Genomic DNA, 274,347 nt, shown 5'->3' with positions numbered 1-274,347 from the left:
TGAATTAATACGATCAAATATTTTTTTTTTCTCCCCCCTTTCCTATAGGGTAACTCCAGCCATCTTACAGAGCAGATCATCCACCTGCCAGCATTATTTCAACTTTCAGCTGGTGTGTGGCAAAGCAGTGTAATGACAGATTTCAGTAATGGGCCGGTTCCCATTACCCTAAGTTCATGCCTAATCGTATTCTGCAGTGTTTTGCACTTTGCAGAAACGCAGTACAGTCCATTTCATATGATTTCCAATGGGACATGTTCACAGCTGTTCGTTTTCACCCGGTGCGTTTTTTGGAAAGGGTCAGGGACATTTTTGAACACAAAAAGTTGTGTTTTTGGTTCTATAGACTTCAATGGAAACGCTGCAGAAAAGCATCTATTGCATTTTTGCTGCGTTTTTGCCACGTTTTTGATGCATTTTTGTCGCGTTTTATATCTGCCTAGCAACAAGAAAAATTTAAAAATGTAAAAAACAAAAACAGAAAACGCATCAAAAACGCAGCAAAAACGCAAGTGTAAAAAAGCAATGCAGAAACGGCTCAAACGCAACCAGCATAGGTGTGAACCTAGCCTTAGGGGCTGTGCTAGAATGCAGTCATTGGTGTGCGGTAGGATGTCAGGGCTGTCGAGGCAGTCTTCACCCTTTTTTTTTATGTTCCTTTCTCCTGCCTCCTACCCCCCTCCCTATAACACAATTGCAAAAAAAAAAAGTGGTATTAAACTTAAATTTTACTTTAACCTCTAGAAGGTTTTACCCCCTTTATGACCAGGTCATTTTTTTTTTGCTATTCAGCACTGAGCTACTTTAACTGACAATTGTGCGGTCATGCAATGCTGTACCCAAATTAAATTTATATCATTTTTTTCACACAAATAGAGCTTTTTTGGTGGTATTTTATAACCACTGGCATTTTTATTTTTTATTATATCAACAAAATAAACAGAAATTTTAGAAAAAAAATATTTTTTTTTTCTTATACAACATATCAGATAAAAAAAATAAAACAATCGAATTTCTTCATAAATTGAGGCCAAAATATATTCTGCTACATGTCTTTGGTAAAAAAAAAATCCCACAAATTGGATGTGCGAAAGTGATTGCATCTACAAACTATGTACTAATATTTGAATATTGATTAATTCTGATGATCTGATGGCCAATCTCATTTCTTGAGGTCCCAAAATGCCAGGACAGTACAAATACCCTCCAAATGACCACTTTTTGGAAAGTAGACAGTATGAGGTATTTAGTAAGAGACAAGGCAAGTTTTTTGATGTTGTAATTTTTTCGGGAAAATTAAAAAAAATATATTTTTTTCCACAATTGTTTTAACATACTGTCACCAATACAGTAGAGCGTCACCATATTGCTGGTGTGGCGGTGATCAGGGACACTGACTGGTGACAGTATGTTAAAAAAAAAAATACTTTGTTATTCAATGTTCTTAAAATTTGTTTTTGTCTTTTTAACATTTTTTCTTTTTCTTTTTTTTTACAGTGTTTTGAACTGTCATGAATGGGTTACAGCCATAACAGCTGTGATTACTAGTGGTTGGCTACAGCTAATCATATGGTACAGGGTGCTGTGATTGGTCCATGTACCGTGTGATAGCTGTGGGCCAATCACAGCATCACGGTATAAGAAGTACAGCTGTTATGAATGACATTCACTCATGACAGCTTTTTGTTGACATTGTGAATGCTATGCGATCACATGATCTTTGAGCTGCTCAAAGCAGCAAAGTATCTGGAGCCAAAATTTGGTTTGTCTGATGAACACAATGATTGCGGGAGTGACGTGCTGTGCACCCCAGGCTGGATGATGTAGATGTACATGATTCAGCCTGCCCATTATGCCTGCCCACTGTAAATGTAATGTGGGTGGACGGTGAATGGTTAAGGATCCGTAATGTAGCAATGCATTCAGAGCCGTTAAAAAAAAAACTTGAGTGCAGCAATTTACGCACATACGCGTATGTACGCATGCAGGGGCGGACTGACAACTCATGGGGCCCCCGGGCAATAGGGGATCATGGGGCCCTTGTGTCCTTGGCCAAACTCAAAAAAGCCTATGAAAAAGGTACCAGGGGCATCTCATGGGGCCCCCTACTGACCCCAGGCCCTCAGGCAGTGCCCGGGTTTCCAAATGGTCAGTTCGCCCCTGTACGCATGTATGTATGAGTGTATACATGAAAATTGCAACAATGTCAGCTAGAAGAGATTACAGAAGAATTTTACATGTGTATACAAGGCTTTATTGAAACATAACATATTTTTTTACTTGCGATTTTCCTGCCAGCAAAATCCTGCACATAAAGATTTTATTGTTAAATATAAAGTGTTATGGGTGGCACAGTGGTTGGCACTCATGCCTTGCAGCACCTTCGATTCAACCGCACCCAGAACCTCTCTATTCCTGTTCTGGAGACCACTCAAAACCCGATTTTCTTTTAGCTTTGTGGTGAACAGTCACTAGGATCAGAGCTGCTGTTAGAAACCACGCCCCCCCTCCCTTCCTCCAAAAAAACCAAAAAAAAAAAACCTTGTTTACCATGCTTCAGTTATGAATGAACACAGTGAGTGATTGGTACAGATCACTCATTGTGCTCATTCCGGAAAGAAAGAGTCTGGTCAATGTGACACATTTACACTCTCTATCCTGAAGGATCCTATTGTGCGCTTGCAGCTGCCAGTAGAAAGAAGGGGGGGGAAGTTGGCAGCACTGTGGGAGCACACAGGGGGGCCTGGGCAGCAGGGGGAAACGTATGGTGCACAGGAAGGATGATGGGTGCAGTTGGGGGGGGGGGGCAATTACTGGAACTGATCCTATATGGCTCCCTTTGCAGCAGCTGAAAGCCAGTGGGAGGGAGAGGAGAAGAAGCCAGTTTTCAGCTGCTGCAGAGAGAGCCATACAGGGGATCGGTTCCAGTACCTGCTACCCCACTGTGCCGATCACCCTCACTGTCACATCTGAAGCACCCAGCTGCCTGGGCTCCCCTGCTGTCCTGGGCCCCGTACAGGAGGACTGGTAGTACCTCCTTATCCACAGTCCTGACTAGGATAAACAGAGAGGATAGGGACAAGGACAGCAATACAAACCTGACAAGTATTCGAATCCCTAAAAAAAAAGTTTTGCCCTCTGTTATACATTAAACTCTGTCAAAAACTAATGTTCGTGAAAAGAGTGTTGATATATATTTTTAGTTACATTTTATTATCAGCCAATCACAATCTTTATTACGTTAATCTGATGCAGGATTGTACTTTTTATTTAGCGGAGGCCAAAGAGAACAAAACATTCATATGTTATGCACTACAGAGTATTGGTTCTACTAACATAATAAGTTACTTGTTAATTTACACCTTTACTAAAATGTAACTAATTAAGTCCTGTATTGTAAACCTGAACCAGGCAGATAAAAAAACACAAAAAAATCCCTTAACTACTTAATTCCCATTCCTTTTGCTCCCTAAGTACCAGAGCTTTTAATTTTTTTTATAGTTTTGTTATCTTTTAGTTTTTATAGTCTACAATGTATTGGCACAGGTTAGGTTACATGGTGGCTTGAGCATAAATGAACACACAGAGGGTAGGTTCAGACACAGCCTGCTAGACAGTATAATCACTATGCCAAAGTAATTTAGGAAAGAGTTCTGTAACAGTAGATTGGGATTAACTCAGGAATCAGCAAAGTCAACAATAAACAGTGCATATAAACATTAACTGCAATGTGTAGCAGCTGTAAAGAGACAATTTTTAGTCCTGACCAGGGGCGGACTGACCATTTGGAAACTCGGGCACTGCCCGAGGGCCCGGGGTCGGTAGGGGGCCCCATGAGATGCCCCTGGTACCTTTTTTATAGGCTTTTTTGAGTTTGGGCAAGGACACAGGGGCCCCATGATCCCCTATTGCCCGGGGGCCCCATGAGTTGTCAGTCCACCCCTGGTCCTGACTCTTCAATCAGCTAACGTTGGGGCCCAGTTGTACCATTGATGGACATGTGCATAGTCCCAGTCAAGCCTGCAGGCAGCAGTAAGACTACTAGATGGCTGTATGGTCAGTTCCTAAAGGGCTCAGTTTCTCTCTAGCAGCAGATAGTAAATCCCCACAGAAGCAGAAGCTCACCAGTCCCAGAGATATTGCAGCTCACCATCTGGTCACATACAGCAATTAGTCCACTCTCTACTCACATAGGTGACTCTGTCTATTGACACCCCCAAACTCAGCACTCTGGATCCTGCTCAGGCTGCCAATATGCAGCAGTGGTGGTGCACGCTGGACAGCAATGTGCATTCTCCAGGCTCCTTCATGGCAAAAGGAAGCTATGTCCTGTATAGCCTGGGAAAGTCTACCTCTTTCCCTTCCTCCTAGCAATCTTTGTCTGGGAAATGCAGTTCCAAAGCTCTTGATTACTACAGAGTCTGTCTTCTCTGGACTACAGTTCCAACAGTGTAGTGCTGTAACAATACAGTTCAATACAAGAGGGTTAGAAGGGCCCTGCTCCCTGGAGCTTACAATCTAAGAGGGAGGGTCTGGTGATACACAAGGTAATAACTATGAGGAATGAACTGATAGGAGGAATAGAAGATTCCGTTATTAGCTAAAGACAGGATAGGCTTCCCTGAAGAGATAGGTTTTCAGAGATCGCCTAAAAGTGGGCAGAGTAGGTGATAGTCAGATAGATTGGGGTAGAGAGTTCCAGAGGATGGGGGAGGCTCTGGAGAAGACCATGGGAGGAGGAGACAAGGGAGCTAAAGAGTAGGAGGTTGAGGGAGGAGCAGAGAGGATGGTTTGGGTGATATTTGGAGACAGGATTGGTGATGTAATTTTGGGCAGAGTTATAAATGGCTTTATATGTTATTGTTTTGAATTTTATTTGTTCGGCAATGGGAAGCCTTTGGAGGGATTGGCAGAGAGGGATGGCAGACATGGAACAGTTGGTAAGGTGGATGAGTCTGGCAGCAGCATTCATGATACACTGAAGAGGGGATAGCCTGCGATTAGGTAGGCCAATGAGGAGGGAGTTACAATAGTCAAGGCGAGAGATAACAAGGGACTGAATAAATTGCTTAGTGGTTTCAGAGGTTAAGAATGGGAGTATCTTAGAAATGTTGCAGATTTTGACAGTGGTTGGATTTGGGGCTGAAAGGACAGATGGGAGTCTTGGATTACACCTAGGACCCTGGCATGAGGGGAGGGACTGATGGTTGTGTTATTGATCTTGATGGAGAAGTCAGGGGAGGGGGGAATAGTATGAGCTCCATTTTGGAAAGATTGAGTTTGAGGAAGTGGAGTGACATCCATGCTGATATGTCACTTAGTAGATTAGTAATGCGAGAGGAGACTGAAGGGGTAAGGTGAGGAGTAGAAAGATAGATTTGTGTGTCATCAGCATAGAGATGGTACTTAAAGCCATGGAAGTTTATCAAGTGACCAAGGGAGGAGGTGTAGATGGAGAAGAGAAGAGGTCCAAGGACAGAACCTTGAGGGATCCCCCTACAGAAAGAGGAAGTGGAGAGGTGGAGACAGAGTTATAGGTAACACTGAAGGAGCGCTGCGATAGGTAGGAGGAGAACCAGGAGAGAGCAGAGTCTTGGAGGCCAAGAGAGTGGAGTTTATTGAGGAGGAGGGGATGGTCAACAGTATCAAAAGCCGCATAGAAGTCAAGTAGTAAGAGTATGGAGTAGTGGCCATTGTTTTTAGCAGTTAGTAAATAATTAGTGAGTTTTAGTAGGACAGTTTTAGTGGAGTGTTGTGAGCGAAGGCCAGACTGTAAAGCAGTGGTTCTCAACCTTTCTAATGCCGCGACCCCTTAATACAGTTCCTCATGTTGTGGTGACCCCCAACCATAAAATTATTTTCGTTGCTACTTCATAACTGTAATTTTGCAGTGGGAGGAATAGTGCCTCATCATTGGTGTCAGTGGGAGGAATAGTGCCCCATCATTGGTATCAGTGGGAGGAATAGTGCCACGTCATTGGTGTCAGTGGGAGGAATAGTGTCCCATCATTGATATCAGTGGGAGGAATAGTGCCCCATCACTGATGTCAATGGGAGGAATAGTGCCCCATCATTGGTATCAGTGGTAGGAATAGTGCCCCCATCATTGGTGTCAGTGGTAGGAATAGTGCCCCATCATTGGTGCCAGTGGTAGGAATAGTGCCCCATCATAGGTGTCAGTGGGGGGAATAGTGCCCCATCATTGGTGTCAGTGGGAGGAATAGTGCCCCATCATTGGTGTCAGTGGGAGGAATAGTGCCCCATCATTGGTGTCAGTGGGAGGAATAGTGCCCCATCGTTGTTGTCAGTGGGGGGAGGAATAGTGCCCCATCGTTGGTGTCAATGGGAGGAATAATGCCCCATCATAGGTGTCAGTGGGGGGAATAGTGCCCCATCATTGGTGTCAGTGGGGGGAATAGTGCCCCATCATTGGTGTCAGTGGGGGGAATAGTGCCCCATCATTGGTGTCAGTGGGGGGAATAGTGCCCCATCATTGGTGTCAGTGGGGGGAATAGTGCCCCATCATTGGTGTCAGTGGGAGGAATAGTGCCCCATCACTGGTGTCAGTGGGAGGAATAGTGTCCCATCACTGGTGTCAGTGGGAGGAAAAGTGCCCCATCATTGGTGTCAGTGGGAGGAATAGTGCCCCATCACTGGTGTCAGTGGGAGGAATAGTGCCCCATCATTGGTGTCAGTGGGGGGAATACGGCCCCATTATTGGTGTCAGTGGGAGGAATAGTGCCCCATCATTGGTGTCAGTGGGAGGAATAGTGCCCCATCATTGGTGTCAGTGGGAGGAATAGTGCCCCATCATTGGTATCAGTGGGAGGAATAGTGCCCCATCATTGGTATCAGTGGGAGGAATAGTGCCCCATCGTTGGTATCAGTGGGAGGAATAGTGCCCCATCGTTGGCATCAGGGGGAGCAATAGTGCCCCAACATTGGTGTCAGTGGGAGGAATAGTGCCCCATCGTTGGTGTCAGTGGGAGGAATAGTGCCCCATCGTTGGTGTCAGTGGGAGGAATAGTGCCCCATCGTTGGTGTCAGTGGGAGGAATAGTGCCCCATCCTTGGTGTCAGTGGGAGGAATACTGCCCCATCATTGGTATCAGTGGGAGGAATAGTGCCCCCATCATTGGTGTCAGTGGGAGGAATAGTGCCCCATCGTTGGCATCAGGGGGAGCAATAGTGCCCCAACATTGGTGTCAGTGGGAGGAATAGTGCCCCATCGTTGGTATCAGAGGGAAGTATAGTGCCCCATAGTTGGTGTCAGTGGGAGGAATAGTGCCCCATCGTTGGTGTCAGTGGGAGGAATAGTGCCCCATCGTTGGTGTCAGTGGGAGGAATAGTGCCCCATCGTTGGTGTCAGTGGGGGGAGGAATAGTGCCCCATCGTTGGTAATAGTGACACCAATGATTGGGCACTATTCCTCCCACTGACACCAATGATACTTACCTTGCTGACCCCTGCTCCAGCCTGGGCTCGCTCGCTCCCTCCCTCTCCCATGGTACAAACACTTACCGGTCAGATGGCTTCCTTCTCCGGCCGCTTTCCTCCTCTTCACTTGCTCGTGCTTCGCGGTGCTGCTCGGCTCCTCCTTTCCAAGCTCCACCTCCTCGCCGGTGATTGGCCGCCTGTGTGCCTCTCTTGAGCTACAGTTCCGGCGGCCAATCACCGGCGAAGGATTGATCCCGGGGGTGTGTCCAAATGACAGGGACGGCATGTCATCCCGCCCACACCTGCAGATGGATCAAGGAGCGGTGTCTCGGTTCCTAAGGCCATCGGAAATATGTGTTTTCCGATGGTCTTAGGCGACCCCTGGGAAAGTGTCGTTCGACCCCCAAAGGGGTCGCGACCCCCAGGTTGAGAACCGCTGCTGTAAAGGATCAAGAAGGTTGTTGTCAGTGAGTTAGGAGCTCAGGCAATTGCAGGGAGATGGATCTTAAGTTGTTCAGGTTGGTGGGGTCCAGGGTTCTTTAAGTATGGGAGTGATCTGTGCATGCTTTAGAGGGGAGGGGAAGGTGCCAGTAGAGAGGGATAGATTGAAGATGTGAGTGAGGGAGCACAGAACAGAAGAAGAGAGCGACCGTAAAAGTTGAGAGGGGACAGGATCCAGGAGGCAGGTGGTGAGACAGGCTTCTGAGAAAACTTTAGTGACCTCTTCAGTAGTAGCAAGGTCAAAAGAGGAAAGTGTTGAGGGAGGTTTAGTATAGGAATGCTAAGTGGGATAGATGTCTGTGCAGTGGAGATACCCCTACGAATTGCATCAATCTTGTTTTTGAAATGATTTGCAATCTCGTAAGCAGTGAGTGAGTTACTGGGTGGAGGTGGAGAAAGTAGAGAGCTAAAAGTAGAGAAGAGACGAAGAGGACTGGATGACAAGGTATTAATAAGAGTGGCAAAGTAGGCTTGTTTGGCAACATGGAAGGAGGAATTGTATGTTAAGAAAGCAGATTTATATAGGGTGAATGCTTGCTGAGACTTGGTTTTATGCCACAATCGCTCCAGCGCACAACTAGGTCAGTCAGCCACGATTGTAATGGTCGGGTGTCAAGGTCCTACCTTTTCCCAGAGGTTATGTTACTCCATGTGCTGGCATCCATCTTGGATTTATGCTGAGCATGGTGGGAAGCTTTTATGCCTTCAGGTCTCTGAGGTCCATCCCCCAGAGGGGTGTGGCTGAGTACATATAAGCCTGTGATCCGCACATGCTCTTTGCACTTGTGTCTTGTGTCTTTGTCTTCCTACAGCTCTGTGTATATGCTCGTGACTCTTCTGGTATTTGACTCGGCTTGTGACTAGACCATTCTCTGTGTTTTCCTTCGATCTGACCTTCCGTTGCTGAACCCGGCCCGTGACCTGTGATTCTCTGTCTACTGTTCTGTACTGTTTTGTCCCGTTGTTGTTGACCCAGCTTGCCTGACTACGCTATTGTCATTCTCACCAGCTACACGCCATTGGCGGCGGCCAATACCGCAGCTGGGGTGTCTCGGGGGCCGCGACCTGGTTCCTGGCTGCGTCAAGTCCATCCCCACCATCAGGTGCCCTGGTGAAGGGCAGCCTGGGACTTAGACTCCGCGCCCTGAGGGACTTCGGTCTGTTGGTGGTGGTTGTCGTCAGCCAGTGCGTTACCCTGCCACTAGGCCTACCTGTCCGTTCCACAGCCCTGCCCTGACATCGGGGCCTGATACTTTGTGTAGTTAGAGGAGCAAGTGAGTCTAGTGTGGATGAGAGCGAACTGTTGTAGACAGGAGTGGCCAGGTCAGGGCAGGACAGGGGAGATATTCTGTAACAGAGGCGGTCAGTTGCAGAGTGGAAAAGAGAAGGGTTTATGTTGTGAAGGTTTCTGCGGATAATTGTTTGCTGCTTGGAGGGATAAGTGTTTGAAGACGAGGACATTGTGAAGGTGATGAGATTGTGATCAGAGAGAGGAAAGGGGGTGTTTGTGAAGTTGTAGGAAGTGCAAAGATGGGAGAAAACAAGGTCTAATGTATTCTCATCAGAGTGAGTGGAGGACTGTATACATTGTGTTAAGGCAAAAGATGAGGTAAGGTTGGAGAGTTGGGATGTGGCCGGGTTGTTCACATTAATGTTAAAATCTCCGAGAATGATAGTGGGTATTTCAGAGGAGAGAAAGTAGGGTATCCAAGCAGAGAAGTCATCAAGAAAGCCGGACACTGGTCCAGGAGGCCAATAGATCACTGCAATCCTCAGAGAAATGGGAGAAAACAGCCGAATGCAGTGAGTCTCGAAAGAAGAGAAGGATAGAGAGGGAGGGTTAGGGAGGACTTGAAAGGTGCTCAGTGGGGATAGAAGCAAACCAACTCTACCACCTTTCCGACCACTGGGTCTGGGTGAGTGGGTCCAGAGAAGGCCTCCATAGGAAAGTGCTGCGGGAGAAGTAGAATCTGATGCTTGAAGCCAGGTTTCTGTAATTGCTAGTAGGTTAAGGGAGTGGGAGACAAAAAGGTCATGGACAGAGGGGAGCTTATTACAGACAGAGCGGGCATTCCAGAGTGCACATGAAAAAGGGAGAGTGGTTTTTAGGAGCATGGGGATAGAGATTAAATTAAGTGGATTGAGGCTGTTCCTGGAGGAAGGAGGGTGCCTGGTGTGAGGGTGAGATGCTGGAGGACCAGGGTTTGGGGAGATATCCCCAGAGGTTAAGAGAAGAAGGAGGGTGAGGAAAGTAAGATGGGAGCGGGATGTATATGAGTGCACATGCCTTCCTGTCCTGGTGTTTGGGTCAGCAGGTGAGTAAAGTATCAGCAGGAGGTGATGAGAGCAGTAGTAGGGAGATGGTAGCAGTGAGGGTGAGATGTATAAGCTTTGGGGTAGAGCAGAGGGGTAAAGAAATGAGATTTTGAGAACAGAGGATAGTAATATGAAAAGGAGGAGTAGAGGGGGCATATTAAAAGGTAGATGGAGTGGGAATCAAACTTGTAGGAGATGTTTCCCAGGGTGTTTGCTTGCAGTCCATCCAGCGTGCAGTAGAGTTCTTTGTTGTATCTTCCTGCTGCTTGAGTTGCTTAGCACTCCAGCAGAAAATGCAAAACATTTGCAAAAACAAAGGAAACTCAAACTAAATTAAGCATGAAATAAGAATTTAGGGTGTACAGCTGAAGATGGAAATTTTGCTTTACTCACAGCCTTTAAAGTTTATACAAAATTTTTATTGAATACTCACCTTGTGATGTTTCCCTCATCGCTCCTCACTACTACTACTACTTGCTACCCCGCAGGAGCCGCAAAGTTTGATTGGTCCCCTCCCCCCTAAGCTCTGCACGGCCAGGCAACATGCATTTCCCACACACAGAGTCAGTAAAACAGTCCTTGAGATGTTGTTTGCAGTTTTATTGAGGGGATATAACTTGGATGGGGTCTAGGATTATATGGAATTACCAAGGAACTCAAATGCGAGGACAAAGTTTTCAGCAAACTGTACACTGTACAAAAATGTGGATCAGCAAAAACAGCACTGTCTTTTAAGGAACACTGAAGTCCCCTTGATGTACCTCCTCAGACCCCAGATTAAGCCTTCCTTCTTCACCTGACTGCACTGAGGGTATTCCTGGGCAAGGGATTCCAAGATCTTCCAAGATTAGACAGTCCCGGATGAGAACTCGTTGGGTCTTGCCCCTGACTGCCTTCTCCCTTTGTTTGGCCCAGGGGCTGTAGAAGAACTCACACTGTCCTGTCCTGTTAGCTTGATAGGTTGCATTTGCCCTCATGCTTTACACTGGGTTGGCTCCTTCCCTGCTGACAGGCTGTCCTCCCTAGAAGATTTGTGGCACAGTGGAGATTCTTCTGTCCACCAACCAGCCTGTAGGTAGGCTCCCCTCCCTGGGGCCCCCTCCCAGTCTCCACTCTCCAGCACCTTCCTTCAGTTCATCTTCCACCCAACTCTCCTGCTGTGCAGGCTCTGTCATATTTAAGGGTTGCCTTTGGCCACCATGCCCTGTCAGGGAATTTGTCAAGTTCCCCTAAACATGCAAATTTTGGCCTCCTCCCCTCCTCTTCCCCTCTTCCTAGAAAGTGCCAGAGTTTCCGGAAGGGTGGGAGGGCTCCAGAAGCCCTGACCTGTACAGCCTCCCAGCCTGTCCTGAGGTGAACTCACTACCTCACTCCCAGGCTGACATCCCCAGGCTTCTAACAAGCCTCTGACTAAAAAACAACAAATCCTATTTACCTAGAGGGTGCTACACAAAAAAACAGTGGCAACTAGCAGTTTTAGAAGAAGGCTAGTAATCATGACTCTCATGTTTCCGTAATTCCAGATTCACATTAAAGCTGAACTCCAGGAATAGCAAATATTCCCTAAATACAAGATTTGTGTGTGTTGTACTGGAATGTTGGTGTTCTCGGTTAATTCCTTTCAGATCTGTACAGTAATACAGTGTGAAACTTTACCTCTCTACATGAACTTCCTGTAATAAAGACCGCTCATGCTGCTCTCTCTCCTTGTGCAGGGTGACTGGTCTTGTATCTGCCCCCTCCTGTAGGTTTCTGCAAACAGCCTGTAGTGGGTGGAGCCTGCTGGGTCCCTCCCACAGCTCTGCTCTGTACACAACTTTTATACAGCACAGCAATGATGTCTCTGCTACATTTACCAACTAATATCTGGTTTTGCAAATATGGTGCACACAAGGTGGGATTTATATCCTTTGTGGCCACTTAAATTGATGTTTTCATGCCTGGAGTTCAGCTTTAAGAGAAAGAAATGTCTATGGAGAATAAACCTCTCAGGATTTTCCTTAGATTGCAGGGTTAGGTAGGGATAGCTGGAAGAACAGTACTAGGCTGATATGGGGCTGAAGATGTGAGAAAACACAAAGCTCACAATACCCCAAGCTGATTCAATTCTCGCATTACTCAGAGCTGCAGATGGAAAGTGCAGCGTCATGTTGTGTTCACTGACCAATGAGAAGTCGGTATAATGGTTTTGGGGGGGAAGTCATATATGACTAATATCTAGATCATGCCGTATGATTTTGGGTTCCTCTGAAATATGAATCACAGTCAGCACACACATCATGTCAGCATTATGTACAAGAAACCACTCCACTGATAGCAGACCACCACAGGGCTGAGATTTTGTAGCCTCTGTGCTTTTTGGTCAATATAAAGTTAGAGCCCATTCACACTTATGAGACTTGTCATGCAACTTTGGGGTCCAAAGTCGCATGATAAGCCCCCCCCCATGTTTCACCCACATATCTGTGCGACTTCAAAGTAGTTCCTGCACTAGTTTGGTCCGACTTTCCTGCAACCTGAAGGCCATAGACTTCAATGTAAACCCTCCAAAGTGGCATGGAAGCCGCACCTAAATGTTGTACATGCGACTTTTGTGCGACTTTGTACAGTAGAAACAATTATCCTTGGTCAAAACCAAAGTCGCACTCATCCAAAGTCACGTCAAGTCGCACTGTAAAGTCGCAATGAAAAATGGCAGGATTTTGTAGTCGCACAAGTGTGAATGGACCCAACAGAGCTGCAATGCTGCCAGGGGTGCAGACCCCTGTGTCTGGATGGGACCACCCTGGACACTCCCAACCTAACATAGAGGACTGATGGTCCAGCACAAACCATACAGGGAAAAGAAATATAGGGACTGCCATTGTGGATCTGAAAATGCTAGTTCCCTGGCTTGGTGTTGGGAAGCACACATACAAAGCAATGGGAGTGTCCACAGCTATTCACAGCCGTTTGCATGTAATTGATTGTGCAGCAATTACCTGCAGACGATTTTCTCTGTACACAGACAGTCTGCATCCAGGGCTGATCATCCACAGGTAACTAAAGTTGGCCATACACGTGTAGATTTTCAGACGAGAATATTCATAAGAAAAGTCGTACGAAAATTCTTTGAATATTCTGTGAATGGACAAATATTGTTCTAAAATTGTCTGTTTCTTTTAACAATCAATTTTAAAATGAATGTAATTTCTGAACAATAACCACATACACTTCCCGAAAAGGTTTTCCTTACTGTTCCTTCGAATTTTCCCATCACTGCTGTTGAAAACAAACATCGATTTGACCCCACTAACCATTAGAAAGTCAAATGAATATTCTTGAAACTAAAATTCTTGAGCAAAAATCTATACATGTATGGCCATCAGATCCATTCATTAGTCCTGGTTCACAGATTTGCAGAAACACACTACAGTCCATTTAACATTACTTCCTATGGGTTCACTTTTATGCGGTTTCCACCTATGTGTTTTTTTGGAAAGGTGTAGAGACTTTTTTTTTACAAGCAGCATGGTGTGTTTTTGATTCCATAGCAGTGTTAATTTTGACATCAAATTTCAATTTAGTTTTAGCCATAGTCTTTTGAGTAAAATACCATTTTAGTTTTAGTTATATTTTAGTTATCTGAATTTTTTTAGTTATATTTTAGTTATCTGAATTGCTTTAGTTTTAGTTGTATTTTAGTTATCTGAATTGTTTTAGTTTTAGTTGTATTTTACTATTATTATTATACAGGACTTATATAGCGCCAACAGTTTGCTCAGCACTTTACATAATGGAGGGAGACAATACAGTAACAATACAGTTCAATACAAGAGGGATTAGAGGGCCTGCTCCTTTGAGTTTACAATCTAGGAGGGAGGGGATAGTGGTACAAGAGGTAATTAGCTGTGGGGGATGGAGTGGTAGGAAGAGTAGTGGATTCCAGTATTAGCTGGGGTAGGCTTCCCTGAAGAGATGGGTTTTCAGAGTGCGCCTAAAAGTGAGCAGAGTAGGCGATAGCCTGATAGATTGGGGTAGGGAGTTCCAGAGTATGGGTGAAGCCCTTGAGAAATCCTGGAGACGAGCATGGGAGGAGGAGACAAGGGAGCTAGAGAGTAAGAGGTCTTGCGAGGAGCGGAGAGTACGGTTTGGGTGGTATTCAGAGACAAGATTGGTGATGTAATTTGGGGCAGAGTTATAAATGGCTTTATACGTTATTGTTAGTGTTTTGAATTTTATCCGTTGGGCAACTGGGAGCCAGTGGAGGGATTGGCAGAGAGGGGTGGCAGATACAGAACGGTTGGTAAGGTGGATGATTCTGGCAGCAGCATTCATGATAGACTGAAGAGGGGATAGCCTGCGATGAGGTAGGCTAATGAGGAGGGAGTTACAATAGTCAAGGCGAGAGATAACAAGGGAGTGAATGAGTTGCTTAGTGGTTTCCGAGGTTAGGAACGGGCGTATCTTGGAGATGTTGTGGGGGTGACGTCTACATGAGTTTGTCAGTGATTGGACCTGGGGCTGAAAGGACAGATGGGAGTCTAGGATTACACCTAGTACCCTGGTATGAGGAGTGGGACTGATGATAGTGTTGTTGATCTTGATGGAGAAGTCAGGGGAGGGGGCACGGGCTGGGGGGAATACTAGGAGCTCAGTTTTGGAAAGGCTGAGTTTGAGAAAGTCGAGTGACATCCAGTCCAATGTATGTCACTTAGTAGGCTGGCGATGCGATTGGAGACTGAGGGGGTGAGGCGAGAGGTAGAAAGATAGATTTGTGTGCATTGTGATAGAATTAGAGATGGTAGTTGAAGCCGTGGGAGTTTATCAATTGGCCAAGGGAGGAGGTGTAGATGGAGAAGTGAAGGGGTTCGAGGACAGAACCTTGAGTCATTTTAGTCATTTTAGTCATCTGAATTGTTGTAGTTTTAGTTGTATTTTAGTCATCTGAATTGCTTTAGTTGCATTTTAGTTGACAAAATTAACACTGCTCCATAGACATATATAAATGGCATGTACATACATTTTGGTGTGTTTTCCTGCATGACAACAGATGCCTCCTCCTAGAAACATTACCACATCGCAAAAAATTAAAAACGCATAAAAAACATGCATGAAAAATGCAGAACGTGCCACAAAACGAGCCTCAAAAATGCATCAACTGTACATGCATAGATTTGAGCCGAGCCTTATTCTGTATATAACACAGAGACAATTCTTCGGATTCATTGTAAAACATCATCTGGCTGGTTGCTGTGATTTTAGAAGAAAACCCATCCAGCTTCTTTCAGGTTACCCGCAGATAAGTATGACTGCACTTCCTCACTGGAACACTTTTCAGATGAGTAATTTTGCTCAGCCCAAACTTTCCCTGTAAATATTTGGACTGAATTTCATTTTATCTATGAAAAGTCATACTGCAGGGTGGGGGTTACAAGAATACCAAACGGCCCATGTTACATCCGCCTTCTATTTCATTATTCAGATTTGATCCTAATGGGGAACACTGGCTATGGCGTTCTATTACAAAATGCCTTGGTGAAAAGCCTCCATTAAAAACGACTAGATAGACCACAAAATCCCTCCAGGGCAATGATGAATAGATTTGTGATCACTTCCCTGGACCTAGTAGGCTGCTTGTAGGAGAGACAGAGAGCAGCTTCCATCGACAGCTTCCCACAGATGGATTCCACTCTTGTTCAGCAGTCCCATCCAGGGGCGGACTGAGAACTCATGGGGCCCCCGGGCAATAGGGGATCATGGGGCCCCTGTGTCCTTGCCCAAACTCAAAAAACCCTATGAAAAAGGTACCAGGGGCATCTCATGGGGCCCCCTACTGACCCCGGGCCCTCGGGCACTGCCCAAGTTTTCAAATGGTCAATCCGCCCCTGGTCCCATCTAGATTGGCCCATGTGCTGCTGCTATATGTGAAAATGATGATACGGTCTAGTTTTGATAAAAATGACAATAAGCAATATCTTGATTCTCCCAAAATAATCCATACACATCTACTACCTAATCGATTTTTCATGAAATTGCTTCAATTTTTGTTCTTCTACTAGTTACATCCTCTATGATCAGAACCACTCCTTTTCCCGCTCACTTCTATTTGTTTGGAAGAAACAGTGCACATTTGTTGTGGTCTTGTACACTGCTCCATGCACCATACAAATCCCATAGACCATCTCGGGAGTGAGCAAGAGAGGGTGGCTACGTTCCTGCATACAGTGAGACCATGAAGAATGAACATAGCCGCCCTCTAACAGGAAGTCAGGTCACAGCACCAAAAAAAAATTGGAGACTTAGAGGAGGTTGAGAGCAATAGAAGGGACTTTTCTGAGTTAAGAAAATAGACAAAGTGTTATTAAACCCCGGACCCTGCATTCACTATATCTGTCCTCCCCGGACCCTGCATTCACTATATCTGTCCTCCCCGGACCCTGCATTCACTATATCTGCTCTCCCCGTACCCTGCATTCACTATATCTGCTCTCCCCGGACCCTGCATTCACTATATCTGCTCTCCCAGGACCCTGCATTCAATATATCTGGTCTCCCAGGACCCTGCATTCACTATATCCGGTCTCCCCGGACCCTGCATTTACTATATCTGGTCTCCCCAGACCCTGCATTCACTATATCTGGTCTCCCCAGACCCTGCATTCACTATATCTGGTACACACAACATGGAAGTGCAATTATTTTAGAAAATATAAACTGTTAAATACCTTTTCTCATCAGCAGTTAGAGAGTTAGAGCAGTCTTGTGACTTCAGCAGAGCACTGGTTAAAGCTTTTAGGAGGAGTTTTCATTCTCCCCTGATTGTCCTATGAGGCTGCAGGACCACTGAACCTCTGTCTGGACAGTGCTGATTGGCCCTGTGATGATCACATGCACTTTCACAAGAAAAAAAAAACTCTCCAGCAATACACACCAAACTGAGCATTTGCAGCTCGCCCCCAAGACTCTGTTCTATCAGAGTCTTGGATTGGGGGCAGTAGAAGAAGGGGAGGATCATAGAAGACAGGAACAAACAGCCTTTTTACACAATGCGGAGGATTAACCCCTTAGGTTCCACAGTGAGTATATTAAGCATGCTTTACTGCATTTACAGACTGATTTTAATGTTGTGGGTTTAGTAACACTTTAAGTAGTATTTTTTAAACTGGAGTTTAGTGTATCTTTAATGTCATTGTGCCATCCACACAGCTACTCCAGACTGGGTCACTGGAGCCACATTAGTAAGTGGGGGCCCAGAGCTCTGTCTATGCTGAAAGGGCAGTGTCATTGGACCTGAAGTGGGAGATTTACTATAATTTACTATTGCTTTGGCAATAACACCTGGAAGCTGATTGGTTTCTATGCACAGCTGCACCAGAGTTTTAGTAAATCAACCCCAAAGTGTTGGTCACATTTCTGGATGGAGCGGAATGGAAATGGTGTTTCTTACACAGCCTCTTGTAGTGCAGGATTTTCTACCCCTGACCTTCTGTGGAAACTTTTTGAAGATCCCTTGTATAACTGCTTCTGCACCGCCCTATAGCAGAAATACTGCTACAGGGCGGCAGGGTGCGCAAAATCACATATATATATATAAGTGATTGTACAGTTCCGGGTAGAGGGCATGGATGTGCCACCATTCGCGGCCTCGGCTGTCAATCACCAGGTCTTAGCCTGTGATTCCCCACCGGCACCCGGCGATCTCAGAGGATTTTCGATGGGGGGGAGAGACCTGTATGTAAACAATACAGATATCTCCTCTGTCAGCACCTGCACACTGCATAGCAGAGCCATACAAAGCAGTGGACTCACAGCTGAATGTGCACACACAGCCCACATAGTAAAACAGCACACAGTTAACCTTTTGATCGCCCCACATGTTAACCCCTTCCTGCCCAGTGCCATTAGTACAGTGTCAGTGCTTTTTATTAGCACTGATATCTGTATGGGTGTCACTGGGGATATCAATGACACCAAGTCAGTTCCCTTCAGTGTCAGAATGCCCGCCACAGTCCCGCTATAAGTCACTGATCGCCACCATTACTAGTAAAAAAAGAAAAATTCCAGTATATATATATACCGACATTTGTAAACGTTATAACTTTCATGTAAACCAATTAATTTACACGTATTGGGTTTTTTTAGCAAAGACATGTCGCAGAATACATGTTGGCCTAAATTTATGACGAAATTTGATTTTTTAAATTTTTTTTACATGTTTAATGTAATGTAATGTAGAAATGTCTATGGAGAATAAACATCTCATGATTTTCCTTAGATTTCAGGGTTAGATAGGGATAGCTGGAAGAGCAGTACTAGGCTGACATGGGGCTGAAGATGTGAAAAATCACAAAGCTCACAATACCCCAAGCTGATTCAATTCTCGCATTACTCAGTCTCTTACTTGTCTCCTCCCCCTCCTGTAGTTTTCTACAGGCAATCTGTAGTGGGTTGGGCCTGTTGGGCCCCTCCCACAGCTCTGTTGGGCCCATCCCACAGCTCTCTTATTTACAAAATTTTATAACAGAAACTAAGAAAAAAACTTTTTTATTTTCAAACTTTTCAGTGGTTTTTGGTTTGTTTAGCAAAAAATAAAAAACCCAGAGGTGATTAAATACTACCAAAAGAAAGCTCTGTCTGTCTAAAAAAAATGATTAAAAATTCATATGGGTACAGTGTTGCATGACCGCGCAATTGTAATTCAAAGTGCGACAGCGCTGAAAGCTGAAAATTGGCCTGGGCAGGAAGGGGGTGAAAGTGCCCGGTAGACAAGAGGTTAAACAAGTGTGCAGGTGTTAATGGTGAATGATATATACTGTAAAAATTACAGGAAATGTGATCCAGCTGACTAAAATATTTGAAAGCAGCCAATGTGTGACTAATGTCTGATGAAAACCTGCCAGGTTCCTCTTTTCTAACCAAAAAATTAGAGACTGAAACCGAAAATTAAAAAAAACAAAACCTTTTGTTATAGTGAAATTATAATTTGGGGCAGATTTAAAAAGCAGTGAATAATTGTCCTGCTCATTCACTGGCATATCGGAAGCCCCCAAAAGATGATTTTACTCTACAATGAGGTTGATTTACTAACAATGGAGCATGCAAATCTGGTGCAGCTGTGCAAGGTAACCAACCAGCTTCTAAGGCAGGCCATACATGGGTCAAATTCTGAATGAATACTCTTTAAAAAATCAGAAATTTCATGCATTTTGTAATCCAATGGTGCCACCACTGATCTCAAAATTCAACCAAGCAAGCCTTCAATTTCACTTCAGAAAAGAATTTTCATGGCTAGGAATCTTCCTATCTGTCCAGGTCACAGCTCATGCTCGTTTCTTTTTTCGATTTATATTTCTCACATGATTCTCCCATCAATGATTAGATATTTGTTCATTTTTAAAATGCTCGATAGCTCAAATTCGATGGCTGCAAGAAAAATCAGCCAATGCTGCAGCCCACTAATGGTGTGAAATTCAAACAAAAATTCTTAGTTATGATTTTCGAAAGAAAATTTGTTCAGAATTCGATCCATGTATGATTTGTATTACTCCAGCTTGTTCAATTAGGCTTTGACAATAAAACCTGGAAGTTGATTGGTTTCTATACAGAGCTGCACCAGATTGTGCACTCTCCAGTTTGAATAAATCAACCCCAATGTGTCTTCTGCACTCAGCACTCACACGTTTGGTGTCTGCAAATGAGATCAAAACCAGGTGACTGCATTCAGACTTGGTTTTTTAAATATTCCCCTAAATATTGTCTTTTATTTTTAAACATCTACGCTTAGCTCAGGCATGCAGGCAGGAGGGTGTGCTTAGACTTCTGGGATGTATAACATCATTTTGGCCTAGGCCTGAAACCAGGAAGCAACTGAAGAAATGTTAACAAAAAATAAAAGGTTAAAGTAAATATAATATACCTTCCTATCTATTTACTAATGCTAACAGGATGATGATTAAACATAGTTAATGTTGGTTTTGAATGTGAAGTTCAGCTGTAACCTATGCAATGGGGCAGGGTGCACTACAGGAGTAATGTTTTCTGCTACCCTAGTTTGGGCTTTAAGCTCATTTCCTTTACACACTTAAAACAGAATCTCTTGGCTTCAAAGCTGAATTTAAAGCAGATATGAAAGACACAACTGACTGCCGATTTGTAATTATGAATACATCGTTAAGGTTTTTTTTTTTAATTAAAGCCATGTAAGTACCCCTGAATCTGACCTGGGATCAGTCTCTTGCTGACAGCAGGGCTGGCCCACATGGAAGAAAAATATATTTAGAAATATATTTTACAAATATTCTTCCCAAATATATTGACATATATTTGAAATGCTACAATCTTGGCCATATTCAATATATTTCAAAATATATTTCAATATATATATATATATATATATATATATTATTTATATATTATATATATATATATATATATATATATATACTGTGTGTTGAAATGCGTTTTTATTACAATTAATTTACAAATTTATGTAACATTTAAAAATATATGTAAAAATTTATGTTCTAATGACTTTTTAAAAATATATTTTTTTAAATATATTCTTCAGATTTTTTTTAACATATAAAAAAGTAATTTTAACATAGATTTTTACATATATTTGTAAATGCATTCCAAAAATTTAGATTTGCATTTTTAAAGACATACAGTATATTTGAAATTTATTTTTAAAAATATTTTTCAAATATTTTGTAATAAAAACGCATTTCAACATACAGAATATATATATATTTTGAAATATATTTTGAAATATATTGAATATGGCCAGAATTGTAGCATTTCAAATATATGTCAATATAGTTGGATAGAATATTTTTCAAATATTTTTCAAATATTTTGTTCTTCTATATCGGGGAGCATGAGAGGAAGAAACAGAGCAAGAAGCCAATTGGTTCATGCGTTGACAAGTGCATGCTGATAGGAGGAGAAAGCAGAGTGACAGACAAATTTGCCTATTGCTTTACTGTGTCTGCTTTCACTCTCCAGGCAAAGGCTGGAGGGGGGGTCCAGGTAAACTGGGCTCAGAGGATTTGGGTTGAATGATGCTGGCCATCAGACTGAGGACATCTACTGTACTGGAAAGAAAATGTACTGTTGGGGGATGTCTGGATCGAAGCTAAATATTGGAACAAAAGCTGGGTTCACACTAATGTGGTGCGGTATAGCGCATGTGATTCGCACAGGAACCGCACTGCATTCCTGTACAAATCACATGCGATTTGTGAGCGGTGCAGTCAAAGCCATACATTTTGTATGGCTCTAATCGCACGGCACCAGCACCCTTTTTTTGGTCCGCACTAGAATCGGATTGCATGGGTATTCACACCTATGCGATCCGATTCTGCACATCGCACCACATTTTGCGGACCAATTTCGGGGTGTTGTTAACATACACACCTGCATCGGTTTGTATGAACGGGGTGCGATTGTGATGCAGTGCGGAATTCGGAGTTCGGAGCAGCTAGCAGTGACAACAATTGATCTGCTTTACCAAGCTGACATATCAAGTGATCCATTGCTATACAAGTAGAAGAGTTCTTACTTTCCACCGACAGGGACACTTTAATTAGTCCTAAACCTGCCAAGTAAATTGCCATGCAAATGCTGGTTCTACTTTCTGTCTAGATTGTATTCTGGGGGGGGACATAGTGTATTTCGTCTCTCTGATTTGGCACACATGCAGAAGTACCTCTGGCTTGGCCTCCCATTTCCATAGATTTGACTAGCAAATACTACTGCCTGTAGGACAAGAAGATTCTACACTCAGAGGAGAGGGGCCGTCAGGACTATTTCCTGCGCCATTGTGTCTGCTTCTCATCTGTACATATCTGACTGTGTGTGTGTAATAAAGATGAGATCTGCCCTCTTCGATACTGCTGTGTAGCGCTACCCCCAAAGGGGCCCCTGTAGTTAACAGGTTCTATCCCCATACAGTGCAGAGGCAGCCAGATGCACAGCAACACTTCACTCACTCCAGCTCAATAATCAATCTAGGAAAGGGGTAGGCTACCTTTCAGAGGTTGAGATCTACCTGAGGAACATGGAGGAAATCAAAGATCCCTGGGGAACGTGGGGGGGGGGTGAGGTGGGCTGGGCAGCGCCCTTTAAAAAAAAACCTTAAAAAACTATCAAGCTCCTAATAAAGAGATGGAATAAAGAATACAGTGTATCACAGTAGTTTCCTCTGCCCCCTTCACATCACTCACCCCACAGTAGTGTCCTCTGCCCCCCTTCACATAACCCCCCACAGTAGTGTCCTCTGCCCCCCTTCACATCACTCTCCCCACAGTAGTTTCCTCTGCCCCTCTTCACATAACCCCCCACAGTAGTGTCCTCTGCCCCCCTTCACATCACTCTCCCCACAGTAGTATCCTCTTCCCCGCTTCACATAACCCCCCCCACCCCCCCCGCGCACACACACACATTTACCAGCCCCATCTTTTCCTGAATGAACACAATGAGCGATCGGTACTGATCACATGCTGTATTAATTCATAACTGAAGTATAGTAAACTGAGGGCTTTTTTTGGGGGGGATGTTAGGTTGGCTGTATGGTGCCCCATGGCTTCTAACAGCAGCCCTGAGCCCACTTCCATAACTCAAGAACTGAAGAGTATTAGATATGGACGGTGTGATTCATATGAAGCCTGTTCTGAACAGGGCAGGTTGCTCAATTTTTCTTGGTGTGCTCCAACAAGCAGAATAAACCTCAGTAAATGTTTAGTTCTGTTTTTTCTCCCTTTTATTTAATTTTGTTTTTTCTGTATTTTTGTAATCTTCAAAATTGTATATCATTTTATGCACTGTCCACAATTGGGAAATTAAATCATAAAATTAATAGGTATCTAAATCATAAAATAAAAAATACCTTCAGTGTACTAAGCAATGACTCACATTCCTAGAGAGATTATTTTATTGTATTATCAGTGTCTGTATGCTTGGGTTAGAGTGTTACCAAACCCAGGACCCTGCATTCACTATATCTGCTCTCCCTGGACCCTGCATTCACTATATCTGGTCTCCCCAGACCCTGCATTCACTATATCTGCTCTCCTCTCACCCTGCATTCACTATATCTGCTCTCCCTGGACCCTGCATTCACTATATCTGGTCTACCAGGACCCTGCATTCACTATCTCTGCTCTCCCCTCACCCTGCATTCACTATATCTGTTCTCCCTGGACCCTGCATTCACTATATCTGGTCTCCCTGGACCCTGCATTCACTATCTCTGCTCTCCCCTCACCCTGCATTCACTATATCTGCTCTCCCTGGACCCTGCATTCACTATATCTGCTCTCCTCTCACCCTGCATTCACTATATCTGCTCTCCCTGGACCCTGCATTCACTATATCTGGTCTACCAGGACCCTGCATTCACTATCTCTGCTCTCCCCTCACCCTGCATTCACTATATCTGCTCTCCCCAGACTCTGCATCCACTATATCTGGTCTCCCCGGACCCTGCATTCACTATATCTGGTCTCCCCAGACTCTGCATTCACTATATCTGGTCTCCCCTCACCCTGCATTCACTATATCTGGTCTCCCAGGACCCTGCATTCACTATATCTGGTCTCCCTGGACCCTGCATTCACTATATCTGGTCTCCCAGGACCCTGCATTCACTATATCTGCTCTCCCTGGACCCTGCATTCACTATATCTGGTGTCCCCGGACCCTGCATTCACTATATCTGCTCTCCCTGGACCCTGCATTCACTATATCTGGTCTCCCAGGACCCTGCATTCACTATATCTGGTCTCCCAGGACTCTGCATTCATTATATCTGCTCTCCCAGGACCCTGCATTCACTATATCTGGTCTCCCAGGACTCTCCATTCACTATATCTGCTCTCCCCGGACCCTGCATTCACTATATCTGGTAAAAATCTGGTCTCCCTGGACCCTGCATTCACTATATCTGGTCTCCCAGGACCCTGCATTCACTATATCTGGTCTCCCCGGACCCTGCATTCACTATATCTGCTCTCCCTGGACCCTGCATTCACTATATCTGGTCTCCCAGGACCCTGCATTCACTATATCTGGTCTCCCAGGACTCTGCATTCATTATATCTGCTCTCCCAGGACCCTGCATTCACTATATCTGCTCTCCCAGGACTCTGCATTCACTATATCTGCTCTCCCCGGACCCTGCATTCACTATATCTGCTCTCCCCGGACCCTGCATTCACTATATCTGCTCTCCCTGGACCCTGCATTCACTATATCTGGTCTCCCAGGACCCTGCATTCACTATATCTGGTCTCCCAGGACTCTGCATTCATTATATCTGCTCTCCCAGGACCCTGCATTCACTATATCTGCTCTCCCAGGACTCTGCATTCACTATATCTGCTCTCCCCGGACCCTGCATTCACTATATCTGCTCTCCCCGGACCCTGCATTCACTATATCTGCTCTCCCCGGACCCTGCATTCACTATATCTGGTCTCCTCGGACCCTGCATTCACTATATCTGCTCTCCTTGGACCCTGCATTCACTATATCTGCTCTCCCCGGACCCTGCATTCACTATATCTGCTCTCCCCGGACCCTGCATTCACTATATCTGCTCTCCCACGGTACACACAGCATGGAAGTTCAATTATTTTAGTAAATATAAACTGCTAAATACCTTTTCTCATCAGCAGTTAGAGCAGTCTTGTGACTTCAGCAGAGCACTTGATAAAGCTTGTAGGAGAAGTTTTTTTTCAGCTCTAGAAGGATGCAAAACCCCTGACCTCTGTCTGGATAGCGCTGATTGGCCCTGCGCTGATCACATGCACTCTCCCAAGAAAAAAAAAACAAAACCTCTCTAGCAATACACACTAAACTGAGCATGTGCAGAAGGGCTACGGGTTCAGTCTGTCTTATCAGGGTGGACATTTGAACAAGAGGAGGGGCAGAGAAGTCAGGATCAAATGGCCTTTTTACACAATGCAGAGGGTTAACCCCTTAGGGTCCACAGTGAGTATAACACGTACGCTTTACTGCATATACAGACTGATTTTACTGTTGTGGGTTTAGTAACACTTTAAACTTTTTGTTGATCTGTATGCAGTTGCACTTTGGGGTCACCTGGTGTTGACCTCGTTTGCAGACCCCAAACATGTGAATGCTGAGTGCAGAGGACACATTGGGGTTGATTTATTCAATCTAGAGAGTGCAAAATCTGGTGCAATTCTGCATAGAAACCAATCAACTTCCAGGTTTTACTATCCAAAGCTTATTTGAACCAGCTGAAGTTAAGAAGCTAAGTGGCGACCGAGGGCCCGGGGTCAGTAGGGGGCCCCATGAGATGCCCCTGGTACCTTTTTCATAGGCTTTTTTGAGTTTGGGCAAGGACACAGGGGCCCAATGATCCCCTATTGCCCGGGGGCCCCATGAGTTGTCAGTCTGCCCCTGGTGGCGACCATGCACAGCTGCACCAGATTCTGAGTGCACAAGTTTTAGTAAATCCCCCTGTGTGTGGCGTCAGAGTGTAAGCTAGCAGATCTGCTAGACCGAGATGTGTGTGTGGGGTTGCTTAACAGGCCAGTCAGCAGACAAACTGCAAGGTGATGATAACAATCATAAGTCATGGGTCTGGTATGTGGGTGTGTGCAGGTGGTGGCAAAAGTGGTTGACACAAGAATTGCAGGGTAGCTTGAGGAATCCCAGAACTGTGTGCTAATTGCTAGACTGCTCTCCAACCTTTAGAGTACATCAGATTGCATGTAAGATCTGTATCTGCCCATTTGTGGCCAGCCAGCTAGATTTGAAAGAAGTGTGCCTCTAGTGGTGACCTGAGGCATTGCGGGTTATGAACACTGGATTACTGCAGGTTTTACCTGCCCAGATCAAGTCCTTCCCTCATTCTCTCCTACACCAAACAAGGTCCTCTCCTTGGTTCACTAATCACTACAGGCTTGCATCCTTTTTTTGTTTTGTAAACAAAACAGCAATTCTTGTTTTTCTTTCAAATCTTTAACCTTATCAAAGCTTTTCAGCTACCTGAAGCACTGTGTCAGTGGCATCCAGACCACCAGGCGCCTGATGGAGGAGCAGCTGCTCTGCGCCCTGGCTGAGCATGACGAGATAGAGCCAGCCCATGCTTTGGCATCACGACACCCCAAAGGGGCAAGTCTTGGCCACCACAGGATTTGGATGGAGAAGATATCCCAGATGACCAGCCTGAAACCCATACTCCATGCTTGCAAGGTGACTTAAAACTGCTGGGTGCAATCGATCCAACCTTATGCATCCCGTTCATTCTGCAGCTCCTACAAGCAGTGGAGAGGCTAGCAGACTGTCAGTAACAAGCAGTGGAGAGACGAGCAGAGAGGCAGCATGAGCTGGGACTAGCTAAGCTGCAGAAGAACAGCCTGCCACTTTTGTGGAGTCTCGGGAATACGAGTGTGTAAAATTCCCCTGGACAAGTTCCAAACTATCAACAAAGATGGCGGTATGATCAGTTTCTTACAGGGATTTGAAAGGTTGTCAGTACTGCCTACCCAAAGAGGAATGAGCATGGTACCTCACATCAGGGTTGAGAACCAAGCACTCTGGACACATTTGGGAGCCTTACAGAGGAGCAAGGAGGGGACTATGGGGCCATTATGTAGACATGGGGCTGTTAGCCAAGCACTCTGGACACATTTGGGAGCCTTACAGAGGAGCAAGGAGGGGACTATGGGGCCATTATGTAGACTATTGGTATACAGTATCACCTCACGTCAGAGGTGTACCGCAAGTGTTTTGGGGACTTACAATGAGGTCCTAAGGTCAGCTACGTACTTACAGTTTGCGCAGTACTTTCCAGCAGTGGCTGAAGGACCTGTTTTTGAGCATCTTTGACACCCTGAAGCAGTTGTTGATTAAGTAACAATTCTTATATATATGACCTATTGAGGTCCAGCAATTTGTACTGGACTGAGATCCCATGACTGCAGATCAAGCAGTGGAAATCGGTCATTCCTATGAGGAATGTCTGACACTTGGAGGACCATTAAGGAAAAGTAGCTGGACTGCCAGAGGACCTGGACCTCCAGGAGCCAAGCCTGCAGATATGGATACCTGGAGATGTTTTGTTTTCAACAAGTCATCTCTGGATGTCCCACCAACCTATGAAGCACAGTGTCTGTTGTCTTGTGGGATTCCAGGAATTCAGATGGTCTCTCAGATAATTTACAGCCTGTCACTGTGGGTGACAAAGTTACCACCAGCCTATTAGACACAGGGGGTGAAGGTGATCTTGCTGCGCCTTTTGCTGTGAGCCCTAAAGAGCTGTTTCCCAGCAAGACCACTGTAAAAGGTGTTGGGGGTGTCAACCCAGTAGTACCATGGGCCTGTGCTAGGCTGGGGAGCTAGGAGAGAACTGAGAGAAGTGTGGATATCACGCCATTCCCAGTAATGTGTGACATGGGGCTGTTAGTAACCCAGTATTAGTCAAATTCAGCCTCTGGAGCCTACATCTTCACCTAGGGACCCATATTCACTTAAGGTACTGTTGGGTGATTCAGTGTTCATGGAGAATACTGGGGAGGGATAGTGGCTGAAAGACTCTATTCCAGGACCTGGCCCTGGTGGGTCTCTAGAGCCAAGGTCTCAAATGGTAAGTAAGGTCAAAATTGACTCTGAAACCAATGATATTGTATGTGATGTACTGTAATGCAGGGCAGACACTCCCTCTGAGTTAAAGGTTCTGTATATAGCCCTACAGAACAGACAGTGCACAGTCCACATGTGTTTAGCTGCTGCTTCTCTGCAAACAGGAAACATGGGCATGGAAAGTAAGAGTTTATCATAGACCACAGCAACAAACTTTTCAACTCTGCCATCTAGTGGTTGATGTAGTTGTTGCACAAAATACATGAACAATGTATTCCAACACCCTTTTCTCAACAACCATTCCTTATGTTGGTCCCATTTCAGATCTCAATAAATCGGTAGCTGTCCATGATTGCATTTCACTAAGAGATGTCATCTCTTCATCAGCAGCTCTGATCCACTTTTGGTTCTGGTGGGTTGAAAGTCTTTGCATCTCATCCCATGAATGTGGCTCTGGTTTTAATGCTACACGAGCATCATAGGGCAGACGTTTGGCTGGGATACCTTTATTGCTTTTGGTGGATTTCCTGATTGAAGTCTCTTATGGCCTGGTTTCTTCTTTTGAAGTACGAGGATTGTCTGCTTTAATTTCTACTTCTGTGTCCCTTTGTTGCTTATCTTCATGTGATACTGATATGGAATTTCCCTCAGTTTGCAGCGTTTGTGTTAGTTCATGAAATTCTGAACACACTGGAGTTTCACAATTACACTTCTACTGATGGTTACCTTATTTGTTTCTTGGTGTAGAATTCTGTATCCCTTTTGAGATTCACTGTACCCCGCCAGTACACCTTCATTTGAGCAGGAATCCCATTTTGTATGTTTCCCTTTTTTGGATGTGCACACAGGCTTTGCTTCCAAAAATGTTTAGATGGTTCAAATTCAGAGCTTTTCTATTTGTCAGTTCATATGGAGTTTTTTCAGCTGATTTTCCTTTTAGTATATTTTGGAGATAGCATGCGGTCATAATTGCCTCTCCCCAGTATGTGGTTATCATATCTGCATCAAACCGCATGGTTCTTCCACTCCCACATAGAGTATGGTTCATTCTTCTGAAAACCCATTTTGTTCTGTGTTGTATGGTACAGTAGTTTGAAATATTAGGCCATGCTTTCTGAGAATCTGTGTATTATCATATGTATATTCAGTTCCATTGTCTGTGCGCAATACACTCAGCATTTTGCCAGATTTGTGGCTTACTTGAGCCAAATACTGTTCAAGTTTCTCTGGTACTTCTTTTTGTTGTGTAACAGATATAGTGTAGTATACTTGGAGTAATCATCTATAAAAGTAAGAAAATACCTCCTCTTTCCTGGAGTAAATGTTTCCATTGGACCACAAAGATTTGAATGAATGAATGAATGAAGTCCAGAGGTTTCTTAGCTCTACTGTTACACTGCTTTGGAAAGGCTTTTCTTGTCATTTTTCCTTTTATACAGCTGATGCATTTCATTGTTTTCTCACATAGACTAATTTTTATTCCACTTGCATAGTCATTAATGTCTTTATTATGTCAGGACTTCTGTGCCCAAGTTGTCTGTACCAAGTGTAAATGCAGTTTGAATATTTTTCCCCCTTGGAAGTATTAACCACCTCATTGCTGTTCAGCTGATACAGTTCATCTGTAATTTTAGCCTTTGCAAGTAAGATATCCCCTTTGTGACGGCACAACTGTCATCTTGGAAGATTGCCTTGTTTTGTGAGCTTCTTCGCTGACAAAAGATTTCAAGAGCAGGGACATACAAGATTTTAGAAAAAATAATAAACAGCTGAGAAAATGGACTGTATAAGATAGGTAATAAAAATACATACAGGACATTTTTAACACAGGTATCTTTCTGGTGACACTCTGAGAAATAGGACAGTAAAGAAAACTGTCTCCTATTCCTTCTGATTCCATTATTTGCCCATTTGCTGTGCTGATTTTTCTGTTTTACTCTGGTCAAGGTGAATAGACAATTCTGTCATTTGTCATGTGACTTGTATCTCCTGAATCAACACACCATACTGTACTTGCAAAGATGAGGTGCAACTTTTGGATTGAACAATATATTCATTATTTGAAGGAAAATCAGTTTCTTCCTTCACACTTTTGGCCTTTTTTAGTTTGTAGAAAATTATTTTATTTGAAAAATTTTGCACAAGTACAAGAGCCAAAACGTAGGCAACTGTGCATCATAGAGCGCTGCCATAATTAAGGCCACGCGGGGTCATATTAGATACAATACTGAAAACGTATACCTGAGCTGCTTTGTAAATAACAGAGACCAACTATATCAATTAAAGAAAAGTCCCATCCCCCATCCCCCCCCCAACCCCTCTCCCTTCCGACCTCTCCGCCCTAGTAGTGCCAGGAGAAGTAAATGCACTCTAGTAGAGAGTGTCACTTTCCAAAAATAGAAAGACTTGGGAGAAAGTAAAATAAAGGTAATCCCTCCAAGCTCCCATAGCAGAACTAGTATCCAAAATATGAAGTATTCTTGCAGGGCTTAAGGGTAAAAGTGTCTTGGAAGATACCTTGTCAGACTAATCATAGTGGCATTACCCTGCAGTGGAGGAGAAGGAGGAAAGCCACGCCTGCCAGACCTTATCAAATTTCTTTACACAACCCCTGGAAAGATAGATGGCCCTATAGAATGGGATCATGTAGTTCACTAAGCCTTTTCAGGAGGAAACCGTCGGGGCAGAGTTTCTTCCACTGCAAAATAATAGCCTTGCAAACATAAAATAATAAAATGTTAAGTAGGGTTCTATGGGCATTGGTTGGAACCACTGCCTCTACAAGGTCAAGAAGACATACAGAGAATGACATAGGGATAGGGGAGGCAAGAACTTCCACAATGCATTTTGTAACATCCAAAAATCACAAATCAACTGGCAATTCCAGAAAATGTGATCAAAATTGGCAGAATAAACACATCTCCAGCACTATGCTGAAAATTTGGATATATCCCTGCCAATCTAGCTGGGGTAAAATAAATTCTGTAGAGAAATTTGAAGTGAATTGGCCTTTTGTAATTTAGTTTGTTTTTCCATTCTAGCTTTCCAGATTCTGCAATCTGCTTTTTTCTTACACACAAAGCATTCACATGTTTCTTGTTACATGTTACTGTTTTTATTCCTATTTTTCATCTTTAAAGCCAGCTCTGCAGAAGCACTGTCACTATTAATACGCTTATATTCATCCATAAGCTTTCCCTTAACATATTCCAATGTCAATTCATCATCTGAACGTGCATCAAGTGCTGTGACAAGCGTTTCATACCTTTCTGATAAACCACTAAGTAATAGTGCTGCGTCATGAAAATCTGTTAGAATTAATTTTATTTCTTTTCCTATACTGCTCAGGTGTTCAAACATTTCCTTTCATCACCTTGCTTTGGTTTAGCTTTCTAATCAAATACGGTTTATTGCTGTGATTAGCTCTTTCATGCACCTTTTGTAATCCTTCCAACACTTCTTTAGCAGTTTCACACTTGCATATACTGTATGTATAATTTGATCATCTCCTATGTTGAGAGATTGTGCTCTGAGCTTTCTGGTCTTTCTCTATACACTCATTTGAAAGGTGTTCTAACCTGACTTCATAGACTTATATTTCTAGAGAGTTTACTGCATTTTGTTACCAATATCTGTATGCTCGGTCTAAGCTTCTTTTTAATCTGCACCTGCACTGTGTGTGGCAGATTGCATTCAGATTGAGTGTCAGAGCGTAAGCAGACCAGACCAGTCAGTGGACAAACTGCTAGGTGATGGCAAGCTATCATAAGTCATGTGTTTGGTGCGGGATTGTGCGTGGGCAGTGCAAAAAGTGATTAACACAAGGATTCTAACTTACAGAGTAGTTTGAGGAATCCCAACAGTGTGTGCTAACTGCTAGAATGTTCCCCAACCCTCAGACTGCACCAGATTACATGTAGGATTTTCATCTGCCTGTGTGTGGCCAGCCAGCTAGTTTTGGGAGTAGAATTCCTCTAGTGGTGGCCAGAGGTATCGCAGGCTGTGACAACTGGACCACAGCTGGCTTTACTTGTCCAATGCAAATCCTCATTCCCACCTACAGCAAACAAGGTCTTTTCCTTGGTTAGATAGTCGCCACATGCTTGTGTTCTTCACACTCGGCATCATTATACAGAGCACAGTGTTCATTATCAGTGTTCATCATCACTATCAGTGTATAAATATAGACTGTATTGTACATTGCAGCACCCTTATTACCAGTGTACACAGATACTCAGCAGCAGTACACAGTGTGACATGTTTATTAATCGGATACAGGGATCAGCCATACTCAGCAGGCTTAACCTGTATTTTGGCTATATTTATGGACATAAAAAAATGAATTATAAAATCTCACAACCATTTGTGCCTTTTTATGCATGTCATTTCTCTTTACATAGTCTACATACACAAAAATAGCATCCTATATGAATAAAGCACATTTAGTTAGGAATCAGGGCACAAGCAGCAGCCTAAAGTTCTAGTGGCTGGAAACAGTCAGGAATGACAGAATATACAACAACTGACTGATCAGCAATAATTATTTTATCACTCGGTAGAAGGGGATGTACACATTATGTTACAGTAATAAGGAAAAGTTTGAGTATATGCTTGAACATATCATAGTAATGTGACTAACCTGTGCACCCCCAAAACAGCAGGACACATCTGCTTATGTTTCATGAATGAGGGAACTGAAAGGTAAACTATCATTAGAGAAAATATGGAGGTTGTATATGCTGACCTCCTTTTCAAAAATGCTATTATCTCATTCTGCTGACCTGATTCTTTGTCTTCTTTTTGAGTCAAAATCCCAAAACATGTATGGTGACTAGTATAGTCAGAGTTCTTTTCTGCATACTTGTTTTACACCAACTTAAAATCTAGAAGCAGAGTGGTCAGCATGACATCCACTCAACTAGAATTTCAGGAGATAAGCAATGGTAGCCCCATGTGTCTTTCATGAGAGGTTTCCTTGAAACAAGCACATGATTGAATTGGTTTGGTCATGCTGCAATACCAGATTTTATCAGAAGGTGGCTTTAAAAGTAAAATCCTTAATAACAACTCTTGTTTCTATTACACAAATAGAGGACCAGCATCAGAAAGAGCTACTGACTTTATATTTAAACAGGAGAGGTTTAAATATAAGAAGAGTAAAGGTCCAATCAGAGATTTGCATGTATCCCCAGTAGAACCTGTGCAAGATGCTGTCAGTCACTAGGAGATGTAGTGTCTTTATGGCCACACCCCATCAGCCTGTCTAAGCTGCTGATGTGACCGAGAGTGAGGTCCTCTGGTTCTATGTTGTTGCTGGGATTAGCAGTGGGGTAGGAGAAAATAGAGAGTCTTCTAGTTAGAGCATCCTGTGCATCATTTGTAGAAATCTAAACTGAAACGTGTTTATATACACTCTAGGGAGGCTTATAAAACTATCACTTTTAGCAACAGGATCATGTTTGAGTTGGATCCTTGGTGTGCTTTGTTCATTTTAAATGTACATGAATAGTCAGCATATCTGTGTAGTGGTCTGTATGTACTAGCGGCTGAGTATGTTCCTTGCCCAGTGTTTCATTTTTGGATATATTTACAAGATGTAATACAGGCCAAATGTACACATTAATTCACAGGGGTCTGAGGACCAGTAGTGCTGTGAAAATCAAGACAGGAGGCAGCACTGGGCAGCTAGCAGAGTTCTTCAGTCCTGCACTGTTCCCCTTGGGTGGGCCATTGCAGTCATCTGACAAGCAGCATTGAATAGTGGCCCCATTTCCATTCTGAGCTTGATCGCAGAAAGACTTGTAGGAGCAGGACTTTATGACGCTGTCTGAAAAAAAAAACATGAATTATTATGAAACATTGTATTTAACAGTTAAATCTTCCATTCATATTATTAGTTGTGGAGGCAGCAGAGGGACCCTCTGCAGGAGAAACAAGCCCCTTTTCATGTTAAACACTGCCCTGTATTTGTTCTCCCACTCATGGGAAGAACCCAAAAACCAATGTCCATCTCCACTTCAAGACTCCTGGGAGGCAACATTATACCCATGGAAATAGCATTTGTGCAGACTGTGCATGACCTCTTGGAGTTAGGGGCCTTCTTATACTAGATGTGGGTCTGACAAGTATTGAGATCTCCTCTGTCTCACAGAGACCCTGGGCACTGATTGCTTTCACAGCAGCTAAGAAGCCAGAGACATTTAATGCCCCGGCCATGCATTTAGTTTGTATTATCCAAGTGGAAAGAAAGGCTGTTGTCAGGGCTCCGGGGTGTGACCAGAGGTATGTGACTGACGCAGGGAAACGCAGGCTTCAGATAAGTTATAAACAATAAGACAATTTATTAAAGACTAACAATACAAACATAAACGCAGTGCAATACTAAAACATAACACAGTGCAAACGAACCAAACCAAACCACCCACAGATAACAATATATACAATGCAAGCGTCGTCAGGCAGGCCGGGTCAATAACAATTGGGCAGGTAGGAACAGGGGGTCAGGCAGAGAATGGTCGGGGTCACAAGCCAGGGATGAAACAGGAGAAGTCAGCAGAGGTCCGGAATCAGGCAGGGTCAGCAACGAATCAGACAGAGACAGGGACAGGAACAGGAATGCAGGAACAAGATACAGGGCCCAGGAAAACCACACACCAAGGCAGAGACTGCAGGTCTGGCCATCCCTTAAATACACCTGCATGATCAGTTTCAGATGTTTGGCTGGCTGCAGGGTTGAGTCTCTGATTGCTGGGAACACCCGCTGGCCAGCCCTGGTACTGCAGCCCACAAGGCAGGTGAGTCCCACCATTACTGGCAAGTCCATTCCTGACAGCTGTTGAATGATCACCTGATCAGAATGTTCTTCCATTTTCTTGTGATGTCACATAGATTGAAAGTAAAGGGGGTGTTGGCTGTCTGATTCCATTTGCTTTATTATGCATCATAAGAGGGTTCAGGGCATCACTACTCATCTTTATCTATCTGTCTGGATACCTAATATGTTTGTACTTGGGTAGCAGTTAAATAGGGGATTCCAAAAATTGTTCACTTACAGAGGCCATTTGGTGGCTCTGTACCTGCAAGCTGTTTCTAAGTCCAACTTCCCATTCCTTGCCATGTCCCACCACTCACTGACCCTCATTTTTTCATATCATTTGTGTCAAAGAGGGGATGGAGAAGACAACATCAGAACATTGTGAAGATTCATTGATAGACCTTCACGTGCTTTGAAGTCACTATGTAACAGACAGTATCCCTCCCACCAGCCATGGTGTCCATTCTCTTGACCAAAAATGATGAGGGCAATTCACCTCTTTGACAGTGGTCAATCGAATAGGTGTTCATACTGAAAGATATAGTATATCCTTACCTCTTGCTCCAATGACAGCTGTAAAATTTTGGATTTTCCATCACTTTCTGTCTTGGTGACAGTGATGGCCAGAACAAAGAGTGCAGGGCAATTCTCTCCAGTGGGGATACAGACAGTAATAGAAATCTCACCGGTTTCTAAAGCCGGCTATAGACACATTAAAATTTGGCTGGTTCAGCAGACTGGCCGATTTTTGATCAGTGTGTAGCTGTTTCCATTTGACAGAGGCCAATTGTTAGATTGACGCCTGTTGAATGAACAATTCCATTTGCTTTATTATGCATCATAAGAGGGTTCAGGGCATCACTACTCATCTTTATCTATCTGTCTGGATACCTAATATGTTTGTACTTGGGTAGCAGTTAAATAGGGGATCCAAAAATTGTTCACATACAGAGGCCATTTGGTGGCTCTGTACTCTGCTTTGTACCTGCAAGCTGTTTCTAAGTCCAACTTCCCATTCCTTGCCATGTCCCACCACTCACTGACCCTCATTTTTTCATATCATTTGTGTCAAAGAGGGGATGGAGAAGACAACATCAGAACATTGTGAAGATTCATTGATAGACCTTCACGTGCTTTGAAGTCACTATGTAACAGACAGTATCCCTCCCGCCAGCGATGGTGTCCATTCTTTTGACCAAAAACTAAAGCTAAACCTTCAGGGTTCCAAGATGTTTAAGTATATGCTGACATGAACTTGGTGTTTGAGAGATAAATTAAGACCTTTGAACTTTTATGAAACCAGGTTTACCTTAGTACTGGTTAAGCTTTCAAATGAATTGGTAGAGTAATGTTATTTAATATTGTAAAACTCTATTACTTACTAACTCATTTCAGCACAGCCAATAAAAATGTCTGAAGATCAAAACCCCAAAGAAGATCGGCTGAAGATGTCAGCCACAGACATAGAACTCATGGACACCGCATCACTGGAGTGGAGGTGAGTATAGTTCCACTTTAAATTGTATATCAAACCACAAGTTTTGTTTTTGCTTTTGGAAGAGATCACAGGAGGTTCTAACCCATCTATACTCTATCCAAAATTAAAAAGAAAGAACTCTGGCTTGACATGCACTTTACAGTGTATATTAAGCCATACAGTACATCTGTCAGATTTTGTATTTATTTATTTTTACTGTCCGTGTTTCATTGAGGAAATTTCCCTTAATTTCCTTCCCCAAAGGTTCAAAGGGAAGTAATACGTAATCTGTTAAAGATGAGGGCAATTCGCCTTTTTGACAGTGGTCAATCGAACAGGTGTTCTGACTGAAAGATATAGTATATCCTTACCTCTTGCTCCAATGACAGCTGTAAAATTTTGGATTTTCCATCACTTTCTGTCTTGGTGACAGTGATGGCCAGAACAAAGAGTGCAGGGCAATTCTCTCCAGTGGGGATACAGACAGTAATAGAAATCTCACCGGTTTCTAAAGCCGGCTATAGACACATTAAAATTTGGCTGGTTCAGCAGACTGGCCAATTTTTGATCAGTGTGTAGCTGTTTCCATTTGACAAAGGCCAATTGTTAGATTGACGCCTGTTGAATGAACAAGTTGGAAAATGTTGTCAATCAGGGGCTGCAGCCATTGATCAGTGTATTCTGACAGAGGAGGGTCCCTGTTGGAATACCGGGGTTGATTTACTAAAGGCATATAGACTGTGCACTCTGCAAGTACAGTAGCTTCAGAGCTTAGTAAATGCAAGGAAAATGAAAAAAAAACAGCACTTTTGCTCGCACATGATTGGATGATGGGAGTCAGCAGAGCTTCTGCTCATTTACTAAGCTCTGGAGCAACTGCTTCTGCAGAGTGCAGCTGCACTTATAAAGTGCACAGTCTATGTGCCTTTCGTAAATCAACCACACAGTGTTCATGTATTTCAGTACAACTATATCAATATTCAGTAGAGATTATTCTTCAACCAGTAGATGGCAGTGTTTATAAATTTGCAGCTGCATCTATCACTATACTCTATGTCTTCTCCCTGACTGAAGTTCCTGTTTCCTGTTTGTAGAGAAACAGCAGATAAGCACCTTGTTTGTGCTATGTCTGTTCTGTAGGGCTATATACAGTATCTTTAATAGTCCCACTATCAGAATATTATTATTATTATTATACAGTATTTATAAAGCACCAACAGTTCACTCAGCGCTGTACATTACAAAGGGGGACAGAACATGCGACAGTACAGTAACAATACAATGCGATACACAAGGGGTTCGAGGGCCCTGCTCTTTTGAGCTTACAATCTAGGAAGGAGGAAATAGTGGTACAGGAGGAGATAGCTGTGGGGGATGGAGTGGTAGGAAGAGTGGAGGAGGTCAGCAAATTAGCAGGGGGTGGGGTAGGCTTCCCTGAAGAGGTGGGTTTTCAGGGTGCGTCTAAAGGAGAGGAGAGTAGGTGATAGTCTGGTGGGTTGGGGCAGGGAGTTCCAGAGGATGGGTGACACCCTGGAGAAATCCTGGAGGTGGGCATGGGAGGAGGAGACCAGGGAGCTAGAGAGAAGGAGGTCTTGTGAGGAGCGGAGTGTGCGTGCTGGGTGGTACTTGGATATTAGGTCGGTGATGTAGTTTGGGGCAGCATGGTGGACAGCTTTGTACGTCAGTGTTAGGATTTTGGATTTGATCCGTTGCGCAATCGGAAGCCAGTGGAGGGATTGGCAGAGGGGGGTGGCAGAAATGGGGCGGTTGGTAAGGAGAATGAGTCTGGCTTCAGGATCGACTGAAGTGGGGATACCCAGCGGCGAGGCAGGCCAGTGAGGTGGGAGTTGCAGTAATCGAGTCGTGATATGATGAGGGAGTGGATGAGCTGTTTAGTGGTTTCTGGGGTTAGGACCATGCGGATCTTGGCGATGTTGCAGAGGTGGAGTCTGCATTTAGAGTTTGTTAGTGATTGGACTTGGGGCTAGAAGGATAGGTTGGAGTACAGAATGACACCAAGTACTCTGGCCTGCGGGGCGGGCCTGATAGTGGCATTGTTGGACGTGATGGAGAAGTCAATGGGGGGTGGTGTGGGGGCTGGGGGGAAGACTAAGAGCTCGGTTTTGGAGAGGTTCAGTTTAAGGAAGTGGAGCAACATCCAGTCTGATATGTCGTTCAGTAGGTTTGTGACTCAGGCGGAGACTGAGGGGGTGAGGCGAGGGGTTGAGAGATAGATTTGCGTGTCGTCGGCATAGAAGTGGTAGTTGAAGCTGTGATAGTGTATGAGTTGGCCCAAGGAGGAGGTGTAGATGGAGAAGAGAAGGGGCCCGAGGACGGAGCCTTCAGGGACCCCAACAGAGAGGGGGAGTGAGGGGGAGTTGGTAGAATTATAGGTAACGCTGAAAGAGCATTGTGATAGGTAGGATGAGAGCCAGGAGAGAACGGAATCTCTGAAGCCGAGGGAGTGTAGTTTTTTGAGGAGGAGGGGGTGGTCGACTGTGTCGAAGGCCGTGGAGAGGTCAAGGAGTAGGAGCACTGAATAGTGACCATTAGCTTTGGCAGTTAGAAGGTCGTTGGAGAGTTTGAGTAAGGCAGTTTCGGTGGATTGTAGGGGACGGAAGCCGGACTGTAGGGGATCGAGGAGGTTGTTGTCGTTGAGGTGAGAGCTTAGGCGAGTGTAGACTAAGCGCTCGAGGAGTTTGGATGTGAATGGGAGCAGGGGGTCTGAAGTTGTTCAGTTCATTGGGGTCCAGGGAGGGCTTTTTAAGTATGGGGGTGATGTGAATACCATGTTCCGACGGGGGGGGGAAATCTCTCCTTGTTTGTGTGGATGGAGGCATCTATTTGTTTTTTTACATTCATCCTGCTGGCTGAATGAAAAAAAACAAACCATCTTGGCCAGCATTCCTCTTTACCACTCCATCCAAAGAAAAAAAGTTTTGGTTTTAGATATACTTTAACTTCTAAATATCTCAATTGATCAAAATAATTGTATATTTTGTGTTAAAAATGTACAGCCAATGCATTTGGTGGGTTATATAGGAGTCCCTTTAAACCAGGGCTTAGATTTATTGTTTAGGAGGAGTAGATTTAATCTTGGGATTTTACTCTTACCTAATCCTTCTGGTGAAATGCCTGTCTATTGCTGATTTGTCAGTGAACGTACAAGCTCCAGAGTTGTCACCTTTATTTCACTAAGACATTAACCCAGAAATCACCAATACACATTTCAGATGCAGATTAATGATTCAACAAGGAAGGAAACAAGAGAGGACTTAACGGAAGCAAGTCTACCTCTCTGCACCTCTTCTCAGATACTTAAAACGGAGCTCCACCCAAAAGGGAAAGTTCTGCTTTAAGGACTGCTCCCCCGCTCCCTATTAAGGATTGGCACCTTTGGGGGGCTGGGGGGGGAGCGAGTACCCGGGTACCCGGATTTGACAGGTACCCACTCCCACTTCCGGTCCGATCGCCTAGGCGATCGGAAGTGGAAGGTGTCCTCCCTCCCTCCCTGTAGTCTTTTGGGACACGTGACAGAAGACTACAGGACCATTCATGAAGCGCAGCACTACTAGCGCATGCGCAGTGGGTACCCAGCTATGAAGCCGCAAGCTTTCACAGCCGGGTGCCCACACTGAAGATGCTGGCCTCCTGGAATACAGGATGGCCGATGAAACGGGCTGCAGGGATCACACCGCGGGATCGTGGGACAGGTAAGTGGCTGTTTTTTAAAAGTCAACAGCTACAGTTTTTGCAGCTGCTGACCATTATTTTTTTGACAGCGTGAGTGGAACTCCGCTTTAAGTCTCAAAGCATAAATAGCATAACTATGTGTGTGTATATGCTGTGTATATATATATATATATATATATATATATATATATATATATATAATTTTTATTATATAGGATATATATAGCGCCAACAGTTGTGCTTTACAACATGAGGGCAGAGAGTACATTTACAATACAACTTCATACAGTAGGAATCAGAGGGCCCTGCTCATTAGAGCTTACAATCTAAAAACACACACAGTACACACAATACATGTTATTCTATTTATGCTTTGAGTCTTAAGTATCTGAGATATATGTGAGAGCATAAGAGTTCCTTATCTCAGGAATTCAACCACTTTCCACTGAAAGCTTCTGATAACTTGACTGATTTCAACATCCACCACTTCTGGCACGTCTTGGCCTAGGTGTGTCCTGTGTAATGACTGAAGTTGTCTGCAAGGTCAGTTGGAGGTTTTCGAAGCTGACCAGTAACTGTGGGAGTTCAGAGAGGGCTGAGGAGTCTCAAGTCTCTGAAGCCGAGATACATTTTTGCCAACAAATTTTTATGTCTCTACCTCAAATTCTGCGGCATGGTGCCCCCACATGACTGCAGTATTTGGGTTAAAAGTTAAACTCCAGTATTGTAAAAAGATAAATGGAAGATTACCTCCAAAAACTGACTGATGCAGATGCCACAGTATGTTGCTTGGCTAGTCAGCAATTAGATTTCCATGGACATGTGTCTGCTTTATATATTTGACACATGCTACCTGCAGCCCCCTATGCTGTAATTTATTTCCATCTCTGTGTAAAATGATCAACAATTCATCTCACTTCACCACTGGCCACCAATGTAAGGGAGGCACCTCACCACTCACCACTAATGTAGGGGAATACTTCACCCCTGACCACCAGTGTAAGAGATGCACTTCACCATTAACCACCAAACTCAGGAAGGGTCTTCACCACTGATCACTAATGTAAGGGGATACTTCACCATGACCACCAAACCAAGGGAGAGATTTCACAACTCACCACTAATGTAAGGGAATACTTCACCCAGATCACCAAACGAAGGAAGAGATTTCACCACTCACCACTAATGTAAGGGGATACTTCACCCGTGACCACCAGTGTAAGGGATACACTTCACCATTGACCACCAAAACTCAGGAAGGGACTTCACCATTCATCACTAATGTAAGGGGATACTTCACCCTGACCACCAAACGAAGAGAGAGACTTCACCACTCACCAGTAATGTAAAGGGATACTTCACCACTGACCACCAGTGTAAGGGAGGCACTTTTCCACTGACCACTAATGTAAGGGGGGCACGTCTTCACTGACCAGTTATGTAAGAGAGTACATTACTACAGACCATCAATGTAATTGGAGCACATCTCCAATGACCACTAATGTAAGAGAGGTGCTTCACCACTGACCCCCATGGTGATGTAGGAGCTTCTCCACTGACCACTTATGTAAGGGGGTACTTCACCAAAGATCCATTATCTCCTGCGCTCAAAGACTCAGATCAAACGGGCATTAGTAGCAAACAGCGTGTTCATCTGCTGGTGATCAGAGGTTGTGCAGCTCTATCATGAAGCTGGGGAAGCTTGATAAAACTGTAGAAGAGGATGAAAGAAAGAGCTCACAAACCTTGCGCGTTACCTCGATAAATAGTGACTAATTTTATTTTATTTAGGAAATATACTCACAAAAGTGACGGCAAAACAGGCATAAGTTAGCCAGGTAAATCCAAAGGGGGGGGATAGAAGCTAACGCGTTTCGAAGGGCGCTCCCGTCTTCACCAGAGCTGGGTTTGGCAGATAGAAACTTCAGTATAGCAGAGTTCCCATGGCAAGGAAACATTCAGCCACTGAGTGTCAGTATTACAGCAATTCAGCCTGTTTAGTCTAGAAGGGAGAGCCCTTGGAAACGCGTTAGCTTCTATCCCCCCCCCCCTTTGGATTTACCTGTAACCCTGTGTGGATTATGGCTAACTTATGCCTGTTTTACTGTCACTTTTGTGAGTATATTTCCTAAATAAAATAAAATGAGTCACTATTTATTGAGGTAATGCGCAAGGTTTGTGCGCTCTTTCTTTCATCCTCTTCTACAGGGGGTACTTCACTACTGACCACTAATGTGAGGGGGGCACTTCTCCACTGACCACCAATGTAAGGGGGAGGGGTGCTTCTGCACTGACCACAAGTGTAAGGGAGCACTTTTCCATTGACCACAAGTGTAAGGGAGCACTTTACCATTGACCACAAGTGTAAGGGGACACTTCAATATTGAAAACTAATGTAAAGGGGTACTTCAATACTAACCACCAATTAGAGGGCACACTTCACAAATGACCACCCATAAAAGGGGGCCTTCTTCCACTGATTATCAATGTAAGGGGTCACTTCAACACTGACCACAAATGCAAGGGGACACTTCTCCACTGACCACAAAGGTAAGGTGGGCACTTCTGCACTGATGTAAGTGGACACTTCTACACTGACCACAAATGTAAGGGGGCTCTTCACCAGTGACCACCAATGTGATGGAGGCACTTTTTCATCGACCATCAATGTAAGAGGACACTTCATCAGTTAAAACGAATGTAACAGGGTACTTCACTAAATACTAATAGGGAACACGTTACCAACAACTTCCAATGTAAGGGGGCACTTCTCCAATGACCACATATGTAAAGGGTCACTATATTATCCATAAATAAGAGTAGCCTAACTGGCCACTGAGGCAGTCTTATTAAACAGTGTAATGGCTGCGAGAAAGACTTAGGCTTGTAGTCAGGGAAATTTAAGTCGCAGTAGCAAAGGACAACTAAATCAGAGAGGGTGACAGAAGACTCTTTTCTGGATAATAAAGGACATTACAAATGTAGCCCGGTCAGCAGTCCTGGCAAGGAAGGAGTAATAGCATGGACCTGATTGCCGGTTTCCCATGTACAATGCTGCTTTTGCTCAAATTTGTAGAAAGGATTTGGGGACAGGCATGACTGCAGGACTGGCTGCTGTCACACAGAGCAGCTAATGTTAAGCCACCTTCCATCCATTAGGGGTTGAATTAAGGACATGGACTGCTAGAGACCCTGAAGAGAAATGTGAAGGATTGTGGGAGATATATAGTCCCCAAAGAGACAGGTTTGTTTTAAACTTCAACTGCTAGGGGCACTGAGGAGTGGCATTTTTCTTCCAGGAATGAGGAAAGGAAGAGTACACATTCTGCAGGGAGAGCAAGGCTGAGAACAGACTGCTGCACCATAGAAAGAGAAAAAGAGTAGAAGCCATTCCGGAGTATCAAGGGATGCCCTGAATGCAGGCTGAGCCTGCTGCTTGATCAAAGAACTGAATGCTGAGGACACTGACTGGGGTACATTCTGCCAGTGAGCAGAAGGAGATCCCCTACTGACGCAGAGTGGTGAGAGGCTGCTGGCCAACCCTGCTCTTCACCTTACCAAAATGGGACAGAGTTGTCTGCAATAACTACAGTAACTGTGCTTGCATCAGTCTTAAAGGGACATTGCCTTGAGCGCTCCATCAGTTGGACCCCAACGAGCTGCCCAGCAGAAGAAATAGAGTATCATTCTACTGACTGCTGAACTGTTATTTTGGTACACACATTAACATATCTCCCTTAGTTGACCAGGACAGGTCTCAGAAGTGGTTGTGCTTTATGGCAATTCATTTTTTGCAGCATATTACTGTTATTTTTTTATTGTAGTAGAATACGGTATTTCGCTTAATTATTGCAATATATTTCTCTTGTTTAATTGTTGTAATATATCTCTTTTGAGGTATAACCATTGCAGCATAATTCTTTTTCTTCTGATCCATTATGGTATATTTCTTCTGTTTACCCTGTTGCAATATACTTTTGCCATTGCTTAACCAGATACTGTGTCATTTTTGGTGTTTATGCAGTTTGAGCCTTTGGGGTGTGTATACAGATACCTGCAATAAGCATTCCCTGCCCAGTCAATTGTGTCAGCATGTGAGGAGCTGTTCACAGATTCATGGGCACGGGAACAGGAGACCCAACGCATCAAGCGGCTCCTTCGGGGGTAAGCTCTATACAAAGTATAATATGGAGTACTGATTCACTTTAGTGAACTCTATAGGCAGCATTGGCACAGCCTTCCTAAAGGGTGCTAGCGGGAATTAAATTTTTATTGTTACATTGGACACTACTTTATAATCTGCATCTCCATTTATATTTTCCAACTACTAAATTGTGCAAAGGCCTTATTACCCAATCCATTCAATTTGTATCCAATCAGGTAGGCTCTTGCAGTATATAGTTATTGGTAGATCTAAAGGAGATTGCTCGATGAGATTGGAACATCTGTGGTCATCTTATCATGTAAGTACTTTTAAGACAGAAATAGCTGTTACTTACTTGGAGTAAGGATGGTGGAGCAGAAATCTGAGTACTGTGGACACGCGTGGGTACCCTGCTTGTAGCACTCTTCTTCACTGGTCGCCACACAGCTGTAACATCGCAGCGCTTTACCTTTACAGAAAGAACACGGGAAAACAACTATTTTAACTTGCAGCATCTTCTCATTTTGGAGTCTTTGCACTGGTCATATACATATATATATATCATGTACAGCGCTGAGCAAACCTTTTAGCGCTATATAAATACTGTATAATGATAATAATATACACCATCAGCTGTAATACCAGACAACACTGACATAAAACTCTCAAACTCAGGGTCTAGATTTAACAGCACAGTGTACGGAATAACAAACAGCCAATCAGATTGAAGATTGTATCCAATTAAAGTAATCACTCAATGGATGCAGATTTCTGATTTGTAAAGGAGAAATTTGGGGCGTGTAAAAAAATATATATAGATACTCACATACATACTTAGCTCAGTTCTCAGTTTGGTTGGAGCGGAGAGTAGTGACTGTCAGTCATCTCTCTCCATTCTGCTCTTGTAGTGCTCACTGGAGAGTCAGGCTGGTGATGGGGGGGAGGAGCTGACTCCGGCTCTTAGTCGCAAATATATAACTGGATACTAACATTTATAGGTAAAGTTGATCCAGGGAATATCTGATTGCCTCTCGGGGGATCAGGAAGGAATTTTTTTCCCTGCAGGAGCAAATTGGATTATGCTTTGCTGGGTTTTTTTGCCTTCCTCTGCATCAACTGTGGGTGTAGGATTAAAACTTTTTTTTTTTCTATGGTTGAACTGGATGGACTTTTGTCTTTTTTCAGCCAGACTAACTATGTAACTATGTAACATTTAGAAGCAGAGCCAGTTGTCAATCTGGCAGCTGTGTGGATCCTGACAATATGGTTGGGATCCTTCCAGAGCCTGGATGGGCTCTGTGACATCAGCTGACAATAGAGTTTACTTGTTTCTGAGTCACAGGAGAGCAAAAGTAAGTGCACACCTGTGACCCACAAAAGAAGGGTGGCCAAAAAAATTGGCCATACTTTATTATTATTATTATACAGTATTTATATAGCGCCAACAGTTTGCTCAGCACTTTACAATATAACGGGAGACAATACAGCAACAATACAGTTCAAGAGGGATAGGAGGGCCCTGCACCTTGGAGCTGACAATCTAGGAGGGAGGGGCTAGTGGTACAAAAGGTAGTAACTGTGGGAAATGGACTGGTAGGAAGAGTAGAAGATTCCATTATTAGCTGAGGGCAGGATAGGCTTCCCTGAAGAGATAGATTTTCAGAGATCACCTAAAAGTGAGCAGAGTAGGCGATAGTCTGATAAATTGGGGTAGAGAGTTCCAGTGGATGGGGGAAGCTCTGGAGATGTCCTGGAAACGAGCATGGGAGGAGGAGACAAGGGAGGTAGAGAGCAGGAGGTCGTGCAAGGAGCGGAGAGTATGGCTTGGGTGATATTTGGAGACAAGCTTGGTGATGTAATTTGGGGCAGAGTTATAAATGGTTTTATATGTTATTGTTAATGTTTTGAATTTTATTCGTTGGGCTATGGGAAGCCAGTGGAGGGATTGGCAGAGAGGGATGGAGGACACTGAGTGGAGGCCAGTGGAGGGATTGGCAGAGAGGGGTGGCTGATATGGAACAGTTAGTAAGGTGGATGAGTCTGGCAGCAGCATTCATGATGGACTGAAGAGGGGATAGCCTGCGATGAGGTCGGCCAATGAGGAGGGAGTTACAATAGATACAATACATACTTCACTTTTAAGCATAACTTACTGTGTACCATTGCTTTTGCTGCAATTATTAAAGTGCATATTTACCTCTCTGAATGATTTTTTACTTTCAAGATGAACTCCAGCCTTACCTTCCATCTCGCGTAGTTGTACAGGCTCCTCTCCTGTACTGAAAATGTTTACTCTGATTTCACTGCCATCTGAGAGCTTCTCACAGTGTGCATTAGAAGCTGCAGAAAGGCAGATAGAGCCCACCTCATTTTCTAACCAAAGGATATCCAGGATCATCTAGCTCTTTCCTTCCCAGCCTCACTGTCCCTGGCCCACCTCTTTCATTTCTTGGATTTCAGTTCTACTAATCCATGTAGGTGTTACCTAGGGAGCCCTACAAGCAAATGTTGCCTGTCTAAAAATACCTATTGCTTTAGACTGGCATCCACCTGTAAAGGCATTTTGCTGTTTACATAAATCCCACCAAGAACCAGCACACTGTTTGCATTGGTGTTGAGGGCTCTTGAGAAGAGTACTGAGGCAGGGTGCTGTGATGTTTTCAGAAAACAGCACTCTGTTGGCTCCTCCCACCAGTCCTGATCTGGCTGCATTCCATAAAGAAGTACAGAGACCCTGTGATGACATCACTGAGTCTGAAATAAGGTACGTAATGAAAATAAAAGAGTTTTGTTTAAAGACTTTATTAGCATATTGATGATCAAGGAGGAGTCTGGGAGAACCAAATATAAGTAGATTAATCTTCAGCTTTAGATTGGGCCATTTGGATTGATAAAATTGAATGCTAGGCAGATAGCTAAATAAACAGGTGAAATATGTGCATGGGAACTGTTTACTTGCAAAATGATTTGTATTTTTGTACATCCAGTCCTAAGATTTACACAGATCTGCCATAAGGCACAGCCATGTCTAGCGGGGCAGTAGATTGTAATTTTCTCTGCTACAGTTACACTAAATAACACAGGTTTTGTCCCTTCCCCAGCCTGTTACTGGACAGTGAAGGAGAAGCAGCAGACTAGTGATTTCATCCCTCTGCTCTCTCCTTCTATCAGTATGTTCCTTGTTAGCACATGAGCATCTCCATTCTGGGCTTTGCTTTACAGAGTTTGCAAAAGGCTATTAAATCAGAATCAGATATGCATACTGCTTGTAATTAAAAAAAACAAATATTGATGTATTATATAATCCAAAGCTGCATTAATGTGTGTCTTTTATACCTGCCTAGAGTTCAGTGTGCATTGAGAGAAATATGTAGGCTGCTATTGCTAGTCTCCTTCCTATAATGCTGGTTTTATGGCTGCCTCTGGCTTCAGTACTCTCAGGGTCACAGCCTTTGACATGGCAGAAAGTCCAATCAGAACTCCTGATATGCATACTTGTTTTGGGGTCATTGGTCAGTGAATAAATGGACATAACAGTCAAATAACTGCAATTAGTGGTTCTTAAGGATGAGCTCATTTGAGATTTTTAATTTCCCCAAATGTTTGAAAATCAGAAGATTATATTAAAATGTCTATTTTGGTGGAATGCATTGGAGTCAATGGGGAAGGCAAAATTTAAGCGGTTTTTCGTAGTTTTTAAAGGGCATTTAGACAGGAAAAAAATGAAATCAATTAATTTTAAGTTTCGCTTTTGCTGACATTTTCTTCTGCTGTCAAAGTTGCAAAAATCCTTGTATTCTGTGATTGCCATCTGTTATTATTATTATTATTATTATACAGGATTATACAGGACGCCAACAGTTTGCTCAGCGCTTTACAATATAACGGGAGACAATACAACAACAGTACAGTTCAATACAAGAGGGATAGGAGGGCCTGATCCTTGGAGCTTACAATCTAAGGCATGTGTGGTTCTGTTAACAAAGAGAACAACAGAACATCATCTAAGAGCACAAAGACTTGGACAGAAAAAGAACTAGCTGGTGCGCTGGCTACTATTATATTACAATGGGTGGAACATGTAATTTAATTAAATGTCAAAATGCCAAAACGTTTTCCTTTTTCACTCATGGGGCGCTGCAGCTCTCTACAATCTCTACAGGGGGGGTGGGAAAAGACCTAAAACAATACAAAGGAAGAGAGCGCACGGCTGCCCTAGTGTAATACAGATTTATTAAAATTAAAAATTAAAAATGTATACAAAATATACTCACATTTTCCAGGTAGTATAGAACATATTATATAAATAGATGATCCACAGTGTGGTCCCTGTAAGATCCAAGGCCTCTGAATGGTCTGCTGTCCACCACTGTCCACCACAGACTGCACTGAATACATGGAGACAGACTGCCAGCGAGTCCTCCCCACTGTGCATGCATCCAGTCCAGCCGGCACCGGCGGAGTGCGGTGCCAGCTGGACCATTCAGAGGTTCAGCAGTCGACAGCGCACCATTCAGAGGCCTTGGATCTTAAAGGGACCATGCGGTGGATCATCTATTTATACAATATGCTCTATACTACTTGGAAAATATGAGTGCATTTTGGATAAGTTTTTAACTTTCATTTTAATAAAGCTGTAGTACACTAGGGCAGCCATGCGCTCTCTTCCTTTGTAAAAGCACAAAGAGCCTGCAGTTTCCTAGTAAGCCTAGTGTTGTCACAGGATGACACATCCATGGCCCAGCCCTCACCACCATGATTCACAATGTGCACGGGTCAACCGTCCCTGTGGCCCCACCTAAAACCCAAGAATGCATCTGAGGTCTCCATGTCCTAGAACCCAACTTGCAGCCCTTTGCCAATTTTTGTGTGGCCCTCGGAGCTCCTGCACATAGTGGTCTTTTTTTCTTCACGTAGGTGCTTACCCAGGCCAGTGTAGGTTTCTTTAGACTGGGTTCTAGTAGTTAAAGAGGATCTTCAATCCCCTTGCTGACTTTAAATTAAAGGGACACTTATCGGATATCCAGCACTGTCCTCACCTAGGCAGGTTCTTCAATAGTCTTTATGTTCATGTTTACCATGAGAAGCCCTCTCTGTGTCCTCACATCTGGCTTCTCACTGCACACGTGCAAGGAGCACTGCACTTTGTGAATGGTCCTGCAACCTTCTGGGACCTGTGATGTGTCCTAGAAGGCTGCAAAGAGGGGGGACATTAAAACCAGGTACTCGCTCCCCCTCAAAAAATAAATGTGTACAAAAGTGGTAGACGGGGGGGGGGGGGGGGGAGTAGGCGGAAACGCATAACTTCCGGGTTTGGGTGAAGTTCCACTTTAGATAACGTGTTCTATTTCTTTCTTACTATCTTAGTTATTTTTGTGCTGCCTATCACTTTTCATTTTTTTATATTTTTTCCTCCAATCTTTTATAATGGATCTTGCTGAGAGAAATCTCAAATGTGGAACCAATATTTTTTTAAGGGAGCTGTAGAAAACACAAATGTAATAGCTTTTATTTGTAAAAGGGCTGTAATGGCTGTGATTTCTAGCATCTATCTATCTCTCGCATCTCATATAATGTGTCTTCAGTCTATGACTCGCCATTCTCTGACAACTCCTAAAGCATGTTTGCCTTCTCTGACCATCCCTGGTAGAATGCCTGTAGTCTCTGACCATCTCCTATTGTTTAACAGCTTTCTGTAGCATTACATATACAGCATTTTATGGGCAGCTCTTTCGTGATGTCAGGGGCCGCACTTAAAGCCCCCCTGTGTCAAGAAGGTTCATCACCATCATCATCTCGATGGAACGAAAAAGCTACTGAGACCTGTGACAATGACAAAAGCCACCAAGTGTCTTTTCCAGTCTCTGCCAACAGCCCTCTAAGCTGCGGGGGAGTTTCTGCATTTACAAGCATTTGAAGGACACATAGACTTTAAATGCTCCTGAGGGTTATGAAAGCTCCTTTTGGTTCTCATGTTATAAAAGTCTTTCAAGCAAATTTCACCTACGCAGGTCAATGAGCAAAACTGAGAGTCGTGGCAAAATCTGTATTTTGCAGCTAAATCAGTTTTCCAGAATGATTTCGCACATCCCTCAAGGTCCTTTTACACCATACTACACATAAGATGCACTGCATTTGCATGCATTTTTATGCGTGTTGCATTGCAATTGTATGCATGAATGTGTGTTGCAGTGTGACCAAGGCATATAGAAGACCATTGTTTTTTATGTGTTCTTGCAGTAACCTGAAACTAGAAGTATTTAAAGTGTGCTTGTTGCCTTGGGGTTACTGTAGACACAGCAGTCTGGGGATACTTGTAGGATGCTCATACAGTTATAGATAGACAAATTGAACCCCCAGGTGTTGGGACTTTTTCTTTTTTTTTTCAGTTCCTTTTTTTTGTTGTTGTTCAATATATTTATTAAACTTTTCGAAACAAAATACATATTAGGTCTACAAATCATTGCATAGTTAAAAGGGCTGTTTCTCAAGATGTAGTCCAAGGCAATGTTTCTCGGCCTTTTTTCACTTTCAAAACATTTTTTAGTTTTAGTAGACTACAGAGTATAGACCAATGCAAGGGCATAAAAAAGAACAATGCATCAATGAACTCCAAAGTAATAACCATTGGAGTTTAGTATACAAAGAAAACTCAAGCAGAATACAATGAGTATTGTAAATTGGTGTACAATATTACAATACTACTGAAGAATGTATCTAAAAGTGAGGACAAGCACTAACTCTGAGCCAGAAGGCGTTCATGGGGTTGATGCGGAACCTAAACCTTTTTTTCAGAGGAGGCATACTTTAAAAGTTTTCAAAATGACCAGGCACCCTATTCTAAAATGTAAAAACTAAACGAATAGTTTATATACCGCAACAACATCTACACATGGAGGACACCCAAAGTTAGAGGTGATTTATTCTTTCAAAGCAACTACACTTTGGCATACTGGTACTGACCAGTGGTGTATTTTGGTTTTGTGCTGCCCTAGGCAAGACTAAAATCGGGCACACACCATCCCCCCCCCAATCTAAATTTGTCCCACCCTTTCCTATTTAAAATCCACCCCTTCATCTGTAAACTCCAGATGTATAGGGGAGGGCAGATGGAGGGATGGATGGAAGGATGGAGGTAGAGTACATGGGGGGACAGATGTATTGAGGGATGGATGGGGGGACAGATGGATGGATGGAGGGAGGGAGGGGAAGATGGATGGAGGGAAGGGTGGATGGGGGGGACAGATGTATGGATTGAAGGATGGATGGACAGATGTATGGATAGATGGGTGGGTGGATGAATGGAAGGAGGAAAGGGTGGATGGGGGGACAGATGTATGGAGGGATGGATGGAAGGATGGGGGGGACAGATGGATGGAGGGATGGATGAATGGAAGGATAGACAAATGTATGGATGGATGGGCAGATGAATGGAAGAATGGATGGGTGGATGGATGGAAGGGTGGATGGGGGGAAATATGTATGGGGGGATGGATGGGTGGATGAAGGGATGGATGCATGGAAGAAGGGAAGGAAGGATGGGGGGACAGATGTATGGAAGGATGGATGAATGGAAGGCTGGATGAATGGACAAATGTATAGATGGATGGATAGATGAATGGAAGGAGGGAAGGGTGGATAGGGGGACTGATGTATGGAAGGATGGGAGGATGGATTGAGGGGTGTATGGAATCAGTAGCTGTCATGAACTGATCTGGTTTTCTCCAGCCTCTTCCTCCCACTTCAGAAGCAGACTCTCCTGAACACCCCCAGGACATGCCTCTCGCACAGGGACTGGCTGTCCTTACTGGGGCTGCTGCATCTCTTGGAGTGGTACACACCCAGTCACTGTTGGACTCCCTGGCCTGCCTCTCCTGTCAGATGAAAGAGCTAGCTATAGCTAGCATGGTCGGTGTGAGGAATAGAGTCCCCCTAGAAGAGGAGCTGGGTGTCAATAGAAGTGGAGCGCTGCCAGCTAGAGGGAAGCTCGTATGGCCAGTCTGGGCCTGGTGTCACCCCTCTGATGGGCCCCTGCACCCCCATAGTGACACCACTGTTTGTATTGTCTCTTCTGCCTGCTGGGTGGCGGCACCCCCCTTGAACAATGCCGCCGAAGGCAAACACCTTGTTTGCATTCAAGTAGATATGCCCCTGGTACTGACTTGTATTCCAGCAATTCTTTTTCAGTGCTGATGGAAAAGGGGTGACATCATTGGTTGTTAGGACTCTGGCGGCTAGAGGCTGGTAATGGTGCACAATAAAAACCTGTGGCTTTGTATAACTAAAAGGCAGGCTTGATCCTGTATATAATTGTATATAATTTTTAGGCAATTTGTAAACATTTTGTCAAGGCATCCCTGAAGAAACCTGAAGGTACTCCAGGGTGTCTGGGCACCCTGATGTAAAAAAGCTGGTCCAAGAGACTGATGGCTCAATTATTAGATCCAAATTGTATACTTTATTAACTGGCAACAAAACAGCCTCAAAATTGAAAAGTCAAGATACTACATGTAAGCAGGTGCTTGCGGGGTACCATTGACTGTATTTCTACTGTTGTATTAATTGCACTGTGTAGCTGTGCAGATAGTTCAGGCTGCCCGGGTTCGGAAGGGGTTAACTGTGTGTCAGATTTTTCCCGGGTTTTCTTGGGCCTCGCCCCCTGTTGTAAGCCACTTAAATACATAAAAAGGGAAGGTCTTAGAGCTGGGAGCCTGCACATGGGATGACAGAGGAAGGACTGCTGGGCCATGTAGTCCTGCTGAAGCATGTGGCCACCCTAGTGGGTCACCCTGTTGGGATTCACCCTGGAGCCAGGAACCTGCCAGCTACAGACTGTTGATAATGAACTTTGGTTTTCTAGAAGGTATGATTTGGGCAGCTTGCAGTTAGTTAGGGAGAGACATATGCAGTCTGTTCTTTATGTTGCTGGATTGTAGGGATGCACCGATACCGTTTTTTTATCAGCGAGTATGAGTACAAATACTTTCTGTCAAGTACTCGCCACTACCGAGTACCAATACTTTGTGGTGCGACTTGCGTTAATGAACGCAAATTGCACCGCAAAGAACAGCATGCTGCTGACCAATCAGATGCTGTCTAGCCTGCACGGTCATTGCTGCAAGGAGAGCAAAAAAAGATTTCAAATCCCCGTTGCTTTCTCTCCTCTCCTAACACTGGCACTCAGCATAGGATGCCTGCAGGGAGGTTTCCCGCACCACACCTGTGTGAACTCGGGCTATGACAAGCCTTGGGCCCACACAGGAGCAGTGAGGAAACCGCACGCGAATTGTACAGGAAAAGGAAGACATGTAGTGACCAAGAGCAACCAACAATAAGGGAATAACATGGCGACCAGACAGCGGAAGGACAGTACTGCCAGGGGCTACAGGGCGAGGGGATTTCCTCCCTAGTGATCGGTGCCCCAGTAACTAGGACCTAACCCACATGGTTATTATTATTATACAGGATCTATATAGCACAAACAGTTTATGCAGCACTTTACAAAATGAATCTACCTTATAGACCTAGCAGCAGTACCGGAGAAGTTAAGGAGTTAGGTCTTACACACAGGAGATCCATGCTTGTCCCACAGCGGGACCTGTACTCTATCACTGGGAGTGAGGTGATGGGACTAGAGCAGATTCACTGCAGGCTATACTTAATGTCAATGTAAGCATATGTTATATTTACTAAATTTTTTTGTAAAAAAGAAACAAAAAGGCTTTGAGTTGAGGTACAAGGCCACAAAATGGAGGAAGAATAAGGAGAGAATAAAAGGGGGAAAAAAGACAAGAGAGGGAAGAGAAGAGGAAGTAGAAAAGAAGGTAGAAGGGGAAGTAAATAAGGGACACAACACAAAAGAAGAATGGGGAAGCATTCCCCCCACCCCAGGACCACAGAACCCCATATCCCTATGAAATGTCATATATCCTTCATTATCAGGTGGAAACCTCCTCAGGTGTGTTAAATACATGGAGTTTCCTCTTATTATATCAATCCAGCACTGGCTGAATTCTCTGCCCCCCCCCCCCCCCTTATTTTCCCATGAAATGATGTAGAAATGTAGTAGAGTTTAGTAAAGGAAACTGTTCCCAAGATAAACATGGAGGGTGCCATTGTTGACGTCTCAATCTGCAACTGCCAGCTGCCTGGATGTCATGCTGACTTGGAACCAGTATGCGATTTCCTTATATGCATAGAGGGCCATGGATAAGGGGGTACCACCAGTTCTCCTGTACGGGTCCCAGGCCAGCAGGGGGGCCCAGGCAGCTGAGTGAATCAGATGTGGGCAGGAAGGGTGATCTGCATATCAGGGGGCAATTACTGGATCCAATCCCCTGTATTGTTCTCTCTGCAGCAGCTGAAAGCTGGCTTCTTCTTACTGGCTCTCAGCTGCTGCAGAGAGAGCCATACAGGGCATCGGTTCCAGTAATTGCCTCCCTGTCACACCCATCACCCTCCCCGTGTATCATACATTTCCCCCTGCTGCCCAGGACCCTTGCAGTGCTACTGGCCCCCCTCCTCTCTTTCCCACCAGCAGCTGCAAGCACACAATAGGATCCCTCAGATTGAGAATGGGGGAAGGGTCCTGTATGTATGTCACATTTACCAGCCTCTTCCTTTCCTGAATGAACACAGTGAGTGAATAGTAGCTATCACTCACTGTGTTCATTCATAACTGAAGTGTAGTAAACGGTTTCGTTTTTTTTAGGGGGGCCCTGTCAGGTTGGCTGTATGGGGCCCCAAGGTTTCTAACAGCAGCCTTGTATGCATACTTGTGACTCACAATGTCTTGGAGTCAGTGGGTCAATGTAAAGCCAGGCAGCTGGCATCTTCAGAAAATGGTCAGAAATGGCATCCTCTCCAACAGGCTTACTTTCAGTTACTGGCCTTTTAATTTCCATGTTTAGAAACAGATATACTGTTAAGTAGAGATCAAATCAGCGATTTTGGTGATATTGATTTTGCCATTGGCTCATTGTGCTGGTTAGGTGCAATTTACCTCGAATAACAATTCTGATGTTTTTGGATTTAAGGGGGGGGGGGGGTAGTTGGGGTCAGAAGGGGGAAGGGTGCAGGATGTGGTGGACATAAATATATGCAGATAAAGGGATAATATGAAAGCTGATAACAGCTTGAAGAATTGCTTACTTCAATTGGACTAAAAGCAATGTCAGCTTATTACATCAGGCCTCCAATCATTGCATAATAGAAAACCCACATCTGAGCGGAAACCAGCTGGAAGATAAGTATGTTTTCTAACAGATGTTTTTTTTTAAAGTTGTCATGTGGCAAATTGAAATGGGGGGGGGGGCTGTGAATTAAGCGGACTTTGCTTTTTAAGAAAAAATACTTTACTTTTGTCATTGTCATATATACAGAAATAGCTTTTCAACTTACAAACATCTCCCTTATATATAACCAGTGAAAACAGTCTTTCCCAATCTGGGGACCCAGCCGCCATTTCTGCCATTGGGTGTCACCATCTTGCCTTTTGCACAACATAGAAAAGGTGTAGTCAGTTTATAAATCACATCCTTTCTGTGAAAGACACCTCTTCCCTTTCGGATAATAGTCAGGTGTCGCTCTTGTTTGCATATGCTGATGATGATGATCGAAAAAAAAAATAAGACTCTCTGTTGACTTTGAGAAAAAGTCAAAGTTTGCATATCAGTGACAGAGCTGTTTGGCCTGCTTAGACTGCACATTTTGGGAAACTGAGCGTGTTCTAAATATCTTTTGAGTGGATTATGAAAGTAGCTCTATGTTGACATTATTGGGGAGTACTGGGGAGTATAAAAGTACAGGCAAAGCTCTTTTGGCTCTACTTCTCTACGGCTAAACGCTAATGCAAAACCGTTAAACTCACACTTTTAACGTAACTTTACACAGCTAACGTTACCAGCGTTATTAAAAAGCACAGTGTGTATGGAGGGGGACAGATGCAGCATCGGACCAATGCTGCAGCCACTTAGGTAAGTATAATTGGGGGAAAAACCAAACCCCATACTTCTTTTTTAAGACTACCTCTTCCCATTGTTAGATTTGGGTAGAGCAGTGTATTTGGTTCAGATGTGTAAATGCAGTCAATGGGAACTGTCTGCCCAAATATGCTGGCCTGCAGGCCAGGCAAGAAATGTGCTATTCCCAGGGGTGGACTGACCTATTGGGAACTCGGGCACTGGCCGAGGGCCCGGAGTCAGTAGGGGGCCCCATGAGATGCCCCTGGTACCTTTTCATAGGCTTTTTTGGGTGTGGTTTGAGTGTGGGTGAGGACACAGGGGCCCCATGATCCCCTATTGCCCGGGGGCCCCATGAGTTGTCAGTCCACCCCTGGCTATTGCCATTATAATATTTATTTTCCTTTAGTCTCCTTCAGTTGTAGCTCTCTGTCATTTCTGCAGTGGTTTATATGTGGTCTGTGGTATCTTTGGGCGTCTTCAAACTTTGAGTTGGCACCATACGGAGAAGAGTTAGATCTGGGAGATGCCAATATTTCAGATCTTATGTTCATGCCATCCATACACCTAAGCATGTGTGCAGGGTGTTGGAAAAAAGCAGGCTGGCTTAATCCTACTTCCCTGAGGGTAGTAGATAACTGTGCCGTCCTTCAAGAATTCATGGTAGAAGAAGAGGTCAGCCTAGCATTACTACGAACTATTGCCAAGATTTTGTGTGTTTGTCTACAGCTTACGTTCAGGACTTCTTTGCAAATAATGGTTATAGTGGCTGCTGAATGAAGGTACCATTAAGAGATTACTAAACTGGTTCCACTATCCTGGCCTATGTGTGACTTAAAGCAGAGTTCCAGTCTCCTCGGCACTTTTCTACTTATTCTCTTCAGTTTCAATATATAATTAGGACAGTGTTCTAAGTGTATGTCGTTTGCTTACTTATGAATGTGACATTTCTCAGCAGGATCCCAGCACGCAGGCAGTGGCCATTACTAGTGTGGGCATCTGAAGCAACCTCCTACTTTCTTCTGGATTTGGTGTAGCTGGCTACCCAGCATGCACCTCCTGATCTCGCGCTTGCTTTGTAAGGACATGGCCTGGCACACTGTGTTTGTAGGTTGCCATAACAATGGCGGCAGCAGAAGATCCTGCCCCGTTGTTATGGCAACCTGTCAATCATTCCTCCCGATAACGTCACTTCCGGTCAAGAAATACCGCAAGACTTCACCATTAGGCTTCCCAAAGACACCTGGGAAAACCAATATCGATATCCCAAGAGTCCTAGGGAACTGCCTAATGATGAAATCGCCTAGGCGGCCGGACCGAAAGTGCAGGATACTGACAGCAAAAAAAGGTATTTAGAAAAAATAAATAAATAAAAATATCCTATAACAGACTGTTCTGAAGGTGGGCATTGTGTGGTAAGGATCATGAAAAAAAAGGGTAGAACTCTGCTTTAAGCTATTCATATACTGTACAGGCTGAGAGGGATGGAGGTTGAATATCCTGCTGTTCTACTGAATGTAATATAGTGAGATGCTCAGAGTCAGAATTAATTGCATCCTCTTACTGTTATGAAAGAAATGTCAAGTATTAAAAGCTGTGATCATAGATATATTATATATAGTTGGGCTCTTCCACCCATTTCTATGAAGTGGGTAGATGCACTGGAGTGCAGGCACCAGAAGGAATATTGCAAGCAAACAGTATTTGTTGCAATGGGAATGAAAGAGGAAGACCATGCTGCAATGAAGGTCTGATTTAGAGTATACTACCTTAAGGGAGGTAGAGTAGCCTATTTTTTTAATGAAATTCACCTGCTCTTTAAAATGTATCTAAACCCAAAAGTAAAAATATTCCATTTTTAAGATATGGATACCATTATTGAGTGTTGTATTTCAGGCCAGGCTACAAGGACTTCCTAGGATGAAATTGTCACAAGTTGCTGACTTCAGGTAATCAGGACACATCACATTTCTGATGGTGCCACCTGTGCAGCTAAGCCAGCCCTCAAATATCATACCCTTATCAGTGAACATTACAGTTTAGTTTGCATGATGAGAACTACTGTAGGAACCATGCCATCTCACATAGTTAGTCTGGCTGAAAAAAGACAAAAGTCCATCCAGTTCAACTATAATTTGTTATAAGGACCATAGTTTACCAACCATGTTAAAAGATATCTAGGCATTAGGAAGCCCAAGAAAACAAAGAAGTCAAAGGGTGACACATTGATGTACACACCAAACAAAAGACTAGGATCCAAGGTCTTTTCTAGAACAGTCTATACACACACTGAATGTACTTCAGAGCATGTTTGCAAACAGCTACAGGGAAGCAGATACAAGACCAGTCACCCGACACGAGGAGACAGTAGCAGTGACCAGTCTTTATTACAGGAAGTTTCTGTACAGAGGTGAAGTTTCACACTGGAATACTGCACAGATCTGGAAGACATACAAAAATCACACAAAGATTGAAATAAACACATGCCTTTTGTATTTAGATAATAATTGATGGCCCTGTCCATTCTCTCTCTCCCCCCCCAGCCTGTAACAGAGTTTCAGGTTTTTTGTTGGTACCTGCTCCCACTTCCACCATCCTCACCTAGATGAAGGTGACATAGCTTGTCCTGCTCCCCTCCCTGCATGCAGCCTCCTGGGACACGTCACATCCCAGGAGCCTGCAGAACCACTCTCACGGTGTCACACGATCTTGACCATGCACAGTGGGGAGCTGGCTGTGTTTCATCAGGAAGTCACAGCCGGATCCCAAATCCAAGATGGCAGCACCAGGAATCCACAGTGGTAAAAAGAATAGGCTGTGGGAAACATGGAATCCATGGACTGGTAAGTACCTGATTTTTGAGTAGCTGCAGTATTTGCAGCTGCTGACTTTTTATTTTTTAAAAAACTTGCTGAAGTTCTTCTTTAAAAACTTACCTCAGGGTTACGGGCCAACTGAGTCGTATTAGGTATCTGGCTCCAGGGACTTTTTTTCTGTTAGTTTGTAATACAGTAGGGCCGAGTAAAAACCCTGTCAGTTTATTTTGTGCTGTCTGTGTCCTGTTACTTATATCTCCCTCTCACTTCCTGTTCTAGAGATACAACAGGAAGTGGGAAGAAATCTCTACAAAGAGGTGTACCACTCTTAGACACATTGACCTGTGCTTAAGGCAGAGTTCCACGCAAAAGGGGAAGTTCCGCTTTAAAGATTGGTCCCCCACTCCCCATTAAGGATTGGCACCTTTGGGGAGTGGAGGGGAACTATTACCCGAATTTGACAGGTACCCGCTCCCACTTCTGCTGCGATCGTCTAGGCGGTAGGAAACAGAAGTTGTCCTCCCTCCCCGTAGTCTTCTGGGACACGTGACAGGTCCCAGAAGACTACAGGACCATTCATGAAGTGCGGCGCTACTCACGCATGTGCAGTGGGCACCCGGCTGTGAAGCCACAAGCTATCACAGCCGGGTGCCCACACTGAAGATTCCGGCACCTGGAATACAGGATGGCTGGTGAAACGGCCTGCGGCGGGGGCAACGCGGGATCCTGGGACAGGTTAGTGGTTGTTTGTTTTTTAAAAGTTAGCAGCTACAGTTTTTGTAGCTGCTGACTTTTATTTTTGTACAGAGTGAGTGGAACTCCACTTTAATGCATTTGAGTTGATGTGTATTGACATCCATTTTTTGACACACTGCATTGATTTCCATTTGTAAAAGCCAAAAGACCTGATTTTTTTACCCAGGGCACACCAATGCAACACACCTAATGAAAACAATAGATTTTGTCTGTTAGCCCTCACTTCACGTTTTACAGCGGCTGTGTTTGGCTTTTGACGGGTTTTTTCTACAGCCAGTAACCCCCCCAGCATGTTATCCTATGTGTCCATGCACATGTAGACTGTAATCAACATTTTTTGGCTGGGAAAAGAACCCAGGACTAGTGGGTTTCTAGAGGAGTTTTTTAGCTGTAAAAACGCTGAAAAACGTGGGAAAACAACGCAAACCGCAATCGCAAAACGTTTTTGGACTTTTTGTGACCAAGAAAAAAATGGGGGGGGGGGGGGAGTTAAAAAAAACTAAATAACGCTAAAAACCCCAAATGCGGGAAAACGCCACTAATGCTAAAAAAACCCTGAAAACTCACGTTTTTAATGTATCTTTACAGAGCTAATGTTACCAGCGTTATCAAAACATCCCGTGTGCACGAGGGCTTATTGTAATGGTTCTGCATTGAGTAACATAGCTGGGGTGAATAAACACCCGACAAAGGGTCTAACCCTTTCCGCTCTATCCCAAACTAAGTTTTCCTGTACATACACTTTACATGCAGATTTCACATAAACGAGGGGTGTTCAGAACAATCCGGGACTTATTTTCCAGGTATAACAAGAAATGCTAGCGTGGTGGCACTACACATAGTAGTAAGTGGCAAGGGTGTCCTACTACTGATAAGCGGCTCACACGTCAAGGGCCAGTCCAGAGAATGTTATTCAAAATGGCAGACAACAGTGTTAGTGTGTGCATGGAACCAGGGGCGGACTGACAACTCATGGGGCCCCCGGGCAATAGGGGATCATTGGGCCCCTGTGTCCTTGCCCAAACTCAAAAAAGCCTATGAAAAAGATACCAGGGGCATCTCATGGGGCCCCCTACTGACCCCAGGCCCTCGGGCAGTGCCCGAGTTTCCAAATGGTCAGTCCGCCCCTGCATGGAACAGTGTGTGGTCAGTGGTGTATTTAGGTTTCGTGCTGCCCTAGGCAACACAAAAATTGGCTCCCCTCCCCATGGAGAGACCCTGACAATGACCAACACCCCCTCCTCCACAAAGAGAGCCTGACGTTGACTAAAAACACCCCAGCCCCACCCCCACCAAAGAGAGCCTTCCACTACCACCGCCCCCCATACACTAGCAACCCCACCCTGGCAAGAGATAAGATACTCCCCTTCACAGCTCTGGACATCCCCAGGAACAAGAATCAGGCTCTGCATGCACCATTAAACAGCCCCCAGCCTCTCTCACATCCCACCTGGTCTCCATGCTACTTGTGTTTCTTCTTCCTTTCCTTCTTTCGAGGGATGGCGCTGCCCCCCTGAAAAATGCTGATGCCTCCCTGAAAAATGCCACCCTAGGCAAATGCCTTGTTTGCCTTATGGTAAATACACCCTTGTGTGGTGAAGTTTCTTGTGATCAAAGGCATAAAACCTGCGAATATCTACAGAAGATTTCAAGCACAGTACGGTGATGAGACACTCAGCCACAATAAGACATTTGAATGGTGTAAACATTTCAAAGATGGCCATACGTCCTTCAGTGACGATCCCGGCCATGGTGATTCCCAGCTCACAGTAGTCATTCCTGTGAACATTCAGCACGTGGAACGCCTGATCCTGGATAATTGGCGCAACGCCTGTTGTGAAATTGCACAATACACAAATCTTCCTGTGAACACAATGATGACGATGTGAAGAAGGCTGTCCTAGGATGGTTCAGGCGTTCAGACAAATCTTTCTATACTGAAGCTTTCCAGGCATTAGTTAAATGCTGAGATAAGTGTATAAATGTAGCAGGGGAGTATGTTGAAAAATAAATGCAGTTTCCACTCCCTGAAATTTGTTCTTTTATTATATAAACTCAAAAGTCCTGGTTTGACTTGAACGCCCCCCGTACTTTATAGTGCTAATATTTGTAGCCATGTACAGCAGGTAAGGTACCCAAAAAGTGAAGAAGGCAAACTCCACTGAAATTGTGGAAGGCTGCTGTGGTAAAAGGAGACATGGCTTCATTACTATGATTTTTGTACAGGAAATGAGCTTTGTGTTACAATATACTATACATACATGTCTATGTCCACAACAGATGTCCTGGCCTGCTCTTATACCAGGAATGGGGGGGGGGGGTATTAGCTACATACACCGCTCTGGTCTCGGCTGGGCTTTTCTAGCCTTTCTTTTGGGAATGTTGTTATAAGCAAAGGACACCACTATTGTAGGTGTTAAAGAAATAAAATGTTACATTAAAACACCACTAGATATTAATGATAGCAATCTGCAGAGAAAGTGTGTGTGACCCCCCCCCCCCCCCCATCACTAATACTAACCACAGCTACAAAGCCTTCCACAACACTGCCCTAGCTACATCGCCAACCTCATCCTCAGATATCGCCCACTCCGCTCCTCCTCCTCTCTAGCTCCCTCATCACCTCTTCCCATGCTTGCCTCCAGGACTTCTCCAGAGCCTCTCCCATCCTCTGGAACTCCCTACCACAGCATGTCAGGTCAGCTCCCACCCTGTCTGCCTTTAGGCGATCTTTGAAAACTCACTTATTCAGGGAAGCCTACCCTACCTCCACCTAAGAGCTGTACTTGAATCACCCCCACCAGATCATCCCCCGCAGCTATCACCTTTTGTACTACCTCCCCCTTCCTTTAGATTGTAAGCTCCATGAGCCGGGCCCTCCTATTCCTTCTGTACTGAAATGTATTGTAATTGTACTGTCTCCCTTATATTGTAAAGCTCTGTACAAACTATATAAATCCTGTATATTAATAATATCTCAGATCTCTTAGACCAGTGGTCGGCAAGCTGCGGCTCGCGAGCCACATGCGGCTCTTTACACACTTTAATGCGGCTCTTCTGTGTGCCGGGCGCCCGCTCCCCTCCCTCCTCTCGGGCGGCCGCCCCAAAAGTCAGGACTCTGCAGCTAGCCCAGCAATGGGCAAACTACGGCCCGGCGGACCTTTTAATCCGGCCCGCGAAGCGTGATCCAAAAAAAAAACAGCCAGGGCAGCGCGCTCAAATGCAATGATTGGCCAGTCTCGCTGCCACTCACATCCTGATAGCCAGTGATTGACTGTCAGGATGTGTGTAGGCAGGGCAGCGTGACGAACGTGAGAGGAGCTAGGCTCCTCTCACAGTCCGCCCTGAAGACCGGAATGGCGCGGGAACACGGCGAGAAGAACGCGCGGAGCAAAGGTAAGTGAATTGACACAGGGGGGACTTGGCTTACTACTTGCTACTTACTTACTACTAATATGGGGGATGAATTACTATAGGGGGGGATGAATTACTATGGGGGATGAATTACTACGGGGGATGAATTACTATGGGGGATGAATTACTATATGGGGGATGAATTACTATGGGGGATGAATTACTATATGGGGGATTAATTACTATGGGGGATGAATTACTATATGGGGGATGAATTACTATGGGGGATGAATTACTATGGGGGATGAATTACTATAAAAACTTATTGAAACTAAAAACAGTGTACCATCCTATGTATTTTCAGTTTTAAAAATGTGGCTCTCAAAATAAATTTCAATCGTGGTTTTGGCGAGATTTGGCTCAGTTGAAAAAAAAGGTTGCCCACCACTGTCTTAGACTGAACACATTAATGCCATTTTCTGCAGCTTTCATTAAACTATCACAGGTGATCATGTTATGAAGGTCCATGTTCAGGCATTTCCTGTTACAGGGTGACAACGCTCTATCCCCATCTCCAGAATGTGATAATATGTTGTCACCCTGTCAGTAGGCACAAGGAAGACAAGAATTTCCATTTCTTTTAAAATCTCAGTGAAAATTGGGGAGATTTGGGTGAAATACATTGCTGCCAAAAGGAAAGGTAAAATGAAGGTGGATTTTAAAGTTGCAATAGGCTATGAATGGCTCCCGAGGGTTACAGCAGCTACTGTTAACTATCCTGGACCTATTCTTGTACCAAAAAAAATGTAGCCACATTATTTGATTTTTTTTTTTTTTTTTACAGACAGAAACCAAGGTGGAAAAAAATTGAAAACTAAAAATGCGTACACAGAAGAAAGGAAAACAAAAAGAACTAAATTAAATAAAGCCATTATTAATACACTTCCCAAAATAACACCCTCTAAAAAAATGTAAGTATTTTTTTCAGACACATTTTTCTGGCTAAATGAAGAAAATTAAATAAACTACCAATCCCCACCTGTAACCTGAAATTGGTTGCACTGACTCACATTAGGCAGGCATGGTCCACTATTGTCACCATCTGGAAACATGAGAAATGTCATGCAGCCCTCAGTGCATGTAGACAGGAAATGGCAGCAAAGCCGCTGCTGGAGATCAGCACCACTGAGATACAACCAGAAGATAGAAAAAGTATTTTATTAAAAAAAAAAAGGCAATTGTTTCAGATACTCAGTGCTTTATCAGACTAAACATCTTTAAGGATTTACATCTACTTTAAAGTGATCGGAAACTCTCTACCTTGATTTTTACCTACAGGTAAGCTGTATTTAGACAATAAAATAAAACTACCTGTAGGTAAAATGAATATCTCCTAAAAGTGCACTGCTTACGAGGTATTCCAGCTAGCAGCAGCTCTGTGCCGTGCCTGGTGCTCAATGCGCACATGCGTGGCGGTGACATCATTGTGGCATGGCGAGTCAGATGGCCATGCGACGTATACTAGCACATTATAGTACCTTGCAGGAGGAAACTTTTTTTTTTCTTTAGAAGATTTAATACCGCTTTAACCAGTTCCACACTGCCCTATAGCAGAAATACTGCAACAGGGCGGCACGGGTGCGCAAAATCACGTGCGTGATTTTGCAGCTCCGGGTAAGGGGGGGCGCATGCGCTCTACCCGCACCACCATTCACGGCCTCAGCTGTGATTACTCGCCGGCACCCGGTAATCGCAGAGTATCTCTGAAGAGGGAGAGATCTGTGTATAAACAACACAGATCTCTCCCCTGTCAGCTCCTGAAAACTGCTTTGTATGGTTCTGAATAGCAGAGCCATACAAAGCAGTGTGCTTACAGTGAAGCTCACACACAGCTTACTATGAAATAGCACACAGTTAACCCTTTGATCGCCCCACATGTTAACCCCTTCCTGCCTAGTGCCATTACTACAGTGTCAGTATTTTTTATTAGCACTGATCACTGTATAAGGTGTCACTGGGGATGTCCGTGACACCAAGTCAGTTCCCCCCAGTGTCAGAATGCTCGCTGCAGTCCCGCAATAAGTTGCTGATTGCCGACATTACTAGTAAGAAAAAAAATTCCAGTATGTCTACCGCCATTTGTAAACGCTATAACTTTATAAACCAATTAATTTACACATTTAATTAATAATTAATTAATAAACCGCCACTTGTAAACCAATTAATTTTCACGTATTGGGATATTTTTTAGCAAAGACATGGAGCAGAATACATTTTGGCCTAAATTTATGATGAAATTTGATTATTTTTTTTACTGGACATGTTTAATAGCAAAAAGTCAAAAATATTGTTTTCTTTCTCAAAATTGTTGGTCTTTTTTGTTTATAGTGCAAAATTTAAAAAGGGAAGGGGGGTAAATCCTCAGGAAGGCAAGTAGGTAAAGACATAGAAAAATAATGCTTGTCCTGACATCTTGATGAAGCTGAGAATTTGGCCTCATGAGCACTGGATGCCTTTTAATGTGGCTGTAAGGGGCATGTGGTGTTTTTGTTTTTTTGCCCTTAAACTCCCCTGTATGTTAGTGTCCATACACACACACAAAGGTGTTTAGAGACAGACAAAAACAAAACAAAAACAGAAAAAAAAACATCCAGCACATTAAGGAGCAGCAGCATTTTGGCAGAAAAAAACAAAGACATATATAAACGTGCGTTAACCAGAGGTGGACTGACAACTCATGGGGCCCCCAGGCAATAGGGGATCATGGGGCCCCTGTGTCCTTGTCCAAACTCAAAAAAGCCTATGAAAAAAGGTACCAGGGGCAACTCATGGGGCCCCCTACTAACCCCGGGCCCTCAGGCAGTGCCTGAGTTTCCAAATGGTCAGTCCGCCCCTGACGTGAACTCTAGGTGCGTTTAGCGCTTGATCGTTAATTCATTTCAGCAGCTAGAATGAATTCTGGCCAATTAAATGAATTAACACCCAAGCGCTTGACTCGCCCAAACTCATTACACGCGTTTGCAAGCATCAAGTGTATATTCTGCCAAAACACTTCTGCCAGGAGGAAAGGCGCCTAGGAGACATGGCCAAATGTCCAGTGTGCATGAAGGCCGTCAAGTTGCAGCAAAGAACAAATGCAGGCGATTCATCTAATGGAGAACTGAATACATTGTAGAGAAGCTGCAGAGAATATTCACCTTGTCCTATTACATAAGAGCGCCCCATAGTGGACACCGAGCATAAATACTCAACCCCAATTAAGGATGTTAAGCGTTTAAAAACTCAATAACATTTTAGAAAGAAATTATTTTCTTAAATACATTTTGTTGTTTTATTCTAAAAGTGGTAATTCATCGACTCCAGAAGTTGCACTAATCAACCCACCAAAAAAAAAAATCACAGTGAAACTGTATAGCTAAGGCCCTTTTTTATTTCAGGTGGTCGTTAATCACTGTCACTTTGAAGTGGTCACCTGATAAAAAGATGCTGCCTAGAAATCATATTTGAATATTAATCTGCTTCCTTCTGTCCCTTATGGCAAAGATAACCTTAACGTGTATTTCCACCTTTGCAGCCAACCTTGAGAAACCCTACACTAGATGTTGGTTATGTGTTCTCATTCACACAGCATGACTAAACATATATTTTTTATTATATTTCTTAGCTTTCTGGTTGTTTGTTTGGAGCATTGTTATACACAGAGCTCTATAGGCCTCTCATTTTCCAAAATAACTTGCTGAACGGTGCACTATAGGGCAGCCTTTCTCAACCAGGGTTCCTGGGGACATTGTTAAGGGTTCCTTGAGCAAGGAGCAGTTTATGATTCTCAGGTGAGTAAACATTGACACTACTGATCTTCTTAACTAGCTGTAAGGGGGAATTTTTCCCAATGACCACAAATGGAAGGAGCAGTCTTCCCACTGACTAATGTACCATGAACTGTAGATATAGTAATTATTACTCCTAGATTGTAAGCTCCCAGGATCAGGGCCCTCCTATCCCTCTTGTATTGAACTGTATTGTTGCTGTATTGTCTCCCGTTATATTCTAAAGCACTGAGCAAACTGTTGGAGCTATATAAATCCTGTATAATAATAATAATAATTAGTAGGGAGTCCCTAAGACCAGAGCCAGAGAGGTATTTCAAGGGTTCCTCCATGTTAAAATGGTTGAGTAATGGTGGGTACACACTATCAGTTTTTTTTTTTTGTTCAACCCAGCCCGGAAGGACTAACATCACATAGTTAGTACAGCGATCTCCCCGCTGAGCTATTGCGTTCTGATAGAGGAAATGCTCCATGCCAGAACACTCCGGTCAGCACTCGCAGTCATTGGCTACCAGCACTGATTGGATACCTATCGGATTCTGGTTTTCCAGCATGTCTGTTCAACAGAAGCCAGCCGTTCAGCTGGCTTCTGTCAGACAAGTTGGTGTACACACGGGCCGAATGTCGGCTGGTTTCTCTTGAACCAGCCAATATTCGGCCTGTGTGTATAGGGCTTAAGGCTGCTATAAGGACACGTTAGAAATCATTTTTTTTACAGGGACATACATATGTAACATACAATGGACCATTGAGCTCTTTAACCCTTTAAATAACCCTGTTAGTACAGACACGGTTAATCATGGTGAACCCCCCTCCTTAACATTACATAGAAGGGGAAAGCTTAGTCACATTTTTATAGGATTTTTTCAGCAAATAAAAAAGGTGAGTAGCAAATTTTAATATTTTTTTAAAGGTTTTGTTATGTGAAAAGGGATGTGTAACATATATAAAGTGGCTGTTATCACAATTTGGCTGCAACAATGGAAATACACTTTAAAAGATACCAAAGAGGGTGACTGTGATCACTATATAATGGTCACTACGTTGCTTGCATATATACAGTGCTTAAAATCAGTCATTTGTATGTAAAGCCCAGTACACACTATAATAAAATTGGACGAACTATTGTCTGATTTTCCACAAAGGTGCTTATCATGATGTAACTGACAACAGCTTTACCTTGTACGGAAATTCTCAACCAACAAAGGCAAATGTACCTACATACAGCAGAAGAGGAAGTGTGGGGTCGTTCTTTGCTTCTGATCATGCATGGCTTTTGTTTTTTGATTAGTTCCGTACGATTACTGTACACATTGAATGAAAATCGGTCATTGTGTTCACATACGCAAACAATTTTCTAGCTTGCACCCTCGCTTTTTGTCGTCCGAATTGATCGGAAAATCATCAAAAGCACTATACTAACGAACAGATAATTCAACCGATTGTTCCTCGTGTGGAAATTTTCATACAAGTTTCTTATCGTGTGTATAGGCTTTTATGTCAGCTGTGGAAGTAGCAATTGGACACAACCACGGGGGATAATAATCACTGGCCTGGAAAATCGATTAAATTAAATGAAAAAGGTAAAAGGTGCCAGGTACCCCCACATGAGTCTCTCTTTGTCATGGACAGTTACTTCGTTTCCAGCTTTTTAGTTGTCTTAGATGAACATCTGCCCCTATACGGTCACCTGTAAATTAGATCTCATATCATCTTCCTCCATGACCTAAATTACTATTATGAAGGTTGGCTATTCGGCAATACACCACTGACTACACCAGCTTCTTACTACTTCGCATGATGGTGGTACTTTTAGAAATCATGGGCATCATGGTCACTTGCATAGACAACCATGTGTAGTTAAAGGAGTATTAAACTTTCAACAAGAATATACAAACCTTTCCAAATGTCCCCAAAAATTTTCTCATCCTTATAATTTTTTAAAAAGCAGCCTTTTTCTATTGCTAAACAAATCCTGAACATCCAGATAGTCTCCAGAATGTTGAACAATTTTTGATTCCTGTTGTTATTGCTTCCAGATAGTGCAAGAGACATCTGCAATGGTTCCATTACTTGAGAAATCCACATAGCATGCACTCTGAATTTATCCATCAGAATAGTGTTAATGTTTACAGAATTAAGGAATTTATCCACCCAAATATGACAAATTTTTAGTTTTGGTAAATACTGGTGGGATGGGTAAGCCAAAGGTGCCATATATCTCTTAGTGATGCCAGCCAGAAGATCTTTGTGGAGGGCTTGCACAGCCCTTAGGAGTCATTATAGATTCAGGAGAAGTGAGACCTTATGGCCTGAAAAAGGGGAAAGGGCAGAAATGCCGAAGCCCCCTAAGAGCTATAAGGAGCCAGCGGATGCTTCATCCCACTAGTGATCACTCGCAAGTGAACAATTCATTTTTGGTGTGCTTACCCCTTACACATGGTACAACAAAACTGGAGTGAGATTGCACTTACTGCTCAGAGGTAGAGCGAGGACCAGGCTGAGGAGGAAAAGGGCCTTCATGGTGACACCGGTGCCTGCGGCAACCTCTTCTAGCACAGGAGCTGGAAACTAGGCTGCTGGTGTGAGTGTCCTGTTATAGGATTAGACATCTGACTGTCACACGATTACAGATGGAGATGAACTTAATACCACCTACAGGTACTAAGAAAAGGGCAGCGCCGCGGCCATCTGCACACTCAGCGAGACAACACAGCCAAATAGAAAGTGTCCTTTGATGACAAAATGTTCCTCTACTGTAGCCAAAAGCACAATTCAGCATTTTCTGTGGGATTCTTTACAATGACACAAAAGCTCTCATAGAAATTGGTTAGAAAACACACAAAGAACACAGTGTGGGGCATTGTTCACCTCCTGATTGGTCAGCACACAATCCCAAAAAAAGAAAAGATTTGTCTGCAACAAAAGTAATGCAGTGGCCAGCTATCAGAGACTAGAACTTGTTACATTCCCATTTTCATGATTTTTTTTATTGGATTGTAAAATATTTGCACAATGTTGCAGCACACAGAATAAAAAAACAGTACAAGTTGTTGGTAATTCTATACAGTAAGATTGCACCACACACACAACATTTTAAAGTGTACATCTCCAGCCATAGAGAACATGATTTTTAATGTTAAAACCATATCAGACACCTTAAAATCTTCTTAGATTTAAAAAATAAGCAGGCCATTCATTTTACAATCTGACTATACAACCTGCTTAGAGATAAATTCACAGATATCTACATGTATGGGCTCACAGAAGATCCAATATGCATACACTTTAGATGTGGTTGCATGAAATATTGCCTGGATAGGTTGGAAAATGGTGCATTAGATTCTAACAAGATTTTAAAGCTTCTCTTCTATCAATTTTCCACCATTTTGATTATAACTTTAGGTTGGGAATTTGTCTAGGAGAGGAGACATCATCGTCTATGATAGGATCACAAGCTGTGGATATTGTGCTATCCAACTGTAATCACCAAGATCCCAACCGTCCGTGTGAAAGGGCCCTGAAAGTGAACAAAGGACCAGGCTAGGAACATACAGGTATTTAGCGTATATATGTAAGTGTTTATGTTATATATAAGTGTATGTAAAGCCCAAATATAGAGAAGTATGGGAATATTTATATATATACCGTATTTTTCGCTCCATAAGACGCACCTGACCATAAGACGCACCTAGGTTTTAGAGGCAGAAAACAGGGAAAAAAAATTCTGAACTAATGGACTGCAGACATAGTACAGGAGATGACCAGAGACTGCGGACAGTACAGGGATGACCAATGACTGCGGACAGCACAGGGATGACCAGAGACTGCGGACAGCACAGGGATGACCAGAGACTGCGGACAGCACAGGGATGACCAGAGACTGCGGACAGCACAGGGATGACCAGAGACTGCGGACAGCACAGGGATGACCAGAGACTGCGGACAGCACAGGGATGACCAGAGACTGCGGACAGCACAGGGATGACCAGTGACTGCGGACAGCACAGGGATGACCAGTGACTGCGGACAGCACAGGGATGACCAGTGACTGCGGACAGCACAGGGATGACCAGTGACTGCGGACAGCACAGGGATGACCAGAGACTGCGGACAGCACAGGGATGACCAGTGACTGCGGACAGCACAGGGATGACCAGTGACTGCGGACAGCACAGGGATGACCAGAGACTGCGGACAGCACAGGGATGACCAGAGACTGCGGACAGCACAGGGATGACCAGAGACTGCGGACAGCACAGGGATGACCAGAGACTGCGGACAGCACAGGGATGACCAGAGACTGCGGACAGCACAGGGATGACCAGAGACTGCGGACAGCACAGGGATGACCAGAGACTGCGGACAGCACAGGGATGACCAGAGACTGAGGACAGCACAGGGATGACCAGAGACTGTGGACAGTACAGGAGATGACTGCTGACCTTTGGGGAGGGAGGGGGAGCGGGTACCTGAATTTGACAGGTACCCGCTCTTACTTCCGCAGTTTTTCTTTGATCTTACCTGTTCCTCTATCCAGCCGCGCGCTGTCTTCCCGGCTTCTGTAGTGTGGGCGCTCGGCGGACAGCCGGATGCCCAGGGCGCATGCGCGAGAAGCGCTGCGCTTTGTGATTGGTCCGGCGGCTTCTGGGATCTGTCATGTGTCCCAGGTACCGCCTTACCATTCACAAAGAGCACCGCTTCTTGCGCATGCGCACTTGGGACCCGACTGTCACGCACACTACAGAAGCCGGGAAGACAGCGCGCCGCTGGATAGAGGAACAGGTAAGGTTCCACTGCAGAGCTGAGCGGCCGGCCCGGTATTCTGACACGGCGGCGGTGGAAATACCGGACCGGCCACTCTATATTCGCTCCATAAGACGCACTGACATTTTCCCCCCTTTTTTGGGGGAAAAAAAGTGCGTCTTATGGAGCAAAAAATACGGTATATATTTTAAATCATACGTACCTAGGTGGATGTCAGCCACCACTGTCTGCGCTGCAATCTGGGGGGGAGCAGGAGCACCTAGCTCAGGCACTCAGCAGATCGGCAGGTGCCAGTCCAGGCTCCTGGGTGGATCCTGACCATATGGTTACAATATTTCCCCAGCCTAGACCCGATGAGTGATGTCAGCCAAAAGCGTACTTTAGCCCACTGCCAGCTGAAAATGGGTCACAGGAGTGCAGAACCACTGTACTCCCGTAATCCACAGGGGAAGTACAGCCAAACAAGCTTTGGCTGTACTTCTTTAAAAGGATATGTTCACCTTTTTACAAAAAATAATAAATTAACATTTTTTGCAGGTAAAAAAATGTGCATTTATTATTTTTTATTTCTGGAGCCTCTAAAGCATTGCACCAGTGATCAGCAGATCGCTGGTGCCATGCAGGTCTCCTGCAGACCTGTCCGTACTAGATATACGAGCAAGCAGATATACTGACAGGACGATTCAATGAACTACCATGGCGCTCTACAGCACTGTGATAGTTCATTGAGAACTACAAGCCAAGAGCTTCAAAGGCTGTTGGGACTAGTAGTTAATTCATTTACAGAACACTGTGACTGAATGACACATCTGGGCGTGTGGAGCCCCGCACAGGCGTGGTTTTTTTTTTTTTTTATGACAGCCAGCAGGAAGGAGAACATCCCCCATTCTATTAGTGAGGTCATTCATTCTTTGAAAAACAGGTGGCAATTATTGCCCTTATTTAAGGAAGGAAGGCAGCAAATGTTGTACATGCTGGTTACAGTGCATTTCTCTCTGAAATTCTGAGGAAAATGGGTCGTTCCAGACATTGTTCAGAAGAACTGCGTACCCTGATTAAAAAGTTGATTGGAGAGGGGAAAACATATAAAGAAGTGCAGAAAATGATAGGCTGCTCAGCTAAAATGATCGCAAATGCTTTAAAATGGCAACCAAAACCTGAAAGACGTGGAAGAAAGCGAAAAACTACCATTCGAATGGATAGAAGAATAGCCAAAATGGCAAGGACTCAGCCAACAATCAGCTCCAGGAAGATCAAAGAAGGTGTAAAGTTCCCTGTGAGTACTGTTACAATTAGAAGACGCCTATGTGAAGCCAAGCTATCTGCAAGAAGCCCCCGCAAAGTCCCACTGTTGAAAAAAAGACGTGCTGAAGAGGTTACAATTTGCCAAAGAGCACATTGACTGGCCTAAAGAGAAACATTTTGTGGACTGATGAAAGGAAGATTGTTCTTTTTGGGTCTAGTGGCCGGAGACAGTTTGTCAGACGACCACCAAACACTGAATTCAAGCCACAGTACACTGTGAAGACAGTGAAGCATGGTGGTGCAAGCATAATGATATAGGGATGTTTCCCATACTACGGTGTTGGGCCTATTTATCACATACCAGGGATCATGGATCAGTTTGAATACATCAGAATACTTGAAGAGGTCATGCTGCCTTATGCTGAAGAGGAAATGCCCTTGAAATGGGTGTTCCAACAAGACAACAACCCCAAACACACCAGTAAACGTGCAACATCTTGGTTCCAGACCAACAAGATTGATGTTATGTAGTGGCCAGCCAAATTCCCGGATCTCAATCCAATAGAAAATTTGTGTGGTGACTTTAAAAATGCAGTTTCTGAGGCAAAACCAAGAAATAGAGAAGAACTGTGGAATGTAGTCCAATTATCCTGGGCTGGAATACCTGTTCACTTTTTTCAACACACTGCTATTATTTTGAACACAACTGTACGTAGGATGTACCGGTATATGGGTGTAACATGTTACGAAAGGTGAACTTATCCCTTGTATGTCATGCCTCACTAAGCAAATCTTTTTTGGGAATCTGTTGCAAAAAAATGTTACCAGGAGATCCTGCCAGTAACAGTCCTTCCTGTTTCAGGCTGACCGCGCTAAGCCACTCCCTTGAAATCAACAGCACCGTTGTCAGTATACCATATGCACTCCTTCAGTTGGCCATTGGGCTACCAATCAGATCTGCAGGAGGCATGTACTGTCCTGAAAGGCAAATGCAAAGCAAATGTAGATCAGAAATTCTGACTTTGCGTCTGCATGTCTGCTCTGGGTTGGTGGCAATACTGAAACCAAAACACAGCCGGACAACTAGCATTTTCAGGAGGAATTTAGAAATGGCAGCTTGCATATATCTTTTACTACAGGTTTCTATAGAGGACCTTCCCTTCACCATCCCGGTCCCTAATCTATAAACATTTAAACCTGAAATAAACCGGGGAAATAAAGTCACACTTACCTATATCCTTGTGACGTTCTACATACTTGCCTCATTATTCCTACCTCTGTACTGCATAGGTCCCCATGCCGCCATTTTTAAAAATGCACATAATACCCCATCTATGCGATAGGAAGCGCATTATGTCATGTGCTTCATCTTGCACGTGCATTGTACAACACCACAGGAACCTGTTGGGAAAAAATAAAACATTCCCCAACATCTTGTGAGATCTTGGGGAATGGTTTTCCCCAAACCAATGCCAGTAATGTCTTCCAGCCCATGCATGAGATGAACCGCTTCATCTTGTACAAGTACAGTATGTCAATACTGCCCAATCTCGCAGTTTAGGTATGGAATTTACCAGAAGGCAATGGTGACGTTGTCTTCCCAGGGGCATCGGTGCAGCCAGGGCTATGTCACCACTGCCTTCGGGGAAACCAGGAAGTAGGAAAAAATTATTATTATTATACAGTATTTATATAGCGCCAAAGGGTATGCTCAGCGCTGTACAGTAACAAGGGGGACAGAACATGAGACAAGACAGTAACAATACACTACACGAGGGGTTCGAGGGCCCTGCTCTTTCGAGCTTACAAACTAGGAGGGAGGGGAAGGTGGTACAGGAGGAGATGGCTGTGGGGGATGGAGTGGTGAGAGGAGTGGAGGAGGTTAGTTGTTAGGTGAGGTCAGGTGTTAGGTGAGGTTGGGGTAGGCTTCCCTGAAGAGGAGAGTTTTCAGGGTGCGCCTGAAGGTGAGGAGGGTAGGTGACAGTCTGATGGATTGGGGTAGGGAGTTCCAGAGGATGGGGGAAGTCCTGGAGAAGTCCTGCAATTGGGCATGGGAGGAGGAGACCAGGGAGCTAGAGAGTAGGAGGTCCTGTGAGGAGCAGGAGGGCACGGGTAGGGTGGTATTTGGGTATCAGGTCAGTTATGTATATCGGTGGCGGCATTGTGAATGGCTTTGTAGGTCAGAGTTAGCAGTTTGAATTTGATGCGTTGGGCAATCGGGAGCCAATGAAGTGATTGGCAGAGGGGGGAGGCAGATGTGGAGCGGTTGGTGAGGTGGATGAGTCTAGCCGCTGAGTGTAGGATTGACTGGAGTGGGGATAGCGTTCGTTTGGGTAGGCCAGTGAGAAGGGAATTGCAATAGAAAAAATGGTAGTATAGCACAAAAAAAAAAAGAACAAAAGAAAGAAAGAAAAAATGTTAGGTGATTTTAGATCAGCATAGATGTTATGTATAGATGCAGAGATGCATGCTGATGTGAAATTTAGGGTAAGGGGATAAAGGTCCACTTGAAGCTGCAGCTTTCTGCTACCTGCCTGTTCTAGACCTTAGTTGTCCTGCTGTGCCCGGTCTGGGCCCCTGTAGCATTGGAATCATGAAACATCAAGGACCACCAGCTATTCCCAGGGCTCTGTTGGCAGTATCCATGAATTTCCTTGTTTGCTATTGAAGATAATTTTGTCAAAGAGCAGCCAAGTACGTCTCCCATCCCATTTGAACCTCATTTATATAGAAGCAAGCATCTGAATACAAATAAAGACGGCACACACTTAAGCCAGTTTTGAGACGCCATTTATACATATTGAACAAACAAGGAAAATATATATATATATATGCGTTCATATATTAGTCAACATCTTGTTTGATTCTGTTTGTGTGAGAATAATCAAGTATTTGCTGAAACATATAAAAAAAGTCTGCTGTATAGAAAATATACCGTGGTTAAATACAGTATATATGCTTATGAAGCCAGGTTTTATTTTCTTTTCCTAACAAGCTATGACTCGGCTCCGCAAAAGGCAAAGGTTATTTGGCTTCCATCTACCTGGAAAAATATATCCTTTATAATAGAGTTTATTTTTGCATTTGACAGTAGCAGCAGAAAAATGATGAGCCTAAAAAAAGGCCACCATCACTTTTTCTGAATAAGGCCATTAGAACTCAGCTGTTCCATCGTTAGTAGGTTTGGCTAAGGGGCAAAGAGGCATCAATACAAATTGGTGAGGGAAAACTACTACTCTCTAGCCTACAACTAACCATCTGTTTTTATTGAATACAGTATTTATTACCTATTAAGAACTGCAAGAATTCACTGCGCTCAGTGGTGAAATGTTGATGTATACTGTAAGTAGTGAATACTTACACAAGCTGGACACATCCATTACGTTTATAATACAGGGATAATTTGAATCTGCTATACTGAGAAATTTTAAAGTTGAACTCCAGACATCATCTAATATATTCACAAGGACCCTCTTCCTCAACTTATAAAGGCTTTAATGTCCATGCTTCCTTGGGGATGCTATAACAGAGTAATACATATGTTATTTAAGGGGCCCACAGCCTCATCTTCCCTCCAGAGCTGGCATGTAAGCAGCCAACCATATTATGGAGGTACAGCCATGGCTGCAGGTTCTTCATTGTACAAGAAGACATAGGTGAGAGGGCTATGACAAGATGGTCACAAACCAGAAAGAAGAGTTACTTTGGAGGACCGGTCACAACCAGAACTGATGAGGAGTAGGGGATGAGCTTGGGCGTGTTCAGATCAAAAAACAGAAAGAAGAGTGGCTTTGGAGGTCCGGTCCTCACAACCAGAACTGACGAGGAGTAGCTCAGGCATCTTGAGATCCTAATCCAAACCCACATGTGTGAGCCTGCCAGGAATCGGTCACTGTACTGGTCCATTTATAAGCAGCCGAGCATTCCTTGTATATGTACAGCTATGAGGCTGGGAATGTTCCGGCTGCCAATGAATGACCCAGTAGAGCTTCCTGGTAGACTCGTTCACATGGGTTCAAACTAGGTTCTGAACATGCCTGGGCTCTTCCCTAGCAAGGAGGAAAACCACAGGGCCTTGGTTTAAGATAGTGGTCTCCAATCTGTGGCCCAAGGGCCAGATGTGGCCCTTTGCTTGCTTTTATCTAGCCCTTGGGCCATTATTCCCCCACTGTCAGCAACAGTGGGGCATAGTTCCTGCCCCTGACACCGACAATGGGGCACTATTCCTCCAACTGACACCAATTATGGGGCACTATCAGGGGTGGACTGACAACTCATGGGGCCCCCGGGCAATATGGGATCATGGGGCCCGTGTCCTTGTCCAAACTCAAAAAAACCTATGAAAAAGGTACCGGGGCATCTCATGGGGCCCCCTACTGACCCCAGGCCCTCGGGCAGTGCCCAAATTTCCAAATAGTCAGTCCGCCCCTGGGCACTATTACTCCTACTGACACAAACAATGGGGCACTATTCCTCCCCCTATTACCAAAAAGGGAACACTGTTTACTCCCACTGACACCAAGACATTTTCTACTCCTGCTGGCCACAGTCCAGGCCTTCTAAAGTTTTAAGGACAGTAAAGTTGCCCTTTGTTTTGAAAGTTTAGAGACCCCTGGTTTTAATATTACTCTGTTATAAGTCATCACCTAGAAAAAAAAAGTTAAATCCTTCATCAGCTAGAGAATGCTACTAAATGACCCATATTTTGCTATATTTATTTGAAGCCATTAATTTCAGCTGTTTAGTGAACAATCGTTACTTCTGGAGATGAATTGCTATTAAAAATCTCCCCTGTAGCTCTAGCCTAATAAGGTGATTGCAGCGATTAAATCTCTCAACAGTATTCAATTAGAAATCACCCATATGGCTCCACCTTTAGATGGTTTTCCCAAAGGGACAATGAAAATGTCAGTTTCTCTCACTGGACGCAGTGCAAACTTAGGTAATGAACACCATCTACAAAGTTCATTCATTTCATTTATCTATATCATACAAAAAAAAGTCTCACTCTCAAATCAGCAGCAGTGCATCCTTGGTTGGTTGTGTAAACCAAGATAAGTGAGCAGCTCATGAAACAGTCCTTGGGTTGGGTGACATGCTTGTCTAGTTCATATAACTTTTCTTGCCTGGGATGCACAGTAAAGGACCATTTTATTGGGGGATTAATGGAAGGCTGCTTTTACTCTTCTGTTGGTGAGAAACACCAAGATTCGGGTGGCTCATGAGGCTTACAGAGAAAATGTATTAAAAGCTGTGCTGTCCTTGCTATGTCAGTGCTATGCTCAACTAGATCTGTCACGTCTCTGGTAGAAGGGGGAAATACGTATCTGTGATACATCTTATACTCCCCAATGTTGTTCTAGTAATACTAACTTAACGTATCTATATCTCAAGCAGGGGCATACAAACCACTTGATGTAACCTATATTAATAATGCCAAGGTCTAACGGTTTAATGTTTGTACTTCTGTTCTGTTGCAGAACTTGAATAAAATACTTGAAACATAAAAGCTGTGCTGACTGGCTTTCCATATGATGTGCACACCAAAATATCAATTACATCTCCTGCTATTTTGGTATACAACTATGCAATTTCCAAAGGGATTCTTTGGTTGGACCTTTCCTTACCAGAGTTGGAGGTTGTTGGGACTCGCATGGTTCTGGATCCTGGTCAGTACACAACTGTGCAGACTCCCACACACTGACTTGACTGCCCCAGAATTGGTGCTGCTCTCAGATGATGGCAGCTTCCAGCACAGTACAAGAGTCTCAGGTTAGCCAGGTAAGGAGAATCGAACAGGTTCGCTTCAGAAAAAAACATCTCAGGAGAAGAATACAGGAACAGTTGACTTGTTTTACAGGTATATGATCCAGGGGTCGTCTTCCTCATCACTCTATTGCTCCATGAGTCATGGACCGTGAACATGCATGGGCATAACAGGTGCCCCAATATCTTCTATTCTCATTTTGTTTCTAGGTCAGTAACTCAGCAAGTAGTGAGGAAAGGAGATGGATGACAGTCCCAGGACACACATCTTCAAAAACAAAATAACAAGGGCAACTTCTGCATTTGTCACTTGTTGGATTCCATTTAAAAAGTGCATGTCTGGGCAAAAAAAAAATCAGCACATTTGTGCAATAGATGCACATTTACCGATGTTTTGTCTCTTTAAAAGTACTGCAAATACAGAAAAATAGCTGTTGATCCTGCCAGAAATTCAGGGGGCTCCTAACTTCCTGTAATGAGCTGACAACCCTGTCTCTACTGCACTGAAATCGTATGCTGGGTACACACGGGACATTTTTTTTTCATTCAATCCAATGGGCTGAATAAAGAAAAACTTACAGATTGCTGTACTAGCACATGTGATGTTAGTATGACTATCTCCCCACTGAGCTATTGTGTTCTGACAGGGGGACTGGCCCCCTGCCAGAACACAGTGATCAGCACTGCGAGAGATGATTAGATGCTGGTTTTCCAGCATACTTGTTCAACAGAAGCCGGTTGTGAGACCAGCTTCTGTTGGATGAGAAGCTGTACACAGGGGCTGAAAGTAGGCCTGTTCCTACCAAACCGACCATTTTTGGCCTGTGTGTACCTAGCTTTAATTGATGTATCAACCCTACCTGGGTCCTCCCTTGCTGGACACCTACCAATTTCCATAACATAAAGGGAGGTGTTTTATAGTCCAGCAGGGGAGAACTGGCTGACAAAACTGACTGGGTATTCAGGGCAGCAGAAAGAGAGTTGTCAGCTTAAACAGGAAGTTAGGACTTCATTTATGGCACATCAACAGGTTTTCTGTTCCTGAGGCATTCGTAAAAGGATAAAATATGGGGAAATGTATATTTATTGCAGAGATGTACTGCATTTTATTTATTTATTTTCTTGGCACAGACATTCGGGCTTAAAAGTGTATTGATAAATTTGGCCCTGTAAGCAGGACAATCATTTGGGCACATTCAGAGATGTTTTAGGCAAATATATTGTTGTCAGCTGCAGGTAAGTGTAGATAGACAACATGTCTACTAACAATATTGGTATTTTAGTGAACTGTACGGTCTGTACCTTCGTGTAGTCTGTGCACTGATATAACATAGAACTATATTAAATACTGCTGTTTTTTATCTCATTGCACTTTTGCACAGCAACAACATTTTCCAAAAAACCGAATCTGAATATGTTGTTAGCTTGCAGCACTGCTATTATGCTAAACACCCCTCCTAAAATTGGCCACGCCAAGGTTGGTTCATATTTTGCTAATACCTGCTTACTTATCTATGATCTATATCACAGGTGTCAAACTGGTGGCCCTCCAACTGTTGCCAAACTACAAGTCCCATGAGGCATTGCAAGATTGACAGTTACAAGCATGACTCCCAAAGGCAGAAGCATAATGAGTCTTGTAGTTTCACAACAGCTGGAGGGCCGCCAGTTTGACACCCCTGATCTATATGGTCTTCTTAAGGATAAACTGGGTAGACTAACCCCCTACCGGATCTGACTTAGGCAATCTAAGCTTGTATGTACAGATGACATTCTAGGTGTTGTAGTTCCACAGATGGGAAGCCTGCACAACCATTGCATTCATTCTAAGGTTTTGTTTTAAAGGGACTTCCTTTGAAACAGCAGCTTTGTTTGCTGAAGAGCAAAATACAGCATTGAGAGACTATTTGGTTTAATTAGGGGCAGCGAAAAAAATGGACTATGATGTGCAATGCACTGTGGCCTATGCCAAACAATATAATTTAACTCTACTGTTGCCAAATCAGTGAGAAATTATATCTGATTGGTTGCTTACGTTACTGCACTTTGCCCAACTCGGTTTAAAATTGTAATACTTTACACGCCTTTAAAAAGTGTGCCATGACACTCCAACTGCACTCCCACACTGCACTAAGCTGTCTATTGGTCCAGCCAATATTATATGCCTATTATTATTACAAGACACATGTAAATCCTTCCAAATCCTCTTATAAGATCCTCTGATGAGCAAGATTTGCATCATGTGTGGCAAATGTGTACAACGACGGCTGACTCTCACAGTTATCCTTCAATGAGCATACTATAGATTGTCAAACGTTAGTAATGGGTTCTTTCCCACAACACAACATACATGTAGGCTCTTCTTTCGACCTAAAGGAGCTTCTAGAGCCAGTCTTCCAGTTTCCCATCAGCGATGCAAATAGGATTTGCTGCACAGTAAAAGCTATTTCTCATTAACACATTTTGCTTTGGGTAATTCTGCTGCTTAGCGGGCTTAATTCCTGTCCATCATCCCCTTCGATTGGGTACTTCTGTAGCACTGTTGCACTATAGAAGGTACTTCTGTAATAAAGACTGCTAAAAGGCTCAGTGGACTGTAAATTGAGCTTGCAGGTTAAATTAATGGGAAGCACAATATGAGCACCAACTACATTTATCAAGAACAAACTATGCAGAAATATCACATGACCAAGCTGGTGGCATATATACAGGGAATGGAGCTTTTACTGGCCCTGCTGCCCAAGGAGAATCCACTTATCTGATGTTAGAAAAGGAAAAGTCCACCAGTAATAGGTCAGAAACCATACGCAGTGTGCTCTTAATATCTTGAAATGGAGAAGTACACTTCAAGTTGCTGTGGGGCTTTTTTGCTTTTTAACTTCCATGACACATGCTGATTGGCTGACACGTAGAAAGGGTGGGGAATGTCATACTGGAGTAGTGAGAAAATCATTGTTCAGTCATTCTTCCCCATTTTGGCAATCAGCTCATCACAGATCTTGGTCAGTTCTTCTATTTCCTGGTTCTGAAAAACAAATATTAATATGAATAAGTTACATTTTAAATCAGCTTCTGACAAATAGGCAGGTCTTAAATAATGGCAGCCACATTGTAAATGCAGAAAGTGGTTGTAAAAGGAAATAAAGACAAAATGTTTAAAAAGTGTCTATGATTACCTGCTCTGTGCAATGGAATTGCACAGAGCGGCCCTGAACCTCCTCTTCTAGAGTCCCCCACTGGCGCTTCCAATAGGTGCATTCGTGGGCTTGCTCCCGAGCCTTGCAGTCTGCATCTATTGACACAAACAGCAGGATTTGGCCCCCCACTCCCTTGTTACTGGCTTTGATAGACAGCAGTGGGAACTAATGGCTCCCACTGCCACAGCAAAGCCTGTGAGACCTGGAAGTGATGAAAGAGAAGAGCTGCAGATGTGCACAGCGTGGATTGAATGAGAGCTCAGGTAAGTATAAGGGGGGTGAGGGGCCAATACCGATGCCTAACGTTTTTATATGTTAATGTAGGGAATGCATTAAAGGTAAAAAATGTTAGGCATTAGAACCACTTTAATTGTATGCACATAAACACAATACAATTGTAGCACTACCCTCTTAGGAGTTGCTGAAGATTTATTTGGGTTCCTCTATAGTCCTGCACAGTCAGACAGCACACATTTTCCACAGACCTGCATTCCAGAGACAGTAAACAGTCCTTGAGCTTGGTTTTTAAGTTTTATTAGAAGAATTGAACCTGGATGAGGTGATGGGTGTATGGGATTCCCGTTTCTAGAGCAGGGGGAAGTATCAAGGAACTGATCTGCAAAGCCTCCTAACCAAAATATGATCCCTCTAATGTAAACCCAGACTGCTACTCAGTCTTTCTCTCTAAAAATTGCTAACTAGTTCCCCCTGGGTATCTAGATGAATGCTACACAATACCCAGTTTTTTTGGTAAAATATCAAGGATGAGGTCTCATCAGGTAAATAGATACAATATAAGTGAAGCCTCAAAATTATTTGAGCATGTGAGTCAGCAAGAATCGGCCAAAATTTAAGCAGTGTTTAGCCAGCTTATTTCTCCACCACAAATCATCATGATAAAATATGTGGTCTAAGCATATTTTAATGTATAGATGTGAAATGCACAGAATAACATTTATCCTTCTTAATTGGTTCTACTCTACGGGAGTAACAACAGTCGGACCCATTTAAGAAAATGAAATTGAGAGGAAACTTGCCTGGAGGCCATCTTTAGGCCTTGTTCACACAGGTTTCGCCTTTATAGGAGCAGTGTGTACAGCAAGCTTCAAGTAGTTTAGAAGACTTTAAAGAAAACTCCAGTATGGGGGAATCTTGGAATGATGACGTTCACCTAGCCGCTCGCAGTAATCGTATGCAAAAAATCCAACAGGCTGGTTCCATCAATCAACATCAGTACAACCAGCCAGCCCATAGATGGATCAAATCTAGGCAGGTCCCTACTGAAAAGGCTGAGATTCGATCCATCTATGGCTGGCTTAATAGAGGTGCACACGAGCACCACAAGTTTTCTGCGCTTGAGCATTGTTGTTACCCAGAAAATATTTTAGGCCAATACAAGTTCTTTTAAACATGTCAGAGGCAGTTTACCAGATATGCTGCTGAGATCTGAAAGCACCCACCTTCTGCTGCAGTGCTCTTTCCAAGGACTCCACTTTCATCTGCTCTTTTCTCAGACTGGCTGACAGCGCTGCACCCTCAGCATTGGCCTTGGTCCGCACCTGGGCGATTTCCTCATTGGCTCTAAGACAATAAAATAATTGGAAATATATTTTTCTGCATAAGAGTTTCTGAAGATCCTTCACCTTTTTATCTGGTAAAGATGCTTCATTGTGTTCTATCCTCTTTCCTTCAAACAAATATGTACAAAGTAGAGGAAGGAAGAGTCTACATTTTAACCACATAAAGCAAAGACTTGGACATCACATGTGGCTCCTACTGCCACTTAAAAGTTGTTTTCTCAGTCACAAAGAACTCCCTGTAATAACATTGTGCTTGTGATGATGCATACATGGCTGCGCCATCACAGCCTGTGCTTTGTGACTGGGAAAGGGTACACAAGGTGGATAGAAACAAGACATGGGCACTGGTATCAATCAAAACCACAGCGCTGGTGGTGCTGGTGTGGTCAGAAGCTGTACCAGCGCATGAAACTATTAGGCAACTGATTATTCTAACTCAAGTAAAGAAAAATAAATTTTGTGGTTTTTAGCTTTAGCTCGGAATTTAGCTTTGACTAAATATTGCAAGGTTTACTACCAGACTTAATTGCCAAATCTTGCATTGATCAGATTGGACAATGGCACTCACTTGTTCAGCTTTTCCTCTGCGTGCATTTTCAGGGCCTGGTACCTCTGCTCCTCCTGCTTCACCCGGGCTAAATAATCCTGGGCACATTTCTTCAGAGCCTCTTCATTCTGGAACAACCACAGAAATGGTCAACACAGCAGTCCTTTGAACATCAACCACCTAATGTCTAGTGATATCAGGACATTATACCTTCTTGAAACCTTCTAGGACACCTTTCAGATTCTCATATCTTCTGAAAAGGTCAGACAGAGATCTCTCCACCGAGTTCAGATCAGCCAGGGCTTGGTCTTTCTCTCGAGTCACTTGTTGTAGGCTCTTCTGAGCACTCGCACTACTCCTCTGCTCATCCTCTGTTACAGAAACAATGGATCCTATTTAGTGTAATTTATACAACAGAACTTGGCAGAAAAGCTGTAGCCTAAAAGCTGGCCAACAAAATTGGAAGGTATCTGAACATCACAGTGGCTACGTTGTTAGTACTTCTCCCTTGCAGCACTAAGGTCATCTGTTCAAATCCCAACCATAGCACTACCTGCCTGGAGTTTGCATGTTCCCCCTGTGCCTCTGTTGGTTTCCTCTGGGTATTCTGTTTTCCTTCCACACTCCAGACATGCTGGTAGGTTAACTGGAATCCATCTAAATCAGCCCTAGTATGTGTATGTATGAATGTGAGTTAGGGACCTTAGATTGTAAGCTCCTTGAGGGCAGGCACTGATGTGTATGTACAATATATATATATATATATATATACACACATATACACAGGTGAAACTCAAAAAATTAGAATATCGTGCAAAAGTTCATTTATTTCAGTAATGCAACTTAAAAGGTGAAACTAATATATGAGATAGACTCATTACATGCAAAGCAAGATAGTTCAAGCCGTGATTTGTCATAATTGTGATGATTATGGCTTACAGCTCATAAAAACCCCAAATCCACAATCTCAGAAAATTAGAATATTGTGAAAAGGTGCAATATTCTAGGCTCAAAGTGTCCCACTCTAATCAACTAATTAAGCCATAACACCTGCAAAGGGTTCCTGAGCCTTTAAATAGTCTCTCACAATCGTAAGAAAGACTGCTGATCTGACAGCTGCGCAGAAAACCATCATTGACACCCTCCATAAGGAGGGAAAGCCTCAAAAGGTAATTGCAAAAGAAGTTGGATGTTCCCAAAGTGCTGTATCAAAGCACATTATTTGAAAGTTATGTGGAAGGGAAAAGTGTGGAAGAAAAATGTGCACAAGCAGCAGGGATGACCGCAGCCTGGAGAGGATTGTCAGGAAAAGGTCATTCAAAAGTGTTGGGGACTTTCACAAGGAGTGGACTGAGGCTGGAGTCAGTGCATCAAGAGCCACCACACACAGAAAGATCCTGGACATGGGCTTCAAATGTTGTATTCCTTTTGTGAAGCCGCTCCTGAACAACAAACAATGTCAGAAGCGTCTTTCCTGGGCTAAAGAAAAACAGACCTGGTCTGTTGCTCAGTGGTCCAAAATCCTCTTTTCTGATGAGAGCAACTTTTGCATTTCATTTGGAAACCAAGGACCCAGAGTATAGAGGAAGAATGGAGAGGCACACACTGCAAGATGCTTGAAGTCCAGTGTGAAGTTTCCACAGTCTGTGTTGATTTGGGGAGCCATGTCATCTGCTGGTGTTGGTCCACTGTGCTTCATTAAGTCCAGGGTCAATGCAGTCGTCTACCAGGAGATTTTGGAGCACTTCATGCTTCCTTCCGAAGATGAGCTTTATGGGGATGCTGACTTCATTTTCCAGCAGGACTTGGCACCTGCCCACACTGCCAAAAGCACCAAAACCTGGTTCAATGACCGTGGGATTACTGTGCTTGTCGGCCAGCAAACTCGCCTGACCTGAACCCCACAGAGAACCTATGGGGCATTTCCAAGAGAAAGATGAGACCGAACAATGCAGAAGAGCTGAAGGCCACTATTGAAGCATCCTGGTCTTCCATAACACCTCAGCAGTGCCACAGGCTGATAGCTTCCATGCCACGCCGCATTGAGGCAGTAATTGCTGCAAAAGGGGCCCAAAACCAAGTACTGAGTACATATGCATACTTATACTTTTCAGAGGTCCGATATTGTTCTATGTACAATCCTTGTTTTATTGATTGCATGTAATATTCTAATTTTCTGAGATTGTTGATTTGGGGTTTTCATGAGCTATAAGCCATAATCATCACAATTATGACAAATCACGGCTTGAACTATCTTGCTTTGCATGTAATGAGTCCATCTCATATATTAGTTTCACCTTTTAAGTTGCATTGCTGAAATAAATGAACTTTTGCACGATATTCTAATTATTCGAGTTTCACCTGTATATATATATATATATATATATATATATATATATATATATATGTAAAGCTCTACATAAATTGACTGCTCTACATAAGTACCTGAAATAAATAAAATTAAATAAATCTGAACACCAGGCAGCATATAATCCTAGCTATACACATAGCAATATGATCATTTGATATAATGATCAGTTTGATAAAAGAGTAGAATCTATTAGACACGGATTACACCATGCAACCATTTACTTGTAATAAATAATTACAAGCAGGCATACCTGGCAAAAGAAGAGACAGAATACCTAATGGAGAAGTACACCAAAATCGCTTTTGGCTGTACTTCTGTGGATCACAGGAGTGCAGTTTGTTCTGCACTCCTGTCACCTGTATTCAGCTGACAGCAGGCTGAAGCCTGCTGTTGGCTGATGTCATTGAGCCGGTCCAGGCTAGGGAAGGATCCCGATTTAAAAGTTGGGATCCACCCCACAGTATGGAGCGGCACTTGGCTCAACCTCTCAGCGATCCACTGAGAAGCTGAGCCAGCCACTCTCTTCCCCTCCAAAGCCCAGTGCTCCAGTGGGCTGGGGGGGGCAGAGCAGACACCGGTGACTAACAGTCACCGCTCTCTGCTCACATCAGCGGCGGGAACTCAGCAATCAGCGGTCATGCCGAGTTCTTACCCTTAGAGCCAGCAGGGACAGATACAGCATCTGGGCGATGCTGCATCCGCCTAGGTAAATATGATGTAGAAAAAAAAAAAAAGATCCCATGCATCTCAACTTTCTGCGGTCCACACCACCAGACACCAAAATATTTTCCAAAAAAAAAAAAAGTCTGCTGGTAAACCAACGGTTCCAAAAGTATTGGTCTCTTGTGTCCCCTACAACACTCATTGGTTCCTGCTGCAGACCTCCACGTCAATAGTGTGTCCTATAGAGACATGGAAGTCAGCGCTATAGGTGTTGTAGGGAACCAAGAAGAATGACAATCCTGAAAGTGTTAGCTTCCCAGTGGATTCTTGAACTTGAACGTAGCATGGCTCTTGAACGTAGCATGGCTGTAAGAAAGCTTTTGCAGCTATGCATGTTTCTATTTTTTATTCTTATAACTAGCAAAACTCTACTTATTAACAAACAATGTTAAAGAAGTGTACACTCAGTGTCCTGACAAACATTGTTTGGAAAGTGCTTCAAAATTTTGTTTGCTTTTTACATTAGGTTTTGGAATCAGAGGATTTTCCCATGCAAAAACCACATACACTCTTAGAAATTTGTTAGAAAAGTTTCCACCCTGCTCCTTCAAGTTTTTGATATCACTGCTGACAAAAATTAACATTAATTTGACACTGATTATTAGAAAATGATTAATTTGAATAAACTTCCACTAGTGTATGGCCAGCTTCAGAAGAGTATGTGTTGGAGGAGGGACAGAGAGTAAAGACCAATACATGTGTGCACTGGAAATGGGGTCTGTTTGGGGAATTTGTGTGCTGGAGATGTGATGTCACTGGGAAGCACCAAGAAAGGGAAAAATTGAATGTAGAGAAATGGCCACATAAAAATAGAAGAGAAAAATGATATGATACAGAATGGTAGTGTCGCTTTAAAGTAACTTTCACTAAAATAAAATTGGCAAAAAAGATTTCCCCTGGAAAGAAGTTAGTATTGCCCCCTCCCCCCCCCCAAAAGACTCTTCAGAATTCAACATTTCCAACTTTCTAGCTCAAGATGCATTTGGCTAAAAAGGTAGGGAATAAGAACGGGGGCAAAAAATACATTTTATTGTTCAATTAAAAGACACAAAATGTAATGTTCGACCCTTTAGAACGTCACCCTTGGGGATCACCCTTTGCAAACATCATGACATTCTATACTGTTCTTATATACAGTAAGTGATAATCAGCATTATAGGACCTCTCACCGATCATCTGTGCGATGGTTTTTTCATACTCTGCAACGATCTTTCTGCAAAGCAAAGGAAATAAAGATCACATATTATATTGGCAAGGCTTATTCCACATCACTACATAGTGTGAACGTTCTGAATGCAATTGCTCATAACAATCCAGACTAGCTGTCTTTTTTTGTGTTTTCTGCTCAGAGTTAGAGTTAAGCCTAGAGTTCTTAACCTTTTCACAATTACGGACCCCCCAATGGATTGCACCCATACCCTCTTCACTAGGCTGATGATCAGATACCAGTATGACTTCAAAGTATGTCTCTAGCTTGGTTTTACTTCAAATATAGATGACTAGAAACAGAACAGCTAAAGGAAAATCAAAAGGATTTTATCATATCTATTTATATAAAAAATGAAAAATCTTTTTACACAACTAGTGAGATTTTTGCTGTTTTTTGTGCAAATAAAACACGGAAGAGAGAGGTTCAGTTGCTGACTATAGTACTCATATGGTACACATCATGTCAATTTATCCACTGTGATTTCAGGTTCAAGAATGCAGAGAATCCAGTTTCTAAAGTGTTTTTATTTATTCAGAGATCCATTCCTATACCACTATCATTTAGCTCCCAAAGCCCCAGTAAAGCGCATCTAAATCCAAAAGCAAAATTCTAATATACTGCAGCTTGGATGTGGCGGTTGCATTATTTTTCTTTTTCATGGAAAACATTATTGGCAAGTACAGACAATACTGTTCTCTCCAGAAATGCAGTGCCCTTGTCACTTTATGTGGGTTGAAGAGAAAGCAGATGTCTTTCCTGTGTCAATGATACCATCAATTCACTATACAATGGAGCAGACATTTTTTATGTCCAGCCTATCAACTATGACTCCCTCCATAGACACAGCTGTAAAATAAGTGTAGATATGGGACAGGAAGTGTGTTATCTGAAGAATTACCAGGTAAAAATAAAGGAAAAAGAACTGGTAAACAGCAATATATTATATTTTTGGCTTTGGATTTAGATACGCTTTCAGAAAACTTAGACAAAAATATACTTCAAGAGCCTGTACAGACAAATAGAACAAGACTCATAATAGGACAAGACTCTTAACTTGTGTAAAACTGACTATTTCCCTGCAATGTCATCGTTCACGGTTTGTAGACTGAAAAAGTGTCGGTGAGGTATAAATGCCCATGTGGGTCAACAGTAAGAGTGGATAAATCAGGCCGCATACCTCATTTCCAGCACCTCTGTGTGACTCTGCTCGTAGCGTGCTTGCCAGTCCTTCACTTCAAGCTCCTTCATTATAATCTTTAGATTAAATGCAGAGAATACAATATTATGCCTGGGTTGCAGATAATGGAGTTCATTTATGACTGGACGAAAGGGAATCAATTGTGTTGCCCACAGTACCCAGTCAGATGTCAGCTATCTGATTTTTGGTTAGGTTAGAACATGACATCTACACTTACTGCGTGGAAACTGCTTTTTTGCCATTTCCCACTTGAGAAATTGTCCTTCACTTCCAGAGACAAAATAGGAAGTGAGAGAAAATTTCTACAAAGTGAGGGGAATTCCCCTTGTAGGGAATTGTCACCAAGACACATTTTCCCATTCCCTTCACTTCCTGTAACTGTGAAAACGCTAAAAATGTTGGATTTCCCATCTGTAAGAGAGACTATCTTTACCAGGACAAATACAGAGGATGACTCTCCTCTAGAGATTCTGGTCATCCTGACCAGCACTGAAATTAGCCATGTACGCCTCCCTTTCGATAAGGTCATTAGTACTTGGTGGTGCCACTCCAGGCTGAGATGTAGAGACCCATTGGCACTCAGGATAATAGGGATGCCAACGTAAGAAAAACTCATCCATGCGTTGCTCACCTTAGCCAATAATAGTATGGACGCGTACATGTGAAAGCCTAAATCATTGCCACTCCTTGGGCCATACCCCCTGACATGTTTCGCCCCACCAACAAGGGCTCAATCCTAAATTGAGATTAGGCCCCAGTGGGTGAGGCAAAACAGGTCAGAGGGTATGGCCCAAGGAGTGGCAATGACTTAGGCTTTCACATGTACGTGTCCATACTATTATTGGCTAAGGTGAGCCGCAGTTTCAAGCTAAAATGTACACCTTCCTTAGGCTATAAAAATTCCCAGCGTGTGTCCTCAGCTAAAAACTGACAGCTGTTTGTAGTTCTGCAAAAGAAAACCCACAGTTAAGGAAGTTCGTATTTATGTATATAGTTTATCATGATGGTCATTATTATTGCTACCAAAACTGTTTTTATTTTTCATTTTTACTGACCACCTCTTTCGGCACTTGCTTACTGTGAAACAAGTGAGAGGGCATAGAATTTACACTGAGGACCTAAGATCTGAGATGCTAAAAAGACGAGGGAACTACAGAGAACACAGTAGCTATCTGGAAAATGAATCTTAAAGTGGTAGTAAAGTCAAGAATTAGAAAAAACGCTCACAGGCAGGGTTTGCATAACAGAAGAGACACCAGAGATCTCTTCTGTCATAAATAACCCCCTTTACCTGCTTGTCTGTGGGTAATGTGAGATCAGCCGCACATGTGCAGCTCAGATCAAACTTTTGGCAACCACTGTGTGCCACAGTGGTGTGACTCCTGTGTGCAAGTGACCAGGGATACGAAACCCAGAAGGCGCAGGGCTGGAGGGCTCCATTTGTAGGTAAGTCTGCCATAATGTGCTAGTATGCAATGCATACTAGTACATTATGACTTAAACCTGCAGGGGAGCCCAGTTGTTTAAACGTATCAACCAGACTTTACTGCCACTCTAAAACTGAATTCCCTGCACTGTTGCCTCTCTTCCTTGACAACTTCTGTCCATAGCTCTGGTCCCTAGTAGTGTAATGGCATCTCAACTACTACCTTGATTTAGACACACTTGTTTTTTAAGATCAAGGAATGGCAGCAGGAAGTCGCTGAGGGGCTTCATCAAAGTTTGGCTATGGGGCCCTATAATCTGTAGTTCTATCTTGGATTACTACTCCTAGCACTCAGTCTCATGCATTGTTTATTGAAGGTGAACAATTATTTCTGGATGCTGCAAGCAACACAAATGTTTTCCCAAAATTTCTTCCAGTTGTAACCATAGTAAAAAATTGCTGTTGATGAGAACTTTTTAAAATGAAACGAGTAAACAACGAGACAATTCAACTAAAATGGGTTAAAGCATTTGTGAGAGAAGCAGTAATGGCAAATGTTTCAAATACCATAGCAGGTGAAATACAGCACTGACGAAGAGCAATTTTGTGAGATTTAGGTTGGTGGCGCATGGGCTTATTTTCATTCACAGCTTTAAAGTGCTGTTGAAAACTCAAACCCATCCTTGCTGAGGGCAGTAAATGTTTATTGAGGACGGGCACATACTTTGTCAGCAACATTCGGTCTGTTCTAGGTGAGAGGTCTAAGTATGCTGTTTTTCGGGACCTGAGATGTCAACTGACAATTTGTTCCTCACCCAACAAATGTGTTTCTCAGTAACATCCTCTATCGATTCCAAAGAGCTGGAGACCACAAATATGTGTTGTGGTATCCCATCTGAGGTCCTGAGCCAAGAGTCAGCTCTTGACAACAGTTGTCAAGTAGAGAACATCTTTTGCTCATTCTGCCTCTAACATAGAAATGAGAACACATCCAAGAAAGGATGTGGGCAGTTTAAATTCAACAGAAAACAATCTCAGCAGATTATGTGTTTAAAAATGTCCTGAGCAGATAAAGTGCTGGCTGAAAAAGCCCATGTGCTACCACCCATACAATCGAAGCAGAATGTGACTTTGGAAACTGAAGAAGAGGGACTTTACCTTTAAAACATGTTAACAGCTTTATTTTAAAGGGGTCAGGATGTTGGTGGGTCTCTGGGAAATTTTCTAACCTTCAGTGTCTTCCTTTCCTGGCTGTATTATTTACAGTCAAATAAAAAAGGAGAGATCCAACAGGGTGAGAGCACTCTTACATTTGCTGTCATCTTTAATGGAAATCCCCATGAGAAATAACAAAGTGGGCAGTTCAGTTTCCAGATATCAGTTTTTGGTGGAAAAACAGCACCAATTTTACAACCACCTCCACCTTCCCAAACATAAAATATTATTACAAATGGATTTCCATAAAGAGAGCAAGACTTTTGACGGGATAGTAATGCTGCACATCTAACAATGAAAGCAAATATGTTTTTGTATGGATGGAAACTACGCATGGACAACTAGGACAACTGAAACAGTCCCCAATGTGGTTTTACCTCCTCTCTAATAAGAGTGAGTACAGCTGCCCGATCCCTCAGATAGATGGCATCCACAGGGTTCTGACTTTCTAAGCTGACCGAGCTGCTTCTCTGCAGAGACATAAGAGTCCCATTTCACTCCCTACAGTCACATAACTGAAAATGAGAACTTTCGGATGGACCAGTTCTTGGGTGCTAGAGGTAAAAAGGCTTCAAAGTGGATCCTTGCGCATGTTTCTAATAAAAAGCTGAGAGTGACAGGGAAGATATAATTGTGCTGACCATCTATGGGAAACTAGTGTCTGTGCACCTGGGGCCCCACATATACCCAATCTCTGAGTGGCTCAAGAAAATCCGATCAGTGGCCCCAGGACAACAAGATGGTTCTCATTTTAGTCACTAATCACAGTTTGTAATAATTGTACAGATATTTCAGATATGAGCTGTAAGAGGTTTGATGGACCCAGGCAGTAAGATCTCCCTGCTAAAATGCATTTCTGCTAATTTTCCAACGTGATTATGACAGAAACATACTATTGTTGTTGGATTGCCCAAATGTTTAAATGTTTTACAGAGCCTAAAATTCAGTAAGGGAGGGAAAGACTTGTACTATACTTCACAATAACAGGAGAAAGGGGGAGAGGGTCTGCACAAAGATCCCTAGTGATAAAAAAATCTAATGGATTTAAATGATTGTATACCTCAGACATGAAATATGAAGAAAGCATATCCCTCTATAGTGTTTACTTGTCTCAATTAAAAGCACTAAGTGTCATTTCTGTCTGCTTCTTTGTTCCTCAGCTATCAGCATCAGTCACTTCTGACAAGTTTTCCTGACACCAAGAGAAAAAAAAAGCGACAGAGGAGGGACCTCCAGCACATAGCCTGCGATTGATGGCCTCAGCTCTGTTCCTGTGTGAAGGGAGGGGGTGTGTCCCTTCCCTCCAATCAGCTATCAGAGCTCTCCTCACTGAGCTCTCCGCCCTCTGTTTTCTGAAAGCTGAGACAAGCTTCACAAATTCTGGACTTTGAAAGGATGTAGATAAGAGAGGTCTGCAGATAAATGGTTTAATCTGAGGCCAGTCACTTCACTGGGTATATGTAAAGATTTACAACCACTTTAAAGCAGCACTAAACCTCCTGTCCTTTACAGCAAAAGAAGCTGCCTCTGTTTGACCTGCAGTTGCCATGGTGCTGCACATGTGATCACAGTTATGACGCCAGTGATTTGATGGTTTGACCAATTTGGTTGAGAGCAAACGCAAATATGACAGTTATCATTCACAGCATGCCTTGAATGTAACTGTTTTGGGAAGCCATGGAATTGATGGGTTTAGTTCTGCTTTAACTTATTTCAATAACTGAAAAATCACATACAGGTGGAGTTATCCTAATATCCAGCTGCACTGTCCAGGACGATATATATTTTGCAAATCACAGTATTATAAATAACATGTACAAATACACATTTATTTGGAAATTCCAACAACTAGTATAACTGTTGATATAACGTACATCATGAAGATGTACAAAGCTCAGAGAGACCTGGACATGCAGACTCAAAGCTGTAATTGACTTTAAGAGGGTCTATACCAGCCACTCTCAACCAGGGTTCCATGGATCCCTAAGATTTCTCCAGAGGTTGCAAGGGGTTCCTTGAGCTGTGGCTAACTGGTCTCCCATTTGATGGTGTCTGAATAGTTCCAGGGCCAACGCTACTAGGGGAAAGTCAGTGGCATGACACCACTGATCATTTTAGCTATTTGTAAGGGTGGCATTGTGATCAGCACGGTAAGGGGGCATTCTTTCCATTGACCACCAATAAATTTGTTTTCAACGGGTTCCCTGAGATCTAAAATTATTCCATGGGTTCCTCTAGGGTAAAAAGTTTGAGAAAGGCTGGTCTATATTTATGCAGTCACTTTGGATTTTTTTCCACTTAAACTCACTTGAGTCATTTTGCGCGGATAGTTTATATGATAAAGTATTTCAGTGGACCAGTCAGGAAAAACAAATCAATTTACTGTGATTTAAGGTTTTAGGACAATAAACAGTTGAAACTCATTGCTATTTTTAGGCAATATAGCTCAACAGTCTAAAAGACTTCAGATTTTCTGGGGGTGGTAAATGTATGTGCACTAGAGCTATAAGACAATATTGGTCACACACACACACATACAGTTCCTGAGCTAAGCGCTCTCCCATCCCCTAGTGACCTTGAAGGGATCATCCTCATTAAACGTGTCCCAGCTATTGCTGAGTCGTCTAATCAGCTCTAATCTGCTATGGCAAGCAATATACACTATATATACCATTTGACTGAGAACCTCTCCAGCACTTCTCAAGGCCTGGCAAAAAAAACCTGAAGGCAAATTGGAAACCCTGAGATCTTATGTCAGCTGGATTTAGTTCAATGGGCTGATGGGAAGGGTCTCCTACTATATGCATTTGCTGGCCATAGATGAGGTGATATTTGGCCAGAACTAATGTAATCCAGGAGAACTGATTACTTTGTATACATTCTTGTAGACATATTCCTTTATACCTACAGGGGTCTCCATCTACAAGTGGATCTGTGTTTTTCAAGAACTCTTGACCCATGCCACCACCTGTTTAGGATGACAGCAGTATATATGGATATGTTTGCATGCAAGCTCAGACCCACCTCCAGCAGTTTTGCCAATTAATGTTGTCAGAGACACAAATGTTCAGTTCAGGTAAATGTTCCTGTACTTGTGAATGAAGAGAGACAGGAGAGGAGATGATCGCCGATGGTGATTATTGCAGGGGCAGCAATAGCCACATCTGCCCTATAGCAGGGGCCTCTCACAGACGCAGGATCATCACCTGATTTGTCTAAAAACGGTCAGACAGGGTAGTCTTCTAGAAAGTCAACCGATTTTAATCAGGTTAGAACTGAGTAACGGGAGGAGTAATAACAGTCACTGTGCAGTACAACTCAGCAGAGCCTTGTAATGAACAGATATGCCTGCCATAAATACATTTATAAACTATACACACCAAGTTCTTTTTTATACCAATGGCCACTGATAAAGTAATATCCATTAAACCGATCTGTCTGAACACTAACAAAATCTAGTTCCCTGGTTTCCATTCAAAGAAACTATTTTTTCTTTTTTCGGGGGGGTTAACTGTTGGTAAACCCCCACAATGAACTTTTCTTATTTGTTCCCTTTTGATATATTAAAATAGACTTATCTGTTGGGTAAGTGAAGAAAAAAATCAGAGCTGTCCTCGGTCCTCTGCAGACTTTGTGTTATTTCGAGAACCCTCTAAAGCTGGCCATTGAAGTTTGCTCGGTTCAGCAGGGACTGCCTGAGTTTGATCCATCTATGGCCATTCCTGTTCAAGAGAAGTCAACCTAATGATCAACTCCTCTTGAATAGGACTGTTGAAAATTTGTGTTCGATGATCAGCGCATGCAGCCAATCGGCTGCAGCGCTAATCAGTGTCCCACTGTCAAAATACAATACTGCAGCAGGGAGGATTCCTTCATCCACCTCAAATGTGTCCATGTATGGCCAGCTTTAGTTTTTATCTGGGACTATAGAATGATTAGCTTGTATGTTGCAGAGATCTGAGAGTGGTAAATAATTATTCTTATCGATGTGTATAAATACATTAAAGAACAGCAGCACAGTGGCTAAATGGTTAGCACGTCTGCCTGGCAGTACTAGGGTCGTTGGTTCGAATCCCAACCACGGCACCACCTGCCTGGAGTTTGCATGTTCTCCCTGTGCCTGCGTGGGTGTCCTCCGGGTGCTCCGGTTTCTGCCCACACTCCAAAGACATGCTGGTAGGTGAATTGGATCCTGTCTAAATTGGCCCTAGTATGTATGAATGTGAGTTAGGGACCTTAGATTGTACGCTCCTTGAGAGCTAGGGACTGATGTGAATGTACATTATATATATGTAAAGCACTGTGTAAATTGATGGGGCTATATAAGCACCTGAAATAAATAATATATCATTATATGTAAACCCAACATTTCATATTCCTGATATGTGCCTGCTGTACCATGTACTTGTATGAAAAAGTATCCTGTTCTTTTTGTATTCCTTACTGTGTGTGAAATACCTGGTGTTCCTGCCAGTTCCTCTGCTTTCCTATTAAAACTGACCACACTTAGCAAGAGATTACAGTGTGGTCAGTTTTCTGGCTGTGCCAAGAACTGCTCTACTCCAGTGACTAGACCTCTGCTCACATGCTCCCCTGCACAGCCATTCACTGGGAAGATCAGTGTGCTGATGTTTCTCCTCCCCAGCTCCTTATGCAGTTGAGAACAGAGGGTATGTGATCACTTCTAAAAAAAAAAAAAAAAAAAAAAAGGGGAAAAACATATTTATAGTGTTTTTTATATGTATACACAAATATGGGTTATATGTATACACAAAAAATGTGCCAGCTGCAGCAAAAGTCCAGCAGATTCTTGTGGCTAGAATTAGAGGTAGATGCAGTCAGTTGTAGCTGTCTGTACAAGGTAATACCAGGCTGACAGCAGCTGTCTGACATATTTCAATGTAACTGCACATGAAGCGATTACCTGCAGTTAGTGACATATGATCGCCTTTGAAGGCAGCTTTTTCCAAGGGTAATTATCTAGCCACAGGTAATTGCTCCATGTGCAAAAACATCCAGCCAGCAGTCGGAATTTACCAAAATTAGAGCAATTGTGCAAATCAGTTTCTATCTTCAGCTTGTTTAGTTAGGTTTTTAAAATAAAACACAGAAACTGATTGGCTGCTATGCACAGCTGCCCAAGATTCTGTCTGCTCCAGATTTGATAAACACCCCTCACTGTCAGCCTGTCATTGGTTTGTACAGAATCAGCTGCTGAAATTATCTCTATACACCTGAGAGTCCATCTGTATGAACTCACGGGATTTTTGCCACAGGTGGCACATTTTTGCCATGTGAATGAGCCCTACAACCGTGTTCCTTTATAAAGTTATGGTCCAATCACACCTCAGCACAAGTATTGTGCATTTTTATGTGTGCTGCAATCCTTTGCTAAAAATTCATGGCAGTGCTTGTATTCTTTCCTTTTTAAATTGTTTGCGCTGAAGACTGCGCTGGACTGACTGGATCAGTCACTGGTCGTAGGTAGGTGGTTGCATGGGTGAGTAGGGAGAAGTCCTCCAGCCAGTTGTAGGAGAGTCTCACTGCTGCCCCTGGCATGACAGCAGTCTCTCTGTCATTTTTTCCTCTGAAACCTGAAAAATATATAACCGACGTGGGAATTTTTCTCCTTTAATAGCATGCAGCAACAGCCCTGAAGAAGGGAGAGTCTTTTCTCCAGAAACACGTTGGCTTGATGTACTTGTTATTATTCTCAATAAATGCCTCCTGATCTACCATCAAAAGTGCATTCTTTTGGACATCGGGAGCTCCTTCTTTTCTACCATTTATTTTTTAAATGTCATATTGTTGTTATGGGTGGCAGCATTATAGTGTGTTAGAACATGCTGTAAAAAAAAAAAATGCAACGTGTCTGTTTTTAGGAGCACACCAACGCAGTGGCATTGCTCTTGTGTAAAGACTGCATTGCAGCCCAACGCAACTGGTGAGTATGGATCCACAATAACCATGGGGGGGGGGGGGTTGCTATATTTAGCCACTGTATATATTATCGCTGCTTTCTGGTTGTGTTTTGCAGATTCTCTGATCTGATTTCACTAAAGATCTATCTACCAGACAGGCTTTTCTTGAATATGACAGATTCTCTGCAGTCTCTGTGTATAAAAATCTAAAACTGGCCACAGACATTGCAATTTTCAGTCAATGTCACTTTCCAGTCACCAGGAATCGCAAACACCATCACAAGTAATCACCAGAAATCTACACCCGCCAGTCTGACCGACCATCGGAGTTAAGCAGGCCATAGATGATACGATTTTCTTTCCTTCCATCACAGGTGGAAGGAAGGAAAATCGCTTGATTCCCCCATCAACACAGTCCGTGTTCCTGGATGACTGTGTTGATGGGAGAAAGCCTCCCGTGAAGCTATTGTGCTCTGCCGATGGGGAGGCTTCCCTGCCAGCAGAACTCAATGATCACTGCTAGTGCTTATAGCCAACAACAGAAAATCACATACAAAAAATCCATGATTTCTAAAGAAAAAAAACTGTAAGATTTTGAAAAACTTTTTGTTTTGGATTGAATTTCCCTGGTTTTACCTGAATGTTAAGTTGGACTTTAAGTAAAATACTTTATTTGGATTTTTAACATCCATGGAATATGAGTAGAAGTAGGAATTCTAGCGGAGATATCTTGCTACTAAAGTCACGGATATAAAAATATTAGGAGTGTCAAGTTGACCTTTAAGTCAAATGGGTGTTTAAAGAAAGCTAGTTGGCCAGAATTAGAGAGGACTCTGTTACACTCCAAAGGCCTATTAGGTGATCCTCTGAGTGTGCTCAGCTATTCAGTGATAGTCAAATGAATCAGAATATGAAGAACGGACATCCTAAACACACTCCAAACTGATATTTTAGTGATGGGTGAATGACGGTGGCTGGAACCACCCAATGGCTTTTAATACATCTTGAGGCTTTCAGTGGTGAAATGTCTTCTCTGGAATTCTTGGCCCTGACCCCTCACTACTCCTGCTGCATTCTCTGTACATGCTGTCCCTGCGTGGGTTTCCTCCCACACTCCAAAGACATGCTGGTAGGTTAACTGGATCCTGTCTACATTGGCCCTAGTATGTGTATGTATGAATGGGGGTTAGAAACCTTAGACCAGGGGTCTGCAACCTTTAAGACATAAAGAGCCACTTGGACCCGTTTCCGAGAGGGAAAAAAAGACTGGGAGCCGCAAAACCATTGCAACATTTAAAACAAATCCGACACTGCATATATTGCAAAAAACGCTCTGGTCATGAAGGGGGTTTAAGGGACCAGTAAGGAAAGGGTTAATCAGGGCCACAGTGTATCGTCATAATCACAATCATAGCCTTAGGTCAGTGGTGGGAAACCTTTTTTTTCGACTGAGCCAAATCTCGCCAAAACCACGATTGAAATTTATTTTGAGAGAAACATTTTTAAAACTGAAAATACATCCCCCATATAGTAATTCATCCCCCATAGTAATTCATCCCCCATATAGTAATTCATCCCCCATAGTAATTCATCCCCCCTATAGTAATTCATCCCCCATATAGTAATTCATCCCCCATATAGTAATTCATCCCCCGTAGTAATTCATCCCCCATAGTAATTCATCCCCCCTATAGTAATTCATCCCCCCTATAGTAATTCATCCCCCATATAGTAATTCATCCCCCATATAGTAATTCATCCCCCCTATAGTAATTCATCCCCCATATAGTAATTCATCCCCCCTAAAGTAATTCATTCCCCATATTGTGTGAATTCACTTACCTTTGCTCCGCGCGTTCCTCTCGCTGGGTTCCCGCGCCGTTCTGGTCTTCAGGGCGGACTGTGAGAGGAGAAGAGTTCGTCACGCTGCCCCGCCTACATCCGGGCTGCCCCGCCTACATCCTGACAAACAATGTTTGCCAGCGGGCGCCCGGCACACAGAAGAGCTGCATTAAAAGAGCCGCGGCTTGCCGACCCTATTGCCTGTCACCTGGTGGGCAGTGTGCTCCGGAGCCGCAGGAAAGGTGAAAAAGAGCCGCATGCGGCTCCGGAGCCGCGGGTTGCCGACACCCGCCTTAGACTGTAAGCTCCTGGAGGGTTAGGGACTGATGTGAATGTACCATATGTATGTAAAGCGCTGCGTAATTTGATAGCACTATACAAGTACGTGTAATAAATAAAAGATAAATAAATGTTCATAATGTCCATGGCAGGTGGGTAGACCTGGGAAATTAAATACAGAAATCTGACCCACCCAAAACTAAAATTTCAGCATTAAGCTTTGACAATTCAATACAGGAAATGTACTGACACATAAAGATTAAGGACTACTTAAAATTAATTTTAAAAATGTGAAAAATGTGGTCTCAAAAGAAGGCAATATGTGTATGTGAATCCTATTAATAAATTCTCATCTGCTGCCACCTGCTGACTGATCTCCATAATATACCGCGCAGGGAGCGTTTGGATTAAGAGATTTGTGGATCATTTCATTCTGTAGTTGATCTCTCGCTATAAAACACAGCAAGTAACAACCTTTTCCCCCATGACAGATCCTTTGTAGATCCCCTATTTGTGCCATGTCTGTATAGCAAAATCTTAAATGACAACTTAAAGTGTTTCTAAAGGTTATATAAAATTTTTTTTACAAAAATAATAAACATATACTTACCTGCTCTGTACAATGGTTTTGCACAGAGCAGCCCCGATCCTCCTCTCCTCGGGTCCCCCGCCAACGCTCCTGGCTCCGCCTCCTAATCCAGTGCCCCCACAGAAAGTACATTCCTATGGGGGCACCCGTGCAGGCTCACTCCTGAACCCTGCTGTCTGCATCCATAGACAGACAGCGGGGCATGGCCCCACCCACCACTCCCGAGTCACAGAGTTTGACTGACAGCAGCAAGAGCCAATGGCTCTGCCCTGTGAGGAGGGACAAAGCAGAGAGTCGCTGCTCCTATGAACAGCGCTGGATCGCAATAGGGTTCAGTATTGGGGGGAGTTTGGAATGCTGTGTACAGAAGTTTTTTTACCTTCATGCATAGAATGCAAACAGGCAGGTAACAAAATTTCAGCCTTTAGAACCACTTTAACTATTAGTAAATCTCTCCCTCCCACTCTTAGGTGTTGATTTACTAAAGAAAAATAGACTAGGCACTCTCCAAGAGTTGCTTCAGAGCTTAGTAAGAGGGCTAAAGCTTCATTTTACAAAGAATACCCAATCACATGCAAGGAAAATAAAAAAAAAAGCATTTTTGCTAGCACATGATTGAATGATGGAAGTCAGCAGAGCTCCCCTTCATTTACTAAGCTCTGGAGCAAACTGCACTTGCAAAGTGCTCAGTCTATTTCCTTCAGTAAATCAACCCCTTAGTGTAATCCAGAGGAAAACATGTTCAGGCCTGCTTTGGAGCCCTACTCAACACCCCTCAGCCTTTTCTCTTAAAAATGATGGTTCCCGTACTGCCTCCTTCATTAAATTGGAGGAAATGGAATAGAAAGAATAGATGAGGCCACAACACACATGAGGCCACTTGGAATGTTTAGGTGTGGTCACCAGGACTTGTGAATGATTGCAACAAAAAATGAAAGACCTGTAATTTGCCTTGCAGCTCAGTGCAGATGTCTGGGACAAGCAATCACGCAAGAAGGACATACAATTTCCTGGGCGCTCTGTACATTTATTGTGTTTGATACAAAAAAAGAAAAAAAGTAGCTGGGGGGACAGTAGGTAGCTAATGTGGACATTCAATTGGAACTCTAAGAGGTCCCAGTTCTAGGAAAGAGCGGATATTATTCCATGGTTACTTTATACCCCAGCCTGCATTAACATCCCATTCTTAAATTGAGGCCACATGTGGATCCTGTGGGGTCCTACAGATCTTTCTCTGTACTTTGATCAGAGGAGAGCCGGGCACATATATGACTGACAGGACTAGTGATCAGGTTCTCCTCCGGAGTTCCTTTCGGAGTCTCAGAGTCACTGGAGCACTAAGCACATTTTAAAGAACACTTCTGGGCTTTATATATGTGTCATTTTATTTCAGCAGTAAGGCCATACTGTTCTTTAAAAAAATAATAATCATTTTATTAATGTTAGGCTAATTACTAGAAGCCCCTGACCTGGTAGAAGGAACCTGCCAGTACAGAAATGTGGTACCTGCCACTGATGACCTAAGCAACGTGGGGCTGTGAAACCATTATCCTGATCATATATTCATCGCACATGTCTCAGCACTTCACTGGCTGCATTATTGCGGGTGACTCTCTATGTATCAAACAGAGGATCCCAATGACATCCCCAGAGTCTGCATCTTCAAGAACAAGCTTTCATATGTAAATCCTCATTGGCTCTCCTTAAAGCGACTTGGTCCCTAAAGTGAAAATGTACATAAAAGTGCTCCCTGTAAAGAAGATATTAGATACATACCTGGCTGTCCATGCTGCTAAATGCCACTTTATTGCCCTGTGCACATTCCCCATTGTATGGCATTTATGGCTCATTGCAAATATTCAAGTGGTTATAAACCTCAGACATGAAATCTGAATAAAGCACATATCTATATAGTGTTTACTTGCCTCTCTCCAAAGCACTGTCATTTCTCTCTGCTAACTAGTTCCTCTGCTATCTGAATGAGTCACGTCTGACAGCTAAGAGCTAAAAAAAGGTGACAGGGGGAGGGAGCTGCACACAGCCTGGGATTGACAGCCTCAGCTCTGTTCCTGTGTGCTGTGTGAAGGTGGGGGGAGCGTCCCTTCCCTCCAATCAGCTCTCAGAGCTCTTGTGAAGTGTAACTGCAGCTCCCCGCCCCCTACTTTGAGAGTCTGACAAAAATCCTTTTCATCTCTAAGTTTTACAAGAATGTAGAAGACAAATTGCGGCAGATTAAAAGGTACAACCTATGTAGGAGGATTTGTTTAATCTCTGTGCATCACCTGATTAAAACCACTTTAAAATGGAGCTCCAGTCTCTGGAGAATAAATAGAAGTCAGAATCTACAAAAACTGTAGTTGCTGACTTAAAAAAAACAGCCACTCACCTGTCATAGGATCCAGCGGTGTCCTCACTGCAGCCGGGTTCACCAGTTGTACTGCGTTCCAGGTGCCAACATCTTAAGTGTGGGCACCCGGCTGTGACAGCTTGCAGCTTCACAACTGGGTGCCCGCTGCGTATGCGCGAGCGGCACTGCACATTGTGAATGGTCCTGTGGAAACATTCACGGGAGGGGGGGGGGAGAACATCCGCTTCTGATCACAGCAGAAGTAGGTGTGGTTACCTGTCAAAAATCGGGTACCCGCTCCTCAAAGGTGCCAACATTGTCCTCTGAAGTCTCTTCAGCAACCAACATTTCCAACAGTGTTGATTTCCTGGTCCCCCCTGCTCTTAGTGGTCCCTCTCACACACACATGGAGACCAGGAGACTGACACTCTAGCAAGTGTTTTGGGTTTGTAAAGAGACTTGACGGGAGGATTTCTCCAGTGGAGCGGTGTTTGGCGGTAGAGGCAGCAGAAGAGGTATCCACCATCTTCCTTACAAGAAGAGCTTTCATTTATACTTTCAGTAGCTATGTACAGCTGTAGTCAGCTCTGTAACGTGTCCACTGATCGATGGATATGAATTGAGAGCAATGGAATGGATTTACTAAAACTGGAGAGTGCAAAATCTGGTGCAGCTGTGCAGAGAAACCAATCAGCTTCCAGGTTTAAGCCCTGGTTCACACTGAATGCAACTTTAAAATATAACATTACATAACTTTATAACATATAAAGCCATTTATAACCCAAATGCCTCAAATTACATCACCAATCTTGTCTCCGAATATCACCCAAACCGTCCTCTCCGCTCCTCCCACGACCTCCTGCTCTCTAGCTCCCTTGTCTCCTCCTCCTATGCTCATCTCCAGGACTTCTCCAGAGCCTCCCCATCCTCTGGAACTCTCAAACTCAATCTATCCGACTATCTCCTACTCTGCCCACTTTTAGGCGAACTCTGAAAACCTATCTCTTCAGGGAAGCCTATCCTGCTTTCAGCTAATAATAGAATCTTCTAGTCCATCCCCCCACAGTTATTATTACTTTTTGTACCACTAGCCCCTCCCTCCTAGATTGTAAGCTCCAAGGAGCAGGGCCCTCCTATACTTCTTGTATTGAACTGTATTGTTGCTGTATTGTCTCCCTTTAATTTGTAAAGCACTGAACAAACTGTTGGCGCCATATAAATCCTGTATAATAATAATAACTTTGAAATCGTGCTACTTCACTTGAAGTATCGCGATTTCAAAGCTGCAGATCAGTATGATTTGTACCGCTAAGATCACTGCAGCTTGCAACTTCATTTAACAGAAGTCAATGAAAGTTGCAATGAAATTAGAAAAAATAGTGTGCTATTTTTTAAATTGTGCTACTTCAAATCGCACGGATTAGGACAGTGCCATAAAAATACATTAGATGTAACTTCAGGTGCAATTTGTAAATTGCATGTCGCACCGCTATGAACCAGGACTTTTTGTCAAAGCTTAATTGAACAAGCTGAAGTTAGAAGCTGATTGGCCACCATGCACAGCTGCACCCGATTTTGCACTCTCTCGTTTTAGTAAATCAACCCCAATGGCTCACTCTCTTACTCCAAAAATGCACAGCTAACCTGGTGGCAGTAAAATGTATTTTAATGAAGTAGGCAGCCATCTGTGATTACTGAGCTTTGTGTTGTGACTAACTCTCAGAGATCGTATTAGTCTTCACAAATAACACACACACATTATATATATCATTTTTTTTCTCAGACAATGGGTGCAGGAACTCTCCCTTTCCAAGTCACCCCTTGTCTCTGCCCCCTACACACCTCTGCACTGTTCCTTGGTTCCACCACCTTTTAGAGAATACAGAACCAAGTATCATTTTGCAGCGCTAAGTCATTTGTATGGAATTTGTTAATGATAACAAGAACAGCAGTAAAACAGATCCTCTGAAGCCAGCAACAATAGACCCCCTCCAGCAACAATAGATCCCCACCCATCAACACCGGAACTCCCCCAGCCAGCATCAATAGACCCGCCGGCAATCAGCAATAATAGATCCCTCCCATCAACAATTAACTCCCCAGTGACAATAGATCCCCCAGCACACCCTAGCACCCCTTGCCATTACATACATTCAGTGCTGGAGGTGCCAGATCTGCGTTCCTCCACGTTCCCGCTGAAAAAAAAGCCATATATATATATATATATATATATATATATATATATATATATATATATATATATATAACCCCAACAATGTCTGATCATGATTATGAGACAAACATTCCACCAGAGGGCAGTGTCACCCTCGGGAAATGTCCCTTATAACTTATAGGTATATCCCAAGACCAATCTAAACTGTTTGTTTATTACAGATAGAAGAGGGAAGGGTTAAAGCTTCTGTCCATACGGGACCATCCACATGCAGAGATGTCACAATGGGAGATGCGGCTGTTTTTGCCCAGCTGCTGCATCCCGGGCCCCCGGGCAAAAGGGGATCATGGGGCCCCTGTGTCCTTGCCCAAACTCAAAAAAGCCTATGAAAAAGGTACCAGGGGCATCTCATGGGGCCCCCTACTGACCCCGGGCCCTCAGGCAGTGCCCGAGTTTCCAAATGGTCAGTCCGCCCCTGGTTGCACCCTATGCTTGACATATATGTGTAGTATATTAGTCCTCTATTGTTTTGAAACATACTTTTAAAGGGGTTTAACCACTTTTGGGATTAAATACGTTTCCATTCATGGGCCAATATGAAATATAGAGATTACATGGTTTGGATCAGAACAAGCAGCTCAGAAGTGATGTGTCTTTTCCACCAACGTGGTGCCCCCAATAGACCAGTATTGGCGAATATTTCTCCTAGGCCAATAAGCAGAGGGATAATCACACTTGTTCTGGTGTACCTGTTTGGGGTACACCAAACAGGTGCACTGCGTGCAAATGAACTGACAAGGAGCAAATGGACAGGAGGAGAGAGCAGAGTAAGCAGAAAGATGACCTCACCTTTCTGCTGCTGCTCCTTCACTGTCCAACCAGCATGTTGGAGGTGGAGGGAGAGGATACGACAACACTGAAGTTGTTCTAAAGGTAAAAAACCTTCTGCATGCAGCTTCCCCACCCCCACCAGCCCCCTCTTATAATTACCTGAGCTCGATTTCAATCCAGTCATGTGTATGACAGCAGACGCGGTCTTGGTTTTCTCCCTCCTCATTAGCTCAGAGACAGCCACAGGAGCCATTGGCTCCGCCTTCTGTCAATCACAGCTAGTGAGGAAAGAGTGGGGGCGGAGCTAAGCCGCACTCTGTGAGTCAATGGACACACACAAGTGCCTCCATAGCAAGCAGTTTGCTATGGGGGCACTCGAAGGGGGGGGGGGTTGCCAGGAGGGCCAGCGGTGGACCTCAGAAGAGGAGGACCAGGGCTGCTCTGTGCAAAACCATTACACAGAACAGGTAATTATAACATGTTTGTTGTTTAAAAAAAAAAATCTTTGATCCTTTACAATCACTTTAACTGTAACAAAGGATTTGGTGTCATCCTCCTATGCTGTGTGATGGGGCTGTGTAAATTTGGTATGCTCAACACTCACTTTCTTTTGGATGAATGTTTTTCACTTTGATATCCAGAGAAGTACATACTGTATAAGGTATTAGGTATCTTGTGCCATAAATCATAGCCTGTAGCATGTTTTGCATAGATATTGTAGAAGCTGAGAAGAGAACAAAATACATGTCTTGTCTCCAAAGATCACCCAAACTGTCCTCCCCGCTCCTCCCCCGACCTCCTGCTCTCTAGCTCCCTTGTCTCCTCCTCCAATGCTCATCTCCAAGACTTCTCCAGAGCCTGCCCCATCCGCTGGAACTCTCTACCCCAATCTATCCATCTATTGCCTACTCTGCCCACTTTTAGGTGATCTCTGAAAATCTCTTCAGGGAAGCCTATCCTGCCTTCAGCTAATAACAGAATCTTCTATTTCTCCTACCAGTCCATCCCCCGCAGTTATTACCTTTTGTACCACCAGCCCCTCCCTCTTAGATTGTAAGCTCCAAGGATCAGGGCCCTCCTTTCCCTCTTGTATTGAACTGTATGGTTTCTGTATTGTCTCCCTTTATATTGTAAAGCGCTGAGCAAACTGTTGGCGCGATATAAATCCCGTATAATAATAATAATGTACAGTACAAAGTTACTCACATGGGAGGTAGGGTTATTGTCCCCTGCAGATGATGACTTTCCGGGGCCTAAAAAGCAAGCAATGAGTTAATTATGGGAAGAAAGCATTCCTACAACACACACAGGATGGTAATGGTACCTGTACCTGATGTGGACTCATTGGGACACTCAAAAAACTCCTGTTCTTCCTCATTGTGACCTTTGACCCCAGTGTCTGTCTGCTTGGTCGCTGGAGCTGATGCTAGTTTCTCCTCATCCGTAGCATGACCCTCTCGCTTCTCAATGCTAGGAGAATCGTCTTCTTGCTGAAAATACATTTTCAATATAAGCTGCTGACAAAATTCATTACAACATAAAAAGTAACGCAATAGGTAAACTTTACAAACAGTATTTGCAATAAAACAAATCTTGAATTTCTGATTACATGGCCAAACAGCATATTAGGTCTGAAAAGCTTGAGGCTCCATGCACACTAGCAGTTTTTTAAGTTCCAAGAAGCTGTTATCAGCATTTTTCTTTCTGTTCCTAGAACTAAATAGTGTTATCCTATGTGTCCATGCACAATGTTTTAGGCTGGTAGCATTTTTCAAGCTTCAACATTTAGCAGCAGAAAAAAATTATGTTGTAGAGTTTTTTAAAAGCATTTTTCTGGCAAAAAAAAATGCTAAAACACTCCTAAATCACTCCTAACAGCTTTTATTTAACTTTTAATTTTTTTTCCTACATGTTCCTACATGTACTGTAAAAACAAAAACTCTCCTACTAAAAAAAAATATTACCAGCATTTCTTATCCAACGCTTTTTCTAGCATTTTTTGAGCTTAAAAAAAAAATGCTACTGTGCATAGAGCCTTAACAAAGAAGCCTTTTTTTGTTGTTTTTTTACAGCATTCAGTTCCGGATGGGACAAATTACATGCTGTACTTGCTCCACTTTCCTAGGTTCCCTGTAACACACGTAACAAGTCAAGTAAAACGCAAGTTTTTTAGCGTTTTTGCATTAGCATTTTGCTGCGTTTTTCCACGTTTGCATTTTTTAGCGTTTTTTTATACAAAAAATATTTGCTCAAAAAAAGTCCAAAAATGTCGGTTTGCCGTATTTTACTGCGTTTTTCAGCATTAGATTCGTTTTTAGTCCTTATGCACACTGGATGTTTTTACAGCGGCTGTTTTTGGATTTTGGTGTTTTTTTCTACAGCCAGTAAACTCCCCAGCATGTTTTCCTATGTGTCCATGCACACATAGGCTTTAATCAGCGTTTTATGGCAGGGGCGTTTTTTGCTGGAAAAAAACCCAGAACTAGTGGGTTTCTAGAGGAGTTTTTTAGCTGTTAGGCTCTATGCACACAGGATGTTTTAATAACGATGGTAACTTTAGCTGTGTAAAGTCATGTTAAAAAAACATGAGTTTTTCAGCCTTTTGTATTAGCATTTAGCCGTGTTTTTTCACGTTTGTGTGTTTTAGAGGTTTTTGTGGCCAAAAAAAAAATGTTTTTATAATAAAAAAACATCCAAAAATGCTGGTTTGCCTCGATTTACTGCGTTTTGCCACATTTTTCAGCATTTGAGCATTTTTACAGCTAAAAAACTCCTCTAGAATCCCACTAATCTTGTTTTTTTTTTTTCTAAGCAAAAAACGTCCCTGCCAAAAACATTGATCACAGTCTATGTGTACATGGACACATAGGATAACATGCTGGGGGGTTTACTGGCTGTAGAGAAAAACATCAAAAGCCAAAAACAGTAGCTGTAAAAACGTCCAGAGTGCATGAGGACTAAAAACACTCTAACGCTGAAAAATGCAGTAAAAAATGGCCAATAGATGTTTTTTGAGCAAATATTTTATGTATAAAAAAAACTAAAAAAATGCAAAAATGCAGCAAAACACTAATGCAAAAATGCTAAAAAAAACTTGAGTTTTACGTGACTTCACACAGCTAACGTTACCAGCGTTATTAAAACGCTCCGTGTGCATGGAACCTAACTGCGGTGTAGAAAAGGTCAGACACTCTCCCTCAGCCCATGGCTGCTCAACACCACAGCTAGCAAGGAGAGGCCCTATTTGCCAGTGAGCATCTGTCTCTGGCTCCCATCACTTGCCCAAGGCCAGCACCAGCACAAGGAATGCAGAGAGAGGTGGGGCTGACACAATGCACATCCCTGTGCATTCATCTTGCTGGTGATTGCCTTGGACAAGAACTGGGATCTGGATACAAAATTTTATTTAATGCAATTTAATTCATGTATATATTTTCATATTTATTTATTTTTTATTTATGCATGTTTATATATTTTATATTATCACCACTGATAGTGGAGCGCAACACCTTGGTTTTTGATCTGGAGACAAATGCTCTCTAGCAAAGGAGCATTTGTCTAGCTTAGCTTTGATCCCGGGTGTCTGTACACCAAGGTGGGGGGCCCTGCCTGATATCACAACCAGCATCACAGGGCACCTAGGAAGATGGGGCAAACTACTACATGTACGGTGTTTCATCCATAACTGATCCTAGTGTCCCTAGAACCTACAAAGAATATTGTGGGTGGGTATTCTTAAGCCGGTCATAGATGGCTCAAATCTTGGCCAGTTCAGCAGGGACTGGCCAAGATTTGACGCATCTATGGGCAAGCTGGTTGTACTGAAGTTGATCCATCACTGACTTCAGTACAACCAGCATGTCGGATTTGTAGCAGGCAATTACTGCCAGTAGCTATAGCCACTAGCAGTAATCATTGTGTTTTGCTGGCAGGGAAGGCTCCCCACCGGCAAAAACACAAGGGAGGGATTCCCCCATCAACACAGTCAGGAATCAAGAAATTTTCTTTCCCGCAACCTGTAAGTGCAGATAAGAAAGTCACATTATCTAAGGCAGGGCTTGAAATTTCCATTGGCAAGTGGAAATTATGGTGGGGACGAGTTGGTTCCCCTAGGGCCGTCTTGCTGAGCAGGCTCGGAGCTCAGGCTGGATCTGTCATTGGCACTGGGAGCCGTCAGACTGCTCAATAGCTGAGCGCAGTGAAAGCAAAGGAAGGAGTGTGTGCTGTGCTCTCTGCCTCCCCCTAGAGTGCAGTACCCGGCTCTGTGAGTGAACAACAAAGTACTGCAACTTTTTATTGTGCGTGTGTGTGTGTACGTGTACATGTGTATGTGTTTGTGTGTGTCTGTGTATGCATGTACAATTGTACATGTGTCTGTCTGTATGTACACATGTATCTGTACATGTGTCTGTGTGTACATGTGTCTGTGCGTGTGTATTTCTGTGTATGTACATGTATCTGTGTGCATGTGTGTCTGTACATGCCTGTGTGTGTGTATACATGTATCTCTGTGCATGTGTACATGTTTCTGTGTGTGCAGTGTAGCCCCCTTCATTTGAATAGGTTGGCTTTAGCGCCAGTGCTGCCCATTGAATGCAGCAAGGGGTTTCATATTTGCTGTGGCCATGGCATATGTAAAGTCCTGAGTGGTTGCTTGTCTGTATTTAGGTGGGTAATCGGGGCACTAAAACTGCAGCTCAACCTCCTGCTGTTACCACCTGCACATCTGAATAAACGCTTACATTCACACAGACACGTCAAGTTACTGAATTAAATTTGAAAATTCAAGTCACTTGGCTAAATGAGAGTTCCTTATCCTTGTGTTAAAGCTTTGTGAATTGAGCCAACAGGATCATAAGTGTGCTGGAAGATCATCACAAACAGGAGAGTGGCAGAAAGCCAAGAGAGTAAGACAGATAGGAATGCTTAGAGCTGAGCTCCAAGCAAACAGCTAAATACACCGATAGAAGACATTTTTGGGAGTTGTTCCTTGCCAAAAAGATTCATATTTGTCCATCCAGTTCTGCGATTTACAACCTAATTCCAGACAGCAGAACCAGGCTAGTGAGCCCGATTTTCTCTACTGCGGTCAAAGCCCAAGTCTAGTTTTTGTTTTTTGTTTTTTCCTCTAAGCCCAGGGTATCACAGAAGCACCCCCTGGAGGATACAACATCAAATCGGCCTGGACTTACACTGCAATGCTGCATAGACCAGCGCTAATGTCATGGTGTAAGGACTGGTCTATGCAGCAGAAAGGACTGCCAATCCTGGGAAGACTGAAGAGGAATCCCAACTTGTCACATGTTAGTATAAAAGACAGCTGGAATTGGGGTATGCATTCTGCAAATTGTTTAAAAATTGGTTGGTTGGGCACGTCACGGCATCAGGGCTGTGGATAAGGGGGTACCACTGGTCCTCCTGTATGAGGCCCAGACCAGCAGGGGGGCCCAGGCAGCTGGGTGAATCAGATGTGGTCAGGGAGGGTGACCAGCATAGCGGGGAGGGAGGGTAACAATAACTGGAACTGATCCTCTGTATGGCTCTCTATGCTGCACCTCCTGATGCAGCATACATTTCCCCAGTCGCCCAAGTCCCCCTTTCCCGTGTGCACCCACCCCCCTTAATGCTGCCGGCCTCTCTACTTCCCTGCTGCAAACACACTATAGCATCCTTAGGATGAAGTGTGGGGGAAGGGTCCGTATATGTGTCACATTTACCAGCCCCTTCCTTTCCTGAATTTACATAATGAGTGATTTGTACCGATCACTCACTGTGTTCAATCATAACTGAAGCTTCGTAAACTGTGTTTATTTGGGGGCCCTGTCACATTGGCTGTACAGGCCCCATGGTTTCTGACAGCAGCCCTGCACGGCACCCCTGTGTAATGTAGTCCTAACTCTATAAGTTTAGAAAGTCTTCCAAGTTGGAGAACATATATAATAATGGATAGACTGAAGGCAGGTATGCCTGGAGGGAGCCCACCACTCCTTAAAAGGTATAGGGGGGCATTGGACACCCAGCAATAGCACAATAGCAGTGAAGGTATCCAGTGTCCTGTATATTAGTTGCATTGAAAAATGAATTTAGTGATTTTTTTAATGAATATATAACTGCATACATTGGTGTTTTTCTATCTGAATAGCATTCAGCTATGTTTCTCGGGTTACATGTGCTCTTTCAAGCTGTGTGCCTATCCCATGCCGCCCACATCAGTCAATATACAAGTCAGCAAAAATACAGGGTGTGGAAGAAATAACAGAAAGACCACTTGAAAAAGCAGTTCAACTCTGAAATAAATAGTTCACAACTGAAAATAATAACTGCAAACCTAAATTATGTTAGGCTGGTATTGGTTTGATTGCCAGTTAAAGCAGCCTCTCACAACGTTTGTACTTCAGGGAATTATATCTACAACTCAAGGTACATTAGTGTGATTAGTAACTTTGTCTAGGTTCATACAGTGGATATAAAAAGTATGCACACCGATGTTAAAATGTCGGGTTTCTGTGATGTAAAAAAAAAGAGACAGATATATCATTTCAGAACTTTTTCCACCTTTAATGTGACCTATAAACTGTACATCTCAACTGAAAAACAAACTGAAATTGTTTAGGGGGGGAGAAGTAAGCATAAAAAACTAAAATAATGTGGTTGCATAAGTGTGCACATCCTCATATAACTGGGGATGTAGCTGTGTTCGGAATTAAGCAATCACAATCAAAATCATGTTAAATAGGAGTCAGTACACACTTGCCATCATTTAAAGTGCCTCTGATTGACCCCAAATAAAGTTCAACTGTTCTAGTAGGTCTTTCCTGACATTTTCTTAGTCGCATCCTACAGCAAAAGCCATGGTCCTCAGAGAGCTTCCAAAGCATCAGAGGGATCTCATTGTTAAAAGGTATCAGTCAGAAGAAGGGTACAAAAGAATTTCCAAGGCATTAGATATACCATGGAACACAGTGAAGACAGTCATCATCAAGTGGAGAAAATATGGAGCAACAGTGACATTACCAAGAACTGGACGTTCCTCCAAAATAGATGAAAAGACGAGAAGAAAACTGGTCTGGGGGGCTGCCAAGAGGCCTACAGCAACATTAAAGGAGCTGCAGGAATATCTGGCAAGTACTGGCTGTGTGGTACATGTGACAACAATCTCCCGTATTCTTCATATGTCTGGGCCATGGGGTAGAGTGGCAAGACGGAAGCCTTTTCTTACGAAGAAAAACATCCAAGCCCGGCTACATTTTGCAAAAACACATCTGAAGTCTCCCAAAAGCATGTGAGAAATTGTGTTATGATCTGATGAAACCAAGGTTGAACTTTTTGGCCATAATTCCAAAAGATATGTTTGGTGCAAAAACAACACTGCACATCACCAAACGAAGACCATACCCACAGTGAAGCATGGTGGTGGCAGCACCATGCTTTGGGGCTGTTTTTCTTCAGCTGGAACTGGGGCCTTAGTCAAGGTGGAAGGAATCATGAACATTACCAAATACCAGTCAATATTGGTACAAAACCTTCAGGCTTCTGCTAGAAAGCTGAACATGAAGAGGAACTTCATCTTTCAGCATGACAACCACCCAAAGCATACATCCAAATCAACAAAGGAATGGCTTTACCAGAAGAAGATTCAAGTTTTGGAATGGCCCAGCCAGAGCCCAGATCTGAATCTGATCAAAAATCTGTGGGGAGATCTGAAGAGGGCTGTGCACAGGAGATGCCCTCACAATCTGACAGATTTGGAGTGTTTTTGCAAGGAAGAGCGGGCAAATATTACCAAGTCAAGATGTGCCATGCTGATAGACTCATACCCAAAAAGACTGAGTGCCGGAATCAAATCAAAAGGGGCTTCAAAAAAGTATTAGTTTAAGGGTGTGCACACTTATGCAGCCATATTATTTTAGTTTTCTATTTTAACTTCCCTTCACCTAAATGATTTCAGTTTATTGTTCAACTGAGTTTTACAGTTTATAGGTCACATTAAAGGTGAAACATGACATTTTAACAGGGGTGTGTAGACTTTTTATATCTACTGTATACAGTTGTGCTCAAAAGTTTACATATCCTGGCAGAAATTGTGAAATTTTGGCATTGATATTGAAAATATGACTGATCATGCCAAAAAATGCTCTTTTATTGAAGGATGATGATCATATGAAGCCATTTATTATCAAATAGTTGTTTGGCTCCTTTTTAAATCATAATAATAACAGAAATCACCCAAATGGCCATGATCAAAAGTTTACATCCCCTGGAATGTCTGGCCTTGGTACAGACACACAAGGTGACACACATGGGTTAAAATGCCAATTAGAGGTTAATGTCCCTCATCTGTGGCTTTTTAAATTGCAACTAGTGTCAGTGTATAAAATGTCAATGAGTTTGTTAGCTCTTACGTGGAAGCAGTGACTAGGCTAGATACTGCGCCATGGGGATCAGAAAAGAACTGTCAAAGTCCTGCGTAACAAGGTAATGGAACTTTATAAAGATGGAAAAGGACATAAAAAGATAGAGGTTGCAGTTGACACATTTGGTGCATTTTTTAACACGTTTTTGATGCATTTTGGTTTTTTTTGGCTAATAGAAAAGCATGACATTTCTGTTCATGAAGTGCAACTTTGATGCAACTTTACACTCTCTAGCATTCAAGTAGCATCAAAGCTGTACTCCATGAACAGAACTGTCATACTTTCCTATTAGCCAACAAAAAAAAAACGCAAAAAGCATTTTTTTTGGTGTGGGTACACTGAAGTCTATCACACACAAAACTCAATCTGAAGTCTATCACACAAAAAACGCACTGGCTCAACATGTACAGATGGAACTAGATCCATAGGAAACCATGTTAAATGGTTATCTGCAACAACTCATAGGTGTGAACCAAAGGTTACTTGCAAATGCTCCGCATACATTTTTGATGAAGAAAAAAGGCTCTGGACAGCATCTGGATATGGACCAGCCCAAAATCGTGTCTAAACGCAAATGCACATAAACGCATTTATAAGCGGTTACAAGCATTTGTCGTTTGAAACGCCGGTAAACTCTACTCCTGAACGCGATTTTTGTGCTTTCAAAAAAATGCCTTTAACCTCAACTGCCTGTAAACGACTATGTGTACATGGAAACATAGGAAAACATAAAGGAGAGTTCAGGGGCTGCTGAAAAAAACAGCACAACTGCTCCTAAACTTCAGTTTAGCTGCTGCAGTGTACATGAGCCCTTAATCTCCAAATACGGAAAGGTTTCTTCACAGTAAGAGCTGTGAAAATGTGGAATAGACTCCCTCAAGAGTTGGTTCTGGCCAGCTCAGTGGATTGCTTTTTAAAAAGGCCTGGATTCTTTCCTAAATACACCCAATACACACCCCCTCTTGGGGGGGGGGTCAGGAAGGAATTTTTCCCCCTGCAGGAGCAAATTGGATCATACTTTGCTGGGTTTTTTGCCTTCCTCTGGATCAACTGTGGGCATAGGATTATAACTTTTTTTATGGTTGAACTGGATGGACTTTTGTCTTTTTTCAGCCAGACTAACTATGTAACAACAAAGCCCTAAAACAAAGGTAATTAGAGGATATAAAATATCGTATTTTGGTCTACAATGTCAGGGGATAAGTCAGATAAAATTGGCTAAAAGGCATGGCACACTTGTCTATACCTAGCATGATTGCAATAATTTGTGGCACACGAATATTTGTTCACGGAGCACATTTGTGCGCACTGACACACGCCATGTGCAATAGATCTTGGTGCCCTCTGGCCTTTATAAGGATGACAGCTGCTCCCAGACTTTGCTGGCTGGTCTTCAGCTCCCTGATACCTATGTTCCTGTATGCTTGTTCCTTTTGGATTTCCTGTTACCAACCTGGCTTGCTTCTGGACTTCCCGCTGCCTCTCTCTTGGCTCTACCCTCGGCTTGTTCCATGGACCTGTTCCTGATTGCCTCCTGTGTATGACCCTGGCCAACCTCCGACCACGCTCCTGTCTATTCCTCTACTTGACCACTGTGCTCTGATCTTGGCTTCCGTTCCTGACCTGGTCTCTGCCTCAACCCACCTACTCTGATCTGCCTGCACCTCCAAGTGCGTCATCCTGGATCAGCTACCTGCAGTGCTTGGCTTCCTACGGAAGAGGCCTCACCACTGCAGATCCATCTGACTACCATACAGCTGGCAACCCATGCTTCTTCGGGCTCAGCATCTCCTGTCACCATCTCCAGGGGTATTGTTCACTCATCCACAAGGGAAACCCTCTCTTCATTTCAGTCTCAAGTCCAGGCATAGATTGCATAATAAATAAAATATTTTTTGCAAAACAGTATTGCCAAAAGAAAGTCATGTCTGTCCTGAAATAAATATGTTATACTTTGTCATTACCAAATCAAACCTATAGCAGAAATATAGAAATTCCATAAGGGGTATAAAGAGACGAGAGGTGAACTGGATAACAGAATACACACCCAACACAATAAAAAGTATAACAGCTTTGATTATCTTGATTTACTAACCTGATTACAGACATCCAGAACCAGAGAGGATCCCTCATAATTCTGCACTTTGCAGCTGTTCCTGGAAAAAAGAATAGTTTAATTACTACAAATCTACTATATCACGTATTATTGAAACATCGCAGACTACATACAAAGGGTAACAGCACAAGAAGAAAAATGGAGCTGATGGAATTCACCAAACTCTGCTCATGCATGGATCATATATCTTTCAGCATGCTGGGGAATACATACTATTCAGGTTTACAGGCACTAAAATGGCCACACTATGGTGTCTGGGTATGTACAGAGCATTTGAAAAAAAAATCATCATATTTTTTGATATCAGACTTTTTAACAGTAAGCCAACATCTAAAATTGTTCCACCAACTGCTTAATTTTCCATGCCACATGCATTCACTACACTCTGCTCCATGGCTACCCATTATGCCTCTAGATTCAGTACTGCCTAGTAGTAGGGGAGAACTGGAACTCTGGTCTGGAGAGCAAACACAACCAGGTAGCCCTTTCATGGTAGAACCAAAGAAACCCATACCACCTAAAGTGTACCACAGTGCATTTTGTGAAGCAACATTTAATTGTAACCTCATCCAACATCAGCTTTCTTTGTGGCTCCATTTGGTCAAATTATATTTCAAAACTGCAAAGGAATCTGTTGCAAAAAGACTTCCCTCTGCTGGACACCATGTTCTCAGGTCTGATCGGGGAGCAGATAGCTGTATTATGTACACCATGTATCACTGACTAATTTCCCTACTCTGTTTTTTGCCTTAAGCCCTTTATATATATTAGTAGCACTGGTCTGGAGCAAATATCCCCCTGCGCAGTCCTCCCCTGCCAGAGGCCTTTGGAGAAAAAGGTGGACAAATTGATGAGTTCAGGAGCCAATTATTCCAAATTTGGAGCCAACAAGAAATTTAAAAGAACAAAGGAACACATGGGTTTCAATTGGAAAAAAAAAAAACAACTTCAGTGTCAGGTGTAATTTTTTTTGATGATCTGGCCACCTTGCTCAAGGGATTTGTTCATTCCTCCATGGAAACGTTTTCACAGAAGGAAGGGAAACTGTGGTATACAGCCATGTGCTACCAATGCCCCTGTTTATGTACATTGATTAATATATAAGATAGTGCAGCGCTAAAAAAAACTATGTTAATGTGATAAAATCAATAAGATAATATAAATGATCAATGGAATATATGAGTTAAATGAAAACCATAAATAATCATCATAGTGAAAATTCTTAAATATTAAAAATAAAAGTCTATAAATAAATTCAAATTCAGGGATCGTAAATGGGCCCCAAGGTGGCGCAGATATTCCCGGTGGTATATCAGTCATAAAACAAAATGGTGGGTGGTGACAAGTAGATAAAATAGGCACTCACCAGATGCGCAATGAAAATGCGCAATGTATTTAATTAAGCGGAGGTCTGCCCGGTATCCCTCTTAAGATGGTAAAGCTTAGGATAGGTAGATAACATCAGAGTGGCTTTACATCCATGGGTCCACTTTAAGGACGTACATACAGCCTCTTCTTAAACCAGGGATGGTCACCAGGGGGCACCCCCTGGTGACCATCCCTGGTTTAAGAAGAGGCTGTATGTACGTCCCGGTGACCATCCCTGGTATAAGAAGAGGCTGTACGTACATCCTTAAAGTGGACCCCTGGATGTAAAGACACCCTGATGTTATCTACCTATCCTAAGCTGTACCATCTTAAGAGGGATTCCGGGCAGACCGCTTGATTAAATACATTGCGCATTTTCCTTGCGCATCTGGTGAGTGCGCATTTTATCTACTTGTCTCCACCCACCATTTTGTTTGATGACCGATATACCACCGGGAATAACTGCCTCACCTTGGGGCCTACATATGATCCCTGAATTTGAATTTATTTATGGACTTTTATTTTTAATATTTAAGAATTTCACTATGATGATAAATTATGGTTTTCATTTAATTCACATATTCCATTGATCATTTATATTATCTTATTGATTTTATCACATTAACATAGTTTATGTATATATTAGTCACTTTGAAGGTTTATGGTCTCCTTTTTAGTGCATAGCTGCTTTTTTTATTAGTCAAGCGCTCGCTGATATTTCTTCTTATATTATGTACACTGATATTTTGCATGAGAAAGAATGATGAGTTAGGATAAAAGTAAATGGCACAAATGAAGTCGATAAACTATAACTGAAATTCACATTGCACTCAACACAAATAAAAGATGCCCCTAATTTTCAGACATCCATATCACAAGCTTATTAAAGTGAAACTGAAACTTTGTTTTAGTTTTTGACAAAATAGGAAAAGGTTAAACCTATATATTTATTTTTTGCTGTCTGTGTCATATTAGAGAGGGCCATGTAGTGAAGATTTCTGAATTGTGGCTAGGTAGTAACAAAAGTAAACAATGGAAGTGGGGGTAATGTAAAAAAAAAATACAGCTCAGGGAAGAACTGGGAACCCTTGTGCCAGGAGGCAAGTGGCCCTGCCCTGTCATGGTAGCCAGATTTTGTGGGCCAAAGCGTGTAATAATGCTGCAGTTGTTGATGGGAATGGTGAAAGGTGGGTATTCCTGAAGAACATGATTTTCGTGACACACCTTTCCACCTCTTCTAGAATCAGCTTCCTTTGTTGCTTTTGGCATTCATTCACATGACATTTCAGAGCTGAAAATGAAGTTGGCGCTAGGTCAGATCTCCTTCTAGTCTGTCAGATGTGAACAAGGGTAGCTAGCTATATATTGTTCACCATCATTGACTGGAGGTCCCACTCTGCTCAATGCCTGAATGGTGAATTATTTCCACTCAGGCCAACCAGCCCAACATATCCTATTACTGGCAAAAGAAGCAATTGCCCCTCTGCCCCCTAATTAACACTCAGAAAGCCTAAGGGCTCGTTCACACTTGACTATTTCTAACTCTTGCCAAACGCCCCTATAGCATTTGACAGGCATTATACAGGCGTTAGGGAAATGCTCCCCAAACGCTCCCAAAACACCCTATGCGTGGTTTTGAGGCGGTTGATAGGCGTTTGCCAAGCGTTAAGACCGCACCACAAACTCCTATAATGAAGTTAAATGGTATTAACACTCCACAACTGCCTCGCAACCGTGTCGCAACCGCACCACAAATGCCTGCCAGGCATTTTCGGAGCGGCACCATAGACTTGAATGGGAGGCTTCAACTCCTCCTGACTCGACACGAGGCGTCAGTTTTTCCGCAACGCGAATGCTTCCGTGTGCTGCCATGTGTTAAAAACGCTTCCCAAACACCTGTCTGATGCCTGCTGACAAAGTTAGTGTGAACGTAGCCTTACTGTCAACCATTATGGAGGATGCAGCTTTTTAGCTCTGCTGCTGTATTTGAACAGTGGGAACTAAGCAAGCACTGATATGTCCCTTGTCACTGCTCCTACTTACCTTCTTGCCCCAAGTGCGGTATGCAAAATAAAATTATGTTTCCAAATAAGGTTTAATCTGGATGATTATTACGATTGGGTTTGCATGGTTCTACTGAGCTAATGTCAGGTATCTAGCATAAACTGTAAGTGAACCTGTGCCCAGGCTATGCACATTAATGTACTTTTATATTGTGGACAAGTAGTAAAAGCACTTTAAAACAAGTCCCCATTCACCTCTGTATCTATAAGCACTGTGGAGAAAATATTATTCAAATTTCATAACACAGGCATTAAAAGTTTCAAATGTAAACGAGTAGCTGTTACAAAATGCCTGAAACCTGAGTTTAGAGTCTGTTGTGATCTTTGAGAACGAATAACTTCATATTAAATGCATCTAGAGAGGACTAGATATAGCAGCGTAATGAAGGCTTGTTTTGCGTTAAATTTTTTTTTAAGAAGAATAAAACAATCATAATAGAAAATATAACAATCTCAGACCAAGGATCATCTTTTCCACCTTGTGCTTTATAATATATTGAAGGAACATGTATAGAAATAATGTAGTTCAAGAGGACGAGGGCTTGTTTTAAAGCTTTGTTATTGGTTGTTAAAAATATGTAAATAGTTCACCTCCACAGTCGGGGCGCAGGTGCACTTTAAATTTTCTGCAGTTTTTCCAAACTTATTACACAATAAGAAAACACTGCCTCAGCAAAGGCAGAATGCACTTAACTTTTCTTGGTCTGTCCTGTTTAAATTACCATTTATTCTTGGACAGGACTCAATGTCAAGCAGCAGTCAGAAAGCTTAACAAGACCATGCAGTATTAGAAAGGGTCATTAAGACTGGGGAATATTAATCCACATTAACTGCAGTTGTGGGCACATGTTCAGAGAAACATCAAAGTAATAGAAAACCTTCCGAGCAGATCATAGATCTAAGGAAAACAAAGTAGAAACCTTCAAAGACAGGGATTTACGATACGTCAATCAAGATCTGATTTTAAGGAAATTTGAACAGTTTCAGATAAAAGGCTTCCTCAGAGAAGTTCAGCAAATTAAACATGCAGAATTTATTGTCTAGGAGAGATGGTGAATGCTCTACAAGGTTAGATTTCCCTAACAATTCGTTTCTGCTTGTTAAGAGCTTTATTTTTAAAGAGTGACCACATATAACCATCAGTTATGAAATCTGTATTTGCCCTAAAATCAGCAGGTGACACGAATCTTCATATGCATACCTGTTTTAATTACACACACCATGATCACACAGGCCTGGTGTGTATCCAACAACCACCACCACCCTTCCTGGCAGGCTAAAGGAATCACTCTAAATGCCCAGAACAATGTGTCTGCAGTGTACCATGGGGAAGGCTATATATATGGCCTTAATCAAAGAGTTAGTCCACCAACAATAGATATTTCAGTTTTTGGTAGATGCTAGAAAGTTCAACAACAGCTTATTATGAGGGGCATTCAAGTCAAACTAGGGACTTTTGAGTTCATATAATAGAAGAACAAATTTCAAGGAGTCGAAACTGCATTTATTTTTCAACATACTCCCCTGCTACATTTATACACTTACAGTATCCTAGCATTTAACTAATGCCATAGAAAGATTTGTCAGTATGCCTGAACCATCCATGGACAGGCTGCTTTGCTTTGTCATCAGTGTTAAAACGCTGACCTCCAAGGAACTCTTTTACGGGTCCAATTTCACAACAGGTTAACGAGTCGATTGTCCAGCATCAAGCGTTCCACACGCTGAATGTTCACAGGAATGACTACTGTGGGCTGGGAACCACTGCGGCCAGGATCATAACTGACGGCCATCTTTGAAATGTTTACACCATTCAAATGTCTTACTGCGGCTGAGCGTCTCATCACCGTACTGTGCTTGAAGTCTTCTGTAGATAACCACAGATTTTACACCTTCATTCACAAGAAACTTCATCACCACACGCTGTTCCACGCACGCACTAACACTGTTGTGTGCCATCCTAATTAATAGCCTCTGGACTGGCCTGCGACATGTGTGCCACCGATCAGTAATAGGACACACTTGCCACTTACTACTGCATGTAGTACCACCGCACTAGCGTCCCTTTTTATGCCTGTAAACTTAAAAGTCCCAGTTTGACCTGAACGCCCCTCGTAAATCTCTATGAGAATCAGTTGGTGTGAACCACACCTGCTGTGGCCCTTACAAGGAGCCCCCACTCTCACTATGCAGAGTGCACTCAAAAATGATGGAAGGGTGATCTCACTGCTATATCCAGGCCATACAAGAAGCTGGGGAAGACTCCGTCCACCGCATCTACCCATATCTAAAATATTACTTTAAAGCAGACCTTCACCCTAAATTTGCAAATTACCTATAAAACAATATCATTCTCCTGCTGGAGTACTGGACGTGCATGTGCTGCTAATCCCATGCATGCACAAACATATCATCAACATGTAAACAATATGACTCCCCTACTAGAGTGCTGAGTGTGCAGGCATGGGATCTTCACAGCGTCATCTTCAGGGGAGGCAAAGAATACCAGAAACTAAAAGGGACAGTCAGTCCTCTACCCCATACAATGAATGGCCGCCAAGATATGAAAGCTCAAAAGTATCCACAAAAATTACAGTCTGCATTTAACAGTGAATATGTAGTTTTAAATTGGCATTTTATACATTTTCTCAATTTGTAAAATTTAGTACAATAAGTTAGGCTCCCACTCAAAGGGTTAATTCACTTTTACAAAAAAACTGCCTATGCAGATCTCCTAGATTGTAAGCTCTAATGAGCCGGGCCCTCTGTTTCCTCTTGTACCAAATTGTATTGTAACTGTAATGTCTGCCTTCATTTTGTAAAGCGCTGCGCAAACTGTTGGAGCTATATAAATCCTGTATGATAATAATAATAATAGACGTCCCTGTAGCTCTGATCGAAGTTGAATAATGCTCTTGCTATACGTGTGGGCCATTTACGCACCTCATGCAACCTCACTGGGAAATTTCTTGCACGTTGCTAAGAGAAGCCTAGTGCTACTGCTCACCTTCACCATCACAGGAGTGAACGCTCAAACACTGAGCTCACAGCTACTGCATCAGGGGGGGAGAAAACACATGTGAGAGGGTTTGCATCAGAGAAAGAGCTCACTCCTGTGATGGTGGAGGTGAGCAGTAAGAGCTGGGAGTGTCTTAGCAACATCCTAGCAACAAGGCAGGAGAAGATGGCACCATCTATGGGATTTTTTCAGTTGTGCTTCAGGAGGTACATAAATAGCCTACACCTATAGCAAGGCATTATTCAACTTTGGTCAAAGCTGCATGGCTTTTGTGTTTGAACGCAAATTGTTAGACAGTGTAATTGGTTTTTTGTTTGGATTCTTTTTAGCTGGCAACCAGCAAGGCTCCCACTTTCCATTCATTACACATCTGCATCAGAGGTTGGTCATTAGCTCTGAGGAAAGGGATTCGTCCCCAAAACGCGTCAGCCATTTGACCGCAATGACAGTGAGAACACCTTGCCTGCCGTTGTGGCCATCATCATTTTTCTATGCTTTTTAGATACATGCTTCGTCTGTGAGTATGTTTTTATTTTTTCACTCCTCACAATAAACTTTGGATAATGCACTAGGTGTGTGCACCACCTGTTTTCTCTTTATCCAGTGGCTAGCTAGTAAGTATGCTGGGAAATGCATTTCGTTTTGCTTGCTGTGTGCATAGCTCATTCTTGTACACCTTACTCTTAAAGCTGGTTATAAATTGGGACGTTTGCCATTTTTCTTTTGGGCGGCAGAGAGACAACCTGGATTACTCAGGCCTCATGCACATTGAGCATTGCTCAGCTCCCCTGAATGCCTTTTCTCCTGGCAGCAGAAAATCTGTTTAAAAACCACCTTTTGTACACACATTTTGGCAAGTTTAGGCATGTCAAGCGTTTGAACATTAATGGATTCCATTGGCCAGAATATTAAAGTGGTTGTAAACGCTGAAGGCTTTTACCTTCATGCATTCCATGCATGAAGGTAAAAAACCTACTGTGACCTGCTCCTTCCTAATACTTATCGGAGCTCCATCTCGATCCAGCAATGTGCACGGGAGCCTTGGGTCTCCTGGGGTTCCCTCTCCTCATTAGCTGAGACACAGCCGTGGGAGCCATTTGCTCCCACTGTTGTCAATCACAGCCAGTGAAGAGAGAGCGGGGGGGAGCTGGGTTGAGGCTCTACGTGTCTTATGGATGCATATAGCAGGCTTGGGAGCAAGCATACACCAGTACAGGGGCTGACTGACCATTTGGGCACTTGGGCAGTGCCCGAGGGCCCAAGGTCAGTAGGGGGCCCCATGAGATGCCCCTGGTACCTTTCATAGGCTTTTTTGGGTGTGGTTTGAGTGTGGGCGAGGACACAGGGGCCCCATGATCCCCTATTGCTCAGGGGCCCCATGAGTTGTCAGTCCGCCCCTGCACCAGTACACACATAGCAGGCTGCTTGCTATTGGGGACACTGGTCAAGGGGGAAGGGCCAGGAGCGTTGGTGGGGTCCCTGAGAAGAAGACGATAGGGGCTCTTCTGTGCAAAACCATTACACACAGCAGATAAGTATGACAGGTATTTATGTCAGGTACTTATATAGTGCCGTCAGTTTACACAGCACTTTACATATATATTGTACATTCACATCAGTCCCTAACCCATAAGGGACATACAATCTAAAGTCCCTAACTTACATTCATATATACACATACTAGGGACAATTTGTTATCAAAACAAACAAACAAAAAAACTAACCTAATGCAGGCCATAGATGGGTCGAAAATCGGCCGATTTTCGGATTGTTAGTGGGCTAATTGTTCGGCCGTTTTTCGGTATTTTGGCAGATTTTTTTCATCGGTAAACTTGGAAAAAAAATCGTCCGATTTTGCCGAACGGCCTTTTTTCGTGGCAATGATGGGCAAATCGGCCAATCTTTTTACCGATAAAAAAATCTGCGCATGAGCAGTGACCTGCAAGAGGAAGACAAAAAGAAGAAGAAAAAAGAAGAAGAGGATGAAGAACAAGAAGAAGAAGAGGAAGAGGATGAGGAAGAGGATGAAGAAGAGGAAGACGAAGAGGATGAAGAAGAAGAAGAGGATGAGGAAGAGGAGGAAGAGGAGGAAGAAGAAGAATAGGAAGAAGAGGATGAAGAAAAAGAAGAGGAAGAAGAAGAGGAAGAGGAAGAAGAAGAAGAGGATGAAGAAGAAGAGGATGAAGAAGAAGAAGAGGATGAAAAAGAGGAAGAAGAAGAGGATGAAGAAGAGGATGAAGAAGAGGATGAAGAAGAGGAAGAGGAAGTAGAAGAAGAGGATGAAGAAGAAGAGGATGAAGAAGAAGAGGATGAAGAAGAAGAAGAAGAAGAGGATGAAGAAGAAGAAGATGAAGAAAAAGAAGAGGATGAAGAAGAGGATGAAGAAGAGGATGAAGAAGAAGAAGAAGAGGATGAAGAAGAAGAGGAAGATGAAGAAGAGGATGAAGAAGAGGATGAAGAAGCTGAAGAAGAGGATGAAGAAGAAGAGGATGAAGAAGAAGCAGAAGAAGAAGAAGCAGAAGAAGAAGAAGCAGAAGAAGAAGAGGATGAACAAGAGGATGAACAAGAGGAAGAAGAGGATGAAGAGGAAGAAGAAGATGAAGAAGAGGAAGAAGAGGATGAAGAAGAAGAAGAGGATGAAGAAGAAGAAGAGGATAAAGAAGAAGAAGAGGAAGAAGAAGAAGAGGATGAAGAAGAAGAGGAAGAAGAAGAAGAGGATGAAGAAGAAGAGGAATTCCAGTCCGGCAAAAAGTGTCCCTGCAGAAAGCTCCGCTATTTCTTTGACAGCTCCTTGACATTTATAGCGGTTGCAACAATGTATCTATTTGTTTCTGAATAAAAACATCTGTATCCAAAATGGATACAAATACATTGTTGCAACTGCTATAAATGTCAAGGAACTGTCAAAGAAATAGCGGAGCTCTCTGCAGGGACACTTTTTGCCGGCTTTACAAGGGATGAAAATCGGCCGTTTTTTTGTTACCGTTGCTGGTAACGTCGGCCGCTTGAATGACCGATTTTTCGTTTTTTAAAAGAAAAATCGGCCGATTTTTGACCCGTCTATGGCCTGAATAAGTATCCCTTTATTGTTTTTTATTATTATTGTTATTCTGGTCACTGGAATTAATGAACGTGCCTAGAGTCTAGGTGCATTTAGGTGCCTCAGCCAGTTTTTCTGGTCAAAAGCTCCTCTCCTGAATGCACTGGTGATGTTTTTTTTTGTTTTTTCCAATCCTATAAATGCTCCTCTTCTAATATGCCTCTACATGCCTATGAGGGCATGAACACATAGACAAATATAGAGGTGTGTATAAAGGGCAAACGCCTGTAAAAGCATTGTTTTTAAGCCCTGTGTGCATAAGGCCTTATGCGGGTTTTTCAGAGAGGATATATAGACTAGTATCTATCTGCAAGTCAGAGGCATTGCTAGACCTCAGAGGGAAATAAAAAGGAAATCTGGAGTTCATCTTTAAATCAAACCTTTGGACGGCCTTTCCATTTTTCTCACCCTGAAGAAATGTATAGAAGAGGTGATATATAATGTGTAGATCTATACACCCGTCTCCCCCTAGAGAGGCACACAGGACCTTTGATGCGGGATCAACATACAAACAAATTGCTGGAATGCCTGTCATTTTAATCAGAAGAATGTCTACAAAGAATCTGAAATGTCACTCAACTGCATATCACTTCTCTGACTAAACAAATGAAAAAAGGGCAGCATTGTTGCAGAGCTTACCGCCACTGACCTTGGGAATGTAAAACAAAGATTTATGCGTTTCCTCTCCTGTGTTCCCACCATATTATCTCTCAATAAATTCCACATCCTGAGAAAATATCCAATGCAATGGGTAGAGCTGGGAACACCAGAAATGAGGCCCTTAACTAAAATACCAGATAGTACTAACATTCAGGGGGAATCATTGTGTTGAGTCTTTAGGCCTCATTCACATCACATGATTCTGCCCAGAATTCTAAAATGGAGTAAAATTGTGGCAAAACACACATTGAGCATTTGGGTGCCATTATTGTTAACGTCACCGCAAAAAGAAAGGCATTTTGCCGCAGGACAAAGCATGTACAAAAATGCTCAAAACCACATTTTCAAAAAATGCATCAGAGTCGGCTCCAAGAAAAGGTACTCTGAGCAGAGAACAGCCCATTCAAATGAATGGTGCTGCTCCAAAAACACCACAAAAACGTGCATTTAAAAACACGCTAAAAAAACCCATGATCTGTCATGGCTAGATACTGCCATTGCTGACTTCTGAAAGTGCTACTAACCTGGCTGTTAAGCGGTTTCAATTATTTAAAGCTGTATTCCAGGTAAGGCATTTTTTACATTGCACCAGCTTGGACCAAAGTATGTATGTGCCAAACCTGTAGAATCCTGGGGAAGCACAGTAGCTAAATGGTTAGCACTTCCACCTGGCAATATTAGGGTCATTGGTTCAAACCCCAGCCACGGCACCTCCTGCCTGGAGTTTGCATGTTCTCCCTGTGCCTGCGTGGGTTTCATCCGGGTACTCTGGTTTCCTCCCACACTCCAAAGACATGCTGGTAGGTTAATTGGATCCTGTCTAAATTGGCCCTTGTATATGAATGTGAGTTAGGGACCTTAGATTGTACGCCCCTAGAGGGTTAGGGACTGATGTGAATGTACAATATATATGTAAAGCTCTGCATAAATTGACAGCACTATACAAGTACCTGAAATAAATCACTGTAGTAGGCACCGCAACTACAGTGAGTACCGCTAGCTACCGTGTCGAGTGGCTGCCCTGCTGCTTACTGAACATGGGGGGTTTGTACCTTGGCACAGGCACCATATAGAGAACACTTTCCATTTTCTCAGTGAATGCAAAGTGTTCTTCGATTGAACGAGGTGAGGAACGTATCCTCTTCATGCCACCTCTCCAACTTGTGCAACTATAGTCAGCAACTGCCTGTGTTGAGAATGCGTCAGGGAAGCTGCTCAGCACAGGGCCTGGAGGCTAGTGGTGATCCTTGGAGTAGTGGTGTCTACTACAGTGATTTCCAGCTTCTACCGGGATCCCACAGGTATAGCACATAAGAGGGGCTGACTGACAACTCATGGGGCCCCTGGGCAATAGGGGATCATGGGGCCACTGTGTCCTTGTCCAAACTCAAAAAAGCCTATGAAAAAGGTACCAGGGGCATCTCATGGGGCCCCCTACTGACCCCGGGCCCTCGGGCAGTGCCTGAGTTTCCAAATGGTCAGTCCGCCCCTGGCACATACATACTCACATGGGTCAAAAAACTGCCATACCTAAACTTCAGCTTTAAAATATTTTCACAATTACTAACAGTACATGGAACGAGTATCTGACTTCACTTGTGGCAATCATGGTTCAGGTCAGTAACACAGAAGGCATAGAAGACAGAAACGGTCAAATAACTAGCATTTTCAGAAGGAGGTCAACTTCTCCAAGTATTGGTTTCCCTTAAATGCACCTGCTATAGGGGTTTTTAATAGTGCCTTGTAATGGACTTGCCTACTGGGCACAGGAATAGCTAAGTATGTAGCAGCTATTTGTTCACGTCACAAGTCTCCCATGCCATTTTGTCATAAAAGGCATAGCCACAGTGACTTTTCCTCACTCCTTCCTTCATTTTATACAATACACAAACTTTTAGCAGATGCCAGAACCTCCTTATCAGATTTTTGAGGGGACAGTGACAGATCCTCTGAGACCTATTAGCCTGAATCCACACTTCAGTCTACAAACCCAAATAAAAACATCAGACTCCACAAGCCTAAGTAATCAGAGTTTTAACAGATGTCTGCAACTCTTCCCCCTATCGTAAATTCTATAGCAATCCACATTCCCAATAGACTGGTTATCAGACAAGACTCTAAATTGTCAGTATATTTCATAACTCATGAAATAATATAACAGCACAGCCAGAATATAGATATATTTACCTCCATCAGTTAATCTGTAGCAGTTTGAGCCCAAACATTGTTAACCTGGGAGTACCGGGAATAGAACCGTCCCGATTCCTCTCCTAGGGGAACTGGACATCTGAAACCTGTCATATTTATATACATCCCAAAGGTAATTTCACACTGGACAATAATATGCATGTTAGCAGTCTGTAAATGTTAGGTATTCAGAGATATGAATACTTATAGAAAACTGTATCTGGGACTTGGTCATAAACGTGGTGACTTCCCAGCAACCACCCCTTAGACCAGATGATCTCTGTCATCATCCCCCTTGATGTGAAGAAATGTGGAATGCAACCACATTTTGACAGCTCTCCTGTCCCATCAAACAACTGAAGAGTGCCAATCTAACACCTTGTTCATTGACTGAAATCTGCTGAAACATCACTTGCAAGCATTCATTTTCAACTTCTTTTTTTTTTTATTTCTCTGTTGCATTGTTGTCTCTATGTTACTTTGCAATAGCTTTGTAAGATTTTATTTGCACAATTTTTACCTTTTCATTAATAAACTACATTTTGAGTGTTATAATTGACATTAAGGCTATAACGCAAATAAAACAATCCCTGTCTCTTGAAGAGCGCTACTGTATATCATAAATCTCTGAATATACCTGTCTGTGGTGACAGTATGTGTACAGACCTTCATTTTAAGATCATAATTGGTATTGCTAATCTTGTGAAATTTTCCTGCTTTTTGGTGAAAGTAGGTGGTGGCAGTTTAAAGAGTTAATTGCTTAGTTAACTAAACCCAGTAACAATTGCTCTCAATCTGGCAGCATCTAGATTGTGGTTCCGCAAGCTAAAAAATCTTTGTGTAGTGTGGGGCTGAGAGTGGCATTGTTGTGTAAATGACGGTGCAGTGTGAGGTTGACAAATCTTTTGTCAAAGGTTGGTGAAAAGTGTGGTCTGACAGCCACGTTTTGTCACTTGCCTCCTATAGGTTTATCAGGGGGTCTGGGGACAGGCAATTGGGTTAGCCAGGGTAATGGTAGACAGTGGAATACTGGTTTAAATACAACTTCTTTACCAAAAATTGAAATGTAACAGAAGAGGAAAATATACAAGAGGCCTTCATCGAAGAACTGCATAAAGGAAAGTGAAAACCTTGTCATGGGATTCAACAACTATTATAAAGATATCAGTTTTGTTTTTTTGGGGGTTTTTTTAAGGCAAACCCAAAAAGGTAAAATAAATTACCCTGCACCCATGGATCATAGAGGAACTAGGACTGCCCCCGAACAGAAATTGTGTGCTACATTTATTTCTTGCTATCACTGAATTCCAGGCAGATATAAAAGAAACAAATTAATGCAGCCCTCAAAGCATTATTCCTCATTAAATTAAATTAACATTTAAAATGCAAGCACTGTAAAATATATATATGCGCCCACCCTTTGCAGCTATAACAGTTTCAACTCTTCTGGGAAGGCGGACCACAAGGTTTAGGAGGGTGTCTATGGGAATGTTTGATCATTCTTCCAGAAGCACATTTGCGAAGTCAGGCACTGATGTCAGAGGAGAAGGTCTGGCTCGCAGTCTCTGCTGTAATTCATCCCAAAGGTGTTCTATCAGGTTGGGGTCAGGACTCTGTGCAGGTCAGTCAAGTTCCTCCACCCCAAACTTGCTCCTCCATGTCTTTATGGACCTTGCTTTGTACACTGGTGCGCAGTCATATTGGAACAGGAAGGGGCCATCCCCAAACTGTTCCCACAAAGTTGGAAGCATTAAATTGTCCAAAATGCCTTGGTATGCTGACGCCTTAAATGTTCCCTTCACTGGAACTAAGGGGCCAAGCCCAACCCCTGAAAAACAACCCCACACCATAATCCCCCCTCCACCAAACTTTACACTTGGCACAATGCAGTCAGGCAAGTACCGTTCTCCTGGCAACCGCCAATCCCATATTGGAATATTTAGTAGCAATGAAATTTCACGCATGGACTTATTGCACAGGAGGCAACCTATCACTGTACCATACCACACTTGAATTCACTGAGCTCCTGAGAGCGACCCATTCTTTCACAAATGTTTGTAGAAGCAGTCTGCATGCCTAGGTGCTTGATTTTATGCACCTGTGGCCATGGAGGTGATTGGAACACCTTAATCCAATGATTTGGAGGGGAGTCCCAATACGTTTGGCAATATAGTGTGTATATATGTGCTTTTATACACATATATACATATATTTATATATATATATATATATATACACACACATACATACACACTTACAAATTTGACCTAGCATCCGTGTCTTGCAATCCTTGTATAGTAGAGCTAAGAGAAGAGGCAGAACAGCACAATCAAGTGTGCTGAAATGAGAGAACATGCTGACAGGAGGAGAGAGCAGAGTGACAGAGACGACCTCATCAGTCTGCTGCTTCTGCAGTCACGGTCTAGTTACAGGGTGGGGGTGGGGAGGAGACCTTTAAGCGAAAGTGGAAAAAGCACCAAAGAAAGATCAGGTCCACACCCCCACCAGACAGGGCTGTGTGATGTGGCAGAACGATGTAAATTTCAGAAAAGGATGGACATACAATTACAAATCTTCAGGTAAGACAGCTCTTGTATATTTATTTTATATGGGTTTTTAGTCGTTTTTAGTCAGTCATTTTCCTTGAGTTCAGCTTTAGGCTGTATTCATGCCTGATCTATCTGCAATGCATGACAAAACACACAGAAAACATGCATTTTCCATGCGGTCCCAAAATGCGATGCAAACACATGTTGCCATTAATTGTTAATGGCACCGCAAGTGCAGGTGGCAAACGTGCTGCAGACATGCAGTGAAACAATTCTCGGCCAAACTCTGCATCCACTAGCCGCTTGCCTGACGATCTCTGCTGCTCCACATATAACTACATTTACAGTGATGACACACTGATTTCATTCATTATCCAGTGAGTTTACGATTTTATTTTAATTTGATGTAAATAAACGGTGACGGTGCTATACAAGTACCTGTAATAAATACCGGTCATATTTACCTGCTCTGTGTAATGGTTTTGCACAGAGCAGCCCCGATCCTCTTCTTCTTTTCTTCTCAGGTCCCCCGCCAGCGCTCCTGGCCATTCCTTCTTCACTAGTGCCCCCAATAGCAAGCAGCCTGCTATGGGTGTACTGGTGTGTGCTTGCTCCCGAGCCCTGCTTTATACATGTAAAGCACTGTGTAAATTAATGGCGCTATATAAGTACTTGAAATAAATAAATAAATAATTTTGGAACAAGCCAGCTATGCTGGAATGACTGACACCTGTGCAATTGAGCGGGATATCTTTTCCCCCCACCCAATCAAAAGGCTGAAAACCTGGCCCCAGGAAACAGCCTAGGGAGAAGATGACAGCAGCCAGCAGAGGATGTAACCACCACATCACTGGAAGGTGGAGGCGAGTATTTTCTGGAGTTCAGGTCCACTTTAACCACTTCCTATCTGGCCCAATGTATATAAACGGGTGGGAGCAGTGCAAGGGCGGGTGGCCGTTTATAAACATCCTCCCCCCTGTGTGCGCTGCCTGGGAGCACACGGCACCACAATCCGGTGCCCCCTGTGTCCTCCGGACACAGTAGAACACCGATCGCTGTACGGGACCTCTGTAAAAGGTCCCGATCATGTGATCACTGATTGGTCAATCAGTGATCACATGAATAGTAGTAAACAAGATGTCACTTCCTGACATTGCTTACTACGTGTGAAATCTGTGAATGATCACAGAAGTCACATGGTACAAGGCTATTCACAACAGCCTTGTACCATGTGACAAACTGTGACCAATCACAGCTCACACAGTATTTCTCAATGGTTGCAGGAATGCAGCCAGAGAAAAGGAGAAATGATTGCTTTTACAGCCTTTATAGGTATAAAAGCAATCAATGTAAAAAAAAAAAAATTTTCATCACCCCCCCACAAGTAGTGCAGTTTCACTATGGTGACACTGTACTGCTAGGGTGACAGTGTGTTAAAAAAAAACAAAAGCAAAAAACCCATAAATAATAATGTAAAAAAATAAAAATGTCAAAAATGTTTTTAAAAGATTATAATTTTTGGTTATAAACTAATTTGTTTTGGTTTTTTTTTTTACTAAAAAGATAGATGAATACACTTTGGCCAAGATTTATGAAGAAAGATGATTTATTTGCAAAATTTTATAAGAAAAACACTTTTTTTTTAATTTATATAGCAAAAATATAAAAATCCCAGCGGTGAATAAAGTTTTATCTGTCTCAAAAAAATGCAAAAAAATTCACATGGGTACAGTGTTGCATGACCGCGCAATTGTCATTCAAAGTGTTATAGCGCTGAAAGCTGAAAATTGGCCTGGACAGGAGGGGTGAAAGTGTCCCGACTTGAAGTGATTAGGTGTGTATAGGTAAACTTTAAGATGTATTTCTAGGCAAATGTAACTTATTATTCTGGGAGCAATATTATAAATAGAAGTGTCCCTAATCCTCTCATTATATATTTATATCAGTGACTTGAAATGTGGGCTGTAAATAGCAGATCTTTACTGCTGTGAAAAGAAAAAAAAACAGGAAAGCAATCAGAAGTTTGTTCTGGAAATGTTTCATAGTCGGACTTTTCAGTTACGTTGTAGTTCATCATCAACTGCAGATGGCGGTTTTATTTTAGTAAGCACGTTAGTTTACAGAGAACAGCGTGCACTGAGAGGCTGTAATTACTCAGGATGTTGCTGACAGCACAGCATTCTGCAAAGAAGAAATGTCTACAACTTTAAAAGATAAATTCGTGTTCAAAGCATATTTGTTGATTTAATTTATCTGGGGATTCAAAGCAAAATTTGTGGATAGAACACTTCCAATCCCCGTGCTTTGAAAGCTGCCATCAGTGATCCAGGCAAGTGTAGACAGTGCACGGTTTACATTCAGAAACAGATTCTGCAGTCTTCACAGTAACAGCAGACAAGGGGTCAAAACAAGGGTGGCATCTGTTTTACATATGCTATTTTCAATGTCTTCCCTGCCAAGAGCAATAAATAACGATTTTCTGCTGCACTGCACTTATGTGGTTACTAGAGATCATAAGTTGCTAGAAGCAACCTATATAGCCTTACCCCTGGTTCACATATCTGCGTTCCTGTGGTCCACATTTTGTGTGGGCTCGAGAGCCCATTAATTTGAATGGACTCCCGTGTTCCGTGACACGCAGGGAAGACGTTCCTGCACTTCTTCTGAAAACGCAGCCCGCACAGGAGCAGAGGTTCCCAGTACGGTTTTCGATTTCCAGTGCGGGCGGCGTGCCATTAGAATTAATGGCACCCATACATGGGTCCACGTTCTTCTGTGCGGGAGGTACGGCTGCACGGATTTTTGTGCGGGTCAGCAGCGGCACCACCCGCACAGATGTTAACCTAGCCATAGCGAAGCACTGACTATTCCCTCACCTCATGCAATTTCAGACAGTGAATTGTGACAGTAGAATCCAGGTGTAGATGGATCTCTGGTGCTTTACTCCTTAGGCTGCCCAGAAACTGATCATTTTTTGCTTTTTTCAGCCAGAAGGTTGAATTAAAAAAAAAAAAAAACGTTTTCCCCCAATCCACACAAGTGAGGTGGATGGAGGAATCCTCCCCGGTGTGCTATTTTATTCTGACAGTGGGACTCCTCTACTGTCACAATACATTGTTCAGCGCAGGGGCGGACTGACTGACAACTCATGGGGCCCCCGGGCAATAGGGGATCATGGGGCCCCTGTGTCCGTGTCCAAACTCAAAAAAGGTACCAAGGGCATCTCATGGGGCCCCCTACTGACCCCGGGCCCTCGGGCAGTGCCCGACTTTCCAAACGGTCAGTCCGCCCCTGGTTCAGTGTCTGCAAAGATTGGCTGCACCCACTGATAGACAAAAGTTTTCCAATATTCCCATTCAGCTGAAGTCAATGGTTAGCTTTTTCGAGCAGGAATGGCCACAGATAGATCAAAGCTCAGCCAGTCCCTGCTGAACTGGATGAATTTCAAGCCATCTATGACTAGCTTTAGGCCTGGTCTCTACACTGTAACTAAACAATACATGCATGGGTATGTGAATCAGACAGCTTCCTTGGTATTAGTCCTGGTCTTCAGTTACAGTGGACGATGTAAACAGGTCGAGTCCTCATGCACACTGGACATTTTTACAGCGGCTGTTTTTGGCTTTTGGCATTTTTTGTCCATGCACACATTTTTTGGCTGGAAATAAAACCTAGGACTAACCTAGGAAACCTAGGAAAAACAGGGGTAAATCAGTGTTTTTGGACTTTTTTTGATAAAAAAAATATTTTTGGGGGTCAAAAAAACTATAAAAAACACAAAAAAAAACGTGGCTAAACACTAATACAAAAACTCACGTTCTTAACGTGACTTTACACAGCTAACATTACCAGAGTTATTAAAGTGCCCCGTGTGCATGGAGCAGAGCAGGATTGGGCTTGTATTGGCAGCTCTCTAACTACAAGAAATTAAAAAGCTAAGGAAAAGAGTTCAGATTTGCACTGTTGATTGGGTTCTCTTCCTATATTAAGAGAGATAATGTGGCGTGTGTATAAAAGTACAAATGTCTTTAAAGCGAAACTCCACTGTATCCGAGCATCACAAATCAAAAACGCGTTTAATTCATTTTTACTATTCAAACCAAACTACCCCATCCATCCATGTCTTTATTTTTTGAGAAACCACTTTGAAAAACACCTCCTAGCATTCCTAGCTGTGGCCATCTTGAGTAAGGGCAGATGATTCATGTAGCATTTACTTCCTGTAATCCATCTGCCCTTAGCTCAGGCATGCATGGCTTAACAAAACCTCCTCCTGAAACAAAAAAAATGCCCATGAAGACCCCTAGGATGTAGGACATAATTTTGGCCTAGGCCAGAAACCAGGAAGTAACTGAAGAAATGAAAAAAAAAAAAGAAAAACAAATGAATAGAACATACCTTCCTATCTATTTACGAATGCTATCAGCATAAGGATTAAAAATAGTTCATGTGGATGTGGGAGAATGAAGAGCCTTTATAAGGGCTCATTCAAACCAGTTGCGTGGGGGCTATTTGGCTGATATTTCCAGTGCAGCGCTTAGTGAAATTTGCTAGCAAGTTTAGAGGCACATTGCAAGTGAATAAAACAGTCTATGGAAAGGAAAAATGCTGCACTGCAGTAAGCACTTAAAATACCTGACTTGTCTATGCTCTCAAATGCAATTTTTTAAATTGATGACAGGGTCATTTTAAGCTGGCAGTGTGGTTTCCATCTTTAATTTCAGCTACGGAAAATGTTTATGTTAAAGTTCCATAGGTGGTGAACAAAAATAGTCTGATATAGTTTTGACACATAGGCCAAAGTTGCTGCCCTGCAACATCACATAGTAGATGTCACCGGTATGGCTATACCAGTAGTAATTGTTAAATAGCTAAGGCTAGGTAGTTGCAGGGCACAAAAATGGTTTGTGAATGTATGGGAGTGAAAGTTAAAATACATCTAAACCCAAGAACAAACATGATGTAATATATTTCAGGTTACCAGTTCTTAGATATGGTGGCTGCATTTGTTTTCTTTGACCAAAGATGGGTCAAAATTCCTTCCACTGACACCAAGGATGGGTCACTGATCCTTCCAGTGACACCAACGAAGGGGAACTAGTCCTTCCACTGACACCAAGGATGGGTCAAAATTCCTTCCACTGACACCAACGATGAGCCACTACTTCTTCCACTGACCCCAACAAAGGCGAACTATTCCTTCCACTGACATCAATGATGGGGCACCATTTCTCCTCCTACTGACCACAAGCACTTTCTCATTTTCTTTACTCCCATTGACCACCAAGCCTGGGACATTGTCTACTCCTATGATGCTGGGGAATTTTTTACTCCCCCTGACCACAGTCCAGCCCCCTAATGTCTGAAAGACTTTAGAAAGTTTGGAGACCCTTGCTTTAATGTAATACTAACCAAGGAGAAAGTGGATACAATAGAGGCAGAGGAAAATATACACTATATGGAAAACGTTTGTGGACACCTGACCATCACACCTACTGTATATGAGCATGCTGGAGAACCCATTGCAAAACCATGGATACCCCCTTCCCTTTGCAGCACTAAGAGCCTGCAAGCTTCTGGGCGAGTTTTACACAAGTTCTTGAACTGCATTTATGGGAATTTGTGCCAATTTAACAAAAGGGCCATTTGTGAGGCTAGGTTCTGATGTTGGACGGGAAGTCTTTGCTTGCACTTCATTTCATCCCAAAAATGTTCTGAAGCATTGAGGTCAGGGCTCTCTGTAGGCCACTTGAGATCCTCCACACTAAACTGCTCAAACCTTTATGGACCTAGTTTTCTAGTCCTGCTGGAACAGAAAAATTCTCAAATTGTTATTACAAGGTTGAAAGAACACAGCTGTCTAAAATGTCTTTGTATGCTGTGCTATTACCCGTACCTTCTACTGGAAACATCTGAACACAATAATATGGAGGCATGTCCAATTACTGTCAGCCATATAGTGTAGATATGCCAGTGCCAGTTAACACCAAGAGTCTCTCCACCATTTAATATAAAAAGTTCTCATCTTGTCTGAGCTCCCAAATGATTGGATCTCAAAAAGGTAAAAACATGACACTCCACATGAGAGAACCAGGGAAGCAGAGGGTCAATGGCACGGAGGGTCAGGGCAGCTTGATTTACAGCACACATCCCTTGTGGTAACCATGATATGCAACAAAATTTGCTAAAGTTAAGGGCTCATGTACACTGCAGCTGATAAACTGACGTTCAGAAGCTGTTCTGCGTTTTTTTCAGCAGCCCCTGAACTCTCCCTAAGGTTTTCCTATGTGTCCATGTACACTATGTCATTTCCAGTCATTTACAGGCAGTTGAGTTTACAGTCTGCACCAAACTTGCATTCAGGAGTAGATTTTACCTGCGTTTCAAACGCCAAACACTTGTAAATGCAGTTAACCGCATTTATAATCGTTTGCGTTTAGAAGCGTTTTTTAACTGTTCCATATCCAGATGCTCTCCAGAGCCTTTTTTCATCATCAGAAATGCATGCAAAGCATTTTCCAGGTACTCAAATGGACCCGGTACACCAGCGCAGTCAGTTCCAGGTTTTGCGCGAAGGAAAAAATGGTAGAACGCCGCATTATGCTCATGATGGGATCCATAGTGAATACAACCAGAAAAGACAGGTCATCTCAACACATACTGCTCTCTCTGCTTCTGCTCTCTCAATTTCTCTCAAAATGTCTGAAATAGTTAATTTTTTACTGTTTTTCAGTGCATTCTGGGTATTTGGGAAGGTCTCCTGATGTTATCTTTTAAAAACGCTTCTAAACACAAACGCTCATAAACGCTGTATGCAAACGTGGCTAAACTGACATTTTTTAACCAGTCAGTTTCCATCGTTCAGAAGAGTTTTTCAAATGCCCCGTGTACATGAGCCCTAATTCAAGTTTATCATTTATTATTTATTTCCTTGATTTGTTACATTCTTTTTAACAATGCCCGGTAGCACCTAAATTGGACTGATTTGCTTTTGAAATCAACAATAAGCCAAATTTGAATCAGGTGTCAGTAATATTCCAACTTAACAGCTGAAAGCAAACATTTTTGTACTATAGAAAGATCATAGCTTTGTGATTAAGAGTGTTACTGCATAGTTTCCCAATAGGCACTACAAGGCAGAAGACACAGGCATTGGGCACTCGCAAAAGTGTTTAATGCCAGAGTCTTACGGGCGCTGCAATGATGGGATGGAGGGAAGGTAGGAGGCATAGGAGAGGTGAATATATTTCTTCTTTTGCAGGAAACGATTTTTGCCAAATGTTTAGCATGCCAATAGACAAATCAGGCAAAAAATCCACCTAGCAATCCTGTTAGTATAGGACTCGTGTACACTAGAGCAGTAGTTCTCAGCAAATGGACTATGGCCTCCCTCCTCCTGGGCCTGCAGTCAGCTGCAGAACCCCCAACCTTCCATATTGCCTCCCAGCTCCCATAGTGCCCTCCTGAACTCCCCATAGTGGCCTCTTCAACTGTCCACAGTGCCCCCATACCCTCCGAGAGTCCTCAACCACCACCATTCCCCGCCAACCTCCACAGTGTCTCCCCACATCCCACAGTGCTATCCAGGCTTCTGCAGTGCCCACAGCCTGCTGCAGAGCATTCAGCCCCTGTAATGCCCTGCACCTCCAACAGTGTCACATAGTGCCCTCCATTCTCTAGAAATGCCCCAGCAAAGCCCCCAGCCTCCTGGGGACACCTCCTAACCCTCCAGAAACCCCCCACAGAGACATGCAGCCTCATCCAGAGCCTTCAGGAATTTCAATATGTGTTTTGCATTCACATACAGTTGTGTTCAAAATAATAGCAGTCAGACATCACTAACCTGATCAATCACTGTTTTTGGTAGAAATGATATTTCTACATGGCAAATAATTTCCTAGCAGGTGTAGTAGAGTAATAGAAATCCAACAGACCCAACAGTCATGACATGCATGCTGCTGATTCTGTGTAATTGAATCACTAATTGAAAGGGGCATGTTCAAAATAATAGCAGTGTGGAGTTCTATTAGTGAGGTCATTCATTCTTTGAAAAACAGGTGGCAATTATTGCCCTTATTTAAGGAAGGAAGGCAGCAAATGTTGTACATGCTGGTTATAGTGCATTTCTCTCTGAAATGCAGAGGAAAATGGGTCGTTCCAGACATTGTTCAGAAGAACAGCGTACCTTGATTAAAAAGTTGATTGGAGAGGGGAATACATATAAAGAAGTGCAGAAAATGATAGGCTGCTCAGCTAAAATATATATATATAGTGCAGCGCTCAAACCTAACTCAAATACTACAATTACTGTGCTCACATGCAATAGTGACACAAAATAAATCAAACTCAAATCATTAAGTGAAATATCCTTATTTATAAGTGCCACTCTATATTAATCCCTATCCCTTTGTGCCCACATAATCGAACAGATATATATGAAAATAAACAAGTTCTCATTTAAAAAATGATAATTAATTTTCACAGTGCTCCAAGTGTACCAAGTGTAGTGACGTGACCACACTTTATATATTAATCATCATTCAAGCCACAGTACACTGTGAAGACAGTGAAGCATGGTGGTGCAAGCATCATGATATGGGGATGTTTCTCATACTACGGTGTTGGACCTATTTATCGCATACCAGGGATCATGGATCAGTTTGAATACATCAGAATACTTGAAGAGGTCATGCTGCCTTATGCTGAAGAGGAAATGCCCTTGAAATGGGTGTTCCAACAAGACAACGACCCCAAACACACCAGTAAACGTGCAACTTGGTTCCAGACCAACAAGATTGACGTTATGGAGTGGCCAGCCCAATCCCCGGATCTTAATCCAATAGAAAACTTGTGGGGTGACATCAAAAATGCAGTTTCTGAGGCAAAACCAAGAAATAGAGAACTGTGGAATGTAGTCCAATCATCCTGGGCTGGAATACCTGTTCACAGGTGCCAGAAGTTGGTTGACTCCATGCAACACAGATGTACAGCAGTTCTCAGAAACAGTGCTAATACAACTAAATATTCATTAAGTGATTCAAAGGAAAGCAAAATCTTCAAACATTTTTCAGTTTATATAGTGAATGTTTGAGTTTGTAAAGAAGAATACAAACACTGCTATTTTTTTGAACAGTCTAAAATTCACTTTTCTTCAATTTTTGTAGAGGAACAACACACATTTGATATATTTTTCTTCATGTTTTGATTTGGAATAGAATGTGTAGTGTTCCCAATGCATTTGTATGTATGGAAATAAAAGCTATTAGAAGGATTTTGAGCTTTATTCACTTTTTTCAAAACACTGCTATTATTTTGAACACAACTGTATGTTTGTGGGAGAATATATGTTATATTTATTTATTTATTTACTGTTGGGCCATGGAAAGTTTTGGAAGACTTTCAAAAGGTTGAGAACCACTGTACTGGAGTTTGTGCTTTCCTGCTGACATATAGTCAGGTCCCTAAATGGGACAATTGGCTTCTCAGCTGTTCCATGGCCAGGTGTGTTATTCCCTCATTATCCCAATTACAATGAGCAGATAAAAGGTCCAGAGTTAATTTCAAGTGTGCTATTTGCATTTGGAATCTGTTGCTGTCAACTCTCAAGATGAGATCCAAAGAGCTGTCACTATCAGTGAAGCAAGCCATCATTAGGCTGAAAAAACAAACCAAACCCATCAGAGAGACAGCAAAAACATTAGGCGTGGCCAAAACAACTGTTTGGAACATTCTTAAAAAGAAGGAATGCACCGGTGAGCTCAGCAACACCAAAAGACCCGGAAGACCACGGCAAAAAACTGTGGTGGATGACCGAAGAATTCTTTCCCTGGTGAAGAAAACACCCTTCACAACAGTTGGCCAGATCAAGAACACTCTCCAGGAGGTAGGTGTATGTGTGTCAAAGTCAACAATCAAGAGAAGACTTCACCAGAGTGAATACAGAGGGTTCACCACAAGATGGAAACCATTGGTGAGCCTCAAAAACAGGAAGGCCAGATTAGAGTTTGCCAAACGACATCTAAAAAAGCCTTCACAGTTCTGGAACAACATCCTATGGACAGATGAGACTAAGATCAACTTGTACCAGAGTGATGGGAAGAGAAGGGTATGGAGAAGGAAAGGAACTGCTCATGATCCTAAGCATACCACCTCATCAGTGAAGCATGGTGGTAGTGTCATGGCGTGGGCATGTATGGCTGCCAATGGAACTGGTTCTCTTGTATTTATTGATGATGTGACTGCTGACAAAAGCAGCAGGATGAATTCTGAAGTGTTTCGGGCAATATTATCTGCTCATATTCAGCCAAATGCTTCAGAACTCGTTGGACGCCGCTTCACAGTGCAGATGGACAATGACCCAAAGCATACTGCAAAAGCAACCAAAGATTTTTTTAAGGGAAAGAAGTGGAATGTTATGCAATGGCTAAGTCAATCACCTGACCTGAATCCGATTGAGCATGCATTTCACTTGCTAAAGATAAAACTGAAGGGAAAATGCCCCAAGAACAAGCAGGAACTGAAGACAGTTGCAGTAGAGGCCTGGCAGAGCATCACCAGGGATGAAACCCAGCGTCTGGTGATGTCTATGCATTCCAGACTTCAGGCTGTAATTGACTGCAAAGGATTTGCAACCAAGTATTAAAAAGTGAAAGTTTGATTTATGATTATTATTCTGTCCCATTACTTTTGGTCCCTTAACAAGTGAAAGGCACATATGCAAACTGTTGTAATTCCTACACCGTTCACCTGATTTGGATGTAAATACCCTCAAATTAAAGCTGACAGTCTGCAGGTAAAGCACATCTTGTTCGTTTCATTTCAAATCCATTGTGGTGGTGTATAGAGCCAAAAATGTTAGAATTGTGTCGATGTCCCAATATTTATGGACTTGACTGTATATATTGTAAAGAATTTTCAAAGGATCTGGAACACAAATGTTTAAAATTTTCACTGGATCAAATAGATAAACATTCACTTCGGTATACTGTCACATGTATCTCACTGCATTCTTGAAGATTTGACTTGCCCCGTTTTACTGTGTTTTAACTGCTTTTATTCTTTTGAATGAGTCAAAGGGAATGCACTGTGAATTCAAGGTAAGCCGTAGTAAACCCCCCAAAGTGTGATGCTCAAGTACACAAGTCCTCAGAATTCCATTGCTTTTTCTAGTGGAAAAAGGCATTATTCAATTTAAAGGCAATAGTAACAAACTAACAGATGCCTGGAAAAGCAAAAGAGATTATATGGAGACCTGCACTTTAGCCAAAGCAGATGGTATTCACAGAAGAGAACGTAGTGTCATGGGGTTACCAGAAGGTAACCGTGTGAATCCTCCCAACACATGGTATGAGATGAAGCCCTCACCTCACCATATGGCCAGTTATGTCCTGGTGGTAGGGTAGTGGAAGGAGAATGGATACTGGGCAGGGTCTATGGATGAGAACATCTACAGTGCTGGGATGAAATCTCTATTCATGCAGAGAAGATTGGGGGGCACTGGGGTTGGGTGGAAACAGAGGTGCTGCTTTGGATACATAAAAGACCAAACACCAATATCTATGTAGTCTGCCCTGACTCCTCTGCAAATTGTTCACATATCTCTAAGGTTGAGTGTTGAATGTAATCAAAAGATGCAAACAATTTATAAAAGGTTTCTAAATAGTTACATGCATAACCTCACTGACTCCATATCATCTCTCCTTATTAAAAGTTATAGAGTCCACCAAAATTGATCATTTAGGTTTGTACAGATGCTACTGGATTCAGCCAAAATACTAGGGTGGGGCAGAGCCAAGATTCTCAAAGGGAAATTATCCATGGAGTCTTAGCCCTGTCCTTTTTAACTTTTCAGTTCAGTGAGATGATTCTTCTGTAGCATTTAGTAAATACAGAGGATATTTGCAAGTAAAAGGGTGAGAGTTCCTAGCCTTCTCCTGTGACTTAAGAGTCATGCATCTCTCCACACTTGACACTAGAGATCTGAGTAAGAATGCCCTTGGTATGAACATAACTTTATAGCTTCATGAGGATTACCAAATTCTATTGGCTTCTGAGGAAGTGGCAGTGCACGCCCAAGAAAAACATGCAACCAATTCATTTTTTCTTGGCAAAAGGCTACCAGCACCAAGAACTAGTTAGACATCACTATCTGCACTCCACTATATCCTGCAATGTGCTCTGCAACTAAGCCTGCATTTTATGAGCCAGTATTATCCTGTATAATATGAATTCATAAAATACAGGCCATGGTATGACGTCTGCAGTGTCCCTCAGATATATGTCTGCATAACACAGCAGAAAGAACGTTGTGACTGGAGGAGAGGTTGGAGCTCTTCTCCCAGCTATGTTTTTCCAACTCATTCAAGAGAAAAGCATCCCTTCTAAGTTAGACCTATAGCTCTCCAAGCAACAAAGTTTTTGCTCCTCCGCTGATTGAAGATCTCTAGGTCAGGTTCAGTAGTGGTTTACCGGACTTCTGTAGAGAGACCACTGCTTACACACAGAAAGTAAGGGTTTTCTGTGATGGTAGGAGATAGGCTACTAAGGCTTTGGCCACTTTCTAAAGAACACAAACTGTAAGACTTTGCACCCCTTTTGTTTTATTGGCACCTGGAATGCATTGAGCCAATTTAAACTGAAGATTACTTTTTGACTAAACACACAAATCTCCCAAGAGATAATCATTCCAATCCAACCTGTAAAGTAAGCCTTAATTACTTAAAAGAGAAGTATAGGTTTCTAAAAATAAATAAATAAATAAAACTATACTCACCTAGGTGGATGCAGCATTGATCCAATGCTGCATTTGTCCCACGTCGCTTCTCAACTTTCAGCGAGCAGAGAGCAGGTGACTGTCAGTCACTGGCTCTCTGGTCTGCCTCTCCAGCACTCACTAGAGCACCAGGCTGTGGAGGGACAGAAGCGGATGGCTCTGGCTCACAGCGGCTTGCTGAGAGGCTGAGCCAGCTGCTGGTCCAGGCATCTGGGTGGATAGTGAGTTTAAAGTTGGAATTTCTCCAGTCTGGACCAACTGAGCGACGTCAGGCGATAGCAAGCTTTAGTCCACTGTTCTCTGAAAACAGGTCACAGGAGTACAGAACGAAGTGCTCTCCTCAGCTCCATAGCAGAAGTAGGGCCAAAATAGCTTTGGCCCTACTTCTCCTTTAACCCTCAACACATAACCCCTATGTGAGCCCTTAGTACTTAATTTTCCTTTAACGCTTCACCCCTACAACCTGAATGCTTTAGCCAAACACTAAGTTAGCTTGTGAACTAAAACCTTTATTTACTTGAAGGTCCACCCAAAGAGTTCACCAATTTTTTTTATTTTTATACTTTAGTATTTTGCTGAGCACCTGCTTGCTTATTCATTCCACTCAGCTCAAAAAATTATTGTGGAGGAAACTCCCAGCATAGCCTCTGAAACCAATATATGATTGAACCCATAAGCATCTACCAAAAAACAGTTTATTGGTTTATACTTTCTATTCAGCTTTTTCCCTTTCTGTAACTGCTTTCAGACCATGTCAGGGCCGACAGCAAGCTGAAACGGCATACTTACAAGAGGAAACAGAGAAATTTCACTTGCTCAGAAGTCCTGAGGCAAACAAAGGAGAGAAGAGACAGCAAAGGAAAGGTGAAAAGATACAGAGATCGGAGAATGGGGCAGAGAAATCACTTAAATTGGCTTGAGTCAAAAAATATACCATATATTATTAATGAAATGGCTGCTCACAGTTACGGGATGAGAAGGTATATATGAAGGTAGGGGTAATATATAATGAATTACCAAGCATTTAATGCTAATATCTGTACCAGTCATTTTCTGGTAGACATAAAGGTGTAAAGGCAAACAGTGGAAATGGCAAGCTTAGTTTCTCCCCATGTATAAAGTGCAAGAGTAAGTGCAATGTTTAAGGCCATCCTAATAGGAGTACACTTGTATTTCTAAAGCAAATACACTATATGGGCAAATATTCATGGATACCTGACCATAACACCTACTATATGGCCAAAAGGACGTGAACACCCCTGCAAATTATTGAGTTCAGGTGTTTCCTGTGATAGCTATTCTTCATTTTACAGTATACAAAAGACATTTTAGACAATTGTGTGCTTCCAACTGTTGTGGTTCACAACAGGTGGGCATGACTGTGCCCCTGTACAAAGCCAGCTCCATAAAGACATGGTTTGAGGCATATGGTGCAGAAGAATTTGAGTTGCCTGCACAGAGCCCTGACCTCAACCCTACTGAAAATTTCTGTAATCTCTGCATTGGAACATATGATTGTCAGCCAGGTCCAGACCTCACAAATGCTATTTTGGCTGAACAGGCACAAAATCCCACAGACACACTCAAAAATGTTGGGGAAATCCATTCCAGAAGAGTGGAGGTTGTTATGGCCACAAAGGCTTTATAGGTGTGATGGTCAGGTACTTACAAACATTTGGCTATAGAGTGTACGTAAGCGCAAAACAGCGAGCTGCCCCCCAAGTTTGAAAGATTTTATTGCATTTTAGAAGATGAGTGTTAGGCTTCATTTGCCATACCAATAAAGCCCCACCCTCTTTTTATAAAGCTCCACCTTTCATGGATGCATGTTACCATGGCAGCTGAAAGGTGTTTAGGTTGTGGAAGAACAACTTGTTTCTTATACTGATGGTCATGGTGTGAAATGCTGAATGACAGTATAGTAAATCAGATAGATTTCCTGCTCTTTGATACAGTGATGAAACTGTATAGCAGTGATATAGAATTAACGCAAGCGTTAACCCAGTCAGAATTTTTTTTATAGTTATAGATTGAATTGGGAAAGGTCAGGTTAGTAAACCCTTGGAAAAGGTTCAACTGTAAGTGCTTTATACGTATTATTATACAAAATAAATATTGATTTCTAAATAAATTAATATTTTCCCCTAACCCTTCATTACAGTATAATGCTTACTGAATTTCCATTGCAATATAAGGTCTGCCTACTCCTGTTTGCATGTTACCATGGTAACCTCAGGAGGTTAGGTCCTGGAATTGTCAGGAGCGACAGCCACATTTTGGAAGGCAGCTGGGATGAAATTTGAAAGTCTAACACCCGGAAACTTGAAATTTATACCTTTCAGTGGGGGCTGCTACCTCACTGCATGGGCTGATTGCTTGTTTAGTCTAGGGCACGGGTGTCAAACTGGCGGCCCTCCAGCTGTTGACAAACTACAAGTCCCACGAGGCATTGCAAGATTGACAGTTACAAGCATGGCTCCCAAAGGCAGAGGCATGATGGGACTTGTAGTTTTGCAACAGCGGGAGGGACGCCAGTTTGACATCCCTGATCTAGGGGAAAGTAAATGCCCTTTTATTTACCCGATTCTCCACTCCCCCATCAGGCAGCTCTCCCCCACATTCCAGCAGTGGACTGTTCCTCAGTGTCATCACACCCACTGCAGGATTATGAATTTTGCATTCATCCTGAAGACATCAAGACCTTAGACTGCTAGAGCATGAGGGAGAAGATGCTGCGGGGAGCAGTCTAGCAGCGCAGAAGAGTGGAGTATCGAGTAAGTATATCTACGCCAACAAGTCTAGTCCTAGATCTAAACAAACAACTAACCATTGCAGACCAGGCACAATTCCACCGCAAGAAATAATTTCCAAGCTTCCCAGAGTTGGGCTTTTATATGCAGGAAATACACTGAAGAAAGAAATGTGAGATTGGTCATCTAATGAGATCGGCCATCAGATTTCTAGTTTCCTTTGTCCTCCAGATTTCAGTCTTTAGCATTTTCTCTTTTTCAGCACTTAAGAGTGGAACTGAACTAAAAAAATTGAACAATTGGTGTGTTACAGAGAACATTTAGAAATGTTAACTGTGCCTCAGTAGTATCCAAAAAAATCTCCTTTTTTGTCAGGAATCCCTCCTGAAAATCAGCAGGGAGCCTAGGCACTCCTGTGTCTACAGCCTCATAGCTATATGTCTACATTGTGACATCAAAGGCACTGCTGCCTGCGATTGCTAGTCTCAGAAGATTTGGAATGAGATTTGGTGCTGCTCACTGTTCTCCTTGCTGGAGGCTCTGACCTGAGGAAGCAAAGCCCTGCCTCTACCAAGATGGCTGCCTCCACTCAGAGACATATTGCAGGGCAAGGCATGGTAAATCAGTAATGGAGAAAAGATCAGCTGCAGGGAGACCACAGGCAATACTGGTAACAAGTTCTTTGCCTGCCTGCTTTGTGCATAGTCACCAGAGTTCAGTTAAAGATATCAATGCTACAGACACAAATGTCTCCCACAATCTCACCTCTATTTATCTGTCCTGCCAACATGCATATGTAAGTGGGGCATGCTTTATGTTGGACAGAAAGATAGGTGGGCAGGACTCCAACATCACACATGGAGATTTAAGAGCTGTGTTCTACAAGTAATGCACAGCACGGTAAAGGCTTCTAGTAATTCGTTATGACTGAATTTTAGGAAAGATAAATGAAACAATAGGAAATATTTAAAGCACTGGGAGCCATAGAGAGAAGTTATGGGAACTGTTGTGGGTACAAGGAGAAGATGCATGGAAGACTAAAACAGCTGGTTTAAAAACACACAAAAAGAAGTCAATATAGAAGTCAATAAATAATACAGACAAATACAAAATTGGCATTAAAGAGACCCTGTCATCAGCTTAAAAAAAAAACTGGTTGCTTGCAGATTTTTACTTTTTATAGATTATTTTTTAATTTAGTTGCAATGTGGCTTTGAAGTTGCTAGAACATTTGAATACTCCTGGAGAGTCAATTTCCTAGCACATCCCCTATCCCCTTGCATGTCAAAGCCTTCTTTTGTTCTATAAAGCCAGCCATAGATGGATAAAAACGTATCAGGTTCAGCAGGAACCAGCCAAATTTCAATCCATGGGCAGGCTGATTGTACTAAAGTCAATCTATCAACTTCAGCACAGCCAGCCTGTCAGATTTGTTTTGGTGCAATCACTGCCAGCAGCTATACCTGCCAGCAGTGGTCATTTTTTTACTGCCAGTGGGGAAAGCCCTTCAACTGTCAGGATACAATAGCTCCGTGGGAGGGTGTTGATGATGACAGTCAGTGTTGATGGAAGAATTGAGCAATTTTCTTTCCTTCAACCCGTAGTTGAAGTAAAGAAAACTGTATAATGCATGGCCTGCCTAAGTATCTAATATTCGCTGTCCTAACTCAGCTCCTCCGCCCCTACCATCACCTCCCTAGCACTGAATCTGTGGGTCTGCTGCCATCTCATCCAAGGTGGCTCCACCCAGCAGCAGGCTCAGGGCTTTTGGATGTCTACACAAGAGAGGCATTTAGTAAAGTAAAAGTAAATAATGTATAAAATGCAAATGCATAATCGCGCAGAGATTTTCATTAAAATGAATGGTCTGGCGACAGGGTTTCTTTAGGAGAATTTAACATATACTGTATACAGAGGATCCTGAAAATTATAAAATGAGAGTGGATCAACATTCCAAGCTAGTTTTGAAAAGCTAATAAGCTATATATTAGTTGGCTGCATTATGGTGCTTAGACATGATTGTATCAGGACATTTGGTTAGTACTATAGGCATTACTCATAATGACTGGATAACAGATTGAACATCGTGCTGTGTCCACAATCTGTATATTAGCCTATTATGTTATTGAACTCTAAGGACAAAAAAATTTTAATAAAGAAGGTGGAAACACAAGTATTATTTAGCAGCTTGCCATACTAGACTGTAGACTCTCCCAGATCAGATATTTGTGTCATACTGAGGTGTATTCCTGCAGTCTGACTTCATCAGACTGCAACATTCAGGAAAAGCAACCTAAGGGGATATTATGTTAAATTATTTTCCGTAAACAGCTACCATGCAGCATCTTGGATCACTAACACATTATATTTTTTTTAAACAAAAATTGTAATGAGGAATACAATTTTCAAGAGAAACTTACGTTATTAGACGGGATCTACCCAACTTTGGCGAAGATCTTGGACTACCTGATCCTCTCCTTGGTCTAGTTTCCTGGACAAGATCAGTTTCTGAACCTGAGAGGGTCTTACATAGCTTAGGATGATCGAGAGGGCCATCACTTAGATCTTTGTTGAATCCACAAGGTGCTTTTGTAACGGTAGGAGATGAAGACAAGGCTGACTGTCCTCCAAAAGGGTTGAAGTTGGGGTCTTCCCACTGGCTGGAATCAAAGTTATAGGATGATTTGGGGAGGGGAAGGTCATCCGAATCTGCATTCATCTCCAGGTTCTTCTCCTGCTGCCCAGCTTTGTTTGTCCTGTTGGAACTTTCCTTTTGTATCCTGGATGGAAGTTTACTCACAGGTTTCCGGACTCTCCTTGGGGAATCTTTCTTGATATTGTCATTTGTTTCCATTAGAGAGTCCTGATTGTTAATATCTCTTTCAGAAGTATCCACTGATGTTGCATTATCTGTCTGAAGGCCATTGTTATTGAGGAAATCTTTACCAACATCCTTCAAACTTTCTTTATCTATTAACTTCTGCTGAGGTCCCGTGTCATTGCCTTGGTCGTCTCGTGCTGAAAAAGCATTATCTACAGACAAATCTTCTGGAGGTTGGACCACAGTATTTTCAGCAGGGGACTCTTTAACATCTCCAACTGAAATCCTGGTAATAGAATCCACAGCGCTTACCTCAGAAACATCTAGACTATTGTCTAGAGCCAAGTCACTGGTTGTCTTCCTACCAAGGTTTGTTTCCAAAGTACCATCAGTTAATAGGTTGTTATTATCATTTAACGTTAAGTCTGATAAGAGTTCTGTGACAACTTTATCACTTTCTGAAAAAAAAAGAAGAAATGATCAAATACTTAAATTTGTCTCATAACGTAATAAAGCTGTAGCAAGCGTCTGGCCTGGTTTAGCATGCTCCATACAAAGTGTTCTGTGGTATGGCAGTGATTGGTGGCCATGGTGAAAGGTGGATGTTGTCTTAGAAAATGTGGTTTATTAGAACAAACCTTTCCACAAGCTAAAGAAAAGGGGGATCACTATATACTGTAAACGGTCAACAGTTGTAAGGTTCGGGTTTCACTGATTAAGGTTTAAATGGGGGAGTCTCTCCAATCAGGGACACCAGCTAAACATATATTATTTGTAATGTTCCAATTCAGACTTTTTCTATCATCATTTAGTACCACCTTTCAAAATCTACAGGTCCTCACCACAAACACCAAAGTCAATTCTATGGGGAATGCATGGGTGCAGGTTTACAGCTCTCACACAATTTTTTCTTTTATCTTTTGCATAAAATAAGTGTTTCCTTTGTCACCAAGTGCTTGATTTTCCGAACATTGGAATTAGGACACATGCATATAATATCCACTTCCATTGAGACAGTCTAGTGGAGGGTGGGTAGGGCTTACCCACCAATGTCCAAAAATCAAACCTTTAGTAACAATATGAATCCAGGGTCTGAAAGATACATGCAGGAGTGTTTTGTGGCAATAAGGGAAACAGAATGGTAGCTCATAGTACATATTCTTAGAAAGAGATTTTAATTATTAAAATTTAAAATAAACATCAGATTTACTGGAAGGCATGTCTTACTAGCTGTCATGGGCAAAACCAACGTGCCTCAGTACTAGTTCCCACTCTTGTTCCCATACTGCATAGCAGATAACAGCTTAAATTGACAGTGTCTGTATATTAAAAGCTGCAAATAGCTGGAGGGAAACAAGAGTATGTAATTGTGTTACAAATACTTGACTTTTATGTTAGGCCAAAAAAAGAGCAATTGTTTCAAGTAAAACCTTAATTATTGCAATTAAAACAAAGCTGTCATGTAATACCTTCAATCCTGAATGCTCTCCCAGGTAAAACCATATAAGCCCAGTATATCATACAAGCCAGGCATAGTCACGGTAATAGCAGAGTCTTGAAAAGGTCATTTTGTCATAAGACTAGCATACATTTTATAACTTTTTTCCTTTACATGAACATTCTTAACTTCAAATCATAAAAGTACCAATTAAATGATACAGTACAGACTTTGTTATAATTTTTTTTTTTAGTTGGGGCCCATTCAATCCACGCTCGTCCACTCAGGTGTGGGTTGTATCACGTTAACGTGCATTTTATTACTTTCAATTAATTGAAATGAATTGCATAATTTTCAGCAGCAGAACAAATGGCACCCTAGCTCAACAATGTTACAAACACATTAGTGTAACTTGGCCCCTAATGATTAGCAGCAGGGATCACCTCTCACATGTTTGGCAGTTTTATAGTTTTGTTCACACCAATCAGTTAATATGCACATGTGTGGTGTGATTGTGCACTGCTTGCAATGTACTGTTATAATATATTGCAGAGCTTGCTTTTTTTCTGTCTTTTTACAGTGCAGCGCATTAGAAAGTGGAACATAGTTAGTGTGGCTGAAAAAAAGGACAAAAGTCCATCCAGTTCAACCATAATAAAAAAAAAATTATATATACAGTGGGGATCGAAAGTTTGGGTACCCCAGCTAAAAATTTGTATTAAAAAAACTAAAAATTCTTCCTGCGCCAAGTGAAACACCCTACTACAGGATCTATCCTGCTGCTGTGCAATGTGGTAAACACAAAATGTGATAAATATAAATAAACAGCGCAAACATAGACCTCTATATCAAATCAATATACAAAGTGCAAACATATATAGAAAATTATATTAAGAGTGAAGTCCATCATGATTAATAAACAAAAGTTCAGAAATCTCAAAAATATTTTGTGCAAAAAGAAATTTTCAAATTCTTCTTCTAATATAAAGAAAAAACTTCCACCTTCCACCCGTGAAAACCAACATCAAATGCACTCACCAGATTTAGGTGAGTGAAACGCCTTTTAGGAATTTTTATGGGATCCTAAACCCTCTTTCGTATCCACTCTGTAGGAATCCTCACCTCCAGCATAGGCTCCACCATCCAACCGGGGAGAAAAAAATCTCAGATAGTGTAATATTGCAAAATACCATTTATAAGTAAAATCAAGGATTAAGGCCACTCACATTTAAATCACTTTAAAAAGGCATATTTATTAGGACAAGCTTCTTCCAGATGGATAATGAATGTAAGGCAACCTCCCACGGAATCTCACATCACAGCTCCAGGTTACAGCAGAAGCTCCACAGAGACCAAACATGCACAGATCCCAAAAGATGGCCGCTGGAACGCACCGCTCAGCGTGCGCTCCACTCACCGGAAGTGACGTCAGACGTACGGGGTAAAAACCGGAAATGCGTCAACGCGTTTCGCCCCTCCCATCGGGCGTTCTCAAGACGTCAAGACGTCTTGAGAACGCCCGATGGGAGGGGCGAAACGCGAGAGGGGCGAAACGCGGGAGGGGCGAAAGGTGAGGATTCCTACAGAGTGGATACGAAAGAGGGTTTAGGATCCCATAAAAATTCCTAAAAGGCGTTTCACTCACCTAAATCTGGTGAGTGCATTTGATGTTGGTTTTCACGGGTGGAAGGTGGAAGTTTTTTCTTTATATTAGAAGAAGAATTTGAAAATTTCTTTTTGCACAAAATATTTTTGAGATTTCTGAACTTTTGTTGTTTATTAATCATGATGGACTTCACTCTTAATATAATTTTCTATATATGTTTGCACTTTGTATATTGATTTGATATAGAGGTCTATGTTTGCGCTGTTTATTTATATTTATTATAAAAATTTGTATTAATGTGCTTAAAGAAGCCAAGGAAAGATGGAAAAATCTCCAAAAGGCATCAAATTACAGATTAGACATTCTTATAATATGTCAACAAAAGTTAGATTTTATTTCCATTATTTACACTTTCAAAATAACAGAAAACAAAAAAATGGCGTCTGCAAAAGTTTGGGCACCCTGCAGAATTTATAGCATGCACTGCCCCCTTTGCAAAGCTGAGAGCTGCCAGTGTCATGGATTGTTCTCAATCATCATCTGGGAAGACCAGGTGATGTCAATCTCAAAGGTTTTAAATGCTCAGACTCATCTGACCTTGCCCCAACAATCAGCACCATGGGTTCTTCTAAACCAGCGGTTCTCAACCTGGGGGTCGCGACCCCTTTGGGGGTCAAACGACCATTTCCCAGGGGTCGCCTAAGACCATCGGAAAACACATATTTCCGATGGTCTTAGGAACCGAGACACCGCTCCTCTGACTCAGTCGATGTGTGGGCGGGATGACACGCTGCCCTGTCACCTGGCCACACCTCCGGGATCCCTCAACAACTCCGTCTCCTCGCCGCTGATTGGCCACCGGAACTGTAGCTCAGGAGAGGCACACAGGCGGCCAATCACCGGCGAGGAGGTGGAGCTTGGAGAGGAGGAGCCGAGCGGCAGCGCGCGTAGATCTAAGAAGATCGAGGGAACTGCCGGAGTAAGTGAAGAGGAGAGCGGCCAGAGAAGGAAGACAGCTGACAGGTAAGTGAGAGAGCGAGCCCAGGCTGGAGCAGGGGTCAGCAAGGTAAGTATCATTGGTGTCAGTGGGAGGAATAGTGCCCCATCATTTGTGTGACTAATACCAACAATGGGGCACTATTTCTCCCACTGACACCAATGATGGGGCACTATTTCCTCCCCCCCCCCCGCACTGACACCAATGATGGGGCACTATTCCTCCCCCCCACTGACACCAACGATGGGGCACTATTCCTCCCCCCCACTGACACCAACGATGGGGCACTATTCCTCCCCTCCCACTGACACCAACGATGGGGCACTATTCCTCCCCCCACTGACACCAAGAATGGGGCACTATTCCTCCCCCCACCGACACCAACGATGGGGCACTATTCCCCCCCCTGACCCCAAAGATGGGGCACTATTTCCCCCTCCACCACACTGACACCAATGATGGGGCACTATTCCTCCCACTGACACCAATGATGGGGCACTTTTCCCCCCACTGACACCAATGATGGGGCACTATTCCCCCCACTGACACCAATGATGAGGCACTATTCCCCCCACTGACACCAATGATGGGGCACTATTCCCCCCACTGACACCAATGATGGGGCACTATTCCCCCCACTGAAACCAATGATGGGGCACTATTCCCCCCACTGACACCAATGATGGGGCACTATTCCCCCCACTGACACCAATGATGGGGCACTATTCCCCCCACTGACACCAATGATGGGGCACTATTCCTCCCACTGACACCAATGATGGGGCACTTTTCCCCCCACTGACACCAATGATGGGGCACTATTCCCCCCACTGACACCAATGATGGGGCACTATTCCCCCCACTGACACCAATGATGGGGCACTATTCCCCCCACTGACACCAATGATGGGGCACTATTCCCCCCACTGAAACCAATGATGGGGCACTATTCCCCCCACTGACACCAATGATGGGGCACTATTCCCCCCACTGACACCAATGATGGGGCACTATTCCCCCCACTGACACCAATGATGGGGCACTATTCCCCCCACTGACACCAATGATGGGGCACTATTCCTCCCACTGACACCAATGATGGGGCACTATTCCCCCCACTGACACCAACGATGGGGCACTATTCCCCCCACTGACACCGATGGGGCACTATTTCCCCCTCCACCACACTGACATCAATGATGGGGCACTATTCCTCCCACTGACACCAATGATGGGGCACTATTCCCCCCACTGACACCAATGATGGGGCACTATTCCCCCCACTGACACCAATGATGGGGCACTATTCCCCCCACTGACACCAATGATGGGGCACTATTCCCCCCACTGACACCAATGATGGGGCACTATTCCCCCCACTGACACCAATGATGGGGCACTATTCCCCCCACTGACACCAATGATGGGGCACTATTCCCCCACTGACACCAATGATGGGGCACTATTCCCCCCACTGACACCAATGTTGGGGCTCTATTCCTCCCACTGACACCAATGTTGGGGCTCTATTCCTCCCACTGACACCAACGATGGGGCACTATTCCCCCCACTGACACCAACGATGGGGCACTATTCCCCCCACTGACACCAACGATGGGGCACTATTTTCCCCACTGACACCAACGATGGGGCACTATTCCTCCCAATGACACCAACGATGGGGCACTATTCCTCCCCACTGACACCAACGATGGGGCACTATTCCCCCCACTGACACCAACGATGGGGCACTATTCCCCCCACTGACACCAACGATGGGGCACTATTCCCCCCACTGACACCAACGATGGGGCACTATTCCCCCCACTGACACCAACGATGGGGCACTATTCCCCCCACTGACACCAACGATGGGGCACTATTCCCCCCACTGACACCAACGATGGGGCACTATTCCCCCCACTGACACCAACGATGGGGCACTATTCCCCCCACTGACATCAACGATGGGGCACTATTCCTCCCACTGACACCAACGATGGGGCACTATTCATCCCACTGACATCAGTGATGGGGCACTACTCCTTCCACTGACACCAATGATGTGGCACTAGTCCTCCCACTGCAAAATTACAGTTATGAAGTAGCAATGAAAATAATTTTATGGTTGGGGGTCACCACAACATGAGGAACTGTATTAAGGGGTCGCGGCATTAGAAAGGTTGAGAACCACTGTTCTAAACAGTTGTCTAGAAAACTGAAACTGAAAATAGTTGATGCTCACAAAGCTGGAGAAGGCTATAAGAAGATAGCAAAGCGTTTTCAGATGTCAATATCCTCTGTTCGTAAAGTAATTAAGAAATGGCAGTCATCAGGAACAGTGGAAGTTAAAGCAAGATCTGGAGGACCAAGAAAAATATCAGACAGAACAGCTCGCAGGATTGTGAGAAAAACAATTCAAAACCCACGTTTGACTGCACGATCCCTCCAGAAAGATCTGGCAGACACTGGAGTTGTGGTACACTATTCCACTATAAAGAGATACTTGTACAAATATGGTCTTCATGGAAGAATCATCAGAAGAAAACCTCTTCTACGTCCTCACCACAAAAATCATCGTTTGAACTTTGCAAATGAACATATAGACAAGCCTGATGCATTTTGGAAAAAAGTTCTGTGGACCGATGAGGTTAAAATTGAACTTTTTAGCCGGAATGAGCAAAGGTACGTTTGGAGAAGAAGGGGCACAGAATTTAATGAAAAGAACCTCTGTCCAACTGTTAAGCATGGGGTTGGATCAATCATGTTTTGGGGTTGTGCTGCAGCCAGTGGCACAGGGAACATCTCACGAGTAGAAGGAAAAATGGATTCAATAAAATTTCAGCACATTTTGGATGGTAACTTGATGCCATCTGTGAAAAAGCTGAAGTTAAAGAGAGGATGGCTTCTACAAATGGATAATTATCCTAAACACACCTCGAAATCCACGGGGGATTACATCAAGAGGCATAAACTGAAGGTTTTGCCATGGCCTTCACAATCTCCTGACCTCAACATAATTGAAAATCTATGGATAGACCTTAAAAGAGCAGTGCGTGACAGACAGCCCAGAAATCTCAAAGAACTGGAAGACTTTTGTAAGGAAGAATGGGCAAAGATACCTCAAACAAGAATTGAAAGACTCTTGGCTGGCTACAAAAAGCGTTTACAAGCTGTGATACTTGCCAAAGGGGGCAGTACAAGATATTAACTCTGCAGGGTGCCCAAACTTTTGCAGACGCCATTTTTTTGTTTTCTGTTATTTTGAAAGTGTAAATGATGGAAATAAAATCTAACTTTTGTTGACATATTATAAGAATGTCTAATCTGTAATTTGATGCCTTTTGGAGATTTTTCCATCTTTCCTTGGCTTCTTTATGCACATTAATACAAATTTTTAGCTGTGGTACCCAAACTTTCGATCCCCACTGTATATATATATATATATATATATATATATATAAATAAATTCCTGTACCAACAGTTGATCCAGAGGAAGGCAAAAAAAGCGCAGAAAAGCATGATCCAACATGTCCGATCCTTTGTCATTGCACATCAACACCTTAGTTTGAACTGAAGGACAAATAACAAATTGTCTTGTTCTTGTGTTGGGATTCCATTCCAATTGGCAAGAATGAGGCCTTAAAGCTGAATTCTGAGAATGACAACAATCTGTCCTTGTGGTGGGGCTCCCTGCAATGATTAAATGCTCATTTAATCAAGGGGGGCAGGGATAAGGTTACATTGTCTAGTTAAAAAAAGATACAAGTCCATCCAGTTGTACCCACAGAGAACCCCACCACACACACACACACACACAAATTGAAAACCTCCATAAACACAATCCTATACCCACAGTTTATCCAGAGGAAGGTAACACCCCCCCCCCCCCCAATAAGTCATGATCTGATTTGTTCCAGTGGGAGAACAAAATTCCTTCCCGATTACCCAAGAGGCATATAGGATATTCCCTAGACCAACTGTGTGTATTCCTTGCTCAGACAGGATTCTCCAATCAATATGACCGGTCCCCTGCAGTGTCCTCTCTAAGCACCTTTGGGCCGCAGTTGCATGGTCACTTCCACCCATAAAACACAAGGTTAATAGCACTGAACTGTGCGTGATGAGACAGAAGGACCACCCATGGCCTACCCACAGATCGGGGCTTGAGGACAGCAGTGGAGCCTGCCAGACCAAAGGACAGAGAAAGTAATATACTTTCGACCTGCACCAGTAGACTTCATAAGATTTTAACCTTGCAGTGCCAGGGCCCCACTGCAAGGGCAGATTTTTTTTTCTCGTTCTCAGAGTTCAGATTCAATAGTAAGGAGACTTACAAACAAACCCATCATACAAAGCAGCCTGAAAAAACTTCTATCTGTACACCTGAAAGCTAATGCTTATATCACCAGTTTCCTACATTAAATACTCTTCTTTTTATTGCTATCATAAAGTGCTATAAAAAATATAACCTTTAAAAAATTATACATTGGGTCCTTTAATTGGTGGTTGTGGAGGAATATGAAATGTTGCATGTTACTGATCTGTATCTGATGTTAGTGCACTGTATTTCAAATAAACTATTTTGTTGCAGCAGATATAGTTTATTAGGTGCAGAGTAGAAGGTTTAGAAATGGCAGTTTTTGTCTCTCTCTATTGTAATATCCAATTTATCTTCCTATATGTTTAAAGGCTAACTCCACTTTTTTACACCATGTTACATACTTACATATTCCGAGTATAACATGTAACAGGATTGTAAGCTGACCCCCCAACCGCTCTTACCCTGATAGCAGTCAGAGTTTTATTCTCTCCTGGGGCAGCTGTCGCTTTTAAATATTGTGCAGCTCTGCAGGGTTCTGCCTGATCAGCCACCTGATTCATTCACAGAGATCTGTGAATGAATTAACTAAAAGTGGTGGCAGAATACTTGTAGTTCTCAATGGAACACAAGTGTAGTGATCAGCGCATTTGTCGTCCACTTCGTAGACACCTTCTCCAGCTCACTAACTGAAAGCCAATATGTTTGTACAGACTGAGAGCTGGAGAAAGTCTGCAAGGGCCTGGCACTGTACCAGTGATTCACTGATCATGGTTGCAACGCTTTGCAGGCTCATTTACAAAAAAAAAATTATTATTATTAATAATAAAAATAAATGCACTATTTTTGATTACAAATAGGGGTACATTTCATACAAGATATTTTTGCAAGATGAACTAAGCCTTTAGGACTATAGACCATGATACCTCCATGTGCAGAGTGCACATAATAGCTGGCTTGGGATATGAGGGAGGTAAACTACCCATTTTGCTTACAAATGGCGAAAACTTTGAAACAATCATAAGATATATTGCAATGTTGTAAATCTTGCATACAAGTTATGTCTACACTGTAAATATAATACTTACTGTTAGAGAAATATGTACTGCTACTTACTTTTTATACTACTTGAGCATTTTAGGAATGCCACCCATTGTAAATCATTAAAAAAATATCACTGACATACACGCTTAAATTAACAACAGAACTGAAAACACACTCCAATTATAAAGAATTATCTTGACAGTCTTGTGTCATCATCCTCTTGGTACACGACTGCTCACTATTATTGTGCTACATGAGAAACTTTCTTTCTAAACCATCATTTTATGTAGATATCTGATCTCCAAACTGTGGCCCATGGGCCAGAAGCAACCCTTTTCTTGCTTTTATCTTGTCTTTGGGGCACTGACTGATACATGGCACTATTCCTCCCACTGACACAAACAATGAGGCACCATTCTTTCCCATAGACACCAACAATAGGGCACTATTCCTCCTACACAAGCCTACGATGGAGCACAAGTCCTCCCACTCATAACAACGATGCAGCATGATTCTTCCCACTTAAATCAATAATGGAGATACTATTCCTCCCCCTGATACCAATGACAGGGCACTATTCCTCCCAAAGATACCAATGATGGGGCACTATTTCTTCCACTGATACCACCGATGGGGCACTATTCCTCCCCCTGATATCAATGATGGGGCACTATTCCTCCCAAAGATACCAATGATGGGGCACCATTCCTTCCACTGATACCAATGATGGGGCACTATTCCTCCCACTGATACCAATGATGGAGCACTATTCCTCCCACTGATACCAATGATGGGGCACTATTCCTCCCACTGATACCAATGAAGGGGCACTATTCCTCCCACTGATACCAATGATGGGGCACTATTCCTCCCACTGATACCAATGATGGGGCACTATTCCTCCTACTAATTTTGTTTACTCCCACTGGCCACAGTCCGGCCCCCATTCAGTCTGAAGGACAGTAAACTGGCCCTTTTTAAAAAATGTTTGGAGGTCCCTGGTGTAGATTATGTGAATTTTGTTGCAGTTTGAGATTTTTTTTACATTTGGGCACCAGTCGCATTTGACTTTTCAAATGCTTCAACTTGAACAATAATTTCACCATTCCATAATTCAATTTTCCATGAGACAAATACTTAGGGTACAGTCAATAGTTCTTTCATGGCCATTATGGTTTATGTTACAATTTACAGTAACTCACATATAGCTTAACTAAAATAATGCTTTCAAAATGTACAAGTGCAGCAGCTCCTGTGTGCTGAGGTGAAAAATCTCCGATGCTTTACACGTTTGTATGACATTTCTCCCTTAATGTGTCACTTTCACATTTGGGGAGAAGCACCAAACGTGTCTGCATGGGTAAAATGCTGATGCAGAAGCCATCATCAGTTACCTGAGTATGAGAGTATACAGACATTCACTGTTATTGAAGGCTGTGTGCGACACATGTGACTCCCACATAAAAGCTGCCGAGAGCCTGTGTGCATGCGGCTTGTATGTTATACAATGTTCTAGTGTGAGATCTAATAGCCCTACTGTTTCTTTGTTTCCCGCTCCCTCAACCTCCTGGCGATCACGGAAACCTGGATCCAGCCCACTGACTCTACCTCCCCTGCTGCACTCTCCTATGGAGGTCTCACCTGGACCCACTCACCCAGACCTAACGGTCGTAAAGGTGGTGGAGTTGGTCTGCTCCTGTCACCGCGGAGCACCTTCCGAGTCCTCCCAAACCCCCCCTCCTTATCCTTCTCCTCCTTCGAGGCCCACTGCGTCCGACTATTCTCCCCAACCCCCCTGAAGATTGCTGTGATATACCGGCCTCCTGGATCCATACCCCGCTTCCTGGAAGACTTCTCCTCCTGGCTACCCTTCTTCCTCTCCTCTGAGCTACCCACCATCATTCTTGGGGATTTCAACATCCCTGTCAACCTTGACAACCCGGACACAGCCCGTCTCCTCCACTTAACCTCCTCCTTTGCACTTGCACAGTGCATACAATCCACCACCCACTCCGACGGGAATATCCTTGATCTTGTCTTCTCCAACCGCTGCGCTCCCCACAACCTCACTAACACCCCCTTCCCTCTCTCTGACCACAACCTGATCACCTTCTCTATCTCCTCGTCCTCCAACGCCTACCCCTCCAAATGTCACACTACTACCAGCCGTAACCTCCGCAACCTTAACCCTGCCCCCCTCCACTCTGCAGCTGATCAACTCCACGACCGCATCCTCCCCCTGTCCTGCCCCGACTTGGCTATGACTGCCTACAACAACGCGCTGTCAGCAGCCCTTGACTCACTAGCGCCTTTAACCACACGCAACATCAGACTCCGACCGCTCCAGCCCTGGCAGACTGATCACACCAAAACCCTCAAACGACGCAGTCGTGCCCTGGAGCGACTATGGCGCAAAACAAAATCCCAACAAGCTTTCACCTGCTACAAATCTGCCTTCCGCACCTACACCTCCTCCCTCCACGCAGCCAAACAAGCCTACTTCCTGACCCTCATCAAGGCCCTCTCCTCCAATCCTCGCCGACTCTTCTCCACCTTCAACTCTCTACTCTCTCCACCCCCACCTCCACCCAGCACCTCGCTCACCGCCCTTGAGATTGCCAATCACTTCAAAAACAAGATTGACACAATTCGCAAGGACATTGCCGCAACTCACACGCCCTCTCAACCCGTCCCCTCTCACACAGCTACCCCCTCATCCCCCCTCCCCCTCGACATTACCCGCAGGGACTTCGTCACTGCTCAAACTCCCTCCGACCCCGTTCCCCCTCACTCAGCTACCCCCTCATCACCCCTCTCCCACGGCCCCACCACTGCTCTGACCTCCACTCCCACCCCACCCTACATTCCTCATACTGAAGCTCCCCCAACACTCCACACCTTTGACCTTACTACCATTGAGGAAGTCTCCAAGATCCTCTCTGATGCCCGCCTCACCACCTGCCCCCTCGACCCTATCCCCTCACAATTCCTACGACCTCCCTCCCCCTCCATCCTACGCTCCCTCACCCACATCTTTAATCTCTCCCTCTCCTCCGGCACTTTCCCCTCCCCACTGAAGCATGCACACATCACCCCCATACTTAAAAAGCCCTCCCTGGACCCCAATGACCCGAACAACCTCAGACCCATCTCCCTGCTCCCACTTACATCTAAACTCCTCGAGCGTCTCGTCTACACCCGCCTATGCTCTCACCTCAACGACAACAACCTCCTCGATCCCCTACAGTCTGGCTTCCGCCCCCTACACTCCACCGAAACCGCCTTACTCAAACTCTCCAACGACCTTCTAACCGCCAAAGCTAATGGCCACTATTCAGTGCTCCTACTCCTTGACCTCTCTGCGGCCTTCGACACAGTTGACCACCCCCTCCTCCTCAAAATACTACACTCCCTCGGCCTCAGAGATTCTGCTCTCTCCTGGCTCTCATCCTACCTGTCACAACGCTCTTTCAGCGTTACCTATAATGCTACCACCTCCCCCTCACTCCCCCTCTCTGTTGGGGTCCCTCAAGGCTCTGTCCTTGGGCCCCTTCTCTTCTCCATCTACACCTCCTCCCTTGGCCAACTCATACACTCTCACGGCTTCAACTACCACCTCTATGCCGACGACACACAAATCTATCTCTCAACCCCCCACCTCACCCCTTCGGTCTCTGCCCAAATCACACACCTACTGAGCGACATATCAGATTGGATGTCGCTCCACTTCCTTAAACTGAATCTCTCCAAAACCGAGCTCCTTGTCTTCCCCCCAGCCCGAACCCCACCCCCCATTGACTTCTACATCACATCCAACAACGCCAATATCAAACCCGCTCTGCAGGCCAGAGTACTTGGTGTCATTCTGGACTCCAACCTATCCTTCCAGCCCCAAGTCCAATCTTTAACAAACTCGTGCAGACTCCACCTCCGCAACATCGCCAAAATCCGCACGTTCCTAACCCCAGAAACCACTAAACAGCTCATCCACTCCCTCATCATATCACGACTCGACTACTGCAACTCCCTCCTCACTGGCCTGCCTCGCCGCTGGCTATCCCCGCTTCAGTCGATCCTGAATACGGCTGCCAGACTCATTCACCTTTCCAACCGCTCCATTTCCGCCACCCCCCTCTGCCAATCCCTCCACTGGCTTCCGATTGCGCAACGGATCAAATTTAAAATCCTAACACTGACATACAAAGCTGTCCACCATACTGCCCCGAACTACATCACTGACCTAATATCCAAGTACCGCCCAACACGCACACTCCGCTCCTCACAAGACCTCCTTCTCTCTAGTTCCCTGGTCTCCTCCTCCCATGCCCGCCTCCAGGACTTCTCCAGGGTGTCACCCATCCTCTGGAACTCCCTGCCCCAACCCATCAGATTATCACCTACTCTCCTCTCCTTTAGGCGCACCCTGAAAACCCATCTCTTCAGGGAAGCCTACCTCACCCCCTGCTAACTTGCTGACCTCCTCCACTCTTCCTACCACTCCATCCCCCACAGCTATCTCCTCCTGTACCACTATCCCATCCCTTCTAGATTGTAAGCTCGAAAGAGCAGGGCCCTCGATCCCCTCATGTTTTGCATTGTATTGGTATTGTTCTGTCACATGTTCTGTCCCCCTTTGTAATGTACAGCGCTGAGTGAACTATTGGCGCTTTATAAATGCTGTATAATAATAATAATAATAATAATACTGTGGCCTAACACTTACAAAAAGCACTAGTCATACTGTTAGATAGAGGCAAACCCTTTGTTACAGTCAGCCATCACTTAAAAAGTATATAAATGTAACATTTCATATTTCTGAGATGTTCCTGCTGTACCATGTACTTGTATGAAAAAGCATCCAGTTCTATTTCTATGGCTTCCTTTGTGTGAAATCCCTGGTGTTCCTGTCAGTCCCTCTATTTTCCTATTAAAAACTGACCACACTAAGCAGGATAACACACTGTGGTCAGTTCTCTGGCTATGCTGAGAACTCAGCCTGCTCTCCTCCAATGATCAGACTTGTCTTGACACACCCCTCCCCCACTAGCACAGACATTCATTGGGAAGATCAGTGTGATGCTGTTTCTCCTCCCCCAGCTATTATACAGCTGAGAACAGAGGGGATATTATCAAAAAAGGGGGAAAAAGGGCATTTATAATGTTTTTTTTTTTTATATCTATACACAATTGTTTTGCCTTTCATATCTATTTTAAACTGAATCGGTTGTTTTACAAGGTTAGAGTTTAAATATACTTTAATTTTAAACAACTCAAACTAGCTACAAAATGTGTAAACTGCTTGAGGCTGCCTATATGTATCCCTTTTCCTTCTTTTATATAAGCCATTCTTGACCAGGGTTTATCCAGAGGTTGGTAGGGGTTCCTTGAGCTGTGGTCGATTGTCCTCACACCTGATGGTGCCTGCATAGTTCCAGGAACAACACCACTGGGCAAAGCCAGCAGCATGACACCAATAATCATTTTAGCCATCTGTAAGGGTGGCATTCTGACCACCACTGTAAGGGTTTGCATTCTTCCAACTGATCACCACCTAAGGGGCATTTTTCCCAATGAGCCTCAATGAATTGGTTTTAGTAAGGGTTCCCCAAGACCTGAACATTATTTTAGGTTCCTCTGATTAATAAGGTTGAAAAACACTGTTCTATATTGACCTAGGAGACTAAAAAGGAGATGGACTGTTTCATGGGCAATACGCAAAAAAGATTATTCACGGGATACTAAATGTGTGTTACAGAGGAATACACTGGACCTGCTTTATGAAACCCAGAGGCAAAAAAAAGCTGAATCCAAAGAAAGCTATTGCAAATAGCAGCCATGAACATGAAACCCAATTGGAAGATATACTAAACCGACTCACTTCTGCTCCAGTTTTCACAAGCCAGTGATTAAGGTTACATACAGAGATGTGCCGCATCATTATACCGAGAAGTGTGGCCGCTCATGTCCATTAAGTGGTAACAATTTCTACTGGCATTATAATCATTTGCTTCACCCAAAAGAGCCAGAAAATGAGGTCACCATGAGTGATCGTTTTTGAATTGAAATTAACCCGATTCCTGCTCGTCTCTAGGGCATTAGAGAAAAATGAAAGCAAAACCCAATGGTTTCCATTTGCATTAACCCTTTTACTGCCAGGCCCTGCACTCCACTTTTAACCTCAGCTGACCAGACTGTTTTTGCAACTTTTCACTTTTTTTCCCTCTGTCTGTAAAGTCCCCTCAAACCATTACATTTTCTGAAAGCATAGGACCGGAAAATTAAAAAAAAAAAAAAAAAAGGTGCTACCAATTTTGTAGGCGCCGTGATAATTGTGAAAAGGTTTATCAAAGTGATATTTTCATTAAAAAAACACAAATTATTATAAGCACACAAAAACACAAAATTAATTGCTCAAATCACAATGCAGAGCACACTACAAACTGCACGCAGTAACAGATTGGGACAGGAATGACAGCAATTTCAGTTCAAATCACATGCAATTCTTTTCAGTGCGATTTGAGCCTATTCATGTTGTATGGGCTCAAAGTGCACTGCAAAGGTATCGGGTTCAGGTATCAGAGCATTTGCACAAGTACTTGTATCTGCACCAATACCGGTATCAGTGCAACCCTAGTTGTCTGTACTCTCCCTTGCAGCAGCTGCTCACTGACACAAGAGAGCTGAAGCTGTGGGATCACATGACCAGACTGAAGCAGATTAAAACTAGGTAAGTATCCCGATCTTTTATAATACAGGTTCAGCGGGATAGGTAGAAAGAGGGGGGGAGGGAACAATTTTAAAAATAGTAAGGCTTTTCTTACACTTTAACCTCACAAAGCTAAGCGATTTTACAATGCTGCTTGAAATTGAAATTCCGAAGACAATATGTGCCATACTGGCCTGTCAGCTGCTGAAGCCTTTAGCCAGCTAGTGGTACATACCACACTTGTCACATGGATGCTGAAAAAAAGCAATATTCATGTAAAAGCAGCCAATCAGGGACACCAGAATCTGCAAATTTCTGCATTGGCTTTGCTTACGGTTTATGGGATCTAACAGGGACATATAAAAAAAGATTTAAAAAAAAAATGGAGGATGTATGTGTGGTTTCCTTTCTCAAAATGAACTTGCAAGAACATCTGAACCAGGAAGAGTTTTGTTCCCATCATGTAATAGGAGCTTTCCCTGTTCTGCTCCTGGAAATCTATGATGCCCGAACAGTGTAGTGGAGGAACTGATTCTATCCACTTTCAGGGAGTCAGCCACTGGACTGCAAAAGATAGAGGTAAAAGATAAACGTAATATAGGCACTCAGTGGTTACTCCAACCTTTAACTTCAAAGGCATTTTTGTTTTTATAATTAGACCTAAATTAAATAAGCAGTTCCAGGCAAACCTCCAAATTCCTTTTTTTTTTTGCTGCTGTGATCTGATTTCCTGTTAGAGGATGGCTACATTCATTCTCCATGGTCCCACTGTATTTAGGAATGTAGTCACCCTCTCACCCTCTATTGCTCACTCCCGAGATGGACTAGAGACTTTGGCATTTGAAATGTGCATAGAGCAGACCACAGCTAACATGCACTGCTCATTCCGAACAAACGGAGATGAAGGGGAAAAACAGAGGTTTGGGAGATCAGAGCTGACATTACAAGAGGTAAAAAATGCAGTTAGAGACAAATGTAATGGAAAACAATCAAATGGACTATTAAAGTAGAATTCCAATCAAATTCTAACTAAGCCTAAAAAGTTACCCCCATCCCTATTAGAAGCCTATTCTATCTACCTTGTAAAAGATGACTATACTTACCTATTCTGAAGCCGCTCCGGTTCGGTCAAATGATCAGGTCCCAACGCCGGCTTTAGTGTAGAGGAGGGACAGCCACCAATGGCTGCAGACAAAGAAACAAACCCAGGGCGCACGGGCCTAGTGCATTAACATTTTAAAAGATCACCCCCAGGATACTAGTATATTTATAAGAGGATATTGGCATTACAGTTATTGGCTCTGATGAAGAGGAAAGCCCTCGAAACGCATCAGAAATTTGGAGATCTATGAGTCCCAAAACGGATATCATCCAGTGTGACTGGACCTTGCTGTACTATATATGATGTGCCCTTGACATTTGTTACTTTGTGAGTATATTACCAATTATTTAAAAAATTATCTTTTAAAAAGTTAATGCACTAGGCCGTTGCGCCCTCTGTCTGTTTGTTTGTATGCCGTATTCTGGATCCCCCTGGTCCGTTGAGGGCAGCATGGCCTACAGTTTCCAGGCATCCCACTTGTGGTCCCATTCTTCTGTGGAGTCCATCCTCCAGCACAGGAGTATATGTTTATGCAACCAATGGCTGCAAAGCCTGGGCAATGATGTCACCCATAGGCTCACTATTCGACATCCGTTGTTACCTGCTCCTGCTCCACACTGAAGCAGTTGATGGGACCCGATCATGGGCCCGGACCAGAGCAGCTTCAGAATAGGTAAGTATAGACAACTTTTCTTTTTAAAGGGTAGATATAATAGTCCTAGAATGGGGATGGGAGTAGGTTTAGGCCTAGTTAGATTTTGGCTGGAATTGCACTTTAAGTAGTGGACGTGTATGGATTATTTTCAGAGTTTAGAGTAAATTAAAGTTTAAAAAGCAAAAACCTCTCATTTGGGATGTGTGGTGTGACACATCACACTGGACCTTAAGCCTTTGTCTCTCCCAGTGAGGATTTCCCCGATCCCTCCTTCCCTGGAAGGTTTTGTATTTAAGTCACGGAGTGAGACACTGCCTACATTGTTCATATTTCCTTTGTGAAACCGTCTTCTGACCCTGAATCACCCAGAAACCCCCGCACAACCAAGATGTGTGAACCAAAAATAAGATACACCTGGAGATCAATAAATCAGGTTTTCATGGAAAACGTTTTTCTAGTTTCCCATAAAGGATAAGCCAGACTGTGCCGCTCATGGGGTGGAAACTGGAGCAAGGAATCTGGTACTACAATGCTCAGCAACCAGTCTTCATCTTTCAAATGAAGCAATAACTTGTATGTTCTTATGGACCAGTGCTGCTATGAAACAAGAACTTTATGTTCTTATAGACCTGTGCTTCTATTACAATGTGAACAAAAATTTGTATGTTCTTATGGACCAGTTCTTCCCTTTTTACAGTTTGCTTTAATCAGACCCAGTGCTCTGAATGTAGAATATAAGGGATTATCAGCATAGATTCCTTTATGTGAATAGTAAAATCTGGTTGATATGGATATCATGATATGGTATGATCCAATTACCATAAGACATCCACAATATTAATTATTATTTAGCCAGGTTTAGTAGTGAAGGGGTTAAGGAGTCAGATGTCTAGAGGCTGCTGTAGAAAAATGCCAGGAATCCCTCCAGAGAGGATGGTTTTTGACATTCATTTCCAGTACGGGTTGGTATGCACTTTGAGGACACACATATACAAAAGCTAAACAAGATCCAGTTCATAAACGGAGATCCACATTCTTGCCAAAGTAAGCAGCTAAATAGTACATTACACCATAAGCTCCTGGTAAATGTTATTGCTACTGTATAGTTATAAGAAGAAATAGTTCAGGGGAGGAGAAGCAAAGATATTCCATGGATGTTTTAGGGATATTGTATGCAAATTTATTTTTTTTTCCCATAGTTGATTTTATTTTTCATTGTTTTCCAGTTTTGTTTCTACTAGAGTAAGGATAAAATCTGTCAGAAATTTTTTTTTATGCTGTCATTTCCCCTCACTTCCTGTTGTTGCAAAATGCCAGAAAGAGGGAAGAAACTTCCCCTATGACAGTTGTTACTGACCTGAAATCCCCATTAGATTTTCCCTTACTTCCTGTTGATATGATAACTGTCGATGGTCGATGCCCTTACTTTATATTCCAGTGACACGGTCACACAGACAGAAAATTTAAATTAAACCCAAATCATTGTAACCTCTGAATACAAGTGTGTGTGTGTGTGTGTATATATATATGTATATATATATATATATATATATATACACACATATATACACACACATATACACACACACATATATATATATATATATATATATATATATATATATATATATAGTGGCAGTACGGTATCCTGCCACGATGGAAATCATGATGGACACCCAGGATTCTCAACTATACAGGTTGAGGGGCTCCAGGCGGATCTCATAATGCAGAGGAAACTGGTTTATCAGTTTCCTCTTTGGTTTGTAAAGCCTGTTTTGGGACCTGTAGCCTGGAGATTTCTTAGAGATTTGGGAGGGATGAAATCTCCAATCCTGGGCCCATATTTTGGGAGCAGCCAGCGTGCTGATTGCACAGGTGTGTGCAGGACTTTTAGGGGAGGCCAGGCCATGATTCTGGGCTCCACCCCGGCAGATAGGAGTCAGGAGGGCTCCACCCCGGCAGATAGGAGTCAGGAGGGCTCCACCAAGGAGAGGTGGAAGCCAAAAGCAGCAAGGAGCTGTTTGAGAATAGCTGTGTGCTAAAACAACCCTGTGGAAGAAGTCTGTGGGAGACAGATATAAAGCTGTGTAGCTGAAAGAGCCAGAAGGCTGAATTTGTTTGATCGTGGATACCCCTGCGTGGGAAGCATTTGTGTTATTTGAACTTTCTTTTAAATAAAATTGGGCAAAAAGGCCCTTAAAGAAGCGAGTTGCTGTGTGCTTTAACAAGAAGAGCTCTACCACTTGAAGCGAGTTCCCACAATATATATACACATATTACACACGCAAACACACATATACACACACACACACACACACATATATACATACATACTCACTGTGCTACTATAACATTTTCTTTCTGTGGATTGCAAAAAACCTGGTTGATCCGCCCCTCCCTCCTTATCTGTATCCCCACTGCAGCTGCAGCCTGAGAATGTGTAAACCAGCTCTTGCCGCATCTATTGAGCATGCTCCAGTTTTGGTTCCTTTCTAAACTGTTAATTTTCTCCTTTTTCTTATCTAAGCAGCCCACACAACTATAGAGTTACACACTTGGGCATAAACACAGGGAAACATGACACTCCCCCTTCCTCCTCCTCATTTTGCTAAATACTATGGGTGCAGAACATAAGATGGTGATTGATGGAGGCTTCACCTCCTTGTTAGTCTGAGCACATACACAACATAGAAACAGGCTGGAAGGATGTAACACAGCCTGTGATTGGCAGAACCTCCTTCCAGATATCTTTACAGTGTGAACCAAGTGAAAGCTATTGTCAGCCCACCTAAACTTCAACTACACAATTGTATTGCAAAAATAAACATTTGCTTTGAAATATACATTTGTATGAAGATTTAAAAACACTTTATTGCTATTATTTGTTTTGATTCTCTATTCTGAAAGCTATTTTTTGTTATGTCATGTGACAGGCACAGTACCAATCAGTGCTGTACAGACGCAGATTCATAGTCCAGACCTCCTATGAAGCTATAGATCATACATCAGCTGAGTACTAGAAATTCCTCCCTCAGATTTTTCTTGGGAACGGGAAAGACCTGGGAAACGTCATGTGACCTCTGAACAGCGATGAATAAATAAGGTACTTAGAAGCAGGGGCGGACTGAACATTTGGAAACTCGGGCACTGCCCGAGGGCCTGGGGTCAGTAGGGGGCCCCATGAGATGCCCCTGGTAACTTTTTCATAGGTTTTTTGAGTTTGGGCAAGGACACAGGGGCCCCATGATCCCCTATTGCCTGGGGGCCCCATGAGTTGTCAGTCCGCCCCTGCTTAGAAGGGATAATGGCAATTAAACATTGTATGTTTAGTATCACTTTAAAAAGGGAATCTCCCCAATGTGGACTGATACAAAAATAAAACCCAATTTGAGGCTCTAATAAAAAAAACATGGCAGCAGTGGAATTAAAAAAACACAAAAAAAACAAAAAGCAAAAGCAGAGCATCAGACAGAAGAAGAAATGGTCCCCTCTCTGTTTTACAGGTGCGTAGTAAAAAAAAGTCAGGATTTTACTGATGTCCCCATTAGGGAGATTTCCTCTACTCCCTGTCCAGGCAATGGGTGTCAGATAAAAGAGGAAGAGAAGAAAAATCTCTTCAGGGTAAACAGGGAACAGCCTACGAGAGGCAGAAATACTGACCATTCCCTGTTTGCAAGAATTAAACAAAATTAAAAATACAAACTGCCAGTCGGTTTATGTAAAGTAAACTTTATGTATATGGATGCAAAACATAAAAATGGAAAAACTTAACATGGGGAATAATATTTTCCTACGCAGAGATGGCTTCCTGTTCAGTAAACGAACAGAAGAAAAATTCCTGTCGCTTTCGAGCCTGCTTGTAGTTTAACACAGCAGCTAAAATAGAACAATGAGCTGCACAGGAAGACTGTATGAGAGCCAAACAGCTCATTGTCCTACAGGCATATTTTGAATGTTCTCAGCAGCTCTTTTTGTTTTAATAATGGGGCCAGGAACATCAGAACACAGAATACTATTAGTGGTTCTACTGAGAACACCACGAAGTAGACATAGTTAAAGAAAGTATCTTCAGGAAAAGTCTTCAGAACATATCTATACATATAAGAAGTCGGGCCAGGCAGAGAGCGGTTTGGCAGATTGTGGGATATATTTGGATTCCTTAGATCCTGTGAGTCATTCGCCCACATACTGCACATCTGAATCATAAACCAAGCAAAACAAGCTGTCAGGAAGCATAAAAGCTTTTATTTTCTAGCGATGAGCAGATTAGTCCCACAATGCATAATATGCGATATGGAGGAATGAGCCCTGTAAATGTTACAAAGACATGGCCGTCATCATCATACACTGCAGGCTACAGTGATAATATCAGTACATACAATGCAGATCTTCATTTTACAGCACAACAGTGCTTCTGTGCCTTTTATAAGGTCAGTTCACCCAAAATTGATATTTTAGTTTTGGAAACCCCACTGGATTCTTATGTCTCTTAGATGGTCTTCCTGCCATTGTTTGTGGCCATGCATCAACCTACAATGGAGTTGTGGTGGTTCCCAGTCCTGTAGTATTCATCATAATTCTGTATAGTGAAAAAACAGAAGGGCATTTCCTCTTGGTGTTGGTGGGAGCTTCTTGCACCCTCAGGATGCACACACCACCTCCCTCTTTGCTCTCATCCTGTGCTTAACTCCCCCTTTCTTGGCTCTCCTTTGAAGTGCCTCTACTGCTAGAATAGAATTGCAAAAACCAGATCCTTCCCCCCTTCTCAAAGAAGAGAGTCCATACATAGCTACTGAGCCACCAATCTGCACTGTATTGCAGAGAACCAGCTACCTGAAGAATTTGCTGCATCTGGCACACTTCCCGGTATGCCATGTGCCTGGTCCTCAGCTGTGCTCAGTGGTTTGATACTCCAGCCGTTATGTCATTGCTGAGTCCTGCAGTGATGTACAGGCCAGTAGGAAGAACCACAGATCACAGCAAGGGTTTGGGCATCTGAAAATGTTGGATTTTGAAGATTTTGAAGTTATATATCTGCAATAACTCATACAGCCCAGATTGGCAGAATTGCTTTAATTATCACACTGCACATGTGGTTCATTTATTCCTACTCCAACCTCAGTGGTGTAGTCCCTTGTATTGTGACCCCTTGTGTCCTCCAACTCCCTTTTTTGCCTTCCTCTGCTCCCCTGCTTTGCATCCATTATTCCCTAAGTGAATTTGTACTTGTTCGCTATTTGTGTCCACTGTGCTCCTTCTTCTCAATTTTATGAACCCCCTCCATGGCAGCTACGCCCTTACTAATGTACTTGATACTTTCCCAAGTGTCCTTCTCCAGTGGTAATCTGCTTATACACAAAGTTCTCATTGCCTCAAAAATATCCCTACATCTCCACTTTCCTCTTACGTGCCCAAAAGTGGTAGGCATAACCCCCAAAGGGCACCTGGTCAAGAACTATATTTGTGCCTCCCCTACCCATTCAATTACTGTCCAAGCACAAACAATTATTATGCAGCACAGTGGCTAAATGGTTAGCACTTCCGCCTGGTAGTACTGGGGCTGTTGGTTCGAATCCCAGCCACGGCACCTCCTGCCTGGAGTTTGCATGTTCTCCCTGTGCCTGCGTGGGTTTCCTCCAGGTACTCTGGTTTCCTCCCACACTCCAAAGACATGCTGGTAGGTTAATTGGATCCTGTCTAAATTGGCCCTTGTATATGAATGTGAGTTAGGAACCTTAGATTGTACGCCCGTTGAGGGTTAGGGACTGATGTGAATGTACAATACATATGTAAAGCGGTGCGTAAATTGACGGCGCTATATAAGTACCTGAAATAAATAAAATTTATAAATAGAAAGTAAAGGCAGACTACAATTTTCAAACAATCGGTACAAATGGTGGGTCCTTCCCTGAAGCCCACATTACCCTGTCTATTTAATGTTTTCTCAGGTGTCCATCTGCTGGAGTTTCAGCTCCCTCTGCCCAGAGTTCATACTGCCTCCATCCCACAGTGCCACTGCTCTCTTTTTTCTTCTTGGACATCCAACTGTAGAGTCTTCCAACACAGGCTTTCACTACATGAGACTGTTGTAGGCACAGGCACGTGAGTTAGGTGTCTTAGGGAACCTCATGCATGTCAGAGCCATTGCAAAGCTCCTCTAAGGCCAACCTGTTAAATGCAGTCCAAATTATGTTCAGATATACAATATGACTAATAGTAAAGCTGGGCCATGCATGGGAAAATCAGCAAGAATGAAATCTACTTGTCTCAGCCACAGGTTACCCAAGCTGCAGCATAGTTACATAGTTGGCAAGTTTGAATAAAGACACCAGTCCATCCAGTAAAACCTATGTAGTTGTGGGTGTGTGTTTGTGTCAAAATCATTTCCCATATCCCTGTATACTGTGTTCACTAAAATGCCCATCTAAGAGTTTTTTTTTAATTATCTGACACTTCCCACTGACAACACTGATTGCGGAAGGGAGTTCCACGTCCTTACTACGCTGAGGTTAAACCGCTTCTTCTCCAATTTCATTGAGTAGCTAAGTGTCTTATTAAGCTCCCGAGACTGAATAATTTTCTTTCGGTGAGATATTTGTATTTCACTATCATATCCCTGCTTAGGCCTCTCTTCTCCAAGGAAGATAAGTTTAATTCTTGAAGTCGTTCTTCATAACTGAAGTCCTCCAATCCCGTATAAGCTTTAACCTTCTCTGGACTCTCTACAGTTCCAGCACATTCTTCCTAAGGACTGGCGACCAGAGCTGGACAGCATACTCAAGATTCAGCCGCACCAGAGTTTTTTAAAGTGGTAGAATTATAGTCTTATCTCTTGATTAGATACCTTTTCTAATGTATATTCTGCTTGCTGCAGCTTGGCATTGCATGTTATTGTTAAGTCTATCATCCACTAGGATTCCCAGAATTTCTTCCACCCTGGATTCCCCCAAAGGTTCTCCCCCTAGTGAGGAACTTGTGCAGCAGATTTGTACACCAGACTGGGTGACAGTCTTATGTCTATGACACATTTTGTCACCACAGCCTGACTGTTCTTTTAGAGAAAATGATCAATGGGACAAATTCAGGAGTGCTGAGCATTCATGGCTACTGGGCAAAAACTACTTTTTCAGAGTCACATTACACCCACTTGTCTAGCCAACACAGTAGCTTCATGGCCAGCTTATTGATGGTCTCAGGGAAGCCTTGGCTGTTCTTCTCATCCTACTTACCAAGAGGCCCCTCTGACTAAGCAGCAGGTAAACTATTCTTTTATAATCATGAGGAAAGATAAGCTCCTCCTGTATGATACAGTCTTACTGGCTCAACAGAAACATTCAGAAAGATTTTATTATATATGTGATACAGACATTCTCAGTGCTGGTTACCTCGTATTGGCTCCTTCAATGGAGATGAGATTGGAGTTTCTGCTTCAGGCGTGTCAAAGTTTCCCTCAGAGTCAGAGCTGTGGAAGACAGTAAACTGGTTTTGTTAGATTCTTCTCATTATTCCTAAAAGATAAAGCTCTCTTGTCTAATAAGGAACATCAGTCAGTGAAAAGTGAGAATTTCTAATTAGGGCCTAATCACGAGGAAATGGAAGTGGAAAATAAAATAGTGAATATCAGCATCTGCTCTACCTGCACATAAAAATGATACACAGTATTGATAACGTCAATTAAATCAAAGAGTAGGAACCAAAGACACTGGACAACCATCACCTAGAGCTGAATTTGAACATTATTTATCAATGATATTAGCCAGTGAATCAAGGGAAAAGTCACTGATAAATAAAACGTACTGTATGTACCAAGTAGAAAAATGGCCTACCTGATTGATTAGTTTAGGTAAGTGCTTATAGTACACAGTTTTGGTAAATCTAAAAGAGATTGTACAAAGATTCTACAGTCAGATAGTAACATGTAAGATTTAGGGAGAATTTCCACCATATCTTCAGAAAATGATCAACAGGGCATAGAAATGTTACTATTAACTTGCCAACCTCCTCCACTCTTCCTACCACCCCATCCCCCACAGCTATCTCCTCCTGTGCTACCATCCCCTCCCTCCTAGATTGTAAACTCGAAAGAGCAGGGCCCTCAATCCCTTCATGTTTTGCATTGTATTGTTGTTGTTCTGTCACATGTTCTGTCCCCTTTGTAATGTACAGCGCTGAGTGAACTATTGGCGATTTATAAATACTGTATAATAATAATTAAGTATCCATCTCCACCACCATCTCCAGCACTGGCTCTGTGCTCACCAACTTGTCTCTTTTAAACACAGAAGCTGGTAGAGGAAGTCTTATGCACTACCTGCTTCCTCTGCCAGCTTCCGTGTTTACCAGGAAAAAAAAAAAAAGGGAGTATCCTACTAGGTCACAAAATGATAATAATGAAAATGATCTCATAGATCTAAGAGGAGGGAGCAATCCACATTACTCAAAATTCAAAACAATACCATAAAAATGGAATCATGACAACCACTACAAAGCATGCAATATAAACTTATTAAAAAATAAGGGTGAACAAAATAATTAATCCCCAACAGATGTCTTGATTAACATTCATCTAAAAAAGAAGTATCTGTGAAAACACCTGACAAAAAACGGTAACTAGTTAGTTACATATAAAAAATACACACAAACCACCTGTCATGTCCCCAAATATATGAGCACGTATTCAAAAGATTATCATGGTGTATAATAAGCTGCTAAGAAACAGGTAAATATCCCAAAAGTCAACTTGGCAAAAAAAAAAAAAAAAAAGACGGCCTGGTAGATGGACTTGCACTTTGCTGTAAATATTATTTAGTGAATGTCCATGAGTTGATCCCAGTGTTCCAAAAATGCAGGCAGCCTAGAGGAGAGATGTGGGTTGATGGGTGTTGATAGTCCACCAAGAAGATATAAACGTATAGGGTGGTAACATCTGTACAAATAGATGCAGGTACAGATGTTACCCTCGTCACAACCTCCCTGTCCCCCAGAGGAGATCAGAAAAGTGGCACAGACAGCACGCAAAGTTGTGGATGTGGCCAGAGCACAGAAGTGCGCATCGAACAGGGCCCAAGGCTCGGGAATGTGTAATGCAAAGAGTGCAGTGCTCCGGGGTGCGTAATACACAGAGTTCAAGCCTTAGGAGTGTAAGGGCCTCTTTTTTCAGGCACAAGGGAGTATTGATGGTGTGTATTACACACCCCGGAGCACTGCACTCTTTGCATTACACATTCCCGAGCCTTGGGTCCTGTTCGATACACAGTTATGTGCCCTGGCCACATCCACAATTTTGCTCTGCGTCCTTTCTGTGCCACTTTGCTGCTCTCCTCTGGAGGACAGGGAGGTTGTGACAAGGGTAACATCTGTACCTGCATCTATTCTCTTGTAACTTGTAACTACCTCTTCTAACTACCTACAGTATATTGGAAAAAAGGGTAAATTAAACCAAAAAAAGTGTGTAATAAAATTTTTGGCTAATGCTTTGGCTTTTGACGTTCCTGTAGTTAACCATTGTTATGTAATGTTCAAATAGGGGCGGACTGACAACACATGGGGCCTCTGGGCAATAGGGGATCATGGGGCCCCTGTGTCCTTGTCCAAACTCAAAAAAGCCTATGAAAAAGATACCAGAGGCATCTCATGGGGCCCCCTACTGACCCTGGGTCCTCGGGCAGTGCCCGAGTTTCCAAATGGTCAGTCCGCCCCTGGTTCAAATACTTCATATAAATCTTTCAAAACAGAAAAAAGCAGCATTAGATTTCAGGAACAAAAAAAGAAGCATCATGGGGAGCGAAGGCAAAGCTCACATTGCTACAAAACCACTAAATGCACTTCCTCTCTCACATGAAAGCTGAAACAAAGAATAACGCCACTACAGCCTGGAGAGGACAATCACATCTACTGCTACATACAGAATGAGAATTCAGGGCCAAGTTAGATCTATGCATGTGTGTAGAGGTGTGGGGTTTTTCTTTGTAGTGTTAGGCAGGTACCTGTCATACATCAAGGTGTTTCCTTTATGCGTTGACATGTGTTTTGACATGCATTTTCAATGCTTTTTTGAATTTAGAATTTGGAGTGGGTAGGATTTAACAGCCATTGAGAATGGCTCATTAATACCTGTTTCCAACACTTCAAAATGCATGTTATGTGCATTCTGATGTACTGTCATTAACTTTGATGGGCCTCCCAACACAATAAGATGCAAAGAAAAATATAGAAATATCCTATTTTTCACAATGCACTGCACTGCAACACCGAGAGGGGAACAGAAACTATTTTTATTACCGTAAAACACAGGAATGTTAGCATGGCAGAATGCGTGCATTAAAACGCAACGGGACAAATAGATCCTCCCACTAGCCTCCTGCATTTGGTTTATCCACTTAGGCTCCATAACGTTTTACCCCCTTCATGACCAATATTTTTTACTTTCTGCTATAAAACATATCCAATAAAAAAAATTAAAATTTAGGCCAAAATGTATTCTGCAACATGCAAAAAGAAATAAAAAAAAAAAAAAAAAAAAATAATAATAAAAAAAAAATATATATATATATATATATATATATATATATATATATATATATATATACACACACATACATACATATACTGAAATTATTTATTCTTTTTTTTTATACTAGTAATGGTGGTGATCAGCGTTTTATAGTGTGACAGTGATAGTGTGGGGGACAATCTGACACTAACTGACACTGGGTGGGAGTCAACTGACACTGACATCACCAGTAACACTAATACAGTGATCAGTGAAAATACTATACACTGTCACTGTACTAATGATTATTATACGGGATTTATATAGCTCCAACGGTTTGCTCAGCGCTTTACAATATAAAGGGAGACAATACAGCAACAATAGTTCAATATAGGAGGGTTAGGAGGGCCCTGCTCCTTGGAGCTACTAATGACACTGGCTGGGAAGGGGTAACATCTAGGGCAGTGGTGGGCAACCTTTTTTTTCAACTGAGCCAAATCTCGCCAAAACCACGATTGAAATTTATTTTGAGAGCCACATTTTTAAAACTGAAAATACATCCCCCATATAGTAATTCATCCCCCATAGTAATTCATCCCCCATATAGTAATTCATCCCCCATAGTAATTCATCTCCCATATAGTAATTCATCCCCCATATAGTAATTCATCCCCCATAGTAATTCATCCCCCATATAGTAATTCATCCCCCATAGTAATTCATCCCCCACATAGTAATTAATCCCCCATATAGTAATTCATCCAACCATAGTAATTCATCCCCCATATAGTAATTCATCCCCCATATAGTAATTCATCCCCCATAGTAATTCATCCCTCATATAGTAATTCATCCCCCATATAGTAATTCATCCCCCATAGTAATTCATCTCCCATATAGTAATTCATCCCCCATAGTAATTCATCCCCCCTATAGTAATTCATCCCCCATAGTAATTCATCCCCCATAGTAATTCATCCCCCATAGTAATACATCCCCCATAGTAATTCATCCCCCATAGTAATTCATCCCCCATAGTAATTCATCCCCCGTATAGTAATTCATCCCCCATATAGTAATTCATCCCCTATAGTAATTCATCCCCCATATAGTAATTCATCCCCCATATAGTAATTCATCCCCCATATAGTAATTCATCCCCCCTATAGTAATTCATCCCCCATAGTAATTCATCCCCCATATAGTAATTCATCCCCCATATAGTAATTCATCCCCCCTATAGTAATTCATTCCCCATATTGTGTCAATTCACTTACCTTTGCTCCGCGCGTTCCTCTCGCCGTGTTCCCGCGCCGTTCCGGTCTTCAGGGCGGACTGTGAGAGGAGAGGAGTTCGTCACGCTGCCCCGCCTACATCCTGACAGCCAATGTTTGCCACGCTCCGCAGGCCGGATTAAAAGGTCCGCCGGGCCGTAGTTTGCCCATTGCTGGGCTAGCTGCAGAGTCCTGACTTTTGGGGCGGCCGCCCGAGAGGAGGGAGGGGAGCGGGCGCCCGGCACACAGAAGACCCTATTGCCTGTCACCTGGTGGGCAGTGTGCTCCGGAGCCGCAGCAAAGGTGAAAAAGAGCCGCATGCGGCTCTGGAGCCGCGGGTTGCCGACACCCGATCTAGGGGCTTAACTGTGTGACTAAGAATGTGTTATATGTCTAATGTGTGCTGCTGTTAACAAGAAATGTGGCTGTTTTTTCTCCTTGCTTTGCAGAGAGAGAAAAACAGCCACATGGCTGCCCCAAGTGCAGAGCCCTGTGTTATTAGTAAACACAGGGCTCTGTACTGTGATTCGCTAGAGCTGATCAGCAGGTCCCAGCCATAAATCTTTGTGTAGTACCAAATGAGCACGCACACTCCATACCCGGAAATGCTGGATCACGTACATGTATGTGATCCAGCGCAGAGTGGCCGCCCACCTGCAGTATAGAGTGTGCGTTCGGCAACTGGTTATTTAAGCACAGGACAAATTATCTGGGTAGTATTTACAAACCTTTTGCTTCCCATAGCAAGTTCTCCTGTGTTATGTAATTGTATTTACGTGCATTCAGGGGATCTGATCTGCTCCTGGGTGCACAGTATTCTATTTTCTCTAAACACAGCTAAACTGAATACACCTAAATGCAGGCAAATGTACAGTGTGAATTATACCATTTGGGCCTCATTCACACTAATGTACTACAGCGTACCGTGCAGTCGCTGCAACCCATCTGACATGAATGCGATTGTCTGCGCAGGGATGCACGCTACACCTTTGCAGGTGAACACAGCCCTCCCACGGGTGTATGCTACAGTACGCCTGTGTGAACGAGGGCTTAAAATCAATGCGTGCATTTAGAAATGTCCTCTAAACACATAAAAATGCATGTATGTCACCGCCAGTGTGAATAAGGCCTTATAACCTCATTGTCAACAGTCTTGTTTTGTTCCCCTTGCTATGTGTCCATACTGCCTCACAGTCCACTAAGGTTCCAGTAATGATGTGTACGCCATGACTCAGGGATGGCTCACAAAGACATTTGATGTGGATTAAGGTTACACAGGGCCCGGCAGACCTGCTGTGTAACACAGAGCATTGGAATTGCAGCTGTTGCTTGCCCTGACCTCATACAATCCACCCTGAGGTGACCAGGTGACACTCAGAGTGACACGAGGACACAAGTGTGACTTGTCCCTTCAGGAGTTTGTTCCTAAGCAGGTTCAGAAACGCTTGTATGAAACTTAGCATGATGTTATAAAATGAATCTAAGCTGTGAAGGGCACAGCTATAACCAGCTTCATCTAAACCCAAGAACAAAAATGTAATATAGGGCAGGTTACCAGCCCTTAGGTGTGGTGGCTGCATAAAGCTGGCCATAGAAGGGTCGAAACTCTGCTGGTTCAGCAGGGACCTGCCGAGATTCAATTTATCTATGGACAGGCTGGCTGTACTGAAGTCGATCGACTGACTTCAGTACAACCAGCCTGTGAGATCACTGTCGGCAGCTATAGGTGCCAGCAGTGATCATTGTGTTCTACAGGCAGAACATATGCTGTGGGAGGGATTCCCCCATCAACAATGACTGCATAGATGGTGGAATCAAGCAATTTTCTTTCTTTCCACTTTGGGACTCCAAAGTAGCCACTCATAACATGGGTTCCTCCAGAGGTTGCTAGAAGTTCCTTGAACTGTGGCTGATTGACCTCCCATCAAATTGTGCCTGCATAGTTCGAGTCCAATGACAACTGGCAGAGCCAGCGGCATATCATCAATGATCTTTTCAGCTATCTGTAAGGATGACAATCTGACCAACAAACATCAGGGGAGCAGTCTTCTCCCGGACCACCAAAATATAAGGAGGCAGTCTTCTCCCGGACCACCAAAGTAAGGAGGCATTCTTCTCCCAGACCACCAATGTAAGGAGGCATGCTTCTCCCGGACCACCAATGTAAGGAGGCATTCTTCTCCCTGACCACCAATGTAAGGAGGCATTCTTCTCCCTGACCACCAATGTAAGGAGGCATTCTTCTCCCTGACCACCAATGTAAGGAGGCATTCTTCTCCCTGACCACCAATGTAAGGAGGCATTCTTCTCCCTGACCACCAATGTAAGGAGGCATTCTTCTCCCTGACCACCAATGTAAGGAGGCATTCTTCTCCCTGACCTCCAATGTAAGGAGGCATTCTTCTCCCTGACCTCCAATGTAAGGAGGCATTCTTCTCCCTGACCTCCAATGTAAGCAGGCATTCTTCTCCCTGACCTCCAATGTAAGCAGGCATTCTTCTCCCTGACCTCCAATGTAAGGAGGCATTCTTCTCCCGGACCACCAATGTAAGGAGGCATTCTTCTCCCGGACCACCAATGTAAAGAGGCATTCTTCTCCCGGACCACCAATGTAAGGAGGCATTCTTCTCACGGACCACCAATGTAAGGAGGCATTCTTTTCACGGACCACCAATGTAAGGAGGCATTCTTCTCACGGACCACCAATGTAAGGAGGCATTCTTCTCACGGACCACCAATGTAAGGAGGCATTCTTCTCACGGACCACCAATGTAAGGAGGCGATCTTCTCCCTGAGCACCAATGTAAGGAGGCATTCTTCTCCCTGAGCACCAATGTAAGGAGGCATTCTTCTCCCTGAGCACCAATGTAAGGAGGCATTCTTCTCAAGGACCACCAATGTAAGGAGGCATTCTTCTCACAGACCACTAATGTAAGGAAGCATTCTTCTCTCTGACCACCAATGATGTAAGGAGGCACTCTTCTCACTGACCACTAATGTAAGGAAGCATTCTTCTCTCTGACCACCAATGATGTAAGGAGGCACTCTTCTCACTGACCACTACTGTGAGGAGACATTGTTCTCACGGACCACCAGTGTCAGGAGACCAGTCTTCCCTCTGACCACCAATGCAGGGGTATTCTTCTCACTGACCACCAATGTAAAAGCCTTTGTTCACATTGACCACCAATGTAAAGAGCATTCTTCATACCGAACACTGATGTAAGGGGGGGGGGAGGAGAGGATTCTTCCCACTGGTCAACAATGTAAGGGGGCATTCTTCCAATGATCACCAATGTAAGGGGGTGGGGGGAATTCTTCCCACTGGCCAACGGGGGGGCATTATACCCGCTGACCAGCACCGTAAGGGCATTATTCCCTCTGACCACTAATTTAAGGAGTGACCTACCCACTGACCACAAATAAATTAAGTTTCACAGGGGCTTGACAATTATTTCAAGTGTCTTTCGAAGGCTGCTCCAAAGGAAAGATTTTGGTAGAAACCTGAGGACAGCAGCTGTGAGATTTAGTAGTGTTACCATAGAACCGTTGGTGGTTAGTGACATTTCCTTCCTATGAAGATGAGGATATTGTCTCTGGTAAACATCAAGTTCTGCACATGCGGAGTCTGTGTGGTTACGATTTGGGGAAGTCATAAAAAGAACCTCCTATCAACCAAGGAGGTGTTCATAAATACTAGGCCACATGGTGATCAGAGGACAGTCCGGGTAAACAGACTTCACCGTCTGTTCTCAGAAATCGGAAATATTTTGCATGTTTATCCAACCTGTCACAACCTGCATTCACACACTGAAATCCTATCCTCAGCCTGAGCTACAAGGACAACACAAGCCTGATATGAGCACCATCCACACACAGCTGTCCCCTTCAGGGCATGCAAAGCTGGCTGGCAAGGTTCAGGGCTCATTCACACCACATCCGTTGGGCTGTATTGCTCTACACAGGTCTAATGCAACGACAACCTAGAAACACAGTGAGGGCGATTCAGTAAGGCATTTGTGACACATTGCTAGCAGTAAGCATGTAGTCAACAGCCTTTCGACAAATGCGTGAAAAACCTGTAACATTTTCATTGATAGTTTTGGACGCATGCAACAAATTCAAGTAGTTCTTATATGCGACGCATATTATTATTATTATTATTATTATTATACAGTATTTATAAAGTGCCAATAGTTCACTCAGCGCTGTACAATACAAAGGGGGACAGAACATGTGACAGAACAATACCAATACAATGCAAAACATGAGGGGATCGAGGGCCCTGCTCTTTCGAGCTTACAATCTAGGAGGGAGGGGATGGTGGCACAGGAGGAGATAGCTGTGGGGGATGGAGTGGTAGGAAGAGTGGAGGAGGTCGGCAAGTTAGCAGGGGGTGGGGTAGGCTTCCTTGAAGAGATGGGTTTTCAGGGTGTGCCTAAAGGAGAGGAGAGTGGGTGATAATCTGATGGGTTGGGGCAGGGAGTTCCAGAGGATGGGTGACACCCTGGAGAAGTCCTAGAGGCATAGTGCTGTTGTTGCAACAAATCCATAAACATATGGAGGTAAATGAGATCCCTTCCATTTTGGAATAAGTTCTGTCTCATGTGTAGTTACTGTTTGGCATTTTTGTGATAATTCTGCAACAAAAAACGTATCTTAAACTGATATCTGAAATGTTTCTATAAAGCCTCGTTCACATTTTGACATGCGATTCTGCATGTCGCATAGGGTATCCCATTCACTTGATGGGCTGCCCTACGCACATTTGTCACCCGAAAAGAAGCTTCTGCTCCTTTATGGGCAACCAGCTTTGCGCAATTTGTAAATACGTGGTTGCCGTGATTGCCGCATTACCATCGCAGCAGAATCACATCCCATTTGGGATGCCATTGAAGGATAATGGCAACCAAGCACGATGCTGCAAATGCCATGCAAGTTGGGGTCCCAAATTGTGAGATTTGAATGGGGCCTTAGTCTCCAAACTATTCCAGCTTCCCTGCCTGTACCATTCTGCCACTTTGCAGGAGAGAGGCTTGCAACAGTTGTATCAGCATTGACAAGGACATAAATTTGTCGCAAGTCCCACCATTTGTCGCACTACCATAAGACTGATTTCTAAAGAGTATGTATAACACTCTTTGGCCTTTTTTTTTTGCACTTGCTGAGCAGCGTTTTTACCACCCCCCAACCACTTCCCCATATGATACAAAGGCAGAGGACAGGGGTATACATATGCTGTGACTATGATGCTATATACAGTTGCAAGAAAAAGTATGTGAACCCCTTGGGATTACGTGGAGTTTTGCATGAATTGGGCATAAAATGTGCTCTGAACGTCATCTAAGTCACAACAATAGAAGAACACAGTCTGCTGAACATAATACTACACAAACATTAGATGTTGCCATGGTTTAATTGCACATAACATGTAAACATTCACAGTGCAGGGAGGAAAACGTATGTGAGGCCCTAGCTTAATGACTTCTCCCAGAGCTAATTGGAGCCAGGAGTGAGCCAACCTTGACTCCAATCAGTGTGATGATATTGGATGTGTTGCTGACAGCTGTCCTGCCCTTAAAAAACACACATCTGTTTTGGGTTTACTGGTTTCAAGAAGCACTGTCTGATGTGAACCATGCCTCGCAGAAAAGAGCTCTCAGAAGACCTACGATCAAGAATTGTTGACTTGCATGAAGCTGGAAAGGGTTACAAAAGTATCTCCAAAAGCCTTGATGTTCATGTGTCCACGGTAAGACAGACTGTCTACAAATGGAGAAAGTTTTGCACTGCTGCTACTCTCAGACGTTCAGAGCACATTTTATGCCCAATTCATGCAAAACTCCACGTAATCCCAAGGGGTTCACATACGTTTTCTTGCAACTGTATTGCGATATGGCAAATATCACCCTTTCTGTTGCATTTGGTGGCCAGTACCTCCTGCTGATTGCAAGCAATTCAACTGAGTGGGGCCATCCCGCAACTGTGTGCAATGAATGTAGTTGATGCATGGTGGTGCAAGATTTAGGGAGTTAAAACGAGTGATGAGGAGGTGACATAATGCCTCTTCACCATCTGTCAGATGCCAACAAGGTTGCTGCATGGTGGTGCAGGGTTTAGAGGGTTAGAGCAGGTGGTGAACAGGCAGCAGAACACCTCACCGTCTGTCAGCTGCCAATGAGGATCGCTCTTCAGAGGGAAACACAAGTGTAAACAAGCCCTTTAATAATTCAAAGGGATTATTTTCCATGGGCCCAGCTCATACTAACGCACTGCATCGATGTACGCTGGATGAAAATGGAAAATGCTTGATTTAAAAGCAGCACAACCTTGCTACAACACATCTCAGCAGGCCGCAGCACACGTTAAGAAATATAAAATAAAGTACACTGTTCAAAAACATGAAAGGAACGCTCTGAAAACACATCAGATCTCAATGGGGAACAATCTCCTGCTGGATCTCTATACTGATATAGACTGGGTAATGTGTTAGGGATGTAAGGATGCCCCATCGTTTGATGCAAAGGAAAGTTATCAGCCTACAGAGGACTGATAACTTTACAGAGAATTCAAAGACACCCCGAAAATCAAAGTGAAAAAATGATGCAGCAGTCTAGTCCATTTTGCTGAGATTTCATTGCAGCAACTCAAAATGGTCCTCAGTAGTTTGTATGGCCCCCACCTGCTTGTATGCATGCCTGATAATGTCGGCGGAGGCTCCTAATGAGACGACGGATGGTGTCCTGGGGTATTTCCTCCCAGATCTGGACCAGGGCCTCACTGAGCTCCTGGACAGTCTGAGGTGCACCTTGGCGGCGTCGGGTGGACAGAAACATGATATCCCAGAGGTGTTCTATTGGATTTAGGTCAGGTTAGCGTGTGGGATATTCAATTGGTATCAATTCCTTCATCCTCCAGGAACTGCCTGTATACTCTCACCATATGAGGCCGTGCATTGTCATGCACCAGGAGGAACCCAGGACCCACTGCACCAGTGTAGGGTCTCAGAATGGCTCCAAGGATTTAATCCTGAAACCTAATGGCAGTCAGGGTGCAATTGTGTAGCCTGTAGAGGTCTGTGCGTCCCTCCATGGATTTGCCTCCCCAGACCATCACTGACCCACCACCAAAAGGGTCATGCTGAACGATGTTACAGGCAGCATAACGTTCTCCATGCCTTCTCCAGACCCTTTCACGTCTGTCACATGTGCTCAGGGTGAACATGCTCTCATCTGTGAAAAGCACAGGGCGCTAGTGGTGGACCTGCCAATTCTGGTGTTCAATGGCAAATGCCAATCGAGCTCTATGGTGCCAGGCAGTGAGCACAGGGCCCACTAGAGGATGTCGGGCCCTCAGGCCACCCTCATGAAGGCTGTTTCTATTTGTTTGGTCAGAGACATTCACACCAGTGGCCTGCTGGAGGTCATTTTGTAGGGCTCTGGCAGTGCTCATCTTGTTCCTCCTTGCACAAAGGAGGGGATAGCATCCCTGTTGATGGGTTAAGGACCTTCTACGGCCCTGTCCAGCTCTCCTAGAGTAATTGCCTGTCTCCTGGAATCTCCTCCATGCTCTTGAGACTGTGCTGGGAGACACAGTAAACCTTCTGGCAATGGAGTGATGTGCCATCCTAGAGGAGTTGGACTTCCTGTGCAACCTCTGTAGGGTCCAGGTATGGCCTCATGCTACCAGTAGTGACACTGACCCTAGCCAAATGCAAAACTAGTGAAAAACAGTCAGAAAAGATGAGTCGGGAAAAAATGTCAGTGGCGTCCTCCTGTAAAACCATTACTGTTTTGGGGGTCGTCTCATTATTGCACCAGTTAATTTCAATAACACCAAAAGCAGCTGAAACTAATTAACAACCCCCTCTGCTACTAAACTGACCAGATCAATATGCCAGGAGTTTCATTGACTTGATGCTAGACTAATAAAAAGTGTTCCTTTATTTTTTTGAGCAGTGTAAGCAAAGTCACATGGTGTGAATCTAGCCTCAGTAATGACTCTGGACCAGGGGCAAACTGACAACTCATGGGGCCCCCTGGCAATAGGGGATCATGGGGCCCCTGTGTCCTTGCCCAAACTCAAAAAAGCCTATGAAAAAAGTACCAGGGGCATCTCATGGGGCCCCCTACTGACCCTGGGCCCTCGGGCAATGCCCGAGTTTCCAAATGGTCAGTCCGCCCCTGCTCTGGACAGCCACCATCAAACCAAGACAATCAGCAATCTGCAAATGTTTGATTGGCCTGACTATGCAGCTTGGGAATCCAGTGAAAAATGATACGGGTCTCTGCCAATTGCAGAAATCTACACTCAAGAACCAAAAGAACAAGGATTCCCTGAACTGCCTGCTTTGTAAAAATGATTCACTCAAGTCTGCAAGTCATTATTATATCTCAACATTGATCATTGAGGGAGTCAAGGAAGAGCAGGCATGATAATCAGTATGGAAAGTGAGCCAATAAGAAAGCTTCTTGTTGCCCATAGCAACCGGCCTATAGCCGTCAGTCCTGCAGAGCAGAGTGGAAGCTGGAATACAGTTTCTGATGGGTTGCTATGGGCGACAAGCCACATTAGCACACTTTTCCCAGATACAAGCTCATCTGTCATCAAACTGGCAGAGAGGCCGACTGCGGTAGAGGGAAGCCTGCCTTGGCTGAGATACCAGCACTAGCAGAGTGATCAGAAGGCCTACAAGGCAACTTCAAATCACCATGGAAACTGATATCCTCAAAAATCATAGAAAAAGACAAAGAACTTCAAATCTGTTTTATTAAATGAAGCAAAAAAAAAAAAGATAGTTTTTGGATAGCCAATTCCTGATAAAGCTTTTACTGAGCAAACCTAACCAGGGCCACCGATAACCAGGACGTGCCCCAGCTACAAGGCAATAAAGGTGTTCATACTACGGACCGCATACAGCATGCCAATGTTTTACCAATAGATCAATAAATGAAAGAAGATCGCAGGTCTGCAAACAGTTGGTGAACACATATACTCATCACTGACCACTGAGGGAAACGAGGCAACAAATACACACAAGGCAATCTTTTTGTTGATCTAATAATCACATTTGTTTTGTGAAGTCTGCTGGACAGACAGTGAGATTTTTTTTTTTTTACAATTCAGCCCAGATTGAATGCAGCAAGCAGATGGTATTGTGTTGGCACCTTTACACATAAAAAAAATTAAAAAGATTTATATGAATTGTGATGATCATGTGCAGGAAACATCTACAAGGATTAGTACCTTTATACATTAAACAAATAAATATTAAAATTAATAAAAAAATAAAGATTTATGATAATAAAGGTTATGCATAAGCATAAAAACATGCACTTAAAAAGTGTATATGATGATAATGTATTATTTAAAAAAAAAATTATTATTTAGATTTCATATTTATGCATAATCTTTATCATCTTAACCTTATACATCTTTATTAATTGGTTTATTAACGATCACAGTGCCAATACATGTAGAGGTTACCTACACAATCTTTATCATCAGATACATTTTTTTTTTTTATAATGAACGTGCCAACCCAAGTAGATGTTTATATTTCTGTGGTGTAATTTGTATCAGTTGGCACCCTCATACATTAAAAAAAGGAAGTATAGGATTATGATGATAAAGATTATGTGTAAAACATCTACACTTGTTGAACTCTCATACATAGCAAACAATAAATAAATAAAAATAATGATGATAGGCATAGGAATATAACGTCTACATGCACCTCATACATAAAAAAAAAGATGAAAAAGGTGTATATGATGGAGGATAACAATTATGCATAAGAGTATAATCATCTACATCATGATAATCAAATCCATCTTTTTAAAAATATTAATGGGTACCAACATATGTAGATGTTTCCATCAAGTAATCTTTATAGTCATAATTCTATACATTTTTTTAAATATGTGAGGGTACCAACACATGTAGATGTTTAGATGCCTATTATTTTTTATAATGATGATGAATATGTATAGGATTATGTGTAGGCAACAACTATATCTATTGGCATCCTCATTTTCTTAAAAATATATATATGTGGTTATGATAAATATTCTGAATTAGCAACAATGTATCATTCTGTGATCTGCCAGTACTGCAGATGAGCTGGTGTCACTGATCATCAGCATTGTACAATTCAATTCATCCTCGGTGGGTGATCACAGTGACCAGTCCTCAGTGGGTGATCACAGCGACCCAGTCGCAGCGGGTGATCACAGTGACCCATCCTCAGTGGGTGATCACAGCGACCCATCCTCAGTGGGTGATCACAGCGCCCCATCCTCAGTGGGTGATCACAGCGCCCCATCCTCAGTGGGTGATCACAGCGCCCCATCCTCAGTGGGTGATCACAGCGCCCCATCCTCAGTGGGTGATCACAGCGCCCCATCCTCAGTGGGTGATCACAGCGCCCCATCCTCAGTGGGTGTTCACAGCGCCCCATCCTCAGTGGGTGATCACAGCGCCCCATCCTCAGTGGGTGATCACAGCGCCCCATCCTCAGTGGGTGATCACAGCGACCCATCCTCAATGGGTGACCACAGCGACCCATCCTCAATGGGTGACCACAGCGACCCATCCTCAATGGGTGATCACAGCGCCCCATCCTCAATGGGTGATCACAGCGCCCCATCCTCAGTGGGTGATCACAGTGACCATTCCTCAGTGGGTGATCACAGTGACCGATCCCCAATGGGTGATCACAGCACCCCATCCTCAGTGGGTGATCACAGCGCCCCATCCTCAGTGGGTGATCACAGTGACCGATCCCCAATGGGTGATCACAGTGACCCATTCTTAGTTGGGTGCATGCTAGGTGCTAGGGTCACACTACTCACCCAGACTCCTGTCCATGGTCATCCTCATCCTCAGTGCCCTCTTCTCCTGCTCCGCCTCTCACCGCTGACCAGGTCCATTTTGCCCACTGGACGGGTGACAACATCTGCCAGGGACTGAATGCCATGGTGCTTCAGTCTGATGGGTGCTGGTGATCCTTAGGACTCCTCTGTAGGGTGCTGGTTGGTGTTCAGTGCTGGGGATAGCACATGACAGCCCTGGGATGGGATCTTCCAGTGTATCCTCCCTCCCCAGACACAGCAGATCCAGCAGAGGAGGAGGATGGATGGTGGATGGATGGATGCCTGTGCTTACACTGGCTGTATCTGGGAATCAGCTGTCTGTGCTGTCTTTGCTCTCCTCCCCCTACAGACTGTACTACTAGAGCAGGGAGGCACCCATCCACACACTGATCTGCTGCAGGTTCCATCCCTGACACCCATCCCTGACACCCATCCCATACTACAGCCATCTACAAGCCTCCTATATGTCAGATCATATAGAATCCTGGTACTGATCCCCAGCACTGACTTCATAGCCTGCCACAGACTGCACTGACATCACCCAGCTGTTCCTATGACAGCACAGTATCACTGACAGTAAAGACTTCAAACTCTTACAAAAGTTTATGTTTTATGAAATAAAAATAAAAACAAGAAAGTTTCCAGCACCCCCCTCTCTGGTTTGTACTAATGGAGCCCAGAGAGGGTAGCCGGCAGCCTGCTCTGCAGTCTTTGTGACTATGCAGCATCAAGGATCCCCCTCTGGTGGAATGGTTCAGTCCCAGATTGAAGGGGAATTATGAGAGCAGAGAGAAGTCAGAGAGCAGTGTGAGGGGTGCAGAGTGCACAGCTGTCCAGGGTGATCTGGGCACAGAGAGAGCAGGACACCCAGCTGACACCTTCCCATTGTACTCCTATGATGGGATCAGCGTCCAGCCTTCACAGGACTGGATCCATTGTTTGGGGATCACAATGGAAGGGACTAGTTAGGCGGGAAAGGTGGACGTGTGCAGGGCCAGAAGCAGCCTCTTCCAGCTTCAATACAGACAATGGACAAAATCTCTGCTGTTACCCTAGGTTCACACCGAAGCGTTTTCCAGAAACGCAGCACAGACCATTTAACATGATTTCCAATGGGACAGATTCACATCTCTGCGTTTTCACCCGCTGTGTTTTTTTGGAAAGGGGCAAAGACTTTTTTGAACACAAAAAGTTGCGTTTTTGTTTCTATAGACTTCAATAGAAAAGCTGCATGTATTGCGTTTTTGCTGCGTTTGTAATGTGTTTTGCGTTTTCAATCTGCCTAGCAACAAGAAAAATAAAAAATGCAAATTGCAGTAAAAATGCGTAAAAAACGCAATGCATAAATGGCTCAAATGCAACCTGCACAGGTGTGAACCTAGCCTGAAAAAAATTGACGCGAATGGCCGTTTGCTGCGTTCAGAGACCGCTAAATGCCACCTCTGGAAGCAGAAACTCTCTGTGCTATGGCCGCATACAAACTGACCAATCAGCTGCCAAAGCTGCAGAAACACCAACGCAGGACACACACCATGTCAACGGTCAGTCAGAGGATCTATTTGCAAGCAGCCAACCAAATTAGCGGTTGTATGCGCACAGCGGCAGCACACACGACACAAACAGTGTGTGCAGGCAATGTTTAGAACCACTAAATCTACCAATGTCAATGTAATGCCTAACCCACACTGGCCAAGAAGCTGAACTCTCTTTCTTTTTAAATATATTCCTTAATGGCCAAAGAGGAGTCTACTTTTGTGCTCCTAATGCCTTTGCAAACCCAGTTATTACCTTGTAAAAGCAACAGTGCCATCAACACTGTGGTTTACATAGGCTGTGCAGAGAGCATAGCTGTGGGAGGGACCCAGCAGGCCCCACCCACTACAGAAAACTATAGGAGGGGGTGGAGACAAGACCAGTCACCCTGCACAAATAGAGAGCAGTAGTGACTTGTCTTTATTACAGGAATCTCCTGCGCAAAGGGAAAGTCTCACACCGGATTACTGCATAGATCTGGAAGAAATACTGAAAGCACACCGAGATTCAAGGAAGAATTCACATACCAAATGTATTTAGACAATATTTGTGTTCATCTGTAAAAAGTTTTAAAAGTTTTTATATTCATAAACATCCAGGGTGATCCTACCATAAAGATCATTGGTTAGGAATTTCCTGTTATGGGCCGACAACTATCTCCCATTTCTCTTGTATTTGTAGCACTACCCCTATAGGAGTTGCTGAAGAGTTGGGTCCCCCTATAGTCCTGCACAGCCAAGCAACAAGCATTTTCCACAGATTTACATTCTGTAGACAGTAAATAGTCCTTGAGCTCGGCTTTTATGTTTTATTAAGGGTGGTGGACTTGGATAGGGTAAGGGGTGTATGATATGCCCAAGGAACAGTAAACTGAAGTCCACAATAGGAAATTCTCTTCTAGGAGAGCTCTCCAGCCTCTCTTGGTGTACCACCCCAGACCCCAGATAAATCATCTTCTTTACCCAGCTATCTGGAGGAATCCCTGAGCAAGGAGATCCAGTGGCTGACTCTTGAAAGAGTTAACAGTTCCAGGTATGGAGCTAGTCAGGTTTCCCACCAGAATGCTCTTCCCCCTTAACAGGCCCAGGGAGTGTAGGATTACTCAGTCAGTCCTTGCCTGTGAGCTGGTTGGGTTGGTGGCTGCCTTCAGGCCTTCTGCTGGGCTGGCTCCTCCCCAGGTTCCACGGGTGGTCCTCCATCCAGGGACTGGTGAGACTGAGTGATCCTTCTTTCCAGGTCCTGGCCTTTAGGTAGACCCCATTACACTGGGCCCCCTTTCAGGCTCCTGCATCTCAGCCTTCCTCACATCTTCCACCTGAACTCTCCTGCTGTTGAGCAGGCTCAGCCACACTTAAAGGCTACCCTAGCCCAATGCCAAGCCTCCTACTTGGGGTTGGCCAAAGTCCCTTGAGTGTGTCAGCTCCTCCTCACCCCCTCCCACTGCTTCTAGAATCTTCTCCAAGATTCTAGAGCAGGGGGAGGTATCCAGGAACTGATCTGCAAAGCCTCTCAGCCCTGACCCAAATTTGACCCCGCTGACTATTTCCCCAGGCTGCTGCTCAGCCCTTCTAACTAATAATTAATAATTACCCCCCTCAGCTATGTAAAGGGATACTACATTTTATTAAGCTGTCACATTACGTATGCTTGGTCCACTGTTGTTACTATTAGGAAGTCTGCCCAGATTAAAGTCCAACTGCAAGAAACAGTAAAATTATCCCTTGCAGTAGGGGGGAGCCAGCAATTCAAGGGATACCTGCTTGTTTTATCTACTGCGGTGTGCTGCGGGGATGCTTCCAGGTCTGTGTAACTGATGTCTGCAATGGAAAGGTGAATCTGACCAGCACGCTCACTACACAGGTCGTGGTGTCCACTGAGCACTGCCACAGCTCAACAACTGAAACACCCACAAATCGGGCTTCAATTAGGGGAGAAGCGTAGAACAGGGAGGACAGGGAGCAAAGGAGAGCTTTTCTTTATAAAACACTAGCAGATCATTGGAGAGGCTGGGAGAGGTTAAAACTGACTGGTATTTTGTTTTTTCAACATCATGAGAGTCCTTTAAATGCCACACTCTAGCCAAAGTCACTCATTGATCTGGGACAGCCGGGGGGGGGGGGGGGGGTTGCAATTCCCTGATCTTTTACCCCATTGCCATCACTCTGCTATAAAAATGTTTTAGTTGCAGTCTGTGTCCCTATTGGGGAGATTTCCCTTTATTTATTTATTTTATTTCAGGTACTTATATAGTGCCGTCAATTTACGCAGTGCTTTACACATATATTGTACATTCACATCAGTCCCTAACCCTCAAGTGGTGTACAGTCTAAGGTCTACTTATATTTGGTTCTCCCACACTCCTCCTTGATCATCAACATTATTATTACACAGTATTTATATAGCGCTAAAAGATTTGCTCAGCGCTGTACATTATAGTGGGGGACAGAACATGAGACAATACAGTAACAAAACAATACACGAGGGGTTCGGGGGCCCTGCTCTTTCGAGCTTACAATCTAGGAGGGAGGGGATAGTGGTACAGGAGGAAGTGGCTGTGGGGGATGGAGTGGTGGGAGAAGAGGAGGAGATTGACTGTTAGGTGAGGGCGGGGTAGGCTTCCCTGAAGAGATGGGTTTTCAGAGTGCGCCTAAAGGTGAGGAGGGTAGGTGGCAGTCTGATGGATTGGGGTAGTGAGTTCCAGAGGATGGGGGAAGTCCTGGTGAAGTCCTGCAGTCGGGCGTGGGAGGTGGAGACCAGGGAGCTAGAAAGTAGGAGGTCTTGTGAGGAGTGAAGAGTACGGGTTGGGTGGTATTTGAGTATCAGGTCGGTGAGGTAGTTTGGGGCAGTGTTATGAATGGCTTTGTACGTCAATGTTAGTAGTTTGAATTTAATGCGTTGGGCAATCTGGAGCCAGTGGAGGGAATGACAGAGGGGGGTGGCAGAAGCGGAGCGGTTGGTGAGGTGGATGAGTCTGGCCGCTGAGTTCAGGATAGACTGAAGTGGGGACAGTCTGTGATGAGGTAGGCCGGTGAGAAGGGAGTTGCAGTAGTCCAGACGTGAGATAATAAGGGAGTGAATGAGTTGTTTAGTAGTGTCTGGGGTTAGGAACGGACGTATCTTGGAGATGTTGCGGAGGTGGAGCCTGCATGAGTTTGCCAACGATTGGACATGGGGTTGGAAGGACAGGTTTGAGTCTAGAGCAGGGGTGGGCAAACTTTTTGACTTGAGGGCCGCAATGGGTTCATATATTGGACCCGGGGGCCGGACCAAGAGTAGATGAATGATGTGTATGTGTCATCCATAGTAAGTATAGTAATATTCCCCCATAGTAAGCATAGTAATTAATCCCCCATATAGTAATTCATCCCCCATAGTAATTCATCCCCCATAGTAATTCATCCCCCATAGTAATTCATCCCCCATAGTAATTCATCCCCCATATAGTAATTCATCCCCCATAGTAATTCATCCCCCATAGTAATTCATCCCCCATATAGTAATTCATCCCCCATAGTAATTCATCCCCCATATAGTAATTCATCCCCCATATAGTAATTCATCCCCCCTATAGTAATTCATTCCCAATATTAATTCATCCCCCATAGTACTATTCCCCCCCAAGTAGTAAGCCAAGTCCCCCCTGTGTCAATTTACTTACCTTTGCTCCGTGCGTTCCTCTCGCCGTGTTCCCACGCCGTTCCGGTCTTCAGGGCGGACTGTGAGAGGAACCTAGCTCCTCTCACGTTCGTCATGGTGCCCCGCCTACACACATCCTGACAGCCAATGTATAACGCTCCGCGGGCCGGATTAAAAGGTCCGCCGGGCCGTATACGGCCCGCGGGCCGTAGTTTGCCCATTGCTGGTCTAGAGTGACACCTAGGACTTTGGCTTGTGGGGTGGAACTGATAGTGGCGTTGTTGGTCGTGATGGAGAGGGTGAGGGGGGAGCACGGGCTGGGGGGCAAATCAGGAGCTCGGTTTTGGAAAGGTGCTAATAAAGTCTTTTATTTTCATAACGTACCTTATTTTAGACTCAGTGATGTCATCACTGGGTCTCTGTACTTCTTTATGCAATGCAGCCAGATTAGATTTACTACCTGTTTCTCTGACCCTCTCTCACAGTGACAGGAAAGGAAATAAGGGGAAAGCCCCTCTCCTGCTGAGACACAGCAATAAAACCATTAAGTCCTCATGCACACTTGATGTTTTTACAGCCGCTGTTTTTTGACATTTTTTTCTACAGCCAGTAAACCCCCCAATATGTTGTCCTATGTGTCCATGCACACACAGACTGCAATTTTTGGCAGGGATGTTTTTTGGATGGAAAAAAAACCCAGAACTAGTGGGTTTCTAGAGGATGTTTTAGCTGTAAAAACTCTCTAACGCTGAAAAATGCAGAAAAACGCGGTTAAACGCCGCAAACCGGCATTTTTGGACTTTTTTTGACCACAGATAATTATTTTTTTTGTATAAAAAACACAAATGCAGAAAAATGCCACTAAACATTAATGCAAAAATGCTAAAAAAGTGTTTAACGTGACTTTACACAGCTAATGTTACCCGCGTTATCAAAACATCCCGTGTGCATGAGGACTAAAACCTGAAGGAGAAGTTCTAACCTATCCTCACTCTGAGCTCAACAATAAAAATAATGGGCCTCATACCCATGGTCTTATATGAATAAAGTGGACCTTCAACCAAAATTCACACTTAGTTTGCCTTGCCTTCTCCCCCCTCCCTCTCTCACATTTGGAAATTCATTTTGTATTTTTTTAAATGCTTTTTGCCTAGGCTTCAATGACATTCATGCAATCCCGCACTACCCCCCCCCCCCCCCCCATTCTGCATGTGTGCAGATGTGAGTCAGGGCTTCAGGTCCAGGGAGAGTCCTATAGTACATCTGCACATGCATGGATTTTCCCACACATGCGCAGTGATGGGCCCAAAGTTTGGCATATCTGCACATACTCTGAAAATCCCCCATGTGTGTGCACCAGAATAATATGGCCACATGCACACATGAACTCTCGCTGTTTAGCTCTCCTGGCTGCAGAAACCGTGGTACCGTGTTTAGCTGCATTTAGCTATATATAGTGCTTGGACATTTAGCCTGGGTTCACATATATCCAGTGCGGTATATCACATGTGATTCGCACAGGAACTGCACCGCATTCCTGTGAGAATCACATGCGATTTGTTAGCGGTGCAATCGGAGCCATATATTATGTATGCAGGGGCGGACTGACAACTCATGGGGCCCCCGGGCAATAGGGGATCATGGGGCCCCTGTGTCCTTGCCCAAACTCAAAAAAGCCTATTAAAAAGGTACCAGGGGCATCTCATGGGGCCCCCTACTGACCCCGGGCCCTCGGGCAGTGCCTGAGTTTGCAAATGGTCAGTCCGCCCCTGTATGTATGGCTCTAATTGCACCGCAATCTGCACCAAAAACTTGCAGGACCCCTTTTTTGGTCCGCATTAGAATCGGTTCGCATGGGTATTCACACCTATGCGATCCAATTCTGCACATCACACTGCGTTTTGCGGACCGCTTTCGGGGTGTAATTAACTTAACAAACACACACGCAGCGGTTCCCATGAACGGGTGCGATTCTGATGCGGTGCGGAATTCGCACTGAAAACACTCCAAAGACATGCTGGTAGGTTCATTGGATCCTGTCTAAAATTGTCCCTAGTATGTGTATGTATGAATGGAAGTTAGGGACCTTAGATTGTACGTCCCTTGAGGGTTAGGGACTGATGTGAATGTACAATATATATGTAAAGCGCTGCGTAAATTGACGGCGCTATATAAGTACCTGAAATAAATAATAAAACGCAGCGAATTCCACACCACATCAGTGTGAACCAGGGCTTATTCATGTGATTGGTCAGAGTATTTTCCATTGTCATGAAGAAATGCCCAAGCGCTAATCGTGGCTAGCATTTAGATGCGTTTGCACACATTTTCCCAAAATTGGCGCAGTGGCACAGTGACAAGAAATGATCCCTATATCACATAACAGTGAAATAAATAAACATTTCTATTTCATCTTTATTTCCTGTAACTTTTTAGGGTGCTGAGTGTTTTTTTTACAGGAACTCTTCAGCAAATAGTTCTCAATGAATGGATTAAAAAATGATTCATGGTGTGAAAAACCGGATTTTCTAGCCTCACATGTCTTCTGTTTGCCGTTTTTGAGTCAGTGATGTCTTTATTCTCTTAAAGCCCAAATGACATGGTTGGTATCCAGTCATACAAAGCATGTAAATCACCATCTACTGCTCACAGCTTCCCATCATCTGTTATTCCAATCTGCTTTCCATAGAGTCCTATAGAGATCCGCAGACAATCTCATCTATCTTTATACACACTGGACACACAGGGCCACAATTGTACTCATAATAGAAGTAAATGGGGAGCAAGCTGAAGTAAAACTGGCCATACATTCATTTCATACAAAATTGTTTTGTTTTAAGAACGTTCGTTTGATTTTCTAATTATTAGTGGGTTCAAAGTGACATTTCTTTTCAACCACTGTGACATGAAAATTTGAAGGAACAGGATGTAAAATATTTTTCGTTTATAGTCATTTTTATTGAAAATGTCAAAGTAAAGAAGTACAAGAGAACATTGTAAAATACGACATAAGAGATACAAAGCCGAATTCATCCACATACAGAGAGCAATCACATTCAAAAATAACAGAAGACACATATTCCATTGCCTTGAAGAATATACCTCTTTACACAAAGCATACAGTTGCAAGAAAAAGTATGTGAACCCCTTGGGATTACATGGATTTTTGCATGAATTGGGCATAAAATGTACGACCATCTGTCCGCCAACTGAAGCTCCGCAGAGGATGGGTGATGCAACAGGACAATGACCCAAAGCATGCAAGTAATTCAACAAAACAATGGCTGCAACAGCACAGAATATGCCTTCTGGAGTGGCCCAGTCAGAGTCCTGACCTCAACCCGATTGAAATACTGTGGCATGACCTTAAGAGAGCGATTCACACCAGACATCCCAAGAATATTGCTACACTGAAACAGTTTTGTGAAGAGGAGTGGTCCAAAATTACTCCAGATCATTGTGCAGGTCTGATCTGCAACTACAGGAAACGTTTGGTTGAGGTTATTGCTGCCAAAGGAGGGTCAACCAGTTATTAAGTCCAAAGGTTCACATACTTTTTCCTCCCTGCACGGTGAATGTTTACATGTTATGTGCAATTAAACCATGGAAACATCTAATGTTTGTGTAGTATTATGTTCAGCAGACTGTGTTCTTCTATTGTTGTGACTTAGATGACGTTCATAGCACATTTATTGCCCAATTCATGCAAAACTCCACGAAATCCCAAGGGGTTCACATACTTTTTCTTGCAACTGTAGTATGGCTGTGGCACTTGGCTGGTTAGGCAAACAAATGGCAACTTAACTCTTCTAAGGCTCCATGCACACGGGGCGTTTTAATAACGCTGGTAACGTCAGCTGCGTAAAGTCACGTTAAAAACGTGTTTTTCAGCGTTTTTGCATTAGCGTTTTGCCGCATTTTTTATAATTTATTTTGGAAAAAAATATAAATTTTTTTTGGTCAAAAAAAGTCCAAAAATGCTGTTTTGCAGTGATTTACCACATTTTGCCACGCTTTTCAGCATTAGAGCGTCTTTACAACGAAAAAACTCCTCTAGAACCCCACTTGTCCTGGGTTTTTTTTCCAGCCAAAAAACGCCCCCTGACAAAAAACATTGATTACAGTCTATGTGTGCATGGACACATAGGATAACATGCTGGGGGGTTTACTGGATGTAGAAAAAAACGTGAAAAGCCAAAAACAGCCGCTGTAAAAACATCCCGTGTGCATGAGGACTAAGAATGAGTGATAACAATTGTTCAAGAGCTTATCCTCCAAGACGCAACAAAATATAGCTATATAAACAAAAAAAACGGAGGAACCATCTAGAAAATTTGGCTCATGTATTATACTCAAGAACCCTTACATCCTCCGTCAGGGGGAGGAAGGCCTTGCAACCCAATTAAAAAGAAAAAGTGGATGTCCCGCAAGCGTTGTATAGGGACGTTCCACATCAGAAGAAATGAACAAATAGGAAATAATGAAGAAGAGAAAGAATAAGAAAAAAGAGAAAATCCACTTGCTAACTCTCCAATCCCAGGATGCCCAAAGTGGATTATCTCAAGGGTTCCCCAGCTGGTATTATCCAGGGATCCCAAGATTTCTCAAACTGGTTAGGATGGCAGAAAGGTGCTCATTTATCAAAATCCAGGACAGTTTAGCCTTGAGCAAGTCAAATGGTATCATGGCCGACCTCCATGATCTTGCTATAGTTATTTTTACTGCCACAAAGATTAAATTAATCAGTCTCCTTGAATGTCTCGGTGCACCGGGCTGCATAGAAATGCATATTTTGGGGATTTTTTTCAAGTTAATCTGGGTGAGGGCGTTGATAAAGTTATAAACTTGAATCCAAAAACGCCTCACCTTGGGGCACTGCCACCAGGGGCAGACTGACCATTCGAGCACTTGGGCACGGCCCGGGGTCAGTAGGGGGCCCCATGAAATGCCCCTGGTACCTTTTTTTATAGGATTTTTGAGTGTGAGCAAGGACACAGGGGCCCCATGATCCCCTACTGCCCGAGGGCCCCATGAGTTGTCAGTCCGCCCCTGACTGCCACCATATATGGAATGCCGTCCCCTGTTAGAAACAAACTAATTTCTAACAGTGAATGTGGTTTTCATTCAGAAAATTACATTCATTCTGAATTCAAATATTAAAAGCAAACAAAAAAACAATGTGCTTGACCTGGGGTTGGGCCTTTATTTCTTTATATCAGGCTTCTCGCTGGGTGTATTCCAGCATCACAAGCAAGTGTGTTCCAGAATCACCAGACAACTGATAATAGGGAGTGGGGTGGTTTGGTGCAGTCTATCAATGTCAGGTTAAAAAAAACAAAAATACTGAGATAGTAGGCCATACCCTTTGTATGCATCTCAAGGCTTCATTTTCAGTTGAAGATTTTTCCTAATTCCTTTTGAAAGTTAAAGTCGCTTGAGAATTCACAAAAATCCAGGTGTGCCCAAATGCTTTAAGTGTCAGTCCAAAAAAGTAGAAATATATTTATAAAGAAAATCTAATGAGCTGAAATATTCCCTGGCTTTGCATATACCTTGGATATTCCAACAGTGAGATCTCCTTGCCATAATTCTCAACTGTGTTCCAGTCCACCTGGGAGTTTTGGCTGTTCCTGTTACATTCTATATAATGTAAAATACATTCTATGTAGTATAAAACAAAAACCATCAGGAAAGGTGGGAGCCTCTTATAATGGCTACAGCAGGTGTGCAGATCCGGGAACTCAAGCATAGAGATCTCACCAACAGTCCCAAAGAGATATAACAAACCATCCAGCAGTTTAACTCTTCAGCATCTACCGAAAACTGAAACATCAGATTTGGGTGGACCAACCCTTTGAAATATAACTCAGATCACCACAAGCCCCAAGACAGCAAAGGCAACAGGCATGTTTTTGTAAGGATTTATAATGTGATCCATGCTACACATTCACTCCCATCAACATACAGTACAAAATCCTGTTCAGTTTGAAGTATTGTGGGTTTCATGTACGGTATGAGTCATTATTTTTTATGATTTTAATAACTATGAGTTATAACCTATAGGAATCCTTGCCCACAGGAGACCTTGGCTATTGCTGATGTCTGGTAATATAAGCCACGGTGTAACATGGATGAGTGGATATAGATAAAGGGCCAGCTGCCACACTCTGGAATCTATCACCAGGCTTACCGTGCCTGTCCTCATATCCTCACACAGTGCCGCTCCAGTTGTCTCTTGGTGATTTGTCAACGCTCTTTAGTAAAATATATAACTTTACTCCATCTAATGGGGAGAACGCAGAGAGGGTCCAAGCTCAGAGGGCTAGTGGAGGTGAAGAGGAAGATCAGCTAAAATTAGGTGTTCTCTACTTTTTAGGAGCTCAGAGTGGAGATGTCCAGACAGTGTAAACACTAAAGCAGCCCATTCATTAGTCATTTTTTTCATTCAACCAGTGGGTTGAACAAAAAAAAAAATGGCCTGATTCCCCCATCCACACATTCTAGGTAGATGAGGGAATCACTCCCGTTGAGCTATAATATTCTGACAGCAGGAAACTTCTCTGTGAGCCCCATAAATACAATATGGCCAAAGGTTTGTTGACACCTGACTGGAACACCTTCCTATATGGCCAAAAGTACAGCATATAGACTCCCCTCCAAATGATTGAGCTCAGGTGTTTTCAGTAAAAGGTACTGATAATGCTGCAGCATACTATGACATTTCAGACATTTTTGTTGAAGGCCTTTTTCTTCAACAAATGAGTATGGTGAGAAGGAACTAGAGTGGCCTGCACAGAACCTTGGCCTTAACCCTACCTAACACCTTTAGAATTAACTGGAACATTGAACACAAGAAAAGACTTCCAACATCAGTACCTAACCTCACAAACGTTCTTTTGGCTGAATGGGTACAAATTCCCACAGACACCCTCCAAAATCTTGAGCAAAGCCTTCCTAGAACAGTGGAATCCATTGCTGCTGAAAGCTGGAGGGGTATATAGGTGTGGTGGTTGAGTGTCTACTCAGTTGGCATAGAGTACATAATTAATGAGGAACTCCTTGACACCCAGCATGGCCATAAGTTAGAATGATCTTTCAGAACAAAAAGAATCAGGGGGATAAGGAGGAAGGGGAGAAGCCAAAGGGAAAGGAAGAAGAGGAAAGGGATAGAAAAAAAGAATAGGAACACCATACGGTATCGTTATGACGGTTAGCCAAATATCTCGCTGAACATCTGTTCGTGGAAGGTGAGTAACATGACAGATCTTGGAGAGATACTTTAGAATAATTGTTCCTATTCTAAGGTTTCCTGTATATCCAGCCATAAGACAACACTCTATTTTATATGACACCTCATACATGGCAATATAGGGCCATCTCCTCCATTTCTCTAATCACATTGACTTGGGTACATACTGCCCGTACAACTTAGTACAGTGTCCAGCCGTAGCAGCTTTCAGCCTCTCATAGAGTTTTACAGGCTGCTGGCAAAGAGGCTGGATGATTCGTCTATGCCTTCCACCCCTGCACCTAAACACTGGAATCTCATGTACGTAAGTCTTTTTTCTATATTTCATCATTTTAAGGTAAGTCTTTCATAATGTGCTAGTATTTGATACATACTAACTCACTTATGACTACCTTGCAGGGCATTATTTATCGTATTTTCGCTCCATAAGACGCACCTTCCCCCCCAAAAAATGGGGGAAAATGTCTGTGCGTCTTATGGAGCGAATATGGAGCAGCTGGCCCGGTATTCCCGCCGCCTTGTTAGAATACCTGGCTGGCCACTTAGCTCTTCAGTGCAGCAGAACCTGCTCCTCGGTCCTACTTGTTCCTTGGTCCAGTGGTGTCCTCACCGTCTTCTCTTCCTGGTGCCGGCATCTTTAGTGTGGGCAGCTTGTGGCTTCACAGCCGGATGCCCACTGCTCATGGGCAAGCACATTGTGAATGGTCAGGCAGTCTTCTGGGACCTGTCATGTGTCCCAGAAGACGGGGTGGGAGGACAACTGCGCGGAAGTGGGAGCATGTACTTCTCAAATTTGGGTACCCGTCCCCCCCCTTCCGCTCCGCAAAGATCTGCAGTCTCTAGTAATCTCCTGTACTATGTCAGCAGTCTCTGGTCATTTCCTGTACTATGTCCACAGTCTCTGGTCATCCCCTGTACTATGTCCACAGTCTCTGGTCATCCCCTGTACTATGTCCACAGTCTCTGGTCATCTCCTGTACTGTGTCCGCAGTCTCTGGTCATCTGCTGTACTATGTCCGCAGTCTCTGGTCATCTCCTGTACTATTTCTGCAGTCTCTGGTCATCCCCTGTACTATGTCCGCAGTCTCTGGTCATCTCCTGTACTATGTCCGCAGTCTCTGGTCATCTCCTGTACTATGTCCACAGTCTCTGGTCATCTCCTGTACTGTGTCCGCAGTCTCTGGTCATCTCCTGTACTGTGTCCGCAGTCTCTGGTCATCTCCTGTACCATGTCTGCAGTCTCTGGTCATCTCCTGTACCATGTCCGCAGTCTCTGGTCATCTCCTGTACTGTGTCTGCAGTCTCTGATCATCTCCTGTACCGTGTCCGCAGTCTCTGGTCATCTCCTGTACTATGTCCGCAGTCTCTGGTTATCTCCTGTACTATGTCTGCAGTCTCTGGTCATCTCCTGTACTATATCCGCAGTCTCTGGTTATCTCCTGTACTGTGTCCACAGTCCATTGGTTCAGAATTTTTTTTCTTGTTTTCCTCCTCTAAAACCTAGGTGCATCTTATGGTCAGGTGCGTCTTATGGAGCGAAAAATACGGTAATTTTCTTTATCAAGTTGTGGTCATGTACACTGCTCTATGCACTGTACAAATCCCATAGTCCATAGACCATCTCGGGAGCGAGCAAAAGAAGGTAGCTACGTTCCTACATACTGGGGATCATGGGGAACGAACACAGCCGCCCTCTCACAGGAAGTCAGATCACAGTGGCAAAAAAGTAATTTAGTGACTGTTAAAATTCTGTTTCTCCCTTTATAAACTGGTTCTATCCCAGAACATGTTTATATTGATTTCCCAAAGCAGCACAAAACTAGAATTTAAGGTGAATCTACACCATGTAAAAAGAAGATCACAGTGCTGGAACAATGTAGAAGTCGCTTTCACTTCCTCAAATTCACGCTGCCATGCCGTCATTGGTAGGAAGTGTTTCATGCACTTTCTATTTATATCTCCATTTTCATTTTATAGAAGAAAGCTGCACAGAATCCGGAGCTGGTCTGACAGCCCTGTTGCTGGCTCCCACACAGCATCCATTCAATATGGCACACCCACTGCAAATGTATTATTACATTGTACAATTATCAGAACCCTGACAGACTTGCCCAAACATTTTGCCCTTTGAAATGAGTAAACTGCTGAATGTGGGAACACTCCTCTGTAACCCGAGGTTCACATCTATGGGGGTTTGCATGCCGCATTGTCGTGGGCACAGCAGCCTATTCATTTGAGTGGGCTGCTGCGCCGACGTATCCTGCATAAAAAAATCCCTGCACCGCTTTCAAAGCACAGCTGCACAGGAATCGCAGGATGCTTTGGACCATGCCTTTCCACATGAAGTAAACTTCATGGAGTTTTTTAGTGCATGGGGGTGCCATTAGGAGTTAGTGGCACCCCTTTGTGTTCGGGAAAACGTGCGATTTACACAGACTCCTCACCCCGCAAAAATGTGTACCTAGCCTTAAAGATTCCCTTTAAAGTAGATCTAAGCTCAGTCAAAACGTCCAGAACTGATGTACCACATTAGATTCAGTCACTAATGCAGGCTATAGACGGGGAGAAAACCGGCTGGTTTTTTAACAAAAAAAAATGAAAAATCGGTTGTTCAACAGGCCAACGTTATCACCAACAGTAAAAAAAATTGGCCAATTTTCTTCCCGTCTACGGCGGGCATTTAATTACTTCTGTCCCTGCAGAGAGCCCCGCTATTATATTTGACATTAAAAAGTATTGCAGTTGCAACATTGTATCTATTTGTATCCATTTCGGATACAGATGGTTTTTTCGGATACAAATAGATACAATGCAACCGCAATACTTTTAATGTCAAATATAATAGCGGACTGGAATTCTTCTTCTTTCTCTTCTTCTTCTTTCTCTTCTTCTTCCTCTTCTTCTTTCTCGTCTTCTTCTTCTTCCTCCTCTTCTTCTTCTTCTTCCTCTTCTTCTTCTCTTCTTCTTCTTCTTCCTCTTCCACTTCTTCTTCTTTTTCTTGCAGGTCACGGCTCATGCGCAGATTTTTTATCGGTAAAAACATTTTTTTCCAACTTTACCGATCAAAAATATCTGACAAAATCCAGAAAAACAGCCGACCAATTAACCCATTAACAGTGCGAAAGTAGGCCGATTTGTTTTTTGACCACAAAATCGGCCGATTTTTGACCCATCTATGGCCTGCATAAGACCTCATATAGCAGCACAGTGGCTAATGCAGGCCATATATGGGTCGAATTCCAAACGATTTTTCATCCAAAAATCGAAAACGTAGTTTGCTCGGTAATCCAATCATACAATCAATGATTTCGAAAATTGGCTGACCAAGTCATAAGGTTCACCCCATATAACAGGCTTCTGTTCCTTCCAGGTCACGGCTCATGCACATATTCTTTTCGGAAAAACGATCGTACAATTTGACCATCATTGAGTCAAAAATCAGTTGTTTTTCACGAATTTTCCAACATGCCCGATCACCTAAAAGGGGAGGAACCAGGAAAATCGGCCGGTGCCATTGACCCACTAACAGAGCAAGAATCGGCCAATTATTCTTAGGTCCGATTTTCGGATGACAAATCGGTCGAATTTCGACCCATGTATGACCGGCCTAAATGGTTAGCACTTCTGCCTGGCAGTACTAAGGTCGTTGGTTCAAATCAGGGGCAGACTGACAACTCATGGGACCCCCGGGCAATAGGGGATTATGGGGCCCCTGTGTCCTTGCCCAAACTAAAAAAAGCTATGAAAAAGGTACCAGGGGCGTCTCATGGGGCCCCCTACTGACCCCGGGCCCTTGGGCAGTGCCTGAGTTTCCAAATGGTCAGTCCGCCCCTGGTTCAAATCCCAACCATGGCACCACCTGCCTGGAGTTTGCATGTTCTCCCTGTGCCTGCGTGGGTTTCCTCCCACACTCAAAAAGACATGCTGGTAGATTAACTGGATATTGTCTAAATTGGCCCCAATATGTGTATGTATATTATGGACCTTAGATTGTACATGCCTTGAGGGTTAGGGACTGATATAGCACTGTCAATTTTACATATATTGTACATTTACATAAGTACCTAAATATATATGTACAATATATATGTAAATTGATGGTGCTATATAATTACCTATAGTAATAAATAACTATAGGTACTTATATAACACCATCAATTTACATATATATTGTACATTCACATCAGTCCCTAACCCTCAAGGCGCATACAATCTAAGGTCCCTAACTCACATTCATACATACACATACTAGGGACAATTTAGACAGGAGCCAATTAATCTACCAGTATGTTTTTGGTGTGTGGGAGGAAACTGGAGCACCTAGAGGAAAGCCACACAGGCACAGGGAGAACGTGCAAACTCCAGGCAGGCGGTGCTGTGGTTGGAATTTGAACCAACAACCCTAGTACTGCCAGGCAGAAGTGCTAACCATTTAGCCCCTGTGCTGCCCAAACTGTAGTATGGTAATGTAATTTAAAGCTGGACTCCAGACAGAACAACTTTCATTTAAATATATTCCATAATAGCCACTAAGGATATAAATCTACTTTGTGTGGTCCAAATGCCATTGAAAACCCAGGTATTACCCTGTAAAATAGCAGTGACATCATCACTGTGCTATACACAGTCTGTGCAGAGAGCAGAGCTGTGGGAAGGGCCCAGGAAGGTTTACCCACTACAGGCTGACTATAGAAAACTACAGGGGGGGTGGAGAGAGGGTCAGCCATCCTGCACATGCAAAGAGAGCAGCAGTGACTGGTGTTTACTACCGGAACAGCCTGCACTAAGGAAAGGTTCATACCTATGCAGTCTGCTTTCGATCCGTTTCTGCAATGCTTTTTGCGTTGCGTTTTGCATGTGCTTTTGATGAGTTTTGCGGTTTTTTTTCCAACTTGTTGCTGGGCAGATTAAAATGCATAAAAAACACACTGCATGCATTTCTGCAGCATCTGCATTGAAGTCTATTGAAGCAAAAATGCAACATTTTGCTTTTAAAAAAGTCCCTGACCCTTTCCAAAAAACGCACCTGATGAAAACGCGGAGATGTGAACGTGTCCCATAGGAAATCATGTTAAATGGACTGCTGTGCGTTTCTGCAAAACACTGCGGTAAACACATAGGTGTGAACCTAAACTAAGATAAAGTTCTCACACTGGATCAGTGCACAGATCTAGAAGAAACAGACAAAATGCTCCAAGAATAAAGTAAGAATGCACATGTTCCTTGTATTTAGACAATATTTGCTTATCCTGGAGTTCCACTGTAAATAAAAAAGAAAAAAAAAAGTTTTCAATTAAAATCTGCAGATTTCATAAACATCCATGGCGATCCTGCCATTAGGATCCGGGGTCAGGAACTTCCTGTTATGGGCTGAGAACTATTTCCCATTTCTCCTTTTGTATTATCATCATATCACATTACGCACGCATGGTCCACTGTTGTCACTCTCAGAAAGCCAGTCCAGATTAAAGCCCATATATATGTAAAAAAAATGCAGCGCTAAAAATGCTTTAAAAAGAACTAGTGAATTAAGCAAAACAGTAAAGTGCATCACATAAAGGTGTAAATCTATCGGCAAATCAACTCTAAAAATGGAACGGAACACTTAAGTGCATCATAAACTGTATGGATTGAGCAGAGCAGTGAAGTGCATCACATAAAAGTGCAAATCTGTCAGCAAATCAACTTCAAAGAATAGAACGGAACAGTAAAGTGCATCATAAACTGTATGGATTAAGCGGAACAGTAAAGTGCATCATAAAAAAGTGCAAATATGTCAGCAAATCCATTTCAAAGAATAGAACGGAACAGTAAAGTGCATCATAAACAAAATAATATTATAATAATGACTGTGATGATATGTGATATAAAGCGCACTAAAATGCAAGATTAAGGTAAAATAAACAGATAATGATACTGTCCGTGATTATACGTGATATTGATAAAATACTGAATCCATAAAATGCCAAGTCGATGTCCGCAGAGCAATAAGGTTCAGCAACATAAAGGCGCTGAGCGCAAGTGTAGTATTGATCACACAGAGGAATCCACCACCTCTATCAGATGTACACTCACCAGAATGAAACTGGTAACAGGCATTCAAGCATAACAAATCTTGAGGTAGGGGGCAGCCAAGAGGCTAAAATGAACTGCTTCATCTTGGGCAATGGTTGAAAGAAAAGCCTTTGTCCTAAAGGAAATAGCTCACCACAGGAGCCAGGAGATTGTATATAGTGTAGTATTTATTTAAATAAATTATAAGTTAAAAGCATCCACGTGGAGTCAAATAAGTAAATATGCAAAAGAAAATACCAAGATGGCCACCGCTCCGTCTTTCGGCAGTGGCGGTGTGACATCAGCAAATGTGGCTCCACCCGACGCGTTTCGTGCACATGCACGTCCTCAGGGGTATGCCCAACTCTGGGAAATGGTAAGGGTATACACTGCAGTGGGGCAGTTCCAGCACTGCAAGGGTTAACTGCTTGTTTTATCTAGGAGAGAGGAGAAGCACTTTTAGTTACCTGATCCTCCCCTCCCCTGGCAGATGGCGCTCCCCCTTGCTCTGGCAATTGGACTGTCCCTCTATGTCATCATGCCCAATGCAGTGCTATAGACTCGGCATCAGTCTTAATGACATCTGGACCATAGATCGCAGGCGCATGGGGGAGAAGATGCTGGTCTGGCAGTGCGGAGGAGTGGAGGATCTGGTAAGTAAATCTTCTTTTCCAAGAAATTAACCCTTGCAGTGCAGTAAACTGTACATTTTTTCAGAGTTGGGCTTTAACAATGCACCGCTGACACTCAACTGCATTTAGAAGTAGGAAGTGGCTGAAAAGGGCTGCAGGAAATCAGTAGCACTGAAAAACAAAATGATGAAAAAAAGAGGAAAAATGTATTTCTGGGGGACAAAAGCCACCATTAAAAGAAAAGCATGGCCAAAGCTATTTTGGCCCTACTTCCCCTATGGATCCCAGGAGTGCACTTAGTTCTGCACTCCTATGAGCCAGATTCAGCCAACAGTGGGATAAAGCCGGCTGTTGGCTGATGTCACACAGCCGGTCCAGGTTCTGCAGGGATCCCGATAGTAATGCCGGGATCTGCCCAGATCCTGAGCCAGCTGTTCCCTCCCCTCCACAGCCCGGAACTCCAGGGAACGCTGGAGGGGCAGAGCAGAGTGCCAGTGACTGACTGTCAAGGCTCTCTGCTAACCGAAGGCAGAGAACTGAATGATCAGTGGTGTTTACTCACTCAGGTCTTAGAAGCTGGGGGGGTCAGATACATAGAACTGATGCTGCATTCACCTAGGTGAGTATGACTGTCTGTTCTTTTTTTTTTTGTAAACCCCGATATTTCTCTTTTAACACCTCATTCACACAGGCATACCTATCAGTACAGCCGTATGAAGGGGTGTCTTTGCCTGCATGACATGCACAGGTGTTCTGTGTCCCCGGGTGCGTGTCCCCGAATGCACATTGTTCACAGCTGAGATGCACACCTCCATGACAGTCATTGGTCAAAGCAGTCCCAACACATGGACAAGGCAAAAAGACATTTTCATTGTGTCACTTCACCCCAACCTGCAGCGTTGGTGTGCGCCGGAATAAATATAAAGCAGATATCATTTTACCGCACTCTCCTGCTTTAGCCTGGCACAAAAATCACGTAAAAACCATATCACTTTGCACAAAAAAAGTATCACAATGCATATAGTCATGCCATGCCAACACATATGCGCTGTGGTGCGATTAGTCCTTAACATTTATGCAGGAGTCACACCGCACCCATTGAATGTAGGGAACATTAAGGCTTGGCTCACACTAGTCCGGTGCGGTACATCGCATGTGATTCACACAGGAACCGCACCGCATTCCTGTGCAAATCACGTGATTTGTGTGCGGTGCGATCGGAGCCATACATTTTGTATGGCTGTAATCGCACGGCACCCGCACCAAAAAGGTGCAGAAACCCTTTTTGGGTCTGCACTAGAATCGGATCGCATGGCTATTCACACCTATATGATGCGATTCTACACTTCGCACCGCATTTTGTGGACAGATTGCAGGGTGTTGTTAACTTAACAAACACACCCGCATCGGTTTGCATGAATGGGGTGCGATTCTGATGGGGTGCGGAATTCGGGCTGAAAACGCTGCAAATTCCTCACCGCATCAGTGTGAACCCAGCATGAAGCTTGTTACCTGCATTCAAGTTGACGTGCTTTAACATTTTTTTTTTTAACCTAGTTCTTGATGTTGATGTGCATTTTTTAATGCACCGATTGACATGTGTGTGTGCGCATGTGTGTGCGCACATGTGTATGTGTGTGCGCATGTGTGTGTGTGCGCGTGTGTACACGTGTATGTGTGTGTGTGTGTGTGTACACGTGTCCGCGCGTGTGTGTACGTGTGTGTGTAAGTGTGTGTGTGCACGTGTGTGTATGTGTGTGCGCGTGTGTACACGTGTGTGTATGTGTGTATGTGGGTTTTTTTAACAACAGACGCCCAGAATATTATATTTTCCTTTCTTTTATATGTCTTGCATTGCTCTGCGATTACATGAAGCATGTTCCATTTTCACCCATTGCACACTAACCAAACACACCGGTGTGAAGTGACCCTATTGGAGCACATTGAGCAACACAGTCCAACAAACTAAAGTCAATGGGCCCTTCCTGCAGGAATTGTTACCAGGAAGGCTGCGTACACACATGCATGCAAAGTGATATTAAATCCTCAAGTGCTTGTAAACCCTTACATATACCCAGTGAAGTTACTGACCTCACGTGATACACAAATTAAACAAAACAAATCCTCCTACTTAAGTTGTACCTGTTTATCTACAGCCATCTCTCCTGTAAATCCATTCAAAGTGCAGAATTTACACAGGATCTCTCAGCTCTGAAAAGCAGGGGGTGGAGAGCTGAAATGACATCAGTGAGGAGAGCTCTGAGAACTGATTGAAGGGAAGAGACCCCCACACACAGTGCACAGGAACAGAGCTGAGGTTGTCAATCACAGACTGTTCCCTCCCCGTCACCATTTTTCTTTTGGTGTCAGGAAACATCATGCTTATACCAGAGGAATGGAGCAGCAGACAGAAATGACATTTAGTGCTCTGGATTGAGACAAGTACATACTATAGAGGGATAAGCTTTTTTCATATTTCATGTATTTCATATTTAAAGCGTAGCTATGGTTAAAATGTAAAATCCTATATTAATTTCTACATTTTATTTCAATTAATTTTAGCCTACTCCTATTACTCTGAACAATCTTTGCAAATGTACTCGGTAAAGATCCCCACACATTTCCTTCCTTGAATTCTGTGACACGTACTCACCGTGTGCTGTGAGTAGGCACTGCTGGGTCACACAGTTCACAGAGCCTGCCTTCTGATCTACAGAGGTGCTGAGAGGAGGAGTTTCAGGAGGCAGAGTCAGTACAGGAATCATTGCTTGCAGGCAGCAAGGTACCATGGGATATGTAGTCCTTATAAATGGAAAGTTAACAGAGAAAAAGCTGCAAAGCATGCAGGGAATCCAGAATGTTGTGGAAAGAGATGGCCAGCAGACGGGCAGAACTCATAACATGAAAGGAGACTTTTTTTAGGTAGGCTTATATTGGATTGTCACTTCTAACTGTTGTTTGTATTTTTATTACAATGCTAAATAATGAAAGTGTATGCTGTAAGCATCTTAAGCACTTTCAGGTGCTGATTTAATCACTTACTTAGTATGCAGCTTCTTTATCATTCAGTTCTTGCCTATATTCCTGGTTAGGCTGGTGCCCAGGTTTCCCGTTTCAGGGTAGCTTCTTTCTCTTGCAGAATCCTGTGGATCCAACGATTCAGGGACTAGAGTTGTGTCCCCCACACTGTGTGCATCAATAGAAACACACAGCCCTGTAGCCTAGGATGGAAAGGCTTTCCCCTGCTCCTCTCTCCTCCTTCAAGCCAGGCTGCAGTCTGCTATTAACTCCTTCTTGTGAAGTCTAGAGGTTTAGGGAAGCAGCACTAAAACAGCAGGAGCCAGCAGCATTGAAAGTATCGCAAAAAGTGCTGGGGTAAGAAATTTAACAAGATTTTACTGAGGAATGTTTATTTTATTGTGATCAATGTGTTAAACTAAAAAATGTTAAAGGTTTAATCTACTTGGAGAAGTGGGATTTATAAGGTGGAATTCCAGGCAAATTCCATGGACGTCCTCCCAGAAATTGACAACTGCGCTGTATTCGTCTTTCAGCTATAGCGCAGTAGGGAACCAGTTAAAGGGTAACTCCACTTTCATGGCAAAAAAAATGTAAATAAAAGAAAAAAAAAAATAAAAAGCATATACCGGGCTTTTTTTTTCTCAAAAATAGGTGCAGGTATTCCCCCCTTCTGAATCACTATTTGTCTCTGCCCCCTAGCCACCTTCAAGCACCAATCCTTGGTTCCTACCCACCTCCCAGTACCGCTCCTTCTAGAGAATAAAGAGCCAATTATCATTTTGATAACAAGAAAAGCAGTAAAATAGATCCCCCGCAGCCAGCAGCAATAGACACCCTCCCCAGCAACAATAAATTCCCCCAGCAACAATGGACCCTGGCAACCCCAGCAGTAATAGCCCCCCAGCAGCCAGCATCAATAGACTCTCTAGCAGCCAGCAAAAATAGACCCTTCCCTCATCAGTAGATCGCCTCCAGCAACAATAGATCCCCCAGCAGAAACAACATAATTCCACAGCAACAAGAGACCACCATGCAAAAATAGATCCCCTCCAATAACAATAGATCCACCAGCAGCCAGCATCAATAGACCTTCCAGCACACTGCAGCACCCCTTGCTATTGCATACATTCAGTGGTAGCGGTGCTGGAACTGCATTCCCCCACATTCCCACTGAAAACACCCCTGAGCATATACAGTATATCTGCTACAAAAGCCATATTATAATTGAACGTTATTAAAAATTACCTTTCCATTTCAATCTGCAGCGCTGTCATTTTCTGTAAAATGCTATGCAATATGGCAGTATGGAGGTGTTCTGTACACCACCAAAAATGTCATTTCCTGCTTTTCTGATTGGCTCACTGATTTTTCCAGAACTCTGCACTAATATAAATGTCAGATTTTTAGGCATACTATGCAACAGAAATTTCATTTTTGATGATATTCTCTCTAAGGGTTAAAGTGGTTCTAAAGTAAAAATGTTTTTCTTATAATAAAGTGCAAATCAATAATGTGACTCAGTGTATCAAACAATATTTGTCACTATGCGTGACCAGAAAAGTGCATAAATAACGTGCAAAGGACTCAATAATAGCCGTATAAAATATATAAAAAAAACATATCCATGTCACTCCATTGTGACCACACGTGTATATATGAAAACATATATAAATAAACGTGAATCAATCTAAATATATAAGGTGCATGGAAGATCAGAAGGATTTCCGACAATTGGTAATAACATCCAGTAGGTGATGGTGTATCCAAACTTAAAAGACTGCGCACTCACCAGATGCGCAATCAGTAAGTGCATTTAAGAGATAACACTCTTAGTAACAGTGCTGGAAGCTCCTCTGGATTGTGGTCTGGTCTGCTGTCTCTCACTGATCAATCAACTGTCTGTCATGGCTCTAACCATCTCTCACGTGGCTCTGCGGGTGATGGGAAGCTCACATAGAGCCCCAGAAAGAGGAGGCTAATAGCGTGATATTGTTTCCAAAATATTACGTTTATTGTAACATCTAGCAAGCAGATATATAGAAAGAAGCAAAGTTACTGACCAGATACAAGAATCAAGATGGCCGCCGGGACCCACACGGCGCTGGCGGCATGATGTCACTGCACTGTAGCTCCTCACTGACGCGTTTCGTGCAATGGCACATAATCATAGGGGGTATGAACAAAAATCTAATATATTGTTGCTACAGTAAGCGCTCGCTTTACACTCTTGGTTCTGAATTTGTTTTCTTGTTTTGTTTTTTTTTGGGGGGGGGGGTAAGTACATTATCTACAAATACATAAAATACCTGTGGATCCTGATAGAACTCCATTGTCTTCCTGTGCACTGAACTGAAATCTCAAACAATGTTATCCTCCTTGCTAAGCTAACTTCGGTGAACTACACAACTGTGCCTTCCTATATAATGGAGATGAGGAGAGAGGGAGGTGTTTGTAGTCCAAATCCAAAGAGCAGCCTATGATGACAATGCTGCTCCTCCATAGATACCGTACAGTGCATGAGCAGTCATCCTAGGACAGAAAGTGTGTTACTGGCAGGATCACCAGGGAAAAATGCCTTAAAAAAGAAATCTAATTGAGCCACCAGATCTGCTAAGCTGCAATATATTACATTTTTGGTTTTAGAAGTTTTTACTTGTCTTACACACATGAAAGAATAAAAAATAAATCTAAAGATAAAGGATATTCAAAGCTGTCATTTAGACTAGATAGGACCCGTTTTTTTTCAGCGGCTTACTGTCTCCTATGTACAGGGCCATGTTATTCCTGTTTATAAAGAATTGAAAGAGATAAGTGACAAAATTGGTGAAAAATCAGTAAAAATCTGGCCCAATCGTTTTACATTTCTCCCCAGTTTATAAATGAAGGAATCTTAATGTTGTGAGCTCCACCTAGTGTAAGAAATAATTATTACAAGATATTTTCTCTGTACAGGACCCCAGGACTCACTAAGGGCCACACTGGGCTGTGTTGGGTTACTCAGCCCAATGCATAGACAAGACAGTTTTGTCTTATGCCCAATTTTGTCTGTGCACACGGATGCATTATGTTTGATAAAATAAAAAATAAAATTAGAACAGGTTAGATTTTTATTACATCATTTGATTGCTCAATATTTGTGGTTAAAATGCGGATGGAAAAACAATTAAATGTATTCCAGCATTATGCCAGCCATAAACACAGCAATTGTCCAGCAATTTTATCTAGTTTCAGATTACAAGGACCGTCAGCTGGAACAAGGCATGCTAACATTTGAACTTTTACAGATTGTTTCGCAATGTGAACTGTTGGCGACAGATAACACTGACCTTTCATTCTATTTGGCAATTGAAACAAAGTTGAAATTACCGAAACTTGCTGAGTGCATGGATCCCTCCTATGCTGGATTGCAGAACGGTGCGTCTACGGGGTACAAAGGTGGAGAGGAGATCTGGACTGTGGCTAGAGTTGCATTTAAAATAATAGTAATAATAGCAATAAATTGGAATTGGGCTTTACGTGCGATTATTCAGCTGGCCATACACTCTAAAATGTGATTTTACAATCTGTTTTAGATCTACCCACATATACTTTTTATGAGAACTTCTTGCCTGATTGAATGTAGATAGTTTAGGTAGTGATGTTTAAATGTTGCTATGTTCTATCACTTGCCCTGCAGCAGCCTTATGTCTGTCTTATGCTATCTTCGTGCTCTGTACTGTTTCTCTATTATTATTATACAGGATTTATATAGCGCCAACAGTTTGCTCAGCACTTTACAAAATAATGGGAGACAATACAGCAACAATACAGTTCAATACAAGAGGGTTAGGAGGGCCCTGCTCCTTGGAGCTTACAATCTAAGAGGGAGGGGCTAGTGGTACAAAAGGTAATAACTGTGGGGGATGGACTGGTAGGAGAAATAGAAGATTCCGTTATTAGCTGAAGGCAGGATAGGCTTCCCTGAAGAGATAGGTTTTCAGAGATCACCTAAAAGTGAGTAGAGTCGGCGATAGCCTGATAAATTGGGGTAGAGAGTTCCAGAGGATGGGGGAGGCTCTGGAGAAGTCCTGGAGACGAGCATGGGAGGAGGGGACAAGGGAGATAGAGAGCAGGAGGTTGTGGGAGGAGTAGAGAGTACGGTTTGGGTGATATTTAGATACAAGATCGGTGATGTAATTTGGGGTGGAGTTAAAAAATGGCTTTATATGTTATTGTTAATGTTTTTATTGGTTGGGCAATGGGAAGCCAGTGGAGGGATTGGCAGAAAGGGGTGGCTGATACAGAACAGTTAGTAAGGTGGATGAGTCTGGCAGCAGCATTCATGATAGACTGAAGAGGGGATAGCCTCCCTGTACACCATATGTTTCCCATTGCTGCTCATGCCCCCCCTCTTTTCCTTCCCACAGGCAGCTGCAAGCACACAACAGGATCCTTCAGGATGGAGAGTGGGGAAGGGTCCAATAAATATTAATATTATTATTATTATACAGGATTTATATAGCGCCAACAGTTTGCTCAGTGCTTTACAATATAACAGGAGACAATACAGCAACAATACAGTTCAATACAAGAGGGATAGGAGTGCCCTGATCCTTGGAGCTTACAATCTAAGAGGGAGGGGCTGGTGGTACAAAAGGTAATAACTGTGAGGGATGGACTGGTAGGAGGAATAGAAGATTCCATTATTAGCTGAAGGCAGGATAGGCTTCCCTGAAGAGAGAGGTTTTCAGACATTGCCTAAAAGTGGGCAGAGTGGGAAATAGTCGGATAAATTGGGGTAGAGAGTTCCAGAGGATGGGGGAGGCTCTGGAGAAGTCCTGTAGACGAGCATGGGAAGAGGAGACAAGAGAGCTAGAGAGCAGGAGGTCATGCAAGGAGCAGAGAGTACAGTTTGGGTGATATAGTATAAATGGTTTTATATGTTAATGTTTTGAATTTTATTCGTTGGGCAATGGGAAGCCAGTGGAGGGATTGGCAGAGAGGGATGGCAGATACGGAAGGTGGATGAGTCTGGCAGCAGCATTCATGATAGACTGAAGAGGGGATAGCCTGTGATTAGGTAGGCCAATGAGGAGGGAGTTACAATAGTCAAGGTGAGATATAACAAGGGAGTGAATAAGTTGCTTAGTGGTTTCCGAGGTTAAGAACGGCCGTATCTTGGAGATGTTGCGGAGGTGAAGTCTACAAGATTTGGACAGTGATTGGATTTGGGGCTGAATTTGAGGCTATTAATATTTATTTATTTCAGGTACTTATATAGCGCTGTCAATATACGCAGCGCTTTACATATATATTGTACATTCACATCAGTCCTTAACCCTCAAGAGGCGTACAATCTAAGGTAGAATGTCAGCTCCTTTCCTATCGCTCCAATGGTGTCATGCACTACGGTTAGGTTTCACATCAGAGTTATGGATGGAATGTAGAAATCGTGTGTTATATTTGACAGTAACAGACCAGTACACACCAGTTAAACACATAGAAGTAGCTGTGGTCCTCCTATAAATGTCAGAGGTCATACTTAGGACAATCCATACATAACACCAACCATTATTAGATACAAGGCCAACCAGTATTACTGGGAGTACGGGCGGGGCCAGTGTTAGACTATTTTGCGCCATAGGCAAGACCAGCTACTTGCGCCCCCCCCCCCCCCAAAAAAAAATGTTTTTTAAAAACAGATAATATTCAGTCAAGAAAACATGAAACTGCTATATTTCTTTTCATTTGAAAAAATAAGTGCCATAAGATGCCACCAGCACCAACATTAAAGACAAAATCAATGTCACGGACGGACTGTATCTGTGGCTGGCAGTGGCAGGGTGGCAGTTGCAGTGAGTGGAGGATGATGGATCCACACTGACAGATCCCAGGCTGGAATTCCCCAGGCAATGAGGGGAGATAAAATGCTGTGACAGCAGGCAGCTGAACTGAGCGATCCCACACAGTGACAGATCCGACACAACACACCACCACTAACACTGACACAGATCAGTAGGCACTAGAAGAGCAGGCTGTGGGATCATGATGATGTCATCACTCACTGACACATTGCACATGTAATGGATATCTGGCCGGCCGGGTCACACTCACACAGACACGAGCCATCAGAGTCAGACATTACCTTCCTCTGCAGGCACAGCTCTGCCTCTGCTGATGAATGGGAAGAGAAGGGCTGGAACTCCACAATGATCAGCCACCACCAGCCAGCTTGCAGTAAGGGACGAAGTCTGAGAGGAACACTGAGAGGTGTCTGAGAGGAGCACTCAGCTGCTACACTGGCCATAGACACCCGGAATCTTCCTCTGTCCTTTCTTCCTCCCCTCTGCTGCCCCTCCTCTCAGCTGAAGGATCATTCATGATGTGGCGGCGTCTCACACAGAGAGAGTGCCAGCCTGTGCTGCGCCTAGATGCCCCTAGGTAGCAGTGTGCCCTAGGCGTCCACCTAGTTTGCCTAGTAGAAGCACCAGCCCTGATACACAGAGCTGAATTCCAGGAAAAGCAGTTCAATACTTAGTTAGAATACATATATGGGAACTGTTTTACCTGCTAAAAGCTTTTTATAGCCAACGCCAAGGTCCAGCCACCCCTGACAGACAGCACAATCAGGTCCTCAACCACCACTCCATTGGCAGCACACCTTGGTCATGAAGACCCCCCCAGCCTGCTGATTGGGCAATGAAGGAGCAACAATCATTCATGAGTCATTGCTTTGCTCTCTCATCCTGCCAGCAAATTTCTTTAGCTTCCACATGTACGCAGCCTGATTGGCTCTTTAAGTTGGCAATCCCTCTCTCAATCCCAGTTCTGCTTTACAAGACATTACAGAAAAGTTCAACTAACAAAGAAAAACTAGAGAAAGTTCTTCAGGGTCCTAACTTTTATATTTCATCCAACGGCTACAAGAATGAGGACCTAACAGCATAGTTATCAACTGCCTAGGAGATCTGTCTTCAGAAGTTCCAATTTTTGCTAGAAAATTACTTAGAACCCCCAAATATTACATATTTTTAAGCAGAGGTCCAAGAGAATAAAATGGTGGCTGTTGCATTTTTTTATGTCTCATGGTATTTGTGCAGTGGTTTTTCAAACGTATATTTTTTGCAAAAAATACACTATAATGAATCTTAGTGTACAAAAACATGATACAATACCAAGTTTTTGGTAAACAGCATGGGTCAGGACACATCCTCTTTTTGGAGAGATCTAGAGTCTATGAGACCCCAGACCTTTCCTCGAGATCAGTTTGATCAGATGCTTTTGCAAGCCAGTAATGGATTGTTTACAACAAATCGAAACCGGAAGTGGCTAAATCCTCATTACTTCCAGCTTCTGACATCGCACAGTGGGAGGAACAAGATCAGTTCCTCTTACTCTGTTCTGGGAAGCTGTCGCATCATTATCGGGCTCCACAATGGGATGGGAAATACCCCAATTGGCCTTTGGCTGATATGAAAATAGGTACAGATACAGATGCTGAAAATAGCCCAACTGCCTGCTGCCTCCGCCCAGTGGTTCTGCAGCTTACCTGAGAACCCATTCCAATGGGCATAGAGATCAGCTGCAGGCATCATCCCAGTATGACCACTTCAACTGAAGGACGTCATGTGACATCCTATGAGCCGAAAGTGGTTAATGGCCAGTAGTACAATAAACTCTTTCTATTTCTGCATGAAAGAGTCTTTTTCTAAGTGAATGCATATTGACCAACAACACTGAAAGGTAAAAAATCAAATAAAATGTAATAAAAAACAAACAATTGAGAAATGATCCAAGACAGTGTTGTGTGCCAATAGATTTCCTTCTCCAGCTCAACATCACGTCCTTGAAAAATACAGTAAATTTTATAAAATCTTACCAACTATGAAACATTATTTTTTTCAAGGGAGTTTTTTTGTATTAATTTGTATTGGGGTTATAATATTCTGTATGTAGTGATAAACCAATCATGGAAAATCACTTCTGCTGTAACTCCTAAAATAATAGCGAACTAGTAAAAGAATGGTCCAAAGAACCACTAACCAATTCTCTCTTTGGAATTCAGGGACCTTGTCCTCTGGGCAACTTCAGATTCCACATTTAAAGCCTCTGGAGTTTACAGGATGAGAATTCATGCTTCTGTGACACCAAGTCTTATGATGACACCACAGAGCCTCCTGATTCAGACACATTTGGTTGAATCTGCCAATCATCTCACATACCTGATGCTTGTAGACATCCCAGACTAAGAACCTTCCAATGGATACAGTCATGACGAGTTTGAAAACTTTGATCACTATCTCCCCTGAGATAACCTGAGGAAAAGTTTCCTTCCCTTTTCTCCTACTTCCCAGAGGTATAGCTGAGCATTGAGGTTTACAGTATAGTTACATAGTTATTCTGGGTGAAAAAAGACAAAAGTCCATCCAGTTCAACCATAGAAAAAAAAATGTTATAATTCTATACACACAGTTAATCCAGAGGAAGGCAAAAAACCCAGCAAAGCATGATCCAATTTGCTCCTGCTGAGAAAAAAATTCCTTTTTGATCCCCCGAGAGGCAATTGGACGTTCCCTGGATCAGCTTTACCTATAAATGTTAGTATCCAGTTATGTTCTGATAGTTATAGCCAGTGCAGAACTTTGTCTATGAATGATTGTTGCCCCATACACGATTGCTTTTTAATGTCTTATGGCCAACTTATCGTTATCACATTTACTTATATAAATAGAATGCCCCAATGTTCATCAGGCCAGGGACTAGCTGCATCTGTAGCAGTAATAACCTTCAGCTTACAAAATATGGTAATCAATATGTACTCCAGGTATGGTCATTTTTACATATTTGATCCAGCTTGGACCAGTGTAAGTAAGTGCCATACCTGTGGGATCCCCTGGAAGCTGGAAATCAATGTAGTCAGCACCACCTCCACAGTGATCTCCATTGACTTCCAGATCCCATGGTGAGTGTCTGCCATGCTGTATTGTGAACACAGGAGGTTGCACGCTCGGCAAGGGGACTATTTAGGGATCACTTTGTATTTTCCTAACAAATGCAAAGCATTCTTTCATTGGATAAGATGGAGAGGTGGGTGATGACATCACAATCTCTACATCGTCCTCTGTGCTGCGAGCACGCAGTGAGCGCATTCTCAGCGCAGAAACATTGGCCGACATATATGTTCGACATGTGGGCGTTAAAGCCTGTTGCCATCACACTTAGGTATTACACAGGTTGAGAATAGTTTGCTATACATACATGTATTACTGATCAGCAATGGTGGATACACAGGTAGGAAACACAAAGCATTCAGGATTTGTTGAACATGCTCTGTGGTTATCTGATTGTGAAGGGCTTTAGGACGATAAAGAGATCCTGCAATAGGTGAACATGTGGGAAGAGTGCGGCACACCCAATGACCTGGGACTATCACTCAGCTGACAACAGGCAAACAGGAGCTAGTGGAACAGGTGTACATCCTGCTCAGGGTGTGGTGACCACCGAATGATGTGTACACAGCTCCAGTCCCTGTATCCCTGGGCCCTGCGGCCGACGAACTACAAATAACATATCATGTACAGACAACACTGTCTAATGATGAGAGTTCCAAGGGCAGTTGTGAAAGATTCTGTCACATTCCAATAAAAAAATATAACCCAAATGATTGAATTTGTACAGGAAATCATAACCATTTCAGTGAAAGGTAAAAAAAAAAAAAAGAAGCTTAACCCTAGTTTAACCTATACAGGTTGCATTTTGTGCATTTTTGCCGCGTTGTGCGGGGGGTGTAATTTTTTTATTTTTCTTGTTGCTAGGCAGATTTTACGACCAAAATGCGTCAAAAAGGCAGCAAAAACACATACAAAATGCAGCAAAAACTCATTACATGCTCTTCTGCAGCATTCCCATTGAAGTCTATACTGTAGAACCAAAAACGCAACGTTTTGCATTCAAAAAGTCCCAGACCCTTTCCAAAAAACGCAGCAGGTGAAAACGTGGAGATGTGTAAGCTCGAAAGAGCAGGGCCCTCAATCCCCTCATGTTTTGCATTGTATTGGTATTGTTCTGTCACATGTTCTGTCCCCCTTTGTAATGTACAGCGCTGAGTGAACTATTGGCGCTTTATAAATACTGTATAATAATAATAATAATAATGTGAACATGTCCCATAGGGAATCATGTTAAATGGACTGTACTGCGTTTCTGCAAAACGCTGCAGAAATCGCTTAGGTGTGAACCTAGGGTTAGGGCCTGTGTGCTCTGCCCTGCAGCCCAAAACGCTGTTACTGGCATTTTATCGCATCACACAGCTTTCTTTCTTTTTTTTTTGACAGAACTTTGTACTTCATTCATGTCACTGCAGAATAGTGTGGTGTGTAGCTCTTGCTGTGCAGTGACACACAGGACCATGCAGGGTGGTGCGATATCATGCAGACATGTTGTATAATATTGCATAGCTCAGAAATGCTGCATTCTGGTCTGAAAACAAGATACACAGAAAACTATAATTTGTATCAATGCAGTTACCCGCTTGTAACTGCACACAGTGTAACTGGGCCCTAATGCCGGCCATACATGGGTTGAAATTCTACCAATTTTTTTGTACGAAAATCGGACCTAAGTATGATCGGCTGCTTTTCTCTCTGTTAGTGGGTCAATGGCACCGTCCGATTTTCGTGGTTCCTCTCCTTTTCGGTGATCGGGCATGTTGGAAAATTTGTGAAAAACTACTGATTTTCTACTCAATGATGGTCAAATCGTACGATCGTTTTTCCGAAAAGAATATGCACATGAGCCGTGACCTGGAAGGAACAGAAGTTTCGCCTGTTATATGGGGTGAACTTTATGACTTGGTCGGCCGATTTTCAAAATCATTGATGGCATCATCGGATTACGACGTTTTGGACGAAAAATTGTTCGGAATTCGAACCATGTATCGCCTGCATAAGAGAGACTTGGATCAGTGGTCACACCTGCTTACTAATGTTACTTTGTATGTTTTGTTGTTCTCCAATGAATACTATCATGTTTTGGTCATTTCCAGGTAATACCACAGAAATGTGTCAATCTATGATGAACTGAAATGTGTCAATGTAAGGCCAGGTTCACACTGATACGGTGTTGAATTTGCAGCGTTTTCCACACCCCATCAGAATCGCACCCCGTTCATGCGAACCGATGCGGGTGTGTATGTTAACCACTTGCCGCCCTGCCACTGTAGAAATACAACGGCAGGGCGGCACGGGCAGGCAAAACCACGTTTTAAAACGTGTGTTTTGTAAACAGGTAGGGGGCGCGCGCGAGGCGCGCCGCCGCCCTGCTTGTCCCGCCGATCACAGCCACGGATGTCAGTCGCCGGGTCACAGCCGGTCCTTACCTTATGACCCGGCGATCGGCGGCAATCAGTGACAGAGAGCACAGCTGCAGTAGCTGTGCTGTCTGTCACTTCCTTGTCAGCTTGAGAACAGGCTGACGAAGACAGAAGAGTTTCCCTCTCCCGATCAGCGGTGTTCCCTGCAGTACACACCCCCGCCCCCTAGTAAAACACTCCCCTCACACAGATAACCCTTCCCTGCAAAATAAAGTTAACCCCTTCCTCCCCAGTGCCATTAGTACAGTGTCAGTGTTTTTTTTTTTTGCACTGATCACTGTATTGGTGTCACTGGGGATGTCAGTGACCCCAAGTCAGTACCCCCCAATGTCAGAATGTCCGCCGCAGTCCCGCCATAAGTCCCTGATCGCCGCCATAAGTTCCTGATCGCCGCCATAAGTCGCTGATCGCCGCCATTATTAGTATAAAAAAAACTAAAAATCCCAGTATCTTTCCCGCCATTTGTAAACGCTATAACTTTCACGTAAACCAATTAATTTACACGTATTAGGGTTTTTTTTAACAAAGACATGTCGCGGAATACATTTTGGCAGAAATTTATGACTAAATTTGATATTTTAATTTTTTTTTACTGGACATGTTTTATAGCAAAAAGTCCAAAATATTGTTTTTTTCCTCAAAATTGTTAGCCTTTTTTTTTTATAGCGCAAAAAATAAAAACCGCACAGGCGATCAAATACCACCGAAAGAAAGCTCAATTTGTGGGGAAAAAAGGATGTAAATTTCATTTATGTACCGTATTGCATGACCGCGCAATTGTCTGTTAAACTAGCGCAGCGCTGTATAGCAGAAAAATGGCGTAAATTGCAGTATCTATACCATAGTTTGTAGACGCTATAACGTTCAGAAAAAGCAATCAATATACACTTATAGGGATTTTTTTTACCAAAAACATGGAGCAGAATACATTTTGGCCTAAATTTATAACCAACTTTGAGTTTACTATATATTTTTTATAGCTGAAAGTAAAAAATATTGTTTTTCTTCAAAATTTTTGGCCTTTTTTTGTTTATAGCGTGAAAAATAAAAAGCGCACAGATGAACAAATACCACCAAAAGAAAGCTCTATTTGTGTGAAAAAAGATGTAAATTTCGTTTGGGTGCAGCATTGCATGACCACGCAATTATCAGTTGAATTAGTGCAGCGCTGAGTAGCAAAAAGAGGCCTGGTCATTAAGGGGGGTAAATCCTCTGGAGCTCAAGTGGTTAAGGTAACAACACCCAGAAATCGGTCCACAAAACGCGGTCTGATCTGCAGAATCGGATCGCATAGGTGTGAATAACCATGCGATCCAATTCTAGTGCGCATCACAAAAAGGGTCCTGCACCTTTTTTGGTGCGGTGCGATTAGAGCCATACATAATGTATGGTTCCTATCGCACCGCACACAAATCACATGCAATTTGCACAGGAATGCGGTGTGAATCACATGCGATGTACCGCACCGCATTAGTGTGAACCTAGCCTAAAGGACTCTTCATAGTTATCCTGCCACAGTCAGAAATGCTCTGCCAATGCAGCCCTCTTGGGGAATCTGACAAACAGTAAAACAAATACAAATGGGCCCAGAGTCCTAGTGCATTGCCCAATAACCATTTTATTACAATGCCAATATCACACACAAATTGCCATAGGCATGAAAGCATAAAATACACAAGTCTCAAAATGACTGGGGACCTAGACAGCACTCAGAGGCACATGCTGCCGCGTTTTGGGGGACAAGCCACCTTCCTCAGGGCTAGGATGCTCCAATGAAGGGGGCCTGTCCCTCAAAATGCATCAGCATGTGCATCTGTATGCTGTCTGAATCTTGATTTATCGAGCCTATATCCTGACCTTCCTGCTTTTGAGACTTGGGTTTTTTGGGGGGGTTTCGCTTTCTTTCCTATGGCAATTTGTGAGTATGTTATTGTGCTTTTTTATTATAATAAAATGGTTATTGGGTAAATACGTTTCGTTGCCCTTTTGCGTTTGTTTTACTACCATTTCCAGTAGCATGCGTTTATGCCATTAATTATAATATGAGATTAGCATAAGGCAACATTTTCCTTTTCCAGAAAATACCATAGGACATGGGTGTGAAACTGGCCCTCCAGCTGTTGCCAAACTACAAGTCTCATGAGGCATTTCAAGATTGACAGTTACAAGCCTGACTCCCAAAGACAGAGGCATGATGGGACTTGTAGTTTTACAACAGCTGGAGGGCTGCCAGTTTGACATCCCTGCCCTAGGCAATCAAGGGGCCCCAGTAGATATTTTAAAACAGTGCAACTTTGTAAAATGTTCATTAATTAATTATATTGTCGTACCTTTAGACAATTTGCCCCCTTAATGCTGGAAGTAAGCCTCCAATGGTTTCCATGTTCTAGCAACAAGACACTCTACACTTCTCTGTACATTTCCTTCCGCCTCATTCTGTACACTAGACCAATATAGCTAGGTAACAATTGTCACACCTGAAATTCAGCAAGAACTGTTTCTCATTCCAATCACATTCAAGGCATGGCGTAGATATTAATTTTCACAGTTGGTTATGCTCTCAACCAAACTGCCAAGCCATCAACTAGTGCGTGTTATAACTGATCACCTGTGCAGTACTGTGGAAACTGCAGATTAAACTAAGGCCAAGATGGCAGCTTCCTTGGCTGTAAAGGATAGGTGGGTTTAGTCCCACTTTAAGTCCCACATTATATATGGAATGGTAAGAATGTCTGTCCATTTTTTTATTGCTATCTGTCCTTGCTGGGGAGATTTATCCTCTTAACCTCCCTGGCGGTATTCCCGAGTGTAGCTCGAGGTTAAGTTTCAGTACCAAAAGCGGTAACCCCGAGCTACACTCGGGATTACCCTGCAGTGTTGCTCCGGGATCCTTCCAGCACTTACCTTGTCCTGCGCACCCGCGATGTCCCTCCTGCAGTGTCCCCGGCCATGTCCTCCGGCCGATGCCGTCATCCATCTTCCGGGTTCCGTTCCCTGCGAGCTTCGGGACATGCGGGGGATGGAACCAGTGGGAAATTCAATAATGTAAAAATGTGACATTCACTCAATAAACTAAAATCTGATAGTAGAACATTACTGTATCAAAGCATTTCACATACATTTTGTCCCGAGTGCTTTGTCCTGTGCCCTGTCTGCATTTTTACTGTTCTTTCTGCCTGGAAACTGAGAAATGTCCATTGAGTCCAAAAAGCGTCTCTTTATGTCAAAATCGGTTTTAGACCAGCTAGAGAGCAGCGATAGTAAATCAGAACCACTTGCAGAATTGAGTGATAATGATTCGTGGGGAAATTCATCATCAGACACTGAAAAAGATTTTGCGACTTTGCTCAGTGATGTGCGAACTTGGCGCTATATTTCAAATTTCAGTGTTTGCGGTTTGATTATATTATTGAATTAAATTTATTATTATATTATTATTTTTTATGATTATTTATTATATTATAATTTATGATTTCATGTTTCAAACTTTATCATACCCGGGATGTTTACTAGACTCTTGTTTGGACAGATTTCAGTGAGTTATTCCTAAGAATTACAGGCCGACAGTAAAAAAACAACATATTTCCATGCAAAAAAATGTACCGCTTTGAGCACAGAAATACTGACATAATTAGACCGTTAGGGAGGTTAATTTGTTCTGGTCACTGGGACACAAAGTGATTGCAAATCCAAAAGTTTGCAATAGAAGACAATGGGAGATCTTGCAGTGGAGACACTTGATTATGGTTGAACTGGATGAACTTTTGTCTTTTTTCAGCCAGACTAATTATGTAACTATAAGTCTTCATACAGAAAGTTTTATTGTCTATAAATCAAAGATGAATATCTAAACGTATCCGGTTGGATCCATAAACCCCACATGCACTTTCACCCTCATGATTGAACAGGAACTCAGTCCACTGTCAAAAGAATACTGGAATGATCCAAATGTTGCTCCTTGGATCAAACACTAAAAACCAACCAATCAAATGACACTCTATATTTTCACCCCTTGTTTCCAAAGCTGAGAGCGGCATTAGTCAGTTAGTCAGTGTGAAGGACCCATTACATAATCCTTCATCATTTGAAAGTCAAATGTCACTGATGTCAGCCATCAATGCAAATTGTTCACTGCGGTATAATGACAGCCACTTCAGAAATGTGTGCCAAGTTATTACTTTCTTTTGGACTTCAAAACTTAAACTGAATGCAGATCTGTGATGACATTTATAATCTTACTTCAACTCAAAGTCCACAATGATATCACTGGACCAGCCTGTGTGTGTGCCAGCTTTGTCACTATTGCCCAGGGCATCGGAGCACAAGACAGGGCTTCTATCAGAGAACTAATTGTATTCTTTATTAGATTACAAAGTCCACTCGGGTATTTCCATTGCATCAATTAGAATGCACCATTGTTAGGAGTCAAGGGCAGCTGCTGATACACAGATCCCAAAAATAACACCTATATATGCTGCTGCTGCTAATTTGTGATTGAAAGTGTCCACTATGCATTCTCGCCTACAAGGTAACAAAAATACATCTCGGAGGAATATGTGCACCTTTATATGGAATGTCTTTAAAGAGTAAATCCACTTTTGTTGAGAAAAAAACAATCCCTTCTGGGTGATCTATGTACATTGTAAGGATTTTAATATACTTTGTTTTTGCTCAGAAGAAAAAGCTGTTTTTTGCATGCAGAGTGAATCTGAATGGGAGCGACGTTTTCATTATTAACTACTTGCCGACCGCAGATAGCCGAATGACGGCTGCACTGCGGCCGGCCAGTTCTGGGTGGGCGTCATATGACATCCTCCCAGAACGCGCTCTCCTGCACGCCCCTGGGGGCGCGCACCCGGCGATCTCCGTGATTGCTGTGTCCTACGGACACAACTGATCACGTGATATGGTAAAAGGCCAATTACAGCGGCCTTTTACCACGTGATCAGCCGTGTCCAATGACACGCTGATCACCGGGAAATGCAATTGCCGGTTCTCAGCTGCACTTTCCTCACACTGTCAGATAGTGAGGAAAGTACTGCCGAGAACCGGCAGTTGTTAGAGCTGGGATCGGCACCGATCATCAGGGCACTGATGATCAGTGCCCTGATGATCGGTGCCCAGCAGTGCCACCCACAAGTTTTGCCCACATGTGCCCAGCAGTGCGCCCACTAACTCCGCCCACCTGTGCCCAGCAGTGCATCCACCTGTGCCCAGCAGTGCACCCATCTGTGCCACCCAGCAGTGTCACACAAGTGTGCCCAGAAGTGCCACCTACCTGTGCCCAGCAGTGCCGCCAGTCAGTGCCCAGCAGTGATGCCAGTCAGCGCCACCTATCAGTGCTGTCTATCAGTAGCCATCATCAGTGTCGCCTATCCGTGACACCTCATTAGTGCTGCCTATCAGTGCCACCTATCCGTGCCACCTCGTAAGTGCTGCCTATCAGTGCCCTTCAGTGCTGCCTATCAGTGCCCATCAGTGCCACCTATCAGTGCCCATCAGTGCTGCCACATCAACGCACATCAGTGAAGCAGAAAAATTACCTGTTTGAAAAATTTTATAATAGAAACAGAGAAATTTTAGAATAGAAAATCTAATTTTTTGCAATTTTTTTGTTTACAGCGCAAAAAGTAAAGCGCCGAGCGGCAATTAAATATCACCAAAAGAGAAAAAAATGCTAAAAATTTCATATGGGTACAATCTTGCATGACCGCGCAATTGTCAAAGTGCGACAGCGCTGAAAGCTGAAAATTGGCCTGGTAAAGAAGGGGGTATAAGTGCCCGGTAGGCAAGTGGTTAATCAGTTGATGCCCTTGCACTACCTAATGAGGAAAGTTGCAGTATCTGCATTCTTTTAGAAGTAATTAACCCTTTAGGAATATCTCACCAAAAATGCCATTTTTGTTGCAGAGGATGCCTAAAATCTGACTTGTATCTTAGTGCAGATTTCTGGGAAAATCAGTGAGCCAATCACACAAGCAAAAAATGATGCTTCTGGGGAAGTTCTGTACCCCCACTGTGTACAGTAGACTTCTGTATTGCATTGAATTTTACATAGAATTAAGTGCTGCAGTTTGAAAAGGAAAGGTCATTTTTTATTTAACCACTTCCCGTCTGGCCCATGTACATAAACGGCCGGACCAGAGCAGTGCAGGGGCGGGTTACTGCTCATAAATGGCGCCCGCATTCACAGCCTGATCACTGTACAGGACCTCTGTGTGAGGTCCCGAGGTGACCAATCAGTGATCACATGAATAGTAGTAAGCAAGATGTCACTTCCTGGCATCATTGCTTACTACTAGTGAAATCTGTCAATGATCACAGAGGTCACATGGTACAAGGCTAGCCACAACAGCCTTGTACCATGTGACAAGCTGTGACCAGTCACAGCTCTCACAGTATTTCTCAATGGCTGCAAGAATATAGTCAGAGAGGAGGAGAAATGATTGCTTTTATAGCCTTTATGGGTGTAAAAGCAATCAGTGTAAAAAAAAAAAAAAGAATCGTAATCACCCCCCACAAGTAGTACAGTGTCACTATGGTGACACTGTACTGCTAGGGTGACAGTATTTTTTAAAAAAACATAAATTATAACTAAAAATCATAATTTTTTTACATTTTTATATTATTAACTAATTTGGGTTATTTTATTTTTACTAAAAAGATAACTGAATACATTTTGGCCAAGATTTGTGAAGAAAGATTATTTATTTGCAGAATTGTATAAGAAAAACACTTTTTATCAAAATTTGTAAACTTTTTAATTTATATAGCAAAAAAATTAAAATCTCAGTGGTGAATAAATACCACCAAAATAAAGTTTTATCTGTCTCAAAAAAATGCTAAAACATTCATATGGGTACAGTGTTGCATGACCGCGCAATTGTCATTCAAAGTGTGATAGCGCTGAAAGCTGAAAATTGGCCTGGACAGGAAGGGGGTGAAAGTGTCTGGACTAGAAGTGGTTAACTAATAATCATTTTAATGTTACATTACAATATGGCTTGTTTGGCAACTGTATATGCTATATTTGTTTTTTGCCCATGTTTTTTTCACACAAAAGTGGAGTTACCGTTCAACCACTTCTAAGAACTGGTAAGCTGAAGCTTGTTTTCGGGTTTAGATGCACTTAAAAGAGGCCCTGTCACTAAGGAAAGGGAGGTAAACTGTGGCAGGTAGTGATGTTTGCACATATGCTCAGTGACCTCCCCAAACTTTCCTCTCCTTTGCTAGAATGTTCCTGGGTAGCATTGGAGCTTGCTGCTTAGTCCCAACCGGGGGCGGACTGACCATTTGAGCACTCGGGCACTGCCCGAGGGCCCAGGGTCAGTAGGGGGCCCCATGAAATGCCCCTGGTACCTTTTTATAGGCTTTTTTGGGTGTGGGCAAGGACACAGGGGCCCCATGATCCCCTATTGCTCGGGGGCCCCATGAGTTTGTCAGTCCGCCCCTAGTCCCTACCTTCACATTTCTATTGGCCCATCACTATGATGGGTAGCTTAGCTGGCCCATAGGAATGTACAGGAGGCAGGAAGGAGCCAGCACGCTTTTGCACTCTTAGAATGGGCTGAAGCTTTGCCTGTCTGAACATCTTGAGTTTCAGCTGTCACAGGTGAGTTGGTGAGCTTGTTGCAGGTACGTGCACCTCTAAGTACCTGAATGTCATACCTACAGCAGTTTGCCCTTCATCCCCCAGCGACAGAGCTTATTATATGTGACTCTAACATGTATTTGGAACGAAAATAATAGACTTTTTGACTTTTATGAAAAATCCTTTTCCTGGAGTACCGTACAGGACACAGGATCTAAAGTCAAAACTGTGGGTTATAGGCAGCTACCTTCATGTGACTGGCACTGGCAAAAAGAAATCTGCAGGCACAACCCCTTTATACCACCTCCCACTTCCAGTTTTAAAGCAAACAATTGGGAGATCATAAGGAACAGAGGGGAGGAGGGACCTATGCCCTGCATTGTATTCAAAGAAACAGACTTTACAGATAAGTAAAAAAATCTTTTTTTCTTAATCGTATAGTACAGGATACAGTATCATTGGTCATAAATACAGGACAGCCCAAAGCAGTCAAACTGAGGCCTTGCTGGAAAGAAGCATAGGGGAAGTCCAGAGACCAAGTCCTTTTGTTGCACACAGCCAGAACAGTGAATTGCAACAGTTAGGTGAAATTGAGTGTATGGCATTCGAAGGAGGCCCCTATCAGACCCAGAACCCACATGCAGGAGTGAATTGAGGGATGGCCCTGGGACCAGAAGGTCCGAGCTCTAGAACAGGGGAATAGGAGTTTGTCTTGAGGCAGGAGAATCCTGGACAGGGTTGTGTTCAATATCAGGCTCCGGTACTCTAAGCCAAGAGTTGGTTCCAATGACATCTGGAAATTAGGCATCCATCTGAAGTTCTGCAGAGACTGCACTGCCCACTGGAAATTGTCTGACAGGGTCTATGCAGGCTGAGCCTTCAATAGAAGGCTGCGAAGGTAGCCCAAAATGTGGATACCCTGAGCTTGAAGCAGAGCAGGGACAGGAGCAAGCACCTTGGTAAAGACCTGGGGAGCAGTGGACTAGCCAATGGAAAGGGCAGAAAACAGACAGTAACCCTCTGTGCAAAGAGCTGCTTAATAGCAACACAGAGATCTGCTTGTCTTTGCAGAGAGGATGGAAAATTGGAAGCAGAGATGAGGCACAGTCCAAAACTCCAGATTGTTTCCCCTGGATACTGTACTCTGGACCCAAGAACCTGAAATTTCCTTGGACTAGATTGCCAAAAATGGCCAATGGGCATTTTCCCTCTTGGACAAGTGCGGCACCCCTGTATTGTGAAGAGGGATTTTTCCCAGACTTGGAGTTCGACAGATTCCGATAGAAATGAGGTGTAGGGATGAGGCACAGTCTAAAACTCCAGATTGTATCCCTGGGATACTGCACTGTGGATCCAAGCATCTGCACTCAAGCACCCAAGCATCTGAAATTTTCTTAGACCAGATGGCCAAAAAAGTCCAATAGGCATTTTGCCACTTGGACAAGTGGGGCACCCCTTTATTGTGAAAAGGGATTGTTCCCAGACTTGCTTGGAGTTGTACACATTCCACCGGAAATGTACCCCAGACTTTGGCTTGGAGCCTGAGGCCTGAAGATAGCAAAAGTAACTATTTCTGGACGTGGAAGCAGAAGGCCTGCTCACAGGAGCGCAAGCCTTCTTTTTCTAGGGGAGGAGAGTACTCTTACCTGTTTGATGTATTTGTCTAAGGAGGTACCAGGCATTCACCTTCTCAAGGAGCATCTTACATGGATGTTTCGATGACCAGAATTTCAACCAGAGAATTCTCCACATGTGAACAGAAAGGATAGCAAACCATATCTACCAAACCAACTATGCAGTAGTGTATGGCCAAAGACAAAAGTTTTAGGCAGAGGTATACAGAGGGATCTGTTAAAATGCATCCAGAATCACAGGCCATGGGTTTCAGTCCAGACAGCCAGGGTCTGGCCAACCACTATGGATGTGTCAGCAGGTTGCATGTCAGGACTAGGCCTTAAAGAAGGCTTTTAGTCTTTTGTCTAGCAGGGTCCTAGAATTGGGAAACAGTCACCATATAACATTGGCTCTAACAGAAAGTGAAGAGGAAAGGTCCTAGTATGTCTTGGAAGTTTCAGGGAGCCCATGCTAGAGACTTTAAAGTGCTCAGAGCCAGGCTGCTCTAAAGCAAAGCAGGAGTGCTCCTCATCAAAAAAGTAGAGGATGCCCCTTCTAAGTCCGATTCTGTGGCAGCAGAAGACTCCTCACCATCCCTGAAAAGGAGGCTGAAAGGGTCCTTTTGCAACCCCTGCAATCAATGGCCTCCAAGACAAAGTAGCAGAACATTCTTCTGTATTTAAAAAGGAGGAAGGTTGTGTGCCTGAGGGGACAGGAAACCTCCCAGAGGGAGGCAGATAATTAAAACGTGGAGAGACTAGGACCCTGTCTCTCAACCCAAGTCAACCCCTGACCTTCTATCTCTGCCTGTTCGATCTGCCATGTACTGTACTTACTGTCCCCAAAAGGAGGTACTCACCAGTGCTGAGAGCAGAGGGAAAACTAGGCTCTGTAGGCTAATAGTGACCCAATTGGCATTCAAGGATTGCTGTGCTTTTTGTACATGAGCAGGGAGATTGCGACACCAACCAGGAAAAAGCATAGCCCAGAAGAGGCCCAAAATACTGCACACATGCTCAATATCCCTGGGAGTGCGATAGATAGGGGCCCAAAAATAGCACTAGATTTAAACAGACCAGCTCTCCTACTCCATAGCTGCGACACAACCTTTAAAAATGTTGCCGGCCTTCCTCCAATAAACCCATGGGGATCTGAGCCAGCACATTGGGGACCAACTTTAAAGGGCCAAGACTCACTTACCCTGGCAGAGCTCTGCAGTAACAGAGAAGTATTAAAGGGAAAATCCAAAGCTTTGGCTTTATCCTTCTGGATGGGCATTCCCCCGAAGAAGTCTTCAGAGACAGGGTCTGCTGATATACTATGGATCTGGACCTGTGTACCACACTGCAGCTAAATGAATGCAATGTAAGCACCCATGCATAAATTTGTGTCTGGGTCCAGTGTGCCAAGGTTTAGCTGAGGAGTCAACCTATCTGGAAAGTTGCACATGAAAGTCACAGTGGTCATGGAGTAAATACTGTTTGATAGAAGAATCTTGCAGAACAAAACTCCAGCAAAAAATGAGGAAAGTAGGTTCACTCAGGAGACAGAATATCCATCACCTAAGTGCACTAACGGGGTGTGGGAAGGGTTATAGAGAAGATGCCCCTGCAACCTCTTTTGCCAGTTTCCAGATACCTGAAGGTAGCTGCCAATAACCCATGGTTGTGACTAAGGGTCCTGTGTCCTGTACTGTAAGATTAAGAAGGGAGTTTTTACCCCACTATCAGGGTGGACTGACCATTCGAGCACTCGGGCACTGCCCGAGGGCCGGGGTCAGTAGGGGGCCCCATGAAAAGCCCCTGTTACCTTTTTATAAGCTTTTTTGGGTGTGCTTTGAGTGTGGGCAAGGACACAGGGGCCCCATGATCCCCTATTGCCCAGGGGCCCCATGAGTTGTCAGTCCGCCCCTGCCTACTATACATTGTTACTTCCCTTCCGTAACATGTATAACTAATAAAACAAAATCCAGAGCACAGCATTATTCCATCTTTGGTCTGGCCAAAGCATAACAATATCTAGTGTATAGAGATACACATAATCATTATACAGAGCGCAGTGTTCGCTATCAGTGTATAGAGATACCCGTCATCATTACACGGAGCGCAGTGTTCACTATCGGTGTATAGAGACACTCATCATCATTATACAGAGCGCAGTGTTCACTATCAGTGTATAGAGACACTCATCATCATTATACAGAGCGCAGTGTTCACTATCAGTGTATAGAGACACTCATCATCATTATACAGAGCGCAGTGTTCACTATCGGTGTATAGAGACACTCATCATCATTATACAGAGCGCAGTGTTCACTATCGGTGTATAGAGATACTCGTCATCATTATACAGAGCGCAGTGTTCACTATCAGTGTATAGAGATACTCGTCATCATTATACAGAGCGCAGTGTTTACTATCAGTGTATAGAGATACTCGTCATCATTATACAGAGCGCAGTGTTCATATCAGTGTATAGAGATACTCATCATCATTATACAGAGCGCAGTGTTCACTATCAGTGTATAGAGATACCCATCATCATTATACAGAGCGCAGTGTTCACTATCAGTGTATAGAGATACCCATCATCATTATACAGAGCGCAGTGTTCACTATCAGTGTATAGAGATACCCATCATCATTATACAGAGCGCAGTGTTCACTATCAGTGTATAGAGATACTCATCATCATTACACAGAGCGCAGTATTCACTATCGGTGTATAGAGATACCCGTCATCATTACACGGAGCGCAGTGTTCACTATCGGTGTATAGAGACACTCGTCATCATTATACGGAGCGCAGTGTTCACTATCGGTGTATAGAGATACTCGTCATCATTATACAGAGCGCAGTGTTCACTATCAGTGTATAGAGATACCCGTCATCATTATACAGAGCGCAGTGTTCACTATAGGTGTATAGAGATTCTTGTCATCATTATACAGAGCGCAGTGTTCATATCAGTGTATAGAGATACCCATCATCATTATACAGAGCGCAGTGTTCACTATCAGTGTATAGAGATACTCATCATCATTATACAGAGCGCAGGGTTCACTATCGGTGTATAGAGACACTCGTCATCATTATACAGAGCGCAGTGTTCACTATCGGTGTATAGAGACACTCGTCATCATTATACAGAGCGCAGTGTTCACTATCGGTGTATAGAGACACTCGTCATCATTATACGGAGCGCAGTGTTCACTATCGGTGTATAGAGACACTCGTCATCATTATACGGAGCGCAGTGTTCACTATCGGTGTATAGAGACACTCGTCATCATTATACGGAGCGCAGTGTTCACTATCAGTGTATAGAGATACCCGTCATCATTATACAGAGCGCAGTGTTCACTATCAGTGTATAGAGATACCCGTCATCATTATACGGGGCGCAGTGTTCACTATCAGTTTATAGAGATACCCATCATCATTATACAGAGCGCAGTGTTCACTATCAGTATATAGAGATACCCATCATCATTATACAGAGCGCAGTGTTCACTATCAGTATATAGAGATACTCATCATCATTATACAGAGCGCAGTGTTCACTATCAGTGTATAGAGATACTCGTCATCATTATACAGAGCGCAGTGTTAACTATCAGTGTATAGAGATACCCGTCATCATTATACAGAGCGCAGTGTTCACTATCAGTGTATAGAGATACTCATCATCGTTATACAGAGCGCAGTGTTCACTATCAGTGTATAGAGATACTCATCATCATTATACAAAGCGCAGTGTTCACTATCAGTGTATAGAGATACTCATCATCATTATACAGAGCGCAGTGTTCACTATCAGTGTATAGAGATACCCATCATCGTTATACAGAGCGCAGTGTTCACTATCAGTGTATAGAGATACCCATCATCATTATACAGAGTGCAGTGTTCACTATCAGTGTATAGAGATACCCGTCATCATTATACAGAGCGCAGTGTTCACTATCAGTGTATAGAGATACTCATCATCATTATACAGAGCGCAGTGTTAACTATCAGTGTATAGAGATACTCGTCATCATTATACAGAGCGCAGTGTTCACTATCAATGTATAGAGACATTCATAATCATTATACAGAGCGCAGTGTTCACTATGAGTGTATAGAGATACTCGTCATCATTATACGGAGCGCAGTGTTCACTATCAGTGTATAGAGACACTCATCATCATTATACAGAGCGCAGTGTTCACTATCAGTGTATAGAGACACTCATCATCGTTATACGGAGCGCAGTGTTCACTATGAGTGTATAGAGACACTCGTCATCGTTATACTGAGCGCAGTGTTCACTATCAGTGTATAGAGATACTCGTCATCATTATACAGAGCGCAGTGTTCACTATCAGTGTATAGAGATACTCGTCATCATTATACAGAGCGCAGTGTTCACTATCAGTGTATAGAGATACTCATCATCATTATACAGAGCGCAGTGTTCACTATCAGTGTATAGAGATACTCGGCATCATTCTATAGTACACAGTATTATATGGGGTTAAATGTTAATTATCAGTGCCATCACTACACAGTGCTCAGAGTTGTTATCAGTGTACAGCGATCCGCGGCATTATTAGCCATGGCTCTGTGTTGGTGATCAGTGCACAGAGGGACTCAGCACCACTTGTTGGGAGTTGTACAGAAGTCTGGGTCCCTCCATACAGCTGTGCATAGTGAGCAGCAGGGTGCAGCCTGGAAGTTTTCAATGCAATGTAGCACATTAGAATCTCTGTACTCACCCAGGGCATGGCTTCTGCTGCTCTTTCTCAGGCTGACCCTTCCTCCGCTGGGACAGAGCTGCCCCCATAGTAATGTCACAGGGTGTCCCCAACCTCTGCTTCCCCTGGGCTTGCCTGTAGAGGCTGGGAGCTGCAGTGATGAGTCCGCTGCATTGCAGGGAGGGTGAGGACACACTGCCAGCCTCAGCACGCAGCCAATCACTGGGCTCCCAGCCCTAACCTGCCTGTTTAACCCCCGGAGTGCTCCCTCATCATCTGTCACCAGGTGCACTGTCATTGTGTCACATCTAGATACAGGCTCATCCGCCTTCTCCATGCTGTGGACCCAGCACAGTGATCTTTTGGCTACAAATGTATATTTACTGTACAGTGTTTCAGAATTGGAGCTGGGACAGATAACTTGGCACAATAAAAGTAAATATGTCCCCATCTAAACCTACGTACATGTACTTACCTACACAACACCGCTTTAGCCTTTAAAGGAATTTAAAGTGGACCTTCAAGTCCTATTAAACCCAAAAGCAAACATTTAATATATTGCAGCTTACCATTTCTTAGATGTGGTGGCTGCATTCATTTGCTTCCTTTATTTTCATCTGGTGATCCAGCCAATAAGTCTATTGTTTTTCAACTGAACAAGTTGCCCTGCAGATGTAGCAGTTAGACGGTTGAGACAAACAATTTAACACTGACAGTCTGGAGGAAAGAAGGGAAAGGGGAAATATGATTGAAACCTTCAAATACATCAAGGGGGTGAATAAGGTTCAGGAGGGTAGTAATTTCAACATGAAACCAAAATCAAGAACACGGGGACATGACCTTAAACTAACTGGAGGAAAGTTCAAAACTAATCTAAGAATGTACTATTTTACTGAAAGAGTAGTTGATGCTTGGAATAAACTTCCAGCAGAGGTAGTGAGCCAGTCAACTGGAAATAGCTTCAAACATGCATGAAACAAACATCTATACTCAAACAAAAAAGTTAACAAAAAAAAACACAAAACAAAAAAAACAATAAAAACAAAAAAAACAGGCAGGCTCGATGGACCACTCGGCCTTTTTCTGCCGTCACTTTTCTATGTTTCTATGGCAGGGTTGCTTACAATGTTCAGGCTTTATTTATTAACCACTTCCCGTCCAGCTCATGTACATAAACGGCCGGACAGGAGCCGTGCCGAAACAGGTGGTTGTTTATAAACGCCCCCCCGCATTCCCTGGGACCACGCGGCACTGCGATCCGGTGCCCACTGTGTCCTCCGGACAATTGCTGTACGGGACCTCTGTGTGAGGTCCAGATTTATGTGATCTGTGATTGGCCAATCAGTGATCAAATGAATAGTAGTAAGCAAGATGTCACTTCTGACATCATTGCTTACTACGTGTGAAATCTGTGAATGATCACAGAGGTCACATGGTACAAGGCTATTCACATCATCCTTGTACCATGTGACAAGCTGTGACCAATCACAGCTGTCTCAGTATTTCTCAATGGCTGCAAGAATGCAGCCAGAGAGAAGGAGAAATGATTGCTTTTATAGCCTTTATGGGTATAAAAGCAATCCGTGTAAAAAAAAGAAAAGAAAATCTTCATCACCCACCACAAATAGTACAGTGTCACTATGGTGACACTGTACTGCTAGGGTGACAGTATGTTAAAAAAAAATAATAATATAAAAAAAGTAAAAAAAAATTTAGAAAAATTGTAATTTTTGGTTATAAACTAATTTGGGGTTTTGTTTTTTTTTACTAAAAAGATAGATGAATACATTTTGGCCACGATTTATGAAGAAAGATTTATTTGCAAAATTTTATAAGAAACACGCTTTTTTAACAAAATGTTTGGATTTTTCATTAATATAGCAAAAAAATAAAAATCCCAGTGGTGAATAAATACCACCAAAATAAAGTTTTATCTGTCTAAAAAAAATGCTAAAAAATTCATATGGGTACAGTGTTGCATGACAGCGCACTTGTCATTCAAAGTGTGATAGCACTGAAAGCTGAAAATTGGCCTGGATAGGAAGGGGGTGAAAGTGTCCGGACTGGAAGTGGTTAATGTAAACCCTTTATCCCAAATGGGAAAAAAAACTGTTTGCTGAAACTGGCCTATAAAATATTAGCTGGAGTTCAGTTACAATCTGTTTTTTGTCTCTAAATCTGCTAGTGCATCTAACACTTCCCTCCCCCCAGACTGACAATGCTGCTGTCTGCTGTGCTCCCTGTGCTCCTTCATCCAGAGTGGGGACACTCTAATACAGGAGGAGTTGTTACTGGCCAGATCACCAGGTGAAAACATAAGAAAAAAGCCTAAGTGACGCCACACCAACATACCCAGGCATAGATCTGGTGCCATGTCTGTTTACATATTGTTCTATGAATGGTAGAAAGCAGTGACTTCTAAAATCTGTGTTGTTAGTATCCCAGGAAGCATTATTTTTCAGCATTCATAGAACAATATGTAAACAGACATGGCACCAGATCTATGTCTGGGTATGTAGGTGTCCCATCACTGGGGGGTCAGGTGCAAGAACTGCAGAGGAGAGCAAAGTATTGTCAGTGCAGTTCTCCTGGTCCCCACTAGGTGTCGCTGTAATAGTGTGAGACACCTGCAGTGATGATGAAAGTGGAACTAAACCCTCCTCTCCTTTACAACCAAGGAGGCTGCCATGTTAGCCTCTGTATGATCTGCATCGCAGGCATTGGACTGTTGAAGAAGAGGAAATATTGCGGACTTTATTCCATTTTAAATCTATCCATTTATGTATCCCACCCCCAGATTGCTGGGCATTCTCCCTGCCAGTCAGTAATGTTGCATGAGGGATATAAATGGCTAGGAGAGTGGAGTGTAGTCTGTTCAGCCTATGGGAGGAGGTAGCCTGCAGCCAGGAGTGATGAAACTTACAGTGGTACATGAATGCGTCCCCCCCTTGGGGATTCCTGGGGACTTCTCTCTCCATGGGAGGTAAAACAAGGGCTCATGCTTGGGGATGCCTGAACTTTATCTCTGTAGGCTAGGGCACGGGTCACTCTCAGCGTACTGTCTCTGTCTAAAGACTTTGTTGTATGTCTGAGCTTCATTACCGAGCTATTGTGCTACCACCTAGAGAGTGGCTGAACGTACAGAACCTTGTTTATTAGAACTGGTAGATTAACCACTTCCCGTCCGGCTGTTGTATATAAATGGCCGGATGGTGGCAGTGCAGGGTCCGGTGGCCGTTTTTAAATGGCCTCCCCGCAGCCTGCTTGTGCGCGCTCCCTGGGAGCACGCAGCACCACAATCCGGTGCCCGCCGTGTCCTCCAGACACAGTGGAACACCGATCGTCAGACAGGACCTCTGTACGAGGTCCCACACATGTGATCGCTGATTGGCCAATCAGTGATCACATGCAGAGTAGTAAGCAAGATGTCACTTGTGACATCACTGCTTACTACGTGTAAAATCTGTGAATGATCACAGAGGTCACATGGTACAAGGGTATTCATAACAGCCTTGTACCATGTGACAAGCTGTGACCAATCACAGCTCACTCAGTAGTTCTCAATGGCTGCAAGAATACAGCTAGAGAGAAGGAGAAATGATTGCTTTTACATCCTTTATGGGTGTAAAAGCAATCAGTGTAAAAAAAAAAAATCTTTATCACCCCCCACAAGTAGTACAGTGTCACCATGGTGACACTGTACTGCTAGGGTGACAGTATGTAAAAAATATATATAAGTAAAAAATAATATTAAAAAACATTTTAAAAAATGTTTAAAAATTATAATTTTTGGTTCTAAACTAATTTGGGTTATTTTTTTTACTAAAAATATAACAGAATAAATTTTGTTCAAGATTTCTGATGAATACTATTTATTTGCAAAATTTTATAAGAAAAACACTTTTTTTCTAAATTTTTGGACTTTTTAATTTACATAGCAAAAAAAATAAAAATCCCAGTGGTGAATAAATACCACCAAAATAAAGCTTTATCTGTCTCAAAAAAATGCTAAAAAATTCATATGGGTACAGTGTTGCATGACTGCACAATTGTCATTCAAAGTGTGATAGCACTGAAAGCTGAAAATTGGCCTGGGCAGGAAGAAGGTGAAAGTGTCCAGACAGGAAGTGGTTAAGCAATATAAACATACTGTACACTGTGTGCACAATGATTAGACAAGTTGTGTTCTTGAGGATTCACTTCATTATTGAACAACTAGAGTGCTCCCGGTCAATCCAAAATGTTAAAACCTGAATAGGAAAGTAAAAGTGAGGTTTTGTCTTTCTTAGGAGAATATCTATGTGTGCACAGTTATTGGACAATTATTAGTGTGCATGATTTATATGCAACTAAATGAAAAATGAACATTTTCCCATCTCGCTTGTTTATTTTCATCTGTTAAAGTGAGAATCATAAACAAACTAAAAATTTACAAATAAATATTTCTGACATAAAAAAAAAAACAGGACCAATATAGCCACCCCTTCTTTTCAATAAAAGTCATAAGCCTTCCATTCATGGGGTCTGTCAGCTGTATGCTCTGTCGACAATTTTTTGTGCAGCAGCAACCACAGCCTCCCAGACACTGGTCAGAAAGGTGTACTGTTCTCCTTCACCATAAATCTTCCATTTAGGAAGGGCCCACAAGTTCTCAATAGGGTTTAGGTCAGGTGAGGAAGGGGGCCATGTCCTTATTCTTTCATCTTTAAGGCCTTTACTGGATAGCCACACAGTGGAGTACTTCGATGCATTCAATAGAGCATTGTCCTGCATAAATATCATGGTCTTCCTGAAAGATGCAGACTTTTTCCTGTACCACTGCTTGAAGAAAGTGTCTCCTAAAAACTGGGAGTAGTTTTGGGAGTTGATTTTGGGTCCATCTTCAACCCAAAAAGGTCCAACTAGCTCATCTTTAAAGTGTTACTAACCCACAACAGTAAAATCAGTCTGTATATGCAGTAAAGCATGCTTGTTATACTCACTGTGGAATCTAAGGGGTTAATCCTCTGCATTGTGTAAAAAGGCTGTTTGATCCTTTCTTCTCTGTTCCTCCCCTTTTTCAAGCGACCACCAATTTTTTCTTGGGAGAGTGCATGTGATCAGCACTGTCCAGACAGAGGTCAGGGGATTTCCATCCCCCTAGTGCAGAAAGAAAACTCCTCCTACAAGCTTTAACATGTGCTCTGCTGGACACTGATAGAAGCCATAGGACTGCTCTAACTGCTGATGAGAAAAGGTATTTTAGCAGTTTATATTTACTACAATAAATGTATTTCCATGTTGTGTGTACTGTGGGAGACCAGATATAGTGAATGCAGGGTCCTGGGTTTAGTAACACTTTAGTATGACCAGCCCATACCAGTACCCCATCTCCACCTTGCTGGCGTTGCTGGAGTCGAAGTGGTTTTCTGTGCCTGTTAATGATCCAGCCATGGTTCCATCCATTAGGTCCGTCAAGAGTCACTCATCTCATCAGTCCATAAAACCTTTAAGAATTCTGTCTTCAGATATTTCTTGGCCCAGTCTTGATGTTTCAGCTCATGTGTCTTGTGGTGGTCGGGTTTCAGCCTTCCTTACCTTGCCCATGTCTCTGAGCACTGAACACCTCGTACTTCTGGGCACTCCAGGTAGGTTGCAGTTCTGGAATATGACAGCACTGGAGGATAATGGGTTCCTGGTAGCTTCACCTTTGATTCTTCTCAAATATTTGGCAGTTAATTTGCATCTTTTTTCCTCAACACGTTTCTTGCGACCTTGTTGACTATTTGCAACAAAAAGTTTGATGGTTCTGTAATCACGCTCCAATATTTTAGTAATTTCAAGATCGCTGCATCCCTCTGAAAGACATTTTACAATTTTTGTCTTTTCAGAGTCAGTTAAATCTCCCTTTTGGCACATTTTTCCTGAGGAAAAGAAGCTACCTAATAATTATGCACACCATGATATAAGATGTTGATCTCCTTAGGCCACACCCTCCCTCATTACACAAATACACCTCAGATTATATGCTTAAATCCAATAAGCATTCACGTTTATACAGCTTGGAGTTGGACAATGTGCAAAAAAATTATGATTTGGTCAAAATCCTCACTTGCCTAATAATTGTGCACACTGTGTATATGTAACCAGTAGGGGCATTGCATGGTTCCTGACTAACATGAACTTCCCCTGGAACTTTCCTGTGTGCTTCAAAAATGTGGGGTCCCTAGCAATGGGCTGAGGGTAGGATAAGCCTCAGGATTCTGGTCCAGCCAAGGGGTTTTTAGAGAGGAATGAGCCAGTGGAGGGACATCCCAGGAGTGGAACCCCAAAACCCACCTGATGTACAAAGTAAAGATGGGGGTGCAGGACGGGACCTGTAGTAGGAAAGCAGTGTGAGAGAAAAAGACAGTACTGGATCTACTGGGCTTGTAAGTATATTATTGCAGCATAAAAAGAGGTAAAAAGACTAACATTTTTATGAAGAGGGTGAAGTTCCCTTTAAGCCCTGGTTCACATCTGTGCGGGTCGTGCCTTTACGGATCCGCACAAAAATCTGTGCACCACCCGCAGAGAAGAATGCAGACCCACTGGCAGGTGCCATTAACTGGAAATCGCAACCTCACTGGGAACCGAGGTTCCCATGTGGGCTGCGTTTTCCAAAGAAGTGAATGGACTTCTTCCCTGCGTGTCCCAGGGCACAGGAGTCCATTCAAATGAATGAGCTCTCGTGCCCACGCAAAACGCGTCCCCCACAGCCGCATATATGTGAACCGGGGCTAAGTCTGAACCACAAGCAGATATGCATATCCCCAGCTGTTTATTATCCCTCTTCCTGATGCATATGAGGGCAGTGCTAATTCTCGTAATGCTAAAAGTCTATAATTCTCACAATAATGTGCAAAGCCACACAATTTCATCTACACACAGATAATTGGCAATAAAATGGTGAATAAATAAGACACTATGGGGTTGATTCACTAAAACTGGTGAGTACAAAATCTGGTGCAGCTGTGCATGGTAGCCAATCAGCTTCCACTTTTTTTGTCAAAGCCTAAAGTGTTACTAAACCCACAACAGTAAAATCCGTCTGTATATGCAGTAAAGCAGGCTTGTTATACTCACTGTGGAACCTAAGGGGTTAATCCTCAACAACGTGTAAAAAGGCTTTGATCCTTTCTTCTCTGATCCTCCCCTTCTTCTATTGCCCCTAATCCATCTGCTGATAGTAAGGAGCTCTAGGAGTCACTCTGGACATGCTCAGTTTGGTGTGTAATTCTAGAGAGATTTTTTTCTTTGTAAGGGTGCATGTGATCAGCACAGAGCAATCAGCATTGTCCAGACAGAGGTTATGCAGCCTCAAAGGACAGTCAGAGCAGAATGAAAACTCCTTCTATAAGCTTTAAAGTGTTACTAAACCCACAACACTAACATCAGTCTGTATATGCAGTAAAGCATGCTTGTTATACTCACCATGGAACCTAAGGGGTTAATCCTCCGCATTGTGTAAAAAGGATGTTTGATCCTGTCTTCTTTGATCTTCCCCTTCTTCCACTGTCCCTAACTCATGTCCTGATAGAACATAGTCTTGGGAGCAAGCTGCACATGCTCATTTTGGTGTGTCTTGCTAGAGAGTTTTTGTTTTGTTTTTTTTCTTGGGAGAGTGCATGTGAGCAGCACATGTATTTTTATGTATCCTTCAAGATTGGCAAGTATGTATATTTAAAAAATAAATATTTTACACACAACTAATATAATTGCAGAGACCTATACAGTAGCACTCTGACAGGGAGAGGGCGGGGCAATATTTGGGGCCAATCAGGTGTCTTGGGTGCACATGTTCTGACAAGAAGAGAAACCACAGAGATGATCTTATCAGTCTCCTGTTGCTCCTTCACTGCCCAGTCACAGACCCAAGGTGGGGAGCTCATCTAGTTGTGTTACTTTACTACATAATAGAGAAGTCAGTTCACTAGTCTGGTTGTGCTGTGCACAGAGCTGTGTAAATCTCAGGACTGGGTGGACACCAATGGCATAGTCCACCTTTTGCAAAAATGTAATAAATGCACCCACATTAATAAAATAAAACGTGCATTTTTGATTTCCTGCATTGAAGCATTGCAACACGCTCCTGCATTGAGGTCAGCGCACTGGTGCCCTGATGGCAGATGAGACTTGTAGTTTTCCTATTTACAAATCTGTGGATGGATCTGTGAATGATGCAGGTGGAAACATAGCCACCTGAATTAAAACAGAAACAGGATGATCCCAGGATTCTGGTAAGTTGGGGGGCTGTTTGAAGAAGGATGGTTGAGGAATGCGATCATGTTACATGCGGAACCCTAAACATGGATGTAACATGAAACATGGTCCCTAAAAGGTAAATATCGCATGTTCTGTATATCATCATTGTGTTGAGTAGGGAGCCATCTATTGGGCATTCACTGCAACTGCACCTGTTTTTATTATTCCTTTCAAAGAATCGGGAAGTGTCTTATGCTTGTTAAAAATAAAGATTTCCAATAAACTATACAATAAAATCTAATTTCTACATAAATTTAGAACAATATGTATTCTGCTACATATTTTTGGTAAAAAAAAAACCCAATAAGCGTATATTGATTGGTTTGCACAATGGTTAGGCTCATCCATTGGCTGGCACCCGTTGATCGGCCCACGCAAATCGCAGTCCGCATGACCGCACAGATGTGAACCAGGGCTAAAGCTTGCTTTTTTTCTAAAATAACAAACATGTCTATAATTAACTGCTCTGTGCAGTGATTTTGCACAGAGCAGCCCCAATCCTCTTCTTTTCAGGTCTGTTCTGTTGCTCCTGGAGCAGTGCCCCCAGGGAAAGCGGCTCGCCCTGGGGGCATTTCTGCGTGCTCGTCCCTGAGCTACTGATCTATGTGTCCACAAGACACATAGAACCGTAGCTCAGCCCCACCCCCTGCTCTCTCCTCATTGGCTCACTGGCTGTGATTGACAGCAGTGGGAGTCAATGAGCTCCCGTTTCTCTCTCAGCCAATGAGGAGGAAGAGTCCCCAAACAGCAGCAGCTGTTGAGAACATCGCTGGATCGGAGGGGGCTTAGGTAAGGATTGGGGGTCTGGGGGGGATGCTGTACAGAAAAGGTTTTTTTACCTTCATGCACAGACTGCATACAGCTAAAAAACCTTTAAGCCCGGGTTCACCCTGATGCAGTGTGGAATTTGCAATGTTTTCTGTGCGAAATCCGCACAGCATCAGAATCGCACCCCGTTCATGCGAACCGCTGCGGGTGTGTATGTTAAGTTAACAACACCCCGAAATCAGTCCGCAAAGCAAGGTGCGATGTGCAGAATCGGATTGCACGAGTGTGAATACCCATGTGATCCGATTCTAGTGTGGACCAAAGAAAGGGTCCTGAACCTTTTTGGTGCAGATGCAGTGTTACTTGAGCCATACAAAATGTATGGCTCCAATCGCACCACACACAAATCACATGTGATTTACACAGGAATGCAGTGCGGTTCAAATCACATGCGATATGCTGAACCACACAAGTGTGAACCCAGCCTAGGGGCTTATAACTTGAGCCTACTCGCTGTTTACACTGTAACATGCGGCACAGTTCCTGTACCCCAAAAATATTCTTTAATTACTGTGCCATAAGCAAGATTCTAACGGGTCAGGAGTGTGTAACACAAAGCGCAGGGGTCGGGAGTGTGTAACACAAAGCGCAGGGGTCGGGAGTGTGTAACACAAAGCGCAGGGGTCGGGAGTGTGTAACACAAAGCGCAGGGGTCGGGAGTGTGTAACACAAAGCGCAGGGGTCGGGAGTGTGTAACGCAAAGCGCAGGGGTCGGGAGTGCATAATGCACAGGTCAGTAGACAGAATACAACAAAAAATTACCTCCTTCTCCAAGATACCCCCTCCCCCAATACAGATATCCCCATCTCCCACTAACAAAGATCTCCCCCCCCCCCAGTACAGAGCTCCCCCAGTACAGATCTGCACACCACCAATACAGCCCCCCACCAGTACAGCTACCCCTAAGTACATATACCACCCCACCAATTTCAATCTGTACAGCTCCCCCCAATACAGTCCCTCTTTCCCCCAGTGCAGTTCTTCCCAGTACAGTTCCCCTCAGTACAGATTCCCCCCCTTCTTGGTGTGTCTCCCTTAGTACAGATCCCAAAGCTGCCATACTATGAATTTTTGTTCTTGGGGTTAAGTCTGCTTTATAACAATATTTCCCATAGTATTATTTATTTCTGTTTTTGTATTTTAGTCAATGTATCTGCTTATGTTTAAAAAATATGGTCACAGTATTTTCAAAATAACATTTTATCAAATTAAAGTGGAAGTATTTCAAAATTTTAACCAAGGAAATGCTACCTATTCCCATAGTACAAGCTGGTTATACAATGCTGCCATCTGCTGGCCAATGAGTGAAAATGTTATTTAATGGGGTTTTATGGGGTCCCAATAGCTTTGACAGGCTAATGCAGAACTGGATCATCCACAAGGCAAACTAGCTATTAGCCCTAGGGCAGCGGTTCTCAACCTGGGGGTCGCGACCCCTTTGGGGGTCGAACGACCATTTCCCAGGGGTCGCCTAAGACCATCGGAAAACACATATTTCCGATGGTCTTAGGAACCGAGACACCGCTGCTGTCTCCGGCGATGTGTGGGCGGGATGATACGCTGCTCCTGTCACCTGGCCACACCTCCGGGATCGCTCAGCAGCTCCGCCTCCTTGCCGCTGATTGGCCACCGGAACTGTAGCTCAGGAGAGGCACACAGGCGGCCAATCACCGGCGAGGAGGTGGAGCTTGGAGAGGAGGAGCCGAGCGGCAGCGCGCGTACATCAAAGAAGACCGAGGGAGCTGCCGGAGCGAGTGAAGAGGAGAGCGGCCAGAGAAGGAAGACAGCTGACAGGTAAGTGAGAGAGCGAGCCCAGGCTGGAGCAGGGGTCAGCAAAGTAAGTATCATTGGTGTCAGTGGGAGGAATAGTGCCCCATCATTTGTGTCACTAATACCAACGATGGGGCACTATTCCTCCCCCCACTGACACCAACGATGGGGCACTATTCCTCCCCCCACTGACACCAACGATGGGGCACTATTCCTCCCCCAACTGACACCAACGATGGGGCACTATTCCTCCCCCCACTGACACCAACGATGTGGCACTATTCCTCCCCCCACTGACACCAACGATGTGGCACTATTCCTCCCCCCACTGACACCAACGATGGGGCACTATTCCTCCCCCCACTGACACCAACGATGGGGCACTATTCCTCCCCCCACTGACACCAACGATGGGGCAGTATTCCTCCCCCCACTGACACCAACGATGGGGCACTATTCCTCCCCCCACTGACACCAACGATGGGGCACTATTCCTCCCCCCACTGACACCAACGATGGGGCACTATTCCTCCCCCCACTGACACCAACGATGGGGCACTATTTCCCCCCCCCCCTGACCCCAATGATGGGGCACTATTCTCCCCTCCACCACACTGACATCAATGATGGGGCACTATTCCTCCCACTGACACCAATGATGGGGCACTATTCCTCCCCCCACTGACACCAACGATGGGACACTATTTCCCCCCCCCCCTGACCCCAATGATGGGGCACTATTCTCCCCTCCACCACACTGACATCAATGATGGGGCACTATTCCTCCCACTGACACCAATGATGGGGCACTATTCCTCCCACTGACACCAATGATGTGGCACTATTCCTCCCACTGACACCAGTGATGGGGCACTACTCCCACTGACACCAGTGATGGGGCACTACTCCCCCCACTGACACCAGTGATGGGGCACTACTCCCCCCACTGACACCAGTGATGGGGCACTATTCCTCCCACTGACACCAATGATGGGGCACTACTCCCCCCACTGACACCAATGATGGGGCACTACTCCCCCCACTGACACCAATGATGGGGCACTATTCCTCCCACTGACACCAACGATGGGGCACTATTCCTCCCACTGACACCAACGATGGGGCACTATTCATCCCACTGACATCAGTGATGGGGCACTATTCCTCCCACTGATACCAACGATGGGGCACTATGCATCCCACTGACATCAGTGATGGGGCACTATTCCTCCCACTGACACCAGTGATGGGGCACTATTCCTCCCACTGACACCAGTGATGGGGCACTATTCATCCCACTGACATCAGTGATGGGGCACTATTCCTCCCACTGATACCAACGATGGGGCACTATTCCTCCCACTGATACCAATGATGGGGCACTATTCCTCCCACTGATACCAACGATGGGGCACTATTCCTCCCACTGATACCAACAATGGGGCACTATTCATCCCACTGACATCAGTGATGGGGCACTACTCCTTCCACTGACACCAATGACATGGCACTACTCCTCCCACTGCAAAATTACAGTTATGAAGTAGCAATGAAAATAATTTTATGGTTGGGGGTCACCACAACATGAGGAACTGTATTAAGGGGTCGCGGCATTAGAAAGGTTGAGAACCACTGCCCTAGGGCTTGTTGTATATCTGAGAGGCTCAACTATGACCTTCATGCTGCTGCAGTCAGCCAGGACATAGCACAATTGGTCAAAGCTGTGGATCTGCCTATCTCTACACAAGAGGGGATGCACTTGTAGGCAGTTGGTGTCTGATGCAGTTGTACCAGTACAGACAATGCAAATAGCTTGGCTTCTCTGTGCCTATTGCAACCCTTATCGATGTAAATCAGAAGGATGGAGGTACAAATCTGCTATCCTGCATTGGAGTCCAGTTACAGTTCAGGATCTAGTGGCCATAATGTGGTATTTTCCTGATTCATTCTATTCTTTATGGATGAATAACATTAAACCTGGAAAGAAAATAGCCAAATAACATTTGATTTTGTCCCCATTCACACAAGATGAAGAGTTTTTGTGAACTTTTATAAATACTCGTCCAGGTGTCTGGTTTGGGTCAGCAGCTGATTTGCATATCACTAAAAATATATTAACCGCTTCTGCGCCACCCTATAGCAGATATACTGCTACAGGGCGGAGCGAGTGCACAAAATTTTGCAGTTCCGGGTAGGGGGCCCTACCCACGCTGCCATTCGCAGCCTCGGCTTTCAATCACCGAGTCGCGGCTGGTCATTCCCTGCCGGCACCCGGCGATCCCCGAGTATGTCCGATGGGTGGAGAGATCTGTATGTAAACAATACAGATCTCTCCCCTCTCAGCTCCTGCACACTGCTTTGTATGGCTCTGCATAGCAAAGCCATACAAAGCAGTGTGCATACAGTGAAACACACACACAGCCCCCATAGTAAAACAGCACACAGTTAACCCTTTGATTGCCCCAGATGTTAACCCCTTCCTGCCCAGTGTCATTAGTACAGTGTCAGTGCTTTTTATTAGCACTGATCTCTGTTTTAGTGTCACTGGGGATGTCAGTGACACCAACTCAGCTGCCCCCAGTGTCAGAATGCCCACCGCAGTCCCGCTATGAGTCGCTGATCACCGCCATTACTAGTGATAAAAAATTCCATTATGTATACCGCCATTTGTAAACGCTATAACGTTCACGTAAACCAATTAATTTACACGTATTGGGTTTTTTTCTTAGCAAAGACGCGTAGCAGAGTGCATTTTGACCTAAATTTATCATGAAATTTGATTTTTTTACTGGACATGTTTAATAGCAAAAAGTCAAAAATATAGGTTTTTTTTTTAAATTGTTGGTCTTTTTTTGTTTATAGCGCAAAAAAAAAAAAACGCAGAGGCGATCGAATACCACCGAATGAAAGCCAAAAGTAGCAGGACTGGCATACTAATGCTTGACTTTAATGAGGTGACAAGAGTACTCAATGCATATTGTCCAATCCTATCCATATCATCTCACTGGTGCAAAAAAATCACTTGGATACAACTACCCACAATTACTTATTTTCAGCTAATCAATAAAATGGGGCCAGGCCTCATGCACGCAGAGACCGTACAGCCTTCCACTGAGGTAAATGTAGAGGATGCAGCTGTATGCGGTTTTGTGGCAGAGCCGTAAGCGCATGCACACATGTATTCTCGGGGCACACACTATCTGCATTCACAGCATACCTCTGTGTATGTGTAGGTGCTTTCAGCAACCCCCCAGTGCATAAAGCTGAATCTTCTAATTGATCTAATTGGGTGGCTGTTCACGACAGCAGTGGGTCCCAGGAAAGTGATTACACAGACTCGGCACACTGGGATTGATTTACTAAATCTGGAGAGTGAAAAATCTGGTGCAGCTGTTCATGGTAGCCAATCAGCTTCTAACTTCAACTTGTTCAACTAAGCTTTGACCAAGAAACCTGGAAGCTGATTGGTTTCTATGCAGCGCTGCACCAGATTGTGCACTCTCCAGTTTTAGTAAATGAACCCCACTGCCATGTGCAAGAAGCCTGATCTCAGTAGTTAAAGTTCTGCACAAAATACTAAAGGTTTGTGGACACCTGACCATCACACCTACATCAGATTGTTGAACATCCCATTAGCAAATCATGAGCATTAGTAGGGCGTTATAGCCTTTGTGCTTCCACTCTCCTAGGAAAGCTTTCCACAAGATTTTGGAATGTGTCTGTTGGAGTCTGTTCCTATTCAGACAAAAAGAGCATTTGTGAGGATGTAAGACGAGAAGACCAGATTCACAATCAATGTCCCAATACATTCAATAGTGCTTTAGTAGGGTCGAGGTCAGGGCTCTGTGCAAACCACTCTCCTCCAAACCAAACTTGTTAAACTGCACTATATTGCCCAAAGTATTGGTCAGCCTGCCTTTACAGGCACATGAACTTTAATGGCATCACCATCATAGTCAGGGTTCAATATTGAGTTGGCCCACCCTTTGCAGCTACAACTGCTTCAACTCTTCTGGGAAGGCCGTCCACAAGGTTTAGCAGTGTGTCTATGGGAAGGTTTGACCATTCTTCCAGAAGCTCATTTGTGAGGTCAGGCACTGATGTGGGACGAGAAGGCCTGGCTCGCAGTCTCTGCTCTAATTCATCCCAAAGGTGTTCTATCGGGTTGAGGTCAGGACTCTGTGCAGGCCAGTCAAGTTCCTCCACTCCAAATTCACTCATCCATGTCTTTATGGACCTTGCTTTGTGCACTGGTGCGCAGTCATGGTGGAACAGGAAGGGGCAATCCCTAAACTGCAGTCAGACAAGTACCATTCTCTTGACAACTGCCAAACCCAACACGTCAATCAGATTGCCAGAGAACACATCTGCACTGCCCTAGAGTCCAGTGGTGGCGTGCTTTACACCACTGCATCTGACGCTTTGCATTGCACTTGGTGATGTAAGGCTTGGATGCAGCTGCTCGGCCATGAAAACCCATTCCATGAAGCTCTCTACGTACTATTGTTGTGCTAATCTGAAGGCCACATGAAGTTTGAGGCCACATGAGGTCTTTAGCTATTGACTCTGCAGACAGTTGGCGACTTCTGCACACTGTGCGCCTCAGCATGCGCTGACCCCGCTCTGTCATTTTACTTGGCCTACCACTGGCTGAATTGCTGTTGTTCCCAGTTGCTTCCACTTTGTTATAATACCACTAACAGTTGACCGTGGAATATTTAGTAGCCAGGAAATGTCACGGATGAACTTGTTGCACAGGTGGAAACCTATCACGGTACCACGCTTGAATTCACTGAGCTCCTGAGAGCGAGCCATTCTTTCACAAATGTTTGTAGAAGCAGTCTGCATGCCTAGGTGCCTGATTTTATACACCTGTGACCATGGAGGTGATTGAAACACCTGAATCCAATGATTTGGAGGGCTGGCACAATATTTTGGCAATATAGTGTGTGTCTTAAGGAGGCTTGCTTTGTGTACAGGGGTACAATCATTCCAGAACAGAAAAGAGACATCCCCAACTTATTGTGGCAAGGTTGGAAATGCACAGTTGTCTAAATGTGTTTGTATGCTGTAGAAACACCGAAAATAATCTACAGGGATGGCCACATAAAGTTAGCTATACAGTGTATTTTGGCACACGGCATCACCTTGCTGATAAACACAACATATTCTCATAGTTCGTGTCACAGAGTGTAGAGTTCCCGTTTTCTCACTGAAATAATGTCACACTGTCATCTGGCACAGCTATCTCTAGATCAGTGGTTCTCAATTTTGAGACCAAAGTCCATTACATTCTTTTAAAACTTTCCATGTCCTTAACACAATGAGGGTATGTGAATACAAAATATGTATGGAAATACTGAACGACTCTGGATGGGGCTGGGTGTCACTCAGTGGTGTATTTAGTTCTTGTGCTGCCCTATTCAACAATAAAATCTTGTGCCCCCCTGCCCTACATGCAATCCCCCCTACCACCACCGCCATCTGCCACCACTGCCCATCTCTCCCCCACGGCCTCCACTTACCGCAACCACTGCTGCCTCCCTGAAAATTGACACTCAAGGCAAACGCCTTGTTTGTCTCGTGGTAAATACGCTGCTGATGTCATTTTGGGGGTTCTAAAGGGAGTTTTGGGACCTGGTGTCTGTAAAAGATTCTGGAGGGAGCTGGGGACAAATGAGGAATAGAGAAATTTTAGTTTCATTTCATTTCGGATAAATATGTTCATTGAAGAATTTTGTTTGTCATATTCGTTATGTTGGCCCAATATGTTTTCGGGTAACTTCTAAAAATTTAGCCGTTTTTCCAGAAGATTTCTATACATTCGACATATTACTGAATCAGATGGATTCAATATTTTCAGACGCTAGTCCAACCTACCAAGAGAAATGTCATGAGCTGACTGTACAATATCGACTGATGTCACGTGGATCCGTATTAACGAATGGAATGAAATTTGGATCAATTCATTATCCAAATTACTGAACGAATTTGAACATTTATTTAGTTTCCCTATGGGCTCAAACTACTATCGCATCATGTGACGTCATCCAAATGAAATTACTACATTCGGTAATTTTGTAATATATTATTTTTTTTTTCAGATTCATTGCCATTCGTTTCTGTGTCCATCTGAAGGTTTGAATACATCCAAATCTCTGAAAATTAACTTTTTGTCTGAAAAATGAATCAAAACTAAACACCTGTCTAATGAAGGATGGGGTCTCTGGTGGGGGCTGTGTGTTTCTTCAGGAAGCTGGGGCTTTCCAGGGGCACTGTGATAGACTGAAGTGCACTGCAGGGTCTGGTAGACTGTGGGATACTGTTGGAGGTTGAGGGCACTATGGAAGGCTAGAGGCTCTGCAGCAATCTAGGGGGCAATGGAGGAGTGCTGGGGGTGCACTGGAGGGACTGAAGGCTCTCAGGGGGCCTCGGGGCACTGTGGGAGGTTGAAGAGAAACATGGACCACTATGGAAGGATATTTGGCACTTTGGGAAGCACTGTGGAAGGTTAAGGGACATGCAGGTGGTTGAAGGCCTAGGTTGAGAGAGGCTGCAGCCCAAGGTGGACCTTGGCTCAGTGATTGAGAACCGCTGCTCTAGATTAAGCTGCATAAACTCCTTTCTGAGAATCTTCTTATATACATGTTCAGAGGAATTCCTGTTGAACCTATACATATGTATCGCTGCATTTATGATATCACCAAGGGGAAAGAATGTTGCAATTGTCAATAAAGACAACTGCAACATACCAAAATATCCAGCATTACATTTCTTCTACTGAGTAGTGTAGGAATTACTGAGCTACACTATGGATTACTGTAGGTACATCAATGATTTTCTAGAAAAAAGAACAGTGCATCCCAAGCACATACCTTATAACAGGGAGGAAACCTTCTATCTGCTAGCATTATGTGAGAGGCTTGGAAGCCTGGAGCCTCCTCCAGATGGACAGTCAGTGGTGAGGGAAGCTGGAAGTTTGTCGGCTTTTCTGAGTCATTAGATCTGTTATAGGCATCCCAGTGATAAATGAGTGCAACTTGGTAGGAGAATTCCAGAGCAATTGAAAGAATTCTTTAAGGCAAGCAGCAGGCCCCAGTTGTTTTGGGTCCACCCAGCTGTTGTCATGGATATCTGGAATCAGCAGTGAAACATCTGGTTTTCACGTGAAGATATCTAGTAATGGGTTTTAACTCTGTAGCAGCAGCACAACTTGTGTGTGTGCAGGGGCGGACTAACAACTCATGGGGCCCCTGGGTAATAGGGGATCATGGGGCCCCTGTGTCCTTGCCCAAACTCAAAAAAGCCTATGAAAAAGGTACCAGGGGCATCTCATGGGGCCCCCTACTGACCCCTGGCCCTCGGGCAGTGCCTGAGTTTTCAAATGGTCAGTCCGCCCCTGTTCCCAGCGCATCTGCACAGTTCCTCCCTAAATTCACAGAACTCACCTAGGATCTCAGATCTCTCTCTCTCACAGGTATGGGATATTTCCATTCTCCCGGGCTCCAGTGGATAACATCAGCACCCCTCCCCCCAGAGAAGCAGTACCCATCCCCAGATCCAAACGCTCTCAGCTCCAGTAACAGGATCTGTGTGTGAGTGAGAATCGAGTCATACAGATCCTGTGACAGAAGCCAGAGATCAGGCAGTGACAGGCGCAGGTTTGTCGTATCCATGGGTGTAGAATGGATCAGAGCACAGTGGGCCCCATACTCCTCTGGACACTTTGCATCCATGGATGATACACTACTGGCCATCATCTCTTTCTTATTTTTAGCATTTTTGTTATTGGGGGATTTTTTCCCAATTTTGAATTAGTTTTTGGTTCATTTAAGGGCAGTGATCACTTTTTGCTGCTCTCCCATCTATAGCAAACTGTTGTTTTTCCTTCAGTGGGCTATTGTTTTAGGGTGATATTTTGGGGTTTTCGTTTTTTTTTAGATATCGGTTTTATTTTATGATGATGTGGCTTTTTCCATCAATATTTGCTTAAAGTAGTGCTAAGCTTTATTTTTCATGTAAAACAGTATAAACTGTGCATGCATGCGTTTCTGGAAAATGTCCTTCCCTAATGCTGGATCAAAAACCCACCATCTTGTTTTGTTAATTCTGTTCTGAGCTCAGTCCACCGGCAGCACCTGTGCAGAAAAGTTTGTTCCCCCTTCTTAATATGTCAGAAGGCTCTGATATACTTAGGAAGAGGTGGGGAAAAGTCTATTATCTTTAATGCTGATTCACACCTGCCTCCAGGGCCAGATCTAGCCTGTTTGATTTGGGGATGCAATAAAAAAATGCCAGGGGGGCAGGAGACAGTTTGTAGGGCAATGTACAAGGGTTAGCATGGCAGAGGACAGGGGTCAACAGGACAGAAGATAGGGTCAGCAGTGCAGAGGACAGGGGTCAGCAGGGCAGGGTACAGAAGTCAGCATGGTGGAAGGCAGTGGTCAGCAGAGTTGAGGACAAGGTCACTGCTGACAGGGTACTAATCAATATTCTCACCCCCTAAGCATAAATTCCTTCTGCAAGCCCAAATTCCTTACAAATTTAAGCCTACCTCTGAGGCAGCCGGATGCACCGGCAAAACTGGTACGGGAGCTATTTCCACACTCCCAGGTTTCCTAGTGATACCTGTCCTGATGCCTACAGCATGATAAGTATTATCAACTCCATTTTGACCTTGCTCCAATGCATTGAACTTTTCTATCTCTGATGAAGTTTTTCACCATTACATATCTAAGGATTGTCCCTTCTTTCCTCTGTGGAAATGCCACTCGGTTGATTCCTGGGCCAGACTTTTCACATTTATGTATACTGATGTATTAGGGAGGTTACTATTCTCTACACCAGGGGTCTCCAAACTTTCTAAACAAAGGGCCAGCTTACTGTCCTTCAGGCTTTAGAGGGGTGGAGTGGCCAGTGGGAGTAGAAAATGTTCCAGAGAAAGTGGGAGTAAAAAACAAGTTTGTAGTCAGTGGAAGGAGGAATAGTGTCCAGTAATTGGTATTAGTTGCAGGAATAGTGCCCCATCACTGATATTTGTTGGTGGAATAGTGCCCCATCATTGGTATTAGTGGGGTGAATAATGCCCCATCATTGGTGACAGTGGGAGGAATAGTGTCCCATCATTGGTATTAGTGGGATGAATAATGCCCCATCATTGGTGACAGTGGGAGGAATAGTGTCCCATCATTGGTATTAGTGGGGTGAATAATGCCCCATCATTGATAACAGTGGGAGGAATAGTGCCCCATCACTGGTGTCAGTGGGAGGAATAGTGCCTCATCATTGGTATCAGTGGAAGGAATAGTGCCCCTTAATTGGTATTGGTTGGAGGAATAGTGCCCCATCATTGGTGCTAGTGGGATGAATAGTGCCCCATCATTGGTGACAGTGGGATGAATAGTGCCCCAAAATTGGTATCAGAGGGAAGAATAGTGCCCCATCATTGGTATTAGTTGTAGGAATAGTGCCTAATTGTTTATATTAGTGGGAGGAATTGTGCCCTATCATTGGTGTCAGTGGAAGGAAAAATGCCCCATTGTTGGTGTCAGTGAGAGAAATGGGTCCCCACTGATGGGTGCCAGTGTAAGAAATGGTACCTCCTTGTTTGTGTCAGGGGGAAGAAACATACCCCAAGGGCCGGATAGAGGAAAGCAAAGGGCCGCAGTTTGGAGACCACTGCTCTACACTAACCCTATTGTTAAGTGCTAGAGGGAGGCGAAGATTAATATATATATATATCCTCCTCTGGACTACACGTTACCATCAATATGAGGTTCAAACCAGCTTTAACCAACTGCATCTTTCCCTGAGTAGCACAAGTTTGTGATATAAGAAATATCCATCTTGAAGAGGGCTAAGATATTTCATATTTGAATTGAATTCTATATGTTGAGTATTCACAGTCAATTTAAGACGTTTTCATGCTTTACGTTCATATAGATGGCATTCATTGCTACCCTTTGGGGGGAAACAATATAAAACCTGTGGAGTGTGTTTTTTTTTTATTAATATGTATTTGTATAATTAAAGGAGTCATTCATGTACTTTGACTACCAGCCCCTTGATTTAAAATATATATCCATAGTAAAAAAAAAAACAAAATCTTTTTAGTCTATAACTAATCCCTTTTTTTGTTTTCAAGCCCAAATTCTACCCAAACAAAAATGCAAAAATTCCCCACCTTTGCTCCCCAATCCCACCTTTCAGCTCAAATCCCCCAATCCCTAACAAATCTTCCATGCCCCAAAAATCACCCCTCCTAGAACTCCTCTTTCTTTCCAAATTCCCCCTCCTATTACAAACCCTCTCCCCCAAATCCGCAATCCTACTACAAATTCTCTCCCCAATCCCTCCCCCAGAACAAATCCCCACTCCTAGCATAAATCCTATACCAAATTCCCTGTTCTAGTACAAATCCCCCATCTCCCCTCCTAGCATAAATCCTTTCCCCAAATCCCCACTCCTAGCGTAGATCCTCTCCCAAAATCACCCTTCCTAGTACAAATTCCCCCTACTCCTAGCACAAACCCTCTCCCCCAAATTACCACTTCTAGCATAAATCCTCTCCTCAAATCTCCCCCCCAGTACAAAATACTCCCCCCTAAATCCTCCCCCCTCCCAGGACAAATCCCCCCTCCTAGTACAAATCCCCCCTCCTAGTACAAATCACCCCTCCTAGTACAAATCCCACTTACTAGTACAAATCTACCTATCCCCCCTTCTAGTACAAATCCCCTCCAAATTAGTCTTCCTAGCACAACCGCCTACAAATTACCCTTCTTAGCACAAATCCCTGCATACCCAATTCATCCTAGTAGCACATACCACCCCCAATTCCCCCCACCTAGCACTAATTTCCTCCACCCAATTCCCCCCTCTACGCATCTACCCTGTGTGCATTTGGGGATGGACCATCAGCAATGGGAGTTAGTAGAAGGTCCATGTGGAGGTGTTGTCCAAGTCCATCTGTAGTGGGGGGAGGCTTGTAGTAGTATGGACTTGTCCGAGGAGGCAGCCGGCTGTAAGAGCTTGTAGATACTCCTATCTGCCTGTTTTTACAACAGAAGGCACTGTTTACTTTTTTTTTAAGATTTGTAATTTCTATGCACTGCAGCTCAGAAAAACATAGAAAACCAAGATGCAACAGAGAGCTCAGGAGTGGTGCAAAAAATGTAACAACAAAATCTGGAGCAGCTGGGCATTGCAACCAATCACCGTCTAATTTTAAAGCTTATAAATCAAGCTGAAGATAGAAGTTGATTAGTTGCTATGCACGACTATCCCTTCAGATGCTGTTGCTCCAGTGTTGGTGCATTCTCTCAATAAAAATAATTTTTTAATGTCCCCTCAGGTGCAGGTACTTCCCTCTTCCGAGTCACCCCTTGTCTCTGCCTCCTACCCACCTCTGAGCTCCGCCCCTTAGTTCCACACCCTACCCACCTCCCACCACTTTTAAAAAATACAGAATAATTTTGTGGTGCTAAGTAATATGTATGGAATTTGTTATTGATAAAAAGAAAAGCAGTAAAATAGATCCCCTACATCCAGCAACAATTCATCCCCCAGCAAAAAAAGACCTTCCCCCAGCAACAATAGACCCCCACCAGCAGCCAGTAACAATAAGCTCCTACTCAACAGCAGATCCCTCACAGAAACATAAGACCCATCCAGAAACAATAGACCCTCCACCAGCAGCAATAGACTGCCCCAGCAAAAATAGACTACCCCCACAAAAAATAAATTCCCCGGCAGCCAGCAACAGTAGACCACCCCTTGCCAGCACCCCTTTCCAATAAATTCATAGTGTTCTATGTGCTAAAACTGCATTCCAGCTGAAAAAAGCCCTGCAAGGGAGGTATTTGTGATTTTTTTTTTTTCTTCCAAAAATTTTTATTGAAATACAAGACATTTGAGATTAAAGACATGTACGGAACCCATTTTGCACACGTATAACTGAAGCAATCTCCCGTAACGCAGACGGGTAGTCAGACATGTAATTGAAGTATGCAGTAAACATAAACATGAGATCACGCTACCCAGTAAACAAAGTAGAATAACAGTTTCGCAAATATGGATGGTAAGCAATAGAGGTATAGAGGATGCAAGTGTCGGGGGTAAAAAGCACTTAAGTAATCGAGTAGTGGAGCAAAAAGCAGCATTGATGTCTGAGGCGGACGCCTCGTGCAATTCCGCACCCGGTTAAGTTAAGTTTCTGCTTGTATGTAGAAATAGTTGTTTAAGAGAGAAATATGAGACAAAAGGAAGGAAAAGAGAGAAAAGAAAAAGAGGAGAGTACTGTATATGCAGGAAGATTTAGAAAGCACAGGGAGGAGTGAGAGAGAGAGGAAAAGAAAAAAAAAAAAAGAAAAAAAAAAAAAAAAAAAAAAAAAGGGGGGGGGGGGGAGGTGGGAAGGAAGTGAAAAAGGAGGGATGGATCAAGTAATAGGTAATAGTTATTAAGCCAACCATAATATAATATAGTAGACAAGCTAATAGGTATTATCCTTAGGACTTAACATACATTTCGATAAACACGGTCCGCGGCGTTATTCCAGAGGTGATAACTTTGAACGGTATTCACGACCTGTAGATTAGTTTTAGTTATACATATAGAGTTTATAGAAATTGGTAGTTTGGAAGTGTTTCCAACACGCCCACGTTTTCCGAAATCTCTCCGGGTGGTCTCTTGTCACTGAAATCAATTCCTCCATCTCCGCAACCCTGATGACCCTATGAAACCACTCCCGCATAGTAGGAATCTGTTCTGAACGCCAGTGGACAGGAATGCATTGTTTTGCCGCATTTAGCATATGTAGGGTAAGAGACTTACGGTACATCCTTAACGGAATTGAGGAGTGGTGAAGTAAAAATTGAGCCGGGCTGTATTCCAGAGTGTAAGTAGTCACTTGTGAGACTATATCTCGCACTTTTTCCCAAAAAGGCTGCAACAAGGGACAATCCCACCAGATATGTAGGAGTGTGCCTGTTGTCTGTTTACATCTCCAGCACAACTCTGAAATATTAGGGTCAAATTTATGCAGCAGGGACGGAACTCTGTACCATCTAGAGTATAGTTTGTAATTGCTTTCCTGCGTGGAAACACACATGGAGCCCGAATGTATGTGTTCATAAATGTGATCCCAGTCGTCAGTTGACAAAGGTATTTGTAGATCACGTATCCAAGCCTCACACGCTTTTCGAGGTTGAGATATACTAGTAGTTTCAAGAAGGGAGTAAAGCTTGGATATAACATGTCGCTGGGGGGAATTCGAGAAGCAAAGTTTCTCAAATGGAGTAAGCGACCTGGAGTAGTCTTGTAAATGCGAGGCGTTATGTGTAAAATGATGAATTTGTCTATATATCCACGGTGTTAGGTTCAGGGATGGCCATAACTTCAAAATGTCCTCTCTAGATAAGAACCCAGAATTTCTGAAAAGGTGATGTATTGCTAGATTATCTGGAAGGTCACATCCAGAGAGGAAAGTTCGGGACATACTCGGCAAAAAGTCTGGGTTCTTTTTGAGTGGGGTTAAGGGGCCCGGGGAGGAAGAGAGCTCAGTGTTCTGGAATATCTGTCGGCAACAGTTTAACGTGGGGCCTACAAGAGGGTGATCCCGAAATTCAGTGGGAATATGAGCATTTCCCAGCCAAGGGGAGGAGGCAAGCGAAATCATCGAAAAATCAGATTCTACGTCAACCCAAATCTTACGATCACAGTTCGAGGTCCAGTCTACTACTCTTGCCAATTGACATGCCCTGTAGTACCGTGTAATGTCAGGTAGTCCATGTGATTTTGCAAGCATGCACATTTTTCTTTCCAAATATGTAGCAGAAATTGCAATTATAAAGAGTTTAGTTTTACTATATGCTTTTGCTGTCTTCTAAGCCCGTTAACAGAAAAATTGTGCTAAGTGTAGGACTTCCAGACGCATGTGGACCAACCTCATCTATTAACATGGTATAGCAACCACCCCAAGGGTGCTCCTTAGCCCCATTCTTGTGCTAGGGGGCTAGAAAAAAGGGAGAGAGTGGCTTGTGGCCAAAAATACGCTAAAGCTGCCCATAGCTGGATCTTGCAAACTTTCCCCATGCATATAAACTCAGAGTAACAGGGATAGTAACAGATGAGCTGATCTTCTTTCCTTTTTCACTTGTAAATATAGTAAAATGACTTTACTAGACAAAGCAAAAATTTGCACCTCCTCCCCCCCCCCCCCCCCAAGCTATCAAACTAAGAAGTACAAAGAGAAACAAAGTTATAACATGTGATAGTGTATTTATTGCATACAAATAAAATGTAGTACAATAGCAGAGCACAGAAACATACCTCTACATGAGGAACTACATAATAAATTGTTTTATAATCTACTTTTCATGCATCCCAAATCTGAAATTATATTCTTCAATAGTACCGATAATAGAACAAAGACCCAAAATCTTAACAGTTGAAATGGGCATTCTTCTCTTCAAAGGGCTCCACATTCTGCAATTATCATGTCCTCATTGTGTCTTAAAACAAGGTTGGGTTCTTCATGGAATAGCATGGACAATGGCTGCATCTTCAATGGCACACATGAGGAACATTCCACTTTTTCCCATTCCTTCAGATTGATTAAACTCTATAAAAAATAGAACATTCACTAAGTATTTAGGTTGAGCAATTTTGCTTAGGACATTGTACATTATTTTTAAAATGAAGAACAGAAGAATAGTTTTCAGGTAAAACGTTAAACCTATAGTAAACACACAATCTTTAATTGACTATTTCACTTGTCTGCTGTTTCATATTTTAAGGATTGTATTTCATATACAGATTTTTATGGGAATCCTCTGGTGGTCAGCATCCTTTGGCGGTCAGCTGTAAAGGAAACCTGTCATCAGAGACATTTCTAGACTTCTATTACTGATCGCCTTTTGAAAAGTCTAATAATCTGGAAATCATAGTGATTCTTTGGCTTCAGTGCTTTTTTTATTGACTAAACTGGAGCAAACTGCAGATCAGGTGATCGGAGTTCACTAGCTTCATAATTGTTGAGTCAGTAGGTCAGAAAGTATGGAAAACACAAAAAGCCAGGCAGCTAGTATTCTCAGAAGGTCAGAAAAGGTAGCCTACATGTTTCTCCTGCAACAAGTTAACGTTTCATGAAGAGAAATACGTAGGCTCACATTGCTGACCTCGACTTCTGAGAATGGTAAATTGTCAGCTTTAATCCTAATGCTTTGGCTTCCATACTTACTAGTTCACTGAACCAGCACTAGTAAAGATTTTTAATACCTCAGAAGTCAATAAGCAAATAGGTGTTCCCCAATGTACATAAAGTATATATTTCATAACTATGCACAGAAACATTATTAATTGATTAGTACACAATTATTTAAATTCAGCTGCTAAGCTTCACAAGTATATGTAAAAATACTAAAAATGCTGTTTCCCCTAAAAAAATTAAGTTTTTCAGTTGGGATAGGAGGTAGCAATGCAAACCTTTCTTACCTTAATGTAGTCATAGTTTGTTGTCTTGGTGGTGCCCTTTAGTGAGATATGGCACTTTCCTGCACACCGGTAGGCATTGTATTTTTTGGGATAGATAACCCAGTTATCCCATCCAAGTTCCTTGAATTCTACCATCATGTCAACCTTTCTACACAGATGTTCTTGCTTTTCCTTTTGAGGCATGGAATAAGTGATGGTTGGAGTAATTATTTGCTTGTTGTTTTTGTTTCGTCTTTGTCCCTGGAACCCAGTAATCTCTGGAGAGCTTTCTGTTATTTTCTTGATGAGGCCTGTGGACTCTGGCTTGGAAAATGGTTTGTCCTTACTGAAAAGTACAATGATTGCTTGAATTGTGGATGTCTTCTGAGGGACTTGATTCTTAAATGGCTTATTGAGATTTTCAGAATGCGATATTTCAGCGTTGTGCAGATTTTCTATAGCATCTATGTCTTTATAACTGGCCATTTTATTGCCCCCATGAAGATACTGTCCCATCATATCAGTCACATTGAAGCTTTTCCAGGCAGAATGTTTACTCACTGGTATGCTTTTCATGATTGACCCCAAGAAGACTCTACCCTGTCCATTTCCAGTGTGGAAGATCTCCATAGTGATTTTGGTGGAAGTTTCAAATGGTGGGAGAAGAACTCGAAGCTCAGCAAATCTTAGATCATCTGCTTTGGAGATAGGTGCAAGGTCAAAAGTCACTGACCAGTGATTATCTTCCATAGTACAACCTGGGAGAAATAAAAAAAAAGTTTTATTAGTATGTTTTATTTCAATAAACATTAGTTGGCATTTACAGCAGATGAAAAACTACTAAACCCATTTTGAAATTCCAAATAACTGTTGATCAAATAAGATAATACAAGAAGCTTAAAGACAAAATATAGAAAATATAGTTACTAACCTTATTAATTATAAATAATATTTAGTATAAGGGTCTAATATATGTAATGTCAGTATTTCTTTAACCACCTGTCAGATTAAAACTTTTGTATTTCAGATATTTGCCACTGCAAGTTTGATGTTTTGAAACTTATTGGTTACTACAGGGTAACCCAAACAGGGCTTATTTCAGATTTGTTATCATCAATTAAATCAATACATAGATAGAAAACATACATATATCTCATAGATGAGTTAAGTTAAACTATGTACTTGCATTTAGCAGGAAGACTCTGGACAGTGTCGGACTCTTCCAGGATTTGATTTTCTGGTCTGTGAAGATCTTTGTGCTCTCCCATGATGGTTTGGTAAAGATGCATCATATAAGGAGGAACCTTGACCTTTGTAGAATGGCGGTTTTGTCCAGAAGATAGAAAGCTCAATTTCCCTGAATTAAGTGGAAAAGTAGGTCTCCCCAGGGCCATGCAGATGGACAAAAAATATAATACAGTCTTCAAGGTGATCTCTAAAGACATCTTCTCTGTCTTAATCAGCTCAAGAGATGTTGACTTCTCAGAGGTTTGCCAAAATTGATAGTAGTTTGGAGCCTCCCAGGTTTATATAGTGATGTACCCCCTTACATCTTCACACCTTTTACACCTTGAACCTTTTTCATCTGGTTGATCCATGCACATTAAAGAGTCAAGCACTAACTTGTTATCATATCATTATTACGCTAATCATAGCAGCAGTACATCAGTAGAAACGATACAAAAAGATAAAACATCATAAATTAAATGAACTAACTTTTTTTGAGTTTGAGTTAAAATGATAGTTTCACTGTACACAAAATATAATTTATAGAAAGAGAGTAAAAAAAAGAAAATCCCACTGGGTGATACAAATGCATCAGCTAACTTTTTGGCCAGAATATGACATCCTTTGGTTAAATGGATAGTGTTGAAATGATTATTATTACAGTTTTTATTAAATTTTATTAGTAGTATTTGTAGTAGTAATAGTAGCAGTATTAGTATTATTTTCAGTGTTATTTGAATATAATATTGTTATATTATTATCATTATTATTACCGCTATTAATATTTATAAATATACCCCTTAGTTTTATGAGAACACTTTTTAATTTCACAAATACTTTTTCATAAAATTATAAGTATATTGCTCTTACTATTACTGATAATTATAATAATGACTATATTAAAATTATGCAATATTATGTTTTAAAAAACATTTAAACCTAGAGAAACCTAGAGAAAGTTTTCTCCTGTGCAATATTCATTTTTTGAAAAACGGGTTAACATTGACGGTGCTATTACACTATTATATTTTCAGTGGAACTGTATTTGTAGCAAGAAAATCAATTTCTTTGGGCTGTATGAAATCTTGATGGTGTAAATGTGATTATAAATTGAGGATATCCCAATAAAACGCATAATGTAAAAAGTAGCTGGAGCAATAAAACAGCTATCTTAAAACTACAAGTTCTTTTAGTGGAAAAAAAAACCTACAAGTTGACATACAGTAAGATCTCACTGTTTATTAAATAACATATCTATGATAAAGATTTGCTAAAGCCTGGATATACGTGTCCAATCATGTTTTGTAATTTGTTTTAACTAATTTCTTGCCCAATATTACCATGTTGCTGTTCAAACAATTCAAAAACATTTTCATTTTATTTTATAATCTGTGAAGGCTCCTATCATTTAATCCTTTGGTGTATGGAATAGTCTGCATTGTAAAGTGGAGAATAATATTTCCACCAAGGGCTTGTCAAAAACATTGTCAAGATCGATGTGGCATAAATGCATACTTGCTATGGGGAAAAAACCTGTAATAATGGAGAAATTAGACATTTACATTAATTGTTTTAACTACACTTCACATAGATAGATAGATAGATAGATAGATAGATAGATAGATAGATAGATAGATAGATAGATAAATGGGCTTTCCTTTTGATGTTATATGTTAAATGAGTTTAAAATTAAGTCAATTCAATTATTTTAAGTATGTATGTAACAATTATTTTAAGTATGTATGTTTGTCTGGTGGTATCTATAATCACCTGGATTCCATGCCACTATGTTACCTTTTTAATTGGAATATTTCTAAGAACTTTTTTAAGAATACAAAACATTTATGTAATTGATTTATTATAGAAACATCTATATTATAGCTTATTGATGTATTATAGCTACATCTATATGAGATATCTGTAGTAGGACTATTAACCATATATATAAATGTTTGATGATATATGTAAAAACAGTTTAAGAAAATTAAATTCAACTTGAAATATAGATAAGTATGTTTAATTCATACAGATATGTTATATCTGTGGCAGGCCATATTAATTAAATACAAGCATTAAATTGACAAATACTGTACTTTTACTACTATGTAAAATACTTAAACAATATGTTATATGTTGAAAGTAATATAAAAATATAATATATCACATAATTTCAAATTGAAAACTATTTTAATTTACTACAAATGTTTACTGTACAGTTGTTTAAAAATGCAGAACAATCTAACCATGAAAATTATGCTATCAATCAATCATTCAATCAATCAATCAATCAATCAATCAGCCATCCACTATAACAGAGACATTGTAGTGGCTTTAATCTGGTATCACATACTGAAGTCCAGTTTCACAAAGTGAAATGCTAATAGAAGTGAAAAAATTTGACACCTTTGTTTTCCATATCCTCAAAGAAAATAGCCAATACACTTTGAGTTTTTTTGTGTATTTATATATTTTTGATCTTTAGTTTTTAAAAAAATAAATAAAAATAGGAAAAAACCTTTGATCTTTGCATCAGATACCAACAATGTGTATTGTAGATATTTTGTGGCAGGAATGAGTAAAACACAAAGTGTATTTGCTATTTTCTTTGATGTAATGGAAAACATAGGTTTAAAATGTTCCACTTTCATTAGCATTTCACTCTGTGAAATGGACTTCACTATGGGATACCAAATAAAAGCCAAAACAATGTACCTGTTATAGTGTTGATTGATTGATTGATTGATTGATTGATTGATTGATTGCATCGTTTTCATGGTTAGATTGCTCTGCATTTTCAAACAAACTGTACAGTATACATTTATAGTACATTAAAACAGTTTTCTATTTGAAATTATTTAATATATTTAATCTTTATATTAATTTGAACATATAGCATATTGTTTAATTATATTATATTATATAGTGGTAATTTAAAGTACAGCATTTGTCAATTTAATGCTTGTATCAAATCAACATGGCCTACCACAGATACAACATATAGACATAGCTTTATTATTTCTGATGAATAAATTAAAAAGACAAATAAATTCTTTAAAAATCATACAATGTTATTTCCTGAATTTCTTTTTTAAATTCTGTCTCTCAGAGTGGGAATGCACCTACAATGTGAATTTCAGACCCCTCCATGATTTCTAAGTGGGAGAACTTCGCAAAATCGCAGGGAGTTCCAATACTTCTGTTCCTCACTGTATATATATATGCAGATCATTGGTCAATAGTCCCACTACAGGTATCTCATATAGATTTAGCTACAATACTTCTGAATAAATTAAACGTGCTCATATATGTTTTGTGTTCTTATAAATGCTCTTAAAAAGGTAACACAGTGGCAGTGAATCCAGGTGATTACATACACAATTTGTGCATTATTTATAAAGCTGTAAAACAACGACCTGCATATAATGCAAAACTGAATGTGACTAAGAAAGCAGGAAGTAAACGAAGATCATCAGAGATTAAATGGCAAATATCAAGAAAAGAAAATAGGAGAAAACTGGCTCTGCAATCTCTATAGAAGGACAATTGCAAGCATATCTAGCTGAAGTCTGTAAAGATGTTCATAGATATTAGATGACAAAGATGATCTAATGTTTTGGGGCAGCACAAGACAAACCAAAATGAACAAAAGTGTTTGCTGTAACTGATTAAAAAGTGTTATCCAGAGTTTAATTTCAATTTGTTACTGTATCTAAATATGCTAATATATCTAACACTCCCCTCCCCCCAGACTGACAATGCCATTGTCCAAAGATGTCTCTGTTGCACCTTCATCCAGAGTGTAGGTATGAAGCTGGTGTGTTACTGGCTGGATCACGAGATGAAAAAAGAGGTAAAAAGTCTGGTGAATCTGACGTTCAAATTAAATATAAAATGAATGCTTCATTTACATTGTACAGCATACACCTCTGTGGGGGTCATGTTTACCCGCACCAGGATGTGCAGGCGTTCTGTGCTTCCCTGTGCAGGCTGTCTCACTCTGTCTGCATTCAGGATCATGCATCAGCACAGCTGTCATATTGGGAGCAATGGCTGTGTCCATGAAGCCACTGCTTCCCAACTGACATGAATGGGACTGTCTGAACAGCAATTCACAGACAACTTGCATCCCCGTAAGAGTAAACACAGCGCTTGCATGGGTGTACGCTATATTACACTCCTTGTGAATGAGGCCTAAACTCATTCTGTGAAGTGTTTTATTTCAGGACAAATTGGGCTTTCCTTTGGTAGTAAATGGTAATGAATATCTCCTGATTTTTTTTTTATTATCAAAGAAAAACTGGCCCAAAATAGTAAAAAAAAAATCATTTTTTTTTATTTAGCTGTGTGTTTCTTGTCACTACCATAGCCTACCACTAAAGAACAACCAAAAAAAAATTCTCCAGCTCTTGATGATTGCAGCAATACCATATATGTGTATGTAATTTGTTGTTTGTACCTGTAGTACAGCCCAGAAACAATAGTGCACATTTTGTTTTTGTCTTTTTTTTTTACCTAAAACACACTGACACTGATATTGACACTAACTGACACTGATACCATTTTTTTTTAAATCCTGGCCTTTGACCTTGACCCAAACACTAACCCTGGCACTGTACTAGATCAAACCTTGATCTAGGTATTTTTTCTTTATTTTTTCTTTTATTTTTTAATATTTATTTATCTTTTCTTTTTTTTTTTTTTTACAAACATTTTTTTTTCTCTCTATGCCAGGAGTTAGAGAGATACAATGCATATCCCATATCGTGCATGGGAACAAGTCAACTTCTATCTTTAGCTTGACCAAATACATTTTAAAACTAGATGCTGATTGACTGCAATGCACAGTTGCTCCAGATTCTGTTGTTGTCGCATTTTTTTCTGCACCACTCCCGAGCTCTCTGTTACATCTTGGATTTCTATATTTTTCTGAGCTGCAGTGTATAGAAATGACATACATTAAAAAAAAAAGTAAACAGATATGGCAAGTATGAGCCTGTGTTCACATATGCGTGGTGCAGTACATCGCATGTGATTTGCACAGGAACCGCACCTCATTCCTGTGTAAATCACATGCGATTTTTGTGCGGTGCAATTTGAGCCATACATTTTGTACGGCTCAGGTTGTACCACATCCGCAACCAAAATAGTTCAGGACCCTTTTCTTTGTCCGCATTAGAATTGGATCGCATGGGTATTCACACCCATGCGATCCGATTGTGCACATCACACCGTGTTTTGCAAACCGATTTCGGGTGGTCGTTAACATACACACCTGCAGTGGTTCGCATGAACGGGGTGCGATAATGATGCGGTGTGGAAATCGCACAGAAAACGCTGCAAATTCCACACCGCATCAATGTGAACCCAGGCTGAAGCAGCACTAAAGGTCATAGACTTTTCCCCACCTATTCCTAAGGCTGGCCATTGGTAAATCTAAAACAAAATTCTCAAGAAAATTGTATAATGTATGGCCAGCCTACACTATGCAATTTTCTATCCAATTTCTGCCCAATTTCCTTTGGATTTACCTTCAACTGTGTAATGCAAGGGACTGCCTGATTGGATAGAACTGAAAGTGTTGTTTGGGTTTGACCTCCTATTATATGGTTTTTGGTAAATCTAAAGCAAAATTCTCATGAAAATTGTATAATGTATGGCCAGCCTAAGTATATCAAATTCTTCTGACATATCAAGAAGGGGGGTGACCTTTGCTGCACAGCTGCTACCGGTGGACTGAGCTCAGAGCAGAATTGATAAAACACATTTCTGCAAGATGGTGAGTTTTTGATACAGCCTTAAGGAAGGACATTTTGCAGCATGCAATGTTCATATTATGTTGCATGAAAAAAAAAATCAAAGCTTAGGCTGGCCATACATTATACAATTTTCTGGAGAAATTTTTCTTTAGATTTATCAAAAACCATATAATATGAGGTCAAACCTAAACAACACTTTCAATTGTATCCAATCAGGCAGGCCCTTGCTTACATAGTTGAAGGTAAATCTAAAGGAAATTGGGCAGAAATTGGACAGATATTTGTAAGAAAATTGCATAGTGTATGGCCAGCCTTAGTTCTACTTTAAGCAATTATTACCGTAAAAAGCCACATCGCCGTAAAATAAAACCAATATAATCTCAAAAGAAATGAAAACCCCAAAATATCATCTTAAAACAAAAGTCCACTGAAGGGAAAACAACAGTTTGCTTTAAATGGGAAAGCAGCAAAAAGTGACCACTGGCATTAATTGAACCACAAACTGGGTGAAAATTGGAAAAAAATGCCTTACTAATAAAAACCTTAAAAACCTTAAAAATAAGAGGGGTGATGGTCAGCAGTCTCATCCATGGGTACAGTGTGCAGTGTACATAGGTCTGGAGGGGGTCCACTGTGCTCTGAACTACTCTGCACCCATGGACCAGACAAGCCTGAGGCACTGCAGCTGCACCTGTCATAGCTCGCTCTCTGGCTCCTGTCACAGGATCTGTATGACTCAATTCTCACTCACACACAGATCCTATTACTGCAGCTGAGAGCGGCTGGATCTGGGGATGGGTACTGCTTCCCTGCTGGGGGCACTGATGTCATCCACTGGAGCCCAGGAGAATGGAAATCTCCCATGCCAGTGAGAGATCTGAGATGCTGAGATGAGCTCTGTGAATTTAGGGAGGGATGGGGGGACTGTGAAGCCTGAGGATGGGGGGAATGTGCAGACTGAGGAGTCATAAATAGTACATACCTATGCACAACCATATAATAAATAACTATGAAAACCTAATCCCGGAAGAAACTCCTAGCGGGCTTCAGATGCCCACACTTTAAGGTGTCCTTTTATCATGCCGCGGTATATGACTGCTGCTCAGTTCTCCGGCATTCTCAGAGGATCAGTTCTCCTCTGAATGTCTTTTTATGAAGCGGTGTAGATCGCTGCTCCTAATGAGAGAATCGATCTACAAACGCTTTGAACGGTAGAAAATGGCTGCTTTTACTATAATCTCGTGAGATTACAGTAAGAGATCAGTCAACACACAGTTTACTAAACAGAGGTAAATTATCGCTGCATCGTTCGCGGTTCCTCCGATTCTTCACCTCTGGGCTGGAGAATCTGGAGGGAGAACACAGGTCACCAGTGAAGGGCTGACATTGCTCCTTCATACACTGGCAGTCTGTGTACTGAGATGATCAGAGGAGAACATGTTCTCTGCCGATCATCTCTGTTTCCTAAACCACTAATGATCGGAGATCAGCAATGATCCACAGGATCGCCACTGATCTCTGTTTCATAAAAGGACACCATAGTGCACCGCGACTAGTTCCCACTGCACATGCGCGAGATCGGAAGGTGCATGCTGGGTAGCCAGCTGCACCTAATCCTGGCAGAAACTCCTAGCGGGCTTCCGATGCCCACACTCTAAACCGCCATTTACATGATCCAAGGGATGCTGTAAGTAATGCTGGATTTTATTTAAATCAAAAATAAAAATATACAGTATGCGATTTGCAGTATAGTTGCAGTGACAATTGCAAGGGGTGATTTTGGGGGCGGGGTTTTCAAGAAATGTTTTTTCAAGTTTTGCATAATATAGGGAGTACATGTGGAGTATACATATCAAGTAAGAACATGTATATATGTGATTTGGACTAGCTGTCAAAAATCATAAATGATAACATTCATCATAACTGAATATATAGTGGCTGACCAATAAGAGCGTGATCATCGCAAAACAAACAAAACCAGCCTGCGAAACAACCAATTTGTCCCTGTCTAACAGTTTCCATGTAAAAACAGAGTGTTTTGTTTGCACACACTTTTGCAAATACATGCGTAAGCCACAGTCCCGCACCAAGGGTCCTCTGTACACTGTGGACATAACTAAAATTTCCAGAGCCTCCATAGCAGGAGCACATGTGTCAATGGATAGGTGAAGGACAGGTGTGCCTGGAGGAGCCCATTGCTCCTTAAAGGTACAGGGACACACGTCACACCTAGCTATACAAAATGACAGCAAAGCCATCCAGTGGGTCCCTGAATCCAAATTAGCCAATTACACAAAAATGGCAAGCATCCCAAACTATAATGAGCTTTAGCAGTAAGGTGCACATGGAAGGGCAATGTACATCACAAAACAAACAAAAGATTTGCCAGCAACACTTAGCAGCCAGCCTGTGAAACAATCAGTTTGTCCCAGTCTAACTATTTGTTAAAAACAGAGGGTTTAGTTTGCACACATTTGCAAATACATGTGTAGGCCACAGTCCCACCCTCTGTTTTTTAATGCAAACTGTTACTCCTGGCCAAACTGGTTGTTTCTCAGGCTGGCTGGAAAATCTTTTGTTTGTTTTGCAATGTGGATTGCCCTTCTATGTGCACCTTACTGCTAAGGCTGGTTATAGGTTGGGAGGGTTGCCATTTTTTGTATAAAGTGCATTATCATTCCAAGAGTTCAGGGGTGAATTAAAAAAAAAAAAAAAAACAAGATGTTTACATAACAGGGCAAGGTACATTCACAGATTATAAAATAAATATATGTTTTTGAATTGCTTGAACAGAAACATGGTAATACTGGGCAAGAAATTGTTGAAAAAAATGACAAAACATGCTCAGATACTGTATACCCAGGCTTCAGGAAGTCTTTATCATAGTTATTATTATGTAATAAAACTCGAGAACGTAGGTTAACTTCTTGCTTTAGGATAGCTGTCCTATTACTACAGTTACTTTTTATGTCATAAGTCTTATTGAGACTTCCTCTATTTACAATCAGATCTACACCATCAGCATTTTATACATCCTAAAGTAATGGAAGTTCTCTCTACAATTACAGTTCCTCTCAAAAATATAATAGTGTGAAGGCACCATCAATGTTAACCTGCTTTTTTTTAATGCATATTGCAGAGGAGAAAAATGTATTTTCAAACTAGTAAACATCTTATTTAAATATTTATAAAAGGCAATATTTTATCATTTATATACAACGCATTTAATTATTGTCTTAATATTTTATAATTTTATTATAATATATAAAATTATTTAAGAAATTAAAAAGTGTTCTAAAGAATTTTGGGTATATTTATAAATATTAATAGTGGTAATAATAATAATAA

General features: G+C 43.0%; 3 protein-coding genes across 7 annotated transcripts; all 3 read right to left on the bottom strand.

Annotated features, from left to right (window-relative positions):
• Positions 1-32,094: 32,094 nt before the first annotated feature.
• Positions 32,095-69,412, bottom strand: LOC149436958 (uncharacterized). Of its 2 annotated transcripts, none has more exons than XM_089661298.1 (3): positions 69,164-69,412; positions 44,332-44,472; positions 32,095-33,675 (listed from the first exon to the last, which is right to left on the bottom strand). In XM_089661298.1, the coding sequence occupies exons 1-3, from the start codon at positions 69,210-69,212 to the stop codon at positions 33,473-33,475; spliced, it is 393 nt and encodes a 130-aa protein (XP_089517424.1). In that variant the 5' UTR covers positions 69,213-69,412; the 3' UTR covers positions 32,095-33,472. The 2 variants fall into 2 exon arrangements, with proteins under 2 accessions (XP_089517424.1, XP_089517425.1); XM_089661299.1 differs by having other exon boundaries at positions 44,332-44,445; positions 69,164-69,407.
• Positions 69,413-75,475: 6,063 nt separating this feature from the next.
• Positions 75,476-237,851, bottom strand: TACC1 (transforming acidic coiled-coil containing protein 1). 4 transcript variants are annotated; one of them, XM_089661296.1, is made up of 14 exons: positions 237,685-237,851; positions 174,990-175,066; positions 149,335-150,193; positions 144,954-144,989; positions 116,426-116,486; positions 107,247-107,406; positions 107,123-107,169; positions 92,312-92,404; positions 89,273-89,349; positions 88,055-88,098; positions 84,002-84,162; positions 83,813-83,919; positions 83,125-83,245; positions 75,476-81,492 (listed from the first exon to the last, which is right to left on the bottom strand). In XM_089661296.1, the coding sequence occupies exons 1-14, from the start codon at positions 237,750-237,752 to the stop codon at positions 81,424-81,426; spliced, it is 1,980 nt and encodes a 659-aa protein (XP_089517422.1). In that variant the 5' UTR covers positions 237,753-237,851; the 3' UTR covers positions 75,476-81,423. The 4 variants fall into 4 exon arrangements, with proteins under 4 accessions (XP_089517422.1, XP_089517419.1, XP_089517423.1 ...); XM_089661293.1 differs by lacking the exon at positions 237,685-237,851 and adding an exon at positions 190,224-190,567; XM_089661297.1 differs by lacking the exons at positions 92,312-92,404; positions 237,685-237,851 and adding an exon at positions 190,224-190,567.
• Positions 237,852-263,012: 25,161 nt separating this feature from the next.
• LOC149436956 (nodal homolog 2-A-like) lies at positions 263,013-265,461 on the bottom strand. The gene is made up of 3 exons (XM_089661335.1): positions 265,203-265,461; positions 264,038-264,774; positions 263,013-263,165 (listed from the first exon to the last, which is right to left on the bottom strand). Exons 1-3 carry the CDS (start codon positions 265,459-265,461, stop codon positions 263,013-263,015), a joined length of 1,149 nt encoding a protein of 382 aa, XP_089517461.1.
• Between the last annotated feature and the right edge of the window lie 8,886 nt (positions 265,462-274,347).

This window comes from Staurois parvus, unplaced genomic scaffold, assembly GCF_062004578.1.
Source record: "Staurois parvus isolate SC_StPar_1 unplaced genomic scaffold, SC_StPar_1.0 ptg001328l, whole genome shotgun sequence".
Classification (NCBI taxonomy): domain Eukaryota; kingdom Metazoa; phylum Chordata; class Amphibia; order Anura; family Ranidae; genus Staurois; species Staurois parvus.
This window is presented reverse-complemented; position numbering and strand designations above follow the sequence as displayed.

Bases quoted from the DNA above. Each gene is read 5' to 3' on its own strand.
- LOC149436958 (XM_089661298.1), bottom strand. From the start codon at position 69,212: ATGAAGGCCCTTTTCCTCCTCAGCCTGGTCCTCGCTCTACCTCTGAGC. The intron at 44,473-69,163 runs GTAAGTGCAATC...AAGTTAAAATAG, and splicing joins CCTCGCTCTACCTCTGAGCA to TTGTTTTCCCGTGTTCTTTC. The intron at 33,676-44,331 runs GTAAGTAACAGC...TTTTTTTTTCAG, and splicing joins CTCCACCATCCTTACTCCAA to ACAGCGTCATAAAGTCCTGC.
- TACC1 (XM_089661293.1), bottom strand. From the start codon at position 190,348: ATGGCATTCAGTCCCTGGCAGATGTTGTCACCCGTCCAGTGGGCAAAA. The intron at 84,163-88,054 runs GTGAGAGGTCCT...TTTCTGTAACAG, and splicing joins AACCATCGCACAGATGATCG to AGGATGAGCAGAGGAGTAGT. The intron at 81,493-83,124 runs GTGGGTGCTTTC...TTTGTTTTTCAG, and splicing joins AAAGAGCACTGCAGCAGAAG to AACCAGGAAATAGAAGAACT.
- LOC149436956 (XM_089661335.1), bottom strand. From the start codon at position 265,461: ATGTCTTTAGAGATCACCTTGAAGACTGTATTATATTTTTTGTCCATC. The intron at 264,775-265,202 runs GCAAGTACATAG...TATTTCTCCCAG, and splicing joins CCAGAGTCTTCCTGCTAAAT to GTTGTACTATGGAAGATAAT. The intron at 263,166-264,037 runs GTAAGAAAGGTT...TATTTTTTATAG, and splicing joins CAAACTATGACTACATTAAG to AGTTTAATCAATCTGAAGGA.